The 281,182-nt window shown below is 43.4% G+C and overlaps 13 protein-coding genes, 1 non-coding gene and 1 pseudogene across 56 annotated transcripts in view; 8 read left to right on the plus strand and 7 right to left on the minus strand.

The window, feature by feature from the left end:
• Positions 1 to 2,414: 2,414 nt before the first annotated feature.
• CREB3L4 (cAMP responsive element binding protein 3 like 4) lies at positions 2,415 to 7,056 on the plus strand. 3 transcript variants are annotated; one of them, XM_010954023.3, is made up of 10 exons: positions 2,415 to 2,912; positions 3,040 to 3,214; positions 3,466 to 3,712; positions 3,867 to 3,988; positions 5,489 to 5,581; positions 5,714 to 5,820; positions 5,938 to 6,006; positions 6,112 to 6,196; positions 6,373 to 6,469; positions 6,599 to 7,056. In XM_010954023.3, the coding sequence occupies exons 2-10, from the start codon at positions 3,044 to 3,046 to the stop codon at positions 6,787 to 6,789; spliced, it is 1,182 nt and encodes a 393-aa protein (XP_010952325.1). In that variant the 5' UTR covers positions 2,415 to 2,912; positions 3,040 to 3,043; the 3' UTR covers positions 6,790 to 7,056. The 3 variants fall into 3 exon arrangements, with proteins under 3 accessions (XP_010952325.1, XP_010952323.1, XP_010952324.1); XM_010954021.3 differs by having other exon boundaries at positions 6,373 to 7,056; XM_010954022.3 differs by having other exon boundaries at positions 2,415 to 2,842; positions 6,373 to 7,056.
• A 138-nt stretch (positions 7,057 to 7,194) lies between these two features.
• Positions 7,195 to 9,633, minus strand: JTB (jumping translocation breakpoint). The gene is made up of 5 exons (XM_010954024.3): positions 8,939 to 9,633; positions 8,741 to 8,778; positions 8,450 to 8,532; positions 7,919 to 7,998; positions 7,195 to 7,515 (listed from the first exon to the last, which is right to left on the minus strand). The coding sequence occupies exons 1-5, from the start codon at positions 9,019 to 9,021 to the stop codon at positions 7,359 to 7,361; spliced, it is 441 nt and encodes a 146-aa protein (XP_010952326.1). The 5' UTR covers positions 9,022 to 9,633; the 3' UTR covers positions 7,195 to 7,358.
• A 2,782-nt stretch (positions 9,634 to 12,415) lies between these two features.
• Positions 12,416 to 18,924, minus strand: RAB13 (RAB13, member RAS oncogene family). Of its 3 annotated transcripts, none has more exons than XM_074349472.1 (10): positions 18,907 to 18,924; positions 18,278 to 18,377; positions 17,067 to 17,298; positions 14,857 to 14,917; positions 13,931 to 14,095; positions 13,631 to 13,708; positions 13,427 to 13,516; positions 13,240 to 13,305; positions 13,084 to 13,137; positions 12,416 to 12,962 (listed from the first exon to the last, which is right to left on the minus strand). In XM_074349472.1, the coding sequence occupies exons 5-10, from the start codon at positions 13,931 to 13,933 to the stop codon at positions 12,885 to 12,887; spliced, it is 369 nt and encodes a 122-aa protein (XP_074205573.1). In that variant the 5' UTR covers positions 13,934 to 14,095; positions 14,857 to 14,917; positions 17,067 to 17,298; positions 18,278 to 18,377; positions 18,907 to 18,924; the 3' UTR covers positions 12,416 to 12,884. The 3 variants fall into 3 exon arrangements, with proteins under 3 accessions (XP_074205573.1, XP_074205572.1, XP_010952322.1); XM_074349471.1 differs by having other exon boundaries at positions 13,931 to 13,991; positions 18,907 to 18,922; XM_010954020.3 differs by lacking the exons at positions 17,067 to 17,298; positions 18,278 to 18,377; positions 18,907 to 18,924 and adding an exon at positions 16,182 to 16,641 and having other exon boundaries at positions 13,931 to 13,991.
• Positions 18,925 to 18,987: 63 nt separating this feature from the next.
• RPS27 (ribosomal protein S27) lies at positions 18,988 to 20,718 on the plus strand. Of its 2 annotated transcripts, none has more exons than XM_010954019.3 (4): positions 18,988 to 19,122; positions 19,436 to 19,544; positions 20,149 to 20,259; positions 20,633 to 20,718. In XM_010954019.3, the coding sequence occupies exons 1-4, from the start codon at positions 19,117 to 19,119 to the stop codon at positions 20,659 to 20,661; spliced, it is 255 nt and encodes an 84-aa protein (XP_010952321.1). In that variant the 5' UTR covers positions 18,988 to 19,116; the 3' UTR covers positions 20,662 to 20,718. The 2 variants fall into 2 exon arrangements, with proteins under 2 accessions (XP_010952321.1, XP_045371969.1); XM_045516013.2 differs by lacking the exon at positions 18,988 to 19,122 and adding an exon at positions 19,219 to 19,355.
• A 330-nt stretch (positions 20,719 to 21,048) lies between these two features.
• On the minus strand, positions 21,049 to 89,830 carry NUP210L (nucleoporin 210 like). The gene is made up of 40 exons (XM_010954018.3): positions 89,594 to 89,830; positions 87,962 to 88,098; positions 80,782 to 80,913; positions 79,774 to 79,867; positions 79,061 to 79,211; positions 77,805 to 77,937; positions 76,742 to 76,900; positions 73,399 to 73,467; positions 72,266 to 72,372; positions 71,475 to 71,615; positions 67,046 to 67,183; positions 66,421 to 66,576; positions 63,703 to 63,901; positions 61,822 to 61,967; positions 59,089 to 59,310; positions 57,854 to 58,027; positions 52,671 to 52,863; positions 50,406 to 50,494; positions 50,095 to 50,199; positions 49,699 to 49,800; positions 48,567 to 48,695; positions 48,092 to 48,219; positions 47,346 to 47,478; positions 43,743 to 43,805; positions 43,185 to 43,364; positions 42,734 to 42,814; positions 42,515 to 42,646; positions 40,133 to 40,291; positions 39,095 to 39,186; positions 37,792 to 37,966; positions 36,761 to 36,936; positions 36,064 to 36,281; positions 34,430 to 34,566; positions 31,502 to 31,628; positions 29,522 to 29,671; positions 27,776 to 28,026; positions 26,180 to 26,384; positions 21,951 to 22,055; positions 21,340 to 21,414; positions 21,049 to 21,246 (listed from the first exon to the last, which is right to left on the minus strand). Exons 1-40 carry the CDS (start codon positions 89,788 to 89,790, stop codon positions 21,146 to 21,148), a joined length of 5,661 nt encoding a protein of 1,886 aa, XP_010952320.2. The 5' UTR covers positions 89,791 to 89,830; the 3' UTR covers positions 21,049 to 21,145.
• On the minus strand, positions 43,312 to 45,489 carry LOC105068192 (heterogeneous nuclear ribonucleoprotein D-like pseudogene; annotated as a pseudogene).
• Positions 89,831 to 90,994: 1,164 nt separating the features above from the next.
• TPM3 (tropomyosin 3) lies at positions 90,995 to 116,826 on the minus strand. 10 transcript variants are annotated; one of them, XM_010954001.3, is made up of 10 exons: positions 116,611 to 116,825; positions 115,891 to 116,016; positions 106,487 to 106,620; positions 105,141 to 105,258; positions 104,945 to 105,015; positions 103,583 to 103,658; positions 102,868 to 102,930; positions 102,617 to 102,686; positions 101,496 to 101,574; positions 90,995 to 92,349 (listed from the first exon to the last, which is right to left on the minus strand). In XM_010954001.3, the coding sequence occupies exons 1-10, from the start codon at positions 116,722 to 116,724 to the stop codon at positions 92,346 to 92,348; spliced, it is 855 nt and encodes a 284-aa protein (XP_010952303.1). In that variant the 5' UTR covers positions 116,725 to 116,825; the 3' UTR covers positions 90,995 to 92,345. The 10 variants fall into 10 exon arrangements, with proteins under 10 accessions (XP_010952303.1, XP_010952307.1, XP_010952304.1 ...); XM_010954000.3 differs by lacking the exon at positions 90,995 to 92,349 and adding an exon at positions 100,547 to 100,752; XM_010954003.3 differs by lacking the exons at positions 90,995 to 92,349; positions 103,583 to 103,658 and adding exons at positions 100,547 to 100,752; positions 104,210 to 104,285.
• A 5,383-nt stretch (positions 116,827 to 122,209) lies between these two features.
• Positions 122,210 to 125,579, minus strand: CFAP141 (cilia and flagella associated protein 141). Its single transcript, XM_010953999.3, has 4 exons — positions 125,338 to 125,579; positions 124,952 to 124,992; positions 123,276 to 123,405; positions 122,210 to 122,660 (listed from the first exon to the last, which is right to left on the minus strand). Exons 1-4 carry the CDS (start codon positions 125,389 to 125,391, stop codon positions 122,559 to 122,561), a joined length of 327 nt encoding a protein of 108 aa, XP_010952301.1. The 5' UTR covers positions 125,392 to 125,579; the 3' UTR covers positions 122,210 to 122,558.
• A 136-nt stretch (positions 125,580 to 125,715) lies between these two features.
• Positions 125,716 to 133,785, minus strand: LTAP1 (lipid transport auxiliary protein 1). 4 transcript variants are annotated; one of them, XM_010953993.3, is made up of 7 exons: positions 133,516 to 133,781; positions 133,011 to 133,112; positions 129,862 to 129,979; positions 129,600 to 129,656; positions 128,542 to 128,708; positions 128,398 to 128,456; positions 125,716 to 126,656 (listed from the first exon to the last, which is right to left on the minus strand). In XM_010953993.3, the coding sequence occupies exons 1-7, from the start codon at positions 133,579 to 133,581 to the stop codon at positions 126,461 to 126,463; spliced, it is 765 nt and encodes a 254-aa protein (XP_010952295.1). In that variant the 5' UTR covers positions 133,582 to 133,781; the 3' UTR covers positions 125,716 to 126,460. The 4 variants fall into 4 exon arrangements, with proteins under 4 accessions (XP_010952295.1, XP_010952296.1, XP_010952297.1 ...); XM_010953994.3 differs by having other exon boundaries at positions 129,600 to 129,653; positions 133,516 to 133,779; XM_010953995.3 differs by lacking the exon at positions 133,011 to 133,112 and having other exon boundaries at positions 133,516 to 133,785.
• Positions 133,786 to 134,059: 274 nt separating this feature from the next.
• UBAP2L (ubiquitin associated protein 2 like) lies at positions 134,060 to 172,025 on the plus strand. 24 transcript variants are annotated; one of them, XM_045515983.2, is made up of 29 exons: positions 134,060 to 134,213; positions 138,197 to 138,326; positions 139,575 to 139,652; positions 140,210 to 140,320; positions 143,744 to 143,945; positions 144,317 to 144,412; positions 144,848 to 144,893; positions 145,412 to 145,524; positions 147,325 to 147,384; positions 149,237 to 149,289; positions 150,896 to 150,981; positions 152,856 to 153,027; positions 155,105 to 155,303; positions 155,906 to 156,183; positions 156,338 to 156,510; positions 157,642 to 157,831; positions 158,527 to 158,581; positions 158,965 to 159,139; positions 159,483 to 159,555; positions 160,604 to 160,799; positions 160,891 to 160,979; positions 161,920 to 161,973; positions 162,600 to 162,681; positions 163,463 to 163,680; positions 164,077 to 164,182; positions 168,902 to 168,969; positions 169,752 to 169,949; positions 170,364 to 170,414; positions 171,925 to 171,978. In XM_045515983.2, the coding sequence occupies exons 2-29, from the start codon at positions 138,237 to 138,239 to the stop codon at positions 171,961 to 171,963; spliced, it is 3,351 nt and encodes a 1,116-aa protein (XP_045371939.1). In that variant the 5' UTR covers positions 134,060 to 134,213; positions 138,197 to 138,236; the 3' UTR covers positions 171,964 to 171,978. The 24 variants fall into 24 exon arrangements, with proteins under 24 accessions (XP_045371939.1, XP_045371935.1, XP_045371936.1 ...); XM_045515979.2 differs by lacking the exon at positions 171,925 to 171,978 and adding an exon at positions 171,264 to 171,897; XM_045515980.2 differs by lacking the exon at positions 171,925 to 171,978 and adding an exon at positions 171,264 to 171,897 and having other exon boundaries at positions 169,755 to 169,949.
• LOC123616597 (small nucleolar RNA SNORA58) lies at positions 162,385 to 162,520 on the plus strand. The gene has a single exon (XR_006724608.1). It is a non-coding gene; the product is annotated as a small nucleolar RNA SNORA58 (small nucleolar RNA).
• Positions 172,026 to 173,093: 1,068 nt separating the features above from the next.
• On the plus strand, positions 173,094 to 175,803 carry HAX1 (HCLS1 associated protein X-1). 2 transcript variants are annotated; one of them, XM_010953982.3, is made up of 8 exons: positions 173,233 to 173,279; positions 173,403 to 173,495; positions 173,824 to 174,086; positions 174,270 to 174,454; positions 174,889 to 174,940; positions 175,068 to 175,174; positions 175,303 to 175,393; positions 175,541 to 175,803. In XM_010953982.3, the coding sequence occupies exons 3-8, from the start codon at positions 173,849 to 173,851 to the stop codon at positions 175,624 to 175,626; spliced, it is 759 nt and encodes a 252-aa protein (XP_010952284.1). In that variant the 5' UTR covers positions 173,233 to 173,279; positions 173,403 to 173,495; positions 173,824 to 173,848; the 3' UTR covers positions 175,627 to 175,803. The 2 variants fall into 2 exon arrangements, with proteins under 2 accessions (XP_010952283.1, XP_010952284.1); XM_010953981.3 differs by lacking the exon at positions 173,403 to 173,495 and having other exon boundaries at positions 173,094 to 173,279.
• Positions 175,804 to 175,942: 139 nt separating this feature from the next.
• On the plus strand, positions 175,943 to 183,460 carry AQP10 (aquaporin 10). The gene is given in 8 exon segments (XM_010954085.2): positions 175,943 to 181,728; positions 181,833 to 181,951; positions 182,182 to 182,248; positions 182,251 to 182,398; positions 182,865 to 182,899; positions 182,902 to 182,948; positions 182,950 to 183,046; positions 183,285 to 183,460. Coding segments are annotated over 8 exon segments (861 nt in total). The 5' UTR covers positions 175,943 to 181,556.
• A 708-nt stretch (positions 183,461 to 184,168) lies between these two features.
• On the plus strand, positions 184,169 to 205,954 carry ATP8B2 (ATPase phospholipid transporting 8B2). Of its 2 annotated transcripts, XM_074349474.1 has the most exons (28): positions 184,169 to 184,349; positions 186,828 to 186,895; positions 189,044 to 189,102; positions 189,459 to 189,572; positions 189,700 to 189,798; positions 190,076 to 190,137; positions 190,238 to 190,310; positions 190,588 to 190,658; positions 190,889 to 190,968; positions 191,877 to 192,035; positions 192,292 to 192,380; positions 193,707 to 193,903; positions 196,440 to 196,648; positions 197,495 to 197,538; positions 197,852 to 198,017; positions 198,343 to 198,531; positions 198,681 to 198,796; positions 198,887 to 199,051; positions 199,137 to 199,248; positions 199,388 to 199,493; positions 199,618 to 199,759; positions 199,900 to 200,083; positions 200,225 to 200,448; positions 200,706 to 200,789; positions 201,133 to 201,378; positions 201,516 to 201,654; positions 203,502 to 203,632; positions 203,826 to 205,954. In XM_074349474.1, exons 2-28 carry the CDS (start codon positions 186,865 to 186,867, stop codon positions 204,102 to 204,104), a joined length of 3,570 nt encoding a protein of 1,189 aa, XP_074205575.1. In that variant the 5' UTR covers positions 184,169 to 184,349; positions 186,828 to 186,864; the 3' UTR covers positions 204,105 to 205,954. The 2 variants fall into 2 exon arrangements, with proteins under 2 accessions (XP_074205575.1, XP_045371933.1); XM_045515977.2 differs by lacking the exons at positions 184,169 to 184,349; positions 186,828 to 186,895 and adding an exon at positions 187,306 to 187,763.
• Positions 205,955 to 232,304: 26,350 nt separating this feature from the next.
• The window catches only part of IL6R (interleukin 6 receptor), a 50,311-nt gene continuing 1,433 nt past the window's right edge, over positions 232,305 to 281,182 (plus strand). The window contains exons 1-10 of the mRNA XM_074349487.1: positions 232,305 to 232,712; positions 249,852 to 250,100; positions 250,714 to 250,837; positions 253,203 to 253,384; positions 253,680 to 253,846; positions 254,377 to 254,518; positions 264,322 to 264,368; positions 265,512 to 265,581; positions 275,366 to 275,459; positions 280,872 to 281,182. The exon at positions 280,872 to 281,182 is cut by the window's right edge and continues 1,433 nt beyond it. Coding sequence (XP_074205588.1) covers positions 232,628 to 232,712; positions 249,852 to 250,100; positions 250,714 to 250,837; positions 253,203 to 253,384; positions 253,680 to 253,846; positions 254,377 to 254,518; positions 264,322 to 264,368; positions 265,512 to 265,581; positions 275,366 to 275,459; positions 280,872 to 281,118 — 1,407 coding nt within the window. The 5' untranslated portion in view covers positions 232,305 to 232,627 and the 3' untranslated portion in view covers positions 281,119 to 281,182. The remainder of the gene's footprint in view (positions 232,713 to 249,851; positions 250,101 to 250,713; positions 250,838 to 253,202; positions 253,385 to 253,679; positions 253,847 to 254,376; positions 254,519 to 264,321; positions 264,369 to 265,511; positions 265,582 to 275,365; positions 275,460 to 280,871) is intronic.

Below are 281,182 nucleotides of genomic sequence, written 5' to 3' on the forward strand. Positions count from 1 at the left end.
GAGTTGACTTTTGTGCAGCCTTCTGCCTGCAAGTTGGTAAAGCGGTGGGACCCTTCTCAGGGGTTGCTGGAACACCACTCAGAGAATAGTTTCAGTACACTCCAATTTATCATCCTTACCATACCTCAAGGCATCTGTCCAGAGTTCGCTCCAAAGCCATCTGGAATTCTCCAACTTCTCTCCCTCCAGCCCTCTTGGCCTCCTTTTTGTTTTCTGTTCCTTGAATGAACCAAGGTATTTTCGACTCTGGACCTTCAGTGTTTCCTTAGCCTGAATTCTCTTGGCCCACATCCCTGTGCTATCAGAATCCTCTTCTAGTCTCATGGGAGGGTAGGGCACAAAGGAAGAAAATAAAGGGGGCTTAGTCTGTTCTTTTTTGCAAAGGTGAAAAGGCCTCACCTGAAGAAGGGACAAGGTGATGCCTTTGATAAGGCTCTGGAAGGGGAGGCAACTTCCTTAAGAAGAGGGGCAGGAGGACATCCTGATGGAGGGGGCCTAGGAGAAAAGAATCATTCTTTTTCTAAGATCAGGGTATAAGTGAAATGGGATATTTGTGTTCTATCATTTAATAAAAGAATAATTGTTGTTCCAAGCTCTTAATTAAAAGAGAAAAATTACTATTAGAGGCAACTCCAGATTATTCAAGGGAATATTATGCATGCTCTGGTCTGTCTGTGGCAAATTATGCTTTCAAAATTATTTTTAAAAAGATTATTGATGACTAGTAGCATTAACAAGGAATCATGGACTGGGAGTCAGGAGACCTGGGTTCTAGTCCCAGCGCTACCTTAATTTGATGTGTGATCTAAAGCAAGTCATTTTCTCTCTCAGGAGCTTGATAAATCAAGTGGAAGAAGGACGTTAGACTAGCCCACTTCTAACATTAATAGAAGCTGAATACAGTCAGTCCTCCCTATCTGTAGATGCAGAAACTGTGAATACAGAGGGCTGACTATGCTCTGCCATTTGACCTAAGGTATTTGAGCATTTGAGGAATTTGGTATTCACGGGGAGGTGGGTGGATTCCTGGAACCTATCCCCTGCAGATAACCAGGGGCAACTGTATATTTTCCACTTAATTGTCTCTACACATGCAGCCTGCAGGAAACTCTTTGAAACCTTTCTTGCTCTAGGAATGAGCTCAACAAGGACAGCTCTGCTTTCCTTGGAGCTCTGCATGAACCAGCTATGTCTCTTCATACTTGAGCAGGATGCAGAGAGATGAGCAGAAAAGACAGTGGGAAAATTTGAGAAAGTCCCAGCAAGATAGCTTCCTTCATATAGTGCAAAGAATATGGGCTCAGACATTCAAATCTTGGTTCAGCTACTTAGAGTAATCTTGAGAAAATTACTTACTCTTCTGCCAGCTGTGAGTTGCTATGAGAATTATAAGAGTAACAGGAAAATGCCTGACATATATCAATTATTCAATAAATATTAGACCCTGTGCTTGTCTTTACCCCTAGCCCATTCAAATTTTCGAGGGAAGAATTGTGAATCCACATCCCAAATTTTTGTGCTTTATTATTCACTCAGCTATCCTTTATCTGAAGTACTGTTGGGGAGGCAGGCAGATGAAAATCATACCTCTATCAGTATAGCTCCGTTATTTTATTTCAAGTGAATTCCTGGGTCATCAGTCTCTAGACCAAGGCAAAATGTTCTGAGTTTCCGTATCACTACATTCCAGTTGTGTATCTCCGACTCCTCATAGGTAAAATCGGAAAAACATCACCTTCCCTGTCTGCCTCAGAGCTGTTGTGGATTAAATGAGGAACAATGTTTATGAAAACATTTTGTAATCTATACACATGCAGGATATATATTGCATATTGTTGGTAATTATTCGCAAAAAATAAGACAGATTCCCAAACCAAATCCAAATGATTTTTTTAACCTTTTGCAGTTTTCTAGACCTTGTCTCTCCGTTAGTTAACAGAGTCCTGTGAGTGTGTATGTGTAACTGCTGTTCTTTATCAGTACTATAATGCTTGGATAACAGATTTGGATAACACACGACTGCACGACTTTCCGCCCGCTGAGTCAAAGCTGTGTCACTTAACTTGGGTCAACAAGTTATTTATTCCCGGCCTAGGGTTTCAGAGTCACGTAGCAAGCGAAACTAAACCAAGCTACCCACAATCCCGGAACTTTGCCCCGCTTCCCTACAATTTGTCTTCTGTCTCTTACCCTCCCTTTGGTCCCGCTGAACCCAATCCCCGGGGGACAAATAAGAGCCCTGGCCGCATTGGCCTCAGGCCGTCTCTGACAGCCCATTTCGACCAGTTACGGCGGAGCCTGCCTGGAGACGGTATCCCATTGGCTCAATGGCCTGCCCCTCAAAACCCCTATGTCTTTAGCTTCCAATCAGACTCAACCGTGGGAAGACGCCACAGGGTGGGGGAGGGGATGTCTCTGTAAGTCTTGAGCAATCCTTGTGGACTCTTCCCTCCTTTGTTTTCAACCCCGCCTTGGCCTATGAAATTGATGGCCAGAGAACACTCAAGCGTCCAGTGCTCCAGTCATCTCTATCCTTCCCTGAGGAGCCACTAAATCCTCAGGAAGATCTACTATCACTAGGAGAAACTCAGGCAGAAAGGGCAAGGCTGCTGTTTCCCTTAAGTTCCGTTTGTGGACGCTCAGCGTCTTAACACTGCTCCCAGATACTGCGCCCCTATCGTGGCTCCTGGCTAGGTGCAACCCACATTCGAACTGTTAAGATTGGGGGCGGGGCTTGGCTAGGCAGGTCCAGGATGCGAGATCCTGGAGAAAAGAAAAGGTGTAGTGTTTGGGGCCATCAACGGGCTACGCTGGCTTGGCACGGCTGAGCTCTTCGGAACAGGTAATACCCAGTGGGGAGCCTGTTGGTCTGAGCCAGAGATAAGGCTGGAGGAGAGAGCTCCGGGTGACAGGTGAGGGGGCTGCACAGGTGAGGAAGGGGGACAATGGAAGAGGGAGATGAACCCAGAAACTGTGGGGGAGGGAGGGGGAGAGCTATCACCCCATTTCTGCAACTTCCACCCCCCACCCTCCCTGCAGAAGCATGGATTTCAGAACCCCTGACCTGCTGGATGTGTGGCTGGAGCCCCCAGAAGATGTCTTCTCAACAGGATCCTTCCTGGAGCTGGGACTCTCTCTACCTCCAGAGGGCCCAGTAACTAGGCTGCAAGAACAGGGGCTGCAAGGCTGGGAGTCCAGTGGGGGCCATGGCTGTGTGAGTGTGATGATTGGAGGTGGGTGTGGGTTGAGACACAACTCTGTAATAAGAAGTCCAAGACGCTTTAGCCTCCACTCAGAGAGGTCTGAAGACAGAGCCCCTAAAATAGACATGAGCTGTAACTCTCCACCATTCTCATGTCCAAGGACAGAAGGAACTGAAACTGAAGCATGAAGGATCTAGTTTTGACATCGGATAGGACTTCCAGAATTCTTCCCTGTACACATATACACCCTCTTCTTCTGTAGGGTCTTCAAGAGAGTGAGTCTGAAGATTTCCTGAAGCTTTTCATTGATCCCAATGAAGTGTACTGCTCAGAAGCATCTCCTGGCAGTGACAGTGGAATCTCTGAGGATCCTGGCCATCCAGACAGTCCCCCTGCCCCGAAGCCACCCAGTTCCCCTGCCCTCTATGAGGTTGTCTATGAGACAGGAGCCCTGGAGAGGATGCAGGAGGAAGCTGGGACAGCTGTAGGGTTCATTTCCATCCAACTAGGTCAGTGTTTATGGGAAGGGGACAATGGCCTTTCGGGTCCAGCCCTAAACCTAGGGTTAAGGGGGTTTCCCCACCCTGTGCCACTACTCAGGCCCTGCAGCCATCAGGGTATACCCTGCATCTCCTTTCTCCCATTCACCTATGTCTCCTTCAGATCAATGGAGCCCACCATTTATGGTGCCTGATGCCTGCGTGGTCAGTGAGCTACCTGCTGACGCTCATGCGCACATCCTGCCCAGAGCGGGCACTGTAAACCCAGTGCCTCCTGCAGCCCTGGTGAGTCTCGGGGGTCAGCTGGATTCAGTACTCCCTGATGTACAGAACTGGGGAGAAGGGGATGGGGGGGGAACTAATGCTGAACACTGTCTTTGCTCCAGTTTTTGTGGCATCAGGCCTGAATGCCATGGAGATATGGGCAACTTTAAGAACAAGAAAGGACAAGAGGGACAGAAGCCCTCAGGGGTAAGGTGGTAATGCCTCAGTTAAGGAGAGGGTGAGGTGAGGGAATCCAGGGACAAGGCTCAGGAGAAAGCCCCAATCTGTGTGCACTGTCTGCTCAGCCAGGGCAATTGTCTCAGCTTTGGGTCAGGATGTGGAAATGGGACAGGCCACCTGGATTCCAACTGGTTACTGGACACAGGGTGTAGAAGCAACTGCAACTAGGTTTATTACTGGAACAATGTTCAGCAGGCACCCACTGCCCAGGGTTACAGTGTAGGGGGGTCACACATCACACAGCTTCCCAAGACTGGCTGGGCTGGTTCCTGCAGTGGGGATGAGGAGGGGGCCTTGCTCAGGTCATTGTGCCTCCCTTTATCCTGGAAAGAACGCCTTGTGTGCAAAAGGCAGGGAATGGGTTCTAGCCTCCCTGCAAATCTGTGGAAGCTACAACTGGACGCCAAGCCAAGCATCTTAGAATCTAGGCTGAGGAACCTTAAAAAGTCTGAGGCATCTAAACTTGACTATGTATCAAAAACACTGGGGAGTCTGGTAATATTTTGCCAAATAGTCACAAGAGCAAGAAGGGAACATCAGAAAACAGCAAAGATAGAAGTGGTATAGCTAAAAGCCAAAAGACCATCAGGAGGCAAAAACAAAAGCAAATTCCTCTTAAGTCACAAAGTGAACCATAAGTCTTTCAAAAAGGAATACGAGTTAGAAAAGCAAGTTATTCAGTTGATAGGCTCAGCTTACCAGATACCATCTACTCTCCCCACATACTTTTGTTATGAGAAGTTGTTCAGTCTGGTTGCCTTTGGGGAATTCTTTGAGATGGGACAGAACTTCAGTCTGAAAAGGGGGGCTCAGACTCTAGGGGAGAATGGGCCCTTGCCCCAGGGATTTCCCTGTGGTTGACAGGTAACTGGATAACACTCTGCCAAATTTAATGGCTGAAAGTGAATCATTTGCCTGCTGTTAAGATTAAGCAAACCCTACCTTAGTGAGTTACTCCACATCCTCTTCAAATACCCCTAAGGTCTGGGGAGACGTGGACCAGAACAGTCCCTCCCTAGCTTGCTCAGAGTGCCAAGGTCCTAAGTTGGTGGGCAAAGAATATGACAAAACCACCTCCCCTCTCCCTTGTCAGCCTCAAGAACTCCCTTTGGCTCAATCCAGAGTCTGTCTGAATTAAGGTCCCTGCCCCTCATCTCATTTCATGGTTTGTTATTCCTCAGTGTAAGAAACACTCTCCAGGAGGCATGCAAGGGGAACAGCCTGGGTACTGACAATGGCATGACCCTCTCTCCATTCTCATCTTCTCTTGTCCCCTACCAGCTGCCCTGTCCAACCTTGTTCCTGACAGATGAGGAGAAGCGTCTGCTGGGACAGGAAGGGGTTTCCCTACCCTCTCACCTGCCCCTCACTAAGGTAACGTGCTTCCCCAAAGAGTATCCCAACCCAGCAGCCCCTCCATGACCTCTGAGGAGTCAGGATACCAGGGGAGAGGTGGGGAATCGGGGGAGGTTAAGGGCTCAGGACTGATACACCCTGGGTCCCCAGGCAGAGGAGAGGGTCCTCAAGAAGGTCAGGAGGAAAATTCGTAACAAGCAGTCAGCTCAGGACAGTCGGCGACGGAAGAAAGAGTACATCGATGGACTGGAGAGCAGGTACGCTTGCCTCACATTGCTGGCTTACACATCTGGGCCCCCTTCCTTTACCAAGGGAGGTAAGGTCAGGGGCTCACGTGATTACAGAACCTTATCCTACCTTTCCACACTCCCTAGGGTGGCTGCCTGTTCTGCACAGAACCAGGAACTACAGAAGAAAGTCCACGAGCTGGAGAGACACAACATGTGAGTGAAAACACAGTATGCGTGTTGGGGGAAGGGTGCAGCATACAGGGTCACCATTCTTGGGCCCTGGTTCCAGGAGATCTAACTCTTCATTCCGTTTCCCAGCTCCCTGGTGACTCAGCTCCGCCAGCTGCAGATGCTTATTGTTCAAACTTCCAACAAAGCTGCCCAGACTAGCACTTGTGTTCTGGTACCATTAGTTTATTTCCCATCTCTCCCTCACCTCCTCCATCTTCTGCCACATTTCCATCCTGACACCCCCACTTCCTAGCCATACCTATCTTCCCATCACTAAAGACCCCAACTGCCCCCTGTTCCCTTCCTTTATTGTTCCCACAGCCCAAGTGTCCTCTTGCTTCTTCCCAGATCCTTCTTTTCTCCTTGGCTCTCATCATCCTGCCCAGTTTCAGCCCCTTTCAGGGCCTACCAGAAGCTGGGCCTGAGGATTACCAGCCTCATGGAGGTGAGAGGCAAAGGCAGGAAGGGATTCTGTTTTCCAGGGTAGTCAAGAGGTGGGAGGGAGATCCTGTTCTGTCTAGGATCCCCCAACCAAGGGACCACTATACTACTGCCCTTTTCCTTCACCCCACAGTGATTTCCAGAAACATCCTGACTCACAAGGACATGACAGAAAATCTGGAGAACCCAGTGGTAGAGTCTAGATTGGAGGGGCCACCTGGGGCCAAGGGTGCAAATGGCTCAACACAGACACTGCTTGAGAAGGAAGGGAGGGCAGGGCCCAACAGACACATCAGAACTGTGCTGCACGCAGATGAGATGTGAGCTGTAACACTTCCTGGCCCACTTCCCATTCACAATAAGGAATTCAGGGCTCCGCTGTGGTCCTGCTTCCCACCTGGAATTCCCATTCAGGGTTCTCTGGCCTCAGGGCTCAGGATACTCTAGACGTCTGAGCTCAGTCTGCCTATGTGAGGGGGTACCTCAAATACTTTTGTTATGTATCTGTGGTTTTATTTCTTCTTTGGAGATAGGGTTAAGGGGAAACAGACCTTTTGGCTGAGAAATAAACTTTTTGTTTTTTTGCTGAAATTGTATCCTGGAAGTTTTAAGTAAGTAGTAGAAGACAGGGAAGATAGATACTTGGTAAACTGGAGCCTGAAGTTGCCACCCCTTTTCCTCTCTACCCCCATGACTTCCTGCTCCAAATCCAATTACAGTAGGGAAGGAAATGATTCTACTTTTTATTCCACTCATTAGTGATTTAGATGAGGAAGATGGGAGAAAGGGGGTGCCACCATAAGGTTCCAGAGAACCAGGGGCATGAGTCAGTCCGTTCCACTTTCTCTGTCTGCAATAGGGTCTCTAAGACCCCATAAAAGGGGAGAAGGTAGCTATATGGACTCAATTTGCTTCCGGACCTTTTCCAGAGCCTTTCTGTCCAGCTGTCGGTGACGAACGATGACAAGGCAAGCAAAGACCAAGGCCACACTCACAACAGCCCCTTCAAATTTCCAGAATAAGTGTTGTTCCATCAGAGCTGAACGGCAGCTGAGGGCAAGAAGAAACAGTTATTTCCAGGGAAGGCCAGACAGCCTCTACCTTTAATCTCCCTCCTGCTTCATCCTAACCAAGACATATCTGAAGGGAAAAGAGGAAACCAGTCAGTCTTCTAAGGTGTTTACAGTATCTTAATCCCCCTCAAATATGTAATTTATTTTTTGGTGAGATAAACAGAGCTGGTATTAACCAATTTTGCTGATGAACAAATATGGCCAAGAATATAGTGCTGAAGAATAAAGGTGGGACTTGGGTTGAAGTCATTTGGCTCCAAATCCCCTTCCTTTTCCAAATATGCCCTGTTGCCCCTAGACAAAGAGGAAGAGGTGGGACTATCTACATAAAGTCATAGGAGCAAAGGAGACGATCTAGGAGGTTTCAAGACAGCACTTACCTTTTGAACTCGTTCCTCTTAGATGAGCTGCATGTGATTTTCTCCACATACCCTGTGGAACCACACTCAGGGGTGGTTTTCTGACAGGAGAAAAGGACCAAAGCACATGTTAGGAAGGGGCAATAGAAGCAGAAACGCTGCCATTCAGAATGAGCAGGTGCTCAAGTGCTATGGCTCAGAGCTGGTAGGCAACGGAGAACTACTGAAGAGTTCTGATGGCAAGGATGAGGCAGTGGTTGCATGATGCGGAATATGTGTTAATGAGAACACTTCAGGAACAATAGTCTAGGGGAGGTGAGGGCAGGTTCCGGAGTTTACTGGATTAAAAATGAACCGAACACGGTTATTAGCTGAATGTTGCCATTAACTTGGAAAGGAAAGGGCACGTGTTCAGGGGAAAAGACAAATTCAGGTTTGGCCTTAGTAGGAAAGGCCAAAGACAAAAACACAAGGAAAAGGACAAAAAGACAATGTAAAAGCACTCTTAGTTAAGACTTAGGGAGGAAAAGGGGAGAGAAGACAGATACTCACAGCCTGGAAGTTAGAACACGGAGCACACTCTTCTGCCACCACAAATTCTTCCACCAGCCAGCACGGCAAATTTGAGGTGCTCACTAAAAAGGGAGAGAAATGCAAGCCGCAGGTTTCATTCAGAAAACACTTCTCCGCAAAGTTCTGCTCATCAACTTCCCAGCCCAGCTGAACGCCCTCATTCCAAGTGATGCCGCCCTTTTCCACCTGTGCTGTTGACACATGGGAGAAGGTAGTAACAACAACAACAAAAAAAAATAGGGGCATCGGGTTCCCAGACCCATCACCCACCTGACAGCTTCTCCTCCCGCACGGGAGCCTCTGCTTGGCTGCAGCGGGTGAGGGAGGGAAAGGGGCAAAAGTCAGAAGCCAGAATACAGTGAACCGCCCACCTCCGCGGCCCCGGGACACGGTCTCCCTCAACCTGGGGGGCGGGAACGATCCGATCCTCCAGTCCCCTCCTTTTCCCAGTCCTCAGCCCCTCCTTACCAGAGCTTTAAAGTGAAAGCGCAGAGCAACCAGCAGAGGTGGCGGCCCTGGGGGGGGCCATGCCTCCCCGCGCCCGCAGGCATGGAGTGCTCAGTGTCGCACCTGTCGGGACAGAGGGACCTGCTTGACTGGCCTCGTGCCTCTGTCGGAACGCAGAGGCGGCGCTTACTCTGCAGTCCTGGGGAGGTTCCAAGTCGGGACTGCGAAATGCTATGGTTGCCTGTCAGTTCCAAGGCTCTATCAGGACGGCCCCATGGCCACGGCGAGAAAAGGCAATACGCATTTGCCTGACAGGTCCGTGAGTTTCCCTCCTCGGACCCGTAAGTTCCTCAGGAAAGAACGAGGAGGCGTAGGGCCTAGCACCCTGTCGGCTCCGCTTCCGCTCCCGGCGTGGCCATCTTGCCCCGCGGAGGATCCTGGGTGCCGGTCGGTTTTCGGCCAGTCGTCGGAGGCGGAGGTCCGCGAGTTGCTTGATGGGCTTTGTAGTCTTTCGAGGTTGGTGGCGCCGCGCCCGCTGCTCCCTGGGAATTGGATCTCACGGCATCCGAGCAGCGAGATGCGACGTATTGACGGGGCACACACGCGGTTGCACTATGGTCCTGGTAGTCTTGAATCTTTTGAGGGAACAGAGGAAATGGCGGTGGTGCGGCTTGTGGGCGTTCTCGGTTCCTTACTCCCTGCGCTGTTGCCTGTTAACCCCTCGGCGCTAGGTGAACAGCGAGACACAAAAAGGAACAATGCGTCACCCTCTCGGGGCTTTCTTCCCCCCTTAAAACCTTGGGATTCACCATTCAGCATCAGATTTTGACCTCCTTACCCTTTACAGTCAAGGGGAGAAGCTGAGTTGGCCGTCCAGGAACGGAGGCGAAACTGCACTTTCTCTTCTCTCTGGGGCCAGGAATGCCCGAGACCAGCGATGAACGTGAAGCCTTTTCCTGTCTCTGGGCTCCCACTCAGCTCTATTCAGATATCACCTTCTCTGATATTAATTGCTAAATCACTCTCCAGAGCCGGACCTTTGAATGACTTCCTCAAATGTTTTCAGCTCCCTTGCTCCTACATAGTGCAGTAAGAGCATGAGATTTGAACTCCCAAGAAGTGTTGAGTCTAGGTTCTGGTGCTTATTAGCAACATAACTTTAGAATGGTATCTGGCTCTCAGTGTTCTGTATAAAATGGAAATGCTAATATGCATTTTCTAGGTTTTGTTGGGTTTTTTTTTTTTTTTGCAAGGTGCAAATGAAATGTCTATGAAAATATTTTATCCTCTTCTAATTCTAATAATTTATCCTCTTCTATGTTGCCTCACAACATTTCTATCATACTTTTTGAATTCAGCATTTAGCTCCTTTTGATTCTCAGTAATCCTGAGGAGTCAGTTGGTTATTATCCCTTTTTGTGAATAAACTCAGTGTGTGTCACTTGTCCAAGGTCAGAGCTAGTAGGAAAGCTGAGGCGTAAACCTAGACTTTCACCTCCCAGGCTTCAGACTTGTGCCTGCTTTCCCCAGGGAGTCAAACCTTAACATACATCTAGAACTGCAGTGATCTGACCCACATTCTAGGTTAATGCTTTACTGTCTGGTAACATATCAGTCACTATCTTAATTCTGCCAGAATTTTCCTCCTAGTTTTACATATATGTATTTCTGCTGTCTCCCAGACAACTGGACCATATGAGTTTAGTTTTCTTGGTTGCTCAGTAGATACGTAAGAGGTATTTAAAAATAAACTTCATATAAATCTAGGCACTATTAGTTAATTTTATTAATTAATCTATATCCCACCTCTCAAAATCAAAGCATTTATCCCCATACTTTTTCCTTGTTAACTCTGCTCCACATTCTCCTCTCCCAACAAGTCTTTCCAGGCTAAAAAACATAGCCTACTCCCCTCCCCTCCAGCCTTAAGGGCTAGAACACACTATTTTGAGATTAACAGTATGTCTGATGCTACATCCCATGAATTCTGTCTTCCTATCAGACTTTAACCTGGCTTCTCAAAAGCAGGAACTGTCAGGCTACAAAGATCATTGGGTGAGAGTTGAAAAAGAAAAACCCAACACCTAGTGAGGGCTGAGCTTTAATTTTGCTTGAAACTATGTATTTGTTCCTTTATTATTTGTCTGTGTGTGTCAATAGTTTTATGTTATAGAAAGTAGGGTATGACTTTTTTTCCAGTACCTTTTAGCTATAAGAGTTTTGGCCGAAGTCTAGTATTCTGTTACTCCTTTCCCATTCCTACTATGTCTTATGACAAACTGAGATCTTGTAAGATCTCACTTCCCATAGCCATACCAAGCAACTGAATAAGATCTCTATGCTCAAACTGGACTTTAAAATATCTGCTCTGAGGTATGACAAAGATGTCAATCTTCTTCCTGGATTCACAAAATGCAAGTCTTTCCTCATCTGTTGAGCAAATTAAACTAGCTGGGCAGTTGACTACAGAGCTCAAACATAAGCCATAGATAAGGATCCTTACCCCATCAAAGCTTAGATACTTAATACATTTATCAAATTATTTTCTGAGTCCTTCTCCTGGCACTGTCACTTTTTTGCTGAGTGTTGTCTTTTACCAACAGAAACAGCAGCACAAAAACAAAAAGGCTTTGCTGATGATGAAGGTTGTGCCTTCCACACTGAAGGCTTGGGGATTTTTTAAATGCCTTGAACATCATATCCATGAATAAAAGTAATTTTTTTTGTCTAAACCAAATCTGACATTTTCATTATCCTGACACAAGATCAAGTCTGTGAGATAATTTTACTGTTTAAAACACGTTGTGTAAGGGCGAATGGGGGCTGCGTATACTTAAGGGGACTGTGTATCAAGCCTGAGTTTTTTGTTGGTGGTTCTGTTGCATGCCAGTAGTTTTGCCTCTTTGTTATTCAGTAGTTAGGAACTGTTTTTGTTGAATTTTACTAGTCCCTCTTCTTGTAAGTACCACCCAGAGGTTATAGAACATTAACTTGACCGTTGTGCTTGGCATGTAGTAGATGCTCAGTCAATATTTATGATTAAATCAACTTATTCTGTGTCTCGTTTTCCTCATCTATAAAAGCAGATAGTAATGCCACTAGTTACCTAAAGGGATTGCTGGCAGAATCAGAGGTGCCTGCAGAAATCACTGGAGAAAAAATACTGGTTCTACTATTTCCCTGAGGCTAGGGTTGTCACTCCCCTGGGGAGGCCCAGTAAAGAGCCCTTCTCTTTTGGAATCTCCTGGACAAGACTGCCCACACAAGGATATTCTAAACCCCATGCTGGAGAAAGGATGTCCAGACCTTCAGTTTCAGAGAAACTCTGTTCCTTGCTTTTCCTCACCAATTAAACATCTGGGGAAGGGAGAGCTGTAGGAAGGGTCTTGGCATAACAGGACCAGATTCAGGCAGATCAACCACCTTAGAGAGGCAAGAATTAGGTTTATGAGTAGAGAGCAATTCTGACAATGATGACAGTTACCCAAACCAGGGACATTCGTGCAAATGGTGGCCTTTAATACTGAGAAAGACCATGCAGAGTGACAGGATAGGACCAAACCTTCAGAGGGTGGTGCTGAGCCAGCCTCTCTCAGGACCCTAAAGCCTGATTCAGTAACAGAATAAATCAATTATTTATTTACATTTATGTTTGCCCTGGAAACCCAGAAAAGGCCTGAGGCCTAGGGCCATCTTTCTTTCCTTCTCCCTCTCTTCCTATCTCCTCACCTTTCACTTCCTCTATTCTTTTCCTTCTTTCTTCTCCTTCCTTCTCTATTCTACCTCCTTTTCCTCTTTCCTTTTCTCTCCTTCCTTTTTTTGTCTCCATTTCCTCCCCACTCTTCCACCATCTGCCTGTCTCTATCCCTCCAAGCCCCACTTGCTATTTCTCCCCTGCCCAGCCTCTCAGCCCTGCCTCCCTCATGTTCCGCCTCCAGGCTTAGGGTGGGGAGGGAGAAACGGGTCCTCAGCCCAGGGAGCACTTGTTGGTGTTCTTCTTGTCACAAGTTTTCAGGTCAGTGCTGGAGGGCTTGTTGCTGTTTCCCTAGAGGGAGAAGGGTACAGGGGTCAAGGTGAGAATGGCTGGCTGGGATCTGGGGCCATAAATGTCAGTTTTTGCTCCCAACACACACTTGTACTTAGCCCAGCAAATCCAACTAACTCACCGATCTGCGGCTTCCTGACTTGAGCAAGATGTCCCGGGCCAGGGAACTGAAAGCCTAATGGGGAAAGGAGAGACTGGTCAGAAGAGGTTGGAGGGGAGGATAAGCCTGTCTTCCAATACTTTATCTCTTTGAGGAGTGGGGGTGGGTAGGTCTCACCTCATCTACGTTCATACTAGATTTGGCACTTGTCTCAAAAAATCGGATTCCATGCTCCTGAGCCAACTGCAGGGGGTGAAGTGGGAGGAAGAGAGTTGGATGAAGGGCAGCAGCCAAGCCCTCTGCAGTCCGGCCTCATCCTGGCCCTCCCGGCCCAGTGCTGGAACGTTGCCCAGCCGGCTCTTACCTTATTGGCCTGCTCCTTCTGTACTTTCCTCTTGGCCTCCATGTCACACTTGTTCCCCAGTAAGAGGCGCTCAACCCCAGCAGAGGCATTCTGGGAGCAAAAGGGTAAGACGGACGAGTAAAAGTTGGGTCCTGCTCATTTTCACAGTCTGCTTCATCCTCCAGGTTCTACCCAATTCCCCCATCTCTCTGGGAGGGTCCTCACCTCTTTGATGCTCTTCATCCAGTTCTGAATATTCTCGAAAGATTTCTCATCTGTGATGTCATATACCAGGATAATGCCCTGGAAAGTGGCAAAGTTCACTTCTTCCCCTGTTTAGGCTTCCTACTGCCCTCTAAGTGACCCTGCAAATTCTATCCACAAGTCTAACGCTAGGCCATATGGGGCCTTCTGCAACCCATACTGTGCCTTTCCCCGTTCTTCTCTGCCCCAACTCCTGCCCCTCTGTATTCATATGTTCTATTGCCTCATGCCTCCTCCCTTGTCCAGAACCACACTTCATACCATGGCTCCACGGTAATAGGCAGTAGTTATCGTCTTGAATCGCTCTTGGCCAGCTGTGTCCCTGAAGAGGTGGAATATTTCATGGGGTGGGATAGAGGGAAGAGCTCTTGAAATAGAGAATCCCGCCCCCACGTCCTAAGAATTTAGCTTTTGCAACAAGGGGTGCTGAAAGGAAACAGAAAAGGAGAAAAGGGATGGAAGATAGCTGGGCTGATACTGAGAGATGGCTGAAGCCTAAGAAACAAGACCTTTCTGTTTTATTCATTGTTTATTCTGTGCTAAGCACTGTGTATGTATCATCTTATTTGTGTCATTTTACCTAATCTTCACTCTATCCTTGTGAGACATGTTTTACTGTCTCTATTTTACAAATGAGGAAACAGATTTGGAGAGGCCAAATAACTAACGAAGGTCATACTGTAAAAGAACCAGGATTGAACCACATTCTGCTCTTATCGTATCATAATGCCTCCATTAAGCCTCTTACCATTTAACACCGTCAGGGTTGCAGCTTCCTCAAGTCAGGTCAAACTTTTACACTTGGCTTTCTGAGCTCTCTGTAATTTAACAGGAGCACCAGACTTAGAGTCAAGGCTTAATTCTTCTACTTGCTATTCAACTGTATAGAGCTTGTTTCCACACTGCAGCTCAACAGCCAATTGTTGCCAAGTTCAGAGAACGCTCTAGAGCCGGGAGAAGCACGAGAATTATATATATATATATAAAAAAAGCTGAAAATAGTTGAGCAAGCAGGAAAAGCAGGAAGAGAGACAAAAGGACATCTGAGTGAGGTGACAGAAATGGATTAGAAAAAGTGCTGGAAGGAGCAATGGGGAAAGGGAGAAAAATGAGGCAAAATAGAAGAGAAAGGGCTACAGGAAGTAAATGAGGAAGCCTGGTTTAGGAATCCTTGGGGATTCACTCACCAGACTTGCAGTTTGATCTTCTTCCCATCTATATCCACAGTGCGGATCTTGAAATCAATTCCTAGGGGTGGAGAGTGGACACTGAGACTGAGACGTGTATGTACGTGCATGTGAAAGCGTGTGCTGAGAGAGACAGGAATGGAGCAGTGGCAGAGATTCTGCAGGGGACGCACCTGGGAAGCAATCATATTGGAACGGTAAAACTAGGAGGATTTTCTCAAAGCTGTATTTGTATAGCAAGCATATTGTTTTTACTTATATTTTATGGATTTCGTGGGGAAGATGATGATGAAAATTCTGCAGGAAGGTTCAAGGCCTTTAAGGCAACTTCTTGGATTCACTCAGCCATGCCAGCTGACAACCCTCTCAATTCAATGTCTCCCCCAAAGTATTACTTTCAGATTCCTTTTCTCTTCTGTTTTCTTAGAACCCTCTGCTCTAGGTTTTCCCACCCACCCTCCTGGCCCTACAGGGTAAAGATCAAGAGCGAGGTAAAAGGTAGCTGATGCCAGTCTATGTGAATTAACTAGTAGGCCAGGCTTGAAACCAAGTTTGAGGCCAAACAAGATTCCCCCTGAGACTGAATTCAGCGAGAGGGGCATTTTCCCATCCTCTTTCTAACCAGAATTGTCTGGAGACTCTCTTTGTCTTATTTCCCAGGCCAGAGGAGATTAGGAAAGATGAGAGGGAGGAGGGGGGACAATGTTCTTAGTGGAAACTTGTGCACCTCCCCCGAGCCTGTTGGGAGCCCCAGGGAGGAGGCTGAGTCACCAGGCTGACTCAGAGACCCCAGAAGTCCCCTCACTCCCACCTTCCTCACCAGGCTGACTGCATATTCATGATCACAGTCCAACACAACACAACCAGCCTCTCTGTTCCATCCTCCCCAACCCCCAATTAAGTTGAGGGGCATGGAGGCTGGAAAGTAGATGGTAAGGTGGGAATGTGATGGGAGAGTTTGCAACTCAGTGGGACAGAAAGAGGCCAGAAGAATTGGAAGACATATTCAGGGAAAAGGGGATACAGGATCAGGAATCCTAGGTGGATAGGGATGGGGGAAGAGGAGCGGAGAAGGAAATAGGGAAGGGTTCATGTGGATTTGGAGATGAGGGGCTCGCACAACTGAGGGGCTACCTGGAGGACTCAAAGGTTTGGATAACATCCGGAGACATACAAAGGGGGAGGGGTCTGAGACAGGGATTGAGGGACTGGAGTTTAGAAACCTGACTCTAAGGGGACTGAAAAGTGGGGTCACCAGTAATCCAAGAGCCAGAAGATGAGAGCATGAGGGAGCTGGGGATCTAGGGTATGGCCAGTGGGCTCACCGATGGTGGAGATGTAAGTGTTGTTGAAGTTGTCCTCTGCAAAGCGAATGATCAGACAAGTCTTGCCCACCCCTGAGTCCCCGATCAGCAGCAACTTGAAGAGGTGGTCGTAGGCTTTGGCCATGGCGGACACCGGGGGTGCCGGGGGAGGGGTGGGGAAGCGACGGGCACTGGTAGGCGGGATTGTAGGGTTGGCAGACACAGCGGCCCCGGAGCCCAGGCCAGGAAGTTTTCCTCCCTCTCCGCCCAGGCTCCGGGAAAGAGGAGAGGCGGCACTCCTCTGGGCCCCACCCCCTGCCCGCCCACCCCTTTCTGCTGTCCTAAGAGGCGAGTCCAGCCCTCTGGTCTCTGGGCTTTCCCTTCCCAGCGGCGCTGGCCTGTCTTCCCAGGCATTTCCCAAAGCTTTTTGCTTACTCCTCCTCCCCTCTTTTGACTTCACTCTTCCAGTCTGAGGCCAGAGAGACTGGAGCGATCTGAAGTAGAGGTTTAATCAAAATGACCAGGGGAAGAGGAATTTTGGATGAATTAGGGGAAAGGGAAAGTTTCTGGGAATAAGGGTGAAGGCCAGGATAACACTGGGAGTTGAGAAAAACTGAGGACTGATTTTCGGAAAGGCGACTCAAGGAAAATAGAATCCTTCTGGGGCAGTTCTAGAATTCTGGTGTTAGTTCCAAGCCCTTAGTTTCAGAATCCCAACTCCTTTTCAAAAAAAGCGGGATGCCTGGAGTAGGCGGCTATTTGTTGAGTCAGTCTGCCCCCTGGTGTAACAGAGTAAAAATTAAAATTCATTATACTATAGAATTCGCACCCGCCTCCATCACCCACTTCCTCCTCTCCCCAACCCCGCGGCCCGCCCACCTCCCCCCACAAACCACACATACCTACCTAGATAGATTCTGGGGCTTCAATTTCAACAGCCTTTCTTCTGGGGCAGTGTATGTGAATTCTCACATGCCAGCTCAGGAAAACAAGAGATTGGGACTACAAATGTCTCGTCTCATTCTTCTGATGAGATGTGGATCTTTAACAGCCCTGCGGCAGTATTCCTGACTTCTCACTGAACAGACTGTGAATGCGTAGCCTTGGCAACCAGGAAACTGAAGTGTGAAGAACATGGCTATAAAGAAACAAGTTTATCTTTGCCTTTGGAAAAAATTATTCAAAATATCTGCTTTTCTAACAGCGAGTCAGTAGAATAGTCCTTGTATAAAGTTAGTGAGGAAGCATCTTTTTTGTCACTTATCCTTCTCAACTTTTGTGTCAATGTTTGTCTCTTCTCAAACACAACTATTCAATCCCCCTTTGTCCTTTATCTCACCTCTCATTAGGTCTTCAAGCTGTATTACTAACCTTGAGTTTTCTTTACTTTTCCTCACTGGCCAAACTGTCTCTCAACAGTCCTTTAAATTACTCTTTAATCTTTTAGGATTGTTCTGATAAAAATCCATTAGTTTTTTTCTTTTTCATCTTATTTTGTCTGGATCTGGACTTTTCATCCACAGCAATACATTATTCTTGCTCACCTCTCTAGACTGTACTTACGGTGTATACCTCCATTCACTGGAACCTCATCTCCACAGTACTCTCCCCTTGGCTCTCAGAGCTTCCTCTACAATGCCTTTCCTCCTTCAATTTTGGCAGGCTCATTCTGGCCTCTGGTTTTGTATTCACAAGCTCTTCCTTCAACCTAGAAAGCTATTCCCCCAGATTGTTCCTTAGTTGGCTCCTTGTCTTTCAGATTTCAGCTTAAATGTCACTTCCTCAGAGATTTTTCCTGTCCATTAGTAGTGTGCTGGAACCAATTCTTACTGGCTCATGAGAACAGATTGTGCATCTCTCTTCCTAGATCCGTGTTTAATGATGTGACATTGGTAGTTTGAAATTGGCCATGGTGTGAATATTCACACCATTGAAATTAGGAAAGACAACAAATCAGGGCCTACTCTCCATAAAGCCAGTCGTTAAAATTTTTACCAGCCCACCCTTGACTGGAACTTATATTCCCTGCCCTATTCCATTCCTCTGGAATTAATTAGGTCCCCAGATGCCATTTGGATCATCTAGGCTCCTTCTTTATGAAAAATGGGCATTCTAACCCTTTGATCATCATTGTAGATTTGGTCTTCAGTTTCTCTTTCTTCTCATCCCGTCAAGCGTCTCAGTGCTGCCAAGATGAGAAATCCTGGAAATACAGTGCTGGTGAAAAATGCGGGGTAAAGGATGTGGGAATATAAATTAGCACAATCTTTTTGGAAGGCACTTCAGTAGCATACTTTGGACAATTTATTTAATGTCTCTGGGCATCACTTTCCTAATCTGTAAAATACTGATAATAGTAACCTGATAGAGTTGTTCGGAAGATAAATTAACGTACGAAAAGCAGTCAGAACAATGCACAAATAATAACTACGTAAGTGAGTGGTGTAATTATTAGGGGGAAAAGATGGGAAGGAGAGAATAAAATTCAACAATGGTTAGCCCTAGGAGTAGACTGGAGGTGGGGAAAGTATGAGGACTTTCTAAAATACTTACATTTCTTAATTGTTAAAAATGGGCAAACTAAACCAATTGGAAAATAGGAAAGAAATTTAATAAGTCTCATACATGGCTGAGTCTCGCTATTCTCCTAAGCAGTTCCTACTGTCAAAGTGCAGCCCGAAATTTAAAAATTGTCCATTTACTCCTCCACAGAGACCAAATGCGGACCTTAAGACAGCAAACTCACGTTTTCAACATGGCGACTCATCTGTGTCCTATCAGAGACCTTCTGTAAATGGCAGCCGTCTCCTCACCCCACCGCCCACAGACCTTGAGAGAAGGACCTTCCCAACATGGCGGCAGAAGGTCCAGGCGTCACTTCCTGCAGGTGGCGGATATAAGGGGGAGGATTTCCGCTTTCGCTCTTTTCCGGCGGTGACGACCTCCCCACGAGAACATGCCTGTGAGTTCCTTGGTCCAGGTTTCGGCGGAGGTCTCGCTCTTCTGTCCGCACGCTCCCCTCACGCTGATTTCGCATCGCAGAGGGCCCTCATTTGCCCTCCGCACTTCCCAGGACATTAACCACAGGGACCGCAGAGGCCCGCGGGGGCCCCTGCTTAGACGGGAGCGGAGAGGAGATAAGATGGCGGCCCAGCTGCGCAGACACCAGGGGCGGCAAGGGGCGAGCTCTCCCCGGTGTGTGGCAGTGGGGACTGTTTCCCATCAGCCCATGTTCGCCGTTGGTTTCTAAATCTTTGTATTTCTGCCTCTCTTAGCTCGCAAAGGATCTCCTTCATCCCTCTCCAGAAGAGGAGAAGAGGAAACACAAGAAGAAGCGCCTGGTGCAGAGCCCCAACTCCTATTTCATGGATGTGAAATGCCCAGGTGAGGAGATAAATTGTAGTAGTGGGGAAAGCACTGGACTCCAAGGATCGGAAAAGGGTATCCTTGAAGCGACACTAATTTTTAAAAATTCGAATATTTGAGGTGGGTAAAATTTTGCATTTTAGGAGGAGTGATCCAAAGCGATCTCTCTTCAAAAACTCCACATGCAAACTAACATTTCTTTGTTTTGGAAACACTGCTGTGGTCTTTTATGTAGTTGTACCTGGAAGCAAGGGGGTGGATATGTTGATCCATTACTGAGCATCCCTCCCAGCCAAGTAGAGTATTCTGTTTTTTGACTTTTGAATAATTTATGGTTCCACTCCTTTATCTTCCAGGCTCTAGATGATGATGTTTATGAAGGCATTGTATGCTGGAAAAGCAAAAAATCCATAGGTGGGGGCATAGAGTCTAGATGGCTTCTGACTTGGCTTTAATGTATATGGCTTTAATGTATATGTAGAGCTAGGTAATCAGGTTTAGAAGGAAAGTTAATTTCAAGAATTTACATAACATGCTTGTCTTACAGTTAACACATGATAGCATGTGTTCAAGTGAAGAAAGGTATGGGAAGAATAGGTTAACTTCTTGATTTTTTTCTCAGGATGCTATAAAATCACCACCGTCTTTAGCCATGCACAAACAGTAGTTTTGTGTGTTGGTTGCTCTACTGTCCTCTGCCAGCCTACAGGAGGAAAAGCAAGGCTTACAGAAGGTAAATAATTTAACTAGTATTAGGATTTTGGGCTTTGAAACTTAAGAGGGATTGTGTGTAATGTGAATTACCAGACTGACTTATAAAGAGGGTTGGGCTCGATAGTCTTTTTTTATTTTTCCTACAAAAGCATTATCAGAAAGTATTTACTAACTTCAAAATGTTACTGATTAAAGCTGGGGTGGATGGGTGATAAAAGGTGCTTCACGTGACCTGAAGCTGATAATAAGGTCTTTAAGTGGCTAGGTAGGAGCTAAAGGAGTTGAGAAAAATACAGATGGAGCTTTCTTGTGGGTATCAGGCATCATTTTCTTTTGTGGGGGCAGGGTAAGTAGGCTGCTGTCAAGTTAACCTTCAGACACTTTTCTTCCAGGATGCTCCTTCAGACGGAAGCAGCACTAAAAGAACCCTCAATCAAGATGAATGGGAAACCGTCCCAATAAACACATTTTGGATACATCCTGTTTATTGTCTTGTTTTACTGCTAGGAAGTTCCTACCTCACGTATTCAGGGGCACCCAGAAGAGTGGACTACTAGAGTCATTTGGGGCAAGTAAGTGGCCAAGTATGTAAAAAGTTGATTTGGGACCTTTTCTATCCCTAGGCTCGTTGAGTAAATCTGCAGAGCTTGATTAAATACTGGGATAGTGTATAAATGGGGTATTTGTTTTGATTTTTAATATTTTCTTAGGATTAAAAACTGGTAATTGATCTTAAAAAATAACCCAACACACCACTTTAATACAAAACAGCTTAGGATCCTTTATTTACAGTTCTCAGAAGCCTTGTTTGGAGGCTCAGGAATATAGAAGTTGCTGCTACGCTCCTTGTCTAGGGCTAGAAATCTTCAGTACCCTACAGTTAAGGGGACTTGTCTGAGCAGAGATTAATGCCTTATACTCCAAAGCCAGTGTTGTAACCGATTATGGGCTGGTGGTGGTTGTGGACTCATGAAGGGAGGGGGAGAATGTGTAGATGTGTAAGAACCTAGAAGTAAAGAAGGAAGAGAAATAGATGAATAGTGAATAAAGGTGAGGGTGATATCAAAGCTTTTCAAAGATAAAGATAGTGATTCTTTACCAGACTGTGGCGTTCCTAGAGTTGGTACGTAAACAACTGGAACTGTCTGTATCTTGTTTACGAAGGCATTATATGCTGGAAAAACAGCAAGGGAGGTGTCACCAAAGAGATCAATTTTCATTGCAGGAAGGCCTTAAGGGGCAAGTCAGCTCTAAAATTCAGAGATTTAAGTATTGCTAGATAAAAAAAAGCAATGCTTCAAATTAAATAACTTCATAGTAATACAGGAAATTTTTACTTAGTGATTTTAGAGGTATTTTCTAACTCTTGGCTGAAAGATAGGAAATGCATGTGTAGACCATAGTTTTGTGTTGCTTAAGTCATTTCTAGCTATGAATTTGAGCAGAACTAGCTATAATAAAAGGTTTAGAAGTGATTTCCACTTCTCAGTGGTATTTGTTTGCCACATCTAGTTTACTGTTTGGTAGTAAGTTGGGCAGGAACTTCAGTCCACTAGGTGACTAGGGCTAGGGAGGCTAAATCAATTTCAGTTGCTTGTCCCAAATTAGATGTGATAAACAGCTAATTTTCATCCTCGTTTAGTTTGTGAAATAAAATGAAGGCAGTTTCCAAGTCAAAAGTCCACGATGCTGAAAATAAGGACTCCTTACCTAGAAAGAGGAAAGCTGTTGATGCCAACACCGCAAAGAGGGTAAAGAGGAGGATCTGGTAAGAACCCGTGAACTTCTGGAGGACACCTGAATCTTCACACTGACCTACAGTTTGGCAGAACAAAAGAAGAATATTTAATGTATCCAAGACAGATGTTGCACTTAAAAACTTGTGTGGTCCTAAGAGTATCTAGCTGAAGCACTCAAAATCCAGCTCTCTAGGAAATTCTTTTGCTTCTTACGAGAGAGGAGGAGGTGAACTGTACTTTGGCTCCTCCACCTCTGGCTTTTTACTGTCCCTACAGTAATAAACTAAATTCTTGAGACTCTTCTCTCCAGTTTACAAAAGAGCTACTTTTAAATGCCTGTTACTTTAATTGTGCACTTTTAACTCCAGGTGACATATTTCCCTTAAAGTTTGTGAAAGTCTATGGTGATTCAGCTTCTAACTTTAATCCCCCTAACCTGAAACATTTCCTTGGGTCACCAATGACCTCTTAAATCTAAGGGCTACTTGTCCTTTTTTACTCAGGTGTCATTTGTAGGGCACATTTTGATTTGTATATAACTTTGTCCTCAATAAAACTTTAGACTTGTCTTTGAAGCATACTTGGCACTTACCTTTGGTTATTTCAAATTCAGTGTCTAGAAATAAACTCTTCCCTGCTCCACCAAACTGCCTGAACTTAACAGGCCTTCCCTGATAAACTCACCAGGCCCTCATACCTAGTTCCCTATTCTGCATCCTTTGTATGGGCACTCTAACTCTGGGCTCTGCACTGGTTTTACCTCCCAACGTACAACTGTTTTACAACTTCACACTGCCTACACGCTGCTTCACTTTGAAGAATAATTTGAGGTTGCCTACACTGAAAACAAGATACTATACTAACCCCTGATGAGGTCCCAATGTTGAGAGTCCAAATAAAACTGAAGAAACATATTAACTTTGATAGCACCTCTTTGTTCTGGCTACACTGAACTGTCTTTAATTGGGCCCTGCCTTAAATCTGATTTCTGTAACAGGTATCGTGCCTGTCTGGCGTAACAGTAGGCAATCACATGCTTGTATGAATAAGCTGAAATTCGTGTTCATATTTGTATCTAAACCACCAACCGTGGTTGTACTGCTTATCCCTTGTATCTCTGAGAAGGGCAGGGGTTCTTGAGTTTTGTTTCTGGTCGTGGGCAACTTTGGCAGTCTGGTGAAGTGGAGGGATTCCAATTCAAGTTTTTAAATGCAAAAGATAAAATGTAGGAATAAAGGAAACCTAATTTGTAGGATAGTTATATTGCGCAGTTAGCAAAATGTTAAAAGGCCTAATTTGTGATACACTAATACGTGTGTTTTAATAAGAACAAAAAGTAGCTTTAGGTCTGAAAACTAGTGTGTAATTTTGAGATGTGACAGTAGGAACACGAGAAAATCTATGGATTCCATTGCTGACAAAGTCATACATCTGATACTATTGTGACCTGTTGCCTATGCTCATAATCAGTAGAAATACTAATTTTCAGCTAGAGGTTAATTGAAAATAAAGATGCAGTTTTTTTTCCCATTCAAACCATGGACACCTTGAATTCTATCTGTGTGTCTGTGGAGATCCACAAAACCTCAATTTTAAACTCAGAAAGCACGGATGAATAGTTTCTGGTGGTGGGACCTTGACAAACATCTCAATTTCCTCAATACTCCTCCCCCCCCTTTTTAATATCCCACCCTGCCCCACAATTTCCTCAGCTCTTTAAAGGAAACATCTTTAGAGTTATAAAAAGTTCTTTAAAATCATGAGAATTAAAATCTATGTAGACCTACCATATAGCACAGGGAACTATGCCCAATATAATAACCTATAATGGAAAATAATCTAGAATATGTGTATGTGTAATTGAATCACTTTGCTGTACGCCTGAAACTAATACAACATTGTAAATTATACTTCAATTTAAAAAATGGTTTAAAAAACAAACTACATACAAATATGCTTAGGGTATTTATTGACCAGTACAAAGCATATGCTCATAAAAACGAAAACCTTTTCTCCCATTAGATGTATTAAGGTTCAGCCTAATTCACTCCTAGTAATTAAGAGAAGTACTGTTTCCCTTGAGGGATGGGCAAGTGGGAATGACAAGTATACGGATGGTTTTCTGGCTTTCCTAACGCCTCCTTCCTTATAATTGTTCCCATCCCACTCAAATTTGGCATTTCTAAACTGGGTAATGGTAGAATCAAGATTTAGGAACATGAAGTCTTGGTTCTAGGGTTATCACCATTTGTCCATTGATGCAAAAAGATCTGCTAAATACTTTTGAAAAAAGTGAAACTTCGTCAAGAGATTTAAAACAGGGTAAGAAGCCATGACATTTTTCACAGAACTAGAACAAATAATCCTAAAGTTTATATGGAACCAGAAAGAGCCAGAGTTGCTAAAGCAATCCTGAGGCAAAAGATCAAAGCTGGTGGCATATCCCTCCCAGACTTCAGACAATACTACAAAGCTACAGTAATCAAAATTGCATGGCATTGGCACAAAAACAGACAAGGATCAGTGGAACAGAATTAGAAGGAACAGAGCCCAGAAATAAACCCACACACCTACAGTCAGTCTTTGACAAAGGAGGCAAGAATATACAATGGAGAAAAAACTATCTCTAGCAAGTGGTGTTGGGAATGCTGCATGTAAATCAATGAAGTTAGAACACTCCCTCACGCTATACACAAAAATAAACTCAAAATGGCTTAAAGACTTAAATATAAGACATGACACCATGAAACTCCCAGAAGAGAATATAGGCAAAACATTCTCTGACATAAGTTGTAACTGTTTTCTTAGGTCAGTCTCCCAAGGCAATAGAAATAAAAGCAAAAATAAACAAATAGGACCTCATCAAACTTACAAGCTTTTGCATAGCAAAGGAAACCATACACAAAGCGAAAAGCAACCTACAGAATTGGGAGAAAATACTTGCAAACGATGTAATTGATAAGAGCTTAATTTCCAAAATACACAAACAGCTCGTACAACTCAATAACAAAAATCCAATCCAAAAATGGGGCAGAAGATCTAAACACATTTCTCCAAATAAGACATACAAATAAATGGCGAATAGGCCATGATGCTCAACACTGCTGATTATTAGAGAAACACAAAAACTACAGTCAGAGTGGCCATCATTAAAAAGTCCATGAACAATAAATGCTGGAGAGAGTGTAGAGAAAAAGGAACCCTCTTCTACTGTTGGTGGGAATGTAAACTGGTGCAGCCACTATGGAAAACAGTACGGAGGTTCCTTTAAAAACTAGAGTTACTATATGATCCAGCAGTCTCACTCCTGGGCATATACCTGGAGAAAACTAATTCGAAAAGATACATGCACCCTAGTGTTCACGGCAGCACTATTTACAATAGCCAAGACATGGAAGTAACCGTCAACTCGGGAAGGAAGGACGAGGTATACAAATACAATGGAATACTACTCAATCCATAAAAAAAATGCCATTTGCAACAACATGGATGGACCCAGAGATTATCATACTGAGTGAAAAGTCAGAGAAAGACAAATCTTATGATATCACATATGTGGAATCTAAAAAAAAAAAAAATGACACAAATGGACTTTACAAAATGGAAACAGACTCAGACATAGAAAAATTTATGGTTACCAAAAGGGAAAGGGGGTGGGGGATGGATAAATTAGGAGTTTGGAATTAGCAGATACAAACTACTAAGTATTAAATTGATAAACAATACTGTACTATATAGCACAGGGAACTACATTCAATATCCTGTAATAACCATAGTGGAAAATAAGAAAAAGAATATATGTATATATGTATATGTGTATGTGTGTGTGTGTGTGTGTGTGTGTGTGTATACCTGAATCACTTTGCTGTACACCAGAAACTAATAAACACAACATTGTAAGTCAACAATACTTCAATTAAAAAAATGTAAAACAGGGTAAGAAGTACACTTACGAAGCTGACAAACTCATGTTAAAATAACATAATGATTCTTAAATATGTAAGTTAAGGATAACATCTAGCTAGTGATAAGAAAGCTATCTGAAGGTTTTATTTTATAGAGTAGGCTTGGAGAATAAAGATCCATGCTGCAGCTAGTTTGAGTGATCTTGGCCAAGTGGCTGAATGTTTCCCATTAACTAAACTGTAATACATTCTGTCTTTTTCCCTCTAGATTAAAATAGGAGCCCTCAATGCTCACCTGCACCAGGCTTCTCTTTCATAGCTCTCACTCGCACAGCCTCACTTTGACTGGTGAGCACACAGGAAATATTGATGAAAACAGGTGCTGCCATCTGCTGGAGGGAAGTGAAGTTGACTACTCTCACGGGGTAGATGGCCAGGCCAGGTGTGAGGGAAGACTGTCTATGGCCAGAGACCACTACAACTGGGGAGCTGGGGAAGACCTTGGAGAAAAGATAAAAAGGTACTTGTTTGAAAGATGAAAAATCAGTTTTGTATGAATACATTCCAATCTTAAACATATATAATAAGACATCTGGATGTCTAGTTCTAGCTAGCTGTCTGACAATAAGTCACTTTTTCACACTTAGATGTATTGAAGGGGAAGAAAACGATCTGTGAGAATAAAATAGACTTCAGGTGAGTGCCTCAGTTGCTGGTAAAGTGTGGCTGTTCTGTCCCAGTCCCGGTAGCCCCGCGCGGAGCAGAGGAGGTCTGGGGTCACGAGACAGCCATGGCTGAGGCACGTGGTCTTGGTTCTGGCCCGAGGAGTGGAAGGGGCCCTGTGGGCTTAAGCGAGGTTACCCTATGCAAGTGGTAAAGCAGGTTTGTAAATACCGCCTGCCTTGCTTGGCCCTGAATGCCTCCAGGGTCTCCTCTAGGTTGGGGCAGGAGGGGAAGGGCAAGGTTGGCCTCTGGTGCCCCTGGAGAAGAGAGAGGGCGGATGTGCCTGGGGTGGGGTCCTCTGAAGCTGTGGCTTGGGGTGGGGAGATAAGGCTGCTGTTTTCCCCTTGCTGCAGAAGTAGGATAGGGAAGGAGTGGAGGAAGGAAGGGGCACTTGGGATTCTGCTTTTGAGCAGAGTCGGTTATGCCCTTTGAGGGAAGAGGAGAATTGTAGAAGGAACAGTAAGTGTTGACAGAGATGTACGGATTCAGTTCCAGTTTCATGATGCGGTCCCTCTAAGGTAATTTTGCCCTAAACAGAGAAGCTTAACCCTTTTAAGATGTTAATGCCTAAGATATGTTTACACCTTTTGCTGTTTTCAAAGAGCATTCACAGTGGGATGCTAGTGAGGAAACTGAAGGGATAAATGACGTGCCCAAGGTCACACAGGTAGGGACAGATCTAAAAAAGAATAAAATAGACTTCAAAAAAAGTTTTAAACTAGCATTCTAAAATTGTTTTAAGATAGCATTGGTGTAAATATATGTATATATATTTAAAGCATTTGTGTTATCTTCCAGACTGACAAGGCACATGACCTAGATTTTGGACTCTGGGAGTCCCCTTGGCCTTGGGAAGGGGATACATTGTCTTCATTTTGTTTAAGAATTTTCTGTGGTGAATTTTATCAAGTCATTCAGTAACTGTTCCTTTACCCTGGACTGAGAATGAAAAATCCCCTTTTCAAAACTCTAATCTAGCGGGGAGGGCATAGCTCAGTGGTGAGTGCATGCACGAGGTCCAGAGTTCAATCCCCAGCACCTCCATTAAAATAAATAAATAGACCTAATTACCTCCCTCTGCCAAAAAAAAAAAAAAAAAGAAAAGAAAAGAAAAAGCAAAACAAAACAAAAAAAACCCTGCTCTGCTTTGCTTCAGTCCTTAACATACCTCTAGCTTCTCAAGAACTCTATCCACTCCCAGTACTCTTATCTCCCCAATGTCTTTTTTGTGGCTAAGAACCAATTCTGACTTGTTGATGTAAAAGGCTGGGATGAAAGGAATGAGGATTCTTTGCATTCCATTCTTGCTGTGTTCACTGACAAGTGTGGCCCAACCGTAGACTGAGGTGTCAGCCATGCTGAGGGCCTGGAGCAGCTCCTCTGACTGGGGTCGAACCTTGATTAGGCAGACATAAACCCCTGAAAACAAGAGGAGAAACTGAGCAGTAAGGCTCAGAGGCTCTATTTAGTCAACTGAATTAGGATAGGAAGGGAAAAATAGTTACATGCAAATTCAAAAGAAAACATGAACTCAATTTTTAGCATTCACTATTAGTACACTGTTGGCCACTATAGGGGAGGTTACCAGAGGAAAAACAGTCCCAGGGAACCCACGATTGAATTTAAGAATACTATCACTGGTAAATCGATATGTCAGAGAGTATTAAATAATATAGTACAAATGGAAATTAAGCGGATATAGGTAGGATAAGCAGTCATAGTTAGTGAGGTCAGGAAGGAGTTTGTGAAAGGCAAGCTTTGAACATGGTTTAATCGATTCTTTATCAAACCACCTCTTGATGGCCTTATTTCTGTTAATAGTATTGTTTTCCTAGTTACCCATGCTCAACCTTAGTTGTCTTTTGACATCCATTCCTTCATTCCTATATCCAGTCATTCTCCAAATCTTGCTAGCTCATCCTTTGAAATGTCTTACATTTGCCCCCTTAGTATTTCTCTGATTCTCTGGTCTAGACCCTCATCAGTTCATGCCTGGATTATTGCAATGGCCCCATTTACTAGTCTCCTTGCATCCCATTCTTCTTTCTTATCCATTCTGTGTACCCCCACTAGATTCTTTAAAAACTGCTTCAAACTTATTTTTGAAAACTCCCAGGACTCTGTATTGCCTGGAATGTCCTGTTCTCTTTGCATCTATTTCAGTCCTAATTGTCCTTCTAATGGTTATTTCCTTTGTGAAAACTGAGTCTAACCCCCAGGTTTGATGTAGATACTCCTTTTTTCTGCCATCCTATAGCATCCCACGTATATCTTTATTCTATAACTAGTTACCCTGTGCAGTACTAGTAAGAGTTAAAAGCCTTGTCTTAACTCCTTGTATGTCCAGTGCCTGACGTGGTACCAGCCATTCTGTTTGGTGCTCAACAGTTTGCTGAATGAGCCTTCTTTCAGTGGTTTCTCATTACCCGTACCATTCAAACTGCCTGACCTTGGAGTAGGAGCTCTCCCATGATATAGTACTACCTATTTACATTTGACATGAATTGTTTCATTTTAGATCAGTTGATTTATATTAAGTCTTCCCAATGTCAGGCCTATTTCTACTTTCTACTTTGTTAATGCTATTCTTCTGATTGGAATATCCTTCAGTTCAACAACATTCAAACATTGTGCTACTAGTTGGGGATAAAAGATAATGAGACATAATCCAATCCCTCACAGAGATAATAGGCTAAGAAAAGAGAAAATAGTAAGTTATAATAGAAAAGCACTGTATAATATAAAGACACATGTTAAAAGTTTGTTGAATGAACAGAACAAAAATGCTGATTGAGAAAGATTCCATGTTATAGAGCAGATGAAACTGGAAAGTAGAAATGCAATCCAGTAAGAATGTGACATTTGTACAAATATGAAAACAAGGGGGAAACCAGATTCAACTGGTGGAACCCACCTTTCTCCATGCTGAAATCTGATTGGACATGAAAGACTTCACTTGCTGGAATATCTAGCAAAGTATTACTGAACTGTACATGGCACAGAATGAGGGTCTCTGGAAGAAGCATTGTTGTAATGGCCAAGGCCTGACTTGGGGTGCAGGATCCTAATGAGCAGAAAAGAGGTAATTAGCTTTGTCAGTAACAATCTGTAAAAGGGGAGACTGTTATATAGAGGCAGTTTAGTATTTTTAAAAAAAAAAGCAAGAAAGAGGGTCAGTTCTGCTTTACTTGCTACAGCTGTCTACTTGCCAGCTCTGTTGGGTCCTACCACAATCAAGTGTAAGACCCTTGCCTCTGCTAGTTTGTGAATGATTATAATGAGACTATTATTATCAATATCATAGGTGGTGTCCTGTTTCAAAGGTTTTTGGAATTCATCAGTGGGAATAAGATTACAGAGAAATTGGACAGCTATTAGAAATAAAGTGCTACACTTGGGAAGTAGATTTTTAGTGTAGCAAGGTTTGTTTTCCATAACTGATTGCAGTGATTCAAGTCAAATATCTCTAGAAACTCATTACAAGTGGTGACTTAAACAGGAGCTGCATAGCACTGGCAAAAAATGGACTGGCGCCATTGATGGCATTAATTTTTTTTTTAAATGGAGATAATGGGGATTGAACCCAGGACTTCATGCATGCTAAACCACACCCTCCCCCTATTTAGATTAAACAGGAACTGGTGTCTTGTTAACAAGATTTTCCCCTGTACAGTTTCTTAATGGTCTCAGTTTACTAAAGCTTTCTCAATTGCCAGCAGTCCAGTAACCATTCTCATCTTTTGGAGACTATCAGCAATATTAAAGGAACTGCTTCATAAGGTTTCATAATAAGTTGTGGTTTAAGAAAGATTCTGCAGGGAAAAAAATTGAAATCTGTTTGTAAAATTAAGTGAGGTAGACAACAGTGAGTGAGTATGTTATGAAGAAACATTTAGTATTTTGTAAAAGAACCTGCAGAATTTTAAAGATCAAATATTCTTATTTATGCATACATACTTAGATGTATTTATAAGGTTAAATATTTTATCTGAAAATACGTTAAGTGCTTAAAAGTTGAAGGACAAAAAATGGTAATTAGAGTTTAAATTATCTTAAGTTTTATAGACAATTATATTCTGCTGTATTCTGGACTTCTCTGCTTGGTTTTGAGTGTTTTCTCGGCCAAAAAAAAAAAAAAAAAATCTGGCATTTGTTCCTTTAAAAAATGGAAGGATGCACATGGACTTTGCTGTGGGACATAACTACCATTCCTGCCACTAACTGGTTGTTACCTTGTACAAGTTACTTGCTCTTAGACTCAGTATTCTCATCTTTAAAGTGATGATCATTACTACATGTTAAGATTGTTAAGTGAGATAAAAGATACAAAAATTCCTAACATAGCATTTAGAATCTATTAGTAGCTTCTTGTATTTTAGTAATCTTTCTGCACCCCTTTTTTGACAGTAAATCACAGCCCAATACAGAACAAAAAACCAAAAAACACACAAGGCAAATTTGCTGAGCAAATAACATTTCAGATGTCATCTAGTCCAACAATTCTCAAATCTGGGGAAGCTTTAGAAGAATTGTATCCTAGGCTCTATCCCAAACTTATTAAATTTCTGGATGGAGCCTAAAAATCTGTATTTTAAAAAAATTTCCTTGGGTAACCTTGAAAATCAGCCATGTTTGGAAATCCTTGGTCTAGGCTACCTCCTGTTCTAGGCAGGGTTATAAGTAGAAAGACATTAGTGACTAGGTTGAGCCTATTTCAAAACCTTAATCTAGTCATAATTTCTGAAGTCTCATAGCTCCCAGTGATTTCTTTGTAAAGGTAGAATCAATTTTGACATAAAAGAAAACTTGGATTGCTAATCCAAAGCGGTAAATGAATTGAGAGAGGATAAGAAAGATGGGAATAACCACCCACACCTATAAAGAGATTCCTCACCTTTAAGATTGACACCATTTCTGCCAGTGGTGATGAAGAGCTTGAACACAGTTGAACTGGGAGTATTGGTGAGATAAGTCTTGAGGTCATAACTGAGTGTGAATCTTGATGATGCATTGACTACCACCTGTCAGTAAACCAAAGGAAAATAGGTCCCTAAATTAGAGAATCTGGTTCCTTCCCTCTTCATGCCTCATAACTCATTTAACCAAAAGTATGTCTCACACAACAGCATATTGCCCTTCTAGTGATCACATATTTGAGAACCACAGAATCTGCTCACTTTTGAGAAGAAGATAACATTTTTTTTCTAAAAGGAGGTCTTTGTCCTTGATTCCTTCTGATATATCTTCCCTTTGTATAACTCCCTATTAAAATGCTTCTGAAGACAATCACAACTTTCTATTTATTTATTTTAACATTTTTTATTGATTTATAATCATTTTACAATGTTGTGTCAAATTCCAGTGTAGAGCACAATTTTTCAGTTATACATGACACAACTTTCTTTAGAAAGTTTTCTCTTTTCCTCTCTCTAGATGCATATAATCTCAACCTTTTCTGAAACTTTAAAGTACTTTGTTTCTCTCAATATACTTGTAATGTTCTGCCTTATATTGTAGGTATTTTTATACTTGTTAAAATCCCTCCTATTAGATTCTAAGTTCTCCGACTGAGAACTCTAATTTATCTTTGTACATTCTATACTGTGCCTTGAATATAAGGCAAGTGCTTAATGATTACAACGAGAGAAGATGATGATGGTGACCCTTTCCCCCAAATATATTTAATTTAAATGCAATTTACTTTCCAGTCTCCTTAGTACTACCATAGTTCTTTGTTTTTAAACTATTCAAGGACCTTAAAACCAAGTTACATTAAGAGCTCAGTGAGGAAAGGAGTTTTCTTTTCGTTTTTGTATTTCCAGAGCCTTGCACAATCAGACCCATAATAGGCTTCAGTGATTGTCTCCTAGTTAGTGAGTAATTAAATGAGGATTTTACAAAGTACACAAACTGGAAAAAGTGACCTTTTGACTTCTCTGTAGCCTCTGACACCATGGCCCATTTCCTCCCTTGCCTCTGTGACACCCTTTCTCTTTGCTTTTCTAGTACCTAGACCTTTCTCAGTCTCTTTTTCTAGTTATCTCCTCATGCTGCCTCTGTCCTCAACCCTCTTATCTGTCCATGATACAAGTTCTCTTTGAATGTTACCCAGTTTTTCCCTCTCTACCCTTAAAACTTAACCTGAAGCCACCTTGATTTATTCACTAGTCTACTCACACAACATATACATTTATTTGCCTTTGCACATATATGCCTTCTCCCCTTTTACCTGCCAAGTTACTAATCCCTAGACTCTGTTTAAATGTCATCTCTGGGAAATTTAGCCTCTAGGTAGAACTAGTGACTTTATTCTGTATTCTAAGAGAATTTCTGACATGATCATTTATGTTGTAAATTATGCCATCTATGTGTAATTATTTATGTTACCACTAGACTCTGAGCTCCTTAAAAAAAGGTACCATGTGGGCATTTATTGGACAATTTATTCATTTATAAAATTGCGATAATACTTTACTTTGCAGGGTTGAGAAGATTAAAAATGATAATTGTACTGCATGTAAAATCAAGATTTAAAAAATAGATGCAAAGTGCCAAGCCGATAGTAGATGCTCAAAAAATAACAGCTATTACATTTGAGAATGAAAAGAGGAATAAACAAGTTCTTTGGGCACAGAGGAAGGAGATATTACATGTATGTAAGGGGGAAATAGAAAAAGCTTTATGCAGACTACCTCCACTTGTTCACCTATCTCACCTACTCAAGGATATCACTTAAGCAATTCTTCCTCCTACATCAAATTTTCCTTCTCTACTGATTCATGATTTCTCCCATTTTAAACAATCAGCAAAACAAACCCTTGACTCCAACTTCTTGAAGAGGGCTGTCTTCAACTCCTCTTTTCAATTCTCCAAACTTTCACTCCCTTCACTCCACTGAAGCTACTCATCAAAGTCACCAGTCTCCATACTGCAAAAACCATCAGTCATTTCTCAGTTTTCATACTTGAGTTATCAATAGCTTTGTCATGGTTGATCACCCTCTCCCTCTCTGAAATACTTTCTTCACTTGCCTTCCAGGACACCAGTATCCTTGGGTTTTCCCCCCACCCCTGGTCATTTCTTATAAATCTCTCTTGTTGGTTCCTATTTGTCTCTCAGAGCTCTTAATACTGGAGTGCCCCCAGAGCTTAGTCCTTGGACTTTTTCTCTAATTACACTCATTCTCTTGGTGATCTAATGGCTTTAAATATCATCTGTCTGCCAATGACTCCCAGACTTTTATACCTAGCTACCTCAACACATTCATTTGACATCTAACAGACATTCAGTTTTACATGTGCAAAACTTGTCTTCTCTCCAAAACTATTCTGCCTACACTCTTACCACTTCAGTTGATACCAACTCTATCCTTTTAGTTGTTCAATCAAAAACCATAAGTTATTTTTTATTCTTTCACACTCTACATGTAATCTGTCGGGAAAGGCTATCAACTTTACCTGTAAAATATACTTAGAATCTAATCAATTTTCACCACCTTCTCTGTTATGCCCCTGGTCCATCATCATATCTCACCTGGGTTACTGCAATAATAGCCTCCCAAACTGGTCTCTCGGCTTCTACTCTTGTCCCTACAGTCTAGCATCAACTAGTAGCCACAGTGATATTTTAAATCAGATTAATCATTCTTTTGGTTAAGAATCCTAATCACTATTTACCTTCATGTTCCAATAAAGTTTATTGGCTGGCTTAATATCTGATATGTGAATGTATTTCTTTTCTTAGGATTTGTTTTCTGTATGCATATCCCTATATATAGAAATTGTTGCTCTAGACTCTTCAACTTTTGTATCATTAGGTTTACCTCTCGATATGTTTTCACCAGTCCTGGGATGTCATGAAAGATTGTTGCTATTCCTGGACTCCTGGCCACTCCTACCCCAGTGACAATGTCTGTTTTTAGAATACTGTCAGTGGAAATCATCCATATCCCAGGTTCACCTAGGAAAAGACAAAAGAAAGCACTTGGCTACAACTTTTGATACAAATTGATGGTCATTGTAACCTCACTCAGAATCCAAATCAGTAGACCATTCAAGCATACATATATCCCTTCCCAAGGGGAACATCCAGCTTTGAGGATAACTTTGTTTTCTGAATGTTGGGTACCCCTTCATGTATTATGCCAGCAAAATAAAATAGGAACTACTGACTTTGAGAGTCACAAAAGGAGCTACTTAGTTGGAGAATGTAACTGTTCCCTTAGGAAAAAGAAAAACTCTTTTTACACATAGGGATAACTCTGATTAAACTTTGTATACACCCTGCTAAGGATTAATTTGCTTTGATCTACTGATTGATACCAGCAAGAAGACTGCAAGCAAGTATCAACTGGCAGAAGAGAGGATTGGTTTACTTTGGTTTAAGTCTCAAGGTGGCAGAAGAATGTCAAATGTTAGATTATATTACTGATCCTAGCATGTGACTCTTCTGCTTCCTCATCCATAGTGCTATGGGTTTGGGATGCCCCCAAAATTCCAGAATGGAAGACATAGGGACAATCCTGACAGAACCTAGGAAAAAGGAGTAAAAAAGCCTCTGTTTCATTGAGAAGAGATTAACAATCATAGTATTTTAAGCAGAGTTAGCTCATCGGCCCTGGATTACATGTTAGTAAGTACTTGCTTGCAAATCAGCTATTACAGGATTGGAGGATTTGACCTAGGCTGAATAGAGCTCCCTTTGTATCAAGTCCAAAATACACAGATAATGCTAAAGTCAGGCCCAACATTACATTACTTTACCCAAACACATGTATCCATAGTTCTCAAAAGAGGATGCAAAAACCAAAGCCACATACCACCGCAGCCAGCCTTACTTGGATGGATTATTTGGTTGCACACACCCAGTGTACACCATTTTGGGATATGCTACCTGTAAGTCCAAAGATATAATACACATTTCCTAACCCAAGACTGACTTTTTTTTTTTTAACTCAATAGTACTTAGAACAGAAATGCTTTGCTGATCAAGAGTATAGTGTAGCCCATTACAAGGCCAAACCTTCTTACAGTGATGGTGTATGTAAGGAGTTAGGCCTTCAAATGTGCCTCACAAAACAGTGTGAACACAACTGGTTCTTAGAACTAAAGCCTTATTGTCCTTTCCTTCCTTTTATTTCATCCTTTACTGATGTTCAACTCAGCAATTACCTTCCTGCAGAAGCTGAATGCAGGAGAAGGCACAGTACTCTACACTGCCTATATATTCAGTAGGCACTTGATAAATATTACTGGCTGACCTTTAATTAGCTGGCTATTGAGAGAAATGAACATTAAACAGAACTATCAGTTAACATGAAAAATAATAAAACACACAAAAGTATTTTCTTTCTCAGAGAACCCCTTAGATTTTAGATAACTTGGAAAAAATCCTCTAAGGGATGAGTTGTTTTTAATCCTGTCAGTTGTGAGGTTGAGAAAGAGAAGGTATCCAAACCATTCTGTCTGAGGAGGTGAGTACTGAAGCAGATGACATCTCCGACAAAGGTGAGCTTGGTGTCGGGTTCAATGGCATGATCTACAGAAACAGGAATATAATCTGCCATGCCTGGATGTCTCCGGTCCCAGAGCCCCACAAGTGTCACCCCTCTGTTCACAGCCTGGGCCATGTAAGTATAGTTCCTATTCCCTGGTCCAATAAGCAGCAGGTCATCCCTGAAAGTAGACATGAAAGGTAGAAATTTCTGAAAAGAGACAATAGTTAGGAAACAGTTCTGGGGGGCAGACTCTATCACAGTATTTTATATTCAACAGCTCAAAAGTTTAGATGGAATTCTGCAGTGGAGAGTAAGCAACTAGGGGCCATGGTTCAGGTCTATTACCTTCATAATATATAGTACCCAGTAAGGCTTTTTTTTTTAATTAAATTTTTTTCCAGTATGGCTTTTTGATAATACTTCAGTTAGCTCCCTAGAAGAGCTTTCTATGAACTAGGACTTGTCAAAGTCAAAACATCCTGAAATGTTTCTTCACTGAGCACTAATTCTGGATTTTTCCCCCATCTTAGTGAAAGAAAGAAAGATCAGATTCCAAGTGCAGAATATGAGATGAATTCGCTAGAGCTGCTGTATAATACTAGGCTTATCTACAAGATTTCTACCACAGTGTCAACACCATTCCTTTGCCTTCCATACCTGTTCAAAGCCAGATAAAGCTGGGTATTGTGTGTGTGGAATTTCTCTCCGATGCTATTATAAAACTGAACAGTGAAGGTGAGAGACATGCCCAGTGGAAAGGCTGATAGGGTCCTTCCTTGAGCTGTGTATAGCTTGGGTTGGCTGCTCATTTGCAGGTATGTCACTGGTGCTACCTGTGGGAGACAAAATCTCCTGGTACAGAGAAGGATGCATTGGAGAAGAGCTGAGATTTATAATCAATGATAAAATGATGTTCCTCCTCTGTAGGAAATAGTTAGCTCTTGATTTGAGATGATTTAAATCAATGAAAAAAAAAATGACAGCACAGGCAATGGCTTCCCAAGAAATGTGAAGGGAAGCTGGAGCTTTTTGAGGAAAGGACTGCATTTTATCTATTTTGTGCAGAGTGTCAATATTTATTGTTAAATAATTTATCATTTATCAAGAATACTATAGATTCTGTCCTCACACTTTAAGAGCTAAACTATGATACAGTAAGAGAAGTCCAGCTTTGAATCCTAACTTCATCATTTCATAGCTTCATTTAACCATTCTAGGTTTCATATTTTTTATCAGTTTAATAGGGGTAATAATGCCTACCTTATAGGGTTTTTGTGGTAGTTAAAAGAGATAATATACATAAAAGGAACAACATAATATCTGGAATATACTAGATGTTTAATGCCTAAGTTTTTTTTGTTTGTTTGTTTTAAACTAACTTACCTCTAAGGTCCTTTTAATTCTAATTTTTTAAAAAAATTCTAAAAACAAAGCCTGATTTTGATAGCAATAGTACTATACTTCTCCCACACCAACCCTTTTGCCAAAGCTACTCAGGAGACAGTCATACCAATCTGAGGCTAATCCCTTTCACAACAAGGACTCTAAAGTCCACTTTAATTTGATGATTCATAACCATGTCAAGGTTGTCATTTTATCTGAGTTCATTTCTGACTTCCAGAGAAGTTTCCAGTTCTTTTAAAGCCATGCTATTCCTTTTATTTTTTTGAGTGAGTGCCTGAACTCACCTGAACCCCAGTTATAGTTGTTTGGTTGACTCCAAAAGGTTCTATAGATGTGACTTCCAACACAGCAGTACCTGCAATGGAACCAGCTTTCAGGAGCCCTTCGCCGTCCTCCTCAATGACAGATGAATTAGGGAAACACTTGAGAACACGGGAACTCACAAAGGCGGCCCCTTCCCTAGGGAACAAATAGGGCAAGTGGCATCTCTTGGGGGCTCTGTTTGACCAGAAAGAAAGAAGTAGAGATTGCCAGGATCACTGTTACAGACTGTACTCTGAGGAAACTGCTTGCCATTCTCCATGTTATGTAGTTATTTTTTCCTCATGTAAAAGTGAGCCTTTGGATTATGCTTATCTCTTTAAAAATCAAATACTATTACATATTTATCATCAAAAATTATTTGGCCAAAAAAATTGAAAACAAGTACAGTCAGCTCCCGATAGCTGCGGGTTCTGCATCCAAAGATTTAACCAACTGCAGATTGAAAATTCCAAAAAGCAAAACTTGAAACATTGGCAACTATTTACATAACATTTGCATTGTATTAGGTATTATAAATAATCTAGAGACAGTTTAAAGTACACAGGAGGATGTGCACAGGTTATATGCAAATACTACACCATTTTATATAATGGATTTTTGCATCCGCAGATTTTGGTAGGGAAGTGAGGGTCCTGGAACCAATCCCCTGTGGATACCAAGGGACAACTGTATTCAAACAAACCCTTGTACACGAATGTTCATAGCAGCACTATTCACAATAGCCAAAAGGTGAAAACAGACCAAAGGTCCATCAATGGATGAATGGATAAACAAAATATGTTATATTCATAGAATGGAATATCATTCAGTCATAAAAAAGCATGATGTACCAATACATGCAACAATGTGGATTAACCTCAAAAACATTATGCTAACTGCAAGAAGCCAACACAAAAGGTTATATATTGCATGATTTCATTTACATGAAATATACAGTAGTTAAATTCATAGAGACAGCTGATTAGTGGTTGCCAGGGGCTGAGAGGAGGGGAGAATTGGGAGTGACTGCTTAATGGGTATGGGTCTCCTTTGGTGGTAATGAAAACGTTGTGGAACTAGATAGAGGTAATGATTGTACTGTGCATGTACTAAATGCCACTGAATTGTACACTTTAATTGTAGGTTATGTGAATATCACTTCAACTAAAAAAATTATTCATGGGTTAGAAAAATCACCCAGAAGGTAAATAGTTCTTTCCATGTGCAATGTTTCACTGAAGGTAAGGTTAGATCCTGGCCTGCCCTCTTCTCCATTCTCCTTACCTGTTGCTATGGAGTTTGAGCTGAGAATTCATGGGCATCAGAATTTGCTCAGGTTGGCACTCTGGATAGAAAAGCTGGAGTTTTTCAAACACCTATAATGAGAAAACTAGGCTTTTCTTATTTCCAGAAAAGACAAATGATGATCTTTATTCACAAATGAATAACTGCGAATCAAGTCTGCCTAATTTCAGTTTAGCCCAATGCCCCACAATACTCCTTTCCAAAAAGAGCCAGGCATTTAAAACATCTAGGTAATCTAGCATATATAACCTAACATTAGCCCTCCTTCTGACTACAAGGGAATGCACACGTGACAAAGTTTACACTTACCACATCCTCTGTATTACCTAGATACAGGTATAAAATAATTTTGAAATTTCTAGCTTTAGCTCTAGTAATCTGAAAAGAGGCTTGAGAACTAGAACCTATAATATTAAATTAGCAAGGGACACTATTCAGTCTTCCTCCTGGTAAAGTGCTCTTTCCTCTACCCACCACTGAATTAGGAACCAAAGCAAAAATAAAGGAGGAAAAAAAATTAGTCCCAAATTCAGAGACAGAGAAATTTATTTGCCCCACAAAAATGGTAGTTTTTCTTTTGAATTCTAGAAACAATAGGGTTATTTAGCTTTTAGCCTGAGAACATGTGTAGAAACTATTCCTAGTCTTCTACCTTACCAGAAGTTAGGATAGGATTTCATTTTACCTGTGCATGAGATAGTCCTAAGTTGACTGTATCATATTATCTATGTTAGACAGAACAAATCATAAATTAACCCCTCATTAGTTATTATGGTGTTCACACACTGTGTTCATTGTGTGGGGAGTTGAGGGGAGTTCATGAGCTGCAGTTTCTAATGTCAGTACTTACACAGAAGCAATTACCAGGGATAACAAAGATCTGGAAACCATAATCCTGTTCCAGAGATCCCTCTAGCAATTTCTCTATCTCTATCCAGATGAAGCTCTTCATGAATGATAAGAGAATATAACTTTCTCTCCTTAACATATTAAAAAGATTTAGGTTTGTGATCTTACCAGGATCTGAACTTCATCAGACAATTCCAACAAATTCCCCTCAAACTGCCCAGAGGAACTGTTCATACAGCGGACAGTGACTTTGATACTGGTCCGACCAGCTGCTTTTGTGTGGACAACCATGGCAAAGTTATTCTCTACTGGGAGTTGTAGAAAAACCTAGACAGTGAAGGGATGGATTAAGAAATATTCATGGGCCCGTCCCTCTTTGTTGTAACAATATGGAAAATATATGTTGGAAATAGCTATCTAGAAGAACTACAGTTCCAGGGCTTATTTTCATATTTATTTCTTTTCATATTCCCAGCATCATAGTCACCCCTAAAGTAAACTTCTGTTTTCAGTGTTCAATTAACTCTGCAAGACTCTTGTGCAATAGTTCTTATATTATCTTGAAGTTAATTTATTGACAGGAGAAGAAAGGAAATAAAGGAAAGGGTTTCTAAAATGGGTTCAGACAGTAGAACTTGAGACGGGAGAGAAGCAAGGCAATTGACTCCTGGAGTTCAGCGTGGTACCAAGGAAGGAAGAGGACAAGAAAAGGAAGCCACTGTTTTAGGACTATGCTAAACTGGCTGACCATCTCCCCACTTGCTTCACTCACCATTCTAGTCTAGACTGGATACAGATTAGCCCTTGACAGATTTCTGGTAAGAGGGAAAGGAAGGCTAACACTGAGGCAAATGTTGAAGTAGGCACTTGCCTACCTTTTAGGCACCATTTCATGTCCTATTTCCTCTGCCTTATTGTTGACCAGAGCCCTCAAGACCTTCCTTTTAGCTCTCTTGACTCACACAGAGTCTCAAGTTCCAAAATCACCTTTCCCTCCTCCCTTACATAATTCCCATTTCCTTTGTGCAGATTTAAATCATTTGTCTGGAAGAAAGTCTTCTGCAAAAGAATGAGTGGTTTATCATTTTTTAAAATAATTTTTTAATTCAAGTGAATTTCTAAATGGTGACACCACAGTGCAGGAAGTCTACCTTGTGGGGCATTAGAGACCTTTCTATTTGCCCATTTCATCACCCAGTTTGTCTATGTGGGGTCTAAGGCAGGGGAAAAAAAATCTTTGCATGGCTCTCAATCATTTCTTCCCCTAGAGAAGAGAGTAATTCTTTAGATAAGAAAATTATAGAGGAAGAGAGAAGTAGAACAGATGCCAAGACCTAGGCCATCCCCTCCTTTAACACAGTTCCTACTGGCCATTTAAAAAAAAAAAAAAAAAGGCCAAATACTTATGCAGAACTCTACCAAACTAAGTACAGCTCTACCTCTCCTCAGTTCCAAGGATAACCAGGCTCTGGGCAGTTCATGGCATATAGAAGACCCAACCACCAGAGTCCCTAGGATATTTTTAGAAAATCAGAAGTAGATTTTTCTGTTTTTCCAGACTTTTCTTTTTAGCTGGCTCCAGAAATAACCTACTAATTCTAGCTTCTGTAATCTGTTCTCCCAAAGTCTAATTTGTTTTTGTGGGCACCTAGTTGTGACCTACTGGGTACTTTGGCCCCAGGTTCCTTCTTCCTAAGGTAAAGCCCAGGCCTAGGTGGCTGCCACTGACCTTGGACCACCTTTGGTGGGTTCCATTAATTATGATCAGGTAACAATGTTGTGAACTAGGTAAAGTTTGTAGCATCCACCTTTTTTTTGTCCTTTTGTTTTTCAGGGTTCTGAGTAAGATTTAGTGCTATATGTATTAAAACATCAAAGCTATTTTCAAAAACATAAAGACTTATGTTGCATTGTGGATTTACTCGAAGGCCATTCTTGGAAAACCAGTTTAATTACTTGTTCTTAAATTTGCCATTGGTATAAGGTACTCAGTCGAGAATCAGCTGCCAGTTGGTGGCCCACACTAGCTCCATGGCACCCACAGCACCCAACATGCTTGAGGTGGGATTCTAGTTCTTCCCCAGCTCCCAGGAGTGTGGGCCCAGGAATGTCCCCAGAATCCTCCTTTCTTATTCTTAATGTCAACTGCCCACCATGCAGCACAAACATGATTATTAATATAATTATGTCTAAACATGTTAAAAGGTTATACTATATATTTAAACTCCATGTATAAATACTTTATATTCATAATTTTTATTTGTATAACATAGTCATCTGCTTACAAATACAACATTATATAATAAAAATATATCAAAGGAAGCATTGCTTCCTTGAAAGTATATTAAAAATAATATAGCATTATCTGAATACTCAAATTTGGATTCTTCAAATGATTTGCAGTTTTCCAGCACTCACAGAACAGTAGGAAAAGGAGTAAGTAATAATATTGTGTAGTTTAGAAATGAGTCAGTCTAAAACTTATGAAGAAATAAAGTAAATTTAGTGTCAAGATCCCCAAGGTAATATAATAAACAGATAAATTCATACCTCTGAATGCCTGGGCACTAGATCCAATACATCCCTTTTGCTCATGGACCAATGGAATGTGAGCCCAGGATTGGCATTGCTGAAGGAGAAAGGAGTCTGGGTACTGGTCACTCCCATGACATAAACTGGCATCTGAAAAGAAGGAGTGTTTTGTGCTATATATCTTGTCCAGCTGGCATTATCAAAATAATGAACCTGGAACAGAGTCATCATACTGACCTTGGTAGCTGTAATGAGTCGAGTTGCAGCTGCAAGGATCCTAATAGCCCTTAGCTGAACAACTTCAATCTGCACTTCATCCTGCTCAACAGGGTGGAGAGCAAGCTTAGGCTAAGAGGGAGTGTCTGTTGAGGGGACAGAGATGCTTATGATAACTAGTCTGTTTGCTGTTGTTTGGGGCATTCAGCAAAAAAACATGCCGTAGATACGGGGTTTTTTTGTTCTTGAAACAATTCCTTAAGTGTTAGGGACTACATTATAACAATGCCAAGTACTCTGTGGGTTTTTCATTAAAGATTCCACATTTCCCAGTCCTGGTTAAGAGAATGCCAAATGAAGGAACTAAAAGGGTTTTCCTGGGCTGCTGACACCCTCCTTATCACTACTCCCTCCTCCACCTTCCAATATGGTTCCCAGATGGGAGAGTAAAAGCAGAGCAGAGAACCAATACCTGGGAAAACACAATGACTTTTCCAGTATCTTCATTTACTGTCTGGATGGTGCCGTGGACCACAGCTGTGCCAACTACCTTCCCTGTAACTTGGCCCCTCCTATTAACAGCAGCCACGGTCTGATTACTGATGGAGAAGTGAATGATAGACTGGGGCTGAGGGCCACCTTCAGACATTACCTGGAATTTAAACACATCAGTGTATGCCTGGAGCATGGGTAGAAGTCACATACATCTCTTTTCCCAGCACTCTGTCCAAGCAACTTGACTTCCTCATCATCCCCCACTTTCCAAGCAGCATATGCCACATCAATTCAAATGCAGGAGAAATGGAAGTGCTATAAATGATCCATGGGATTCCAAGAAGTGGTTCATACCATGATAATCATGGAACAAAGAAAATACTAATTTTCTTCTTGATCAGATCCTGTTGCACTTGGCTGGGAGTGGATAAGAGGAGGCCAATAGGAAGAGGTGTATGTGTATGTTTGTGTTGGTGCGGGGCAGAGGTGGGATAAGGAGAAACAGTAAATCTTATTTTTCTGGCTTTAGAATCACCTGCATCATGTTAGTCGGAATCAGTGTCATTTTCTCTGGAACAAGTCTGAATGGAGGAAACACCTTGAAGGAGAAAACCAAAAGGACAATGACTAATTAGAGTCAATTTCATAACAAATGATCAGGCAGCTTATTCTAAGGAAAAAAATCCTAATTATGTACAATGAAGTTATATAGGAAGACTTGCATTTTACTTTACTTATAAATACAAATTTTATTTATAATAGCAAAAAAATTATAAATTACTTAAATGAGAATACTTAAATAAGTTATTACATATCCACTTACTGAAATAATGGTGGTCATTAAAATTTTATTTATAATTAACTTTCTTTTTTACTTTGTTTTTTTAATTGAAGTATAGTTTTTTTTTCACATAAGGAAGCATTTATTTGAGGTTTAACATGAAACCATACAAATAAAATTTGTATAAACATAAATCCACATCAAGTCATAACACAGATAGCAAAAGACAAAGTAAAAACAAAGAAAACTAACTGGCGGCTATATACAGTTGGACACAGTTGTGTCTTGTACACTAGGAGGTCTTTTACAGAATTATCACCTTAGATCAACAGAAGACCAATCTTCAATGTCGTCCTGCAAGACGGGTTACTTTAGCATCTCCTGTTTTCTCCTGTGTTCTCCTTTAGTATGGCTGCTGGTTGTTTTGGTGATTGTCACCGCGTCGAGGCGCCTTGCCATTAAGTGCTCTGTTGGCCACAGTAGTCCGCATATCCCTGTCCATGTCCATAGTTCCCATAGTTCCCCCCAGCATAATCACAGCCACTGTAGCCACTATAGTTTTGATCACCACCATAGGCACAATTGTAATTCCCATATCCTTGATCATAACAGTTATTAAATCCTTGGTTCTGGTTTTGGCCCTGACCTCGTCCACGACCCCTGGTACCACCTTGCCCACCAGCTGCAGCATCTCTACCTCCTTTTGGTTGTTGCTGTTGCTGCCTATATACCTCTTTGGGCTGAGCAAGTTTAACTTCACACTTTCCAGAACCAATTTGATGAAATCTGCTTTCTAACAATTTCTTTACTGGCTCTTCATCTGTATATGCAAACAAAATCCTCTTTTCATTTGTTTTTGTATCCATGGGAAGTTCTATGTTTTCAATCTCTCCAAAGGCTCCAAAACATTCTTTAATTTGTTCTCCAGAAGTACCTGGGCTCAATTCACCCAAAAAAATATTTTTTGGGGTTCCTTCCCTTTTAAAGCTTTGGCCCTTTCAGGGTCTGTCAATTTGCTATCCAGTTTGTGTTCTTTCAGTTCCAAAACCTTATTAACACTAGCAGCATCTTTGAAAAGCACAAATCCAAATCCTCTTGATCTTCCAGTGACAGGATCTGTTTTAATTGTGCAGTCCACAACTTCCCCAAATCGAGACAAATATTCAGTCAGATCTTTCTTGCTTGTATCCCAGATCAAGCCTCCAATAAACATTTTTACCATCATCCTGCTGATTCTTGCTTGCATTGATCTTGGACCGCTCTGCAAATTCCTCTATGTTGCTGTACTGGTTCATGTCCTCCACGGCAGTGGCACTGTCAGCCGGGGAGTGCTGGCACACAGTCTGAGTCGCGGCAGCAGTGGCCTTAATTGAAGTATAGTTGATTTACAATGTTTTATTAGTTTCAGGTATACAACATACTGATCCAGTAATTTTATAGATTATACTCCATTTAAAGTTCTTATAAAATAATGGCTATATTTCCTGTGCTGTACAGGATATCCTTATAGCAGACTTATTTTATCCATAGTAGTTTGTACCTCTTAATCCCCTCCCCCTATCTCCCCTCCTTACTTCCCTCTCCCCACTGGTAACCACTAGTTTGTTCTCTATATCTGTGAGTCTCTTTCTGTTTTGTTATATTCATTGATTTGTTTCCTTTTTAGATTCCACATATAGGTGATAACATACAGTATTTGTCTTTCTCTGTCTGACTTATTTCACTAAGCATAATACCCTCCAGGTCCATACATGTTGTTGCAAATGGCAGAATTTCATTCTTTTTTATGGCTGAGTAATAGTTCATTCTCCCTCTTCTTCATTCATTCAGCTGTTGATGGATCCTTAGATTGCTTTCATATCTTGGCTATTGTAAACAACGCTGCTAGGATCATTAGGGTGTATATTTCTCCTCAGACTAATTTTCATTTTCTTCAGATATATACCTAGGAGTGGAATTGCTGGATCATATGGTACTTCTACTTTTAGTTTTTTGACTCTGTACTGTTTTCCAAGGTGGCTGCATCAATTTACATTTCCACCAACAATGGTCCCCTTTTCTCCACATCCTTACCAACATGTGTTATTGGTAGCCTTTTTGAGGACAGCCATTTTGACAGGTGTGAGGTGATATCTCATTGTGGTTTTGTTTGCATTTCTCTGACAATTAGCGATGCTGAGCATTTTTCATGTGCTTGTTGCCCATCTATATATCTTTGGAGAAATGTCTATCCAGGTCTTCCACCCATTTTTTAATTGGATAGTTTGTTTGTTTGTTAGTTTTTTGATATTGAGTTGTATGAGCTGTTTATATATTTTGGATATTAACCCCTTATCAGTCATATCATTTGCAAATGTTTTTCTCACATTTAGTAGGCTGACTTGTCATTTTATCGATGGTTTCCTTTCCTGTGCAAAAGTTTTAAAGTTTAATTAGGTCTCACTTGTTTATTTTTGCTTTAGTTCCCTTTGCATCAGGAGACAGGTCCAAAAAAATAGAGTGTTCTGCTTATGTTTTCTAGGAGTTTTATGGTTTTTAGTCTTATATTTAGGTCTCTAATCCATTTTGAGTTTCCTTTTGTATATGATTTTATAAAAATATTCTAATTTCATCTTTTACATGTAGCTGTCCTAGCATCATTTTTTGAAGATACTGTCTTTTCTTCATTGTATATTCTTCCCTCCTTTGTTGTAGATTAATTGATCATAGGTGCATGGGTTTATTTCTGGATTCTCTATTCTGTTCCATTGATCTGTCTGTTTTGTGGCAGTCCTATACTGCTTTGATTACTGTGGCTTTGTAGTAAGTCAGGGAGTGTGATATCTCCAGCTTTGCCCTTTTGTCTCAAGATACATTTGGCTATTCTTTTTTACTTTTTTCCAAACATATATAAAAGTAGAGAGAATAGTGTAATGAACTTTCAGCTTCAACAATTATCAACACATGGCCAACAATTAACTTTTAATGATATAATAAAATACTTTTTATATAAGATGAAGATGAAAAAAGCAGTATGATTCATCCATGTTAAAATAAGCATAGGGAAAAAAAGTGAAGGAAATACATTAAAATCTTAATGATGGTTGTCTCTGAGCAGTAGAATTATAGGTGATTTTCATTCTGCATCTTTTTTTTTCATTCTGCATCTTTATACTTTTTTGTGCTTTCCGAATTTTTTACAAGTGTATTACTTTTATACAGCAAAACAAAACCCCAACAAATATCATATTGTTTTAAGAGTTAAACAACTATCATGTTTTTAGTAAAATGATTTTCAACTTGCGCAAACTAAACCGAAAAAGATAAATAATGTTAAATAAGATGAAGTATGAATTTTGGATGAGAAAATTTCCTTACTTCAATTTGCCGAGGAGCTGATGTGAATTTTCTCCCCATCTTGTCCCTGGCAATAGCTACAAGTGTGGTTTGCCCAATAGTGATAGCTCGAAGGATATAATTTTCAGAGTATTCGTCCTGTTCCTCCATTAGCCTGCAAAGACCCATGTGTTTTTAGGTGAGAAAGATTTGGTTTTAAGAGTGGCCAGTTGTGCATATTTCTAAAGTGCTTAATATTTTCTACTCATTTTAACTCTAGTTAGAAGGAACTGCCAGAAAATAAATTTCCAGAGTCAAGACGAAGTTCATAGCAATGGTAGGAAGCTCCTGAAGGGCAAAAATTTGTTTTGTCTCTCCAAAGGAATAAGGGCAATATAAACATGGCAAAACTGCAAATACTAAACTGCCTTGGAATCCTTATATTTCCCCTTTTGCAGAGAATATCAATGCTTCTATTTCTAGATAGATTCTTTGAAGGTTCTCTAGCCTGAAGCATCCACAAAGGATAGCATCCAAGGAGAAGTTTCATAAAATGGAAATATTAATGAGCCACATGATTTTAGCCCCCAAACAAAACACTTGAGGAACTAGAAGGGGTATTTTGTAGAGAGCTGAATATGGGAAGAGAATACAGGCTGAAAGGTACTGGGACGAAAAAGGAAAGAAGAAAATCTGTAATAACCTAAGGGAGAGTTAACCCGGCTACCTGAAGGGAGATTCTCATGATATTAAGCATAGGGAGAAAGAAGTATTGAAATGGTACTCACGTCAGGGTGACAATGGCAGAGGCCAACTGCAGTTTGAGTTCCATGTTTCTGAAGTATTTATTTCGGAATGGGCGTTTCAAAGAGCCAAGAACCCTCACAGTTACTAACACAGTTTTACCTATTTCAACCTAGTGGTTAAAAATTAAAAAGATAATTTTAGTCGAGGTGTCTCATTCACCTAGGACAGTTTAACTCTTAGAGGTGGCAAACTCTTTGTTCATGCTAAATGTTTAGTCAGCCTTTGACTGAGCAGGCCTAATCTATGTGTACTCTTTGAAGTTGTTCTTTACTACTTTTTTAATCTTCATCATGTTTAATGTTGGAATGGTGTTCTTTAAGGGCAAGTATTTCCATTAACATTATCAAAGGACCTGGTATACACACACGGTAGCTGAGCATAGACTATATATTAAGAGACGTTAGAGAGGGAGAATGACGCCTGCTTCATTTATGAGATAAAGCAAACACCTCTCACCTTATCAATCAGATCAAGTTCCAGCTCTTGTATGTCTGACACCCTGAGGTGAGCCATTGCTGGACCCAAGAAAGCCAAACACAGATCATAGACCTCCAAGGTGAGAAATCCAGGATGTACTGGAACTAACTAGAAGGAAGAAGTTGGTAGCTGGGTAAAGTAGCAGACATGCTCCAAGCATAATCATGGCAATTATTTCCATCCACAGTGGAAAATACAATATCTTACTTTCTTTGTGATGAGAATCCTTAGAGGTCACATTACATGTTTCAGGCATAGCACAATATGTACCCTTAAAGTGATGTTTCAGCTTGTGGCAAAATATGTATCCTTAACAAATATTAACTGATGAAGAGCAGAGTTTTAAACTGATTGAATTCAAACAGAATCCAACCTACATATCCAGCTTCTTAATTATGAACAGGGAAAGGATATCATGAAGAAAATCAGGTATATTTGCGTTGCAATCCCAAATCAGGAGAGAAGGCACTGGATGGACTGACACTTGTTTTTCCTTCCTATACTACAGCTTTTGCAGAGCAGCGTGTTTTTTCACATCCTTTGCCTGCACATAGTGCCTCAATTTCCCCTTTTAAAAAGCAGCATTGTAACTATGGTAAATTAAATTCCTTTGAGCTTAGAAGGAAAGGAAGTAAATACATATATTAATGTAAGGTATTGTTTTCATTATTACAAGTCAACTAAAAGCAAGTCCCTTGGCATATTGACTATGGAGGCAGCTTAATATTTCGAGTCGCCATGTCCTGGCTGAAAATACCCATATACTCAGGTTATAAAGTCAATAGTACATCTAACTATCCACATAGTTCTGTGCATTGAAAATGATAAAAATGAACATTTTTTAATGGAAATCTTATAATTAGATGTCTCCTACACTGTCTCAGTTCAACCAGAACCAAAAATTGCCCCATATTGTAGCTAGTTACAGAAAAAAAAAACCAAACCAATTGTCATTTTTGGTTGAAGAATCTATGGTAGGTTAAAAATAGAAAGAGAGGCAAATGTTATTTTTGTAGCAAGTCTGAGACAACCAATGGAATTTTTCCAATCACTCTCTTAAGAAAGAACTTTGACCTGAGACTGTCCATCTGGAAATACCTCTAGAACTCACCTGGACAGAGCTTTCTGCTTCCAGGTAAGTGACGGTAACAATGTCTTGCTCACTACTGTTGACTAAAAAATAACCAGATCCTTCCACGAGGCTAAATATTTCCTATGGAAAAATCACACAAATAATATTCCATTCCCTTTGGTTTATAAATAATTCAAAGAAAATTACTTCTACTTACCTAAGAAAGAGTATGGTATTAAAAGATTAATGGACTAAACACAAAATATGATTATTAGAGTATTATTCCTAAGGATAATTATTACATATGCATTATATATGTGTAGCAGTGATTTTTAACATGTAAGTGAGATTTTTATTGTTATACTGTTTATTTTAATAACCGAGTACTCTTCCCTCCAATATGATTCTGTTTAGTTAGACCTGTGCTGCTTCTACCTTCACATCAGGGTGGTTATAGATGGTGGCATTCTCAGGCAATACAGTTACATCATCTACCAGGAGCAGCTCCACAGATGCAGATCTGGGCAAGTTGGAAAGTTCCTAGAAATGTAATTAGAACCACAAAGGTGAATATAAACTTTTAATTCCTCAGCTCAGTGAGCAAAGATTCCAGTACTCTTTCAAGTGCCAAAGATAACAGAATCATAGAGACTCATAGTTCTCAGATTTACATCAGTTATAAATGACTTCTAAGGAGACTTAAATTTCAGTTAATTAATATTTTTTATGTAACAATCTCTTCTTACCTTTGGACTTTTCTTCTCCGAATAGCCCACAAAATTGATTCCAATGAGTACAGTCCCTTTTTTTTTATGTACTTTAAGGATCTGATGACCTGGAGACATGCAGAAAAATACCCTGTGAGAAACAATAACATGTAGAATACAAAAGTGTCTCTAGAAAACCAAATTCTGCCCTATTTTTTTTTCAAATGGCGTTTTATTGCAGGGAGGAAAAAAAAAACACTGAATGGGGAAATAAATATACACAAAAAAACAGAAAACTGGGTTTTTGTGCTGACTCTGCCATTGTATTTCTTTTACTATGTGACTTGGGGAAATTACTTTATTTCTCAGTTCCTTTATTAAATGAGGGATTGGGCCAAACAAAATCTAAAATTCTTTTCAGCTCTAATGGTTTTGTGAATACAAAAATAGGCTGACAATAGTGTATGGGGAAATTTTTGTTTGATTTAAAAATGGAAGTGAGAAATAAGAGCCCTTCAGGACTTTTCCCTCTTCTAAACTGTTTTGTGTATGTAAATGTAATGTCGGTCTACTCAAAAATTTTAAATGGCTAACTATTCTTTATTAGAGCAATTCAAACTCCTTACACTAGTATTTGAAGCCATACATAATCTAACCCTGCTTTACTCATTCATTCTTTTTTCTTTCTTTTTAATTTAACAAAAATCTGCCACTTAGATCAATTCTTATTTTATCCTCAACACATGATGATCATGCATAAATCTATGAAGCATTTTCTCATGATGTCACATTCATTCATTCATTCATTCAACAAAGATTTATTAAGGGCCTAATATATATTAGGCTCTATGACAATTAGAATACAGAGATGAAGAAGAAAACAATACAGTCCTTGTCTTCAAAGAAACCCAAAGCTTAGGAAGGTGACTGAGAGGTAAACCAATTACTGTACAGCATGATAAGTACTTCTACAGAAGTATATACAGAGCACATGTATAAGAGTATATAAGGGCACAAAGGAATATTTTCCTTAGATTGGGAATACAGAGAAACAGAAAACTCCTAGATTACCAGAGGAAGATTTCAGCCTAGTGAAGATGCAAGAAAAGAGACTATATAACATATGCAAAGGAAAGAGGTATGACAACCCTTGTCATGGTTAAGGATCTAAAGTTGTTGAGTATGACAAAAATGTAGGATATATGTGAGTGGTAATAAGAGGTGAAGCCAAAGAAGTAGGCAGCAGTCGTACGTTAAGGTGCAACATATAAATTTTATCCGGAAAAACACAGTGACAACACACTGACAGTATAGTCAGTGGTTAAGTACAGGCTTTGATATCACAGAACTTGCTGCTTCATCGATTTATTATTATAATCTCAAGGCCTAAAACTGTGCCTAGAATATAGTAAAAACTCAATAAATGTTTGACAAATGTGTAAACTTACAAAAGGCGATAATATGCCAGTCTCTCATGACTGTTATGGGAATTACATGAGAAAATGTATATAAAGTATTCAGTGCAGTGCCTGGCATGTCATAAGAGCTCAGTAAACAGTAGCCTTAAATTCTTTTAAAAAGAATATTGAAAGAGATTCAGATTTGTATTTTAGAAAAATCATTCTGGACAGCAATGTGGAGGATGGAATAGAGGGTAGCAGAGACACAATGATATCACTTAGGAGGCTACTGTGGTAAAGTAGGATAGAGGTTATGAGAACATCAGTGACGAAGTTAGTCTCACTCACCTTATTTAGTTCTTTCTTTCTATTTCCTCTTTCTGCCATCCCTTCAAATCTCAGAATAAATGTTACTTTCTCAGAGCAGCCTTCTCTGTTCCATACTAGGTTAGGTCCTCCTATTATATGCTCTTAATGCACCCCATATTTGCTCTTCAAGACACGTAACACAATTGTAATGTTTAAAGTTTGGTTTCCTCAACTAGACTGTGAGTCTATAAGGGCAAAGGCTGTGAGTGTTTTATTCACCATTATTATCTCCAAGTGCCTAGCAGAGGGCCTTACATGTAGTAGCCACTCAATAAACACTGGCTAACAGATGAATATATCCAAAGTTTTAGGCAAATAATAGGCAATCATTAAATTTTAAAATTAATTTTATATTCTTATGAGAAATGTTGGACCCTAGATCCTAGCTTTGCAAATAAGGAAATCTACCTTTATGTTTTCTAAAAAATATAAAGCTCAAAGATGAAAGGTGAGATAGGATAAACTGTCACCCACAAGGAAATAGTGCAGAACCATTTAGGAGGTATATGAAAGGATCTATAAATATTTACAATACCATGTAGCCGGGTCTGCCCGCTGCCATCATCCTTTGCTATCATCTCCACAGAATGATAGTTTTCAAAATGAGCTAGTGTTTCATTTGAGGATTTCCATTCTAGCATTAGTGAACTGAAATTATCAAATTTTCTCCTGTGTTGATCAAACACTGCCAATTCTAGGACTGTGTCTCTCAGGCTTGATACAGGAATCTTCATTAAAACGAAAAGAAGCAAAAGAAAAAAACAATAGCTCAAGTGATTTCAGAGTTGCTACACTATGTTATTTAAGATATAAAGTTTTCAACAAAAATTATTAGCAATGCAAGGAAACAAGAAAGTATAGCCCATATGCAGGAAAAAAAATCAGTCAATAGAAACTATCCCTGAGGATGCCTAGACACTGGATTTACTAGACAAAGACTTTTAATCAACTATTTTGTTCAAAGAACTAAAGAAACCCATGCTGAAGTATAAAAATGATGTCTGATCATCTAGAAAAAATCAATAAATGAATAGAAATTATTAAAAAGAACCAAAAAGAAATCCTGTAGTTGAAAAGTATAAAAACTGAGATGAAAAACTGATTAGAGGAATACAACAGTAGATAAGAATAGGCAGAAGAAAAAATTAGAGAATTTGAAGATAGGTGAATTGAGATTATTTAGGCTGATGAACAAAAAGAAAAAAGAATGAAGAAAATGAAAATAAACAGCAACAGAGATCCATGGAAAACTATCAAGTGTGCCAGTATATGTAAAATGGAAATCCTAGAAGGAGAAGAGAGAGAGAAAAAGAGGAAGAATATTTGAAGGAATAATGGCTAAAAACTTCCCAAATTTGATGTAAAACATTATTCTAAATTGGCAGTTTGGGATTTCCAGCTACTAATTTATTAAATACTATTTATAAAATAGATAAATAGTAAGTTCCTACTGTATAGCACAGGGAACTATATTCAATACCTTGTAATGGCCTGTAATGAAAAAGAATATAAAATACATATATATCTGTATCACTGTGATGTACACCAGAAATTAATACAACATTGTAAATTGACTATAGTTCAATTAAAAACAACATTATTCTAAACATCCAAGAATCTCAAAGAACTCCAGGTAGAATAAAATCAAAGAGATTGGCATCTAGACACATCATAATCAAACTTTCCAAAGTCAAAGAGAAAGATACAATCATAAAAGCAGAGAGAAGGGACTCGTCACTTATAAGGGATCCTCCATGAGATTAACAACTAATTTCTCATCAGAAACCATAGCAACCAGTAATGAAAGAAAAAGACTGCCAATCAAGAATTCTATATTGAAGACAATAATTATTCAAAAACGGATAAATTAAGACATTCTTGGATCTAAAAAAAGTAGGTGGAATTTGTTGCTAGTGGACCTGTCCTACAAGAAATACTAAAAGAGGTCCTTCTGGGTGAAATGAAATGTTACTTGAATCCTCATAAAGAAACAAAGGGCCTAGTAAAGATAACCATATAGGTTAATATAAAGAACAGTATAAATATATTTTTGTTTGTAATTACTTTTCTCCTATCTTGTTTAAAACAAAAATGCATAAAGCAATCATTATTAATCTGGTAGGTATGCATGTATAAAGATATACGATAATAACAGCTCAAAGGAAGGGAAAGGAAATGGAGCTTTACAGAAGAGCTTGCATACTATTGAAATTAATCTGGTATTATTCCAAACTAGTTTATTGAAGGTTAAGATGTTAATTGTAATCCCTGGGGCAACAACTAACAAAATAACTTAAAATAATATAGTAAAAGGAAGGACAAGGGAATTACAATGATGCACTATAAAATATGTATTTAACACAAAAGAAGGAAGAAATGGAGGATTAGAGAAACAACAAAGGCATAAGATAGGCAGTAAAATGGTAGACATAGATCCAACCTTATCAATAGTCACATTAAATGGAAATAGATTACACACTCCAAACGAAAGGCAGAGATTACCAGAATGTATCAAAACACATGATCCAACTGAGGGGAGGGAATAGCTCAACTGGTAGAGTGCATGCTTAGCATGCACAAGGTCCTGAGTTCAATCCCCAGTACCTACTTTAAAAAAAAAAAGAAGTAAACCTAATTACCTTCCCCTCCAAAAAAAAAAAACCATGATCCAACTATATGCTGTCTACAAGACACACACTTTAGATTCAAAGACACAGATTCAAAGTTCAAGGATTAAAAAAAAGATATGCCATACAAACAGTAACTAACAGAGAACTACAGTGGTTATAACAGTATCAAAATAGACTTCAAGACAAATATTGTTATTAGAGACAAAGAAGGACAGTTTATAATGATAAAAGAATGTTGTATAATAAAGAAGTTGGCTGGTCTTTGTCATCAGTTCCTGAGAAGTAACCCCTAAATCTTTGGAATTTCCTGAGTGATAGGAGTGTGTGTATTATTCAAGGTGGGTCCTTTGGATCACACTTCAGTTTATACATAATAAGATGACTCAGGATGGAGCTGGTCTCGACAGAAAAACCAACCATGTGTATAGAGTGATGGGGCTTTGAGCCAGGTGATATCCAACTGATCTCCAGGCAGGGGAGGCAGTGGGGGGGGCTGGAGTTTAACTATATGGTCAATGATTTAATCAATAATGTTTATATAATAAAACCCCTATAAAAATTCTGGATACCAAAGCTCAGTGGAACTTCCTGGTTGGTAAACACATTAGTGTTCCCACACAAACTTGATTCCTTGGGTAGAGGATACAGAAGCTCCACATCTCAGACTCTCTCAGACTTCTCCCTATGTGTCTCTTTGTTTTGCTGGCCCTTCATAATAAAACAGTAACTGAGAATCATTATAACAAATTATCAAACTTGAAGTGGTTGTGGGAGTCCCCAGAATTGTAGCCAGTTGATCAGAAGGGTGGGTGGCCTGTGGACTCCTGCACTTGTGGCTGGCTTCTGAAGTGAGGGCAGTCTAGTTGGGGACTATACCCTTAAGACTGTGTAGTCTGATCTAACTCCACTTATTATCAGAATTGCACTGTGGTATTGCAAAAGGTCAATCTATAAAAAAACACAATTAAAAACGCATATGCACCTAAAAACAGAGCCCCCAAATACATGAAACAAAACTGATGGAATTGAAGGGAGAGATAGATAATTCAACAATAATAGTTGGAGACTTCAATACCTCACTCTCAATAATGTATAGAATAACTAGACAGAAGATCAACAAGGAAATAGAAGACTTGAATTAACACTATAAACCAACTAGACCTAACAGACATCTATAGAGCACTCCCCCAACAACAGCAGAATACACTCTTTTCAAATGCACATGGAACATCATCCAAGATAAAACATTTAAGTCACAAAACAAATCTGAACAAAAATTTGCAAATAAAATATATTTATATACAATCCATATAAAATTTATATATAAATTCAAAAGGATTTAAATGATAAATTATATTCTCCAACCACAATGGAATTAGAAATCAATAATAGAAAGAAATTTATTATTTACAAATGTGTGGAAATTAAACAACCCACTCCTAAATAAACAATGGGTCAAAGAAGAAGTCACAAAATAAATTAGAAAATATCTTTTTTTCCCCTGTTTAGGGCACTTTGTTTGTTTTAATTTTTAAAACATGTTTTACTGAAGTATAGTTGATTTACAACATTGTGTTAGTTTCTGGTGTATAGCATAGTGATTCAGTTACATTTTTTTCATATTCTTTTTTCATTATAGATTATTACAATATAAAAACAAACAAAGAAACAAAAAACCCCCCAAGATACTGAATGTAGTTCCCTGTGCTATACAGTAGGACCTTGTTATTTATCTATTTTATATACAGTAGTTTGTATCTGCTAATCCCAAACTTCTAATTTATCCCTCCCCACCCTTCTCTTTTGGTAACCACAAAGAAAATATTTTGAGACAAATAGAAACAAAACACAGCATACCAAAAGTTAAGAGATTTAGTGAAAGCTGTACTTAGAGGAAAATTTATTTAAGAAGAAAAATTTCAAATCAATAACCTAAACTTCCATCTTAAGAGACTAGAAAAAATGAGGAAATTAAACTCATTTTTTAATTTGAGTTAAAGCAAGGGCAAGGAAATAATAAAGATTAGAGCAAAAATAAGTGAAATAGTAAACAGAAAAACAATAGAGAAGATCAACCAAACCAAAAGTTGGTTCTTTGAAAAGATCAACAAAATTGACAAACCTTAGCTAGGATAACCTAGAAAAAAATGAGAAGATTCAATTTACTAAAATCAGGAATGAAAGGGGTGGACATTAGTACCATCCTTACAAAAATAAAAAGGATTATAAGGGGTTTCTGTAAACAACTGTATGCGTAAAAATTAGATAACCTAAATGAAATGGAAAAATTCCTCAAAATATACAAGTAACCAAAACTGACTCAATAAGAAGTAAAAATATCTGACTAGACTTATAACAAATACTGAGATTGAATCAGTAAATAAAGAAAAACACAAATGTCCCACAGTGAAAGTCGTAGGCCCAGATGGCTTCACTGGGTGAATTCTACCAAATGTTTAAAGAGTAACAAATACTAATTCTTTACAAACTCTTCTAAAAAGAGAAAAGAAGTGAATACTTCCCAGCTCATTCTATGACATCAGTATTACTCCAGTACCAAATCAAAGATGCCACAAGAAAATAAAGCTACAGGCCAAAATCTCTCATGAACATGGATGCAAAAGTCCTCAACAAGATACTAGCAAACTAAATCCAGTTGTATATAAAAAGGTTTACATATTACAAACAAGCAGAATTTATCCCCAAAATTCAATGGATAAATTCAATGCATGAAAATCAATCTATGTAACACACCAGAATTAATAGAATAAAGAGAAAAAAACACACAATCATCTCAACAGATGCAGAAGGAACATTTAACAAAATGTGAAACTATTTTGTGATAAAAACATTATACAGACTAGAAGTGAACCTAAGCATGAGAACCAAAGTCACTAAGTCACCAAGTGTCACTAAGTGTAGCCAATTCTAACCTAATTTAATCACCACTTCTCAGACACCATCAGGGACTGAATAACAAATAAAACAGTTTCCTTACTAACTTCAATAAGACAAAAGCTGTATTTCAGACATTTTATCTTAAAGCATGGAAGACAAAGGGCAAGTTAGTTGGAAACACTATACTTACCAGTTGTTTGTTGTGCTGTGGCAGAGGACATGGCTGGACACCAGCAGGCACATTATACACTGGAGTTAGTGACATGCTCGCAGGGTGGGCACATATGAAGTGTACCTGCACAAGCTCTACAGCTGGACTAGGGTTCAGGACACCTGGATGATTTCCAATTCGGAATGTCAGAATCTTTAAGAAAACACAAGGACAAGAGATAATTGTGGGTAGACACTTGATGTCAGTTGTGCCAATCTAAATGTGTTAGAATTATTCAAATTCAAGTATAGAGTCCCTTTGGATATTATAATCGCACAAATCCCTTAAAGACATTATATTTCTTAATTATCTGTGCTAAGAGAAACAAGGGTATCATAGAAACACAGGGAACTTTAAAAATCTGGCCAATTACTTTAGTCTTTTCCTCCACCAAATCTTTTGTTACCAGTTGGTAAAAAGTGGAAAAACTAATTTGTGTTTCAACTCATCTCTGGTGGAGATACTAATGAGTAACAGAATGTGAAGAAGAAGCTAGAGAGCTTCAAAAGGGGATAATTAGGCTTGAAATCACTAACAGCTAGTCACATATGCAATAGAATTCACTGGAGAAATTTTTACTTCTCCAGCACAGTTTTTATTAAGTTAAAATCATACATGGATTCCCACTAACATGGGCTAGTTAGCTGCGCTATGTTTCATAGTCATACATTACATTCTCAACCCCGGTCAAACTGCAAATCTTTGCTGGTTTTGACAGAAGCAAGGCACAGCTGTGGATAAATCCATCTCTACCTCTAAAAATAATCAAAACTAATTTAACTGACAAAGAGCAACATACTAATTACTCTTATCAGCACAGATCTAACCAGTTCTTTAAAATTGCTAATGACAGATGACACTTTAAATTTCCCTTCCTCTCAATCTTCAGAGGTGGGAAACCATATATCTTCTAGCCTAGACAACAAGAAAATGAATTATAGTGATAAAGTGTCTGAAGTAAGCTCATTACTACAAAAAGATCTTGAACCATTTAGTTAGTTAACTGTTGAAATTCTCAGATAAGCAAACCAAAACCCTTGGCTATAATTAAAGGATAGTGAAGTTTTTTAAAAAGATATTTTAATCAATAATTAGAAGTTTCCTATCTAGTCCATAAACTAAATCCATTAGAATCAGAAAACAAATGGATAGAAGTACAGAAGATTTGGAGTATTACTGCAAAAAGAAATGTTAGAAAAAGATCATTCTCCTACTTGCTCCCCTAAATCCAGGCACAGAACCCGGTAGATGTACTGGTTCTGTTTTCTCTTAGCTGGCAACCGGACTTGTGTTATTCCAATTTTTTCTGTCTTCTCAATGCTTAGCTCCAAAAAGAATCGGGAAGGCTCCAAGATCCACGGACGAGGTCCTCCTTCAAATACCATTTCCTTTACAGACTGCCATGTCACCAGTGCCACTTCCACAGGGTTTAGTGCCTGATGACATTTAAATAAATTAATCCCTGATTGGTTAGAGAATTCAACAGTTTTCTAAAGTGAAAAACTGGTTATCTGACTATGATGTAAATGTTATTAGACTTAATTCCCAAATAGAAACAAGTATGTCATGCCTTTTACTTAAAATGCTTCTCAACCTCTGTACTAATTTAGACCCTACCTATCATTCAAGCCTAACTCATGTGCCCTACCCATTAAGTAATGTCTAATCATTCCAGACCACAACCAGTTCTGCATCCTCTAAGCTCTTATAGAAGTTACCTCTACCATTCATTTGTATACTTGTTAATGCCCTAATGCTATTTAAGCATGTCAAATGCTTCATATATATATGTCTAATAATTCATGTTATGCTTTCTAGTTATATAAACTAAAGAGAAAAGAGCATATTATATGCAATACATTTGAAAGAATTTCTTTCTTAATGAGATTCAGTACAATGTTGTGCACATAAAAGATACTGAATAAAAAACTACATGAACATTTTTTCTTTTTCTTTTTTCTCTTAAAATTTAAGTATAATTGGCCTATAACATTATACTAGTTTCAGGTGTGTAACACAATGATTTGATATTTGTATACATTACAAAATGATCACCACAATAAATCTAGTTACCATCCGTCACCATACTACATAAGAATTTTAAATGGATATTTTACTAAAGTATCAAAGAACTTCTGCCCTAAAAGTATAAAAATAATACATCTATACAGTTCACACTATTTCTGAAAGAACTCTCACCTAAGAGGTAGTCAAGACAGGTATTACTCACTCCAGTATACAGAGGAGTTGTATCCTATTTATAGATGAGGAAACTGGTTTTAGGGCAATGAAGTATTCTCAAGTGCAGGTGATTTTTATATGGCACACAGTGTCTACAACAGTGACAAAGTCACAAAATGACGTACAGAGTTGAAGTAATCATTCTAAAAATGTAAGTAAGCCATGCTTTAGTATTTCCTTCCTGAACTAGTAAATCATATTTATTATTGAATACTATTAACATTAAACATTTCTATGTTTAATGGCAATATTCCCTAAAACAATGTATATATAATTCAGTTCAACAAGTATTCATTGATGGCCCAGTGGTGATATAGTAATAGAAAGTCAAAACAAGGTCCTGCCTCACAGTGGAGCTCACAGTCTGGAAAAGACAGATTTGAAGTAGGTAAAGAGTAGAATGAGTGTTACAAAAAGGTACAATACACAGTGCCAAACAAGCCTCAAATAGAAGAAACTAAACTAGTCAGAGGCTTCCCAGAAGGCTTCCCTGAGAAAGCAAAATAGAAGTTATTCCTTTTTCCTAGATGTATACAGTCCAAAACTAACCAGAGCAACTGAATTGGACTGATATATAAAAGGACAAATTGAAAAATGCACCATGTACTGAAACATAATATTGATAACAAAGGTAGAACACATATTTTTTAGCAGCTAAAGGGAAAGATGTATGACCAAAGCACTAGGTAGGAGAAGAAAATCGTCATCTTACTGCCTTTACTTTGAGGACAGTTTTCACTCAGGGGAGATCTGATTTGTGGGCATTCAACAAATATATAATTAGGGTAAGGATAATGATAAAGCTGAGAAAAAACCTAATGAAATGACAACAAGCCACAGCCAAGCACTTTCACTTAATTAGGCAAGTAGGATGATCCATCCACTAAGAAAATGAATGAAATACATTCAGGCTCTATGTTTAACACTCATGCTGCACAATGTACAATGAGGCCAACTTAAAATGCAAATTTTAATGAACAAGTTATCTTTTTAAAATTAATAACTTACATTATTCTTTCATTGATGCTAACCTTTCCCCTATGGTTGCCTCCTTATCCCAAGAGGCACTGAATCAAGATTTGTCATTATCTATTAGCAAGAATCTATAGACAACAATTTTAGCTCCTGAAGGACTCAAAAATGTAGAAAGCATATCAGGCTCTATCTACTTTTATTTAAAATCATTGCCTGTCACAATATCCCAATTGTAATGGAGCAATCCTCAAGGCCCCAAATAAGGACTGTTGTGCTGAAAATTTGCAAACATAAAGGGTAAAAGATGATTGATTTCCCTCCCTAGTATGGAAGGTTTTCTTCCAGTGTTCTTCAAAAGAGAGTATACTAATATTCTATATCTTATTCAGGGTGGTGTTTACAGAGATATACGCATATATGAAAATTCAAATAGCACCTTAAGATTAGTGTACTTTACATACTTTATATCTTAAAAAAAGAAGAAAGAAAGTAGAATATCTAAAACTTTCTGATACAACTTATAAATATTCCTGTGGCAGAAACATGAGAGAGTAAAATCCCTGATACTCAGATTTGATGAGGAAGTTGTAGATCTAAAAATGAGAGAGTGGTAAGCAAAGAGAACACAAATATCACTGAACTTTAATAGAGATTACAGATAGGAAGCCCCAAAATGGACATAATGGGGTCCATGAAAAGATGTGCCAATTCCTTACCATGAAATAGCTCACCTTTAGGGGTTCATAAGCAGCAAATGTGGCACTGCTCTCCAAGTACTCTTCATACCCAGTCACACTAACTGTTACCAAAGTATGGCCCAGAGATTTGGCTGCTATATGGGTACTGGAACAGTGCGTTGGTCCAGGTTTTTGAATACCTGCAAATCAAAAAACATGACTTCAGTAGGGTAATAAGCAATCAGTTCTTAAGGAAATCAGTCCATAGAAATATAAAAAATTTAATATATTAAAAAATCGTGATCTCACACACTACCAGGCCCCAATTATTCATATCAAGTTGATATAAAAATCTGTTCTATTAACAGATATATATCATGTAAGACACAATTCTGTTTACAGTGAGGATACAAATGCGAGCAAAGGCCCTGACCTCGAGGCATATATAATTTAGAAAGGGAGAGTGAACAGTTATATAAATTAAAATATTAGTAGAAAATGGTAGACATTATAGAAGTCTAGAAAACGGAAAAATTACTTGTAGCTGGAGAGATCAAGGAAGGTTTAGACATGAAGAAGAGAGTATCTTAAGCTGACAAGTAAATGAACAAAGATAGAAATATAAATGAGATACAAATTAGTATGAAGAAGATATATGGGAAATTTTAACTAAAGTAGTTGGTTTAGCCGGAGCCATGTATGAGGCCAAAGTATGAAGTTATAAAAAGTAGATTTGGCTATATTGTAGAGGGCCTTGAATACTAAACTAAAAGGACTTTGGCTCTCGCCCACTGGCAATAAGAAGCCTCTCAAAACTTTTGAGCAGGAAAATTAATACTGAAATTCAGCTTCATTTACCTCCCCCTACAAAAAAAGAAAGAAAGAAAGAGAGAAAGAGAAAGAAAGAAAGAAAGAAAGAAAGAAAGAAAGAAAGAAAGAAAGAAAGAAAGAAAGAAAGAAAGAAAGAAAGAAAGAAAGAAAGAAAGAAAGAAAGAAAGGAAGAAAGAAAGAAAGAAAGAAAGAAAGGAAGAAAGAAAGAAAGAAAGAAAGAAAGAAAGAAAGAAAGAAAGAAAGAAAGAAAGGAAGGAAGGAAGGAAGGAAGGAAGGAAGGAAGGAAGGAAGGAAGGAAGGAAGAAAGAAAGAAATTGAGCTTCATGAAGATCTACCTGGTAGCCATGATTATCAAAGGCAAGAACAGTTAGGAGCATATTTTTATATTCTTTGTGAGAGAAAATGAGGGCCTAAAAATGGGGACTGACACCCTAAGAACAGAGGAGAGGTGAGAGATATTACATAGCATTATCAGCAAGGGCAAGGGAGAATTCCAAGTTGATGGCAACTTTATAGATGTATCGTGAGAATTAAATAAGTTAATACATGAAAAGTACTCAGAACAGAGCCTAGCAAATAATAAATGCTAAGTAAATGTTAGGTGCTACCACTATCATTATTATTGATGAAAAAACCACGGTGACCAGGATCATACACAAAGTTCCATAACAGGAAACAATATTAATCTTTATGAATAGCTTATTCATACTTGTTTCTTATTAAAAAGGTATTTTCTCTTTTTTTGAATAATTTAATGTATACATACATTAAATAGCACTACATTCTTTTTAAAAAGAGGAATGATGTATATATTAAAGAAAGAAACAGGAAAAGAGCTTGAAGCTGGAAAGAGAAGACCTTAACATAAGCTGAAAACTGATACTGTCTGGTCAAAATGAAGCCTGGACAAGTTATTCAATTTCAAGTTGTCTTTGTTTCTACATTACATTATAATACCTACTACAAGGCAGTTGACAGGATAAATAAAAATATTGTAAAGAAAAGTAGTATGTGAATTTAGACTATAATTTGTAGTTTCTGAATTGATGATTGGTCCTTTAACTCAAAGACAAAGAAAGGAAAACATAAAAAACTGACTCTTACCTTCTTTGAGAAGAGTAAAGACTCCTTGCTTATCCATGTTCAGATCCAAGGGTAAATGAGAGCAGTCTGTGAAGGTGATGGCCTCTTTGGTTTCCTTATTTACATGATACATTGCAATGGGGATTTCTATAATCTGGCCAATCTCTACGTCAGCGTGAAATGGTAACAGTTCCATTTTGTTCAGTTTAAGGACATATACCTGAAGGGAAAAAAAAATTATCTTTCAAGAAAGTTATGCTAGGAAAGTCTTAGAAGAAAAGAAAGCATTTCTTAAATATTTAAATACACATATACATGAACATATATGTATGTTTCATATACAAAAACATATACTATATACCATGTATATGTATATGTGTATGTGTCTGTTTGTGTGTGTGTGCAAGTTAGGTGCTGAACACATCACTCATTTCATTCTTTAATCAACAGATCTCTCTAAAACATCTAACACCACTCATTAGGGGGCTGGCAAAATATGACCAGCACACAATTTTCTTGGTTTTGGTAGGCTGAGAATGGTTTTTATATTTTTAAAGGGTTGTAAAATAAAAAATGACAAAAAAAGAAGACTATGGGGTAGAGACTGTAGGGGTAGAGAGAATGTGACCTACAAACATTAACATATTTACTATCTGGCCCTTTACATAAAATATTTGCTAACCTCTGATACAGAGCACTTCCTCTTTCTTTGTATCTTTTTAAAAAAAACCTTTTTTTTTTTAAGGGACCCTCAAAGCTCCCTAGGCCCCTTTGCGATATGAGGTTAAGGCAAAAAAACAGCCTTCTATGAACCAGGATGCTTTTTCCCTCACTAGACACTGAATCTGCTGGTGCCTTGATTCTGGCCTTCCCAGCCTCCAAAACTGTGAAAAATAAATTTCTGTTGTTTATAAGCCACTCAGTCTATGGTATTTTGTTATAGCAGCCTGAATGGACCAACGGACCAATAGAGTCTTTTTTTTTGGTTACTTTCTATGTTTCTTTTGCTAGTTCCTCTTACTCCACCCATGTCTCTTAAAATGACACATATTACACAGGGTCCTTGTTCTGTTCTGACTCTGTATGCTCTTCCTGGGAAATCTTATCCAGTTCTAAAACTTCAATGATCAACCATATGCTGATCACTCCAAATTTTTATCTCTAGCCCTAATCTTTCAGTTGTACTTCAGACACCTATTTCCAACAACAAACATTCATCTGGATGCTCCATAGGAGAGGCACACTAAATTTATCCAAAACTGAATTCATTATCTTCCTCTCTTTCTTTATTCTTTTCCTGTGTTTTCTATTCACCCAGCTGCCAAGCTTAATCTTTCACTTTTCTCCACTCCACTGGGCTTCAGATCTGACTAAGTCTACCTCTAAAACAACCCTCAATTTGTCTCCTTCTCTTCATTCGCAATACCATTTCACTAGTTCAGGCTTAACTGGATACTTTGCCTTCACTTTTTCCCTTCAATCCATTTTAGTCTACTAGTATACAGCATCAGCAACTATTTTTCATTCCTTTTTTAAAAATATAGTTGTTATTGTCTGACTATAAAATAATCAGATATCTCTCTAAACACAGGCTTTACCATATTATTGCCCTTATGAAAAATCTGTGTTGGCTTCCCCTTGTTGACAACAGGGGTCAGCAAATGTTTTCTGTAAAGGGCCAGAGGGCAAATACTTTAGGCTTTGGGGGCCACATGATCTTGTGGCAACTACCCAAATCTGTACTTGGTGATTGAAAGCAGGTATTGACAATACATAAATGAATGGCTGTGTTCTGATAAAACTTTACCAAAAAGGTAGCAGGCTGAGTCTGACCGTTAGGCCGTAGGTTGGCTCTAGCTTTCAAAGTCTTGTTCAAGTTCCCACTTCTTCATGATAGTCTTGACTAGTCACAGCCACAAGGATTTTTTTTTATTAACTAATAGTACTTTTACTACACAATTCAAATAGCTATCAATCATAAACTGTTTTAAAGTACCTTAAAATGTTATTTAACTTTTCATGTGTATATATCTTCCTAGTTAGACTTTTTCTTTAAAGTAGGAATGATATACTGTTTCTTTGAATGTCCTATGATACCTAATATGGTGCTAAGTACATAAGGGTACCCAATAAATGTTCACTGAATGACAACAACATGCTAAGTCCTGCAGGAAATGACAACATGTATTAACATATATTAAAAGTTGGAGAAAAAAATTTTTAAAAAGTGGGAGAAAATAGAAAATAGTAATATAATACACTGAAAAAGAGTTTTCAGTCTTACAGAAACAAGATAGGTAAACAAAAATATAAGACTATAAATAAAGTTTCTATGAAGGTCATATACATGATAATATTAACAAAGTACAACAAAAAAATAACAAAAATAGATAACATTAAGAATTGAATATATTCCCAGCATTGGGGTAAACATTATCTCATTTAATTCTGACACTAACCCTTTGAGGTAGATACTATTATTATCCCCATTTTAGAGATGAGAAAACAAACACAGACATTAAATAATTGGTTATTAAGTGAAGCAGGATTCAATCCAGGTCGAGGAATATTTAATGAATATGTACTTCCAAACTGAATTTGAGCATCATTTTTATTTTTATTTTTTTAAGCATCTCTTTTAAATAGCCAATTTGAAGAAACTGTACATGTGTTACTGTACTTAAATTTAGACAGCAATGTCTCAGAGGGGATATGAAAGTTGTTTGGGGAGTTGCTTACCTTAATTTCTCCATATCGGAAGGGATTTTGTACATCTCGGGCCAAAACACTACTGTTTCCCCTGACCTGACCTGCTGTCACAAATCCTTTAGTGGTTACCAGAGCCACTGTTTCATTAGAAGAGGTCCAAGTGAAGTTACCACTGCCTCCTTTTACCTGTGGAAAAATACAACTTTATATTAAATTAGTATAGGAGGAAAAACAAAATTTAAGTGAAGATATAAAATCTGGTGAAACAAAGTTTAGGAAATAATAAAAATATACAATAAATTATTTCTGGAACATTAAGAAACTGTGATGATTTACTATAGTAGCTAAATGGAGAAGGGAAGTACTAAAGGGAGATTTTGTAACGGCAGTGTCACAAAATGTCAAAAGGGGGCACAAGGGAGCTTGGCAAAACTTTATAAAATTTCAAGGAAAAGATATAGGGAAGAGAGACAGAAAGTAGACCAAGTCTTGTTAGGATGACTGTATTCAAGAGCATGACTTGGTTGTCACCAAAAACTGAGTTATACTACTAGGATTAGGCAGGGGAAATTTAACATTAACCAAATATCAATAAATTAAGCTATCAGAGAAACTGACTTACTTCTTTACGAATTCTCATGATAGGATATCATACCTCTATTTTATGACGATATAACAATCCCATGGGATGATGAGGAAATGCCAGAAAGTTGGGTGTAAGCTTGATGGGAAAATAAACCTTCACTTCCTGCTGATTTATGACTGGAAATTTTATAGGCTGAATATTTTTATTCTATAAGAGCAAAAAAAAGGGGGGGGGAGCAAAACAGATTTTATAAGGACTATTCTTGTGGCCCATATTCATATTTAAAGCATTAGCAAAATGGTGTGTTAATAGATTACTCACCCAGTTTCTATCAATAAAAGAAATAAATAAATGCTCCTGTTCATTAAAGAAGTGCAGCTACTACAGTTCAATAATAATGAAAAGGATTTTGATGGACCTAAAATAGGTATCACAGTCATGGAAGGTACTTAAGATTTCCTGAAATAAGAGTTTTATCAACATAGACAGGGTAATCATAGTTTCAGAAAGAGGTTCCTGGACATCCATCAGGTTAGGACATAAATTGTAAAAGCAAAGGGATATTAAAAGCTGTTCAGAAGAAAAGAAAGAGAACATTTAAAGATACTAGGGTAAGACATTCTCCTCCTGCTTAAATACAAGAGTAGGGTTGTGGTCAGGGGGTATCCATACAGGTAAAATAGAATCCTCACACTCAACTCTGTTGGCGTTTTCTCCTTGAAGGCAAAAATCTATCTATCTACCTGTTTATCTATTTATCTCTTTTTTAAAGAAGCCATGAAATATTTATCAACTGTATCAAATCTGCAATAATGGCTCTGATTTTCTCTTCACTCTCTTCAGCTGGCTAGCTGGATCATATACTGAAAATAAGTCTTTCAGTTTAAAAGAACATTATTCTAATCCACATACCTACAGTTAATTAATTTTTGACAAAGGAGGCAAGAATATGTAATGGAGAAACAGTCTCTTTGGCAAGTGGTGTTGGGAAAGCTAAACAGCTGCATGTGAATCAATGAAGTTAGGACACTGGAATTGCCCTATGATCCAGAAATTCCAATTCTGGGTATATACCCAAAAGACCTGAAAGCAAGGATTTGACAAGATATTTGTATACCTGTGTTCACAGCAGCATTATTCACAATAGACAAAAGGTGGAAACAATACAAATATCTACTAATGGATAAATAATAAATAAAATGTGGTATATGCATACAATGGAATATTATTCAGCCTTAAAAAGGAATGAAATTCTGACATGCTACAACATGGATGAACCCTAAAGACATGCTAAGTAAAAGGAGCCAAACACAAAAAGGACTATTGTATGATTCTACTTATATGAGGTACCTAGCTTATTCAAATTCATAGAGACAGAAAATAGAATAGTGTTTACCAGGGAATAGGGCATAGAGGAAATGGAGAGTTACTGTTTACAGAAGGGGGAGGCACAAAAAGATGACAAAGTTCTAGAGATAGATGGTGGCAACTGTTGCACAATGTGAATGTACTTAATGCCACTGAACTGCACACCTAAAAATGGTTAAAATGGTAAATTTTATGTTATGTGTATTTTCTCACAATAATTAAAAAAAGACTTCTTATAAAGAAAATTCCAAGCTCAAATAGTTTCACTGTGAATTCTACCAAATATTTAAGGAAGAAATAACACCAATTCCACAAAACTCTTCCAGAAGATAGAAAAGAATACTTTTCAACTCATTTTATAAAGCCAACATGATATCAACATCAAAACTGACAAAGACATTACACTAAAAACAGGAGAAGGGAAAAAAAGCTTTAGGCCCTTAAAAACACCCATGCAAAATCCATTAACAGAATTTTAGCAAATTAAGTCCAGCAAGGAATAAGAAGATAACAAATTATAATGAAGTTAGGTTTATCCTGAGAATGTAAGATTGATTTAATATTATAAAATCAATCAATGTAATTCAGCATATTTAAAGATGAAAAAAGAAAAACTATATTGGTCATCTCAGTAGAAGTAGAATAGCACCGACAAAATTCAGCACCAATTCATGAAGAAAATTCTCAACAAACTAGGAATAGAAAAGAACTTCAACCTAAGGATAAGCATCTTCACAAAGCCTGCAGCTAACATCAGACTCAATGGTGAAAGGGTTAATGCTTTTCCATTAAGATCAGGAATAAGGAAAACATGTCCACTCTTACCACTTCTATTGAACACTGAGGTGGAGGTTCTAGCCAGTGCAATGAGGCAAGAAAAAGAACCAAAAGACATATTTATTGGAATGAGAAGAGTGAACTGTCTTTATTCAAATATAACATAATTGTATATGTAAGAATTTCTAAGGAATCTACAAAAAATTACTAGAATAAGTGAATTCAGCAAGCTTTCATGATTCAAGATAATATGTAAACCCCACTATATTTCTATACACCAGCATGATCACTTAAAAGGAGAAAAAATTTTAAATACATATATAACTTATAAAATTGGGACAAATTTGATAAAGTGCAAAGAAATGCAACAGATTTCTGCATGTTAATCCTGTAACCTGTTACCTTGCTGAATTTATCAGCTCTTGTAGTGGAGTCTTTACGGTTTTCTATATATAGAATCAGAATCATGTCATCTGCATATAGTGACAGTTTTACCTCTTCCCTTCCAATTTGTATCTCTTTTATTTTTTTCTTGTCTGATTGCTATGACTACGACTTCAAATATTATGTTGAATAGAAGTGGTAAGAGGGGGCATCCTTGTCCTTGTGTGGGGAGGGCTATGTGCGAACTCTGTATTTTCTGCTCAATTCTGTTGTGAACCCAAAACTGCTCTAAAAGAATAAAGTCTATTTGAAACAAAACAAAACAAAAAAATCACTGTGTATTAAATATTGTTGAGAAAACTAGATATATTTTAATAATGAATATAGATCTATACCTAACCACAAGCTGATGAAAGAAGCAAATAATAACAATAAAGTACGATGAGTATGATCTGAGAAGTTCAGGGAGCTCTGAGAACATATGAAAGAGGAAAACATGCCTGAGGAGCTGATGTTTAAGGGGGACCTGTATACTGAGTAGGGAGAAAATGCTGTAAACAAAAGGAACTACATTTGTTTATAAAAATGAAAATAAGTGAAAATAAACTTAGAGGCAAAAAGGAACAAGGCATTTTTTAGAAGCTGAAAGTTCAATATGGCTGAAACATAAGCTAGGAAGAGTGACAAGACCTGAAGTTGGAGAAGTTGTCAGGGTCCAATTATATAGAGTCACAAACTCAAATGCCTACTGGTACCAAGTAGATATCATAAACAGTTTTATCAAACTGAATATAAAATAACAGAGAATGGCAGGAAACACGGCAGGCTGAAAAATGTAGTCTAAATGGTGTAGCCACTATGTGTTCCAGCTAATCACTGTCATATTTTCATATAACCTAGAGAATCAGAAATCTTGGATTTTATTTAAAATTTCCCAATTAAAAAGAAACTTACACACCTAAATAAAAAACAAGACCATAAACCAAGATAGTCTGCAGGCCACCAATATGTGATCTCTCTCACAGAGGTTCTTACAAAACCATGTTAAGAAGTTTAAACTTTACCTTAAAATCAGCGGGAAGCCACCAAAGGAATTTAAACAGTAAATATGTAATAATTTTTACAGTTTTTGGAACATCACTCCAGCTATGGGCAATACTGGAATACCAGCTTAGAGTTTACTATGAATATCTAGGTGAAAGGCAGCAGTGGGGATGGTAAGAAATGGGTTTGAGAGACATTTATAAAAATTGACATGGTGTTCAATAATATATTGAATGTAGAAGGTGAGTGAGAAGGCAGAATCAAGGGTAACTCTTGGATTTTGTCTTAAACAGCTGGTGAAAGGGTCACTAGAGAAAAAGTAGGTTTGGGAGAGAGAAACAAATTTGACAGGCTATTAAAAATCAGATACTTTTACATTTTAGAGGCATTAGAAACATATTCATTCCTTATTCCTTTACCCAGTAACTCCATTTCTGGTATTATACCATATAAAAATTAACCAAAAAGAATAAAAATTGTACAAAGAGACTCAATTATACTATTTACAAAATTGAAAAACTTGTTAAAAACGCAAAAGTTCAAAGATGGCGGCATGGTTAAACAACTGGCATATTAACCTTTCGGATTTTCAGAATAGAAAGTACACTTATGTGGACCTGATGACACAAGGAAATGTGCATATGAAATAATTTTTAAAGGAATCTCAAATGACACATATACACAATGACCACAAATGCAGATATATGCCATAACAGAGATTGGATCAGAAAATCTGGGGGGAGGGTATAGCTCAAGTGGATCAGAAAATCTGTAGAGGTATAAGCTAGTAAGTGTACTGTTTATTAGTTTCTTTATTTTGTGAAAGATAAAGGTGAGATATGTCATATATGTGCTTGCAAATCAACAAGTCAGCCAAGTCTTATCAGTATTCTCAGGATTCAAAGACCGTTCTTTTAACTCCTACCTGGTAAATGATGGAGGTCAGGGATGCGTTTATCACGACAACACCATCTTTCAGGGCTTTTACTACGTGGTAAGATCCATTCACAGTAGTTAGCTGCTCTTCAAAGTACTCCCTCAGGAACGTGAACATAATCCTGAGATTCTGAAAATCAGCCCAGCAGAACACAAACCTGAGGAGATGTTTTTTTCCTAAAGCCATCTTAATCCCAAAGCATTTTTTAAAAATGCATTCTGAGGGTGAAGAAATAAAAACAAAATCTTTGCTCTCCCTCATCAAATTCTAATTCTAAGCTGGAGAGATGTAATTTTTAAATTGTACTAGTTTTTGAAAGATCCATTAATGGCAAGTAGTCAGAAGTACAAAGAGCCAAAGCTTATGTAAATGGTAGTATAATTTGTGCCATTCCATAAATTAACAGTTCTCAGAGGGGAAAAAAATGGATGCTAGAGAGTGAGTATAACACTTCATATCTAGTGTTCACACTACTACTCTCACCACTACAAAACTCTGGTACCATCTTTGAAATGAAATTGTAGAATGAGGATCCCCTCTAAAATGCTATTACTGGCGCTAACTTCAACTCTTCTATATTCTAACCAAATTATGTCTTTTCTTTCTGGTTTAGCATTCCTCAAGAACAGAACTAATTAATGATTATAATAAAGTAGTAACTTGCATTTCCAAAGGTAAAATCTGGAAGCAAAAGAAAAAAAAGTCTTCCAAGCCAGAAAGACTGCCCACTCAAGGAGTTACCTATAAAGGGGCTAGAAAAATACAAAAGATACACTTACATCTGAAATATAGACCTTTGTGCTGCTTTTATCAAATACTTCTACTGTAATAACATACACCTGTCCCACCTCTAGACTCCATCGGTCTCCAGGTTGGACTGTGAAACCTGTACAGAAATCAACAAACAAAAATATTAGAAGAGGCCAATATTTTTCTACAATGAAATAAAAAAGATAACCTTTAAAAAGCCATTTAAAGAGCAAAACTCTTTAAATAATAGATGAAGATGATTTCCAAAGTAGATCCTTTAGTCCCTTCTACTAAATTGTATAATAATTTGGATATCCAAAGATCCTGGTTTAACTTAGATCATCTCAGGTATAAAGAAATGCTCTCACCAGAAACAGAAAGAAAAATACCATATGTTATCACTTATATGTGGAATCTAAAAAAAAAAAAAAGTTATTTACTTATTTACAAACCAGAAACAGATTCACAGACATAGAAAACAAACTTATGGTTACCAGGAGAGAAAGGGGGCAGGAAGGGATAAATTTGGAGTTCGAGATTTGCAGATACTAATATATATAAAATAGATAAACAAGTTTCCACTGTATAGCACAGGGAACTATATTCAATATCTTGTAGTAACTTATGGTGAAAAAGAATATGAAAACGAATATATGAAAGTTCATGTATGACTGAAGCATTATGCTGTACACCAGAAACTGACACAACATTGTAAACTGACTACACTTCAATAAAAAAAAAATAAACAAAAACAAACAAATAAAAAGATATGCTCTAACTTAAATATGTATACAAAAAAAACCCCTCAAAACCCACAAGTTTCCTCATTCCTGATATGTCAGGTAAGATTTCAGCTTCTTTCAGTCATATTCATTGTTTCACATGGCTTAAGGACATTAGGTTTCTTTTTCCCTTGTATAAAGTGTCTTTTCCTAACCCAAAGTTGAATTACACGGATCTTGACATTTTTTCACAATATGTTTCAAGATGCTTTACTCTTGCAGAAAGCATTTAATCCGAAAAATGTGAGAAAACATGTCAAAGTAAGGTTGAATTTGAAATCAGTTAAGTCTCAAAATGAAGCACTCTAGTTTTTAATGCACTCATTTCAGTGAAATACTTTAAATTATTTGGATTTCTGAAAATAATTATCTAAAAATACCTAAAAATCCAGGCTCTACAACATATATGGTGCAATTTGGGAGTCCAGACACAGATCGCATATGGACATCTTAATTTTTGCTTAAGGAAATCATATAGAGTTTAAGGAAATCATATAAGCTAGAGTAAGCTACTAAAAATAAATAAATAAACCCACAAACAAAAATTCTATCTTTTATTATCCTTTGGAAAGCAAAACTTAAATGTGTACATGCTGAGGAAATACTGAGGGAATCACAGGAATCAGGTATTCTTGAATATCAAATACAAGGAAGATGAGAGAAAAAGATCATACTCCATGTTTTTAATATTCATTTAGCTGCAGAGCCCTTTCTCCAAAAAAATTCTTACATAGGAGCCCATTATGGAAAGCAGGACAAAGTGGCATTGCTCTCGGCTGAAGAAATGGACAGTGGTAGATGGAGAGGGAGGGAGAGGCATGACTTGCCATCCATGCCAGCAACTTGCCTTGGGCTCTGCAGACAGTTTTAAAAATCACTAGTTGAGTATAACTGAATCACAATGCTGTATACCAGAAATTAACACAATATTGTAAAATGACTATACTTCAATTTAAAAAAATCACTAGTTGATTTTCTATTATCTGAGGTAATTCCTTAATACCAAAATATTTTCTCTTTGCCACCAAAGATGCTTCTAGGTCACTTACACATCATACTACCCATTATTCCCTTCAGTTAAATTCTAGCAGAAATACAAATTTATTCTGTTATTGGTCTATACAGAATTGAATTAGTAATGTGCTTCTCTCTCAAAAATATACTACACCCAAAAGCTAAGAAGAAATTATTCCTGCTCTGAGAAATATATTTCTGAAATGACTGAAGACACTCATTATTTTAAAGTACAATAATTTAGAAATTCTATTAATTCAGTCATGTGTGAGGGTACAATTAAGAAGTATATTATCTACAGTGATAATGGAAGTAAAATATTTCACCTATTTCAGGGATCAAACTTTTAAAGCTGTCCCAGTACTCCAAGTAAGCTACTGAATATACATACAACTGATATGCTAATTAAAATTATTTGTATCTATTCGTTAAAACAAGAGATAGGCAATCTGTGCCAATCTAGGTTTGGTTCTGATATGTAGTATCCATAAAATATAATTACAATATTTTAAAACATAATATTCATAAATATAATATTCATAAAATATAAGCTAGAAGAAAATTCAGAAGCACATCATTCCTTTCACTTTACAGATGAGGAAACAGATCTCAGTAGGTCTATAAACCAGTTCATTCCTCCAATATCAGAATAAGATACCTGCTTTTCATCTAATCCTTCCATCTGCTCTGAATCTCATTTTCTCTTGCCCTTAGATATCTTGCTCCATCAACTGGCTCTCTTTTCTTCCATTATCTCTGCTCTCTATTTAACTTATAGACATGTTCCAGTTTCTCTTACCTCAAAAAAGTTCTCATATCTTTTTCAAACATCTACCTTGTTTTTCTTCTTCTTTTTAAAGCCAAGCTATTTTTATTGAAGAAGTGACCCAAGACTTCCTAGTTACTATAGGCTTTCAGTCTTTATCTTTATTTCAGTCTTTATCTCTGCCTATTTCACCTGAGGAACATTCTCTTTGTAAATTCCTCAGCTGGTTAACCAAGAAACTCCTCTCTCCTGGTTTTCCTACTACCTTTTAAACATTCTTTCTGGGCCTCCTTTAGAGTTCCTCCTCTTCCACATGAACCTCAAAAGCTGGCATTTCACAGTTCTGTCTTTGGCCCTCTTCTCTCACTCCATATATTCTCCCTAGTGGACTTTTGTCTACAACAATAGCTTCAATTAACACCTGTCTATAAACTGATAACTTTCAAATATCTACCCTCATCCTGAATCTTTCTCCTCCAGAGATATAATAAAATTTCTGCTTGGATGTCTATCCCACAGATACTTCAAGTTAATGTGTGAAAAACTAAACTAGTTTTCTTTTCCCTTAACCTGCTCCTTCTTTTATATTACCTATCTCTATGAACAGTACCACCAGCCATCCTAAACCAGACGCTGGAACAAATTATGAATAGTCACCATTCATGTCCTCAAGAAAGACATATAAATAGATAAATATAATTTATAAATATTTTAGTATTTACTACTTTGGAATAAATAACAATATGAACTGAGAATATGGAAAAAAAATCATGGTAAATCTGCTTGGAGAATTCAGGGAAGTGCTTGACACAGAGCTATGGTTCAATAAATATCAAATGATGTATTTTGTAGGTACTACTGTATTTGCTGACAAATGCCCTAGGCACCTTAAAATGACTAGAGAACAAACAACTTTCAACCAAAACTCCTCAATATGTTTTAGACAAACAATATAAACAACTAATTAACACTATTCTACAAAAAATACTGTACCTTCCAAGCCTGATGGGTTCTTACTCAGAGTAAGCCTACTAAGCCCTACACAATTCACTTGCTCTCCTACTCTGTTACCTCTTCTACTACTTTCCCGACTCTGCACTCAGCCTCAGCATCTTCCTTGCCCTTCTTTAGACATGCCAAAATTGCTCCTGGTTCAGAACCTTTGCAATTGCTGTTTCCTCTTCCAGGCGCTCTTTCCCCCAGATATCTGTATGGTTCATTGCTTCAATGTGGCCTTATCAGAGAGGACTTCTGTAACTACCTGAGCATAACAGTTTGTATCCTCTGCACTTACAACAACGTTGAACATACAAGAGAAACAGAGTAGGTATTTGCTGAATGAATTTATTTGGGATTCAAATATTCAAAAAATAGGAAATATTTTAAAATCAAACACTGAGAGAGAATTTTATGATTTTTTTGAATTCTCTGAAAATTTCAATATTCTGATCATTTAAATCTTTATACTGTTTTGTTTCCATTGACTATAGTAGAGCTCTATGTATCTCTCTTCGTTCAATTCTTACATAGCAGGTTTAGTGAATTTTTAAAGATTCTCTTGACTCAATTTAATGAATATTAATTATCTACCACAGACAATACCATCTTTTCTCAATTATTCATGTGAAAAGAGGAAAGAACAAGTTAAATAAAATTTACACAATTCCTCCAAACTCTGTTTTCCCCCAGTCTCCTAATTAGAATTTGATTGAGATTGCACATAAGCTCTGAAGTCAACAGATCTCGAGTTCCAAATACTCTTCTCTCCCTACCCTTTGTTAGAAATTATGACAATAATTTATACTGCTTGGTTAAATGTAGAACTTATAGAAAATGAGTGCAATAGTATTATAATCATGCTTAACAAATTATTTTACCAAGGAACATGTCCAGCATGCTCCAGGAAACATAGATTGACAGCTAAAACTTGAACAAAAGGATACTTTTATGGACAAAGACAAGGTTAGTTTGGCCCAGTTGGACAGCAGTCACCATGGCGGTTTTCTCATCCAGTAAAGCCACTTTCCCAGAAAGAGACACATTACATGAAACTCTATGGTCTTGCAACTCCAGTGTATAATGTTCCAGGGGAAATTCCACCTCTGTAAGACATGAAAGATACATAAATGTACCAAGAGCAGCCATTCCAACAGACAATGGTGTATTGGATTATAAGAGGAAGCAGGCCTAAAGAAGAGCATGATCTGCTTTTAATTTCCTTCCTACTATGATGAATTTCTACATGTAGCCATTTTGGGGAGAATACTATCTGAGTTTATTGTTGATATTGCTTGTATTCTTAAAAACCAGTAAACCAAGAGGAGGAGAAGGGATCCGGACTAGGTAAGTAAGTAAAAGACTAATGCTAACGGATGCTTTATAAACTCAGTGGGGCTTTTGGGGTCAACAGAGTATTAAGTTTTCAGTTAATGACCTGAGTTTCTTAAGAAACAACTTTCATAAAGATTATTCAGGTCCCTTCTGTGGTAAAGTTTCTGCACTTGCCCTATGAAAGCTAGTAAACTTTTGCTTGTTGTTTTAATAGACAATTCAGATGCCTATGGGCACAGAAGAAGAATAATAACTGAACAATAGCATTAGCCTGTTCAAGATATGGGGACTATCTCTGCTCAGTATTAGCTCAAGTACAGTAATTAAGGAATATGGTTGATCTTTGTACAACGCAGGAATTAGAGGCACTGACACCGGCCCCCTCCACCACCACCACACAGTGGAAAATCCACATACTAGTCAGCCGTCCATTACCCCAGTTCTGCATTCACACATTCAGCTAACCATGCATGGTACTGCAGTATTTATTGGGAAAAAATCCGCATATAAGTGGACCTGCACAATTCAAACCCATGTTGTTCAAGGGTTGACTGTACTTTATGACAAAATCTAAAAACACAAAGAAGTGTTTTGCATACATAATGTGGAGTTGCTTCTCTTATCAGCAGAAAGGGTTTGGGAAATGTTATCTTAGGAAAAGATTAATCACCATACCTGTCATTCTTCCCTGAACCATTTTTGCAACTCTGTATTTAATATATGCTCCTACTAAGAGATAAATATCATGGGATGGTATAAAAAATATATTCTCCAAAACAAGCAGACGTATCAGTGCTGCTGCCACTTTCTAAAAGAAGGAAAAAAACAGAGTTTCCACAGGCAAAATCCTCAAGGTCATCTTCCTTGTAATAAGTTTCTTCTAAAATATTTTATAAAGATTAAAAATGCTTTCCTAATCACAGGTCATAATTTCAGTTAGCCTTAAAAAGTGATCATGAATATTAATATGATATTAGCTTTCTAAGTCACTTATTAACTAAGTCACTCAAACAAAGAATAAAAAATGACAAGCTTTCTAAAGGAGAAGAGCAAGTAGATTTTTAAAAAAAAGGCAAGTATGCTGAAATGGGAAAAGGTAAGACTTATCTATATGTCACAGAAATTCTTTTAACCAACCTCCTGTGAACTGACTTTCCAGATTGTTACTCTATATTCCTTGTTGAACATATTGATTCTTGTGAAGTTTTACCCAAAATGAGGTTAGTAGGCTGCTTTCTAGGATGTCCACGCACAAGTCCCTGCCATTTGAATTAAAGGCTTACCAAAAGGCATTTGTTTTTCCCAACCCTGTTTATGTCAGTTGCAATTTTAATTATAACTATATATGTATATTTTTTAACTGTACAAAAAGATAGTTGTTATTTCTATAAAAAATTAAAATGTTTTGAAAAGGAGTTAAAGGCAAGTTGCTAAAATATACTATCAAATTAGGTGTAGGTGAGAAATGTAAAATAATTGGGGGGAAAATCCTTGAAAAATACAGAATTCTGTACTCAAATTGCTTCACACATGTCTAATTTTTCACTTGACTATAAAATAAAATAAAAATGAAAAAAAAAAAGAAACTAGAAATTGTAATTTATGCAAGAATGAGTATGTATATTTCTAACCAGAAAACCTGTAGCCAAAGAAAGGCCTTGGCCTTACACCAAAGAATTGGTGAATAAAATGCAGTTACAAGTTTTAAGAGAAAATGCCAGTTGTATTTGTAATAGTAATTAGGTAATAACATGTTTTAGGAAGACAAGTTTTTAAAAATTGTTTATCCACTGTAAACGACTTTTTCAAATAAATGACCAACTACTGGCCCAAATCACATCAGGTTAGACGGCTTCTACTATAGACAAACATAAACTATATTTTGCATAGGGAAGACTATTAAATGCAAGTTTATAGCATGAACTTTTTACCTTATAGAATGGTTCATAAATTCGAACTTTTATAACAGCAGCACCAGTTCTAATCCCAGACACCAAAATCATATCTCCTTGTTTCTTTTCCTTTTCCATCTCAGCTATATACACTGGGGGAGAATATTCTGCTTCAGAGTATTTCAAAATCCTAAAGAGATAAAATAAGGTCTGTCTCTAGTAGAATCAAACAATTCATCTTCTTCCAAAAGGCCCTAAGAGATTTTAAACAGTCTCTTCAATGTCTATATAGTGTAAAAAGTTTAAAAATTTGTTTTCCACAAGGACTAGACAGAAGGAAAGAATTTAATATGCTTCTGGCTAAAACTGTTGTAGGACTAAAACTTGGATTGTCTGAGAGCTATTACTTGGTACTGAAGACAAAATTTCATACTATTATCCACTCACTGTATTTCACATGTGCAGACAGCTTGAACAGCAAAACTGCCAGAAGACACACCTGACCCAAATAATTGTATAGTCCCCAGCTCATGAACTCCTCTGCAGTGGCTCAAATTAAGCCATGATAAAGTCACCTATACCCATACCATATGTCATTCTATCAAAGACATTTCCCCGTGGTAAATTTATCTGTTCCAAACAAGTCCAGACAAAAGGATTATCAAAGCCCACACAAATGACCACTGTTAAGTGTACCACCCAAAGGTAGATGTTTCCTTCAAAGTCAGATGGTTGTTTGGCTTCAAAATTACCTAATTTTGCTAGACAGTTCTTCTCTTGCTGATTCGTTATCCTGGGCAATGCTCCACTCAAACATCATCCCTGCCAAACTACTAAAAGTGTTTCCTGTAGAGCAAGCCAAAAGTAGACAAGCAGAATCACATATTTAAAAATATTCAGGTATCTTTAACAAGAAAGGGAAACCTAAACAGACTTACTTTTAGGCCTCCTTCATTAACAAATAGAAGCACTATCATTAATGAACTAAAACACATATACCAGGAAGACCCCTACACTAACAATATAAGTGCTGTTGCTGCATAAGCTTTCTGAAAGTAAAAAGGACTCAACCTGATTAACCTCTAGTTGACAAAATTATGGCACTCTTTCTGTTCCTTTCTCTATAAGGTCCACCTTATAGTCTAACTCAGGGTTGACAGGCATCCCTACATCCTGGTCCCTTCAACAAATTTTTAATAAAAACTTGATTTGAATACTTCTAATATATTCATTTTTTCAGATTTAAAAAATCACTCTTTGCTGGCTTATAAAGAAAGCAATACATTTAAATGTTTTTTATGTAATATAGCATTAGTATAGTATATTAAAAAGCAATATAAAATCAGTATCAAGAAAAATAAACTTTAAATTATAAAACTTTTTCACAGGTTTACATTTAATTCTCCTGGCCTATAGCTAGTAAGCTGATCAAAACAGAGCTCATAATAAATTCTAAAAAATGTTCTTAATTGCTGATCTAGGGACCATTAGCAGAAGCTCAGCAGGAGAATTTGGATTTTTAAGAAAACTTCTGAGATAACCAATAATTAAATATAGTAGGAAATTTTTATGAAAGTATGTAGCTAAAACACCAAACCATCCTCAGAATGATTAATTCCTCATGTACATGAACTTCATATGAGAAAATAAAAATTATTTCCAATTTACTTTTATCTCTCAAGTTGCTGTTTCCAAGTGCCAAACACAAAGGAGTATTCTTTATTCTACATAATTTTGTTGAATCCTCTGATGTTCTTTACCTTCAGCATCCAATGCCCTCACCATCAGTTCCAGTGGTGAATCATCTACATAGAGTTCCCGGGATCGAGATATAATTTCAATGCTGTCTATCACATCAACCTTAACATCACAGCGCAGTTCATGGTCAGTCACTATGATGAAACCAAAAACTGAGAATTTAATTCAACAGATCATGAATCTATTAACTATCTCACACACTCATAAGTTTTATTCTAAATATTAAGAAAAAGAAAGGCTGTAACAGTTCCTTTCAACCTGTGGAAGAAAACAGTACAGCAACAAAATGTAAGAGCATCTGTTTACAAAAAGAACCACTAGACCAGTGGTTCCCAAATATTGATCTATAATGATGTTTTCATTCATCCATGGAAAAATGAGAAAAGAATTTTAAAATAGTAATAAAATTAAATGTATTTATTTTAAATGAACATACTTTATCCTTACATTCTATATTACTTTTGAAGTATTAAAACATTTTTTCTTTTATGAAATTATGATAAGAGTAGATTTCTAAAAAAATGTATTTATTTAGGAAAGTAAAGGGTGGCAACCATATGTCAGTCCTGCCTGCCAATAAATTTCTCTCTCTCACTTTATTTCTTTCAAATTTGTATTCTGGACCATGAGATTAAAAAGCCTTGGAACCATTTATTAGACCCAACTAGATTTCCAGTCAATATAGCCATAATGAAATTCAGAAACACAAATCCAAACAGTATGGAATGAAATGAGGATGAAATAAAAATTATTTTCTACTATCTTTTAACAATATTCCCACCTGTCACATTTACCATGTGTTAGAGAACCACCTACGTAGCCGATCTGTTCTGCTGTTACAACTATACATTTTAGTTTTAGCTTCATCTACAAGAAATAGAAAACAAAGTAACTACCACTACAATACCTTTAATTACTAATGGACATCAGGAGTAAACTCTGTCCCTAGCTGTAGATCTGCTTTTATGGAATTTTTTAATTAAAGGAGAATGTGAATCAGATAACATAGGTAAATGCCCCTCAAAAAAAGGCTAAGAAACATCAAAATATGCTATTTCAGGAAAAACCATATTCCTTTTCATAAGAAACATACAATTGAATTAATCATCTTGAAACGACTTTATATTTATATTAGAGCTCAACAAATAAGTAAATATACTGTAGATAATGAGTGTCAGGTTTCTCACTGTCAGAGAAAGAAATTACCCTGTGGTATAGGATTAGAACCAAAGATATCAGTATGAGCTCATGTTTAATACATGTCATGTTGCATATACATGATAGATAGATACAGAAATAAGTACAGATATGGGTACATACATTGGTTAGTATACATACATATATTTCCTAGCGCTCGTCTGCTAAGAGGGCCCAGAAGCAGTGACACTCCAGTAGCCATGAATACAGCAGCAAACAGATCTTGATTTCTAAATACAGTTCTCTAACAAAAAGAAACAGAACTCTGAGGAAGTGACTGGGCAGGAAAAATACAAGATGGGTCTGGTTCACCTTGTAGTGCTAAGAAGTAAGAAGTACTAAAATTAATTCCTTAATTAAAATGGGGGCAAGCCCAAAGGACACAGGAGCCAACCCAAAAGAGCTCCCAATCACCAAAGCTAGAAAAACTGGAGTAACAAAATGAATTACGATAGTATTGAATTATAAACCAAAACTAAAACAAATGTCCATGAGTCAAAATTTATGTAAATACTGAATGAACGAATAAATAAGTTATTTGTAAGATATAAGATGTCTTTCTTACAGAAGAGTGCTGTTAATAAATGTGGAAGGAATGAGGGAAATTGAAAATCACCATTAGAACTCCATAGTAATAACTACTACAGGCAAGATTCATGGATAAATGCAAAAACTAGTGGGCTAAACTTTAAAGAGAAACAGGATATATCAAAGTATCTCCCCAAATATTTATTAGTTACTGTGGTGGTTTTTAATGTATGTCCACAAATTTCTTTGACACATCTCCCTCGAGGAGGTAAAGCTTAATTTATCTTCCTTTGAATGTGGGCTGAACCTAGTGATCATTTTTAATGAATAGCATATGGAAAGAGAAAAATGGTAACTTTACAGTGGAGAAATATGATAAGCACTACCTTAACCAGCTGATCAAGGTTAAAATCGTTAGTGATAAGTCATGTTACTATCATATACCCCCTGATATAATGCAATGAAAGGCTTCTTCACTTCTGTGGTTTTCTTCCTAAAAATCAATGTCACAAAAAAGTGTCAAGGTCATGAAAGACAAGGAAAAGTTGAGAAACCGTCACAGATCAGATGAGACTAAGGAAACATGACAATTTAGTTTAGGAATGTGATGTCTTAATTGAACCTAGAGCAGAAAAAGGACATTACTGGAACATCAGGGGAAACTGGGTGAAAGGTATATGGGAAATCTTTATATTATCTTTGCCTCTCTTCAGTAAATCTAAAATTATTTTTTAAATAAAATACTTTAGAAATTAAATCAATCTTCGACTTGATTAACATTTAACTGAAGAACAGACCTGAAGGCCAAGGTATGAGGCCTATGGACAAGAACCGAGAGAAGTTGAAATCTCACAGGATCTGCTAGTAGAATATACCATTAAGGAGGTGTTCCAGGGATGGTAAAGGAGAGAAGGGTGAGCTTAAATAATATACACTAGAAAATCAGGCATTGGATAATAAAGCATTAATTAAATGGGAAATTAAATCCTTATCTTCTGTGGAGAAATGTGCAGAGCAATGGCAGAACAGAAGCAGCTGTGACCTTCTATAAATAACATAAAAAGTTTGTGCACACAATGCCTACTCATCTGACTACTTCAGTAGCTGAAAGCTTTTCAATACGGGGCCATTGACCATAAAGAAAAAAAATTACCTTGTATGATTTATGAGTAAATTTAGAGTGATTAGGAAAAATATCAAACATTTAACTTACCTGCTTTTAAAGGTAAAAACAAATAACTTTATTAAGTAATATAATGAATATTCTTATTTACATGTCCATATTACTTCAGGCCCATATAGGAATGAGGTAATAAAGAAAAATGAATGAGACAAAGAGAAAAGTTGACCCAGGAAGATGAAGAAGGAAGGAGAAAAAATAAAGAGAATGAAGCCAAGATTGAGAAAACCAAAGGGATATATAGAGAGCCACAGACAAAAAAAGAGGCAGCAGAAGTAACAAATATTTCCTGCCTGCTCTGATTCTTGTATTTGTCCTAGCTTCCAAATCAACTCCTCTTGATTGTATAATTACAATCCACTGCAGCAACTAATCAAACAGTAAGTATTTACTGAACGTTAACCACATGCTGAGCACAGTGCAAAAAATACTGATCACCCCATTCTATATTCTCTCCACCAAAATCATCCAGTTGTCCAAAGCTTTTTTTCATCCTCCATGTGAGCTTCTTCATATAAAATTATGCCCTCATCTCCAAACTCTTCTACTTGTCCTGAATCTAAGATTGAAAAATCTAGATATCCCACTACAAAAAGGCATATACATGTATTCATAGACTACCTCTGGAAGGATACAGAAAAGTGGATGTCTCTTGGAGAAATTAGATTAGAGATTTACTTTTCACTATATAACCTTTTATATATTTTTTAAAGATTTTACCAAATGGAGGTAATATGTAGCCAAAATAAAACAAAAAGAATCAAAAGAAATCTAGCACTCTTACCAAATAGAACATGCCCACCTCAAGTCTCTCACCTCTATCCATCATCTCTGTCATAGCCCCTAATTTTACTGTTCTATCACCAAAAACATCATAAACAAAATTATAAGTACCTAAACACCAATGGAGTGCTTACATCTTTTTACCTTTACAGATGCCTTGTAGTTAGTAGGCAATTCAATAAATATTTGTCTAACAAATGAACAATTTCTCTTAGGTATGTTCTTTCCTTTCGAAATGACCCTTCCCTACCCACCATTTCAGAGTGCCAGTTCCCATTCAGATGAGAATGCACCTGTTAGAATACCAAGACTGCCACTGATCATTGGGAGTCTTCATCATCTACGTACCCAACTGTGTTAACAGCAAAATTGGGAACGTTTATTTCTAAACTAAGCTTTGGAATATTTACAAATTAGGTAAAACTAAGCTGAGAGCCAGATCTGACATTTTTCCTAGCAATTATGTGAATGAATCTTGTATCAGAATGCATTTATGTAGTTAAGAGGAATTACATTAAAAATAGTATATGTGACCAAAGCAATGCTTCTTTTCTGATCTTGGTATGCTTCTGTATTTATTGTAGTTGCCCTGCATGACATGGTCCTCAAAGATTCTCATCTTTGAGATTTCATATTTCACTGAGTCTAAGACACTCATTTTTTGGCATTCTAACATCTCTGAAATTGCGATTTTATCTTATAACTGATGACATCTAAGAATTGCTGTCAGTCAGGCAGCAGTCATGACATAGTTGTCACTGACTGCATACGTGAGAACTTTGAAAGGGCCAGCGTCAAACTTGCAGAATGGGTATTAGTAGTTGGAGAAAACTCGGTGAACAACAGTGAAGCACTTAGACTACTGGATACAGAATAGATAAACAAGGTCCTACTGTATAGCACAGGGAAGTATATTTCATTCAATAACTTGTAATAACCTACAATAACAAAGAGTATATATATATATATATATATATATATATATAACTGAATCACTATGTTGTACAGCAGAAACTAATGTAAATCAACTATACTTCAATAAAAAAATAATAAAATAAACACAATAGTGGAGCACTCTTTTCCTTAGGAACCATATGGTTAAGGAGACAGGGTGGGAGAAGTGGTGACTCAGATGTGCTAGGACCCTTTTCAAAGCTGGAGACAAAAATAGACCAGCTCTATATAATTGCAAAGCCAACTTATGAGTCCAAACTAGTACCTTTTAGATATTTTTGTTTTTAATTGATTATTTTAAGAAATGCTACATCACTAACAGTCTCCATGGCACTGAGGAAGATGTTATGGGGATAAACCCAAACTCTAATGATTCTTAGTCAAAAAGTGATTCTGATGAGGCAGAAATGTTAAAGTAGTGTCTGGAATATTTTAACCAGTTTATTTTATTCATATTTTCCTTGTTGTTAGGCATAAGAGTAATACATAATAAAAATAACCATCTAATTAAGTCAAAGAGTTCTACAGTAGGCATAAAGTAAAAGATCAAAGTTAAGAAAAGCACAGTGTAGTTGGCATGTTGTTCTTTCTTAATGGTACATTAAAAACAGCTTTACACAAAAATAAACAAGTGGGACCCAATTAAACTTAAAAACTTTTACATAGCAAAGGAAACCAGAAGCAAAACAAAGATAACCAAAAAAGAAAAAAAAAAGAAAAAAAGCCAAAAAGACAACCTATGGGATGGGAGAAAATATTTGCAAAAGATGAGACTGACAAGGGCTTAATTTCCAGAATATATAAGCAGCTCACCCAACTTAATAATAAAAAAACCAAACAACCCAATCCAAAAATGGGCGGAAGACCTAAAAAAGCAGTTCTCCAATGAAGACATACAAATGGCCAATAGGCACATTAAAAAATGCTCAATATCACTAATTATCAGAGAAATGGCAATCAAAACTACAATGAGGTATCACCTCACACCAGTCAGAATGGCCATCATTAAAAAGTCCACAAATGATAAATGCTGGAGAGGGTATTGAGAAAAGGGAACCCTCCTACACTGTTGGTGCAAATGTCAGCCACTATGGAAAACAGTATGGAGATTCCTCAAACACCTAAAAATGGACTTACCATATGATCCAGCAATCCCACTCCAGGGCTTATATCCAGAGGGAACCTTAATTCAAAAAGACACATGCACCCCAATGTTCACAGCAGCACCACTTACAATAGCCAAGACAGAGAAACAACCTAAATGTCCATCAGCAGATAACTGGATAAAGAAGCTGTGGTGTATTTATACAATGGATTACCACTCAGCCATAAAAAATAATAAAATAATGCCATTTGCAGCAACATGGATGGACCTGGAGATTGTCATACTAAGTGAAGTAAGCCAGAAAGAGAAAGAAAAATATGATATGATATCATGATTTGATATCATCAGATTTATAGGTGAAATCTAAAAAAAAGACAAATGAACTTATTTACAAAACAGAAACAGACTGAGACATAGAGAACATACTTATGGTTACCAGAGGAAGAAAGGGTACATTTGGAGCTCAAGATTTGCAGATACTAACTCCTACCTACAAAATAGATAAAAAAAAAAAGTTTCTGCTGTATAGCACAAGGAACTATCTATATTCAATATTTTGTAGTAACCTCTAATGAAAAAGTATTTGAAAACAAATATATGTATGTACATGTATGACTGAACTATTATGCTGTACACCAGAAATTGAAATATTGTAAATTGACTACACCTCAATTAAAAAAAGTTTTACAATAGATGGCATCTTCAATTATATGAAATATGGTACACCAAATATCTTGAATGTCTCTTTAATAATATAGTATAGATATATAATTTATCAAAATATTTAAAAGCCATATTTCTGGCCTATCAATATGACAATTAAATGCCAGGAACTCAGGGATACAAAGAGCCCTGCTTTGATTCTGGATACAAATAGCATTTCTTAAACTGCCCTGGTCTAAAACAGACTAGTGCAATGCTTCCCAAACTTTAGTATGTATGAGAATTGCCCAAAGAGCTTGTTAAAAACACAGATCCCTGAGCCCACCTCAGGGATTCTGATACAGCAGATCTAAGGTGGGGCCCGAGAATTTACATTTTCAACAAGCTCCCAGGTGATGTTGATGATGCAGATGATACAGGCTGACAGACACTTTGAGAAATACTAGTTTTTATACTGCCTTTTGCCTCACTCAAGACCAACCTCAGACCTTAACACCTAAGCTAGTTCTGCTAAGTAATTCCTTACTTTCTCCATTAATTCAAACAACCAGAGTTTCTTCTTTGTAGCAGGAACCATACCAGGGGTTGGATATACCAAAAAAGAAAAAAAAAGTCACAGAGTAGGATGCCACAATTAGGGTTTACATCGCAAGAATCCTCTTTTCTACCTTATCATTTGACACCAACACCATTTGTGTTAACCATCTATAAAAGACACCAGATTATTCCACTCTAGTGAACTGTTAACATAGTGTGTTTTCTCTCAACATACCTATCTCTCGAGCAAGAATAATACTGCTGAGGCGTATCGGTTGGGTAGATTCAGCAATGAGCACAGCTTTTTGGGAACATAAGGTGCCATTTTCATATAAAGGCTCAACAGTTACTGCATCATGATGGGTGGAATGCCTGCCAGAATAAAACATTTAAGAGCATGAAATAAGAATGTGGGTTAAAATTAACTTTTGGTGGAACACAGATTCCTATAGTTTTCCCATGTTACATACTACCAGGTGTATTTAAATGACACTCTTTAAAGTAGAAACATTGCTTAGAGACACAAGATTTAAGTGGGAGAGACTGATTAGAACATTTTCCAGTGATCCCTTGTGCAAAGTTACATTCCTCCCTCAGTATTTAAAATAAGATTGTTACATTCTTTCTTCCCTCAGTATGTAAAAATAGGATTGATGTGTTTCCAATGAAAGACTTGGCTTTCTCACACTCTGAGGAATGAATTTCCTCCAATCTTAGAAATTGGGCTGTTGCTAGCTAAGGTGGAGATGTTGCCTGAATTATGAGGTGTGAATCTCACTCAAAATACAATTTTTAAAATCATTATTATTTTTTGGATGGATGGGAGGAATACCTTTCACTGCTAGGTTGATGCCTTGCATCATCCTCTCAGTCAGGAAATACATCACACTGGGTCATTTTATAAGCCTGATTCCCTTATACTTCCTCATAAAATGGAAGGTGAACTTCTTACACTCTGAACAAACCTTAGTGCTTCCCTTTAGAGATGGTAATTAGAATGAACCCTATGATACCTTGCAGCCCACTTCAGTTAGGTTCCCTCAGACCTTAGGAAACCACACAACCCCATGGCTGGGCCCTCTCACACCAAAAAAATTATGTCTTTCCATCCTCAGTCAGAAAGTCATCCCTTCAGAGTTGACTATCCCAAAGTTGAGTGTGCACTTCAAGGGGGTACTCTCATATAAGGGAGGAAACGTATATAACAGGCAGATCTCATCTCCACCCAAAATGAATCTTCTCATATTACAAGAAGCTAATACTTCATCGTGTCGGGGCCTTGGCTCCCTCATCTGTAAAATGAGAATAATAGTACTTACTTCACAAGACTGAATTGAATTAGTACCTGCAACGTGCTTAGTTAAGTAGGCAATAATTGTGTCTTTACACTGAAAACCCCATCTTATTTAGTTCCTGGAGAACCCTCACACTCTAAGCCTCTCTGGCCCCTCAGTACATTTCCTCAGACCTTGGGAACTCCTTTTCACTCTAGTTGTTTACACTGGAAGTTCTTCACACTGGGGAGCCACCAATGCCTGAGGCCTCCACCACAGGGTTGTGCCCTGATAGCCCTTCACACAGGGACTACCCCCTCAACCCACACAATGAGAAGGCAGTCTCACACCCTGAGAATTTCTCATATAAAGACCCCACACATAAGCTGAAGATACCTCACAAGACAAGGAAAGGCGACGTCCGGAAGGGTTGGCCACTCCACTCCCACTGACACCCCACCCCCACCCCCCAGGCAAGGCCCTTCAGGCTGAGTGACCACACAGCATTCCTGTGGCGTCTTACGTTCAGTGAACCCCTCCCACCCTCAGTGGGTGGCCTGGGGGCACATATCCTCTTGTTCCCCACACCTCACCAAGTGTAGCAGCCCCGCTGTGCCTCCAGCAGGAAGGGCACCCGGCCTGGCTCCCGGCCGAAGGGTAGCAACACCTGTGGGACGTTAAGTTTGTTGGCCAGGGTCCCAAGAGAAAACAGGAGCAGCACCAGGAGGCGCCGTAGAGGTAAGCTGAACAGCCCGAAGCGTCGAGGCGCTGGCGATCCAGCGCCAGTCATGGCGACCGCCCGCTCTCGGTTCCCGCTCAGCTACAGCCGGGCCCTCAGCCCCAACACCAGCCAATCCGCAGGCACGACGTCAGCAGGAGGCGGGCGCCCCTTCTGGCTCGGAATTATGGGGGTTTTTATGACGCGCTCTAGTTAAGCCAACGTTATGGAGATTTAGCCCCCACTTAAGGGGCTACTTTCTGAAGTATTGGGTGGCATATCTTTTTAAGTAGAGGACAAGCATAAAGTCAAAAGAATTTCTCCCAGTTTGATTTTTTTCTGTTGCCTACCTTGTCTTTGGCTCCTAGAGCACCCCCCCCCATTTTTTTTCCAGTAATTTTCAGTCAGCATTGGTCCGTGCATATAAACGGAAAAAATTTTCCAGTCTCTAGTGTAAACAGCTGGACTTTGTCAAGGAAGCTGTGTCATTTTTGCTAGGAAGTCAGATTCATGTCCAGCCTCAAGGCCAGAGTACAGGAAATGCCAGGCACTGGCGTCTCAAAGGCAGCTTTGAAAGCTATCCACTCACAGTCTGTCTGAAAGCAAATACTCTGAGAGCACTTCTTGTTAAATTAACTTGTTTTCTCCAAATATCCAACGGAGTATCAGTTCAAAGGCTGTCTCAGGACAGTTTACTAAAATGACACATATAATATGTAATCAATGTCATATATTGTTGAAGTTGTTTAGGGAGCACAGAGCCTAATAAACCTATGGTTTATAAGAAATAATTAATACACGTGTAAAGGAAAATGCATAGTTCACCTCGAAGACGCCACTGTTAAATTAAGTAACCTGTAAAAGGCCTGGCGTATGAATATTATTTCTAATCTTCGTATTTACTCTAACAATTCTTATTATCTTTATTTTACAGATAATGAAACTAAATGATTTGTATCAGAATATACAACTAGGGGTCTGACAGCTGAGGCTTTTTTTGGGGAGGATGGGGGTAGTTAGATTTATTTTTATTGGAGTTACTGGGGATTGAACACAGGACCTCATGCATGCTAGGCATGCACTCTACCACTGAGCTATACCCACCCCTTTGAGAGCTGATCCCAGTTTTTGATCCCAGTTTTGGTTGGCTTCCAAAGTGTGTGCTCTACATCAAATCCTGTTACTAGTCACAAAGACCCGATTTTTACCCAAACTTCATAGTTCCTGTGGAGAAAGCACATTAGGATTAGGAAATAAAAGCAAGCAGGTCTCAGCGTTGGAGGGACTGGTTCTTTATTTCAAAAAGACACTTATCAATTTTCAGTATCAAAACAGTTACACTATTGGTTTCTCTTTCTTCCAATTGGCTCCCAAAGAGACCACACCAAAGGAGAGTACACTTTAAGCCAACTAAGCTGCAGGATGCACACCTAACAGACCTCACTGAAACCTCACCAAAAAGGGGGGATTGGGTAGGGAAAGAAACTTTAAAAGATCAGCACACTGCCAGCCCACAGACTGTAGAGAGCTCTCACAGCCAGAAAGGGTGACTGGTGTGTCCCAACCCCAAAGAAGCGAAGTTTCAAAATAATATAAAATTTAAAAACAGTTTTGTACACAAGCTATTCAAGATTTCTCCAGCACTAACTGATACAAAGCACAATGAGATGGCACTTTTAGAGACAGCAGCTTCAGACCCAGGAAAGGGTGATGAGATGTTTCATATGGCTAAATTAGTGGCAAAACTGATTTTCTTTTTTGTCTTTCAAGGAGGCAGAATAGCAAATAAGTGGTCACCTCAACGTAAGGAGCAGATGATCCTGTGAGCAGCTGGGAACAAGGTAGAGATGGGACAAGGATTTGGTCTCAGACAGAGGTCTCACCATCTTGTTTGGTCACTTCTGATGAAAAAAATAAAAATAAAGTTGCCCAAAGATACCGTAAAGCTGAAAACCTGAACAGCCCTTTTTTTTTTTTTCCTGGCTAGCTCCTCCTGGAATCACCTTTCTGGTTTGGCGGGTACTTTTTACAGAGCAATGAGGTTTCCTGTAATGGAATCTTTCTCTGGGCTGTTTGGCTCTCAGTAAGGCAAGCCCATACCTTTTTTCCCTCCTCTATGGAGAGGGCAAGATGCATTAAGCTGAGATGTTACCTTTCAAAAGTGAGAAAGGGATTAGACTGCTGCTTCAAAACGGGGAATTATCTGGAATGTTTTACAAACGGTTGCTATATCAACAACAACAAAAAAGGTAATTACAAAATGTGTACATCACAACATGCTTTTAAAGACACTTTGCATTGTGCTCACATTCCCTTAAATGTTGTTCCCAAAGGTGCTCAGCCTCTAGCCCAACTGGAATCTCTGGGGAGAGGCAGAGACAGTTTAGTGAAAAGGACACAGGGGTAGGGGTGGGAGAGGTGGCGAAAGGAGAAAGCAGCCTTCCAGTTAAAGATCAGCCCTCAGTTTAAAGGTCAGCTTCGGGCAGGCTGGCCTCAGGTGGAGTCGGGGTCAGAGGGAGGAGCAGCGGCAGGGCGGGACTGGGGTGCTCTACATCTCATTCAGGTCAAGCAGAGTCTGGTCCAGCATCCTTTGTGTACAGAGGTGCTCCTCTTTGGTGCATTTCAGCTTATCTAGTGGGGGTAAAGGAGAGACGTTATAAAAACTAGAAGCAAATTTCAAGGTCTACCCACTCTGAGAATAGCTCCTTTTGCAGGGAAACTGCAGACTGATAGAATAGCTGCCTTCTCAGCCACAGAAGTGAGCTGTTGCATCACTCGCTTTTGCAGGGCCTCGGGCTTGCTACCGAAGTTGCAGGTGTTGCTGTACTTCTGGGGGAGGGAGTGGGGGACCTTATCAGTCATTTCCTCTCCTTCCCACACCCAGCCGAGGCTTTCAGCTTTTGGCCACTTAAGGAGGTGGCCTTAAACATCAGCCATCCATTCTTTCTAGTCTTTGCCCACAGGATAACACCTACTTGAAATGGCTCACTGGAGTTTGACACATTGAGAACAGGATGGGCTTATTTCCACCAGTAGAAACATCAGAATCTCAACTTGAAGAGAGTACAGGAGGATCCTCCATGCACTACAGGCCTTCCCCCCAAAGTAGAAAGGTAAAGAATAACTAGTGGGGTAAATAAAAGAACCCCATGGCTAAGTCAAAGACTCTCAAAAGAAAACAAAGCCAAGAATACTACAAAACATATACCTGTAAGCAAAACCTTTTAAGTGAGATTTCTGCAGAGCTATTCATCAGAACTTGCCTGTGACACAGTTACTTAGAATTAAACATAAAACCAGGAAAGAGAAGCAAGTGGGGGGAAATGTCAGGAAGAAAACCAGCAGCTGAACATCAAGGAGAAGTTAATCTGCCCAGCAAGCAAACCACTCACAGTGCTCTGGGGGAGGTGGGGAAAATACTCTTCAACTCACAGATGGGGAGGGCAACACAGACCTATTCATATCCCACACCGTTTTCTTTCCCTTCCCTTGTATTCTACCCAGTCAGAACGACCCATCCCTGGGCCTGTAGATGAAGCAGTTACGACATCTTGTCAAGTCAGTCCTTTTATTGTTAGAAAACATCCATGCAAGGGAACATATCCTACAGTCAGTGCACAAGTGAAAGAGCAGCAAATCAGGGTGGAAAACAGAAAACTCTCCCAGGTTTTCACACTATAATCTCTCAGGCCCCTCCCTTCATCACCCATAATCTCTTAAAAAGGGAGAAATGCAGTATTAATATTAACTGTTCCCACTTAACAATGCAATTAGGAAGTCAACACTATTCTAACTGTCCCAATTAAAGAGCAATTTGCTTAGGGCCAAATAGTAACTTTTAAAAAGACAATCAGCTTTTTGCTGGGGTCCAGGTCAGCGGTGTGAGCCTTAAGCTGGGTTTAATGGGCATCAGTGAGCCCTGCCCATCAGTCACACAGATCATGCAGCGTTAGCTTCAGCTCATTAGAAAGCAGGCGGTTTCGCTCAAGTTGGCTGTAGAGACGCTCTGCAGCAGCAAAGGAGAGAAAACAAGAGGAGGAAAGGAAGAAGAGGAGGAGAAAGAGAAAAAGGGAAGGTTAGTAGAGTACCAGAAGTAAATTTTGAGACCTGGTATATATAACATGCATCTGTAAGGCCGGACGGCTGCAAGGAGGATTCAGACAGAGGGCAGTAAGAGTCAGTCAGTTGGTGGAAAAGACCAACTGAGGAATAAAATAAATTCAGACTGACAAGCTGATAGGATGACCTTTTGAGGGAGAAAAATATCTCCTTCACAGTGTTTATTCCCTGGATTGACAAACTGAGACAAGTGAAACAGGACAAAGGAAGGAATACAGTTGGCTTATCAGAAATACATTTACAATAATCAAGGTTTGTAAGGAATCGAAGTGAATGGTTGAACATTTTTCTGCAAAAGCGTTCAATAGAGCATTACAAATGGGAGACTGGGATAAACACATCCACTCAATCCTATGCTTTCTGATGCTTCTTGTTCTAGGTGTTGGGTGAGTGATAGACCCATCATAATGGCCTAGTCAGTCAAAATCCAACTTTGCATTTTCCAAAAGAAGCTAAAACCTGTTAGAGCCATTAGTGTAGCCATTAGTCCCAGGAAGGTGAATTACTGGTACAAGCCAATCAAGATTATCCTGTTTTTCCAGCCTCCCTGGCAGCTAGGGGTGACCATGTGATTAAATTCTGGCCAGTGACATGTAGAGGGTAGTGTGTTGGAGGTTCTGGGAAAATTAGCTTTCCTTCCTGCCTTGAACATGGATGTGATGACTAGAGTTGCAAATTTCAACCTTAAAAGAAAGGTCCAGGAGAATCACAGAAACCCCAACTATATCAAACCACAGTTGCTCAAATCTAGACTTTTTATTATGAGAGAAAAATAAATACCATATTTATTTAAACTCCTATTAAGCTGTTCCTCATAACTGAATGAATCCCTGATATAACTACTTAAGTGCTCAGATCCCCTGGCTTTATCTGGATTTTCTACTTAAAGTACATCTTAAAGAGCAGGTAGAGACTGGTGATCGTTTTGTAACATACAGAAATACTGAATCACTATATTGTGCACCAGGAACATAGTATTGTGGGTCAATTATATTTCAAAAAACAAACAAACTCATAGAATTTGTGGTTACAGAGGTGGGGGTGGGGGAGGGAGGATTGGATGAAGGTGGTCAAACGGTACAAACTTCCAGTTATAAAGAAGTACTAGGGATGTACTGTACAACATAAGTATAATTAACACTGCTGTATGTTATATATGGAAGTTAAGGGAGTCAATCCTAAGAGTTCCTATCACAAGGAAAGAAAACTTTTTTGAATTAAAAAAAAGTGGGTACAGAGAATCTAAATCCATCTGACCAACACAGCGGTGTGGAAATTTGATCTTCCTGGTCTATTCCTAATGTCAGCCTCTGGTGTTCATAAACAAGTTTCTTTCTATGTTTTACAGTCTGTTTCAAAATGGTCTCGGGACCTCAATATGAAAAAGACTTTCCTGCCTTAAAATCAACTGCATCTGTGGGCTGACTGTGGGCAATGCTCAGGCACCTTGCCTTCTAGGTTGAGGAAGATCCTAGGGGAGGAATAACCAAACGTAATAGGTGTATTAAGGAGAAGAACTGGAGCCAATTTTTAAAACTGCACTTCCCACTAAACAAATGGTTCTCAATACCAGGAATAGTGCCCCGCCCCTCCTTGTAGAGGGGAATTTGGAGGGGGGGGCAGGTTTTAACTGTCACGGTAACTAGAGGGCCCTACAGATATTTACTGGACAAGGGACAGCAGTAAATAGGACTGTTCGGTACATCCCAGAATTATCCTGGCCTAAAACACAAAAGTCCACCATTGAGAAACACTATACTAGTCTGTACTAGTCCATGAGGCCTGGGATTGGACCTGTCTTATTCACTGGGGTACCCCTGACAAATAGTAGGGGTTCAAATTGTGTTAACTCTTGTTACTTAAACTTTTGGGAGTGTATCACATATAGAGTCCACATGCACCCTGACTCTTCCATAGCATCTATACCTAAGTTAGTGTAGTTCCCACTTCTGTCTTGGGTGTTATCAGGATCTTATCCCTCAAAACAGCCTGGTCAATGAGGTTTTTGTTCCACTTAGGGAAGAAATAAAGAGATAGAGAAGAAGTGGGAGCATTTTATTGCCTGATTATACCCTGGAACATATGGTTCCTTAAGAACTGCATGAAGTCAGAAAGGTAAACGCAGTTGTTCTCTCACTTTGAATTTAGTAATAAGAAAAAGGTTTCTAACTCTGATATCTCTAATGACCGAAAATTCAAGATCAGATAATAGTTCACTCAAGTTCTTGATTCCCTGATAACAGCAAACAAAACAAAACAAAAAAAGCAAGCCAGAGAATCCATTTGGTCTGATGTTCCTTTTAGGGAACAATCCCATGGATGCTATACATCCTTAGGGTTCCTTGGTCTGAATCAGGTCAATTTCATTCTGTAACAGGAAAAGGGAGGGTGTACTTGGAGCAAAGGGAACTATACCAGCTTTAAAGCCACAAAGTTCAAGGAATGAGGTAGAACAGATTTTTTTTTTTAATTTCCCTAATATTAAGGCCGGGGAGTATTCAACCAATATCACATGAATGCAAGACACTGGGTGGGGCTACGACAAGGTTGCCCAACATTAATAGGACAGTTAGTTACACCCATTCATTATGTAAGTTGGGGTCCAGCCACGTTTTGTTTTTTCCCTCATCCTAACAATGGTAATGAGGAAAGGAAGAATGGACTCCAGCACATCAGCCTGCAACTCTTTCTAAGAAATTAAGATGAGGGGAGAAAATTAAGAGGTCAAGCATTTTGCTTTGCGATTGCCAATGATGCTTGATCCCATTCCCTTAGCTAGCCCAGGCACAAGTAACAGGATAGCTTCTATAAGGATACAGAACATTAAACAAAATAGTGAATTTATTTTATTTTTTTTAATGGAGGTACTGGGGATTAAACCCAGGACCTCATGCATGTTAAGCACACTCTACCACTGAGGCACTACCCTGCCCCAAAAGAGTGAATTTATTATGGCACAGTATTTCAAATTTCCCTCTGCTTCCTAGCTTGTTGGTCTCTATCCTTGCTTACACCAGACATGCCCATCGGGAAAGACAGGAGCTACAAAATATTACACCTCGCTTTTCTTCTAATCTCTCTTCATTCTCTCTTACTTCTTTCCTTTGTAAGGAACCTTCCTCTGTGCCAAAGTCAACTCCTTCTGCCTAAATACTAAAACATCTACAATTGTAATACTCAATGCAGTAGCCACTAGCCACATGTGGCTAATTAAATTTAGATGAACAAAAAGCAAATAAAGTTAGAATTTAGCTCCTCGGTCACATTAGCCACATTGAGTGTTCAACAGTCACATGTGGCTAGTGGCAACCATATGGAAATTCTTGCCAAAAATTCTGTTGGACACCATTAGTCTAGGCTGTACTTCATGCCTTTATTTTCTTTCCACCAATTCACTCTTCTGTTCCTCTCCTTGTCCTTAATGCTCAAAATTTACCCTCAAATTAATAAAACATCAATGATAACATCCTATCTTCAGTTATCTTCCTTCTCTACCTGTTGAAGTTGAGAATCACTGGAAACCATCCAGCACTGAAGTTTTTGAAGTACCAAAGCTACTCCTTCTCCCTTTATGCCTCTAACCAGTTCCACTGGGCTTCCTCTTCTACACAGATTTTCCTCTTTACTCAGTTTTTCTTTTTACATTTATAATTATCTTTTAGGGTTCGATTTTATTTCCATGGCCTAAACTGCTTGTCACCCTCATGGACTCCCAAATCTCTCTTACATCAGTCTCTCCCTCTCAAGTCCTAGGATTTGGTTTTCATCTGGATACCTGCCAGTTTTTCAGACTTATATTCTTCTCTGCTTTCCCTTGCATCATCAAACCAGGACCACGTGGTCTCCCTACACCTTTAAAACCACCATTTACCTAGGCTTGATTTCCTCCTTGCATTCAGTGGCCAGGCCATGCAAAATGCTCATGTTCAGCGCCATCCCCTACTACCGCTACTCTAGTTCAGATTATTATCTCTGGGAAAACTGCAAATCCAGTTTTTCCCAAAATGTGGTATAGTCACTGCTAGTGATATGCAAGATTTCGGTAAACATTTGTGAACTTTAAAAAAAGTATTAGCAGAGGATCGTGTAGCTCAGTGGTAGAGTGCGCTTATTTAGCATGTACGAGGTCCTGGGTTCAATCCCCACTACCTCCATTATCTGTCTATAAATAAATAAATAAACCTAACCCCCCCCCAAAAGTATTAGCTATGTTATTTTAATGTGCATTAGGAAACCCTAGCACATCAAAATCTTTGATTCAAATTAGAATTGTGCAGAGTAAGAATAAAACAAATTGGAAAATGAGTAAATTAAAAAATAATAACATAGGCAGTATGTAAATATGGCAAAAGCTATCAAAAGCGGTATGCAAATGAATGAAATTTTGGTAATCACCATCTTAATGGATCATTTTGATAACCTGCTCCCCCTTTCCAATATATTCTTCTTTATTTTTAAAATTTTTATACAATTAAAAAATTACTTTCTGGGGAGAAGGTATAGCTCAATGGTAGAGTGTGTGCCTAGCTTGCATGAGGTCCTGCGTTCAAACCCCAGTACCAACATTTAAAATAAACAAATAAACAAACAAACAAATCTGATTACCTACCCCTACAAAAAAAAATTACTTTCCATTTACAGTTATTATAAAATAGTGGCTCTATTTCCTATGTTGTACAATACATCCTTAAGCCTATCTTACACCCAACAGTTTGTACCTTCTTCCAATATATTCTTAACTTAGCTGCCAAATTAACTCTTCTTACATGCAACCCAGGACATATCCTTGTTAAAAATCTCTAGTGACATCCCATTATCTATAAAATAAAATTAAAACTCCCCCTAGCCAGATTACAGCACATACCTGTTCCCTACTGTATCTAAAGGACCTTTATACCTATTGCCCTCTCTACACCTTTATTTTTGCTTCTCTTCGACCAAAATGCTCAATATCTACTTTGCTCAACCAGACTCTGCTTGTCAAAAATCCAATCTTTGCACAAGGTTCTGGGTTCAATCCCCAGTACCTCCTCTAGAAATAAATAAACCTAATTATCTCCCCACCCGCACCAACAAAAGATAAATTAAAAAAATTTTTTTAAAGAGACTAAAAAAAGTCTAATCTTTTGGAATATATATATATATATCTGAGTACTATGCTGTACACCAGAAATTAATACAACATGTAAATCGACTATTTTTCAGTAATTAAAAAAAATTGTTTAATGGAGGTACTGTGGATTGAACCCAGGACCTCATGCATGCTAAGCGTCTGCTCTACCGCTGAGCTGTACCCACTCCTATTTTTCAATAAATAAACAAACAAAAAATTAAACTAAAAAAAAAATATATAAAATAAATAAAATGAGGAGACATGTTACTACTGAATTATCATGAAAAAAAGTAATTTTCAATCTTTTGGAACCCAATAAAAAAAATGAAGAGGCAAATTTTAACATGTTTATTAAGTACCTATTTTGTGCCTCCTTCCATGAGACTTTTCTAATCATCTCCACTGCAATCAATCTTTTCCCCCACCAAACTCCCACAACACTTTATTATTTGGAGTACTTATCACACTTCATCTTTAGTTTTAAATATACATTCTCTCTTCTAGATTTGGAGCAATCTGAGAGTAGGGATGGTACCTCGAGCTTTGATTGTTTCTGTCTCCACCTTAATACCCTGAGCCTAAATTAATAATAACTTAACCTGTACCTTAATCTACCTTAATCGTAAAGGTTGTGTGGCAAAAAGAAACAGTATGGACAGAAAGAAACCTGAATTCAATGAGACCCAAAGTTTTAAATTAGGGAAATTCTCTTTACCTGGCTGTATCTGTTTAAAAGAAAGGCAAGTTTTAAATATATACCCTGATGAGAAACTAAAGTACTAAGTGATCAACACTTAGGTGCTGAAAAAAGTACAACCGATGACTATCCTATCCAGATGAAACCATCTCTGTACATAAATTAGAATAGGATTTCCAAAAAGTCAGTATGTAATTCCATAATATAAACTAGGAACAATTTTACTAGCAACAATTTATCATATTTATGCACGTAATAAATTACTACCCTGTGCACATTATTTGAAATATACATGACGGGTTGTTTTTAGTTTTTCCAATAACAATCATTTACCACTTGTCTTACATCCCGCTAGCACATACTAGCAGGCAAATGGTAGTAAGCCTCAAATATGCAAGAAGGGCTTAAAGAAAACATTAAACTGTTGAAAATTTTACCTATTATGTATTCTTCTTTGACTTGGGATAATTACTCAGTTTTGTGGTAATATATTTGGGTCCACTGGGTACTCTGCGGATGCACCATTTGAACCTCTGGTAAAAGGTAAACAATTATGTACTGGGAGACATTTCAATGGTCTCTCAAAGGAGGAGAACTTGAAGAGAAGACTGAAACATTCCAGGCGGGATGATTTAAGAACCTGGTAGTAAAGGTCGATGATCTCATTCAGCTTGAGTACAAGGCTCGAGCTCCTATTCTAAGAGACCTCTGCTAGTCCACCACTCTGATAGACTCAATCAGTTGAATTTAAATGTCAAGAAAAAAATAGACACACACAAAAGTGGCTTTGATTATGTAAGTCAGAGGAAGGAGAGCCTACAATAGTTGCTCCCCACACCATACCCCCAAGGCTCCTTCTTAGGGACAGCAGCAGCTTTGTCAATGACACAAATGCAGGGTGGCATGAGGCTTCCAGCAGCTTAACATTTTAATTTGGGGTGAGGGGTAGAAGAGAATACATAAGTTGCTTTGTGGCCCCCCGCTCATCCTAATGCCTTGGGGACCAGCCAGGCTGACCCAAATGGAATCCAGAGCGAGAGTGGGGCGTTGGGTTCCCCGAGGAAAGGGGGCAGATCCAGAACAGAGCAGAAACGGTGATAGTTATCTGTATGAAAAAGTAAGGAGACTCTAGGTGAGAAGGACTAGCATCAACCTGGACAGCAGTTTGGGAAAGGATGAGGAGAAGAAGGAAGAGGCAGCAGTAGGAATGAGAAAAGAGAGCCAGACACTACAGCCTGGGTCCCTTGGCTTGTTTTCAGGGTTAGTGGGAAAGAGGCAGATTAGCATCAAGGATCAGGGATTCACAGCAAACAGATGAAGTCCCCAACAACTCTTTTTGGTGCTTTTTACTACCTGGCTTGTTCTGGGACTCAGCTCGATTTTTAGGTGAATTTGGTACTTCCAATCATGGGTGTTTCCCCTGAACTTTAATATCAGGGCACAAATCATACACACCCAGGAGGTCTGAATTTTGCTGTGCAACGTGAGGGCCCAAGTCACTGGCTCTCTGGGCCCTAGTTCCTTAACTGTATGATGACATGATTCTACCTTCAGCAGTATCCCTTTTGAGAAGACCAAATTTAAGACACAAATAGAAAAATACTGGTGTCATAATGAAGGGATTATGAATAAAAAGTGTAAGAATTACATAGATCAGTAATGTACCAATGATCCAGGATTAAATGCTTCCCCAGCTTTTGCCAACAAGTAACCAGCACCAATGTTTTAAATATAAGAGTGGAGAATCTAGTTTCCAGAAGACAAAACCAAAGCACGCTATGCACAGCCTGTACCCCCACCCACCCACAAGCCAAGGTCCCAGCCCCACTCTGCTGTCAAGATAGTTACATAGAGGTCATGTCATTGAGGGCGTGGTCCAGCTCCTCGCTAATGGCCTTGTACTTCAGTTTCTGGGCATAGAGCTCATCTGGACAGGCACAGGAACCACAGGGAGGAACGAGGGGACAGAGTGAAAGATATCAGAAGCAGATGAAGAGAGGGAATCATTAGAAATTAGGGAAAGTGTGACCATGGGTCTAATCCCACAGTTAGGAGAATATCTATCCTGACAGCCATGACTGGACATTTTCAGATCCACTATCCCCAGGACCAATTGGACTTCCTGACATCTCTCATCAATTGCAGCCTGGTTGAGAACCTGGGCACAGTCATGACTAGAAATTCCTATTACCAAAGGCACTTAAGAGGATACCACTCCCACCCAGTTAACCCAATTCCTAGCAGTGATCACACTGAATTTAACAAAAATAGAAAAAGGAGAAAATACACAACATTCAGACACTTCTCCACCTACCAAGCGTGACCAATATTCTTGGCCCCATTGCTCTACAAGTTGCCCCCCCAAACTTCCCCAAAGAAAGAACATCCTGCTACCCAGAGCCTACCAAAAGAGCATATCTCAGAGTTCTCAGAGTTCTCAGAGCAAAGTACATTCTCCTTCGATCAGGTGGATGCAGCTGCCAAACTGTGGGGACCAGAAGTATCCAGAAAGCCCCTGGCAATGGTCAGCTCTGAGAAATGGTTATTCCACAGCTGTGTCTCTTGGTGAGGTCCCCCACAATTTGAGTGGTGAATAGGATTGCCAAAAGTAGCCATGGGATGACACAAGACACATTCTTGTTGCCTTCTGAAAATATGGCTACCATTTCAACCCAGATACTAAAGAGTTAGGACTACAAAACTGGAGGTGTGTGCCATTATCAGTCTCCTCCAAGGGAAGGATGCAAATTCCAGAATGTTAGGTAAAGTCTTATTATTAAGGGAAAGGATTAAACATAAAAATCCAGTTCCAGGGTTTGACCCACTTCACCCAGCTGTGGCACAGGACAGGGCATAGGATGCATGCCAAAGCTCTACCAACTCCCTTTGGTGTACAGGGAAAGAGGATAACGGTCAACGGGCAAGGTCTTCCTCTATATTTATTTTAATCCCTCTCCCAGGCTCCGTACCTTCCAAATCATCAATTGTCTTTTCCAGCTTGGCTACCGATCTCTCAGCAAACTCAGCACGGGTCTCTGCCTAGGGGAAATATGAAACCAGTCAGAATCTGAGATGAGTAAGACAATTAGAGAAGCATCTTTATTTCTTTCACCTTCTACTTCTACACCTTGCAGAACCACAGCCAGCCAGTCTAAGTCTACATTAATGCCTTATAAACCTCTAAATGTTGTGGGTCCTTCCTCAAATCCCCTCAGCTTACCTCCTTGAGTTTATCAGTAAGAATCTTTATCTCTTCCTCATATTTATCTTCTTTTTGAGAGTACTGTAAGAGAAATAGAACACACATTTCAGGATAGAAATGACTCACACGGAGAATGCCCCCCTCCCTACATTTACTTTTACATTGAATGTCCTCTTGGATTTAATGTGCTGAATGATCCATGAGAAATAGCAAGGCCCATTTCAGGACAACAGTCCTTAAAATCCACAAATCAGTGTCCTTGGCACCCTGATACCCTCATATTAAGAGTCCTCCTTTACTTTTGTAAATGGACCTAAGCTTTGATCTTATTCAAATCAACCCAAGGAGGTATTTTTCCTGCCTCCTGGTTAATGAGCAGGTGTTGTGACACCCCGAGGCCACATGGCTGAAACAGTCCCACAAGATGATAAAGACAAGTCATCTGTCTCAATTGCTCATTAGGTCTCAGATCTGGTACTACTGGTTGCCCCCATCTGTCAGCATAGTCATATCACCCTGAGGAGAACATGACCCCAGGCACCTGAGACCGGGAAGTTATTTTAACTGAAGCAATCAGAGTGTGCAGGAATTAGCACTAAACCCAGAAACTGGAGAGAGGATAGGTGGATACTTCTCACTGGATTACATAAGGAATGGGCTGCTCCAGTCTTTCATCAAGGGCAGGGCTGGGCCCAGGCCCCAAAGCCTGTCACTTTTACAAACCAGCCCCTACCTTCTCCGCCTGAGCCTCAAGAGACTTGAGGTTGTTGGTGACATTCTTCAGCTCCTCCTCCAGCTCAGAACACTTACTGTGAATATTTTAAATACCGCAGGAGAGGAAAGGGGAAGAAGAGAATAAAAAAAAAGGGAGAGAGACACACAGACATGAATTGAACCTATCTGTGGAGAGAGTTGGAAGGCATACTGGGGGAAAGAGAGGTTCCCGGGGCAACAGAGCAAGCGTCAACCCTCCTCCCGCTACCACAGAACAAGTCAGGAGTTGGACCTCCTGGGCTAGGCCTCAGAATGTTTGGATACTAATAAAGAAAACACTTGAGGGAAATCATTACAGGGAACAAATCATAACTGCTACCTGGGGTAGAGGTAGGAACAAATGCCCAACCCAAATAGGCCCCCAAATCACCCAAGGGAAGAAGAGGCCCTGTGAAGAGGCAGTGAAGCAACTAGGAAAGAGGAGATGAAAGATGCCAGGTAAGTGGAGAAGAATGGAGCATTCCATGAAGAGATGAGAGAGCACTCAACAAATCAACCGGTGGAGGGGAGGCAGCTGCAAAACAAAACAAAACCAAACAAAACCACACCATACACATAACCTCTCTGTGGGTTTAATGGTTAGTACCTTTTCTTCAGCAGCACTCAGACACTTCAGGTTCTGGTCCATCAGTCTGATCTGCTCATCCATCTCTCGGCAACGGCTGTTAGTGATAGTCACAAGGATCGCACAAGCCAGGTTGTGGGGAGGGAGAAAGGTCAAAAAGGAACACAGCAGGGAAACAAGCAGCAAAACGGGAAAAAAAAAAATCAAACAATGGGAAGAAAACATCACCATGGCCATGATATGTCATGTCTAGGAGAGGGGAATGCAAGGGAAGCACAAATAAATATGCGTCAGCACTGACTGTTACACAAGGCCCAGAAGGTGCCAGCAGGGGAGGGCATCACGTCTGCCTTTGCCCTGAAGTTCCCCAGCAGATTGGCAAAGTGGTAAAAACAGAGGCAGAGCTCAAGTCAGGACAGCCATTTCAATGCCTCCAGGAGAAGCAGAACCTTCAGATGGAAGGACCCAGAAGGGTCTGCCAATTAACAGCTCACCACTTTTAGGCTTCCTTTTTCCCCTTAGTTTGTAAACCCTCCCTACAAGAAGTCAGGGAGCTCCAATTTGTCACCTGTCACTGGTCAAGAGAGTAAAACCCAAAGCCATTCTTAGGGACTAAACAAAAGCATTCTGGATGCCTTCCACTCTCTAGGCCCTGTTTAACAAGGTTGAAGGAATGCTAGTTTATTCACATTAGTGCCCAAGCCAAAGGGGAAGGAACAGAATGGTACAGCAAGATTTGGGGAGCAAGATACTCACGACTCTGCCAGCTCAGCTCGTTCCTCTGTGCGTTCCAAGTCTCCCTCAATAATCACCAGCTTACGAGCCACCTATGGGAGAAGACCCAGGTACAGCTCAGAGAGGCTGAGAAAGAGCCCTCTCCCTCTCATGATTCTTTTCAGAAGCCCCACGCCACTGGAGAGAGAGAGAGACAGACAAACTAAAAGTGCCTTACCTCTTCATACTTCCTATCTGCCTCTTCTGCAATGTGCTTAGCTTCTTTGAGCTGGATTTCCTGGAGTTCCATTTTTTCTTCATCTTTTAAGGCTCGGTTTTCAATAACCTTCATACCTCTGTCAGAAACAATGCGGACAAATGGGGTACTGACATCCTGGGGAGCCTGTCATCAGCTCAGCTCCAAGGGACCCGGAATTGCACCTTTTAAAGCCCATTCCTCTCTGCTTGCCACTCAAAAAGAATTCCCACAGCACCCCCCACCTTAGTTTAATTATTTTATTTAAAGTTTTTTCTTATAAAAGAAACACACGCTTATTAAGAAATGAACTATTTAAGTGTATAGTCTAAGGGCATAAAGCAAAAGTAAGTCTCCCCAATTCTAGTCCTGCTCATCAGAGGTAATCTCTTACATCATAATCCTTCCAGAAATGTTTTATACAGATAAATTGCCAAAAATCGCATCTTCACTTCCCCACACCCCCAAGGAATCATACTACACTGCTCTGCAACTTGTTTTCCTCACTTTCTATAATTTGGACACTATTCTGTAATAGTACACACATAGCTGTCTTACTCATTTTCACAGATGCACTGCATTAATGCACTCCCAATAGGGAATTTCTAATTCTGAAAAGCCTTAGCTTGATCCTATGCAAGTCATTCCACACCTGTATTCTCCTTTAACTCACAGGTGGCAAGGAGCCAGCCAATTGGCTATTTTCAACAAAGATGTGTTGGTCCGAGGACTGTGGTTCTCAACCTTAGGCACACATTAAAATTATTGGAGAAGCTTTAAAGACACCAATGCCCAGGCCCCTTTCACAATGGATCTGGGGTGGGATCTAGACATTCTGATATATTTTTTTAGACTCTCCAACGATCCCCATCGTTCACTCCCGTGATTCTCACCATGCTGCCAGAGGTGAGAGAGCTTATTAAACCACTGATTGCTGGGCTCCACTTCCAGGGTCTCTGATTCATAGATCAGGCATAGAAGCTGCTGAGGATTTGAATTTCTACCAAGTTTCCAGGTGCTCCTGGTCTGGGACCTTACCTGAAGAACCACTACTTTCGGAGGCTTACAATTCACTCAGTGAAGGCTGTCCTGGTGACCCCATTTAAGGATCATTAGGTCAATTTATAGAGAAACACAAATTACAAAAGGGTCACGAGTCCAGGTAACCCCTACTCTGTCTTCATATGGAGAGAACATGTAGAACAGAAGAAAAGATCCTATAGAGACAGGTTACTGTTTTAAAAAACAGGTTTATAAGGAAATCTTGATCAGAGCCATCCATTATGACATCTTTTGAAATCCACACTTCATCAGGCCCCTCTACACACCTCTCACTCTCATCAGCAGCTTTCTCGGCTTCCTCCAGCTTTTGCAGGGCAGTGGCCAGGCGCTCTTGAGCGCGGTCCAGCTCCTCTTCAACCAGCTGGATCCTACGGTTCAAGGAGGCCACCTCAGCCTCAGCCTGCGTTTCAATGAAAAAAGAAAGCAGGGGCACAGTGAAGAGACACTGAACTAACTATGACACTAAGAGCAGAGTTGACCACCCCTGGAGGAAGCCAGAGTCTCGCAGGGTGAAAACTGTCTTAGCTGAGATGCAGTCAAGATCTAGCAGACATGATTACGTATTCTCTATTATTAGATGTATTTTCCTCCCTTTCCCATCAATGAATTCCCATATGTTCCACAGGAAGAGTGTTTTGAAACTTAGTTCCTTGCCCCATCCAGTGTTAGTACCACTCCCTTTCTGGACTCAGTTCAAATTCCTGAACACACTAGTGTCAGGAAAGGTAGCCAGTGAAGAGGTCCTTCTGAGCTCTGGCTTAGAGGTGTATCTCACTCTGCAGCAGCTTTCTTGTGTCTCATAAGGTGGAAAAATTAAAAAGCAAGCTTTTCTTAAAGAGGGAATCTTGGATTAGCTATTAATTTGCTCCTTAACTCAAGCTGTTAACCCTCTGATCACCTTACCCTAACAAACCAGGAGGATGACTAGCTAAGAGAATAATGTTTTCCAGAATAACCTTCCAGACCAGAAAGCAAAACGATGGAACTCTGGGATGCCTAACCCACATCCTTTCAACTTGCCTTCCCACCTCCCACCTTTTAAAACTTGACAAAAAGGAGCTTTTTCAGGCTAAAATTACCAGCTATAATGACATTACCAAAAAAAAGTAGGGGCCACAGAGAATTTTTCCTCCACGCCAACCACCACCCCTCCAAATTTCTGAATTGTAACTTGACTCCTTTCCACTCCTCTAGTGATCCCTTACCCTCATCCTCTGGTACTGCTTGACAATGCTCTCCCTGGCCTCCACCCCACAATAAAGCACAGGCTAGAGTCCAAGTAATCCCATGCCTCCTCCTTGGCCATAGAATAAGAAACAAGGAAAGGAGACAGCTGCACGTGCGTGAATTCTACTGGTGGAGTAGCCTCCCTCAGATGACTGCCTTTCCCCTCCCTACACCTTCAGTGGTGGCAAGTACAGTGACTGCCGCAACTGTACAAGAATTTAATCTGCCCTGCATGCTATCCAGTTCAGATGCTTATCCAAGTGCTTGGTTAACCCGATCTCTCTTCTACAGCCCAGATTGTGCCTGAATTCTATTACCCTGATTTCCTCCTGGCAGTCAGGGGTGGGGGTCGCTATAGAAGTAATCTGGGCCACCAGCCCCTATGGGAAGGGATATAGCCCAAAAGACTCCTGTTAAGAATCAGGTTATTTGGCACCAACTTTCCAAATACAAACATGGAAGATTCAAGGGACTGCGGGGCCAGGGCTATACAACCACTGACCCACAGGAAAAGAAAACCAAGACACCTCCATAAGCTGAGAGTACCACGAAATCGTTTGTGTCTCTATTCAAAATGGCACAAAGACAAGTATTCTCTGGTCCTGTCTCAGGAAAACAGGTGTACCCTAGGACAACACACATTTTGCCTTACAAGCTCCAAAAAGGCCAAGGACAGGTCAAGATTAGGAGAATGAGTCCCGCTATCAGGCAAGGACTATGAAACACTGCCAGTACAGCGACTTATCCCACCCCACGCCTCTTCAGATGCCTAGAACTAAAAAAGCGAAGCATGGACCCAGATTTGAAGGAGGCTTCTGAAACCCAAGTCCCCACCCAGCTCACCAGTAGTTACCGAAATGAAGCAGAAGATGACAAGCTATGGGGGCGGGGTGTACAGTTTCCATGACAACAAGCTGGCTAGGGCAGCTTCTCCCACAAATCAGCATATACAACAGAATTCTTCACAAGGCTGAAAAGGGAGGAGGAGAAAACACATCTCTGTGCCCTAACTAGAGCATGTGCACACTGAACAAGCCTGTATCAAAAGCAGAACCCAGGAAGGGAGTCCCAGCAAAAGCATCAGAGACCCAGTGGTGTTGAGTGTGGGGAAGGGAGGAAGGCTGTTACTGTTCTCTTTTTTCTACTCCCACAAAGGATCAGTATCAGTTCTCTTTACAATGAAACGAAAGACCTTACAGAATCAAGATCTGTTAAACGTTTGAAGGAATAAGGGAAGACACCCACCTGATTTTCCTTCAAGCCAGAACCTATGCACAATGCTTATCCCTTTCAGGTCAGTCAAGTCCTACCAAGAGATTGAGTGGGACTAACTTCTGCAAATCAGAATGGGAAACATGGCCCTGGGAAACATTAACTTTACACTATTATATCATTCTAGGTTTAGCTTGCCTAGATGTGGTTTTGATCTTTCAGCCCGCCCACCTCTGCCCAACTTGGAGGTACACTCTGAGGTCCTTCCTTCAGGTAATAACAGGGTTCTCCACTGCCGAGGAAGCAAAGATCCCAAGGGAGGGGGTGGACACAGCAGCCTCTCGGTCACATCAGAAGATGGCTGACAACAGCTTCAGTAGTGAAATGAGTTTGGTTTAAATGGTACCATCCTCCACACTGAAGAGATTCCCAAAGCACGTCACAGCCATCAAGGCAAGAAACTGACAGGGCACTCACTGGTGCTAGGAGGCAGATGAGGGCCAAGGACAGCAGGGGATTAGCCTAAATCCGGCATTCTGCCACTCTAAGGTTTCTCTTTTTAGACAAAAGCCACAGATGAAATTCAAAGGAAAAGAGTAAAGGCAAAGTTAAGGCTTGAGCCCTGTGAGTAAAGGACTGCTCCAGTTCACCGTGTTCACAAATTTATCTACCCAGGGAGATACTGTGTCCTTGGGGACTTTAAATTTCATCAAGGGGGATGGAAGTTAGAAGGGAGGGAGTAGAGCTATCTGTCCGCAAGTAAACAAAGGTGGAGTCTAAGTGGAGGCACTCAGAGCAAAGGGCTGTTTGCCTCTCCCCTATGAGTATGTGCTCTAGTATGAAGGCAAGAGAAAGGTAATCAGCAGGAAAGCAAATCTAAACCAAAGTAAGGTGATAAAGCCTGTTGTTTAGCCCACCAGACCCCACAAATAGGCAAGCCACACAATAGTCAGACATTCTAACCACCACCACCACCCACCCCTTGCACACTAGGAATTTGGCAATAAGGCCAGAATCGAAACTGCTGTTGAAAGCCTACTCACTCCCTCCAATAGTATTCCTAAATTTTGGACCAGAAAAAAAGGCAGGGGGTGGGGAATACCAGGGAGAGTTACAAGTATGGAAAAGCTAAGGTGGACTGTACACTTAAAAATGGTTAAAATGGTAAATTTTACATCATGTGTATTTTTACCACCACCACCACCATACACGCACAAACCAGATAAGGAAAAAACACTACTTTTAAATATTATGTTGCAGTCTGTTTCAGTTTCGCAAAAATGTGCAAAGAAGATTCAAAATCGAAAGTGGATTTGACAAGGTACTAAATTATAAAAGGTCAGTCTCCAGGCCAAGGGCAGAAAACACAGATGATTCCACAACAACTCAGTCTCAGCTCTGGACTCTTTCAGCTTCCTAACAAGGGCTGGACGTTCACACAAAGGAACCAGAAAAGTAATTAAGTGACAGTCCCACTAACAGCATGCGATACCATCAGGGAGTGCTGAGCTTCCAGCTCTAGGAGGGAGGAGCCTGCAAAACCGACATTCCAGAATGCCCTAAGAGGATAACAGGTAGTTCAAGCACCCCCCTCCCTTCCCACAGGTGTCTTCAGGAGCAATTCAAAGTTCACTAGAGCAGAAAGTCAAAAGATTAGGCCCTCTCAAGCTGAAGAGAAGACACTTGTTTCATAAATATTTAACTATCACCCTACTTCCCCATTTGAGGACTTCCTCACTAGACCTCACTGAGCCCAATAAGCAAATTTGGCAGGCTCTGAGTGAGGGAAACATCTAAAGCTGCTCCCTCTGCTGCCTATCACCCCAGAGTCACCAAGGGTGGGGTAAAAGGACATAAATTTTCTTGCAAGGAAACTACCAAATCTTGGGGTGAGTGGGGGAGCACATGTTAGGGGGAAACCAAATCCTGGGCATGGAGGGGGGACATCATCTACCCTAGAACTATCCCCAGGATGTCCATACTCAAATGTTAAGCCTAAGACTCTGGAGCTCAACACATGGCTAGTTCCTTCAAGCCATCTTGTCTTGCCCTTTAAGGGAACCTGGTCTCCAGAACAAGGGAGATGAGAAAGTGTCACTAGTCATAAAGAGTCACCCAGCCAGTCCATCTCACTTGAATTGATAATTAGAAGTTAGTGGCATAATGAACAGAGGAAAAATCCACTGAGAAGTGGGTGACTGAGGAAGACAAGTGCCAAGCATTTCTATGCCGTTTAAAAAAAAAAAGAGTATTCTAATAATCTTTACCTGGAGGGCAGCTGTCTCCCCTTCCCCTCCCAAAGCACATTCTCAGCCACTCCCCACAGGAGAGGCCAAAAAGGAAAACAAACAAACAAAACCAACTTACCAAGGGAAAGAACAAGGAATACCAATAAACCACAAGAGTTCTTTCATTAGGTCTTCAAATTTTAGCAAATTACTTTCCTCTCCAGCCTCAAGATCCTCCAAAACCAAAGCCTCAACTCAAATCAGCTCTACCCAATAGAATGCACCCTAGACCTTGGAAAATCTTATATAAGGCTTACTAAAACTAGTCGACCACTTCTAAAATGAAAGTGGTTTCAAGAATCACCACTCATTCCATTAATGTTTCATGTTTCAACTTTCAGTTGAACAAATACTTATTGAACTGGGGGGAAAAAAAAGGCTGTAGTGGACAATTGGGAAAGTATCAGAGTAACATCACTAGAGACCCCTCGGAACTCATCATTTTGTCTCCATCAACCAGAAACCTTGGCAGAAATTGGCACTCCATCAGATTCTCTGCCATATACACCCACTTATCAGCTCTGCTTGGAAGAAGTGTTTTTAACCGGTTCAGCTTGCACTCTTCACACTTCAGCAACAAAGGCCTGAATCTGGCAGAAGTTTCTGCCTTCCCGGTCATCATGGAAGCTGGGCAAGTTTGGCTGGCTCCTATATTTGTACTAATATAGGGAATAAAGTGCCATCTCCTCCCCTCCCGCTTCACGTCAACAGAAGGAGTGGGTTTAGCAGTTGCAAGGTCTCTCCTTAAGAGGAAAGGGCCCCAAGCCGGAGGATAGGAGGCGGTGGTGTGGCCTCAACCTCCTCCAGGGAGGGCACCGCGCTTCCTCTCAGGCGACTGCTGCCTCATTTCCTGAGCAGGAGGAGGGAGCGGAAAAGCTGCCAGCAGGCCAGGCCGGGGGCTTTCCGGCGGCTACCACCCCCCCCAACCCCCACCCTTTCACAGTAAGTTCGGCTCTGCCCCTCCTAGACCAGAGAGGCATCCACCTACTCTCACCCCTTGGGCCGGAAACCTCAAACGAGAGCAAAGTCCCCCCTCCTTTCTACGGGGAAGTGGGGGAGGGAGAGGCCCCTGAGCCCCTCCCCCGGCCGCGCCCGGCTCCGAAGGGCTGAATGAATGAGCTGGGAGAAAAGAGAAGGAAAACCACTCTCCAGGCCCCATGAGGCTCAATTCCTTCAAAGGTCAAGCCTGCTCGCTGAAGCACCCAGTTCCCCCCTCTCCTGCTCGATGTCCAACTGAAGCTAAGCTCCACCCAGCCTCCGGGCTTCAACTTCATCTGCGAGTATGCTGCGCCCATAAGGACCATGCTTCACCGCAAAAAACAGGACCCAGTTCGGGGTCCCATCTGCTCCAGCGCCTGCCCCTCCCTCATGCACCTCGTCCTCTCCGTACCTGTTCCCGGGCCCGCCTTTCTCCCTCCACTTCCCGCTGGAGGCGCTCGGCCCTCTCCTCTGCATCATCGGCCTGCTGCTGCAGAACCTGGATCTTGCGCTTCACTGCCTCGATGGTGGTGATACCAGCCATGGTGCCCACCCAGCTCTTGCTAGCTCTCGGGCTCCTGCCTCCTCCGCTCGGGCTCCGGCCTCCTCCGCTCGGCGCTGCAGCCGCTTCTCACCCCTACTTCCGCCTGCTCCGCCCTGAAATACCGGAACTCACCCACCCGCCCGGATGTGAGGTCACCACCACCGCACCCTCCCACCGCCAGGCAGGCGGGAAGGCCGTCCACTGGAGGGAAGCCCGAGGGGCGGGATCTCTCAGTCGCCCTGGACGACCGCTCCCAGCCTCTCCCTCGGGCCAGTAAAGGGGGGCGGGGCTGGGAAGAGGGAAGGGTACCATGGTAACCGGAAGGCGCGTCTCGGTTAAGCCTCTCCAGCCACAGGGCAGGCTGCCCACAATGGTTGGTCTCTGCAGCCGTTACACACCCGCAGTTGACCCCTCACTCCCCCAATGCTGATCCTCCACCACCTACCTGCCAGGGCACCCTGTATCCTCTCTACAATATAAACATCCTACAAGCCTCTGCTTCCACCCACCCCACAAAGGCTCCAAAACCAGGTGCTGAGAAGAGCCTAGACTTTCTGGGCCTCATTTTCAAAAGAGCCCTGCTCTACAGCCTCCTCCTTTTAAGTTCCGCTAAAGTAGGTTCTCTGCATCTTCTGAAAGTCAACGAAGGGAATTAAGGGAGGGTGAAGAGATGGGCAGGTTGGCAAAGTTCTCATTCTATTTGGCATCACTTGGAAACATAAGTGTTCCATTTAGAATGTTGGTCTTTTCCTCTGTTAACTTTTGAGAGTCAATGTGCACCAGCGATTTACCAACCTGCCAGCCTCTCCAAACCTTGAATGATTCAGGACTTGATAGTTAATCATCTCCTACAATTCCTTTTGGAGGTGAGGAAGATATCTTATGCCCCCCTTTTAACAGGAAGGAATCCTCTATTAAGGACTATTGTTACCAGATCCTTTGTGCAACAGCAAGGTATGAGTACCTGGAAAACTACAGTACTGTGGAACTCAGCCTCCATTCTGTGTTATAGCTTTCACCAATTTCACTGTCACTTCTGCTTCCAGGTACCCTAAGGAGCTATTTATGAGTTAGAAACTGCCTAAATTTTCTAGGCATTTCCATGCAGTTTTTAAAAGCACAGTAGTAAAGAGACTTGAGAATGTTTTTCTTCCCTCTGATTTCTTTGTATTCCTTCCACCTTCTCAGTAAGTAATAGTAATATCTCTCCTGTGGTACAGCTCTCTTTTCCCCTAGAGAACTAGGGTGTACAGCAGGATTTAAAATTAAGAATCCTAACCCCTGAAAGGATTGATAGGTAAGACAGGTGCAGCCCTCAATGCCTGGTTCTGAGGACACTGCCACCAGGGGCTCTGCCTTCCTATCTCCATTTAGAAATACTGAGCGTTGAGACTATTCAGAGGAAACAGAAACAAATAAATAATTTGCTTGATAGAGTAACCAGTACCCTTTGATACCCCCTACCCAGGAATTGGAAAGAAAAACCAGCCTCAGTAAACTCTACCCTGATGGCCTAAGAACTTTTCCAACTCTTTGGAGAAATCTGATGAGAGGGACTATGGAAACAAAAATGAGACTTTGTCATCTGGGTGCTGATCAGCAGAGGGCACTATTGCACCCCTCCTTTGCCCTAGTGAAGAAGCAGAAGACTTCATCTTGGACAACCCAAAGGAGCTTTGAGAGCACCACTGCATTCCTGGGGCTGGTAGATTTGAACAGATAATCTTCTCTTGATTCAGGAAAACAGGTGGATTGACTCCTAATGGCCTTTAAAAGTGTGATGGATGGGCAGCAAGGGGCCCAGTGCTATTGTTTTCCTGGTGACCAACAATACAACAGTAAATCAACGGGTGTATATGTCCATCCTGCCCCTCTTTTCCCCATTGCGCCCTACCTCCTGTCCTTAAAAAGGGGTGTTATGACTCAATGTCCTAACCATTGCACTCCTCTTTCCCTTTGTTTCACCCTAAACAGATTCTAATTTCATCTCAGGTTAAAAGAACTTCAGACATGGTTGCACAACATGAATGTTCTTACTGCCACTGAACTCTACTCTGAAAAATGGTGAAAATGGCAATCTTTATGTATACTTTTCCATAATTAAGAAACAAACAAAAAGGACCTTAGATGAACTGGGGAGGAAACAGATGAGTTTTGACTGATCTTGCCACACCATTGCCTTTTCTTGATTCAAAGAGTCCTAGCAAACCCTATGCTTTCCAAAAAGGCTTCTCAGATCCCCAGAACTCCCTGGGTAAACATGCAGTTATTGACTCCTTCCTCCCTCCCTTTCCCTTATATCCACATCAGAGTAATATGCTGTTTGCTTGTTTATTAACCTCAAGGGTAGAAACTGAGCTGTGAACTTCCTTTGTATTCAACAGAGCACCCTCCCCTCAAAGATGCAGACATTTTTGCAGGGAGCAGGTAATTAGGTTTATTTACTTATTTTTTTTTTAGAGGAGGTACTGGGGATTGAACCCAGGACCTCCTGCATGCTAAGCATGTACTCTACCACTTGAGCTATAACCTCCCCCCAGAAACTTCTTCTGTAAAGGGCTAGATAGCAAATGTTTCCATCAATATTGGGACATCCTTTTGCTGCTGTTAAGATTCCTGTGTTACTTTTCCAAAAATCTTTTCTGTGTAGTCTCTCATTTATCTCTGTGGTAAACTTCAAGGTTGAAGATGAAGGAAAGTAGGTGATTATGAGATAAGGTGAAGTGGATAAGAGAATTTCTTTCGTTTTCAAATGGGAAAATTCAGCCCTAGAGAAGCTGAGTGGTTTAGTCAAGGTCACAGTGTAAGTTATGGTGGTGATAATTTTACCCTCTGAGAGTCCTTATTTCTATTATAGTCATCCTAAGATCCTCTCTGCTGCCCTATAAACAATGCTCCCTATGACATCTCTGTGGCATAAGGACAGATACCCACACTAGCCAAGGTAAATAAACCCATATAGGGCCAGGGTCAGTGTGACCTCCTTTGTACCATTGTGAAATCTGAGCTGGCTTTGCTGGGCAGTTGAGAGATGAGAGTTTCCCTATTAATACACATATCTACGTGCCAATCCTTGGATACAAAAGCTAAGAATGTGGCATGGGGGAGGAGGTGGGATAAGTGATAGCAGTCTGGACTTAGAGTCCCTTCCCTCTGTCCAAGTCCAGGGAAAGATAATTAAATTCCTGGGTTGGGCGTGAGAAACATAAGAATTCTACATGTCTTTAAGAAAGAAAGTCTATGCCATGACAAGGGTATGCCAGCATGTGATTATATGAAAAAATGCATGTGGGTGTCTATGTCTGTGTTCTGTGAATCCACAAGTATTTATGTGTCCAAGTGTGCTTAGAATTTAGTCATTTTAATGTGAAGATCTACGTGTGTGGATTCAACACCCCTCCCCCATCTCTCTAATACTCACATCGGCTGCTTTCTTCTCTGCCAGCTCCAGCTTCTCCTGGGCATCCTTCAAAGCTTCAGAATACTTGTCCAGCTCATCTTCTGTCCCCTTCAGCTTCTTCTGCATGGCTGCCAGCTCATCTTCCAGCTATAGAAGCCCCAAGAGTCACACACAAGACATACATACACAACAGTGCAGACTCAGACCCTGGGGTCTTGAGCCCTGACAGACCCCTGGGCCCATCCTCAGAGAAACATGAGTTCTCCCTAGTCAGTTTCAGCCAACCGCCCCAGGAGTTATGCTGTGGGCTTGGCCTGTGACTCTGTGAACCTTGACCCTAAGATGACCAAGCCATGCTTTTCATTTAGATACTGGGATGGTAAGTTTCTTAGGGTGTCGATGTCTGTGACTCCATTTAAGGGAAAACAGATGCTACATGCCAAGCTCCTATCTTTTCCTCTCAAAATCAGAGGTTCTTCCCAAAACATGATCCACTCCCACTTAAATCCAGCAGACATATGGTGGCTCAGAAGGGGCCACTGACTTCCCCAAGGTTACACAGGCAGTCTAAGGCACATACCCTAGATGACCTCTGCCTATCCAGTGAGACTGGGGAAGAAGAGGAGTCCCTCTCACCCAAAGGATGAACTGTTACCAGTGGTCACTGCGTTTCTCATGAAAACTTTCTTCCATCTCAGTCTTGTTCACCAGCAGGTGAGAGAGACCAAGGCTAACGCCTACCTGTTTACTTCGTTCTTCTGCCTGTTTCTGCTCAGCTTCAGCTTGCTCTGCCCGATCCAGAGCATTCTCCTTGTCCAACTTCAGCATCTGCATCTTTTTCTTGATGGCCTCCATTGTGAGCAGTGGCCGTTGGTGAGCTCACCTGTGAACACTGGAGGACTGGAGACTAAGGCAAGAAAGGAGGAGCTGCTAGCTGAGTGACTAATTCCCCAGACCTGAGCCTTTATCTATGCGTGTGGCTCCACCTCTCGCGCCTAATATGGTCTTTCTAGCTCCCTCCACCCCATGATTATTCTCTCGGGGGAACACAGGGTGAGACACTTTGATAGACTGACATCACCAGCAAAGAAAAATTTACGAACAGCTGAGGCTGATTTTAGACAATGGAAACTGGGGGAGGGGAAAGGTTCTCCCTGACCCTGAAGTGACTTTCCACTCACTCTGGGCAGCTCTATGGGTATTTTAAAAGAGCAGGGAGAGGGGAGGGGTAGAACATTGACATAGAGACGGGTACTTTGGCAATTCTAGAACAGTAGTTTTCACCCAGAAGGTCCTGCTTGCCCTTCAGCTTCCCCCTTACTCTCACCCGAGCTAGTGTTGGATGCTAATCAAATTCTATTTGTTGAGTTTTACCTTTTGACTCCTGGTATTCAGGGAACTTGAGCAAGTGAGGAGGGGCGGCTACTCATGATCCTTGACAATTCCCCCATATCCCCAGATCAAATTACTGTGCTATTTTGAGACTCTCTAATTGGCAGGGAGACTTCATTCCACCCCCTTAAGAGCCACAGGGACGGAGTAAGAGGGTAGGGTTGGGATCTGGAAGGCTATCCCAGTGCTTCAAGTGGGTCGGGGTGGCAGGGGACAGAAAAGTGGAGGACGGTCAGAGTAATCCAGATAGGATCATGTCCTCCATTTCCCCATAGTGATCTTTAAATAGAACTTTTATACTCTTGCTCTCCTCTTTTCCACACCCTCTGCTCCCCTCTTAACTGCCTCTACTCATCATCATAATCATCATTACCAGCTCTATTCTCCCTGGCTTAGTTCCAGGCCATGTTCATTCTTCTACTTGAACTCTTTACTGGCAGGTGGCAGTTGGTCCCAGACACTGGCACCATGCAACCTGAGAACATGCCAGGGGGGAGATGGGTGCTGTTCAAGGTGACCAGAGCTATCAGAGAAGAACATAAATGGCTCTGATTGTCATTATGTCAAAGATAGAAGGGCAGTATTAATACCAGGCCCCAACCATGAGGTGACTGAACACCCACTGGGAAGAGGGCAAAACTGGAGTCCACTCAGAGAGCTTCCAGTCACTAGAGGTAGATAGGCAGACAGACCATCAGCTGATTCTTGAAGGAAAGCAGAGAGACCAAAGACCTCTACTGTGGGACTAGGGAACAAGACAGTTTCCTGGACAGGAAGCAGTGGATAGTTATGGGGTGGGAGGGTGTTGAAGAAGAGAAGAAAAATACAAGGACAAGAGATCAGAGATATATCCCTTCTAGTACAAAGGAAAGATATAGGAAGATCTGATACTCAGACTCCAGCTCTCTCCTGCTCCCACACTAGCCCTCCAGCTTAAGATGGAAATCCACATAGGTTGCAGACACTGATCTTCCAAGGGGGTCCTGGAGGGAAGAGGTTCAGAAACAAAGACAGGAGCATCAGAGTCCCAGAGGATGAGGTGGGGAAGAGTGTGATGCCAAATTGCCTACTGCTGTAAGAATATGTTTGACATTTAGTTGGTTCCTAATTAAACAACCCAATATCAAACATATCACACAGAAGCAGGCAGGAGAGCTTTGCTGGTCATCTGCCTTCCTCCCCACTGCAAAGAAAGGACAGAGCAGAGACACCAACCACCGAGTATGGCTAGATGGAGAGCCATCTCCCTAGGGAAGGGCACTGACCCCTGCTCTTTGCCTCCCAAGACAGCCAATTCTTACTCTTCTGCTCTTCGTGCCATCCCTGTCTTGGCTCCTCTCCTACCAGTGCCTGGCCTTTGCTGGATCACGTTGGCCTAAAGCAGGAAGACTATCTGGCAGGGCTCCACATCTGGGCATCTATCCTTCCCCGAAGCTCCCCTACGGAGCTTCTCCGCCTGATGTCACGGCCCTGGTGCCCAGAGGATCAGCCATGTCATCAGCTCCTCATCAACCTTGCCACCTGCTCTCCTCAGCTCCCCTCCAGCTGCCCCAAGACTTTCCGGGAGTGGGGGTGAAGGGTTTGCACATCCTGCTTTACCTTTCTGACAGAGCTCCTAACCTTTCCAGACCGCTACCACAAGGCTGCTGAAGGCCTTTCAGAGGACACCAGCCTGGAACCCTCTTGCTCTTAAGTACTACAGATAAGTAACCGCGAGAAACTTCCAGAAGGCTTGGCTGCTTCTTCCCACCACCTTATCCCTTCTCACCTTCTCCCCATGTCCTCCAGGCATCCTCCTTAAAGTCACCTTGGATGTCCAGAAGAGAAGAGGGACCTCTGTCACTAGCAGGCTCTGGAGAAGACTTAGGTCTCTCCTGCCTGGCAGAACTGAAACTAAGACTTTAGGAGATCGAGGTGGGGGAAGAAACCCCCTCTGCCAGGAAACAGCCTGCAGCCCTTAGGACTCGCCTCCTCTTCTGGGGCTTTTTACAGCTCCTGGGCTGGCTTCTCTAAGGGTCTTCCCTCATAGAGATCCAGCCTGGTGCCTGCTTTTCTGGGAGATTTTTCTTCTGAAGAGAGTCCAGGTTTGTTGAACGTCATGTGGCGGGCAGATGCTTCTCTCTACTGTGGCAGAAAGGAGCCTGAGTTATAGCTGCACTGGTTGGGTGCGGGGCTTGGGTGGAAATGTGGGGGTGGGAGGAGGCTGCTCTGCTTCAGCCCCCAGGCCTGTTCCATGTGTCCTTGTTCCCATTAGTCCAGACACCCACCCCCAACACACACACACAAACACATATGCCAACTCGACAGTGCCCTTGATCCAGATCAATAGCTTGTCCCGAGCCCCAGTCAATTCCTACTGTGTGGCTCTTGCCTTCCAGGGGAAGACGAACAAATGGGCATACAAGCCCCAAGATAGGCACCTGTGGTGTTGCCTGATGTCCTTGTTCTTTTATGGCTCTCAGTTTGTAATTTTACTTTCTTGACCTTCCTTTTTACCCTTACTACCCCCTTTCCCCAGCCCTCTCCAAGTTCTAGTTCCCTTCTCTGGGAAGCTTAACTACCCTGGAGAACCAAAGGCTGGAGGGAGAGAGTCTGGGAAAGAGATTAGTAGGAACTGAAAGGACTTCAGTGTTTGGGGAGCTCGGAAAACAGAGCCAGAGGCTGGAAATATTGATGTAGGGGAGGAGCAGCTCTCTTAGGAGGAGACTGACAGGATGGCATAGCTAGGTGGAAACATCAGATGGCCTCTGATGCAAGCTTTCTAGCTCTCCTGGAAGTACCTTCTGTGCAGCCATTTCAAATAAGACTGAGAGTTTTTGAGCCTGAGGAGCTGGGTAAAGCACCAGTCACAGAGGGGAAGGGGGCTGATGGGTATGATGGGGTGAACTACTCAGCTGATGTGATGAGAGTGGACAGAGTAGGCAGAGAGGATCACAGGAGATGGGCTCCGTAGGGGGCCAGCCTGCCAATACTGGAGCCAACCTGACACTGACAAGCCCTGGGGAGAGAGGCCAAGGTCAGAGATCAAAGCAGAGGGGGTGGGGCATTTTGTGGGCCCAAATGAACAGAGGAAAGAGGAATTAAAGGGGCTGGTGAGGGAGGTTGGTAGGAGGTGGGGGGAAGCCAGGTAATAGGAAATAAAAAGAGGAAAACTATCATAGGGCAGGAAAACATCATTATGGGTTACCATTTATTGGACATTATATGTCACTTCTCTGCTAAGTGTTTTATTTAATCCCCACAGTAATCCAATGAGGTAGGTATTATCTCCATTTTACATAAACAAAACAAAACAAAACAAAACAAAACCCTTGTGACCCAGAAAGTTAAAGTCATTTGGTCAAGGCCACAAAGGCAATAAGTAGCAGTCAGGATTCAAACCCAGATTTGCCCTGTGAAAGCCTGTTCTCCTAACACCAGGCTACGCGGCACAAACATTAGAGGCAGGGGGTGGCTGGGAGATAGATTAAGAGGGAAGATGAAAGAAGTGAAGGCATGATGGCCCCATGGGAAGGGCAGGGAAGAGAAAGCAGGAATGGGAGACTCAGTCTTAGCTTTACAGGTCACATCCAGGACACATGTGTGTGGTTTTCTCTCCTATAAAACTCCCATCATACCTGCCATGACTTGTTCAATGCCTGTCTCCCCCACCAGCCTGTGAGCTCCATGTTTTGTTTGGTGTAACAACTCATGAGTAGTTATTGACTAAAGATAAGAGGGCTTGGGAAGCAGGGCTGATGGAGACTGGAGGATGAATGGACATATATAGGACAGAAAGAAAGACAGGCTTGGGATGGAGAATGACATTAGAGCTGCAAAACGGGGCTGGCTAGGGGCCAGCCGGGGAACTATGAAGGACCTGGGTCACCGGGAAACCTCCTAAGGGGGAAAAGGGAGGATACCTACTGGGGGCCAAGCACCAGGCTTGCTCTCTACATGTATTACCTTATTTAATCCTCATAATGATCCTATGAGACAGGTATTATCTTCATTTTCAGAGGAGAAAATTGAGGCTCAGAGATGTAACTTGTATGTGGTGACACAACAATTAACAGGTCAAGTCAGACTCTGAACCCACCCTTGACTCCAAAGCGGGTGCTCCTCTCTATATACCCTGCTGCCTCTCTGTGCTTGTCAGTGAGGTGTGTAGGGAGTGAAGGGGGAAGCTCTGACAGCTGAAATGAAAAACACATATTGAAGGATAGACACGCATTTGGGGGAGGGGGAGGAAGGGTGTCAGTTTTGCAGTGGAGACTGAGCTACATGGAGTTAAGAGCAGGAAATGATCAATCAGTGTGGAAGGATGAGTAACCATTGAGAATGCAGACGGCAAGGTGAGAGAACAGGGAAAAGTAGGTATGATGGAGATGACAGCATGAGTGATGGTATGTTCCTGCAACTGTTACTGGCTGCAGAATGGGAGTCTCTCTGGCTTGAGATGTCATTTGTATGTAAACTGGATCTTTATAAGTATGGTTCTCTGTGGCCTATAGATGGCCATGATTAATTAGTACTTTTCAAAATTTTGAATGCATTTAGATTTAATGTGTTCTTTCCAGTCCCCCATTAATCCCACCATTTCTTATCTCCTTACACCTGCTGTATTACCTGCCTGACCCCTGAAGGCATTTGAGTTTGGAGACCTGTCATTTTGCAGAGGTGGGAATTCAGGCAGAAATCCAGAGGAAGGAGACTTGTCCAAGGTCTCACAATAACTGGCTGAGTCAAAACCTAAAATCCAGGCCTCGTGACAGCAAGCACCACAGTGTCTGTGGATTAATAACCACATTCAGAGTTATTTGTCCAAGTATACAGAAAAGATCCGTGGAAGTGAGATCTGAGAGGTGGTGATCAAAATTCAGGAAGCTGTATTATGATTATGGCAGTTGTGAATAAGCAGTTTTGAAACAGATCAAGAGATAGGGTTGAAAGAATGAGCACAGCAATATAAGTTTGAATCTTTAAGAACTAGCTTTATTTCTTAAATGAAATCAGGATTCTCTGCTCACATTGTCCATCTATCTGCCTCCTCTCCCCGTGCTTACATCAACACTGCATATCTCATTCTGACCACAAGGCGTCACTCTTGTTTTTAACCATTGTGTCATAGATCGTTTCCCAAATAGCACCAGGGGTTTGACATGGATATGAAAGAGGTGAGAGTGGGAGCAGTCTTAAATTCTGAGCAGATAACTAGATCTGGGTGAGTTTGGGGAAGGAAGTTCAAGGTGGTAGGGGCTCAAGAAGGCTAGGTTAGCAGGTATGGTGAGAATGGAAAGACGATGTTTCAAATGCCATCAGAGTCGCTCCACATAAAAAGCTTTGCCCATCTGATTAAGTTCTTGCTGGTACTGCCGATGTTCCTTTTCAAACAGCTGGTGCAGGGCGGCTTGACGGACCTGGTGGGGAGGGCAGAATACAGCATGACGTTTGCCTTCTGTTTACACCCCTTTCTCATTCTTTCTTCCTGGTTGCTTTCCCATCACCCGTGTTCTCCTGGGATCTGGATTTAGCTGTGACATAAACTAGGCAGGAGCGTAGACGCTGAACTGCTCGGGGGAAGCCTACTCATTTTTTTTTTTTTCTCCATGAGTGAAGCCCTATGTTCAGCAAATATTTGCTGAGAACATACAGTGAACCAGAAACTGTTCTAGACATCTCGGATACAAAGATGGTGACATGACAGCAAGTGGGGACTCCAGGGAGAGAGAGAGATTCTGAGAGGCAGGTGCTGGGCACTAAGAAGCAGTTTTGAGTCTCACCAAGATGAGAGGAGCAGGAACTAGATTGCACTTTGGGACTTTAGAATGTGCCATCTGCAGCTGGATGCAATGAACTACTTAATGAAAAAGAGCGTTGGTTTTAAAGAGTTATTGCTCTGGTGTCATGGTGAAAACCTCAGAGGCAAGTAAGAGAGGTGAATAATGGCAGAGACGAGGAGCTTGGGAATCCCAGTGGGCAAAGGCCCTGGGCAGTAGAGGATGAAACTTCAGGTCACCCTTGCTAGTACTCACCATGAGTAGCTGCTTGTTGGCCAGTGCCAACTCCTGTACCATAGTGTCCTGCATCCTTAGGATAGCATATGGGTTCCTCCTCTGTCTTAATGTCATCTGCCACAGGCAATAAGTGTGTGAATTTTGCCACCTGCCGGAGGCATAAAAGTAGGGGTGGAATGGGTTAGACTTAGGAGTGGAGACAAAAACCCCATCAGTGAGGCTGTTTCTTCACCAGAACTTCTGTGCCAGTGTCAGAAGACTGCAAACTCCTTGAAAGAATAACTAGAACTGGCTTAGAACCTAGTATATATTAAGTATATTATGTCATTTAATCATCATAATAACCATGTGTCGTAGATATTAATATTTGCATCATACAGACGGGAAAACTTAAAAGTTCAGATGGTTGCCCAAGGTCACTTAATGGCAGACCCGGGTATCAAATCCAATCTAAAGATTAATTCCGTCCATCATACCAGTGATACTCAATCCTGGCTAGACACATTCCGGAATCGTTTGTTAATGTTCGTTAATACATTAAAGAAATATACACACGTTATCTTCTGTTCAGATAACCCTTGTTGACATTTTTTAAATCAAGTATTTTTTACAGAGGGCTGAAAAGTTAAATCCATACAGAAACATATACTAAATGAAAAGTGAAACCTTCATTCTTCTGCCCCAGTCTTTCTCAACAAAATTCTTACAGTTCTTACAGTTTCACAATTCTTCTAGCATATACCAGCAAGTGTATCTTTTAAATTTTTTAACATGAAATCATACATTTACATAAGCAGTATTACTTAACAATTTGGACTTTCATTCCATTTCATTTGCTTCATCCTGTTTAAAGTCTGCCTAGTACTTTTGTACAGTTTAACCAGCTACATTGCTTCTAGGTTTTTCACTTTTATAAACAATGCTGTCATGAATACTCGTGTATGTACATTCTAGTGCTTTTGCACCCATATGTATAATGTAAATAGCAGTAGAGTTTCCAGTTCGAAAGACATGTGAATTTAAAATTTAGATAGATTTCATCAAACTACCTTCATAAAAAGACTACGTAACTCTTGACTACCACCAAAATTGTATGCATTCTTGATAACTTACATCCTTGCTACCTTGGGGTGTAACATGCCTTAAAACCTGGGGTGTAAAGCCTTAAAAAACAGATTTATCCTATCTAATCCCAGACCATAACTTACATCCTTGCTATCTTGGGGTGTAACATGCCTTAAAAACAGGGGTGTAAAGCCTTAAAAAACAGGCTTATCCTATCTAATCCCAGACCATTTAAGTCAGAATCTTCTGGGTGAAGACCTGTGTTTTTTCCAAAAGCTAACCAGGTGACGGAGATATTATAGTCTAGTCTTTTGAATCTTTGCATTCATTCATTCAACAAATACTGCATACTTACCACATGGTTAGTACAATGCCAGGCAACAAATACTTGAACTTTCCTTAAAAAATAAAAAAAGAAAACAACAGAAACTTGCTCCAATTTTCCTTCAGGGACTGTGGAGCAAGGGGCAATCTGCTTGTGAAGCAAGGGCTGCTTCTTGTCCCCTCCTTACCTGTCTGCCTTCTTGATGACCCCTAGCAATTTGGAGCAGATCTGAGAGGTGGCTTAGGGAGGACAGGAGTGTGAAAAGGTCAAGCAGGGTAAGGAAAGGGATAGAGGCAGAGATTACCTGTCAACCATCTTCTTAAGTCCCAGGACCCTTTGTAAACTCTGCAAGAAAAGGGGGTTTCTGTTGATCTGCCTTGATGTCCAGTACCTCCCCCCCAGTACCCTAACGTAGTGGGAGACACATAGACCTTTCTCTTTTGAGAGAAGCTGTAGCCAATTTCCTAGAGGAGGTGGGGAGAAAGTCCTACTCCTTTCAGAATGGATCAAAGGAAACATGCAGGGGTTGGTATGCAACAAATATTTGAATACCTACTATGTGCCAGACATAGTCTCCCACTCCTGTTACTGTCCTCCTGTTACATCAAGGGCCTCTCAGGAAACCATCCATTTCCAGTAAATCGATCAGGAAACTCCTCCAACCCAGCCCCTTCTTCCAGTTCTGCATACCTCTTCTACTTGTACCATCTTTTCCACAGACATGTCTGCAGACTTGCTTGACATGGTCTTGGGAGACTGAGCAGGCTCTCCTTTCTGTTTAGTTTAGTCACCGAGGTTTCAGTAGTCATAGCAACATTTGCGCCTCCAACAATGACCCTAGGCCCAGGACTTGATTGGTCACCTGGGCTGCTGCCCTGGAGACCTGAAGGGAATCCTGGGTCTCCAGCCTTCTATTTGCGACACAGGCAATTCTGTGAGCAAGGACCACCGTCCCAATTTTAGGATTTCTTCTAAAGGAGTGTCCAAAGGAGTGTCCATACGATCCTAGGTCCAGAGAGCATATCATATGCCTGTTTTATTAAAAACCAAATGTAAAGGAATGACTCATTTGCTTAATTTTTCAGTTGTTCATTTTATTAAATAATTTATAAAGTCAGACTAGTATATTGGTCTGACCATTTCTTCACACTATCCCACAAATGAGGAGGGGGTGGGGTTATGTCAGGTGTCAAAACATTACCTTTTCAATTTATTCATGACAGTATAGAATGAAAGTGGAAAGTAGATCCTTGCACACCAGGGAAGCTATGTTAATGTTTCAACACATCCTGGTTTAAGTGGAGCCACAGGGTGAGTTGTTCCACATACCACTCATGGCCTCATCCAACCTCCCCATCAGTTCTTGTCTGCCTTTCCCACCAATCAACTCTCACACCCAAATGGTTCCCATTCAACCGTGTACAAAGGGGTAGATACAGAGGACAAGACCCAAGCCCCGTCACCTCAACTCTCACTCTCGGGATTATTTATAGTCTGGAAAAGGGCAGATGAACCATGACCAAAACCAAGTGAGGATTTTTAAGGAAGCTTTGACAAATATTAAGAAAAAACATCTGAATTCAACTCCAGAGAAAAGTGCTACCAAGGGAAAATAAAGTCTTAACTAATGTTCTGAAACTGGCCACAAGAAAGGGTGGGAGAATGATCCTCTAGGCATGATCCACCTTGAGCTCTGAACACAGCCGGACCTTCAGCTGATCCAGTCTGGGCTGCTGAGCCAGACCTGAGGGTCACCTGGCGAGCACACTGCAGTCCATCTGGCTCTAGTAGCAGTGAGAGCCCGGCAGCTCCATCACAGAGTACTCTCCAGTGTGTTGTAGTTGTCCTTAAAGCTCTTCAATTCGAGGAAATGCTTGGCACGTTTACTCTTCTGACTGGAGGGGAGGTATGTCACCTGGATGGTTGTTGGGGAGACTTCAGGAGACTGGGTTAGGTCTCTGGCTGCTGACTGATGTTGTCGCTGAGAGCTCCCACTTCGTGCTTTGACCCTGAAGAATACAGAGAGGGCAGATCATGGACAGAATGAGGACTAACAGAAAACAATTCAAGGTTTATCCATTCTATAAACGCAGCTGTAGCCACAAATGGTCTCTGTCCTATTTTATACACTAGCTACTAAAAATCCCATCCAGTAGCTTAGAAACAGCAGAGAAACCATTTCTCCCACTGAGTCCCTGCCTCTGGCTCAACCTTGTCTTCATCTCACTATCCTTCAAGAAAACTTAATTCTGTTGATTCACCTAATGTCTGTATGCCACTAATATACTCTGAGTCCAAAGACAGTCCCTTGAAACAACTGAATACCAAAAAGTAATACTGAAGTAACTACTGAATACTTACCACGTTAGGACATTAAACTTGGCACTTCACTAACATCTAATTTACTAACATCCCACCTATATGGTGGTCATCATCCCCATTTTGCAGGTTAGGAAACTGAAGGTCCATTAAGTAACTTGCCTGAGGTCACAAAGCTAGTAAGTGACAGAGAGCTGGGATTCAAAAGTAAGTTTGTCAGATTTCAGTGCCTATATTCTTCACTATACCCACTGAAATTTTCTACAAACTAAAAATCAAAGAGACTGAATTTTTTAAAAAAATCGCGGTAAAATATACATAAAAATTTACCATCCTAACCATTTTTATGTTTACAGTTCAGCACTGTTAAGTACATTCACACTGTTGTATAACCAACCTCTAGAATTCTTTTCATCTTGTAAAAAAACCCTACTTATTAAACAACTCTCTAGTCCCCCTTCCTTCCAGCCCCTGGCAACCACCATTCTACTTTCTGTCTCTATGATTTTTGACCACTCTAGGTACCTCACATAAGTGGAATCACACAATATGTATCTTTAAAAGAAACTGAATTCTGAATAGGCCTCCTGCCTGATTTCTAGACCACACGTCCTCTTTCACTCTCTCCACATGTGCATTTTCATTAGTGTTCTAAGTAGTTTCTACCAGACCTTTTGTCTTTAGAACAAGCTAGATTATTTTTAAGAATAGAGAGAAGACAGAACAGACAAACTCTTTATCTTTAGAGAAAAAGTCATATTCGACAAAGCAGAAAACAGATGTATTCTTTTCATGGCTGGTAACTAATTTTTTATTCTAGGTTGGTTTTACCTCTTTACCTTTTCAGCTAAACATTTGCATAAAGAACATAATGAAGCTTTATGAGCGCATATTTAAAACATTCCCAGACAAAGGTCATTCTTCCTCTTCTATAACACAAACCCTCAACAGCTGACTCTTTATTGGTATTTTTTGTTTTAAACAGGGTTACTAATACTTTAAGTGGTAATAAACACAGCATGTAATTCTTACTTTTATCAGACCATGACATAAAAGGAGGACACTGGGACCCTGGAAGAGGAGGAATCTTTGTGTGCTGAAACTTTTTTCCCTTTATTGGTGTGATAGGTTACACCAATTCTGACAATTTCCTGAGCTGGACTGGAAAAGTAAAAACAAAAAGCCAAAAACCAACAAGAAAAGAAACAGATGTACATGCACAAAAGTAGGAGAAACTTCTCTTGTCAGCTTGTAGAGCAGTATCTGTTCTCCAATGTGAGTGAGAGGCAGCTCTAACAGTCTAGGACCTGACAACTCTGTCATCACAGATTTTGTTCACATTGCTTTTGAAGGTCATCTCACTGTGGGAACAGTCCAGCACCCCTGTATCCTCTAACCAGCTCCATCTGACACATTCCCCTTCAAACTCACACGGTGGCCAGCTCACTCAGGGCCTCCTGATAGCGCAGGTACTCACTCTGGCCAAAGACCTGAAGAAAGAGGAAGGAAGAATGAGGCTCTCAGTCTAAGGAACCCCTTTAGCTCCTCGGAGGAGTAAGTGGCCGTCCAGCTTACCCCTGTCCCATAGCGGGCTGTCTCATAGCCATCCAGCAGGGTATCCACGAGCGCCTTGCGCACACCCTTGAAAGGAGTACTAGTGTTTCGAAGATCTAGCAGGTAGGAGCGGAAATTCTTGCCCATTAAGGAACGGGGATGCCGGCCTTCAGCATGAAATGGGATCTCTGTGGAGATAACAGAACAATGATAGTCCCCCTTTGTCATTCATTGTCTTTCTAATTAATTTCCCAAACTTAAAAATGGGCCGATGAGTGAGTTGGGGGGAAATTCTAAAAGAATTAAAAAGACTAGCGGGGTGGGAAGGGACAGACTGGGATTTCAAAATGTAGAATAGATAAACAAGATTATACTGTGTAGCACAGGGAAATATATACAAGATCTTGTGGTAGCTCACAGCAAAAAAAAATGTGACAATGAATATATCTATGTTCATGTATAACTGAAAAATTGTGCTCTACATTGGAATTTGACACAACATTGTAAAATGACTATAACTCAATAAAATAAATGTTAAAAAATTTAAAAAAAAGAAAAACAAAACAAAAATGACTAAAGATACAGAGCTGTGTCTGGGTGGTCATATGGTGGTGGCAATACAACTGTTAAGCTGTATCAATGATACATGATAGTGCCAACTTCCTATCTACCCTCTTACTTATCCATAGTTTAAGATTTAACCTACGCTTTGGTAGAGATAGAGCATTTTTGATAGTGGTCATAGAATGGAAAAAAAACTCAAGAACCCTCTATGTAGGCTTGGTGAAAAGGCAGGTGTTGCCTGTCTTTTGTGGAAAAACAAGCAATTACCATCATCCAGTTGATGAAACTAAAGGTCTAGAGAGAACAAAACAAATCCAGGTTTTTTGGAGAAAAAAAATAACTTGCCTACATCATTTCCTTAGGTAAAATAGTAACCCAGTATTCTCAAAACTCTAGGAAATTCCTACTAGCCAGAGATGTGCAGAAATGACAAATTCTAATGTATAAAATGGGTTCCTCCCTCTCTTCCCCAGGTGAGCTTTCAGGATCCCGAATGGCCATCGAGCAGCCCTTACCAGAGGCACGGATGGCATCCAGAGCTTTCATCCTGTATAGGTAGTTGTAGCAACCTGCTGAGAAAGAGACTGGTCTCAGGCATAACCCTTAAAAGATTCTCCAAACTCCAGCAAGCCAATAAATGCCTCCCATATCTAACATATAGCCAGTAACAAGAAACCACTGGCAAACCCAGCAGCTATGTTGACCACCCTGAGAGAAAAGGAATTCTGAATTTGTGGAACTCCTCACTGGAGTGTCCTCCAAGAGCATGCTACCTACTTTGATTTCCCTGGGTTTCCAGCTGTAGCAGTCTTGCATCATCATCTGCAAGGAGCTGAGGTTCATACTTGATATCCTGAACTCTGGATAGTCGGATATCAATCTCTTCTTTTAAGTCCTGTTCATGGGGAGAAAATAATACATAACCACTTAGCCTGTACTTTGCTTCCCATCAGTCTGGAAATGGGACAGAGCAGGTGAACAGAAGCAGAGAAAATGCTCATTTGGCTAGTGAAACTGCCAGACAGGACTCAATAATTTAAGAATGGGACTGGCTTCTCTAAGAACCTCTCCAAACTGTACATCTCTAAGCTAGATCTTTTAACCTGCTAGAATTCCTTCAAGCTCTATAGCATCAACATTATGTTCAACTTTCAGTTGGATTTAGAAAAATCTTGGTTGGGTGTCATAAAGAATTCCTTGAACTGGGAAAAAAGTGGACATCAGCTAGAAGTCATAATCTACTCTAAAAACCTATACAGAGACCTCATGTGATTTATAATAGTTTGGGGACTATCCCTACCTGGTGGACCACAGGATTTCTACAGGCTTTCTTCCAGAGCATATTGAATTTTTTAAGTAGGTAATTAAAAGAAGATACTAAAGGTGTCACCCCCACTTAACCCAGAAGTAACCACTGTGAACAGCTTCATATTCATTTCTCTCATTTAAGAGGGTTGCCAGAGCCCCAGGAAATATTCTTTTTTCTTGTAACTTTTTAGAAACTTCCAGCATGAACCATATCATACACAGAATGCATATGATATATATGTTTATTTTAAATAATTATAAAATTCATTAAGATGGACACCTGTATCCACTATCCCGTTTATGAACTGGGACACTACCAATGACTTTGAAGCCTTGTGTGCCCATCCCTGATTGAATGCAACCCCCCAATCTTAATGTCAACAGCCTATTTTTCTTTACTGTTTTACTGCCTATTTCACCCTGAAAAATGTTTAGTTTGTCTGGTTTTCAACTTCATACAAATGGAAAAATACTTCTTGAATTCCTCTGCAACCTATCTTTTAAAATTTAAATAAACTTTATTGAGGTTGAATTTACATGCAATTAAATGCATCCATTTTTAAGTGTAGGTTGAAGAATTTTGAATACACCCATTCAACCACCATACCAATCAAGATACAGAACATTTCCATCACCCCAAAATATACTTCATATACCTTTCCCTCCCTGCCCCAGGCAACAGTGATGTGCTTGCTATCAATATAGTTCTGCCTATTCTAGAATTCCATACAAATAAACAGACTCATATGGTACATATTCTGCCTTCTGACATTTTTTCACTATGTTTTTGAGATTCATGTTTGTGATTCATTTTTTCCATTCAAAAATATTTTAGAGATTCACTGGTGTTCATATATTTATCTTCAGTATGTTTTCATTCCTTATAATATACTAGAATGTAAATATGTCATTATATATCCATTTTTAAGTGGACACTTAAGAGTAATAAGTTTCTTTTTAAAATATTACAGACAATGCTGTGAGTATTCTTGGACATGTCTTTGGGTACACATGAGCAAAAATTAATTTTTCTATGGTAGGAGTAGAATTGCTGGGCTGTGGATTAGGTACATTTGCAATCTCACTGGACAATGACCAAATATTTTTCAAAGCAGTTTTACTAATTTATACTTCCACAAACAATGGATGAGAATTTAGAAGAGAATTTTTTTAAAGCAAAAGGAATCTTTGTCTCATGTAATGGGGTGGGGAGGGAGGGGATCATCCTAAATAGTCAAAAGTTTTGATTGGTTCATGACATACAGGAAACTAACCCTATATCCCTCATATGGGAGGCAGTTGGCATTTAGAGAACTGAGGGAACGTGGAAGCACTGTTGACATCTTCCTTGAGGCTTTCCATGAAATACATTAGCCAAGAACAAGGAGGGGAGGGTTACAGCACTGAAAGAAATGAAAGCGCATTGGTCTAGGAACTGACAGAATTGTGTACCAGCTCAGCTCTCCCACTAACCTGCTTTTCACTCAGCAATGAGTTACAGACTGTATACTATGGGTAGACCCTGGCTTTACAGCAGTGAACAAAACTGGTATGGTGCCTACATTCTTGAAGTTCAGGAAAGAGAGAGGCATTAAACAAATGAATATAAAAGAAAATTTCTGGTAAAATGCTATCTGAAAACAAAGAGGACCTACTTTATAATGGGTCATAAGCATTCCTCTTTGTAGGAAATATTTAAGCTAAGATCTAAAGATCAAATGAGCTAGTCAATTGAAGACCAGAGGTAGTTCATTCTAGGCCACAGTAACAGCGTATGTAAAGATGAAAAAAATTCAACCAGTGTAGCTGGCTGCCAGTGATTAGGGGAGAGCCACACAAAAGGAGGTTGGTAAGGGCAGCAGGCACCTTTTACCCAGAAGCAGAAGACAGAAGAAACAGGGTGGGGGTGGTAGTGGGATATCAAGAGTTCTCATTTAGACATGTTGGGTTTGATATGCCTATCAGACATCTAACTGGAAATGTTAGGTACGCAATTGGATATACAAATAGGGAACTCGTAAAGGTTTGGGATAGAGATAAAATTTCATCAGTAGCTATTTAAAGCTGAGGAAAAGAAAGCAATTACCTCAGGAAAGCCTACAGACAGAGACTATTTGGTTTCTCACTTCCTGTATGTCCTTAAGTAAGTTGCTTCCTTTTCTCAGGTGTGTTTGTAACATGAATGATCAAACTAGATGATTTATGGGGCCCTTATAAATCTAAAGTTGTGCAAAGGCAACCCCTCTCACTGATCTGGGGCTAATTCTAACTACCCTAACCTCATTCTAAAACAAACAAACAAAAACTCCAAACCAGAAAACACTGGGTAGTTTAAGTTGAACCGGGAAAACATCTTACCACAGAGTTGGGAATTAGTTAACCTAAGACCTTCATTCTGCAGTGCAAAAAACTGAAATTCCTGGATAAGCTATATGCTGTGCCACAGCATGCAGCAGGTAAGCCAGGGCCAAGCTGACCTTTACTGCTCAATATCCTAAGGTAAGCACATGGGTAACTGGCCAAGGAAACATGAGAAATCAGTCACTTCTAAAGGAAATGTCATTGTGGGCCATAATAGATCTGGAAAACCAGACCCATCTAGTGCCTTAAGGACCTACCTTGGGGGCATTGTGTCCCACAGGGACATGAGGTCCCCTTCGGGATTTCATTGCAAAGCGCATGATTTGCCTCTTCACAAAAATAAATAGCAGTACAAACACCTGTCCGAAAGATATGAGAGAAATAAAGAATCTTTAATAAAAAAAATAGTTAAAAAATAAGGCATGCCTTCATTTCAAATTCCCCAATTCGGGCTCTCAGGAATGCTTTGGAGTATAAACTGTGGCAAAGCAAGGCCATCAAGAGATGCGGTGGCTAAAGAGAAGCCTGGCGCGGAGAGGCATTGGGGGGGTCCTGTATCCTACGGTTTAGAGGGAGGGTTCTCGGCCAGAGGCGGGGCGGTCCGAGCTGCTGACTTTTGCTCCCAGGTACTCCTGGGATAGGCGTCAAAGCCCAGAAAAAGCGCAGGTGAGTGGGTGGAGAATGAGGACAGGGACCTGCTCAAGAGGAGGGTCTCTACCGAGTCAGACGCGACAACAGGAATGGGGTGGGGGTTCTCCTCACCAGGCTCCCGTAGGCCATCACCAGCACGACATTCACGCCGGACAGCCAGTTACTGCCGGACGCCATGGCCTCCCCACCCCGCGCAGACCTGCTCCGCTTTACCCCACTGCCCTGCCTCGTCAGCCCAGGCTCCGCCGAGGCAACGGCGCCTGACTCTCCCGAAGCGCCCCGGCCATTTCCTTACGCGGAAAGACCAAGGCTGACCCGGCCTGAAAACATGGCGGACGGGGGGAGGGCTAGGAAAGAAGAACAACGCCTTCCCGCTTCCCCCCAGCACGTGACTCAGGCAGGCAATGGCAACCGGGACCGGCTAGTGCGGAGACGCGGAACTACGCCAGTAAGAGGAAGCGGAGGCCATCCGTGCGTCACGTGGTGGAGGCGGGGCCGCCGTAGAGGAGGCGGGGCGGACGCACAGAGCCGGAGTGAGCTGTCTCGTGGCGAGGCGGCACGCGCACGCTTGCGTGCGCGTCCCTTTTCGCGTCACGTGCTGGGGGACGCAGGAAGGCAAGTGGGAGGGGGAAGGCGCGAGAGCGAGCGCTAGAGGAAAAAGGAGGGAGGGGGTGGGGAGGAGGGAACCTTATATCACGTGACAGGGGCGGCGCGGCCCGGGGTGTCAGTGTGGAGGAGACTGAGGTAAAGTTGGGAGCGCAGCGGCGTTGGCGGCGGCAGCGGCGGCAGCGGCAGCGCGGCGGGGCCGGGTATTGTCCGCGGCCCCTTTAAATCCGCGATCCCCCTTTTACCCTCCCCACTTTCTCCCCTACCCCTGCCGTATCCCCCTCCCTCGGTAGGCCCCCCCGCACCGTGTGTTCCCCACTGTACACCCCCCCTTCCTAGTCGTGCGAGCCCTGGCGCCCTCCCCCCAACCCCGAGTCGGCCGCTGGAGGTTTTGTTTATGGTTGGGTTCGCGGCCTAGTGGGCCGCACCAGAGCCGGGGCCTCGATTTGGGAGCGTGGCCGGGGCGGGGCTTGGGGCAGCCGGAGGGGGGGGCCATGCGGCTAGAGCCTGAGAAGGGGGGGAGAGTGAGAAAGCGCGAACGAGCGAGGCCTGGGCCCCGCCTGAGGTAGGGCCCTCTCTTAACCCTGGCCGGTGCCTGCAAGAAGACGAGGGGGCCTCCTCCCTTTCCAACCCTCTGCGGGCCTCCTGTGATCCGGATCCGGCCTGGTTTGGGGGTGGCGGTAGGGAGGGAGGGCGATGGGGTGGAGCTGCCCCAAACTCCCCCATGTGGCCCTCAGTTTGGAGTGCGGGGGATTAATTTGTTCCGGGTGGGAGGTAAGGAGGCGATTGGCCCTGTGAGCTCCCGATGTGGCGCTGAGCCGGGTGAGCCTCCCATCCTCCACGCGTGGGCTTGCGTCCCCTCTCCGTTTGCAGCCTCTTTGTCAGCTCTTCTTATTATCCTTCCTTCTTTCTCATCGCCCTAGCTCTTGAAATAGTATTTTTTGCTGCTGTCTTTAGCTTCCTGTCGTCCATACTGTTGTTTTGGGTACCCTAAACAATTATGTTATTTGGGAAGCTGGACATGGAGGCCCCTATGGGATATATTACGCCCAAGGGACGTCACTAGAGCACTGAGGTGTATTCGTTCACTCTTCTCAAAATGGGACAGGAATTCCAAATTTCTTCAGACCCTTCATGTTGTGGACAGTCCCTAAATTGCTTTGCAAACTGATGTCACAAACAGGAGGCTGCTCCTTTTCCACCGTTCTTGAAATGTAGCCATCTCTGGTGTAGGATGTTGTGGAAAGAAAAACACCACAGTAACAGGCCTTTTTTTGTTGTTATTGTTATCCTTTTTGCCTTTGTCCCTGATTATTCTTTGGAGAACCTCCCCCCCCTTTTTTTTGTTTCCTCCCTATCCACCTTTCACTGCTCATATCCTGCTTTAGGGATATCTGATGTGACTTGCTGGGAGGTGATGAGGGTCAGTGACAACCAGCTTTTCTAGAGAGCGAAAACGTCTTGGCTGTGTATGGGTGGGTTGATAAAACTGCTTTGAGATCCTACAAGCATTGTCTTTAAAGATTAGACTATCCCAGTGATTATTTCCGTTGTGAATGGGAAGTTGGGAAGTTTTGCTCGCATGTAAGCTAATGATGAAAGGCCTTAAAATGTACTGTTTTGCTTTTGATTTTTAAAGCCCCTTCTTTCTCAATGTGTCCTAATTGGGAAGTACTCTTTTTTTTTTTTAAAAAGGGATGCTGGGGTCATTTCCAGAGCATCTAGGGGGATTAGTTGCTCTGTTAGAAGTAACAAGCCTTACCCACCCTAGTCCAGCTTCAGAGTTTCTGAATTGTTTCTCAAATTAGATTGTAAGCTCCCTGAGGGCAGCGACTAAGTCATATTGCTTTTGTATTTTTAAAGTACTGGACACATAGTAGATACTCAATAAATACTTGTTACTTATTTTTTTCGGTAAAATTTCTCTGGCTATTTTTTTAAGTAGCTGGTTTTCAAAAAATGGTCAAGGGCACTCCTGTGTTGAAACCTGTATTTGTTCCTGCACTATTCCCTTGGTCTCCAATACTTCTCACCTATTTCCTTTAAATATTTTTATTTTCTAAGAAAGAGTACTTAACAAGATTCCTCGTCTCCACTGTGATAACTCTGGGTATGTGTCTCTGCTAATTCTGTGCCCTCCAGTGATCCTTCCCAGATCACTTACTTTTGACCTGTTGCTCAGTGCTGTTACTAGCTAGGTGGTAAAATTTTCTTAGTCACACATTTCAAAGCATTTGTAAGCGAGAAATGGAAGTTAATAGCAAGAGTATACAGGAGGATTTTGTCCCCTCTAATTATGTGGCTTTTAAGATGACTTTTTAATATGTTTACGTTGGTACCGTACACACAGTTGTCCATATAGCTATTCATGCAATTCATATCTGCAGTGTAACTCATGCTCATGAATTGAAATCACATGTGGAGTAGAAAGCAATCAATACTTGTACCTTACTGGAGTGGCTACTTTCATGTTAGAATCTTTACCTTAGAGCCTCTTTTTAATAAAGCTTAGTAGTTTTCCTTTTTTTTTCCCCCTCTGATTTGAATCCAGGGGTACTTAGTTGAACAACACTTTTTTTTTTTTTTTTAATTAACTTGAAACTTGACAGTAATGCTGGCCTGGGAAAACGGACTACTGTGTATCAAATAATCCTATACTACCTAAACATATTTATAGGCCTTTTTGTGCACATGTGTGTAGGGGGAAGAGATAATAGTTAAAAATTAGCTCTGATTGAAGTTTTCTTAAAAATATTTTTATTAAAAATATCTTGGTGATAGGGAACGTAGGATTCTCAATGACTGCATTAGAAAATAAAAACCTATGTAACATGTTGACCCAACTTGGTGAAGAATTTATCTACAGGAAAGTCAGCTTTCTTTGTGACCCCGAGAAACAGGTGAAATTCGCTTTCCTAATAGTTAATCCTTAACATTTTTTTTAGAAGCCCATCCCACCCTTCCCTCAAATCCAGCAATGTCTCCCGGGCAGTTAAGAATTACCCTGTATGAAGTTTCATTAATGAAAAAAAATTAAACATAGAGCAGAAAAGTATAAACTTGTCTTCTTTGGAAGGGAATAAAACAATGCAGAGTAACCTCTTATTTTGAGCACTCCGTCATATGATGAATGTTTTCTTTGTTTATTAAATGCAGCAGCTGAGATTGCATTATAAAAGTATGAATGAAGGCAACTTAAATTCAGTAGAATCCTTGCTTGTTAGAAGTGTTATAACAAAAACTGCTCTGGTTTTGTGAAGGCCTTGTGTGTTTCATGTCTCTTTTAAAGACTCAACAAAGTCATCTTGCTGGCAATGTTTCAAGTTTAAAATTATTTCCCAGAGGCACTTTCTTCCAAATAAAACTTTGGGCTAGATGCTTTTAGGACAAATTTGGGATTCTCTATGTATTAAGGTGAGTGGTGGAGGGTAATTGCAATTCCAGTGTCTGGAAACTGTGGACTTAGGAAACCAACAGAAACAGCCACAAAAGAAGTGTGTTGAAAGTATTATCCAGGGAACTAAGATTCTGGGCAAAGTCACTGGGGCTAACACATGCCTTGTTGAAGGCTGTGGGAGCCCCCACAGCATACTGAGAGGTATAAACTTGAGAGAGAAAGAGGCAAACTTGAGCTTATCCTTTCCCAAATGATGGAGGTCACATACAACTTACGTAAGGCAGGTAAGGCTGTTTACAAAGGTAGACTGAATACAGCATTTTAAATTATTTTTATTTGGAGTATAGACTAATCCCCTTTCCTAGAAGGCTTTTGTTTCCAAGCTTTGCTGATTATCTTTCCTTCTGTCAAAGGGACCTTAGGTATTTTTAGCTATTAGAAGGCTTTTGATTATTAACACTGTTTTGCTTACTATTGATATAGCAAAACTTTACAAAGCCTGCTTATAGGGGACTAGTAACCAAAATGTGCCCATAACCTAAAAACAAAAACCAAAAAAACCCATCATTTAACATACGCTTTATACATTTCATGTCCTACAAAAATGGGTCACTACCTGTAGTTCCCTAAGGAATTTGTCAAACTAGGTATGTTTCAAGAACAGGTGAATGTTGATTTTTCTTTGAAGAAATGAAAGTGTTTGGTGAAGGTACTGATGAAAAAGAGGTTGAAAACATTTTGCCCACATTTAACATCTAAACTTATCTTTCTTTTTTTAAAATCTTTCAGTATTCTACCTTGTAAATACTGTTATTTGTATATACTGTAAATGATGACGTCGGTGGGCACTAACCGAGCCCGGGGAAACTGGGAACAACCTCAAAACCAAAACCAGACACAGCACAAGCAGCGGCCCCAGGTAAAGAACCCAAGGAATGTGGATCGGCGGGGTAACCTTGCTGGTTGATAATGGTTTCCATCCAATACAGCATCATTCTGTGCTTTGGATTATTGGTTTGGGTTCTTTATTCTTGTTTTCTAATCCTTGCCTCTTTCCAGTTGGGGCCTGATAACTGTTAATGACATGCTGTGATACAGCATGCTTATTTTTTGTTGTTTAATATACTGCATTGTGAGGCTTGGAAAGAATGGGTCCTGTGCTTTGTATCTGTAAGATAGCATTTTCTTTCATTTATCCAAAATGTTTTAGCAATACATTTCTTATTTCCTAGATCTTCCGCCTTGATATCTCTCTAGCCAATCTTTGTCTTGCCACCTTTTTTCCTTCCTTTGCTCTTCTTTTCCCTAATTTGTCTTCTGTTTCCCTCTCTGGTCTCATTGCCACCTAATCTGGTTTTTCTTTTCCCATGAGGAGTTAGCATCTTTACCATGTTCCTTCAGAATTAACAAATGAGACACCCTAGAGTATTGCTCAGTTTTAGAGAGTAAATTAGCCTCCTGGGCACTGAGGTTTATGGGTTCTTTTTTTTTTTTTTTTTTTTTTTTTAAACTTGGATCTAGATGTGGTCTGTTTTTTGTAAGTGTGGTGGTGGTTGGTACCTGATATGAATGAATTAGCTTATACTTGGTTATGGTCAGATAAATTGAATATGTAAGACCAGAACTTTTCTCTTACTCATTTTTCTTTCACTTCTCTTTTCCAAGAGAATTTGTAACAGAATCTTAGTACTTAACCTAAGTTGGGACAATGAAATTTGTGATACCTTATAAATATACACTTGATATTCAGAAGATACACTTAGTGTGCCCTCATACTAAACCTTATGATATTCTCATCCCTGAGGAATAAGGGGTAGAATTGGTCATTACAGAAACAGGAACAGGGTTTACACATGACTTTGCAAACACATTAAAGTGAATTTAGGCACAGATGTTTCAGAGTGGTGTTGTGATCCCAAAATGAAAGCCTCTAACTGAACATTGGTGAAAAAGATTCCCTGCTTTTTTAGAGGTTGTAAAATGAAATAGTGGCAGCTTTACTTTTTGTTGTCATTTTGCTTATTTAAGCATCTTAAATGGTGGTAGTGTTTTATTGCTTTATCATTTGTAATGAGGAGAAGGAAATTGGGGTGGGAGATGGTGAATATTGACTACCTAGGTCCCTCTTACTTCTCTAAACTTTTGTCTCTTGATCATGCTTTCTTAGGCCACTGCAGAACAAATTCGACTTGCACAGATGATTTCGGACCATAACGATGCTGACTTTGAGGAAAAGGTGAAACAAGTGAGTGTATTGCTAATTTGTTGTAAACTATGGGAAAAGATATCAAGATTAAAGCACAATTAAGTAACATTGATGCCTACTACAATACTTTTCACTGTAGGTATTGAGAATTATGACCTGAAATATGATAGGTTAAGTGAGTAAATGAGTGCTTTTATTGTCTGATTTACTGTGCTCCTTTGGACAGACACCATGTTCAAAGATTTTTAATCTCAATTTCAACGTCTTGTTTATTGAGTGATTTTGTTGGTACCATTGTACAGCAATTCTGAGTGGTTGTGACATCTTGGAAATGTGGAAAGTCATCGTATGCTAAAGCCTGTGTGCTTCTGTGTTTGTTTCTTTATTAGGTACTTTATTGTTTGATCGCTTTTGTCCCATCCATAATCACAGGTGTTAATATTTTGCTTTTGGAATTCTGATACCAAAATTCTGCATATTTTATGTTTTAAAATCTGGTTCTTTCAAACTCAGTCATGTCTTCTCCCTCTTTTTTCACCGGGCTTCTTTTTGTGGGGAGTGCAGGTTCATGATGGTTGCTAATCCTTCTCTTGCAGTTGATTGATATCACAGGCAAGAACCAAGATGAATGTGTCATTGCTTTGCATGACTGCAATGGAGATGTCAACAGAGCCATCAACGTACTGCTGGAAGGAAACCCAGATACGGTAGAGTGCTAATACAGTGTTCTAGAAAGTGGGTCCCTGGTTGAGATGCTAGTAATCTAAAAATAGCAAGTGGGGTAATTCAACTTAAAGCAGAGTATCTTATTCTCCAAATAAAACAAGGAACTGTCTTGGAGATTATTTGCTGCAGTTTGCAAATACTTAAAATGTATGTACAATAAATAGGAGAAAACAGATAAAATCAGTCCCCTCTAATTGACCTGGAATAAATTACTCATTTTAGGCTAGCGACTGTTTGTAAGACTGGGTTGGTCTGAGTTAGAGGTGCTATTTAATAGCTTTAGTTACTAATTGTGAAAGATTTCTGCTCACCTGTTTTATTGCTGTTGAACAAAGCCACAAACTACAGGATTCTGATTTCAGAACACTCCCATCAGTATCAGCTTTACATTTCACAATACCTTTTCATCATGTGAACTTATTTTTGTTGCGGTAACAGAGAAGCAAACTTTACAGCCTATTGATTATCCCTAGAGATGTTAAGGGGATATTGGAGGAACTCGCCCTAGAGTACAGAGTTGCTGTCACCTCTTCCCCTTCTTTCCACTTAATGAGAATCCTATGTTTTGTTAATGCCTTATCATTGCATCAAATTTTAAGTCCCGTAAGAACAGGGATTCTGCCTTACTAACCTTTGGGATGTTACTGCAGTGTTTGGTAGAGAATTTTCTTACTGCTTTTTTAAAGAGTAGTGTATCATTTGAGATCATTTTCATTTACTTGGTCTTACACTGGGGATCTTTGGTTGGGGTAGATAACCAGATTTCATCTTTACTGACGTTACAGTGTCACTTTAGCTGAATGTTGAAGGTTTGTTGGTTTCTTTGAGACAATAGGAAAGTGGAAACTTTTTAATTACTGAATTTAAATTTGTAGATTTTTCTCTTCAGAAGTGTGGTCCTAGATTAGATTTTCCATTATTGGCCTTATTTGAAAATTACTGCTTGGATAATCAAATAGTAGTTTTGGTTCATTTTAGGTTTACTCCAGAGTAGTTGTCTAAAGATTTGGGGATGGAGGGAGGAGGTGGAGGTAGAGGTGGGGCTACTTATGCTTTTAAAAAGTCTGATTTTTTTTTTCCACTCAAATCACATTTTGTTTCACTTTCTAGCATCTTTTGCCTAGTGCTACAAATCAGATTTTCCACAGTATCAACAAGGAAAATAAACTAGTGATGTAGGTTTGTAACACAAATAAACCAGCTGCTAGCAAAACCAGTGGGAATCAAAGTCAGCTGCCAGGGATGTTGGATGTATTTGGGTGGATGAGATATCAGAAAACTGGTAGTGCCTTTGGGAAGATCATGGTAATTCTTTATAATTACAGAACCCATCTGTTGCTAGTAGTTGATGAATACCATACAGGAGGGGAAAGGTGACAGGTTTCAAGACAGACTAGCAAAAACTCTTTTAAGATCTGATTTGAGTCTAGTTTCAATGGTTCGTGATGCAGAGTTAGCTACAAGGTTACTATGATTTCTTAATTCAAGCTACTGTGAGCATAAAATGACCTACCAGCTGTACTGTGGAATCAGCTTGGGTTTGAAGAATAGGCAACAAGGAGCTAGCTGCCAAGTCTTAAGTAGATACTTAATTTTTAAAAAAATGATTAGTTTAATAATTTCTTATAGGCTCTTTAGAATATGTAGGTATGCTTTTACTATAGTTTTCTGTGTTTTATTTTTTAGTTTTTTGGGGGGTGGTGATTAGGTTTATTTATTTTCTTGTTTTTAGAAGAGGGAATGGGAATTGAACCCAGGACCTCTTGCATGCAACACATGCGCTCTACCACTTGAGCTATCCCGTCCCCATACTATAGTTATAAATTTACTTCCTTTGAACTTAAAAAATTTTAAATTGTGGTAAAATGTACTTAACAAAATTTGCCATTTTGACCATTTTACATATATAATTCATTGGCATTAAGTACATTCATAATGTGCAACCATTATCATGATCCATTTCCAGAACTTTTTCATTTCCCAAACAAACTATATCCAGTTAACAATTAACTCCCCATATCCCCCTCCTTCCAATCCTGGTAACCTCTTCTATTTTCTGTTTCCGTGACTTTGCTTATTCTTGGTACCTCATGTAAGTGGAATCATACAGTATTTGTTCTTTTGTGTCTTACTTCATTTAGCATGATGTTTTCAAGGTTTATCTATATTGTGACTTGTGACAGAATTTCACTCCTTTTTAAAGCTGAATAATATTCTGTTACATGTATATAGCACATTTTGTTTATCTACTCATCCATTGGTAGACACTTGGGATTATTTGGAAATAAGTTGTGGATATCATAGTATTTACTTTATCCCTTAAATTTTCAGCATGTTTCCCTTAAAGAAGGATGCTCTTTTATATGACCACAATATTATTATCAATCCTGAGAGAATTAATAGTAATTTCATATTACTATTCCATATTCTTAAGGTTATTAGATATTAGGTAGCTATTGATGAGCAGCAGGGCCATTGTAGTTCGAGTTATATCATAACTAGGAGAGTAAAGATCTGATAGTCTTTGCTGGTACTTGTATTTGTATACGTTTTCTGCAAAAAAGGTATAAATCAAGGTGTATGTGTATTGAAAACTTTAAATTTATGAAATGCATTTGCCTGAGGAATTAGTGTTTTGCAAGACTGTTTAGCTTATTTTCCTTACTGAAAATATTTCCTTCTGTAATCCGGAATGAACCGCTTTGAGGAAGGTTGAATTGGATTATATCAATCTAGGAAGTATAAAGACAACACAGTGGATAAAACCTGGAACAAAGGCTGCCTATACTCAACATGTCCCAGGGCTGGGGCTGTGCTTTCTGACTGCTATGTGGTCTTCTTTTAAATAAAGAAACTGGTGTTATGAAGTGGGTGGTTTGGGGAGTAGGTATAGTTGTTTTCCTCTTAAATTCTGGGTTGCTTAATTAAAGAATGTACCCAGGAGTCAAATTCTGTTCATTCATTTTGAATTCAAAGTTAACTTTTAGAAACATTCAGTTTTGTTTTGTTTTATTTGACATGAATAAAACTAAAAAATTGGGAGTCACTAAATCTGAAGGGAATCCGTTTTTTCAGCTAGGGAAACACTTGAAAGATAAGGACCAGTAAGTAACTATGTCCTTTGACTAAACTGGTCCAAGTGACTGAACTGGATAGAGATCTTGGTGACCTTTTTGGAAGTGATCCTTGCAATCCATTTGCTATGAACACCTCAACTTTTTAGTGATAGGTGTAGAATTTGTTTTGAGGTTCTTCTATATCCTCCATTTACAGAAGTAAACTGATAGACATACCTTAGATATGCATGCTGAGAGGAAAATGGTTAGCAATTGTCCCAGCTTTTATCTCTGGTTTCCTGATAGCAGTCTATATTGATTAGACATGAATTTTCTGCCCATCTTCAGCATTCCTGGGAGATGGTCGGGAAGAAGAAGGGAGTCTCAGGACAGAAGGATGGTGGCCAAACGGAATCCAATGAGGAGGGCAAAGAAAATCGAGACCGGGACAGAGACTACAGTCGGCGACGTGGTGGGCCACCAAGACGAGGGAGAGGTGCCAGCCGTGGACGAGAATGTATGCATGGGGCTTTAACAAAACCAGCTGTGGGTTAGTAATGTCTAGGCTTCAGGGATGTCAGGGCCCTGCTAGGTTAGACCTAGTAACCACTATATCACCCATTTGACTTTTTCTTACTGCCATCTGTTTTGAGACCTTGGCATCTCTTTCTAGCAATGGTCACCAGTTTGGCATGAAATTACCCTGTAGTCATTTATAAAATTGACTTACAGCTCTCTGTTGTGGTCATCACCATTACCCTGGTGACCAGCATGTCCCATCCTTCCAGATCATTCTCTCTTCTTTGTTTTTGTTCCCCTACCACCATATATACATACCATTTATATATTTATATATTTTCTATTGACTTTGCTCTGGCCATCTGTGGTGTTTTGTTCTGTTTTTTTTTTTTTTAATTTCAGTTCGGGGTCAGGAAAATGGATTAGATGGCACCAAGAGTGGAGGGCCTTCTGGAAGAGGCACAGAAAGAGGCAGAAGAGGTCGTGGCCGAGGCAGAGGTGATCATTTTGTTGGGGGTGGGGGAGTGGGGGGGATGGATACTGGGGACAAGGTACTCTTATTAGAGTAGGGGTCTACTCTGTTTAAAAACAGACAAATTCACGTGGAGTCTGGATACCTGAATTACTGAGGTGTCATGCAAATTCTAGAGATTACTGAGTGGACAGTGGGGAGGAGGTAGATGCCATTTTCTGTAGTCTTTATCATTGCTATTAACTATTTGCTTGAGGATCCAACCGTTTGATCAGCAGAGAGCAGCAGCAGAACAGTCTTGTCAATAATGATTGTCCTACTGTATTATATTAACTGATGTGCTACAGAGTGAGAGAAGGAACATCTGATGATACCCACTTTCCAAAGCTGCCTCAGTTGGCAATGTAGTTTTATATCAACTTCTAAAGTATTTCTCTCTTCCTCTTTTTCTCTTTTTTTAGGTGGCTCTGGTAGGCGGGGAGGAAGGTTTTCTGCTCAAGGCATGGGGTAAGTTTCATTGATCTGATGTCAAAGACTGTTTTCCCCTAGGCTTATCATAATGTCTTAGAGTGGCTAACATTCTGGTATCCTGAGGATAATAGGCAACCGTAACCAAAATTCAATCAGAAAGATTTCTAGACTGTTTAATCAGAACGTAGGCATAGGGCTTATTTTTGGGAGACTTAGCATTTACCACCTGAATTATTTTCTTTATCTTAATATCTTCATTTAAATACATATACCTGCTGTTTTCCCAAAATCTCCATGTGAATTTTATTATTATTGATGTCCTAGCCCAAAATGGATAGTAGTTTTATAAATTAAAATTATTTCACCATGAAACTTTAGGTAGGCTAGTAAATGAGGAGAAGTAGATAGCGTATAAGATTATACAGAATGGAGCCATGGTTGATCTGTACTAGAAAAGAGTCTAGATTCTGATTGCCCTCCTTTTTGTTAATTTTTACTGGTGCTGCCTAGAGCTCAGAGACTCTTTTAAGCTTTTTTTCTCTCCCGCCCACCAGAACCTTTAACCCAGCTGATTACGCAGAGCCGGCCAACACTGATGAGACCTACGGCAATAACAGCGGCAGTACATGGAACAACACTGGCCACTTTGAACCAGATGATGGGACAAGTGAGTGACTGCTTTATTTGTCTCTGGGAACCTAAGGAAATAATTTTTTTTGAGGTTATAGTCACATGAAAAAATGGAGGAATGGTTTTTGAGTGCTGAGACAGGGAGAGAAAGGTATGGCAATTGAATTACTGTGTATTTTCTTTATTTACTGTGTGCCAGTGGGCATATTATATGCACTATTTCACGTGATCTTCATCACTGTTTTATGAAATAAGTGTTATTTATCATCACTGTCCAGATGACAAGACTTAGGCTGCAATGCTGGTTGTCAAATTTGCTAGTATTTGAATTCAAAATTGTTTGACTCTAAAAGCCTGTACTCTTTTCATTATACCGTGTGGCTGCCATTAGCTCCGGTTGTGTTTTCTAGTGTTTCTGTTAGGCTTGCTAGCTTTTCCTTTTGAAAGATACTTAGAATTAATTAATCAAGCCACTATAGAGATTAACAGGGCCCAGAACAAAAGCCCACTGTCAGTTTATTTGTTTTTCGGTACCAAGATAGCAATGTTATTTTCCCTTCAATTTTGGGAAATCTCAATATCTGGGCAAGAAGGAAATTTGGAGACTTCTCAGCTCTCTTTGTTGGATAGTCTTCTAAGTGTGGTAGAGTATTACGGAGTTTGCTAGCTGACTTTGGTGCATATCTGGGTAGGGTGTGTATATTTAAGAATGTGTTAGGCCTCTGGCATACACCAAGATGTGTTTGTGAGTTAAAGGTATTTTTACTACTGTAAGTAAGAGCAGCTTCTGGGTTCCAGAGTACTTTCTTCTGATGAGATCAGCTACCTTCTGGCTGAGCCAACATGTGGAAAACCTGAGACTTTTTCCTCTTATAAAGGGAGGAGAGGGGAATGGGTCAATAATAACACTGTGAAAGAGACTTTTTGACTCCTAACCTGTTTAAATTTGCCTTGTTCCCTTTCGAAGGTCAGTGATCCTAGTCTTGCGTCTTTAGGAGGGTCTTTGGCACAAACGGCTTCTCATCTGCTGCCCACAAGAGCTATACCTCAGGTCCTAAATGTTACTTGCTTTTTGTTCATCAAGCTATCTTTTAAACTCATTTTGAACACAAATTTCTCATTGATGGAGGCCAAAGTTGAGTTATTGGCAAGATACCTTTTTTAATTCCCTCTTACTATTTGGCTATGAAGTATCCTTTTCTAACTTAGTGTACTTTGGAGGCATGAGAACTGCTCTTCATTCATCTCTTGATGGCTTTATAGAGCAGAGGTAACAGTCCATACAGCAAAAGTCAGTTTTTGAGCTCTAGTTAGTTCTTGGATGTTTGGCTTTTTATCATCGGCAGGAAAGATAATGGAAGTTGAGGGATTTGTTTTCAGTCACGGATAGAAAATCAGGCACGGAGTCCCAGTCCTAGATTGCAAGCCTTAGTTGTTTCCAATAAGGATCTGGTTGGAAAAAGAGGGAAGGGAGAGGTTTGTATTTATATATGGTAGAGAATACCATATTTGGGGGCTAGAATCAGAAATCTTTGACTTGTCGCTGAAAGAAAAATTATTTGATGCTGCTGTTATTTCGTTAGTGTGAAAGTGTTGGGTGTAGTTTCATACATTCCCATCATTGTTAGTTTCATGATACGAACTTACCTTCATGCATGATCTCTTTTTGTGTTTTCATGATAGCAAACTTCAAATTCCCTTTTTAATTTAAAAAGAAACTCCAATCTACCCTTAAAATATCCACAGGTACAGTGGGAATTGTGTATTGGGGGCAGACATTTCTCATTCACAAGCAAAATTTCACCGGTTGTTTTTTTTCTTTTCTTTTTTGTTTCAGGACTTGATTTCATTGGGGTTGAGGGGTCAAATTATCCCCGAAAATTTGAGACTGCTCCTGGTATGATACATCCAGGCGCCTAACTGCCCCGGATATTTTAATAGATTTTTATGAACTGAAATATCTGTGGATATGTCATTTTTCTGTTTTCCTGCTTTTTATCTTTCTGCCCTTTTCTCTTATATTTTATGCCTTTTTTTCTCCTTAAAAAAATTATAGTTTATTTAATGAATACTTAACATTTACATCGTCTGTTCCCTGTAATCTGTTCACACTATTTGAACTCTTTCTGCTCCTAAATGCTTATCAGTGTAGTCCTCCTCAGCCATGACTATATGTCCTATATAGGAAGGTACTGGGTAGCTTTCTACAGCCTTCCTTTCCATTCCAGATGCAATTGCTAGAGTGCAGGGGGGAAAGAATTCTTGCATTGAGAAATAACCTGTCAATAGTAAAAAACTTAGCTGGTCACTTCTAGCTCTAAGATTGTATTTATGTGTTAACCCAGATTTTGAATTTCTGTTAGACAGGGTGGGATGGATGTCAATGGGGAGGAAGAATGGTATATCACCAAAGACAGAAGAATGTGGTTTGTAATTTGTCTAAACTGAGATTGGACTTCAGTTTGATTTGGAGAATGTTGTCATTATTAAGTGGTTTGAAATTTCCCTGGTACAGTTTTAACATTGTCCTGGGAAAGGCACTGCACTAAACATTTTTCTCTAGGAAAGAGAATTTTTCATTATTAAATGTTTAGAAGAATTTCAGATAGATTTTGTAAATTTTTGAACGTGTCTCTTCAGTGACACTATTTGAATGCCAGACTTTCATTCTTGTAATGTTTTCTCCATTTGAAGAGAATACTTTAAGAATTATTAAATATATACTGTTACTCTAGAGAAGAAAATAAGGAGTTTTCTTGTCCTTTCTACAGATAGGTTCTTATTTCTTAGTGTTTTCCTTTGGTTGAAGGGAAGACTTCTGGGTCTATTAAAAACTCACCCATATTTGTTAAGAAAAGGCAGGTTCCCTTTCTGAGGATACTTATATATATGAAGCAAAACCGGGGGATTATGGAAGGTGGTTTGATTGCTTACAGACTTCTATAGAAACTGTATCCCAACAACATTATTACCGACATGAGGAGAATGTATTATCTGTACCATGACCTTGGCAGGTCGGGTTTCATGTTCTGTGGTTAGGACTAGTACGATAGCTAATACATATACTTGATTTTTCAGTCTCACCCAGTGTCTTCTGAAAGAACAGATCCTTCAGGGTTTCTTGTAGTTAAACCAGTGCAATCTATACACTTGACTTCTGCTGAGTGTGCATTTTAAATTCAATCCCCACAGCAGTTGGGTGTCAGTACTCTCAGTTTGGATTTCAGGGCTTTCCTTCTTCACTGCCCTTTCACTATCATGTGGCAACCATGTTTGTTCTTCTATCACTGCTGCCATCTCTTTGGACTGCCTGCAGCATTGTCTTATACCAAATAGGTGTAGTTTGCATGTTTTGGTTTAAATTGTCTGCTCCCATTTCATTGACCTAACCAGTAAGTCAGAAGGCTGAAGGGAGATTGCTTGGCGCATTGGGCCCATTGGAGTCTTGCTCTTTCTTGCACTTTGTTTTTCTCTTTTCCTCTCTTTCTGTTGCTCTCTCGCTCCCCTGTCCTGTTACAGCTATGAAACAACTGAAAGTAGCTGTGAAATAATAATCTTATTAAAACCCTGGTGTTCTGAGGCATCCCTTTCTAAAAAATGTCTTCCTCCCGCTGAAGCCCAAGAATCCCTTCTTATTACTAAATTCTGGTTACACTTTTGGCTGCCAAAAAGTTGAACACATTAGTGATTTCTGCACATGCTTTGTACTGGCACTTAAAGCTCCTTCATTGTTTTCCCTTTATTCCCAGGTGCATGGAGGACTGCAACAGAGGAGTGGGGAACTGAAGATTGGAATGAAGATGTAGGTATTCCTAGGTCATTCCTCATTAGTACCTTCTATCCCTAAGTGGTGTTTAGGGATAGAAAATGGGTATGTTTCTACCCTCAAAATTCACCCTTAAGATTCTGACCCAAAACTTTTACATCCAAAATAGTGTTCTGAGCCAGAACATTTCACATATGTTATATGAAGGAGACTGGGCATGAACAGGACTCTGTGGAACCAGACTATGGAAAGGGCAAGTGCACTTGTGTAAGTCCAATATCTGATTGTCGGATTTATCCCAGGAAGAGATGGTGGTTGGGTAGAGCACTAGAAATGGAGTTAGGCAGGCAGTGCATTGAGTAACAACTGCTGGTGACACATGACTCTCCTTGGAGCAAATCAGTTATTTGGTTCACATTCAAGCATTGGTGTATGGCCCTGTAATTGGCTTAGAGGTGGGTACAGAGTGAGAGTTAAGTATCAAGTCCTTAAATTTGCAACCTGGTTGGCTCTGGAACCTTTTTTTTTTTTTTTTTTTTTTTTTAATTAAAGCCCAACTTGGTGATTATAGTTGAGGTGAATATGTAGGTTTGGCTATCTTCCAGCTTGACTCAACTTGGAAGCCTCATAGATGGGTGGCACAGAAACAAGCTCTCTGAATTCACCGGAGTAGTACCTGAGTAAAAGAACTCTGCTGGTCCCTGGTCACTGCCAGCTGTTGCTGTGAATTCCATGATCATGGATAAACTTTCCTATACTTGTATTTATTCAGGCAGGAATATCAATTAAATCAACTTTCAGGTAATAGGAAATGATGTGTCAAACTGTTTTGGTTGCCAGGCCTGAGGTTTAAAATTTCAGATGCATCAGCATCAGAGGGGGATTCTTTTCTGTTACAGTTAAGCTAGATTGCCTTGTGAATACTTTCTAAGATTTGGCTTGTCTGCTTAAGCTCCTTTCAGAGAATGGCATATTGGGGGGGTGGATTCTCTGTTTTTTCACAGGGAGATTTTAATCAAAAAAGTAAAACAAAAACAAGAGAAACAAACCAACTTTTGAATAGTAGGAAGAGTTAGTCCCTGCAATTGCTTACCTAATTTTAATGTTTTAATGGTGGAGAGACTAGGTATGATAAAATTAGTATTAAGTCAAAAATTGCATATTGTTAAAATTACCCCTGAGACGATCTAACGATCTTAACTCACCAGCACTTGGGCCTGTACCGATCAAAAGCCAAGAATTAATTTATTTCTGTCTTCATGTTGGCTGTGATCTTCCTTTTCTTGAGAGGAATAGTGGAAAATATAGTTTGGTTAGAAATAGGAGTTGGGAACCTACAGTGGAAATATATAAAGGGGCTTTCTCTTTCTCTGTCTCGTGTATTCATCTTCCTCTAAGTTCAGCGTGCATATTATGTGATTCACTAGATGTTACTGGGTTTCTTGATTTTACCTTCTCTTTTGATGAAACCATTGTGCGTATATAGAAGGGTCTTGGAAGGTCAATCCACTTAGGATTCCACAGGGTAAATAGTTCTCTCCTCTAAGGGTTTTCCCCTTTTTCTTGATGCTGAATTCTTACCTATGCCGGGTTTCTGACTGTAACCTGCCTAACACCAGGAGTGACTTATTCTGTTTTCCAGCTTTCTGAGACCAAGATCTTCACTGCCTCTAATGTGTCTTCAGTGCCTCTCCCTGCGGAGAATGTGACAATCACTGCTGGTCAGAGGCAAGTGTGTGGTATAATTCAGTATTCTTTCCCAAAGGGGTCTAGACCTACTAGGCTAGTGGTGAGGAAGAGTGGCAGTGGGCCCTTACAAACTCCCATGGTGTTGGTAATAATGAGCAAATCACATTAGGTTCCTATTTAGTTGATTCATAGATTTAGAAGAGTTGATACTAGTTAATCTAATAAATGGAAATCCATATATAATTTTAAAGCTAATTCTCCAAATAGCCCTTTAATTACATAGGTCATTCTTGTCAGCGTCACAGGCATTGATTAAAACTTAGAACAATATAAACTTACAGTAAATCAGGTAAAGAAAAGCTAAAAGTGGAAAGTTTTTATTTCTGAATTTGCAGAATTCTTCAGTAGCTTCTTCTCTAGCTTTATAATTATGATCTGCTCAGCCCATTAAGTATGGTGATTAATTTTTTTCCCTAGGATCTGGCTAATGAACTTTTTAGAACTTGAACATATTTCATTGGGATCAGTAGAGGAGGATATACTTGTCAGGGAATATTTTTATCCTCTAAAAATGTCTTGGATTATTTCTAGATCTGGGTATGATAGCTGTTGACTCAGAATGTCTTAAAGAGAAGTATGAGATGAATAAAATGTTAAGGATGTTATTATCAGAGGTAATGTGTGTGTTTTTTTTTTTTATGATACCAAATAGCTGTGATTTTTTTTTCCGCACCAGTTCTGCAGTTTGACATCAGCTAGGTGTTCAGCAGTTTAATTCAATTCTGACAGATTCTCCAGAATCTCCAGAGTTAGCACAGACCCAAGTTGACAGCTCAGTACCACAAGACTGCCTTTGCTTCAGAGGTCAGCTGCAAATGGGTGCCCAGGCTACCCACACATTTATGTCCAGTTGACAGCAAATTTGATGGTTCTGACAGTCCCCTCCTCAGGTTCAGTGATTTGCTAGAATGACTCAGAGAACTCAGGAAAGAGTTTTAATTGTTACCACTTTATTACAACAGGTACTCAGAAACAGCCAAATGGAAGAGATGCATAGGGGCAGGGTATGGAGGGGTGGGTACACAGAGCTTCTAAGCTCTCTGCTTTGTGCTGCCCTCCCAGCACATGGGTAGCTCACTGAACCTCATTGTTCAAGAGTTTTTAATCAAAGTTTCATTACATAGGCATGATTAATTAAGTCATTGGTGATTGAATTCAATCCCCAGCTCCCCTTCCCTCCCTAGAATTGAGTGGAATGTGGTGGGGCTGAAAGTTCCAAGCCTCTAATTACTTTCTCCATGTTTCTGGTGACCAGCCTGCTTCCTGAAACTCTGTGGGGACCCATCCTGAATAACTTTACAAGCATAAACCCTGGTTGAAAGGGGACCAACTACCAATAATGAAAGACCCTCGTATTACTCAGGAAATTTGCAAAACCTCTAATATATATCTTCATTGTACCACAAGTAACTTGAAATTTTATAAAAATTGGGGGAAAAAATTTCCCAAACCCTTCTTGTTTCAAAGCCACTTGAAGATGCCAGCATTCTAACATGCAGTTTTATGTATCTTAGATACTAGTAATAACAGGTATTCAGTATTAAAATCATGGGTACAAATTTGTAAATTTTCACCCAGTTAGCGAGCTGCTGAATTAAAACTAACATTAGATATTTCATTAAGTTAATTTCACTAAAATTATTTAAATAACATTATCATGGATGGCAACCTCATTGGAACACAGCTAGATACTATCATAGCTCTTATACATCAGTTATTTTGATGAATTAAGCATTTCAGGGCTTTGTGTCTCTGAGGAGTGACTTGATTTTGAACTAACCATATCCTGAGTTGGGTGTTGGGGAATGCTAGAATTTCTGTTGTTATTCATCAAGATCCCATCTCTCCACTAGAATTGACCTTGCTGTTCTGTTGGGGAAATCACCGTCTTCAATGGAGAGTGATTCTTCTAATCTGGATCCATCTCAGGCTCCTTCTCTTGCCCAGCCTCTGGTGTTCAGTAACTCGAAGCAGAGTGCCATATCACAGCCTGCTTCAGGGAACACGTTTTCTCATCACAGTATGGTAAGTAAGAAACATGATGTATCCTAACCAAACTTTTCTGCAACCCCAGCACATGTATACAGTAATTCCTTTCTGTGATACCCAGAGGTTTGGGGCAGGCTAAGATACCCTCTTTCGTCTTCCTAAGGAGACTTGAGTGTAGAGGTGTTGAGTTGGGTAGTAGGGGAAAGCTCTAGGAGAGGATTAGCTTTGGACAGACTGAATCTTCTTAAAACAATGAGTTAACATTTATAGAACACTCATCGTGTTGAACGTTGTTTGCTATTATGTTTGAAGAGACAGAATCAATGACAGCCAATTTTAACGCTTTTGCAAAACTGATTAAACTTTGATGGAAGATTGTAGCAGTTCCCTATTTCTTTTTTTTTCTTAATTGAAGTGTCAGCTTACAGTGTTGTGTCAATTTCTGGCGTATAGCATAATGTTTCAGTCATACGTATACATAAATATATTTGTTTTTATATTCTTTTTCATTATATGTTACTACAAAATACTGAATATAGTTCCCTGTGCTATACAATAGAAAGGTGGGGGAGAAGGGAAAGGGAGAAGAGGGACGTTGGGATTCAAAAGAAAAAGAAGAAACAAAATGGGACAAAGGTTGTAGGAAGGTGTAATGAAGATCATGAAATAACTACCAACCCACCCCTAAGATATATAACTGGAAAATGTGGTTAAGTGTTCTTTGTCAGTTTTAATTGTCTTTAATGTCTGAGATTTAAGATTTAAAATCAAATCCAAATTCTAATATCAAAAATAAGTTTTCGCTATACTTCCATTTCATCCTGACATTCTATTTAATATGTGTCATGTGATATGTTAGACTAAACATAAGTACTGTTCTGTTCTTTTTTATTATAAGTATGCTATTTAATGTAGTTCTCGTCCATTGAGAGTAAGTGTTAGAGGGTTGATTTCCCTTAAAATTTAGTAAATGTAAGTAATACAGGGGGTTCCCCTATGATGATATATGAATGTTAGATAATTTTCTATACCTTTAGTGTTTCACACTTGCAGAATATTTTGTAATTGTTGCTGTATTAGATCATCTCTATGCCACAATCCCATATTTTCAACTAGACTTCCAGTGTTTTTGTTTTTGTTTGTATTATCTTGGGGTATAGACTGAAATGGAAAAAAATGTCTTACTTTGAGTTGGACAGACTAGTTTTGTGTGGTTTTGTATAAGCAGTGCTCAGTGATGAAGATCATAATATGGTTAAATAAGAACCCAAGGAAGATTAGATTCAATCTCCTTGGAGGTTTTTTGGAATAGTCAAGGCCACATGATTAATTTTCTGGACTAGGCTAGTAGTTTTACTTGGTAGTAGGGAGTAGAGATTATCCCAAAAGCATTAAGAGTAAATTTTGCTTTGTTTTCATGATTATCCTGTAATATTTGGATATACACAGAGAAAACAATGAAATCATATTGACTCATTATTTGATTGTCTAGTATAGAAGTTAAGATGGCCCCTTAACTTTTCATCTCTATGCTAGTTATTGGAAGCATTGAGATGAGGCTCCAGTTAGTTTTTGTTCCTTTTGAGCTGTTTAGTTGAAGGGGCAAAGACCTTAATGGCTGAAGTGCAATTTTATATCATCTTCATGTTAACTTAATCAGATAGTGGTTGATTTAAAAACTTTAAAGGGGGAAAACCGCTCCAGTCCTTAAGTCCCTGAGAAGGAAGGAAGGGAGAGTGATAGTAGTGGTATAAATTTTAATGGCGCTCATTCTTTTTGAGTGCTTGCTATGTACCATGTACATATTACATGCTTTTTTGCATATGTTATTTGTTTACTCTTCCTACAACTTTATGAGGTACTACCTTTACTCCTATTTTCAGATGAGGAAAATGACATACGAATTATAAGTAATTTTTCCCATGATTATATAACCAGGATTTGAATCTAGACTGTCTGAGTCCAGAGCTTGTGTTCTAATCGACTATTCCATTTGGTGACATTCTTTACTTGTCTTATCAATACTGGCTCTTAACGTGGATAAGTGTCTTTTTTTACTAGCTGAACAAGGTTGCTGGCTGTAGGTTTCTCTAATCTCTGTGTTGATCTATAGGTGAGCATGTTAGGGAAAGGATTTGGTGATGTTGGTGAAGCTAAAGGCAGCAGCACCACAGGTTCTCAGTTCTTGGAGCAATTCAAGACTGCTCAGGCCCTGGCTCAGTTGGCAGCTCAGCATTCTCAGTCTGGAACCACCACCACCTCCTCTTGGGACATGGGCTCCACCACACAGTCCTCATCGCTGGTGCAGTATGGTGAGAAAGATGGAAACTAACTTGAATTCTTTAAGTGTTGGGGCATTACTGCCAGAAGACTGGCAGGAGTAGGGGAGGAGAAGGTCCTGAAGTGAGGAGAAGGGCAGCCAGCTGGCTAGTTTCCCACGTTGATTTCCCCTTGTCAGATAGGCTGAGTTCAGAAGCCTGGGGAGTAATGCAGAGTTGAGGCTGTGTATCTCTTTCGTCCGATGTAGCCATATCCATAGTTATAGCCTTCTGTTGACCTGGGGGTGTTTTGGATTTTTCCCTAGATTTATCTTTAGTGTTTGAAAATAACATACTGCCTTTGGAAAGGTTCACGGACTTTGCCATTTTAGGACCTTATACTCTAAATGGACAATTTCTAGATTTCTTTCTTACATACGCAGGGTAATAGTGTTGATTTGATTAGGTTCTGCTTAAGAACAAACATGATCCAAAGGTTGATACCTACAGAAATGAGACTAAGTCTTAAAAGAGGACCTGTTTATATGAGGCTCCAATCCCTGGGAACCTAGTTTATGGCTCTAGAGCAGGACAGTAGCTTTTTCTTGAGGTTCACAAGCGCCTCTGGCCTCATACATACTGATTTTCTTGTGCAGATTTGAAGAACCCAAATGATTCAACAGTGCACAGCCCCTTTACAAAGCGCCAGGCTTTCACCCCATCTTCAACTATGATGGAGGTGTTCCTTCAGGAGAAGCCACCCGCAGTGGCTACCTCCACAGCTGCACCTCCACCCCCCTCTTCTCCTCTGCCAAGCAAATCCACCTCTGCTCCACAAATGTCCCCTGGGTCTTCAGACAACCAATCCTCCAGCCCTCAGCCGGCTCAGCAAAAACTGAAACAGCAGAAGAAAAAAGCCTCCTTGACTTCTAAGGTATTTGAACTTTTAGATAGATATTATTTAGAGCAAAGGGGTGTGGGATTTGAGAATTGAGATAGTAAGGGCATGATTTGGAAGTCTGAAGCAAAAGTTTTTTATTAGTCTTAGAGTAAGGTTATAATAAACCATTACTTTATCTTCTCTACAGATTCCTGCTCTGGCTGTGGAGATGCCTGGCTCAGCAGATATCTCAGGGCTAAACCTGCAGTTTGGGGCATTGCAGTTTGGGTCAGAGCCTGTCCTTTCTGATTATGAGTCTACCCCCACCACGAGCGCCTCTTCAAGCCAGGCTCCAAGTAGCCTCTATACCAGCACGGCCAGGTAGAGGAAACCTGTGTCATAAAACTTTTTTTAGACTTTTCACTGCTTATTCTACTTTTGCTGATTCCTAGAACTCTGGACAGGCCACGCCTCTGATTGGGTGAAGGAAAAGTACTTTGGCATCTGCCGCAGCTAAAAATGCTTTTGATGCTTTTAGCCCTTTGGTGTGGACTTATGCCTATGAAAGGTGTAATTTTGAACTCCTGGGAAGGAGACAGCATTAATGTATTACACAATTAAAAGAAACCTTTCCAGTAGAGCCTTTCCTGCCTCCTTTGATAGCTACCAAGGAAGGCCATCTTGAGCAATAGGAGGTCCTGGCGGAATTTCATGGGACTAGGCTGGGTTTTTTTGTTTTTGTCTTTTTTCTTAGTAAAGGTAGTTTTACTTAGAGACGTACATACTGCATAGAGTGTAGGCTGTTTCAAAAGGCAAGAGAAGGGCCACGAGGTGTGGGGGTTGGGTGCTCAGATTAGAGTAAAAGTAGGTACACACTCCATAGACAGAGTGTGGGCTATCTCTGAAGAGGAGGGAGCAAAAAGGAGGCCACGAGGTGCCATGTTGCCAGTTTTTATGGGCTCAGAACACACTGTCTTTTCAATCCTTAGAGTTTAAAAATAGAGATGTCTGGCCCAAGCCGAGATCTATTGAATCATAATTGCCATTAATGCATGTGAATATTTAAAAGTTCTTCTCAAGAGAGTTTAGCTTAACAGGGTTTTTGAGAGAGCCAGGAGCTCAGAATTTCTTTAAATGAATATGTGCAAAAGGTGATTTTTTCCTATGCTTAGGATTCATGTTATGCTATATCTAAGGGACCAATAGTATATCCTTTCTACTGACTTTCAGCCTCTTTTTCTTATAGGAGAGAATGTAGGGGAACAAGAAACTTTTTCTCTTCCTTTAATAAGAGTTGAAAATGGTTTTAAAGTCCATTCATAGTTCAGATCTTTGGCTCTATAGGATATAGAAACTCCTACTGATCTGAGGAGGAAATTGTGGCAGTTTCTTTTATTTGTTTCTGGCAATTTTCTTTTTAATTGTGATCAACTTACTTTAGTAGATCTACATTAGTATCAGTGGGTCTGCTCTATTTGTTTCTCTGAAATTTTCCTTCTTTATTTCTCACAGTGAATCTTCATCCACAATTTCATCTAACCAGAGTCAGGAGTCCGGTTATCAGAGTGGCCCAATTCAGTCAACAACCTATACCTCCCAAAATAATGCTCAGGGCCCTCTATATGAACAGAGATCCACACAGACTCGGCGGTACCCCAGCTCCATCTCTTCATCACCCCAAAAGGACCTGACTCAGGCAAAGGTATTGGCTTAATGAGCCCCTTGACATTTGTTAGGAGAATATCAGTGTTTTACTTCTTGACAAATGATGCTAAGACACCTCTGAAGTGCTGATTGAGAAGCTGAACTACATTTTTGTGGTTAGTGAAATTAAATAGTTTTTTTCATTAAGCCTGGAGACTCAGAGCTGGAAGATCATTTTTTTTTTGCACCAAAGATTCTCTCTGATAGAATCAGTCTCAGGTACCTGTTTTCTCTTCTTAGAAGATCTGATTGCTAGAATTCTGGGTGCATATCAGTAGACCTCACCTTGCTACATCTTGGCTTGGTGAGGGGGCCAGCATATGCCAGAGGCAGTGTGGAGTGACTGTCAGAAGCAGCCGGCAGAATAGGTGGTTTGGCTGAACTGTCATACTCCCACATCCTCCCCCAGGGATCACTGGGTTTGGACCTTTCCTGTGTCTGTTTTGAGTTCGGGATCTCTTCAGCAATTTGGGGGTTGCCTTCTGTTGCCCTGGGTCACGCAGGGTTGATATATCTTATTTTTGTTATTTTTAATTTTTGTTAATTTGTTGGGATAGTCTGCCTTATGTTAATCCTTTTGTTAATTTGCAGAATTTCTCTGAAATGTTTGTTGACAGAAATTAAGCTGAGTCAGTGTGCTAACTTGACCTATTCACTTGAGTCTGTCTGTTTCTTCTCTTTTTTTTGTACCAGAATGGCTTCAGTTCTGTGCAGGCCACGCAGTTACAGACCACGCAATCTGTTGAAGGTGAGTGTTTTCCAGGCTTTTTCCTCTCAGTTGTAGTGTTTTTCCTCCCCTTTCGATAGTTTGAATTTCTTAGATTGTAGTGAAAAGTGCTCTGCCTTAGTGGTCAGAACTTCTGGTTATAGTTCTAGCTTGGTTCTTTCTGCCTTGCTGCTTAATCTCAAAAATTTTAGGTTCTCTATGTTATAACAGTGGTAATCATTGGACAACTGAGATCAGTGCTGTGAAAAGATTGGAGTTAAAAAGAAAAAGATTATACCTAAACATAAATGGTCCATTATTAAACAACTGAACTCTTTGGGATACCCTAGGACTGTAGTCACCTCTTAACTCCTTATAGACACTCTCTTTCCTCTGATGAGGTGAATTCCTGTCTTTATTTCCAGGTGCTACAGGCTCTGCAGTGAAATCTGACTCACCTTCCACGTCTAGCATCCCCCCTCTCAGTGAAACGGTATCTGCAGCTTCCCTGCTGACGACAACCAATCAGCACTCATCCTCCTTGGGTGGCATGAGCCACAATGAGGAGATTCCAAATACTACCACCACACAACACAGCAGGTGATTTGGGGTGAGGATGGAGGTTTGGGCTGGTGAGTAGTAATAACAGAGCTCTCTGGTTCTACCTTCTCTCTGCACCTGGCAGAGACCACATTAAGGGGTCACCTAAAAGCTATGAGAAGTAAAGGCAGAGGAAGCTTTTTTCCTTTTTTCCTTTTTTTTTTTTTTTTTTTAACACTTATTCCTGCTTTAACTGCTCACTATCGCTGGCTGGCCCTTGTGTTTACCATCTGATCTTAGGTCTCCTTGTTTCCACATTCTGCCTTATTTCTCTTGACTGAAACTCCAGGTCAGGTAACCGTAGCACTACGGCTGATGGCAACCTCTGTTTCCTTACTTACAGCACGTTATCTACTCAACAGAATACCCTTTCATCATCAACATCTTCTGGGCGCACTTCAACATCCACTCTTTTGGTAAGTGTGATGCTATGAAAGAGGAAGTGTGGTTTTCTTAACACTTATAACCATCCAACCATAAGATTCTTCCAAGAAGAGGCTCTTGAAAATTTCTTCATGAGGTGGCAAAATGATAATTGATCTGAGGTTGCTGGAAAGGAGTTCACGGATGTTTGAACCCAAGAGAGGCAGAAGAATTCAGAAATACTATAGAGCCAATTCTCAAAACCCTGGAAGTGACTTTCCTAAATATGTAACTTTTTTTTTTCCCAAGCACTGAAACTGGGTGGGACTTTTGTATGCTATGATAAATTCTGTAAGAACATCCCTTTCTAACTGAAACAGCCATTCCCATTCATTAGTCTGGAGTATGCCAAACATGAGTCATGAAAATAATCAGTGTGAATCTGGGCATCCTATGAAAGTAGAGGCCAGATGAGAGTTTGTGACCAAAGAGTTAATTTCACTGTTGTGATTTATAACAGCTATTTGTGGAATTAAGCTGAGATGGTAAGGAAGAAAACTAACTTCAAAAAGACCTGCTTTGGGCAAAGGTGTGTGGTTTGCCAAAAGCCTGGGGCAAGGTAGTGAAAGCTAAGACTTTCTTAGGATTCTCTTTTTCCTCAAGTATACTGTTTCAGGTTTAAACTCACTAGAGCTTACACTTTTTTCTAGCCCACGTACTGGTCTTTTGTGCTGAACTAGTGAAGAAGAGTGTGGGAGAGAAGGCTATGATAAATATTTCACACCTAAACTATCTCTAGTCTCCTCACTGGCCAGTCAGCGTTGGTTTCTGGGGAGTTCGTCCCCACTAGGTCTGCTGCCTTTCTGAACAAGTTGATGATGTGCAGTGGACCTGTTGTTATCCTTACCAGGTGAATCTACGGGAATGTGTAGCTGGAAAATACTTAGCAGTATTTTGACAGAGGGCACCCTGGTACCCTGCCTCAGCCTTTTTAATTGGGGACTTGACGTGCTATAATCAACAGAAGGGATTATCTTTCCTGACCTGTTATGCTAATCACTGTTTTCTCCTCCTCTCTTCCACCGCTCCCCCTTTTTGAAGCACACAAGCGTGGAGAGTGAGGCGAATCTCCATTCTTCCTCCAGCACTTTCTCCACCACGTCCAGCACGGTCTCTGCCCCTCCCCCAGTGGTCAGCGTCTCCTCTAGTCTCAATAGTGGCAGTAGCCTGGGTCTCAGCCTGGGCAGCAACTCTACCGTCACGGCCTCAACTCGAAGCTCAGTTGCTACGACTTCAGGTAGCTCTGCATAAAGGGTGGATCACAGTCATTTGGGATGGGGGAGTCAAGTAATTGTGTGGCAGAATGAAAATAATAATTTTTCTTTTAGGAAAAGCTCCTCCCAACCTCCCTCCTGGAGTCCCGCCGTTGTTGCCTAATCCGTATATTATGGCCCCGGGGCTGTTACATGCCTACCCGGTAAGTGAGAGCGAATGGTCTTCTCCAAAGAGGAAGGCAGTGTGGCTGTTTTTTATAGCTCTGGCCTCAGGCAGAAGGCTATAATTAAATTATAAATGAGTGATTGTCACATGTAAGCAAACAGATTTTTGATCTTTGTAGTTTTGGAAAAAATAAGTTATTAGAGAGGAAGGACTAAAAGTAGAACAGGTTCTCTATTGTATATTTTCTCTGTGTGAGAACAGATTCTGGGGCTCAGAAGTCAGAGGGCAGAGTGTCTACCTGGAATCCCTTTCAGTTTCTTAAGAAAATTATTTTCTCTAGTTGGATTGATTCCCTGTCTTTGGGGGTCTTTGCTGGTTCCGACCTTGTCAGAACAGAGTTCCCTGACTCAGCCTGGGACTCTGAGAATAGGTGGCTGACAGTAGTAGCCTTTTGCCTGTTGTATCTTTTATCAGCTTCATGTATTCAGTACCTATTTAGATGAAGGGTGTTTTTAAAAAGTTTTTAAAACACCTGTTTTTGCCTTCAGAGAGTCTAGATGAATATCATACAAATGAAACATCCAGTAGCACTTTTTTAATAGTAACATACTACCTTAGTACTCAAAGAGAAAAGAATAAAATAAAGGAGGTAAATTTTAAGCCATATTTTGAAAGCTATAGGAGACAAAGACTGGTAGCATGGAGAGTAAAGCAGGCTGTTCATATAAGACTTGTGTGTCCCCTGCTGCTACCTAGAGGCCAGCCTAGTTGAGTCAGTATGTAGCTCAAGGAAAGCTTCAAGACCTTCCGTGGATCATGTAGTCTCTTTGTACTTCAGTTCTTTCTTCAAGGAAAAATATTCCTTTTCTTCCTAAGGATGAGGATGATATTCTGTTGGTTTATCTTGTCTTTTAGCTCCTTGGTTTGCTACTGTCAACCAGTTCCCACTAATTTTGTTCAATGCTTGTGCCTTTCAGCCACAAGTATATGGTTATGATGACTTGCAGATGCTTCAGACAAGATTTCCATTGGTGAGTACGTAGTTGTAGAACTTAGCGAAAGAAAGCTATCTTAAAATTAATGTTGGGATTATTCCAGGTGTTCAGTTGGTAAGTCACAGACTTAGCTCTTTCCCAACCCGCACCTCCATACACATATGTTGATTTAAGATACATTAGAATATAGGGGCTTAAAGAGTGGTTCTAACAGAAGATAACTTTTTTTTTTTTAATCAGTTGTGGCATCTTTAAAGTAAACATTTTTTAACCTGGCCTATAGCTCAGAATACTCTGGAGCTCTCAGGATGCTTCCTGTATGTCTCTAACACTTTGATGGATTCCAGAAGGAAAGTCTTATTTTCTTAGTAGTAGTTGGCTATTACAGATAATATCTAGAGGTTTGAGAATATCATTGATAGTGATGGACCTGAAGTGTCTTCCTGTGGGCATACTTGTAGACCCTGCCTGACTGTGCCCGTGGCCAGGCAGGGGGGACAGTGTATGCAAAAATAATTTGGAGTTTGTGCTAGCTCTAGCCAGCTTAATCAGTGGCTGGGTAAACTGCAGTACTCCAACATTCTTCTCACTCTGTACCATGTATCCTCATGCTGGGGAATGAGTGGCACTGAGTCTCTGCTCCTTTTATTTCTCTTTTTCAGGATTACTACAGCATCCCATTTCCCACACCCACCACTCCGCTGACTGGGAGGGATGGTAGCCTGGCCAGCAATCCTTATTCTGGTAGGACTGGGATGGGGCTGAATGAAGAGAAATTGTGTTGACTTTGGTGGCAGAAACCTGATTAGTAGAAAGAAAGGGGTCCAGTTCTCACTGTAGTTAAGATCTTCGGCAGAAGTACAGAATGACTGTGGTGGATCATGGTAGATTCAGAATCCTGCTAAAGATGGGCATGTGGCAATTTTGCTTCTCATCCCACTTTCTGTTGTCTCCCTGTGATTCCAGAGGATGTCTTGACTTGGTCTTCTCAGCTATTCTTTGGCTTTTTTCAGGAAGGATAGTGGTTGAGCTGACCTTCCTCTATTCATGTCTGTTCCTGTTCCTTACTCATGTAGCAGTCTCATTGCTTGCTGGGCCATGGGCCTTCCTTTTTTTTTTTTTTTTTGGCCTGACCTGTTATTGACCTATCATTTTCACTGGTCTGTTACTGTTTTTCAAGTCCAGCATGGAGTGTTCCCCATGGAGAGGAATGGGAAAGGGAAAGGGGGTTGGGATGGGGAAGAAATAAAAGAACATGGGTGGGCAGAGAAATCATACAGGAACTCTATTCTGGGAGCCTGTCTGCCACAGCATTGGGCAGTCATGCAACATCAGTTCTTGACTAGCACTGTGCCAAGTGTGTGCTGAGCAATGCTAAATGGAGCTGCAGAGAAATGTAATTCAAAGATGTGAATTTCAGTGGTCTTTGAGTAGGCTCTCCTGGAATCATGTGAAACCAGAAGAGGGATTCTGCATTGGTGTTGGGGGTGAAAGAGGTAGGTACATGTAGTCTCTCCCGTCACAGGTGACCTCACAAAGTTCGGCCGTGGGGATGCCTCCTCCCCGGCCCCGGCCACAACCTTGGCCCAACCCCAACAGAACCAGACGCAGACTCACCACACCACGCAGCAGACATTCCTGAACCCGGCGCTGCCTCCTGGCTACAGTTACACCAGCCTGCCATACTACACAGGGGTTCCGGGCCTCCCCAGCACCTTCCAGTATGGGCCTGCTGTGTTCCCTGTAAGTACTTGGGCTTGGTCTTTACTTGTGGTGAAGAATCCTAGCCCTGGACACTATCCTAGCTGCTTTCAAGGCTAAATGACTTTTTAATAATGAATGAAGAGGAACAATACCCACCTCTAGGATGTTTCTGACCTGGGAGAATGTGTGGCTGGCATTGGTGGTATTGGGGTAGAGATTACCCCTTCTTAGAATTAGCTACAGGAGGAATGTGATACACAGCTTTGCTTCCCTCAGACTGTCATTCATTCCCTGAGCCCATTTTGCTAAGCAAACTGTGGACAGCCTGCATCACGATGGGTAACCATCTGAATGCCCAGTCTCTGGAGGAGGGCAGATAGGGTGACTGGTACTCTGCTGCCATTTCACCTTAGTTCTGGTGTTTTTGCTCATCAGGTGGCTCCTACCTCTTCCAAGCAGCATGGTGTGAATGTCAGTGTGAATGCATCGGCCACCCCTTTCCAACAGCCAAGTGGATATGGGTCTCATGGATACAACACTGGTAAGCTCACCTTGACCCTGGCTGTCATTGGTGTCTGTAGGATGTTAATGAATGAGCTTCAGGGAGGAAGATTTGGTGCTTGAGAAAATGGGGTTGGTGAGGGTGTGCTGCTGCTCCATGTATGATTGTTAATGTTTGACTGACTTGAGTGTCTGAGCAGCACCATCAGAGGAGCTTAACACTAGAACATACATCCACTGCTCATGACAGGAATGCCCTAGGGCACAAATTGGCTATTAGAATATGTTGGCTGGCCTGAACTTTGGGTGGTAAGCAAGGGGCCCCAAGATTTTACTGAGATGTCCATGGAAGCAGTTGTTTCATTTAATACTGATAGTACAATAGAGAATATATTCACTGAACGGAAGAGTTAAATGGGTTCTAAACTAGCATGCTGTGGTAGGCTTGGCTTAAGTCTCTTGGTAGCACTACTTTTCTCATGTGTCCCCTTCTTATTCCCTAGCTAGAAGGCCTGAGATAGGGAGAGAAAGGAGAAGGGCATGAATGCTCAGGAGAGGGAGAGTTGGACCTTTAGGTTCCTTCATTTGTATAGCTGGTCTCTTTGCAAAGTCCATTTGCACATCTGATGGTAGGGAGGGAAGTACAGGCATCCTCTGAATGGGTGCTGACCTAAAAGGTGCTTATTATTAGCCTATCCTTTGATCCCATATCTGACACATGCTCTCTGTTTTTGGAAGACAGAGAATAAAGAAGAGTCTTTGAATAAAACAATTCCATCTACTTTTTTCAGAGCCTTGTAGATGTATATGGGGAGGAGTTTGTTGCCATTGCTTGGGGTTGGAGTTGAAGGTTGTCCTTTAAAATTCTCAGCTCAGTTATGGTTTCATGGTGATTTGGGTGGAGCTGCATCTGTGTTCGTCACCCTTGCATGGGCTCCAGGTGGTTAAAATTGCCCAGGGTTTTCAGTAATTGGGAAACTCTGAGCTAAGCAATGAGGGTAATAGGTCTGAAATGGACAACAACGAGGTGGAGCTTAACTGTGTTGTATGACAGAGTAGGTTGAGATTTAAACTAAAGAATCCTGAGATACTCCACTGAGATTTAATAATACCTAGACTCCTTGTGGCTAGGAACTCCTCTCATTGAGCATGGTCCACCCCAATCCTTGGTGGGGAAGATTATAAGCTTTTTGACTTGGAATGGCCCTATTCTGAGAATGTTAGATTTAGGTCTTAGATGGACCAGATTCAAGAATTTTAAGAGGTAGATGATTGATAATGTAAGAGAATGACATACCTGATTCTGGAAATCCTAGCTTCTTACCTCCCTGAAGATTTCAGAAACCTGTAACAGCCCTTTCTTTGAAAGCCCCCAGTTCCCAACCCCACAGAGGGCTCTTGTCATCCCATTCCTCATCAACCTCTAAATTCATTTATTTTTATGTATTTGATTCCTTTTAGGAAGAAAATATCCACCCCCTTACAAGCATTTCTGGACGGCAGAGAGCTAATTTGGCCCAAGGCTGGGGGCTGTGTTTTGTGTGTGTGTATAAATTTGCACTGAAGTCTTGTTTCAGAAACCAGACCACTGAGGAGAGCCTGCTGAGCTGTGGCCATGGCCTGCGTGGCTTGGGGAAATGAGTTGGTGGATACCTTCTGGGCTTTTGAACTTGCCCTTCTCCCATTTCCCTCTCCCCCATGTGTCTGACCCTGTCTTACCCATTTCGAATTCAAGCGGTGCAGCACCTCCGAAGCATCGATGCACACACCCGCTGTTGCTTTTGATTTCTGGAAGGCATGTAGTTTCAACTTGTAACAAAATATTTGTAGTCTTCAATAAACTGTGGTGTTTCTTTAGCTAACTCTGGCGTTCTTTCCGTGCATGTCTTTCTGGACACTAGGAGCCAAAGTTGTGCTGTGATAAAGGGTGGAGGGTGGCCTTTTCAATCACACCCCAGCATAGCCAAAGAACAGTTAACTTTTCAGTATGGTGGTTTTATTAAGGCGTGGGAGGGGAAACAGCCTGTTTCCAGCCTGTTGATTGGTTGGTAAAGAAAGCTATTTGTAGAAAATCCCTGATTCTCCATGCTTATTATAGCTCTTCCCTTTTCCATTTAGATTTTCCCCTTGTCTCTGACATAGCAGAGGGGGAAGGAAAAGTCATTGTGAAAGGCAGAAGAGATGGTGTTCAGAGCTGTTGTTAGGGAAGTACCTTTCAAGGCTTAATTTCCACACTTGGTTCCCAAAGGCCAGGTGACTGACTGAGCTCTGATAACGTCCTCAGTGACTGGCTGGTTGACGACTCGGGCTGCGGAGACTGCGCTGGCCTGGAACGTTGTTCTTAGTCCCTTGACAGCTTTTCAGGGATTGTGGATAATTAGTCGTTCTGCACTTGTGAGTGTAGATTAAGAATGTGTGGGAGAGGTTTGGTTAGACATCTCCTTGACTATGGAAATTCTCATCTCCACTCAGTCCAACTGGTACACCATCAGCCCTTCGCTGATAGAGTTAACTTGGACAGTGGGAACGCCATCCTTGATTATCAGATACTTCACTTTCTTTGTATTTGTTGCCAGCCCTCTGGAGTAATTTTGTCCTGTGAGCGTATCCAACTTTCCCAGGGGCTGCCGTGCTGGGAGAGATCGGTTCTTGTTTTTCCTCCCTGCTGTCCACATTGTGTTAGTGTGATCACTGCTTGGGAGTGAGGGATAAACGGTGTTGACTGTTGGAAGAAAAGCAAGAAAACTGTAGTCTGAGAAGCTTTCTAATTACTGGTGAATATAGATAGGGAAAGCAAAGCCCTTTGTTCTTTAGGGTCTCAGATACTTAGACAGAGGCTATGAGGGATACTACACAAAGTATCCTTTTTTCCTGCATTTCCAGTTGTTTTCAACCAATAGCCCAATTAAGACCTCTAAACTTGAAGCTGGTTGCTAGCTAGTCTAGCCTGTGGAAAGAATGAGACCAGGCAGGGGCACATTGGAACTAAATTCCTCCCTACCACCCAACTTGAGAATCAGCCATTTCTCCCATCCTGTATGGGATGACGAGGGGCTGTCAGCAAGATGTTTGAGCCTTTGCAGTAAAGATCACTGTCTTTGGGTTTTCCTCAGAACTGTTGTATATATATCCTATTACACCTTACTCTCAAACCCTTCCACACAAACATCATTAGCTTAGCCTTTTCCATAAATGAGCTCCTGTTCTTAAAGTTACACGAATTACCAGTGAGTTGCCAAATGGGCACCTGAGGGTTGAAAAGGGAAGAAAAAAAATTACCCTATTAGTTCCTGTATTGTCCCTTTTCCTTCAGTGCCTTTGAAATGTAGAGTTGATACTTTGGAGATGGAAAAGTATTTTCTCATGCTTGGTTTCTGTAGTTCTGTTCTTTTCCTAGCTGGTGTTTGCTCCCCCTGGAACTATCTCAGCTTGTGATGTGGGAGTGTCTTTCCAGGTTAAGATGCCACTTTTACTGGGAAGATTCTATAGTGGTTGTCCAAAGTGGGCTTAACGTTTGAAGGCTGCTTTTGTCTAGGCATTGGGAGGATTTGGGTCCTGGCGTTTGAAGGGAGATTGCTGTTAAACTGCAGGTAAATGGAGGATTCCTCATTTGTGATTTGGTCAGTTTACTATAGTGCTTCTAAAAAGAAAAAAAAACAGAAAAACAAAACCTCTTTCATCAAAGTGCTCCTAACAGCAGAAGAGAAGGATCTAAAGACATAGATTGAAATACAAAGTTTCTGAGGTTTCATTTTTATCTCACTTCATGAGAACTAACAGATCTTTAAAAAGCATGCTTTAAATTCCTAGTTAAATTTCAGTGACTTTTCCTCAAATGTTTGCATAGAGAAAATTTCTCTAGTAAGATGCTGGGCTATTTTACCTGATGGCTTTTTCCTATCCTTGGCTTATTGCCCCATAGCCCAGGAGGTACAATATGTGTATTTCACTTTAAGGAGTAGAAATTAAAATGAGGGATCATACTACTCTGGTTTACTTAAAAGTTGTAGTGGTGGTAGGGAGTTTTTTAGCAAGAAACTTGCAAGTTGCTGGAGTATGGATTAGAGCTTTTATCTCATGGAAAAGCTGAAGTTTTAAGCTAGAATGACAGTTAGATTTTGTGTTCCACCTAGGCTGTAGGAGATAACTTACCCCATCTACCTTCCTTATCCCTCTCTTCTCCCCATGCTTAAATTGCACAAATGGAATTTCACCTTTGTGCCAGCTCTTTAAAGTCTTTAAGTCTATAGCCTAGAAGCGCCAAGACTCTGGGGAAGCTGGACTAAGTAACCTGAGTCTCCGAGAATGAAGGTGCTCTTGGGGGTTGAGCTGCGCTGCTCCTCTGGTACTTACCTTATGCTGTGGAGGTGTGGTTTTTTGTTTTTTTTTTGAGGCGTGGATTTTGAACCCATTCAGGAGCCGGACTGCAGGACTGAGTGGAGTTTGGATGGATTGATTTGAAATGGCACAGAAGTGTTTTGAAACCATATGCTAGTGAAGTTTGTCTATAATCCCTAGTCCCTCCAAAAACAATGCACCTCACTCACGCAGGTAGTACACACCTGGAAAAGGCAAGAGAACCCTTAGGGAGCCCCTTTCTTTCATGAGCTCTTATCCCTCAGGACTGACCTGAAGCTGGAAAAACACCAAAATTCCCTTGCAGTGGTATAGCTAGAAAGGCTGCACACATCGTCTCCCCCCAGGGATGGGCCAGGCAGCCAGCCCAGCTAATCCTCCTGTCTGTTTCCTCCTCCCCCAGGTGTATCAGTCACCTCCAGTAACACAGGCGTGCCAGATATCTCGGGTTCTGTGTACTCCAAAACCCAGGTAGGTGCCTGGCTCTGGATAGAAGTGGCAAAGAGAGATGGACATAGAGGCGATGGAGCTGCAATGATAGAAGCACAGTGAACAAGAACAACCCAAAGAGAGGTGTCAGGAAACCCATCCTACTAGAAAAAGAAAAGAGAACAAATATGGAACTGAGGGAGGCTAGTTTATTCCATTGTTTGTAAGTATGTAACAGAGTGGGAAAGGACACAATCCCATAACTAAAGTGAGGCATCTGAATTATCCACAGATTTATATTATGTTCTCCCCGCTTCCCCCCATAAATAATTAAAAGTTTGACATAAATTATGAGGAGTTATGTTGGAGTGTTTCATGGCCGAGACCTTTAACACTCAAGATACCTCAGTGTGTATTCATTTCTTTTGAAATACCTAAGGAATTCTAATTTCTACCCAACTCCAGGGGGATCCTGATTTGTGCTAAGAGTAGTCAGCAGATTTCACTATGTTCATGAGTGATGTTAGATTTTACAAAGTGCTTTCACATCCATCCTCTCATTTGGTCCTTCCAACTGACAGGTCAGTAGCATCCCTGATTAGGTATGAGAAAACTGAGGCTGAGAGATTGAGTAATTGTCTCAGGATCACACAGCTATCTAAGGGTAGAACTGAGACTGAGACCTGAATATCTGAGTTCAGGTGCAGTGTGCCTTCTATGACACCATATACTGCTTTCTGAGGGTTGGGGATCTTGGGTTCAGAAATTCCAAGGATTAGTTTGCTGATCCCTTTTACTCTCTCTCCTCCCATTCTCCTGGATAGCAGTCCTTTGAGAAACAAGGTTTTCATTCCGGTACTCCTGCTGCCTCCTTCAACTTGCCTTCAGCCCTAGGAAGTGGGGGGCCCATCAATCCGGCCACAGCTGCTGCCTACCCACCTGCCCCCTTTATGCACATTCTGACCCCCCATCAGCAGCCGCACTCCCAGATCCTTCACCATCACCTGCAGCAGGATGGCCAGGTAATAGCCCTTCCCCTCTCTCCCTTCCCTTCGTCTTCCTTCCTGTCCCCTAAAACTACCTCCCCTTTCCTTTTCTTACCCTTCCTCACCAGCACCTTCACCCAATCCTCCCCAGCGCCAGCCATGGGCACACAGCACATACAGACACAAGCGCACATAACAGGAGCAGCCTGCAAAGGAGATGTCCGAGAAGGGGCCAGATTGAAAGCTTTTTTGCCCAGTTCCTTTGGTGCCTTTCTCCTCCACCTCCTCCCATAGCACAGCTGTCCTCATCCCATCAGACCTGGGTCACACCTCCCCTCTTACCTCTCCCAGCCTACCCCTTCCCTGACATTATAGCTTTCCCTTCTAATGGTGGAGTTCTATTGTCAAAGTTTGTCCCTTTATTTTCCATATATCCTGGTTCTGCCTCAGCTACCATATTTGCAGATGATTCTCTGTTGCCAGCGCCAGCAGGAGGAGCAGGTAATGAAACTGAATGATGATATGCTTGAATCCACTCCTTTTCAGTCCCCATTTCACCTCCACAGCCTCAGGGAACTTGAAAAGATTGCACGGTCACAAATCGGGATACACAAACACAAACACCTTGCTGAGCTCTCTGGCCTCCCATTCCTCTCTTGTCCTCCCCTCCTCAGTGCCCTCTTTTTCTTTCTACCCTTCCCCAACTCTGGAAACACTTGGTTACCGGAATGGAAAGGATTCTTGGGGCAGCATCTGGAGCCTGGGGCCTCAGACTGCCTCCTACCTTGCCTGAAATGGGCTCACATGTGATGTGTGGTAGGGGTGGGGAGCCATGGGGTGGTGCAAGTGACCTTTCCTCCTCTCCTCATAGGTGGCTGGGGAGCTGGAGTAAGGGCTTCCTTGCTCTCAAAGACAGCTGTCCAAATTGAGGCATTCCTGGGGATCAGTGAAAGTGAAACCACCTTGTGATCTCTCATCTCCAAGAGGCCATAACTGTAGAGTAGCCTCTCCTCAGAGCAGGGGAGGGTGGATTTTGGGGTTGGGGAGAAGGTGGAATTGAAAATGAACGGAATTGATTCACTATCTTGTCTCTAATGGTATCTTGCCCTCTTTTCATCTTTCCCTTATTTAAAGTTTGAAAGTGCTTTTTAACTTGTCAGAGGTGCTCCAGCTGCTATATAAACCAAATTTCCTACGGTTGAAAGCTTCAGAGTAAGCTTTAGAGTAGTTTCTAAGCAAGGGGAATGGGAGAGTATGACAATTTCCAAATCTCCACCTGAAGATGTCACAAATTTGTCCCACTAACTAGACATCTTTTTCCTCCCCATTCATCCTCCCATTCCCCTGCAGACGGGCAGCGGGCAACGTAGCCAGACCAGCTCCATCCCGCAGAAGCCCCAGACCAACAAGTCTGCCTACAACAGCTACAGCTGGGGGGCCAACTGAGGCCCTGACCCTCTTCTCCCGGTCCCATCTTCCGAGAGGGCTTCTCAGCCTGGCAACTATGGAAACAGCATCAAAGAGAGAAAGGAATGTGGGGGGGGGGGGTTCCGCTGCCCCCCACCCCCAGCGGCCCACCCCATGCCTCAGCTTCATGTCTGTCCCATTCCCATACCATCCCCACTCTGTTGTATGTATTATAGGATTTGTATTTTCTTTTTTTTCTTCTTCCTTTCCTCTCCTCCTCCCCCCTTGCATTCAAGATTATGAAACTTTGCTGTGGGCCCTGCCCTTCCTTCTCCTGTTCACCCTGGTGGTGTGTGGGGGAGGTGAGGAGGGGGGACCCCCAAATATATATCAGCCCAACAGCCCTAAGTCTCCTCCTTTATTATTAGGAAACAAAACAACAACAACAAAAAATGGCGTCATGAATATGAACAGCATTGTCAGATGAATTAGTTGAAGTGTTTTTTTTTTGTACTGTGTCCTCAAATTTAATGGATTACTGTGTCTTGTATATATAAAAAGAAAACCTCTACCTTCAGCCTCTGCCCATTCTTGCTTCGTCTAGGATCTCCTCAGTCTCGTCGATGACCAGCTTGGTGAATAAATATTACTGTACCAACTGGGCCTTCCCTAGCAGGCCCCGAAGGCAGTGGAATAAAATGAAATCTTCTCCCTTTAAGAACTCCTCTGACCTTAATGTGCTACTGTCTTGCCCTTGAGGGGATTCCCTTCTCTTCTTCCCTAAGAATTTCACAGCCTGGTGCTAGAAAGAATCACTACAGATCTTCATTTCCTCTAGATCTACAGCAGATTTTAGGCAATGGAGGGAATGGTATAGCAGGTACTGGGTGGAAAGGGAGAAAATTACGTAGGAACTGAAAGAAATGGCTTTGTAGAATCAAAGTTTTATTTAGATGGATCCAGGCAAATGAACTGGAAAAAATGAGGGCAACATGCACTGTTGGGCTGTTAGAACTTAAGGAGGAGTTCTTGCTTCTTGAGTGCTTTCATTTCACATAGCTAATTACCCCTTGAAAAGGAGTCTAGAGCGAGGCTGGCGTGGATTGGGGGGCGGTGGGGGTTGGGGGGCGGCGGGGCGGGAAAGGAGAGGCTTTCAAAGTCAACGATAGGAAAAAGGGAATAATTATGGCCCCAATTCTTCCGTCATGAGACTCTAAGCTAGATTTCCTTTGACCTCTTTATCCTGTTGGCTGCAGAGCTAGCCTCGAAGAATTAAAAGAATCCTTTGGTTATGATAAACTCTAGTAGCTGGAGAGATGGCGTTAAGTCCATGCGTTCCTGTGTATTTTTCCCTGGGGAAGTCAATAATACTAGAAGGAGCTTAATACGTCTTGTCCATCTCTCATAATATTACACGTAACTGGCTCAGTCAAGAAGCAAACTGGACCGAGCAAGGGGCAAGGTGGCTTCAAATGGAACACTTGCCCGTGGGTGTGGAGAGTCGGCGGTGAGGGAGGTCCTCGGTCTGGTCCGTTTGTGCGGGTGGGCTGCCCTCTAGCGGCTGCGTCCGGTGCCGTCCGGCGTCAAACCTTCGAAACTCCCTATTGGACCGGGTTGGTCGGCAGGAAAGAGAATCAGCTTAGGAGGCAGGTGACTATTGGAAAATGAAAACTTAGTACGCCCACTCCCCTCACAGGAAACAGGTTCGGTAAAAAAGCCTTTCCCATTTAAGAGGACCGTCCGCCCCGCCCCCCATGGCCCTTTTACGGGTCGTTTTACGACAGTGTACGATCACAGGCTTGCTTTCCGGCAGCGTAGTCTGACGCTTCGCTCTTATTTCCAACAGCTGCCCCCAGGTGTGGGTGGGCATCGACAGGGTTTCGAAGGTTCGAGTCCCACTACGGGAATGAGCCTTTTTGACCTTTTTCGGGGCTTTTTCGGCTTTTCTGGTTCTCGGAGGTGAGAGCGGGTCCGGGTCAGACGGGGGGGGGGTGGATCTTCTGAGGGGAACTTGACCCCTGACACCCTATTTTTGGAAAAACATCCTTTTCCCCATTCCTTCAACTCTTGCTGAGAGGACAGAAGGCACAACATTGAGCACTCATCCCGCGACAGTAACCAAGGCGGTCGTTAAGAGGAGGAAAAACAGCCGCTTAAGCCTTTCTCCAATCTGGGGTGATGCAACAGGGGCCCGGGTGGGGAAGACAATGGGGCCCTGGGGAAGAGGACAATGAGCGAGTGAACAGGACCTTGGGAGAGAGGGGAGGGGAGAGAGGGGAGGGGCTGGGGAACACTGAAAAGCCAAGGGGAGGAGCCCTTGTTTGGGGGACCCGCGAGGTGAGGACTGACTTTGGTAAAAACAAAACAGAAACTTATGGCCAGCCCTCTAACCCTCACTTCAGATTCCCAGATCCCTGCTGTTGTCCCAGTTCGTCACCCATTAACTGATTTTATGGTTTAAGTAGTGCTGAAATCTTGGTGGCCAATCTGCCTCTACCCCCAGCCACAGAGATCCCTTTTTTGGAGGGATGACTCGCGATGATGATGAAGATGATGAGGAAGAGGAAGAAGAAGGAGCCACGTGGAGCCGTGGGAGCTCGAGGTTTGAGGGTCCCCAGCCTCCCGAGGAATTTGGCTTCGGCTTCAGCTTCAGCCCAGGAGGAGGGATGCGTTTCCACGATAATTTTGGCTTTGATGACCTAGTACGGGATTTCAATAACATCTTCAGCGAGATGGGGGCCTGGACATTGCCTTCCCGCCCTCCTGGTGTGTGGATGCTTCTGGGGGAGAACCTATGGTTTCTGCTGAGTCTGTGGGAGAAAAAATGAGCCTGCAGAGAGTAGGTGGGGGGTGGGGGGTGGGAAGTGTGAAAGAACTGATGATTTCAAGGAGATATAAAAGGGCCCAAGTCCTTTCCCACCCTTAGCATCATCTGCCACCTTTCTGCAGAACTTCCAGGTCCTGAGTCAGAGACACTGGGTGAGAGACAGCAAGGACAGACGCTTCGGGACTCAATGCTTAAATATCCAGATAGTCACCAGCCCAGGATCTTTCATGGGGGCTTGGAGAGTGATAAAAGAACTGAACCCCCCAAACCAGCACCAGACTGGGGATCCCAGAGACCTTTTCATAGGGTGAGTACATCTGGGCCCAAAGTGAAAGCCTGTGGAAGAAACTGGCTGCAAAGACTGGAATCCAACAGGGTTGGACTCCTAGGCCCTCCCCTTAGTGTATTAATCTGTTTTCTGTATTAAGCTTCTTGTAGGATTTTCTTTCAGGGGGAAATGGGAGTGCTGCTTTTTTCTTTAAAAAAAAAAAATTACTGGTCCAAGTAATTGGACAAGGCAGGGCTGTTGTGGGAGGACAGAAAAGTATCAGTTCAGGGATGCTTTTTGAGAGAAGGATACATAAAACAGAGAAGAGGAAGGGGTGAGTAAGTAAAGCTATCCTGACTGGGATTACTTCTGAGAAAAAGTAGTTCTGGAACTAGGGAATAGTTTGGGTTCTGTGACTCCTCCAAGTTTCAGATTGGAAGGTGTCATTTCACCTACTTTGGCTTCTTCTACAGTTTGATGACATGTGGCCTGTGACCCCTGATTCTCGAGCCAGAGAGGACAATGGTGAGTCTGGAGGGAGAGAACGTTTACCAGCCCTTTGTTCTCCCTCCCTTAAATTTCTTCCTGCCACACTTGTCCCCATCTTTCCCCTGGACTCCATCTTTCTTGTTTCCTCTCTCTGCCCTTCTAGATCTTGATTCCCAGGTTTCCCAGGAGGGCCTTGGCCCAGTTCTGCAGCCCCAGCCCAAATCCTATTTCAAGAGCATCTCTGTGACAAAGATCACTAAGCCAGATGGGGTGAGTTGGGAGAGAGGTGTGAAGGGAACCATGGCCAGAGAATACCCTGGAAAGGTCAACCTGCGTAAAGAAACCAGTGAACTCACCTTTAGTGATGTTAGGGATATGCTGGGGGCTTCTCCTTTTAGACAGTAGAGGAGCGCCGGACTGTGGTGGACAGTGAGGGCCGAAAAGAGACCACAGTAACCCATCAAGAAGCAGGTGGCAGTCCTAGAGATGGTAAGTGAAGAGTATGAGTCAAAGGGGGTCCATCTCTTAACTCCTTGGGAATGGGAAACCCATACTTTCCTACCTTTTAATATTACTCCTCTCCTTTGCCTCTGCCCAGTCTCTCATTTAGACTGTGTATATCACTTTCTTCCTTAGATCCAGAATCACCAACACCTCCATCCCTGGATGATGCCTATTCCATCCTGGATTTATTCCTAGGACGTTGGTTCCGGTCCCGGTAGCCTTCTTAACCCTCAGAGGCCTTTAGGTTCTTTCACCTCCCGCCCTTTGCTCACATCAGTGGGGCTTGTAGTTCTCCTCCTGGCACCTTGGGGCCTTGGGTGTGTGGAACAGTGAATTGGGGGTATGTCAGTATGTCACTCACCCAAACTGATCAATAAAACCTTTATTTATGCTAATTCTTTAGTCTTGGTTTTGTCAAGGCTGTCCCACTTTCTTGTACCATCAAGGGCTTCCTAAATTAAATAGGCCCACAAAAAATTATTACTTAATTTTTTGTTCCACTTCCAAAACCTGGTTTTGACTGGGGTAAGGTACCTGTAGAAAATGATTTTCCTTGTAAGGATATAACTACTGATAATTTCAGGGAAATTTCTGCATGGGGCTGCATCAGATTTAAAAAAAAAAAAAAAAAAAAGCATGTTTGGAGGTATAGGGAAATAACTGCTTCCCTAGGTGTGACATCACTATGATTGGATGGTTCATGAGATATTTTGAGGAATTACATGGGTAAATATTTCTTCCTTTACTGGCTATGTTTTTATTTTTATTTTTTGTATATGTTAGAGAAAATATAACAAGCAAAACATAATTGGTCTCTTCAACAAGTGGTGCTGGAAAAGCTGGACAGCCACCTGTAAAACAGTGAAATTAGAGCACTCCCTCACACCAGATACAAAAATAAACTCAAAATGGTTTAGAGACCTAAATGTAAGACATGAAACTGTAAAACTCCCAGAAGAGAACATAGGCAAAACACTTTTTGACATAAATTGTAGCAATATTTTCTTGGATCAGTCTCCCAAAGCAAAAGAAATAAAAGCAAAAATAAACAAATGTGACCTAATTAAACTTAAAAGCTTTTGCACAGGAAAGGAAACCATCAACAAAACGAAAAGACAAAGACTGGGGGAAAATATTTGCAAATGATGCGACTAACAAGGTGTTAATATCCAAAGTACGTGAACAATTCATACAACTCAATATAAAAACAAATCCAATCAACAATGAGTAGAAGACTTAAGTAGACATTTTCCCAAGGTCAAGACATACAGATAGCTAACAGGCTCATGAAGAGATACCTAACATTGCTAATTATTAGAGAAATGCAAGTCAGTACCACAATGAGATATCACTTCACACCTGTCAGAATGGCTGTCGAAAAGTCTACAATTAAATGTTGGAGAGGATATGGAAAAAAGGGGAACTCTCGTACACTTGGTGGGAACGTAAATTGGTGCAGCCACTATGGAAGTTTTTTAAAAAACTAAAAATAGAACAATCATATCCAGCAAATTCCACTCCTGGCTACATATAGCCAGAATAAAAAGAAAATACTAACTTGAGAAGATACATGCACCCCAATGTTGATAGCAGCACTATTTACAATAGCCAAGACATGGAAGCAACTTAAATGTCCATCAACAACTAGGTTAAGAAGATGTCTGTATTGAAAGGAGAAGAGGGAGGAAAAAAGGGTGTGTGTGTGATGGAATATTACTCAGCCATTAAAAAGTGAAATATTGCCATTTATAGCAACCTGGGTGGACCTAGATAATATTATGCTTAGTGGAATAAGTCAGAAAAAGACAAATACTATATGAGATCACTTATATATGGAATCTAAAAAATAACACACAAGAATGTATACACAAAACAGAGTCCAAACAGACTCAGACAGAAAACAAACTTGTGGTTACCAAAGGGGAGCAAGATGAGAGGAGAGACAAATTAGGGGATGAGATTAACAGATACAAACTATTATGTATAAAATAGATAAACAACAAGGATTTTTACTGTATGGCACAGAGAATCATACCCATTATCTTATAATAACCCATAATGGAATATAATCTGTGAAAATACTGAATCATTATGCTGTTCAATATTAGTGTCAGGTAGTTGGCTATAACCAACTATACTTCAATTTTTTTAATTATTGGATTTTTTTCTCATTAAAAAAGTTTTTAGCACTATGGCTTAGAGTAGGAGATCTTACAAGTGCATTTTCTTCTGTTCCCTCTGGAAACCCCACTAAAATGACAAGGGATTTTTCTAAAGGCATATCACAAAAATATGTGTCTCAAAACATACACAGACAATCCTCAGTTTATGATGGTTTGACTTATAGATTTTCAACTTTACAGTGGTGCAAAAGTGATAGGTGTTCAGCAGAAACTCTACTTTGAATTTTGAATTTTGGTCTTTTCCCAGGCTAGCGACACACAGTGTGCTAACTCTTGTGATGCTGAGCAGAGACAGCAAATTGCAGCTCCCCGTCAGTCACAGCATCATGAGGGTAAACAACCGTTCTGTTTTTCATTTTCAATACAGTATCCAATAAATTACATGAGATATTCTACACTTTATTATAAAATATGCTTTGTGTTAGATGATTTTGCTCAACTGTAGGATAATGTGTTATGTATAAGGTAGGCTGAGTTAAACTATGATTTTTGTTGGGTTAGGTTATTAAATGCATTTTCAACTTATGATGTGTTTACTGGGACATAACCCCGTTGTAAGTTGAGGAAGATCTGTAGTTTTGTCTTTTATATTTAAGTTTTTTAATTCACCTAGAATTTATCTTTCTGTGTGGTATGAATCAGGAGACTAATTTCACTTATTATGCTTGGAAAAATATATACAGATATATGTACAAATACAAATACATATATTTTGTTTATATGTATATACACACACAAATATTTATATACCTTTGCTGGGTCTTTCCACTCTCTTCTATTAATCTATTTATTTATCTTTGTGCCCATATCACAATTTTAAATACTATAGTTGTATTCAGTAGAACATATCCTACCTTTTTTTAGCCTCTAACTGTTCTAGCATATAAGAATGCAATTGATATTTCTAATTAGCTTTTGGGAGTACCACTGTAAATGCTCTGTCTAGCAACACAAATGGAGCCAGAGATTACCAGAAATCTATGGACAGCCTCAAGATGAAGGATGGTGACTCACAAAAGAAGCAACTTGGAAGAAACAGACTATGCAGAAAGATGAAAATTTAGCAAGGACACAAATTATTAATGTATTGGAAATATGACATATCCATAAAACCAGAACAGATGCTACAAAAGGGGAATAAACAAAACAAGAACAAACTTTGGGGAGTTAAAAACATGACGGCAGAAATGAAAAACTATTTAAAAGGTTTGGATGATAAAGTTGAGAAAATCTCCAAAATAATAGACCCAATACAGAGATAGAAAATAGGAGTGGGGTGGGAGTATAGCTCAGTGGTAGAGCATGTGTTTGGCATCATGAGGGCCTGGGTTCAATCCCCAGCAATGAAATAAGTTGAGAAAATATCCTACAAGTGAAGACTATTACTTCTAATATGAAAGGGCCCACCACGTGCTAGATATCAAGGATGAAAATAAACCCACTCCAAGACACATTATATAAAATTTCAGAACACTAGAGATAAAGGATGATCTAAATGATTTGAGACAAAGAGAAAAAAAAAATCACAGAGGAAGAGGAATCTGAAACTTTAACAGCAACATTGGATTTAAAAGACAAGGGAGCACAATTTTTTAAATACTGAGGGAAAATTATTTCCAGTCTAGATTTGTACATCCAATTAAACTATGAATTAGATGTGGGGGTATAACAGGCATGTTTAGACATGAAAGAGGTCTGAAAGAGAGGTATCTACAAAAACTCATATGAAACATACTTAATGGTGAAAGACTGATGATTTCCCACTAAGATTAGGACAAAGTCAAGCTAGCTGCTCTCACCACTTCTATGCAACATTGAACTGGAAGTTCTAGCTAGGATAATAAGGCCAGAAAATGAAGTGAAAGACATGGAATGGAAAGGAAGAAGTAAAAATGTATTTACAGATAGCATGACTTTGTATGTAGAAAAAATCCTAAAGAATCAACAAAAAAATTACTAATAGTAAAAAGTGAGTATAGCAGTTTCAGGACACAAGATCATATACAAAAAAAAAAAAAAAGATTTCTCTATATTGGCAACAACCTGAAAATGAAATTAAAGCATTTCATTCATAATATTATAATTAACAATAAAATATTTAAGAATAATTTTGGGAAAAAAGTGCAAGAGTTGACCATTGAAAACTACAAAAATTGCTTTTTCTAAATAAAAGAAGTATACCATGTTCATGGATCAGAACATTTAATATTGTTAAGAAAACAATTCCGCCCAAATTTATATATAGATTTAATGCAATTTCTATCAAATCTTAGGGGGTTTTGAATATAAAAATCGAGAAGTCGTTTCTCCTCAATGTGGGGCCCTGTTCTGGAAGGGAGGCCAGGTGAGTTAGTTTTAAAAGGTCATAGGAACCTGACTGCCATAGCCCATTCACACTATCTTCTATAGTGCTCTTGAAATCACCCACTGTTGGAGGAGTGAAATCCATGCCAGTTTCAGTTGTTCTGAAACTGACCTACAGAACTTTTCAGGGAATACCTCAGATACCATGTTTCTTTTCTCTGCTTTTCTCTGTTTTTCTGTTTCTTGCACAAACCCTAATATGGTATAGGTCTGATGGCTGTTATATTGCCCCAACCCCAAACCCTGTTCTACTGGGTTTGAAAGTGTACTTTGTCACATAGTTTTAATAAAAATGTTTTTAATGAGTCTTAGGTTTTGCTATTTATTTGTTCTATCTTTTTATGTGGCAATCAAGAAAATCCAAAAACTAGGCTTTTATTGTTATTGCTATTCCCACCAAAATTACCTTTTTTTAATACAAAAAATTGTAAAACTTTATTTAGTATCCAGAAATGAAACTTATTGATAATATAATCTATCTATACACATAATAATTACATATATATGCATACATACTCAAATTTTCTATAAAGGAGAAATAAAAGGGAACTAACTTATAATAAAATAGTGTATTTGTCAATATGTAAATGTTCAGGCGTAACTAGAATCCATAATGAAATATCCTGACCAATATAAACATGTCACATAGCCACCCAAATACCATGAAAATGTAACAGCTTTTTCTAAAATGGTGAATGGTTTCCAGGACCTCTTGGCCTCAAAATCAAATTGCCCACATGTTTCACTGTGAGTGAAGGTAAGTGGAGGCTACTTGATTTCTATCCTGTATCTATGTAATTAATTCTCAGATCCATGTAATCTTCCTCTTGGGGACACAGAGTCATGCAGTTGTCATTGATTTAGGGTATATATTATGTTCTGGAGGATGGTATCCCATCCTCTTGGGGTTTCATCTTGAAGCTGTGTCTTTAAGAGGTAACTGAACTCCTCTGTCGGAATGGTGGCCTCTAGGTAGGACAGTGTAAGACCAGTGGATCTTTTGGTCATGTGCCCACTGCTATACCTCCTTTACTGTAATGTGGATCCCTTAGTCTAAAATAATGTAATGTGGATCCCATGTCAAGTAGTCTATGTGTGCATTTGAGTGTGGGTGTATGGTAACGGTAAAAAGGCAGATCCTTTGGTGACTCATGGACATGATCTCCTTGAGTTGACCAGTGCCCTGGACAGAGATATGCCTTTGGCTCAGTCTAGTCTCTCCCCTTTTTGCGTCTCACCATCCCCCTTCCTGACATTAATCCTCTGCTCATATGGCAAAGCAGTAAGGGTAAGTGCTATCCTCTTGCATCCCCCACCTGAAGCCTTCTGGGGTTCTTCTTTGCGCAGGACCTTACCTGCTCGTCCCTCAGACACACTGCATCACTGTGCCTGTCTGTAGCCTTGGGATACAAGTGCTGTAGTGGAAAGAGCAGACAGATCCAGGTTCAAACCTAAGTTTCACTATGTGACCTTGGCAAGTTGCTTAACCTCCTTGCGCCTCAACTTCCTAACCTATATGATGGGAATAGTAATATTTGTCTTAAGAGTTGTGAGGAGGAGTAGCAGTGTTACCTGGTGACAGTGCCTGGCAGTGACATTTAATGGAAATTTTTTTTCTTTTCTTGATCCTTGATGGGGCCCACCTGCATCCAGGCTTACCCTTGGCCACGTGATTCCTGGGACGCCTCCGCGGGGCCAAGTTTCCCATTTACTCCGCGGTGCAGCTACTGCCTGCTTTCCGTGCCTCTGGAGTCACCTACACTCTCTATTATGGTAACAGAGATCAGGGTTGGGGGCACCCATGTGTGAGCAAATGTGTCTCAGAACAGTTTTGAATGAGCAAAGATGGAAATCCTGGGTGTACCCCTAACTTGCAGACAACCTATAGAAGTATACAGATGGGAACCTGACAGTGACTGGCCCCAAGGAGACAGCCTCCATCTTTGCCACCTACCTTGCTCCCTATCTGTCCCTGAGCAATGGCTTCTTGGATCAGGTAGATGTGAGGGGAGACCTGGGAAAGCCCTAAACTTTGCCCTATCCCTTGGGACCCCAGCCTATTGTTCAGGTTCTGGGTGGGATGTGGGGTTAGATTTATCTTTGCACACCTTCCCCAGTTAGCCAAAGTCAGATGACATGGGGTGGTGGCCTGGATTGTTTGGGTGAAATAGGGCAATAGGGCATCTGGCAGCTGATGGGAGCCCCTCTGCCACTGTCAACTCCAAGGTTCTGGGCACCAGGATGCTGATTGTGGGCATCTTGGCCATACTAGACACATGGAACAAGGGAGTGCCTGCGGTCTGGAGCTAGTGATAGTGGGGTTGCTGATCCTAGCCATCAGGCTATCCATGGGTGCCAACTGTGGGTTCCCAATCAACCCTGCACAGGACCTGGGCCCACAGCTTTTCACCTATGTGGCTGGCTGGGGCCCTGAAGTGTTCAGGTGGGAGATGGCCTCCCCTGGTGCTGTCCTTCCACTCACATTCCTCTGCTAAGGGCTCTGACCCCAGATCCCCAGCTCTCTCCTCTTAAATACTTCTCTTGGCCTCTTAGGACAGTGTCCCTCCTCTAAGCCCCAGTTCTCCCTTTCTTTCTTGTCCCCTCTCTCCCCCTCCACCCTGAAACAGTAAGATGTAAAAGTTATGTTCTTGGGCACATCACATTACCCCTTGGGGCATGAGTGACCGCATCAAAAATGCATATATTCAGATAATTTCCTAAGGCAAGAGGCTGGACCAAGCTCTTCTGGGGTGTCCTCCTGTCTGAGTACTATGCTTTAGTGTCAAGACACCCTCTTTCTGGTGTCCATCACCCTAGGAACTGCTTTAGGGAATTCTCATCACTGCCCCCAGTCCTTCCAAGGGAAGGCTAAAGGACTCACCCCTGATATCTCTGTTCTTCTCTTGCAGCACTGGTAATGGCTGGTGGTGGGTGCCTGAGGTGGCTGGGGGGCCACCCTTGGCACAATCACATACCAGCTGCTGGCGGCTCTGCAACCATCCTGAGGACTCAGAGCCAGCTCAGAATCTAGACTGTGCCCATCCTGAAGCCTCAGACTGGGAAAGTCCTACCTCAGCTCAGATGTAGAAGTGTAAGTGGTGATTCTGACACGGCAGCCCTCACCTCCTGATGGGCATGAAGAGGGCCAGTGACCCATGCCTGGTGACAAGATATTTTTCCTCTTTATTAATACCCCAGGTCCTGGGCAGCTTCTCTGTTTACTCATCTAGACGTCGCTTCCTCCTAACTGAGGAGGATGCCTGGACAGGAAGAACTGATGAGGATCAGGTACAGGACCCAGGCTTTTCATCCTCTCCTCCCCCATGCAGGTTTTCGGACCCTGAGGACTTCCAGGAACGTAGTTCATCAAAGTAGCCACCAGAGGGTGCGCACCTTGGACACCAGATTGGGCAGGCTGCGGGAATCTGCAGGATGGTGGGGCCGACGGTCCAGTACGGAGCACAACCCTAGGGACTTCCTCCAAAGCTTGGTCCCCACTGCCTGACCCCTAGCTCTCGCAACTTAAGCGCCGCCCACCTTTACCCTCACCGGGGCGCCTCGTCTAGATTCAGCCACCCCCATATAGTAATTAGGGATGAGGAAACTGCCTCCACCAAGGGGGCGTGGCGGGGTGCGGTGTGGGCAGAAGAGAGGGCCAGCGATGCAACACAGCCATTCCAGCGCCTAGAGACTGGGAGAGCAAGGCGGAGAAACTGAGGCACGATACCTGGATATTCCGGGCTGTGTCATTCAAGGAGAGAGTGAGCTACAATGAGATAAGCCAGGGCGAGGAGAGAAGGCGAAGGAAATGAGAGCTCCGAGAGGAATGAGCACAGGGATAAGGGAAAGCCGGCGCTGAGGAAAATTCTTGTTGTTCACGGCTTCCCCAACTCTCACACACCTCCCCGAAGGAGATGCTCTTTTAGCAGAGAAGCAGCTTTCTCCTGTTTCCTTTCTTTCAGATAATATTAATAATAAAAATCTCAGCGCTATCTCTCCTCCCGACCTTTTTTTTCTTTCTTTTTTTCTTTTTTTGAAGCTGTATGAATCCAGGGCTGAGTGGGGCGGAGAACTCGGTCGGCATCGCACTGCTTTGCATCCGAGGGGTTAAGACCCTCCCCCTGCCCCGCACAAAGATGGCGGCTCCCGCCTTCGCTTGCCCTCATCCCTCCCCAAAACCCCCTCCCGCCCCCCGCCCTCTCCCGCCACCTCCGTCACTTCCGCCCCGCCGTGGCCGAAACTGACACAAAGTAGCGGGCCGAGGCCCCGTGAGGAGAGGGGCTGCAGCTGGGGGGGCGGGAGCCCGCGGGGAGCGGAGCCGAGCGCCCCCGCCCCAGCCCCCGGCATGGGCAGGACAGGGCCGCCGGGGCGGGCGCCGAGCGCTGAGCGCTGAGGTGAGGCGAGGCGGGGGCAGCCGCGGGGAGCGCGGGGCCGGAGGGCAGGGGGAGATGGGGAGATGGGGCTGCGGACGGGGACGGAGGGGCTGGAGGTGCGGAGGTGTGGGCAGGAGAGCACAGGGGACAGGGAGTCGGAGCTCTGGTGAGACGGAGGAGGGGGAGTGGATGATTGGAGAGAGGAGGGTGTTGGGTGCCTGAGGATGGGGGAGATTCGGGAGGCCGTCCGCAGGATGAGAGGGGTTGGGTGCTGAAGGGGCGCGTGGAGACCAGGAAAGGGTTGCGGGAGTGCCGAGGAGAAGCCCATGGAGCAGAGGAGAGGAGAGAACTGCCCAGAGAGTTGTGGGGGTGAGAGAAGTACCCGGCGCCCGAGGGTTTAGGTGCCTGGAGAAGGGAGTTCGGGAATGGGAGGCTTTTTCTCTGTAAGGTGGAGGTCTCTGTGCGTGAGGAAAACCAAGGGCGCAAGGAGAGGTGGGAGGTCTGGGAGTTCAGAGCTGAGGTCCTGGGTAAGTCCTGGGCTCTGTCCTTGGTGATGGAAAGTGGCCAGGTATTGGTGGCATGTGAGCTGGGGGTCTTGGATTCCAATCCTTTCTGTTTCCCTGACCTGCCCACAAATATCCCTGCCAGCTTCCCCTGAAAGAGGAGTCAGTCTTCCTGGGTTTGGGCTGGAACAGGGCAGGGGCCAGGCTTAGAGGAGGAGCCGTTTTTCTCCATGGAGCATTGCCTTCTTCCCAGAGCTGGCTATTTTTATCCCAAATGTGGCTGCAGAGGGGGCTGGGGCTGGGGCAGGGTGACGGGGCAGAGCGACGTGGCTGATGGGCCTGGGTTCAGAAAACCCATGCTGTGTGAGACTGGGAAGGAGAAGTGAGAGAGTGTCCCTGTTCCCAGGTCTCCCCCCTTCCTTCTCCTTCCCTATTATTGCCCCCCAGAGGGGATGAGGTCTGGGGCCAAGCCAGCTTTCTGTCTCCCCAGGGTCTTAGAGGTAAAACAACTTTCCTGGTTGGAATCCAGACTCCTGACTCCTGAGAGCCTGTGTGGCTCCTTAACTCTTTCGTAGGACTCAAATCCAGATTTTCAGCTGATAGTTCCTTTGATCGCCTCCCTCGCCGAGGGCAGGGCTGGCTATGGAACTTGTGATGCCCACCCTTGCATCCTCTCTTTTACTCTCTCTCCATTCCCCACCCTCCTATGACTCATACTCTAGACTGGGTGGAGACCCTGGCTGGGGGCCGTGGAGGAGGGCTTGGCATCTCTAAAACATAGATGAGGTTTTTCTTCCTGAGCCAGGCACCCTTGGTTGCCAGGGTTGTGGAGGGTCACAGAGGAAAAGGACTTCTGGCTCTCAGTATTGCCTGCTTGGTGTTCAGGAAGGGAGTCCAGAATGAAGACCTGGTGTGGGTGACAGGGCCTTGGCTAAAGTCTGTAATTATAGAGGTTGGGCAGACAGGCAATTAGTATCTCTTGGGGCTGACAGGCTGGTGGGGTGTTCCCCGTAGGCTGGAGACAGGAGAACCAAGGGGGAGGAAGACTTTCCACCCAGACAAAAAAAGAGGAGGTGACTAGAGGACTCAGGACCTGGCTGGCAGCTTCCTTTGGGCCAGGCTGGGCAATAGGGATGAGGCTCTGTGACCCTGTCTTGCAGTCCAGGCCTTTTGCCTTTTTAGGTGAAGGGAAGGACATGGCGAGATGAAAAGAAGTAGAGGCCTCTGTGATTGATGCTCCCTGAGCTTGCACTCAGTACCATACTGGCTGGACTAGGCTTTGGGGTGGGGGAGAGAGAGGAATGACTCCCCACCAGAGTTGAGAAGACCCCTCTGCTGGCCCAGAAGGGTGGCTGACCCAGACTGAGAGGAAGTGGTTTGGGGACTGTGTGCAGGAAGTGAAGGCCATGCTTCTAATGTGAGCTCCCCTGGAGGAGGTGATACTGGAAGCCCCAGTAATGGGGTGGGGGGATGGGAAGGTTATAAGCTTTTTGAGAAGGGTGGAGCCTGCCCACCCTGTTTCCTGATGCTCTGCCAGGTGTTTCCTGACTCATGTTCCTTCAACCCCACCCTTTGGTGGAAATTCTGCTTTCCAGTAAACACAGGCACCAACTCATTGCCACCAGGAGGGCACATGGGGGCATCCATTGTCCCTGGGATGGGTACCTTGAGAGCCGCGCCCCTCCTGTCAGTATCTGGCCTCATCTCTGCCCCCTTCCTTTCCCTGCAGGTCTTGGTTATTATAAACTGTCAGTCCCCCCATGTTATCCAAGGTGGCTCCGAAGGGGCACTAGGGGAGGTGGTGGGGAAGTCCCGTCTTCTTTTTCAGGGAGCCATCAGGGAAATAAGAGTAGAGTGTTGGTGTGGAGTTAGTGGGGATTGCTGGGGGAGGGGCAAGGTCAGAACTGGGGAAGAAGACCTTCTACAGGAGTCTGAAAAGGGGAATGAAGAGTTACCCTCAGCTTCCTGACCTCACGCATATGTCACCTTCCTGCAGGGTCTCCCATGGGATTGCTGGGACTTTGCTGGGTGAGATGGCACTGTGTGCAAAAAAGCGCCCCCCAGGTAAGACAGGCAGGGGGCGGGGGTGGGGGGAATCCCTTGGACCATCAAGTGTGAGTGTTATTTTGGCTCAGGGAGCAAAGGGAAGAGGAATGACTGGTAATGGGTCTGAAGGAGGGTAGATTGCAACCCCCATCCATCCTAGGGGGAGCCTTAGGAAACCGAATTCTTCTCCTTGGTCTCTAAGCTGAGTACCTGCCCCTCACCCCCAAGCACAGAGACTTTTATCTTGGGGCACCTGGAGCTCCTATCCTCTGGTCTGGGGAGCCTGAGGTGCTGTGTTCCCATCTCCTCCCTTACACCCTCGCACTTCGTCGCCCCCCCTCATTTTTCCACCCACCCAGGTCCACCTCGTTTTCCTGCGGGCGGGGGTGGGGGTGGGAGGTGGTGGGATGGAGTGGTTGCCCCGGACAACGCTGGCAGTCCCCTCACCCGCATTGGCCAGGCCGGGGGAGGCGGGGCTCCGCGCTGGCTTTCGCCTACGCGGCGCGCTGGCAGGCGGCTGCCCCTGCAGTCGGGGGAGCGGGCGGGGCGGAGCCCGGGGCGTGCGCGCCGCGTTCGGGGCCACTCAGAACGCGCCGGCGTCCGCGGGGGGCGTCGGGGGCGGCGGCGGGGCGGGCGGCCTCGAGGATGGCCGGGGCTGCAGGTGGGGCGCGCGCCCGACGGCCGGGGCTCCCCTCTGAGTGGCCGCAGCTCCTGTACCTCCCCGGGGGGCCGCCCCTTCGGAGCCCCTGAGGCGAAGGACAGACCCACAGTCTGCCCTCCCCTGCTCAAACTGGGATCATGACGGTCCCCAAGGAGATGCCCGAGAAGTGGGCCCGGGCCGGGGCGCCCCACTCCTGGAGCCGAAAGAAGCCTTCTTGGGGGACAGGTAACGGGAGGCAGTGACTGGCAGCTCTCCTGAGCCCTTAATTTCCCTCCTCCCACCCTCACATTCGCTTGTCCCCGGCCTCCCCCGAGCCTTCCCTGATCCTTTCCTCTCCAGACCCAGAGATGCTGGCTCTGAAGGGTCTAGTCCCTACCTCTCCTTTTGCATGGTCTTTGATGACTGCGCACGCAACTCAGCCTGAGGGATCCTCTCTGGGGAAGTTTCTGGGAGTAAAGTGACCACACAGGGAAAGAGCACTCTGAGTAGGCAGAGGATGCCGTGGTCTGAGGTTTTGTTACTGCAGCCTGCTCTGCAGGGGGCTTGGGAGGGCTGAGGGAAGGCGTCTGGAATGCTGCCTTTGGCTGCATGTCACCATGTTTGCTGCCTAACTCAGGTACCCCCTTTTTCAGCCTGTGGTCACTGTGACCATGGGAGACCATGGGAGAACCCTTCGGAGGACACCCCCATGTTCTGGGACCCGAACTTGATGCCTACAGTCCCAGATCTGTGGGAGTTCTGAATAGGTGTAGTGACAAATGTGTTGTTGAAGGCAAGTGTTGTAGATGGCACAAGAAGGGTCGCAGTTAGACAGCAACTGCTTCAAGTACATCCCATTCCTCCCGCTTCCATCTCTGTCTCAGTCTGCATGAACCATATCCCTGACCTGCCCCTCCTCCTACTTGAAGATGAGCTTTGAAATAAGATGATGTCATTGTGGGCCAGTCAGAAGCTGCTGCTGGTGACATGTGACAAGCAGAGGCTTCTGTGGGGGAGACTGCACGTGGGGCTAGGATGCTGCCGCAGAGCAGTTCCAGGGCACAGTGACCCTCTGTCTTGTCAGCCTCCCCACCCCCTAGGTTAGGAGGAGGGCAGTACCGAGGCTGGAGCTGCAGGGGTTCCCAAGGGAAGGAAGCTTAGTGTCTTCAGCTGCTGCTCCACTGGAGATTCATTCCCAAGACTGTTAATTCCTACAGCATCAATTAAATGGATGGGGGAGAGGAACTAAGTGCTTCTAGAGGAAGACCTTGACAGTGGTTGGTGAGGAAAGAAACCGTCTTGTCCTATGAGCGTAATGCCCGCAGAGCCCGGTGGTCAGGCTGGTGGTGAGAGGTAGACTAGAGAGAAGAACTTAGTGACGACTCAGGTGTGATACTAACTCCTTAAAACCATGCTGTGGAAAGAACCACAGGCCCTCAGTGGAAACCCCACAGAGTGGGGTGGGCCCAGCAAGGTGCTGGGCCAGACCTCAGTTTGCTCCTGACTGCAGCATCATTCTGTTGCAGAAGAAGAAAGGAGGGCGCGGGCCAATGACCGAGAATACAATGAGAAATTCCAGTATGCGGTAAGTGGCTCTAGACACCTGTTCCCTCCACCCAAGTCAGCAAGGGGACAGGTGCAGGAGCGTCCTAGGTTGGGACAGAGGGCTGGCTGGGAGAGTGCTTGGGGGAGGGGGAGGCAGCCTTCTCGCCACTCTCCATCTGCTACCATGCTGAATTTTTCATGCCTTCACCTGTCAGTGAAGCAGGGTACACTGACCTCATGAGACTCCCTTCTCTGCTCTTCTCTCCCCCCTCCCACACCTATGGTAGCGGCTTTCGGGGACAGAGGTTTGGGAAGTGCAAACGGAGGAGGCAGCCTCCATCTGGTTTGCAGTTGGGTTTGGAGGCTGCTTCATTATCTTCTCTCCCACTGTCACAGAGTAACTGCATCAAGACCTCCAAGTACAATATTCTCACCTTCCTGCCTGTCAACCTCTTTGAGCAGTTCCAGGAAGTTGCCAATACCTACTTCCTGTTCCTTCTCATTCTGCAGGTACGTGACCTGTGGTAGACCCTTTGCAACTCACAAAGCTGAATAAAGTCAAGGAAGAGAAAGGTCTAGGGGAAAAGAGGGCATAGGATGGGGCCTCAGAGGCATGCCTTCTCTTTCCTTTTTTCAGTTAATCCCACAGATCTCCTCCCTGTCCTGGTTCACCACCATTGTGCCTTTGGTTCTTGTCCTCACCATCACAGCTGTTAAAGATGCCACTGATGACTATGTGAGTTATTTTCATTCTGATACCTTTTTTCCCACCCCCATCCCCAACTCACCCTCCCCTACCCAAGATGGTTCCTTGGTGCCCTTGCCTTCCTTTACCTGGTCCAGCTAGATCCATGATATCTTGGCCAAGAGTAGGGAGGGGGAGTCAGGGAGAGAGTAGACCTGTGGACAGGTGTATCCAAGGTGGTACCCAGCATGCTCTGCATTCCACTGATCATCTAAGTCCCTTGGAGTGGGAGAAGGTGTCTTACCTTTCTTTCCTCTCCCCTCTTCAGTTCCGCCACAAGAGTGATAACCAGGTGAATAACCGTCAGTCTCAGGTGCTGATCAATGGAGTGTGAGTGCTTGTTGGAGACTAAGGGCCTTGGGGAGGAAGGGGGTCCCAAGGGAACTTCTCTAGCTACTGACAGCCTCTTCTTTATCTTCTCATGCCTCAGCCTCCAGCAGGAGCAGTGGATGAATGTCTGTGTTGGTGATATTATCAAGCTAGAAAATAACCAGTTTGTGGCGGTAAGGGACAAGGTGCCTCTCTAGGCCTGCAGGCTCTTCCTTTTCTCTGGCAGAAAGGGATGAGTCTTTCCTGATGGACAGTTGCCTTTTAAACACCCATGGAAGGAACCCTTCTTGAGTGGGAAGCTTCTGTGTCATGTTAATATGCCTCTTTTCTAGCCATTCATGTGCTTGAGACTAAGCAAACCAAGCATGCTTAGTGGGAGGAGGGGTCATCAAAGAGTCCATTGTGGGTGGAAGACTGGTCTGTGGCCTTCTCAAGAGGGTTTCTTTCTAGGCGGACCTCCTCCTCCTTTCCAGCAGTGAACCCCATGGGCTGTGTTACATAGAGACGGCAGAACTTGATGGGTGAGTTGCATTCTGTCTCCTTAGGAGTAAAAAGCTTGTTTTTGAAAGAGGTTCCCGGGTCTGGGATCCATCCCTTTTGGAAAATTTCGGGGTAAGAAAGGATTTGGGTGTATAGAAGTATTACCTACTCAGTAATGCATGGGGGGTGGTGATGCTTCGTGGTCAGGTGACCCCAGGTAGACACTTGAGGAAGGGAAGGGAACCAGGACTCAGGGACATTGTCCTTCCAGAGAGACCAACATGAAAGTACGCCAGGCGATTCCAGTCACCTCGGAACTGGGAGACATCAGCAAGCTGGCCAAGTTTGATGGTGAGTAATTCTGGAGAAGCAGCTTTCAGATAGAGGTGGTGGGTTGGGTTTTGGGGTCTAAGTTGCACCTTCTCTTTCTGGCTTCTTGTTGCTGTGCAGCTCCCTGGACATTTTTTGGGTTGGTGGTGACTAGGGGAGGTGGGGAGCAGTCAGGAGTGCTAGGTGGCCATCACTTACTTTTGAATTGATGGTCATTTCAAGAGATCTTCATGGCTGATAGCTCCCTGCTTGCTGTACATGTTGGGAGAAGTTCAAGTTATTCTGATTCATCTCAGGCAGATACTCCTTCTAACAAGACAAACTATGTAGTGTATATAAGAAGCAGTCCCACTGCCCTCCAGGTCTAGCCCCCTGAGGTAGCCAGGCCAACTGGCAGGTGAGTGTGTATGCACCCACACTCCTGTGTTCATACAGACATGTGAGCGTAAACCAGTGGGGTCGTACTGTACTAAAATCTCTGCAGCGTGCCTTTCTGTACCTATTGAATTCATCATAGGTATATGATCACATCACTATGAAAGAAATTGATCTCCTTTTTAATAATTACATCATGTTTCATAGAATTGCCAGATCATAATTTATTCAACTCTTCCCTGACCATTCAATTGTTTCCAGCCTTTCGCTATTCAAATAACGCTTCAATAAAAATTGTTGTGAGCTGTGCTATCATTTCCATAGAATGAGTCCCCAAAGTGGGATTACTGGGTCCGAGGGTATGTGTACTTAATGAGTTCATGCCACCTCACTCCTTCCCCCCCAAAGTTGCATCCGTTCGCACTCCCACCAACAGTGTACAGATGGGCCCATGTCCTAACACCTCCTTCCTTCAGCTGTGTTTTCTGTGTTGCTGTCTTGTGGTCAAGCTACAGACTGCACCTGGAGTGGGGGCACTCTTGTCTTCCGTTCAGGTGAAGTGATCTGCGAACCTCCCAACAACAAGCTGGACAAATTCAGCGGAACCCTCTACTGGAAGGAAAACAAGTTCCCCCTGAGCAACCAGAACATGCTGCTGCGGGGCTGTGTGCTGCGAAACACCGAGTGGTGCTTCGGGCTGGTCATCTTTGCAGGTGAGCCTCCTGGTGTCCAAAGAAAGACGGGAAAGAATTGGTGCCTCCACCCCCTGCCTCAGGAAAGTGGGAGGAGGCTGAGTGGGCTGTACAGAGTGTAAGGTGAAAAGGTGGAAACCCTCCAGCCCTGAGTCCAAGCCTCTTGCCCAGCCAGTGTCCCTCTTCCACATTGATGTCCTGTAGTCTGGGGACCAGGGAAGAAGCCCAGAGGCAGATTTGTTATTTGCTTTTCGTAGCCCTTCCTATTTCTTTCTAGGTCCCGACACTAAGCTGATGCAGAACAGCGGCAGGACAAAATTCAAGAGAACAAGTATCGATCGCCTAATGAATACACTGGTGCTCTGGGTAAGGCTTCCCACACGTGGTTCCTGCGCCTGCCCTTCTGGTTCTCCCTGGGCAGTTCCCTTTGCTCCCATCTCTCTTCTCTGATCAGTCGTCAGGCTTCAGGTTTTAGCTTTAAAGCCACTAGCAGGTCAGCCACTCAAAGGCAGTGTTTACTTCAGGCTCCTTTTGGACCTGGAAGATGTTATTTAAAAAACCTTAGGAACGTGCATGAATTAACAACTGAAAGTTAAAACAAATCTTTCCTTCTCTGGATTCCAGTTATGATGATGACTTAGTATAGCATGTGACCTTCTGTTTGCTTTTGCCAGGGACAAGGAGGCCTTCATGGGGATGGAGAGGGAATTAAAAGAAAAATTTCCATTTGAAGGATGGATAACGGGGTCTTTCCCCCTGAGTTCCAAGAGTGAAGGATCCCAAAGGAAAAGTTTCTGTTTTCATTTTTGGCAATTCCTGAATCCTTCTCTTGTTTGGCTAGAAATGTGAGCTCCTTGTCAGGCTCTCCTCCCCATCTTGCGCCCCTACTGCCTGCTGCCTGACCCCCCACATGCCAGCTTGGGAAGGCTGGGGCCAGCCTCTGGTGAGACAGTTTCCTACCTGGCCTTACAGGGTTTGCTGAAACCCAGCCTGTGTCAGACAAAGGCTCACATCGCCCCCTGGTGGTCCTTGGACATCAGGAGGGTTTCTGGTTTGTTTCAAAGCATCCAGAGTGGAGGCAGCTTTGGAGATGGATGTCTGAAATCACATAGTGTTCTCTCTCTCTCTCTCTCTCTCTTTTTGTCTTTTAACCACCAAAACTTTCTTATGATCCTTCTTCAAGGACTCCAAACCTTTTAAGTTTTTTGACTATCAAGAAATCTACATTTATGAAGACGTAATTTGTTTCCTTGGTTAAAAAATTTTTTTTGGCAATCTGTATGAGATGATGAACATTACAGAAACTTGGCATTTTTTTCTGGCTTGTGGAGGTTTAGCTCAAGTAAATGAGTGATTTTCAATTAGCTTTCCTGGTATATTGAAAGTAGTTCGTCCCCACTCTTACCATCTTTGCAGATTTTTGAGGGTTCTGGGATGTCAGGTCCACAAACATTTCAGCTTCCCCATCATACAGCTGAGATAAGCATCCAGCGGGAAGGCCATGGGATGGTCAGTGGCAGGCTGGAACCCATCACCAGTTCTGGGTGCTTCCTGCTGGATCATGTCACTATTTTAAGGATGCCTGAACTTTTGATGTTTCAGGGTAACGAGTGGTAACCTTCAGGGATGCACTTGGTTTTGAGGGCTTCCCAAATGGCAGCTTACTAGCCTCTGCTTCTGATTCCTTTGCAGATTTTTGGATTCCTGGTCTGCATGGGGGTGATCCTGGCCATTGGCAATGCCATCTGGGAGCACGAGGTTGGGACACGCTTTCAGGTCTACCTACCCTGGGATGAGGCGGTGGACAGTGCCTTTTTCTCTGGCTTCCTCTCCTTCTGGTCCTACATCATCATCCTCAACACCGTAGTACCCATATCGCTCTACGTCAGGTATGTGACTTCTCTGCCCCAGGGCCTCCCCAGGGAGCTCAAGTGGTCCCACAGCAAGGTTTTCTTTTCTGTGAAGATGCAGTCCTCGAGAGGGAGCTTGGGGTTCTCTCCTTCCTGTGCTGTGAACATTTTATGTTATCTGTTTATCTTTGTGTGCAAAGCAATCATTACCACAGTTTCCTGGCACTTTGGATTGTATTAGAACAAGAACCATGTTGATTTATTCAGCACGTATTTATCACATGCCGACTTTGTGCAAAGAAGCATGCTAGGTGCCGTGGCACAGACAAAATGTGTTAGGAATGGATCTCCTTCTCTCCAGGAGCTTGTCTAGTAGAGAAAGAGAAATCGAAACATGTTATAAAACAAAAGGGGAACTAGTGCTATAGAGTCATTGTCCCTGTAGTCTTAGGCTTCTGTGTGAAGCAAGGGGACACCAAGTGTGTAACATGGCCTCTGCCTTCAAAAGCAGCAGACCAGTAGGGGAGGAGAGATGCAAACAGTGTGAGACACCGAGATACCAGGCATCCTGCTGAGATACCACAGAGGCACCAAGTGCTGTGAGGGTTGGCAGAGCCTCCCTCCCGGTGCAGTTAATCCAGGAGGACATCTCTGAAGAGGTGGCGGTTGAACTGGGCTTTGCGTAGCAGCTGGAACAAAAGCACGGCGACAGGAATCTCGGGATGATCATAGAACCGTTTGGCAGGAGCATGGACCATGAGTTGAGGGCTGTGAGACAGAGAGCTGTCCCCTGTTGTGGACGGTCTTGAGTCTTTGCCAGTGGACTTTTACATAGTAAACCACTAAAAAAAGATTCTTTAAAAAAAAAATCTAAAGAATGCTTTAGGAAGTGCTGGCTGGCAGTGGCAGCTTGAACAGGAGCAAGAGGACATGTAGGATGTTTGTGGGCGAGAGCATGTGCTCCAGGCTGGTGAGAAGGAGCAGGAAGAGGGGGACGCCGGAGGAGGGAGAATGGCCGGGAGAGAAGAGAGAAGGCTCCTTTTGGAACCTAGTCCCTTGCACCTTAGATAGGGAAGCTGAGACATTTTTAAGGAAATGCTTTATGGAGACGCTCAGAACTCTTCCCATCTGCTGGTGTGTGTTCACACAGATTCCCCAGATAGTCCTCAGGTCTCCCCACCAGCCCCTGAGTCCTAGTGCTGATGACAGCGAGTAGGCGATGAGGGGTCTGTGCTGAGAATACAGTGTGGGGGGCTTTTATCGAGGGTTGGGAGGAGACTCAGGAGGTTTGTGGTTTCGTCTTGCTACTCAGTAACAACGTGACCTCAGACAAATCCACAATCACTCGGGGCCTTGATGTCCTCATGTAAAATGGGAGTAATAAAACCTGTTGCACCCTCTTCACAGGGACATCTTGGTATAAGATCCTGGATTGGAAGATACGTTTTAAAAATTCATTTACTATACAAATACCAGGTGGTAGCGTGTTCATTGTTGTCATCGCAACTCTGGTTCTTCACTACTATTTAAATGTTTTCTTGTTTCCAATCTGACTTTCCCCCCCTAATCTTTGGACTTTGCTGTCTGTGATTTGTAATCCAAGTTCACTCGAAGCCCATGGTAGCTGTCTAAGAAAATTTCTAAGCCTCATCAGGCTACGGTGTGTGTGTTTAGGGTGGGGAGGGGGTGCTTGATCAGCTGAGTGGGGAAAAGGCCATGAAGGCGTTTCCAGCCGGCTCATTTTTTGCGTGGTCACCAGATCCTGACAGCAGCCTTGGTTAGGTTGGAAGCAGGGCTCCACATGTGGCCCCATTGCTTAGTTGTGCTGGACTTGAACACAGGGCCCTTTCTGAGATGCTGACAGCCTGTATCCCAGAGGTAATGCCTAGTAAAGAAGAGGATGTGAACAGACCTGGGCTGTGCAGAGCGCCGCACCATTGTAAATTGGTATTATCTCCCAGACCCTCGAGGCCCTGCTTGCTTCTGGAGTCAGCATCTCAGTCTGCCTGGCGTTCCTCCTGAACACCCCAGGTCGGGTTGTGGAGCCCCGAGCCAGGTGGAAGGAGCCTGCTCGGCCTGTGTTCGGGCAGCGAGGAGCGGGCTGCAGGGCCTTCTTGGTTTCCTTTCCCTGCAGGGGCGCCTGTGTTGCTGTGGCCCGTGCAGCACCCTCATTATTTCTTTCTCTCTCTCTTCTTTTTTTCTCTTCCTTCCCTCTTATACTTTCTCTTGTTTTCTCTGCATGGTTTCTGTATTATTAGTCCTGAGGTAAGAACTGGTTGAGTGCCTTGTCTTCAGTCCCTTCTCCTCTGCCTGTGCCGTCTGTCCCGCCTGCCCAGGCCCATTGCACCTTTTTGTCTGGAGAGCATTGGAGGGTCGGGGTCGGGGAGCCCCTCTGCCGGCTGTGCATGGCCGGCTCCACCTTCAGGCTCTCCTTGCCCTTCCCAGCCCAGGTGTCCATGCCCAGGTGTCCGCTCTGTCTCGTTTCTCCCCAGGCGGAGGGCCTGCAGCAAGGGCCCATGTGGGTGGGGCACCTGCCCGCTCCCGCCCCGAGCCTCACCTCCTGTCCCCTGTGCAGTGTGGAGGTCATCCGCCTGGGCCACAGCTACTTCATCAACTGGGACAAGAAGATGTTCTGCATGAAGAAGCGGACGCCCGCGGAGGCCCGCACCACCACCCTGAACGAGGAGCTGGGCCAGGTGGAGTACATCTTCTCCGACAAGACGGGCACCCTCACCCAGAACATCATGGTCTTCAACAAGTGCTCCATCCACGGCCGCAGCTACGGTACGGCGGCGCCGCCGGGGCCCGGGGGCTCGCGCCTCGCGCCGGCACTCTTGGTGCTCCCACGGTTGTCTTCACTTCTGGGTTTTACTTCTTTTCTACTTGGGTCTGTGGGACCTTGAAAGAGTCCGCTCTGGGCCCTGTGTCAGGAAGCAGACACCAGCAGTGCCGCCCCCTCCTCTGCCAGCCGACACCCTCACCCTGATCTTGGCTCTGGGCAGCAGGGGCGCCCCTTGGCTGTTTGGAGTGAAGCCCAGGACCCTGGCCTCTGGGTGTCTTGGCCAGGTTGGACCTCGGCTGCCTCGGTGGAGTGCTGGACGCTCCCTGTGGTGCGGTCCAGGGCCCCTGTGAGTCTCTGGAATGTGACTGCGGTCTTTTCAGCGTGGCCGCACTGCAGTGGCCTTGTGGCTGCGCTGCTGGGACGGCTTGGGTCAGGGGCTGTGGGCTCTGACTTTTACGCAGAGCGAGTCCCTCTCCTGACTGCTTTCTGTACTAACCCAGGCCTCATGGCCAGTGTGTGAGGCTCTGTTGTGCAGGCCTAAAAGGCACCTGAAGTGGCTGTGGGGGCATGGGTATGGAACTGGAGCTGCCCTGGGTGGGGCTGGAGTGGGTGGCGGGGATGGGGATGGGGAGCAGTGTGTGTCATGGCTTCAGCCCTGGGGTTCTGAGGATCCAAGGTGCCTGTGCCTCTGGTCCCTCGAGTCAGCGTGTGAATCTATGTGACATTTACTCAGTGACGAGGGTTGCGGGTTCCAGGTGCCTGCGGGAGTTCTGTTCTGGGGGCTTCTCTGCCTGTTCTGAGAGATCTCTCACTGACGTTGCTTCTCCTTCTGTCCTGGTTGTGTGTAGGTGATGTATTCGATGTCCTGGGACACAAAGCTGAGTTGGGAGAGGTAAGGTCCAGACTCTCTAGTGATTCTGTGTGCCAGCTAAACTTGAGGTGCCTGGCCAGGAATGAGGTGGTAGAGTTAGGAGTGATGTGTTGTCTGGTCTGGAAATGGAAGCCACTTGGAGGAAATGAGTGTTTTAAAGAAGACTTGCTAGCAGAAGCGGTAACCTTGAGTTCCACAATGGATAAGGTCTTGGACGTTCCTACTGAGAGTTGGAAGGGTAGGGGACAGAAGGGTGGGGACAGACTCTCCTGACCCCTCCTCCCCAGGAGGCAGCCTGGCAACAACCCCTTGATCGACCCCTTTCCTGCTCCAGAGGCCTGAACCCGTTGACTTCTCCTTCAATCCTCTGGCTGACAAGAAGTTCTTATTTTGGGACCCTACCCTCTTGGAGGCTGTCAAGATGGGGGACCGTCATACGCACGAGTTCTTCCGCCTCCTCTCCCTGTGTCACACTGTCATGTCAGAAGAAAAGAATGAAGGTGAGCCCAGGAGCTGGCTGGCCCTCTACCCCACCTTACTCGTGCCTTTAGGCTCAGGCTGTGCTCTGCAGGGTGGCCACCGGGGCTCTCTGGGTGGGACATGCAGTCCAAGAGCGTGGCTACCACAGGGAACTGTATTCAGTATTTTGTAATAACCAGTAATGGAAAAGAATCTGAAAAAGGATATAGATGCATGCACGCAGGCACGCATGCACAAACATATAACTGTATCTTTTGGGTGCACACCTGAAACATTGTAAATCAACTATACTTCAATTAAAAAAAAAAAGTGTGGCCATCGACGCTATTCTTCCTTCCTACCCAGGGGAGCTGTACTACAAAGCCCAGTCTCCAGACGAGGGGGCCCTGGTCACCGCAGCCAGGAACTTTGGTTTCGTATTCCGCTCTCGAACCCCCAAGACCATCACTGTCCACGAGCTGGGCACGGCCATCACCTACCAGCTGCTGGCCATCCTGGACTTCAACAACATCCGCAAACGGATGTCGGTCATAGGTGAGGCCGGGCTCAGGGGGCTGGGGCGTCCAGGGGTGGCGTGCAGGCCCAGGATGGGTGAGGTGTGCTGGGTGACCCTTGATGTGTTCAGGTTGGGGCTTTTCACCTTCTGAATTTTTCTGGGGTGTTCTCTCCCACCCCACTCCTAGTGCGGAATCCAGAGGGGAAGATCCGACTGTACTGCAAAGGGGCTGACACCATCTTGCTGGAGAGGCTCCACCATTCCACCCAGGAGCTGCTCAACACCACCACTGACCACCTGAATGTAGGTGTGAGGAAGGAGGGGCCCTGCGGGTCTGCTGCTGTGCGTGTGGTAGGAGGGAGTAAGAGCCGAGCGTCTTGCCTCCTCCCTCAGGAGTACGCAGGCGAAGGGCTGAGGACCCTGGTCCTGGCCTACAAGGATCTGGATGAAGAGTACTATGAGGAGTGGGCTGAGAGACGCCTCCAGGCCAGCCTGGCGCAGGACAGCCGGGAGGACCGGCTGGCCAGCGTCTACGAGGAGGTTGAGAGCGACATGGTGGTATGGGCTGCAGAGTGGGCCGAGGGTGAGCAAGGAGGGCTTGTGCCTGGGACCCTCGTGCCAGGGGCCCTTGTGGTATTTTCAGCTGCTGGGGGCCACGGCCATCGAGGACAAGCTTCAGCAGGGTGTTCCAGAGACCATCGCTCTCCTGACGCTGGCCAACATCAAGATCTGGGTGTTAACCGGAGACAAACAAGGTGAGAGCCCAGCAGAGCAGAGAAAATTGCATCTGGACGCAGCCCTGTTGGGTCCTCGCACAAGCCCAGGACATCAGGCCGCAGAGCGCGCCGACCTTGTCGGGGGCCTGTCCATAGCGCCTGGGTTCTCTCCTGGTAGAGACGGCTGTGAACATTGGCTATTCCTGCAAGATGCTGACTGACGACATGACGGAGGTGTTCATCGTCACTGGCCACACGGTCCTGGAAGTGCGGGAGGAGCTCAGGTAAACAGGGGCCGAGGCAGGCAGACGCTCTGCGCTGTACATGGGTGTCGGGCAGAGGTTCCCTGATCGGGCTTGCATCCCTGCTCCTCTGCTGGCCGATGACAGTTCCATTCCCCCTTCACAGGAAAGCCCGGGAGAAGATGATGGACTCCTCCCGCACCGTCGGCAACGGCTTCACCTACCAGGAGAAGCTTTCTTCCAAGCTCGCTTCCGTCCTGGAAGCCGTCGCTGGGGAGTATGCCCTGGTCATCAACGGGCACAGCCTGGTAAGTGTTGCCGTCCTTCGCCCGGGCAGTACCTCTTCAGAGAGCAGCTCTTGGTTCTTACCTTGTTCCCACTTCCTTGGATTTCAGAGGGGAACTGGGGGGAGCTGACCAGGGCTCTCTCAGTGCCCTCTGTGTTCCAGGCTCATGCGTTAGAGGCAGACATGGAGCTGGAGTTTCTGGAGACGGCCTGTGCCTGCAAAGCTGTCATCTGCTGCCGCGTGACCCCCTTGCAGAAGGCACAAGTGGTGGAACTGGTTAAGAAATACAAGAAGGCTGTGACCCTTGCCATTGGGGATGGAGCCAACGACGTCAGCATGATCAAAAGTGAGTGGTCCGTTAGGTGTGTTGGCTGGGCAGTAGGGCAGGGAGAGGGGCCCAGGGAAGGATGGTGGGGAAGGGGGCTGGAACATGGTGGGATTCTGAAGTATTTGGCCGTCTTCATCCTCCTGTCATCTGTCTCCGCAGCGGCTCACATTGGTGTGGGCATCAGCGGGCAGGAAGGGATCCAGGCTGTCCTGGCTTCCGATTACTCCTTCTCCCAGTTCAAGTTCCTGCAGCGCCTCCTGCTGGTACACGGGCGCTGGTCCTACCTGCGCATGTGCAAGTTCCTCTGCTATTTCTTCTACAAGAACTTCGCTTTCACCATGGTCCACTTCTGGTTTGGCTTCTTCTGCGGTTTCTCGGCCCAGGTAGCGAGCTCCTCAGTCCCCTTGCTTCCCTCTCTGTGAGCTCCTTAAGGGCAGAGACTGTGTCGGTCCTGTTCATCCCTCAGTCCCCTTAGGGCCTAGCTGTTGTCTTATGCATGCCTTTTAAAAATGCTTGTTGAAGGAGTGAACAGGGAGTTCCGGAGCGTTCCTCAGGCCACATCGGCTATCTTCCTCCAGCTGGTTTGGAGTGAAGAAGGACTGCACGCTCACTCCTCTCTTGCTCCCTGTTCTCTTTTCAGACCGTCTACGACCAGTATTTCATCACACTTTATAACATCGTGTACACCTCCCTCCCAGTCCTGGCTATGGGGGTCTTCGATCAGGTACGAGAAGTTGCATGATGGAGCGGGCTGGGCAGAAGGACATGGCTGCGAGGGAGTCACCTGATAGTGGTGGGCCTGTGACCCTTGTGCCCACTGCCTGCGGCCCCTCGGAAGGCAGTTCTTTGAGCTGGGCAGGGTGTGGCTGGTTCTCCTCAGCTACACTGGACCTGAAACACCCCTGGGTTGCTGAACAAAGATTGATTGGGGGCAGTTGGCTTGAGGTTGGATCTAGCTGTCAAAGAATTTGGAACAAAGAAGGCAAGGGCAGAGTCAGCCCATGGCTGTCCTGAGTCCAAACTGCAGCTTCTGAGGCCTCCCATGCCACCTGGCCCTCCGCACACAGGACGTCCCAGAGCAGCGGAGCATGGAGTACCCTAAGCTGTATGAGCCAGGCCAGCTGAACCTCCTCTTCAACAAGCGGGAATTCTTCATCTGCATCGCCCAGGGCATCTACACGTCCGTGCTCATGTTCTTCATCCCCTATGGGGTGTTTGCTGAGGCCACCCGGGATGATGGCACCCAGCTGGCTGACTACCAATCCTTTGCAGTCACTGTGGCCACTTCTCTGGTCATCGTAGTCAGTGTGCAGGTATGAGGCAGTCTGGGAACAGCCCTCCCCTCTGAAAGGAGTGAGCCTCCTGTCCCTGGCCGTTAGAGTTCTGTTTCTGGGCAGGGGACAGAGTTTTGGGGGATGCTCCTTCTGCCTGTGATAACTGCTGTTTGCAGATCGGGCTGGATACCGGCTACTGGACGGCCATCAACCACTTCTTCATCTGGGGCAGCCTAGCGGTTTACTTTGCCATCCTCTTCGCCATGCACAGCAATGGGCTCTTCGACATGTTTCCAAACCAGTTCCGGTTTGTGGGTGAGTCCCTGTGGCTTCCTCTTGAATCAGTGAGGGATCACAGCTGTTCTGGGACCAACAGGGTGGGTAGGCATTTATTCAACATTCCTTGTGTGCCAGGTGTTCTGCAGGGTGCTGTGGGGATCTTGGTGTATCTGACCCAGGCTCTATCCTCAGGGGGCTTCCATATCCATGAAAATGAAGAGCAGCCTTGCCAGGCCGTGGGAGGTCAGGTCTCCAGGGGAGGTCGGGGTGGCAGACTTCATGGTCAGCGAAGTGACTGCTTATGGGATGGTCAGGGATAAGGCTGCTGGGAGTGGAACCAGGGCTGGGGAGACAGAATCCAAGTCGAAGAGCTGGGAGTGTGGGGAGGCCGCTTTTTTCCAGGAAATAGAGAGTGCTCCAGCAGGAGATGGGCAAGAATACCCATTGAGAAGCGGTGGAAGAGAAGCTAGAAAGGCAGGCAGGCCATTTGAGGTATCAGAATGCCAGGCTGTCAGGTGTCGGGTTTGCATTTAACTTGCCAGGAGTCTCTCTCTCTCTTTTTTTCTTCTTCTTCTTTTTTTTTTTTTTTTTTTTTTTTTTTTTTGAGGAGACAGTGGGGAATGGCATCAGAGGATTACTTTAGAAAAATGAATGTGGTAGTGGCCAGTGAGGAAGCTGCTATAGTGACTGAGTGCAAGGCTGTTCAGAACTGGTGCTGGGGTAGCAGTGATGGGTGGCCAGGAGGGGCTGGTTGGGAGGCATGAGGTCAAAGACTCATTTGTGAGTCTTGGCATTGGCTTCAGATCTGTTCATTCACTCATCCAGTGGGCATTCAGTCACCAGCTATGCTGGGTCCTAGAGATGCAGCAATTAGCAAAATCCTTGCCCTCCTGGATCTCATATTTCAACAAGAGAGACAAACAGTTTATAAGTTAACAGATACAATGTCTGAAACTAAGTCCTATAAAAAATATCGGCGACGTAGAGAGGGACAGGAGTTGTCAGCAGAGACCTCTTGAGGAAAAGATGGGGCTTGGCACAGAGAAATCTGAATAAAGGGAAGGAGCGAGCCAGGTGCCTCTCCAGGAAGGAACAGACCAGGAAGAGGAAGCAGTGATGCAGAAGCCTTAGATGAGGGCTGACGAGGAGCTGGGGGAGTAGAGGAAACCAGGTTAGAAGGTAGGGCCAAGGTAGGGGGCAGGGTTGAGAATCAATATGGATCATTTAAGCTCTTACAGGTAAAAGTATGAATTTTGATCTAAATGTGGTGGGAAAGCCATTGGAGGTTTTTGAGCAGGGAAATGTCATAAACTGGTTTATGTTTTAAAAGGATCACTCTTGCTGTTCTGTGGATAATAAAATGTAAAGGGCAAAGGTGGACATAGGGAGACCAGCTAGGAGGCTAGAGCAGTAGTCCAGGTGCGAATGACGGTGGCTAGGAGCAGAGAGAAAAGCAGTGGAATCCCACAAGCAGTTTGAAAATGGAGCCAGCAGATTGGATGAGGGGTCTGAGATGGGGAGTGGGGGAAGTCAGGTTGACTTTGGGCTTGTACTTGGAGCAGCTGAGTGGGTGGGGGCATTTCCTGAGCTGGGGAAGACATGGAGCAGATTGAGGTGGTGGCAACAGCAGTACTTTTTTGACCATGTGAAACTGAGATGCCTGTTAGACGTTCAACAGAGATGTCTGAGGTTGTGGGGAGAGTTTGGAGCTAGTGTCCAGTTTGGAGGTAGACATTTGGGGAGCGGAGAGGAGCGGGAAGCCAGGGATGACTTGGTTTTGAGACTGGGGAAGTGGGGCTGCCAGAAATAGAAATGGGGAACTCCGGGGACTGCCCTTCTGCCTGCTTTGTGACTCCCGAGGCCTCTGACTCCTCTGCTCCCAGGTAATGCCCAGAACACCCTGGCCCAACCCACGGTGTGGCTGACCATTGTGCTCACCACAGTCGTCTGCATCATGCCTGTGGTCGCCTTTCGGTTCCTCAGGCTGCACCTGAAGCCGGATCTCTCAGACACGGTGAGAGGCCAGGTCGGCTGCTTTGGGGGCTGGAAGCCCTTGGGCTTCAGCACTCCTGCAGCTGCAGTTTCTGTTTAGTGTATCGGTGCTGGTCCTCTGCCCTTCCCAGTCCCGGGTGTGCTGGGTCCCTTCCCCATGGTGGGGTCTGACACTGACTGAGGCTCCTTCCGTCGTGCTCCCCCTGCCCCACCAGGTCCGCTACACCCAGCTGGTGAGGAAGAAGCAGAAGGCCCAGCACCGCTGCATGCGGCGGGTGGGTCGCACGGGTTCCCGGCGCTCTGGCTACGCCTTCTCCCACCAGGAGGGCTTCGGGGAGCTCATCATGTCCGGCAAAAACATGCGGGTCAGCTCCCTGGCGCTCTCCAGCTTCACCACCCGCTCCAGCTCCAGCTGGATTGAGAGCCTGCGCAGGAAGAAGAGTGACAGCGCTAGCAGCCCCAGTGGAGGGGCCGACAAGCCCCTCAAGGGGTAAAAGCTGGGACGGGGACGCCCCGTGCCAGTGATCAGCGCACACAGGGCTGGCCAGCCACCAAGAGGACAGCATCTGGGAACTGCAGGTCCTCATCCCTTGCCTGGGTCCTCATCCCATTTCCCCGGTAGACTCTGTCCTGCTGGTCCCACTAGAAGTGGCTGGGGCTCCCCAGCCGAGGGCCCTCCTAGCAGCTGGGGGGTGCAGGGGGCAGGCCTCAAGGGCAGAGTCAGGGCTGGGGCATCGGGAACCAGCCCCAGTAGGGGATCAGATGTGGAACCAAAAACAGAAGAAAAAACTGTGAGAGGTTGTGTCTGCCCCTGCCCTTCCTGGGAGCCCACAGGGAGACTATGATCTCTGTATTTTTTTACTCCCGATCCCCATAGGGGCCCAGAGCCCCTGTTCCTGAATCACACAAGAATGTATCATGCCGGGAAGCCAGAGACCTGCTGGGGCCTTGGGCCCCTCACATTGTGTGTGTCACTCCTTGATTTGTGTTTGTGTCCAGTTTGGTTTTGTCTTTTTTGTTTGGCAAGTGGAGGAGGCCTTGATGTGACTTTTCTGTTGTGGTTGGTGTCTTAACTCTCCTGGGGAAGAGCAAGCCGGCACTCACGGGTGCCCCCGCCTGGCCGGAGGTGGAGTGGTGTAGGAGGAGCCCTCCAGCCACTGGTTCTCGTGAGGGACAGAGAGGCTGACCAGGGAGGGAGGGGCCTGTCAGCCAGAGGGTAGAGGGTGTCAGGAGAGTACACAGGAGGGTTTGGTCTTGTCTCCTTCCTCACCTTGAGAGTGAAGTGCTACCCCCTCCCCAACACATGTGTATCAATTCCTGGATTCCGTAAGTCCTGCTGGTACTGGGCTGGAGCCTGGCGAAGTGGCCCCATCCTTCTCAGTGACCCAAACATGGGTATGAAATTTAGTCCTAAGAATGTTTTCTTTCATTTTAAATTTAGACCCAAGTTCATTAGCAGAGTCTGTTCTGACTTCCCTTCTCCCTCCTCATGGGTATTTTCCCACACCTACCACCCAGGACCTGAGGCTGCCCGAAACGGGAAGCTGAGTGCCATGAGGTGAGGCTGAAGGGAAGCTGACCTCTGCTTCTCCCTTCTGGTAAACAAGGGCGCCCGCCCCCCAAGGCCCCCATCCGCGGAAGGTGGTGGAAAGGTGCTGGGTCCCTGTACTGGGAGCCAGGCCAGCAGGGGGAGCAGAGGACACAGCCGCCCAGGGCCGGCTTGGTCCGCACACATGGTCTCCCTCTCTGCCACCCACATCTAGGAAGCCCTTCCCCAGTCCAGGTGTCTCCCAAGTTAGTTGCTACCAAATCGGTCTTAGGAAGGATTTTTCCTCGTCTTTGCTAGCGGAGCGGTTACTCAGGAATGGTGTGGAGCTGGGAGTGGGGCACTGAGATCTCACTTGTAGTGTGGGAGTTGCAAGGGAACTGGAGTTGGGCTGCAGTGAGAAGGGTGGGGTGGGCAGGGAACAGGGGCGGGGAAAGCTTGACAGGGAAATTCCTTTAGGCCACACGGTTTACAAACCCAACATCATGTCTGTCTGTGTGTCTCTCAAGGTGAGAGTCTGATTTTTATACCAAAGAGGAAATGATTTCTTTTCATATTTGGTTTGTCTATATTATATAAATATAAATATAAATATATATATATACAGTTATATATATATATATTATTTTTTTGGTTCTCTCTCGTTTTTTAGGGAGGGAGGAAAGAACCAAGTTGCATTGAGCTGTAATTAAGGAACATTCTGTATAATTTATGACACATTTCTATACTTGCAAAAATTATATCATTTTATGGATATAAGAAAAAAATGCCTTTTTATAAAATTCCAATTTCTGAGAAGTGTGTAATTTGTCTCTTTTCTGATGTTTAACCAAGACTGGTGGTAAAAGTACAGACAGAAACTGTTTCTTGAATGGCACTGAGTGGGTGGATGTGGGCGGGAGAGGAGAAAACAGTGTCTGACTTGAGGTGGGGGGCACCTCCTCTGTGTGTGAGCCTCCCGGGGTCGGAGTTTCAGCTGGAAGGCGGGGCAGTGGGCAGGACTAAGGCAGACCGTGGGGGCTTTGTGTTCAGCTGATGGCTGGGTGCTAAGGACCTGGACTGTTTGCTTTTCCAGACACAAGCCAAACTCATTTCTAACACGCCAGATGGGTGGGTATGTGTAGGGGAAAGTACCGGGTAAATATTTTAAGTTTTTTCTTTCACTCCAACCCCAAGCCTTTTCTATTAGCACTGGCCTCATAGCTTCCCATCTTCCTGACTTTTCACAGAAGCAAATTTAAGGAGCCTAAGTATTAAAGACCAAGACTGCAGGAATTTAAGGTTAGCAGATAAAGTGAGCTTTCCTCCAGGGAGGGAGAGGGGGCAAGGAGTCCCAGGAGAGCTTGGGGCCAGTGCTGGATTCTGAAGTAGGGCTCCCGCTGATGCCCATCTGCCGCCCCCTGCCCCCAACCTTCCTCCTCTGACCTAACCTGTCTTTTCTGCCATGGCCACAATCATTCCACTTCCTCCCCTTCTTCCTTCTGAAAAATAGAGATTTCCAAGCAGGTGCCTAAGCTCGGAGGAAAGACATGGAGATAAGATCAGTTTCCCTCTCAAAGAGAAAACCCGGAGCAAGGGTAGCACTGCAGCCTGGCGTCTGCCTCCAGGCGGAAGAGCCTGTGCAGATACAAACCAGCCTTTCACCAAGATCCTTCTGGAATGCTGAGGCTTAGCGAGCAGGTGGCCTCTGGCCTCTAGTCCCCCACCAGCAGGATGCAGAAACAGGCCATAATCCCTTGAGGCTGGTTAGGCTCCCAACTTTCCTGTCCCTGCTGCCTTTTACATGGACCAAACCGCTGATGGCCCCTCGCCCTGTGACAATCTCAGTCATTGTCTTTTTTTTTTTTAACTGAAGTATAGTCAGCTCATAAAGTGTCAATTTCTGGTGTACATCATATGTTTCAGTCATATGTATACATACATTCATTTTCATATTCTTTTCCATTATAGGTTACTGCAAGGTATTGAGTATAGTTCCCCGTGCTGTACAGTAGAAACTTGTCCAGATCTTCCGTCTTCTCACTCAGCACCGCCCGCGCTTCTATCCCCACCCCCACCCCCCACTGCTGACCTACAAGCGTGGCTGCAGAGGACAGAGGACATACTGCTCACCCATGGAGAGAATGTCCCCCCTGCACCTCCTCAAGTGAGCCAAGGGGGAGGCCTCCCCCAGGATCCCGGATCTGAGGGGCAGGGCCCCAGTTACTTTCGCTCTCCCTACCACCCAGGTGTGTGTCTTCCATCTCCGAGTCAACAGGACTTTGGCTCTCCTGCTGCTCAGATAGCCCATTTGTTCTCCTTGGTTCCCTACTTCCTTCCCTGTACTCACTGAGGACTTGGGCACCCGGCTTACTGTCTTCTGGTGCCTTGTCCCCCATCACCCTAGTGCCTTCTCCGACTGTGTGGATGAGCAACCTGTCTCATGACCTCGCCTTGTCCTTCCTCAGCCTCCTCATCTCTGAGGGCATTCAGCTCCTCTCCATGAAACAGCACACTCCCCTGCGCCCTGCTGTCTTTGGGGGTGTCATTCCTGAGATTTTGCTGTCCAGCATTTGTGCCCTTCAGCCCCTCCGCCTTTCCACCTCCCTGTACACACTCTGACTCCTACCTCTTCTCCCAGCCACGGAGCTCCTTTGGCTTTCACTCGCTTCCCATCCCAGCTCAGCGCCTGTGGTCCGATGTTAACCACTCTGCCCAACCACACTCAGATGCTGGCTCAACCTGCGTCTCCCGTGCGAGCTGTCGATGTGAAAGGAGGAAGGAACAGGACCACGTTGAGCAGAGGGCTGGAAATTCACCGCCTCTGCCTCAGTAGGCTTGTCACTCCGAGAGGCAATGCCCTTCCTCTCTGGCTACTAGCATTCTCCCTCCCCTCACTGACGATTACTAACTTTAACCTCTTTCTGCAACTCCTTCCCACTGCCTCCCACCCTACCCTCAGCAGATGGTTCTACCTCCTACTTCACAGAGGAAAATAACTTTCCAGCTTGCTCCATCACCTGCAAGTCCCAGCCCGCAGAGGCGGGGCCGCGTGCCCTTCCGCTGCGCGCCGGGTCCCCCTCCTCTCACCTCAGCACCTTCCGCTATGGATGCCCCATCCATTGTCCTCTTTTTCTCGCCTCCCCCTCCTTCTCCGATGGTTCTTTCCTTTACCAAATAAGGATGCTCAGCTTTTTCCTCACTTCCCCACTCCTCACCCCTGTGAACTCCTTAGCCATATGAGTCCATGTCCCCATCTTCTCCCTGCACTCCCTACAGTCCGGCTCCTCCTTGACCCACCCCTGAAATATTTTCACCAAAATCATCTGTGACCTTCATTTGGCCAAGTCCAATGGACATTGCCAGGTCTGATCTTGTAGTTTCTCAGTCATTTGACTTTGTTGACTTCTTTTCTTGTGATTCTGCTTTCCATTGGCTTAAAAAAAAAAAAACAAAAAAAACTTCTCTCAGTTTCACTTCTGCCTCTCTGGCTTCTGCTTCTCATCGTCTTTTCCAGGAGCTCCTTCCTCTGCTCTTCCCACCCAGGGCGCCATCTTGACTCTGAGCTGAGCTGTTCTGGTCCGTGCAAGGTCCTTGAATGGCCCCATGCAAACCCATGGTTTAAATGAGATTTGTTGGGGAGCGGGAGGGTATATAGCTCAGTGGTAGAGTGCATGCGTACCATGCACGAGGTCCTGGGTGTGATCCCTAGTACCTCAATTAAAAATGAATAAATAAATAACCCTAATTACTTCCCCCCGCACACACCCAAAATAAATATATAAATAAAATGAAGAAAGAGAAATTTAAAAAAGAAGAGAGATTTAGGAGCGTCACCGTCGTTCATCTCCAGATCAGACTTCTCCCTGCTCACGCTCATGCTCTAGACCCTGTATTCAACTACCCACTGGACCTTTCCACTTGGATGACCCACCAGCACCTCATATTCAGCATGCTCCCAAATGAACATTATTCCCCTCAGCACCTGCTCCCCCTGCATCCTCTCTCAGTGGGTGGCACACCATCTCCCCAGTCACCAAAGCCAGACACACAAGTCCTGCAGAAAACTCTACACGTCTGCTCTGGTGCCACCACACTCCAGGTCATATATTATGTCTCCCTTGATGGTGAGCATGAAATGAATAAAACTGCATTGTCCTGAGCCACTATTTCCCAGTGATTGTGACCAGCCAAATTTCTGCCCCCAAGGAAGAACAATTTAGGTTGAAAATTCAAAACATAAAGACAGGATAATATCACATTCCTTGGTGCTGCGAGAGAGAATGTGGAGAGACCAGAGCATTCAGGTCAAACAGGCTGGCTACAGCTTCCCACCGTCGCCACCCTCTCCAGCAGGGAGTCACTGACCAATCCCAGGACTATGGACTGTGGTCGCCACTCCAGAGAGGTCAGCTATTAGGAGATTCACTGCACTAGCAGCTGGAGCTCTGGAGCTGAAGGGAGGAGCTGAATTCTCCCTCTTATCTCATTTCTCAGAACAAAGTCGGGAAGGCTGCACCCATGTTTTTACATTGTGTGGGGGAGACTTTGGGTTTGGAGAGCTACATCCTAAGGTCAGGGATGGGGGAGGCGAGGGTGGTTCCGACTATGTCCAGTGAAGGAAAAGGTGGTCTATTCTAGGCTTCAGTGCAGACTCTTCTCTGGGGCTTCAACCTCCTACCTTGAAGGATTGTGTTCTGACCCCAGGGAGGGACACTGACCTCCTGTCTGACTCTCCCAGCACTTCTGGAAGTTTTCCAGGTCTCAGTGAGCTGCCGGGAGCTGCCCTGCAGGGCAGCGCTGAGCCAGCTGGGGAGGGCGTAGCTTTCATCTTGCTGGGTTGAGACAGGGAAGTCTTTCCCAAACATTTCCTAGGGCCTAGACTCTGTCCATCCCCCCAGAAATAGTTATGGGGTGTTTCCCCTTAAGAATGAGCATTTTGGGGCAGAGAATATGGGGTTTCCCCTTGGCTAGGTCAGCTTGGGTTCTGCCCGGCCTGGAGATTCTGCAGAAATTTTCCATCCTTCTGTGACTGCAGGGACAGGAAGCCTGAAGCACCCTGGGAGAGGCCGGCTGTCTCTCCCCCAGGGCCCAAGTACTGGGAAGAGGCGGACAGGATGCTCAGGTTTACTCAAGGCCTGCAGGAGGTGAGAAGAGGGTATAGGTGGAAGGAAAAGACCATGTCCCACTCCCCACTCCCTCCACGCACCGCCCTCTTGGCCCTGCTGGGCCCTGTGGTGTGAGCCCATGGTGACTCTTCTTGGGTGTGGCTAGATCTCCTCTCTGTACCTCAATATGTGAAAAATTTCTTTTATCATACACCTGTACCTATTAAATTACAATGTCCCATCCCCTTCTCCCTCTATCCCCTGGCAGCTACCATTCTACTTTCTGCTTCTGTGAATTTCACAACTTCTATATACCTCATGTACGTGAATACAGTATTTGTCTTTTTTATGACTGACACCTCAGCATGATGTCCTCAAGCTTCGCTCATGTGGTGGCATGTGTCAGGATTTCCTTCTTTTTAAAGGTCAGATAATATTCCATCGTATGTATATGCCATATTTTGTTTAACCAGTCATCTGTCTGTGAACATTTGGGTTGTTTCCACCTCTTGTCCATTATAAATAGGGCTACAATGAACATGGGTGTACAAATCTCTCTTTAATATCCTGCTCTCAGTTCTTTTGCGGACTTACCCAGAGGCAGGATTGCTGGGTCATATGGTAGTTTTATTTGTAATTTTTTGAGGAAGCTTCATGTTGTTTCCCACAGAGGGTGCGCTGTTTTACATTCTCACCAGCAGTGCACAAGGGTCCCAGTTCTCCACTTCCTCAATGACACTTATTGTGTGAGGTTTGGTTTTTTTGTCTTTTGGTTTCTTCTTTGTAGCAGCCATCCTAATGGGTCTGAAAACTTTCTTGATACACTTCAACTAAATATCATATAACAACAGATTGGCTACAGAAGCCAATGTGAGAATCAAGCTGTATTTTTATAAACCAGACATTAAAGTAAAAGTAAACAGTGTAAGACAATGCCACTCTCATTTCTGGTTTTTTTTTTAATGAACAAACAAAACCCCAAAATAAAATGTTATTTGTAATGGTATAATTATTATTATTTTAGAGTAAATTAATGTATACATATTTTTAAACTGTCAGTTTTAACTTCTAATATGATAAATTTTGTTTGATATAATCCACATAAAGAAAAGCTGTTTGAGGCCCTCAATAACTTTTCAAAATGTGGTAATACAGATTGACATAAAACTTACCATCATAACCACTTAAAAATGTACAATTCGGTCACGTTAAGTACGTTCAAGGTTGTTTAACCATTACCACTATCCAGTTCCAGAACCTATTCATCATCTCAAGTGGAAACCTTGTACCACTAAGCAGTCCCTCCTATTTCCCCACCTCCCCCAACCCTCAGTAACCACTAACCTGCTTTCTGTTTCTATGGATTTGCCTATTCTGGATATTTCATATAAATGGAAACTTATATGACTTTTTGTGTCTCTGGCTTCTTTCATGTAGCCTGATTCTTTCAAGGTTCATTCATGTGACATATATTATTACATTCTTTCTTTTTTTTTGGCCAAACATTTCACTGTGTGAATATACCACATTTTGTTTATCTATTCATCTGTTGATAAACATTTGGGTTGTTTTCTCCTTTTGGTTAGTGTGAACAGGGTTGCAATGAACATTCATGTGCAAATTTTTGTTTGAACACATGTTTTCCATTCTTTTGAGCATATACTATGGGTGGAATTGCTGGGTCATATTGACAATTCTATGTTTAACTTACCAACGAACTGCATACTATATTCCACAGTGGCTGTACCATTTTACATTCCCATCAGCAGTGTAGGAGTGTTCCAGTTTCTCCACACTTTCCCAATACCTGTTATTTTCCCTTAAAAAAATGTTTTTTATTACAGCCATCCATTATGAATGTGAAGTGGTATATCATTGTGGTTTGATTTGCATTTTCCTACTGACGAATGATGATGAGCATCTTTTCCTGTGATTGTTGGCCATTTATATAGTTCTTTGGGGGAAATATCTTTTCAAGTCTTTGCCCATTTTTTCTGTTTTGTTTTTTGTTTCCGAGTTGTAAGGGTTCTTTATGTATTCTGGACCCTTATCACATATATGATTTACAAATATTTTCTCCCATTGTGTGGATTATTTTTTTACTTTCTTAATAGTGTCCTTTAATATGTAAAAATTTTTAATTTTGATGAAGTCCAACTTATCTAGTTTTTTCTTTTGTTGCTTGAACTTCTGGTGCCATAATTTAAAAATCATTGCCAAATCCAAGGTTATGAATATTTACCCCTATGTTCTCTCCTGAGTCTTTATAGTTTTTGCTCTTAACTTTAGGTCTGTGATCCATCTGAACTATTTTTGGTATGTAATGTGAGATAAGGGTCCAACTTAATTCTTTTACATGTGGATATCCAGTTATGTTCTCAATAATTTTTGAGAGTCTAATGGGGTCTTTCAAATCAAGGCTGCAAATCAATGATATACTAATCAATTTTCAAGATTAGGAAAAAGAAAACCCAGCAAATTAAACCCAAAGAGAGTAGGAGGAAGGAAATAACAAATCTAAGAATAGAAATTAATGAAATAGAAAACAAACATATAATAATTGAATCAACAAAGCAAAAGCTGGTTTTTTGAAAGAACTAATAAAATTGATGACTTTCCTTGCAAGAATGATAAACTTTTTTTTTTTTTTCCAAAAGGCACAAATTACCAATATCAAGAATGGAAAGGGAGATATCACAATAGACATTAAAAAGATAATAAGAGGTTATTGTGAATAATTCTGCTCAAATAAATATGACATTTCCAATGAAATAGTCAAATTCCTTGAAAAATACTTTTCAAAACAGAAACAACAAGTAGGAAATCTGAATCTGAGGAGTTCTATATCTTTTAAAGAAACTGTATCTAAAAATAAAAAATCTTCCAACAAAGAGAGCTCCAGGCTCAGGTGGCTTTACTGGTGAATGCCTCTAAACATCTAAGCAAAAAAGTAAAAACATTTTTACTCAGATTCTCCCAACTCATTTTGTAAGATCAGCATAACCTTGATAACAAAAACTGTCTTATCCCAATAGCTACAGAAAAATTATTTGATAAAATTCTATACTGTTCACAATAAAACCTCTTAGGAAATTAGAAGTAGAAGAAAACCTCCTTACTGTGATAAAGAGTTTAATAAAAACCCTACATCTTATGTTATGATTTAATAGTCAAAAATTGAAAGCTTTCTTCCTGCAATTGAGATTCAGACAAAGTTATCCACTATCATCACTTCTGGTCAATATTGTTCTGGAGGCTCTAGTCAATGCAATAAAGCAAGAAAAAAATATGTTGCAAGCATTGGAAAGAAAGAAATAAAGCAATTATTGCAGATAACGTGATTGTGTACATAGAAAACCCAGAAGAATCTATAAATAAACTATTAACATTAATAAATGAATTAGGAAGATTATGGACACAAGATCAAATTAAAAAATTGATTGTATTTTTATATACAATCAACTAGAAGGTGTTCTTTTAAATAAATAGTGCTGGAAGAATGGGATATATATGCAAAAAATAAATATTGACCCTTACCTCACACCATACACAAAAAAAATTAATTCAAAATGAATCACAGGCCAAAATATAAAAGGTAAGACAATAAAGCTTCTAGAAGAAAACAAAGAAGACTATTTTTATGACCTTGAGGTAGAGGGAGATTTCTTAAAGAGGACATAAAACATAATAACTAAATACTTAAATACTAAAGCATTAACTAAAGCTAAACATCTGTCTATTCTGTGACTAGAACATTCACTCCTACGTGAGAGAAATATGTGCATATGTTTATCAAAAGACACGTGCAAGAATGTCCACAGCAACTTTATTCACAAAGGACAAAAAGTCAGAACAGTACAAGTGGATATGCAACAAGTTAATCTCTGTACAGCACAGGGAACTCTATTCAATATCTTGTAGTAACCTATAAAGAAAAAGAATATGAAAGCACACATATGTATGTATATGGGTGACTGAGACATTACGCTGTACACCAGAAATTGACACAATGTTGTAAACTGACTATATTTCAATTAAAAAAAAAAGAACAGTCCAAGTGTCTACCAACAGAATGGATAAACAAATTGTACATTCATACCATGAGCTACCACATGGCAATAGAAAGAATAAACTATGGATACACACAGCAACATGGATTAATCTCAGACATTATGTTGAACAAAATAAGCCAGACACAAAAGATAACATTATGTATGACTTAATTTATGCCAAAATCAAGAAGAGGCAGAACCAACAGTAGTCATTCTGAGTAGTGGTTACTCTTCTGGGGAACGGGGATGGGGAAGAACCTTCTGGGATGCTAGAAAAATTCTATATCTATATATCTCTATATCTCTGTATCTTGATCTGGGTGGAGCTTTCATAAATGTATGCATGTGCAAAAATTCATTGAACTACACACTTGTTAGTGTACCTCGTGGCTATGTATAATATATTTCAATTTAAAAAGTATTTTTAAAAAAGAAAAATACTATTTGTAATAAGCTTCTGAAACAAATATCTAGAAATAACTTTAATAAGTGAACTACCCACGTAATCACATGTGAAACCTCCCTTGTGCTGTAGTCCAGAACTTTGCCCCCAATTCCCCAAAGGTCACCTCCATCCTGACCACCCACACCATGGAATCAGTTTTGCCAGTTTTTACACTTGAGATACATTGAATCAGGTAGTCTGTGATATTTTGTGTCTGGCTTCTTTTCCATTCTTGAGATCCCCCTTCACGTGTTGTACAGAAACAGTAGTGGGCCGGATGTGGCCCGAGGGTTAGGGTTTGCTGCCCCTGGGGTGGAGACTCCAAAGGTCAAATAGCAGTAAACCGGCTTCAGCTCAGCCGCCTCCAGTCAGCCTTTGGGTGATGGTGGTGGCAGGGGGCAATGTACCAGGGCTGGCTCCTCTGTCTTTTCCCAGGCCTCCCATGTGCACACAGAGTGATCCAGAGCAAGATGAAGGAGGTGTCTCCTGTGCCATCCATCGTGTCTGTCCTCAGACTGAACCACCTGCCCTGCCCTGAGCCAAGCATTCGATCAGGGAAGTGCTGTGCCGTGTGTGTGTGTGTGTGTGTGTGTGTGTGTGTGTGTGTGTGTGTGTGTGTAATATGGGGCATTCTAAATGTGGGGCCCATGGCAGGAGTCCCACATTCTCATGTCAAGTCAATGTTCTTGAATGGGGGGACATTGTTTCTTGTGGCTGGAGCCCAAACAGCAAGAAGAAAGTGGCCAGAGATGAGGCCAGAGATAAAAACTTGGGTAACCGTTTCTTCAGAACCCTTTTCTCTGCCAAGGCATTTCAGCCTCATCTTGGGAATAAGCCATAGCCCCTGAGAGGTGTGAAGGGGAGGAGTGCCTGCCCCACCCCAACTCAGTGGCTTTTTGGGTCCTTCTTCCCACATTGTCCTTTCCTATCGTTCAAGGAAAACAATAGGGCCAGCTTCCCATCTATTCATTTCTCAAGTTGTTCAATGAATCTAGAGTTCTTCCCCTTTAACCCCCTCCATCACCTTGGGAAGGATGGAGCTCCAGGAAGGAGACAGGGTGTGGTACCTGGAGGCAGAAGTGTGCATCCGGATTGTATAACCTGGGGACCCTGAGGGCATTGGGCTGGCGGCTGGGGAGGGGAAAGGAAGGCCCTGGGAAGTCCCTTGAGCCTGGCAGGTCACAAACCACAGCTGAGCACTCTTGGGGCGGGAGGGAGCCTGACTCTGGGAGCCAGGAGGAAATGATTGGCTGCGCCACTGAGGGTTGTCTGCAGCTGCAGCGCCATGGGCGTTTCTGTGCTGGGTGGCTGCAGACCTGTCCTTCCTGACTGAGCCGGGTCTCCCTGTGCTCAGGTGGCCTCAGAGTCACTGCTGCCACTTTCTCCCTCCTGCAGATCCCACAGGTCTGTTCTGTCATTGGCCACGTTTTTTGTGTGCAGCTCCAAAATTCTCAAGGGTTTATTTCAAATGTCCTTATTTTACCCTCCTATTTGGTTTATATTTTGGCTGGGTAGAGAATTCTAGGTTGGGGATACTTTCCCATCACAATTTTGAAAGCATTGTTCCACTGCCTTCTTTCTTCTAGGGTTGCTATGAAGACCAGTCCTTTCTGATTCAAAAACATACAGTAATTTCTTTTTTTTAAAGTCTTTTTTTGGAGGGGAGGTAATTAGGTTTTTAAATTATTTAATGGAGGTACTGGGGATTGAACCCAGGACCTCGTGCATGCTGAGCATGCGCTCTACCACTGAGCTGTACCCTCTGTGCTTATATAGTGATTTAAACAGGGAGGTTTACTATTTTTTTAAAAAGTATGAAAGTATGACCAAAGCACAACTGTACGATGTGAGAGCACTCTATGGTATCTGAGCGCTGAGGGAGGTATCAAAGGAAGAAACATTTGGAAGGGATCATTCCCCATGGCAGGGGTTCAGACCTCACTGGAAGGAGGAGTTGCCGCTCAGTGGGTGTCAGAGATGTGTGCGGGTTTGCCAAGCAAGCAGGAAGCAAACTTTCAGGGCAAAGGTGAGCCCTGGCGGGGAGTCACCGGTGTAGCAGGCCTGCAGCGCTCAGAGTCCATGTCTGAAGGGGTGCAGCATCGGGAGGATAGTGGGGCACATGTCTGGATCAGAGCCCCCCAGCATGTCCTTCCACCCACAGCTCTGACCAATGGTGCAGCTGCTGGAACCTGCAGGAAAAGCCCCGTCCTCCTGCCGTGTCCCTCCAGCCCCGTCTACCTAGAAAGCTTAATATTGTGCTCGCTGTGAGGGAGATAATGCTGAAAAGAATCCCATCCATCATCTCCGAGAAGGTACTAAAAGGTGGACTTGGGGCTGAGAAGCAAAAATTGGTAACTGGCCCACTGATCCTTTGTGGCGGTTGCTTTTTCTCTCTTGCTGAATGTTTTTAAAGTCTTTGTCTTCAGTGTTCCCTCCGTGTGAGTCTAGTTTCATTCCCTGTTTTAGGCCCTCCCCTGGCCTTTTCAGTTCGAAAACTCACGTCCTTTAGTTCTGAGAACTCCAGACTTGTTTAAGTGATGTCTTCCTCTCTATTTTTTATCTTCTCTCTTATTATTCAAATAGTGTACTTCTGGCACTGCTTCCCTCGTTTTCTTATCTTTTCCTTTTACGCTCCCCACCCCCCACTAGCTTCTGGAACATTTCTTTATCTTTCACCTCTTCTACAGAGTTTTAAATTTCTGCTGTCATGTTTTTAATTTCCAAGAGCTCCCGAATCTTCTTCCTCTTTTTAAATAGCATCGCACTGTTTCATGAATGCAATATCTTTTAGTGCCTCTCTGAGAATATTACTGATACTTTTTAAAAAGTCTTCTCCCTACCCAGACTCTGTTTCTGCAAGTTGCTTTTCATTCTGCTTTTTGTTTGTTTGTTTGTATCGTCCACTGTTGGAGGCTTTTTACTCAGGTGTCTGGTAATCTTGTCTGTCTGGTTATTTCTGAGATCAGAACTGCCGTCAGTCAGATCTCAACAGGAAACAAAGGTTCATTCAAATTAGGATCATTTCAGGAGGGTTTATTTACAAAACAGCTGTTTACAAAGGCTGAGTGTAGGAGCTGTGCCTGAGACACAGGGAGCCTGGGGTGACATCAAAGAGGAACGGAGGAACGAATGGCTGGACCTCACTGCCTTTACTTTCTGTTTTCCTCCTGGGATTCACACTGGACGAACCCACCAGAAGCTGGGGGGTGCGGGGGCCTGCTCGTCCTCCGTGCCTGGGAGCTTCTCCCAGCCTAGAGCAAGGCGGAGAGGGGGGTGGAGGAGCAGATGGGAAAGATCTGCACCAAAATGCTGACTGGAAACTCAGTGTGTGGGTATCTGGGTGGGGCTGTTTGCTGGGAAAATTCCCAAATGTCTGGATCTTTAGATCTTTCCTCTCAGATTTCCCGGAGAAGAATCCAGCAATCTCCTTCCTGGAGGGAACACTGGTCTGGTCCTCAGTGTTCTGGTTGCTGAAAGGAACACAGGGCTGCAGGCCTCGGTATGTGGCGTTCAGCACACACACAGTCCTCTTCTTCTCAGGACCACACCCATGTGTCTCTGAACTGGCGTCCCCAGTTCAGAGACTGTCCCATTTTGCCCTATTCAGAGAGTAAACTTGCAGATTTCTGTGAGAGGGAGACACTTATCCAGTAATGGGGGGAAGCGGATAGATTGAGACAATTTGTTTTCTTTTTACATTAAAAATTTTTTATACGGTTTTTAATTTTAATTTTTTTAGAGAGGAGGTAATTAGGTTTATTTATTTTCTCGGAGGCACTGATAATTGAACCCAGGACCTATGTGCATACTAGCCACGCGCTCTACCACTGAGCTACACCCTCCCCCATACACAATTTTAAAAGTTACGTTCAATTTACAGTTATTACAAAGTATTGGCTATATTCCTCGTGTTGCACAATGATACATCCTTATAGCCAATCTTACTATCAGTGGCTTGTACCTCCCACTCCACCACCCCTCCCCACTGGTAACCACTAATTTGTTCTCTGTATCTGTGAATCTGCTTCTTTTTTGTTATATTCACTAGTTTGTTGTATTTTTTAGATGACACATATGATTCTGTTGCCAAAAGATTGGCACCCCCATCCCTGACAAGCCAAATTGAAACTCAGAGACAGGGTCTTGGAGCATAGAAGAAAGAGACAGCTTTATTACTTTGCCGGGCAAAGGGGACTCACAGCAGGCTGGTGCCTTCAAAACTGTGAACCCATCTTGGGGATACGGTAGGGTGATTATACAGCCATAGTTCAAACAATAAAACATCGATAACAATCAACAGAATTATTTTCTCATCATAAGGCTTAGAGTGGCATCATTATGCCACCTCCAGGTGACCAATTCTATAGAGGCTAGAGGTTGTCATTTTTTTCCATCTCTTTATCCCCGAAGCGCCCAAGGCATGGTCTTCTTGGTATTTAGCTTTTTTTGTAAGGTTATAGTTCTGTGACCTTCTCCCTGGAGAATAACTCAGAAACCAACTATAAGTATTACTTTTGATTACTGGAATAAAGCAGAAACAGTAAAATTAATAGCTTTATTTTAACAACGGGCCTGGAGCTGTGAGTGGCAACTGGTTAATCACGTCAGTTGACCGTTTTAAGGGCAAGCATAAGAATAAACAATCTGTTAACCTAAAGTGGCCATTTTATTAATCCTCCTTCAATTCCATACAGTGTTTGTCTTTCTCTGTCTGACTTATTTCACTTGGCATAATATCTTCCAGGTCCATCCATATTGCTGCAAATGGCAAAATTTTATTCTTCTTTATGGCTGAGTAGTATTCCATTGTATGTATACACCACATCTTTATCCAGTCATCTGTTGATGGACACTTAAGTTGCTTCCATTCATTGACAATTGTAAATAATGCTGCCATGAACACAGGGGTCAATGTATCTTTTCAAGTTAGTGTTTTTTGTTTTTTTCAGATATATACCCACTAGTGGAATTGCTGGGTCATATGGGAGTTCTGTTTTTAGATTTTTGAGAAACCTCCATACTGTTTTCCACAGTGGCTGCACCAATTTACATTCCCACCAACAGTGTACAAGGATTCCCTTTTCTCCGTACCCTCGCCAACATTTGTTATTTGTGTTCTTTTTGATGACAGCCATTCTGACAGGTGTGAGGTGGTATCTCATTGTCGTTTTGATTTTCATTTGCATGATGATTAGTGATGTTCAGCATCTGCACTTCCTCTTTGGGAAAATATCTATCCAGCTCTTCTGCCCATTTTTTAATCGGGTTGTTTTTTGATGTTGAGTTGTGTGAGCTGTTTGTATACATTGGACATTGACCCCTTATCAGTCATACCATTTGCAAATATTTTCTCCCATTCAGTAGGTTGTCTTTTTGTTTTGTTGATGACTTCCTTTGCTGTGCAAAAGCTTTTAACTTTAATTAGGACCCATTTGTTTATTTTTGCTTTTATTTTCTTTACTTTAGGAGATGGATCCAGAAAGATATTGCTGCGATTTATGTCACAGAGTGTTCTGCCTATGTTTTCCTCTAGGTTTTATAGTATCTGGTCTTACAGCCAGATATTTAATCCATTTTGAGTTTATTTTCATATATGGTGTTAGAGAATGTCCTAATTTCATTCTTTACACGTAGCTGTCCAGTTGTCCCAGCACCACTTATTGAAGAGACTGTCTTTTCTCCATTGTGTATTCTTGCCTCCTCTCTCATAGATTCATTGTGTGGATTTTTGGGGGCTGAGAGAGCTGCTTCTAAAATAGCTTTCAACCACCCTTCCTAACACACACACACAACACTCAGTTTCAGAGGTCTTTGGAATTGCTAACTCATGAGCCTTTTGAGGATTTTGTAGAATAAATTGGGTTGCTTCTTAGCTTTCCCTTCTGGCAGTTTAGGATTTGGCTTCCTCAAGTTGGCTAAGTCAGCTGCCGCCTGCACACAGGTGACTTTCCGGTTCCCGGGCTCTGTCTGAAAATCTCAGGCCTCCTTTGGCTGAAACACAGTCTATCCGGAGAGAGCTTATGGGAAAGAGGAAGGAAACCCATCCTGGGGCCAGAGTGTGAAGTGTCTTGAGGAGATGGTACTTGACTCCAGGGGTCGTGGGTTTGGGGAAGGGAGCTAAGTACTTTGGTCTAGCTACGTGGGCCCTTCCATAATTTTATTTGGGTCCCAATTTTCTATCAGCTCCTGTGTGATGAGGGGAGGGGAGGGTATGTGGCAGCAAGCAGTGAACTGCAAAGTGCTGTACTGTGATACGTTGTTTTTCGAATGCAGCCAGAATCTTCCTGTCTCTCTGTCTTTGCCCATACCATTGCTTCTGCTTGGAATTTCCTCTGTCTTCTCCCTCATCTCTCCATCTGTCATCTCTATTATAGAAATGGTACTTAAGGACCAGCTCAGTGTCAACTTCACAGTGAAACTGCTGCCCTCAGACTGAATAGGAACTCCCAAGCTCCCAAACCTTTAATGAAGGCCTTAATCCTCTCTCTTCCTGTGTGTATTAGCCAGAGACACAGGACCGTTAGGATATGTAGCTTATATAGGTATCTACAGATGGGTGGATGGATATATCCTGTGTGTGTACGCATCTCTCTATATCCTATATGAATCTTTTTTTTTAATGGAGGTACTGAGGATTTAACCCAGGATGTCGTGCATGCTAAGTATTTGCTCTGTCACTGAGCTGTATATACCCCTGCTATAAATCTCTTTTAATAAAGTGATTTATTGTAAGGAACTGGCTCATGTGATTTGCAGGCTGGCAAGTCCCACCACCTGCAAGGTGAGTTGGCCAGCTGGAGACCCAGGAGAGGTGATGATGTAGGAGTTCTGTCCCAATCTCACTTCCCCTTTTTGCTCTTGCGGCCCTTCCAACACCTTTGTAACAAATTCCTTACACATCGCTCCCTCAACTTGAAACATGTGGAGTGGTTTTTGCTTTCCTGGCCATCCTCTGACTTTAGGAAAATTAGGCTTATCTGTTTTATGAATACTATGATATTCTTCCTAGAAGTATAACAGTTTTGACTTGGTCTTTCTCCTTTCCACATTTTTTTTATTGTGGTAAAATACACATAACATAAAATTTACCATTTTAACTAGTTTTAAGTTCACAATTCAGGGACATTGATTACATTCACAACACAGTTTAAACATTACTACCATCTGTTTCTAGAACTTTTTCATCATCCCAAACAGAAACTCTTCATCCGTTAAACAGTAGCACTTCACTCCTCCCTCCTCTAGGCAGCCTTTTTTCTACTTTGTCTCTATGAATTTGCCTATTTTAGGTACTTCATATAAGTGGAATCATAATATTTGTCCTTTTCTGTCTGGCTTATTTCACTTAGCATAATGTTGTCAAGGTTCGTCCGTGTTGAAGCATTTTGTTTATCCATTCATCAGGTGGAGGACACTTGGGTTGTTTCCACCTTTTGGCTATTGTGCATCACGTGCTTATGATCATGGGTGTATGTAGATCTGTTCTAGTCCCTGCTTTCAATTCTTTTGGGTATATAACAGGAGTTGAATTGCTAAATAGCATGGTAATTCTATGGTTAGTTTTTGAGCAACTTCCAAGCTTTTCCACAGAGGCTGCATCATTTTACATTCCCACACCCATGCTCAGCATTTCCAATTTCTGTACGTCTTCACTAGCACTTGTTATTTTCTGGTTCTTGGTAATAGCCATTTCGATGGGTGTGAGGTGGTGTCTCATTGTGGTTTTGATTTGCATTTCACTATGACTGATGATGTTGAACATCTTTTCATGTGCTTGTTGGCCATTTGTATATCTTTCTTTGGATAAATGTCTATTCAAGTCCTTAGACCATTTTTGAATTGGGTTGTTTCTTTTTGTTGTTGTGCTATAGGAATTGTTTATATATTCTGAATATTAATCCCTTATCAAATGTATAATTGGCAAATATTTTCTCCTATTCTGTGGGTTGTGCTTTCATTCTCTTGATAGTGCTTTTTGATGCCCCAAAGTTTTTAATTTTGATGAAGTCAAATTTATCTACTTTTTCTTTTGTTGGCTTATTTTTTGTGTGTCATATCCAAATCCAATATATGAAGATTTTTCTGTATATTTTCTTCTAAGAATTTTATAGTTTTGATTCTTATGTTTAGGTCTTTGATCCATTTTGAGTTACTTTTTGTATGTGATGTTAGGTAAGGGCCCAACTTCTTCTTCTTTTTTTTAAATGGGGGCACTGGGGATTGAATCCAGGACCTTGTGCATGCTAAGCACACACTCTACAACTGAGCTTTACCCTCCCCCTCAGGGGCCCAACTTCTTTTTTTTGCATGAAGACATCCAGTATTCCCAGCACCTTTTGTTGAAAAGACTGTCCTTTCCCCATTGAATGGTCTTGGCACTCTTGTCAGAAATCAAGAGGCCATGTCAATAATATGTACCTCAGCAGTGCTGAAAAAAAATCAGTTGACCATATATGTAAAGATTTATTTTGGGGCTCTCTAATCTATCCCACTGGTCTGAATGTCTGTCCTTATGCCAGTATGACACTGCTTTGATTACTGTAGCTTTGTAGTAAGTTTTGAAATCGAAAAGTGTGAGTCTTCCGATTTTGTTCTGTTTTTTTCAAGAATGTTTTGAGTATTCCGGATCCTTTGAGATTTCATATAAATTTTAGAATGGGTTTTTCTAGTCCCTCAAAAATGGCATTGGAATTTTAACAGAGATTGCATCAAGTCTAGATCACTTTGAATAGTACTGTCATCTTTACAGTATTAAGTCTCTCATTCCATGAAACCAGGATGTTTTTCCATTTATTTAGCTCTTCTTTTATTTCTTTAACCAATGTTTTCTAGTTTTCTATATACTAGCCTTTTGCTTTGTTGGTTAAATTCATTCCTTTTACTTTTGTTGATGCTATTGTAAATGGAATTTAAAAAAATGTCCTTTTCTGATTGTTCATTGCTAGTGTGTAGAAGTGCAGCTGATTGGTGTATGTTAAGTTTGTATCTTGCAACTTTGCTGAATTCATTTATTAACTCTAAGTTTTTTTTTTTGAGTATAAGAGTGAAATCTTTAGAATTTTCTAATAATTAAAATCATGTCGTCTGTGAGCCTAGACAAGTTTACTTACTCCTTTCCAATTTGAATGTCTTTAATTTCTTTTTCTTGCCTAATTGTTCTGGCTAACACTTGTAGTACTATGTTGAATAGAAATGGCAAAAGTGGGCACCCTCATTTTGTTCCTGATCGTAGGGGAAAGTTTTCATTCTTTCACCATTAAGTGCTGTTAGCTGTGGGTTTTTCATATATGGCCTTCATTCCCTCTTCCACTTTAATTAAAACAAAGACTTCTTGAATAAGGTCATGAACATTCATTTGTTTATTCATGCAATAAATATTTATCTAGTGTCTATCTTTGCCAGGAGCTTGTTTTAAGCACTGAGGATACAGTAATGTCTAGACAGACGCAGAGTCTGGGAGAAGGCATGAAGGATGTTAAGCAGAAAAAGAGAGATAATGGTAGATGTGGACTAGTGTGGTAGCAGTGAATGTAGAGAGAGGCAGATGGATTTGAGATCTGTTCTGGATTGAGGTGATGTAACAAACTGGGTGACAGAGGAGAGAAGGCGGAGCTAAGGATGATTCCTAGGTTTCTGACATGGGCAAGGGTTTGGGAAAGTCCCCGAGGTAGAGAACATAGGAGGGACATTATGTAGTGAAAGGAAGATGATGGCTCAGTTTTGAATACATTGCATCTGAGCTGCACCTGAGACCTCAAAGTGGAGATGTCAAGTGTATGTGCTGGTCACAGTGAAACAGAAATATTTAGCTGAAGATAAACATTTGAGAGCCAGTGGAAGTGGATGAAATTGAGAGAAGGTTTGGGAGGAGAAGGTGGCATTCCAACACTGAAACATCAGGCTGAGGAAGAAGAGATTATAAAAGAGACTGGGCAGGGGGAGTGTAATAGCTCAGTGGTAGAGCGTGCGCTTGGCATGCACAATTGAAAAAACAAACTAACTAAAAGACAAAAAAAAAAAAAAAAAAAGATTGAGAAGGAGTGGCCAGGAAGGTGAGAGGAAAGTATGAGATTAAGAACCAAAAGAGTATATTAGAAGGAATGGTTAACTTGTCCGAGGCTACTCAGAGGTCAAATACAAGGGCCCTAGAGTATGTTTTTGTACTTTGCAAAAAAATTTTTTATTGAAGTGTAGTTGATTTACAATGTTAGTTTCAGGTGATTCAGTTATACATATACATATTTATATATATGTATTTTTTTCTTTTCACACTCTTCCATTATGTGTTATTACAAGAAATTGAATATAGTTCCCTGTGCTACAGTATAGTTGTCTTAGTTGTTTGTCTACTTTATATATTGTAACGCACATCTGTTAATCCCCAACCCCTAATTTATCCCTCTCTGCCCTTTCCCCTTTGGTAACCATAGTTTGTTTTCTATGTCTGTGGTTTATAAGTAGAAATTGTATTTTTTTTTAGATTTCACATATAAATGATACCATATGATAACTATCTTTCTCTGTCTGACTTACTTCACTTAATATAATAGTCTTTAGGTCCGTTCCTGTTGCTGCAAATGGCATTATTTCATTCTTTTTTTATGACTGAGTAATATTCCATTGTGTACATACACCACATCTTCTTTATCCAGTTATCTGTTAATGGACATTTATGTCATTTCCATGTCTTGGGTATTGTAAATAGTGCTACTATGAACATTGGGGTGCATGTGTCTCTTCAAATTACAGTTTTCTCCAGATATATGCCCAGGAGTAGGATTGCTGGATCATATGGTAACTCTATTTTTACTTCTTCCTCTACTCCATGGGGTAGATGAGATTACCACACATGTAGATTATTATTATTATCAGGGAAACAGTTACTAAGCAGTTACTGGGTGTCAGGACTGAGCTAAATACTTCAGAGAGATTTCTCAGCTAATCCTCACAATAACCCTGTGCAGTAGAAACTCTTACTATTCCCATTTTACAGATAAAGACAAATGAGGTTGGAAGAATGGGGTTTCGAAATTGTCCAAGGTCCCCAGCTGGTTGATGGCGGAGCTGGATTTGAACTCTGGCAATTTGGCTCAGGAATCTGCTTCCAACTGTATGTCTGCACGTCCAAGAATGATTGCTAAAGAGCCATCTAATGGATGCAAGTGAAGCGAATGATCAGCAATTTGAGGGGTAATTATTACTCAACCCTCGTTCTGTGAAAATCCAAACTATGATGCAGCCTTTGCTGGGAAGCACAAGAACAAACAGCTCATGTGTCCTGGTAAAATCCAAGTTTAGAATATCTTCCAGGAAAGGTGAAATGGCAGACAGAGCTAGTAACTGCAGGGCCCCAGCCCTGAGAAAGATTACTGTTGACAGCAGAGTCCAACCTGGCTGGAACTGTTAAGTCTGCTGGTAAATGGTTCTCTAATCCAGAGCACACTCAAACCCATGGAGCACGAAGGAGCCTCAGAGAGCATCTAATAACCAAATTCTACTGTAAGCTGTTCATTTTATGGGTGATACACTGAGCTATAGTTAAAAAGCACATTCAGATGGACTCTTCCGTCTAGAAAGAATGTGCTTTGGGAAAATTTACTTATTTACATTTATTAAACAAACACTCATACAGGACTTACCGTGTGGGGTGCATCGTTATATGTAGCTTTGACATATGTAACTAACTTAATTCTCATAAAAATTCCATGAGGGTACTTTTATTTCCCCTCATTTACAGGTAGAGACATTGAAGCACAGTGATGTTAAGTAATTTGTCTAGTAAGTGACAGAACTGGAAGTTAAAACCAGGCAGTCTGGCTCTGGAGGCTATGTACACAGAATTATACTGTATATTGCATTTTTAAAAGTCCACTCTTTAAAGGAATTTCATGTTATATCCTTTAATAACATAAATCATCTCCCCTCCCCCATTTACCCAATAATGTATCTATTTTGTATACCTAAATTTTCAAGCTCCTAGTTTGTTTAATTTTATAACTGTGATGCGTTTTTGAAATATGTGGTAAAAATGCACATAATATAAAATTTACCATTTTAACCATAATTAAATCTGAAGTTCAGTGGCATTAAGTACATTCACATAATTGTGTAGCCATCACCACCATCCATCTTCACAACTCTTTTCATCTTGTAGAACTGAAACTCCATACCCATTAACCAATAAGGTCCATTCCTGTCTCCCCTCAGCCCCTGGCAACCACCATTCTACTTTCTGTCTCTATGAGTTTGACTACTCTGGATTCTTCATATAAATGGACTCATACAATTTTTGTCCTTTTGTGTCTGGCTTTTTTCATTTAGCATAATATCCTCCAGGTTCATTTATGTTGTAGCATGTGTCAGAATTGCCTCCCTTTTAAGGCTGAATAATATTCCATTGTACAGAGATACCACATTTTGTTTATCCATTATCCATAGATGGACACTTATACTTGGGTTGCTTCCAGCTTTTGGCTATTATGAATCATGCTGCTATGAATGTGGGTATACAAATGTCTGTGTGTATATATATATAAATGTATGCCCAGAAATGGCATTGCTAGATAATATGGTAATTTTATATTTAATTTTTTTCTTTTTTGTTGGGGGAGATAATTAGGGTTTTTTTTTAAATGGAGATACTGGGGATTGAACCTAGGACTTGTTCATGCTAAGTGTGCACTCTACCACAGAGCCATACCCTCCCCACTATATTTAATTTTAATTGTGCTGCTTCTTAACAGTTACAAAATTATAACATTCTATAAATGTTACAAGAAGGGGAGATTTTATAACCCTCTTCTGAGAATGGTGCTAAAAGTCCCTTCTCAAAGATGTGATATACACCCACACATGCACACACAAGGGATACAATGGAATATTACTCAGCCATAAAAATAATGAAAATTTGCCATTTACAACAACATGGATGGACCTACAGGTATTATGCTTAGTGAAATAAGTCAGACAGATACTGTATATTATCACTTAACGTGGAATCTAAAAAAATAAAACAAACAAATGAATATAACAAAACAGAAAGGAGTCAGATATAGAGAACAAACTAGTGGTTACCAGGGAGAGGGGCAAGATAGAGGTAAGGGATTAAGAGGTACAAACTGCTATGTATACAATAAGTAAGCTACAAGGATGTATTGTACAGTGCAGGGAATACAGCCAATACTTTATAATAACTTTAAGTGGAGTATAATTAGAAATATAGAACCACTATGATGTACATGTGAAACTAATATAATGTTGTGAATAAATTATACTTCAGTAAAAAGAAATCCCTTCTCTGTGGGTAAACCCAACTGGTGATGTGATGAAAAATGGAACAGAAATTGTATTAAACTCTGCTGCACACTATTTGCAATAGCCAAGACATGAAAACAACCTAAATGTCCATTGATAGATGACTGGATAAAGAAGTTGTGGTATATATATACAATGGAATACTACTCAACCATAAAAAGCAGCCATTTGCTGCTACATGGATGCACTTGGAGATTGTCATTCTAACTGAAGCCAGCAAGAGAAAGAAAAATACTATATATCACTCATACGTGGAATCTAAAAAAAAAAGACACAAACAAACTTATTTACAAAACAGAAACAGACTCACAGACATGGAAAACAAACTTACGATTACCAGGGCAAGAAAGAAGGTGGGAAGGAATAAGTTGGGAGTTTGAGATTTGCAGATACTAACTGCTATGTATAAAATAGATAAACAACAAGTTTCTACTGTGTAGTGCAGGGAACTATAGTAACCTATAATGTAAAAGTAACCTATAATGAAAAAGAATTTGAAAAGGAATATACGTATGTATATGTATGACAGAAACATTATGCTGTGCACCAGAAATTGACACAACATTGTAAAGTGACTAAACTTCAATAAAAAACAAAAGAAAACAAACTGCTGCAGATGGTGAATGGAGTGAGCCTGATCATTTTGTCTGAGCTGGGGACGCTGCATTCCTCCACAGTGAAGATGGAGAAGTCATCCCAGGCCCTGGCTGGGGCTTGATTCTGCGGGTGGGGTGGGGGAGTGGCACTGGTTTAAGATACTGAGTTCTGCTGGTTGGGAGGCCCTCCATATTATACCTCAGCTGGCCCACCTGCTGTCAACCTCCTCCCAGCGGATGAGAAAGGGGAGGGGATGGTTTCAGGGAATAAGAGCACCTTCTAGTAATAATTGATTATTCAGGGCCAGAGGCCAGGGGAGGGGGGTCTGCACATGACCCAACCTCACCCCCCTGCACTTCTTAAGATCATCATTGCCCCTAAAGGTGAACAGAGAACAAAGGGTATTGTTTTAAACTCTCCCAGTTGAAAATAGCCCTAACAGCAAGCCCAAGCCTGAGGGCAGGGAGGAGCAAGGCAGATTTTTTTTTTTTTTTTTTTTTTATAAAAAAGACTCCTTTGGGTCAGGATAACTGGGATCTTGACCAGCTGTCACTAACAGCCAGTGTCACCTTTGGCAAACTGCTCCACCCCAGGAGGCCTGAGGGAGGAGGAGCTATGATGAATAAGTACCTTTTGGATTCAAAACAATCTACGTATTTACTTTATGGGGCCTCCAGCAGACCTGTGTCTGTGGCAAACTTTAAGTGGCTTAATCTCTTCAGGTCAGAGGTGAAGGAGGACTTGCTTGCTGGGAAGGTGTCTGGTAAAAGCAGTGTCAGTCCACAGCGCCCCCCTCTAGGGGAGACCAGGGTAACTGTAGGGACATGAACTGGGCTGGGGGAGAGGGCCTGGGAGGCCCAAGAAGGGGAGTGTCCCAAATGCCATGGACTCCCAGACTACTGTCCCCTCCCAACCTACCTATCCCCGAGTGCCTGCTGTGATGTCCTGCAGTGTCTTTGGTCCTGTGCCCACTGCACCCTCCCTCAGCGAGAGTTATGCAGTCTTGAACAAGTCACTTCACTTCTCTGAGCCTCAGTGTACTTATCTAAAAACTGGGGACAATATCTCAGTCCTCAGGGTTAAGAAATTCAAAGGAGATCAAGTTGTGAAAGCACTTTGTAAACAGCACGGTTACCCAAGAGAGGTGCCCAGGTTAAAGTCCTCGCTGTCCCTTCTACTGCAGGATCACTGCAGCGTGTCTAATGTCCCCAGACCCCAGGGTGCTTCAGCCCTGTCTGGTCCTCATTTCTGATTTCTGGTGATCCGATATCCCCATTTCCATCCCCATGGAACTCTTGCCAAATCGATATCTCAGGCAGGCTTGAGTCTCCGCCTCTTCCTGGTGATGAGAAGTGTGGCCTGAGACACTGGTGACCCCATGGGTGCTGGCATCAGGAACCAGGGCAAGTCAGGCTGAATTGAGCATGTATGTTTTCTTCTCTTCCTTATCAGTGTATTTCATAATGAAACCTGGGATGCTGGCTCATGAATTTTGAACCTCCACTTAGTGCAGAGTTCAGGTGGGGCTTGACGGAGGTCAGAGAGTTTGCTCAGACTGTACTACAGGGGAGGCCACATCTCCCAGACAAAGGCCCTCGCCATGTGCCTGGCCCTGCTCACCGGTGCGGCTGCAGAGCAAAGCTGAATGGTGTGGCAGGGAGGACAGGGTGTGAACAAAGTCAGCGTGGGCTTTTGAGGCAGCAGAGACATGGACCATCTAATCTGACCTCGTGGATGATACAATTCCAGAGATATAGGGAAGAGACCAGACCCCTTCCTGGAGAAGACACCCCAGCCAAATCTTAAGGGTGAGTAGACAGTAGGACAAAGGAGGGGAATTTCTGGCAGAGGGAATAGCTTGAACAAAGGCGTGGAGGTAAGAAGCCATAAAGAATATTGTAGAAACATAATGCTGTTCAAGGCATAGGAATGCAGAAAATGAGGCTGAGAAAATAAAGATGGGCCAGATCTTTCAGTATAAACCACAATACCAATAATTTGCATATTGTTGCTCTCCTCTTACAAATCAAGAAATAGAGGCTCAGAGAGGTTAGGTAACTTGCCCAAGTCACACAGCGAGCAAAAGGCAGAACAGAGATGGGAATTTGATCTGTTTGACTGTAGAACACAGGCTCCCGGCTGGTGGATGAGAGAGTAGGAGGCCCACGTTGGTGCAGAAGCCGGCTGGGGTCTGAGACCTGCTCTTGCGCTTCAACATCCCTCTTTCACAACATCCCTCTTTCACAACATCCCTCTGTCTGCTATCTGAACAGAGGGCTTTCTGCAGCCTTCTGGTTTCAGGCTGGCAGTTTGTAGTCCCTCTTTGATTATTTTCAGGTCTGTATCTGCCACAAATAGAGGGGAAGGGGGCAACCATAGTGGGAACCACCTTTCAGCCTCCCTGAAACCTCATTTTAAATAGCAGGAGAGAGGGCTAGTGGCCAAAAGATCTACCTTCCATCATGCCTCCACCCCATCTGTGGGTGTGGCTGGAGCAAGCCCACTCAAACCCGCCTCTGTCTAGGGGTGGGTCAGGGCATGCGCCTGGCTCTGCCAGGCACTGTTGATGAGGGGTTCCCACAGAGAAACCCAGATGCATAGTGTCTGAGGCCTGCATTTCAGAAGCTCTGTTTCTTCATTCCAGGTCCTATCCACCGGGGCTTCCCTCAGGCCAGGCCCATTTGTGCTGTCCCAGGAACACTGATCGTGGTTAGGATCAGCCTTAAGCCCAAAGTGGAAAAGCACATTTTAATTAGCAATTGCTGGTCCAGAGACTTCTCGGCCTAGACCTTATTTCAGCACATTTCATTCCCTCCAAACTCGGCTCTGAGACCACTCTGTCAGCTACAGGCTCCCTGGGGAAACTTGGTGGGCCCTTTCAAGAGGTGGTTGTTGCTCCTGAAAGCCAGGTCCCAGTTTCTATCTGTCAAATCAGGAGGGTGGACATACAGGTTTTGACATCGATTGAGCACCTGTGGCCTGGACTGTGTGTCAGGTGCATAGATCCCATCTTCACAATCATAGTATCTTCATAACCATCCTGACCAGGATAGACTTTCTTATCTTTGACAGATGAGGAACTGAAACTCAAGAGATTTTGAGCAGCAGTCACAGACACAAGTAGGTGGAGGTCTGGATAGGAACCCAGGTGTCTGCTTCCAAAGCCCAAACCTTTTCCTCGCGCGTGCTGCAGGGAACAGACACAGAGAATGTATGGCAGTGAGCCTCCCGATGCCCAGGCCTCATCCCAGATCCATTAAATCAGAATCTCTGGGGGTGGGACCCAGACATCGGTGGTTTCAGGGCTCCCCAGGTGATTCCGAGGGGTAGAAAGGGCTGCCAGGCACTGCTTTACTGTACCGGTAAGAGGCACATCGCCTACTCAAGGGCTCTCCACAGGTGCTCCTTTCACAGAGTAATCCTGGTCACGAAACCAAAAATCAAAACCGAGCCAGTGGTGTCTAATTCCCCTGTTCTCATCAACAGAAGCAGGGCGAGGGCCCCCGGCCGAGCTCACCGCCCCCTCCTCGCCGCCCCCGGGTTCGGGGCTCCTGCCTCCGCGGCTCAGGTGCGGCGCTGCGGCAGGAAGCCACCCCCTCCGCTCGGCCGGTGCGCGGGGCTGTTGCGCCATCCGCTCGGGCTTTTCGTAACAGCACCCTGGGACGGCCGAGAGACGACTCCTGCGCGAGTTCCTCAAATGTTTTCCTGCGTTGCCAGGACTGTCCGCTGCTCTGAGTCATGTGCAAGTGGGAAGTGGCCCTGACACGGAGCCCGGCCAGAGGGAGCCGAGCCGAGCGCGGCGCGGGGCTCGGGGACTCGCCGTGCGTGCCGAGCGCGGGCCTCCCGGGGATGGGGGCTGCCCTCGGGGCTTGAGCCCGCCCGCCGCCCCGCCCCGGCCGCCTGCCTGCTCCCGACCCGCCCGCCCGCCCGCACTCCCGCCTCTCTGGGACCATGGGGCATTAGCCGAGGAGGAAACATGCTGGCCGTGCGCTGCGCTCTGCTGACCGCCCTGCTTGCCGCGCCAGGGGCGGCGCTGGCCCCGGGGAGCTGCCCCGCGCTGGGTAAGGGCTTCGGGCGCACCTGAAGGGCTGGGGCAGCTGGCGGGTGGGGGAACCGCTGCGGCCGCCGCAGACGCGGGGCGGCGGAGAGCAGGAGGGGTGACGGCTCTCCCTGTCCGGGGCTAGCTTGGGTCCCTGCCACAGTGCGGCCCCGGGCTGCCCCGGCTGTCCCGTGGCGGGCGCTCGCTCGCGCGCCCCCTGCTGCGTCCCGCGCCGTTGGTCGGGCGCGCTCTTCCCGTGACTGCCCTGGGGCCGGGAGGCTCCCTGCGGTCTGCGTACAGGACTTGGTGTGTTCTCGGAAACCTGATTCTCGGGTCTCCTGCCCAGTGCGCCCAGGGGTCCTTACACAACTGTGTCTCGGATTACTTTAAAAGGAGATGCCCTAGCCGGGTGGAGTTTCTGCGCGGGGCGTCCTTAGTACCGGCGCCCCCTTTGCCCCTCAGGTTTGGGGAAGGCATCCCGCCTGGCTTCTCCCCTCAGACCCCTGGGTTTATGTGTGGGTAACAGTGCCCTGACTGTGAAGGGGCTGACATCATGGGCGCTGAGTCACGGACCCTCCCGCTACCCGCTACCCGCTCGCGCTTAGGCAGACACCAGCTCTAGCAAGCTGTGTACCGCAGCCTTGGGCGTTTAACCTAAGTGGGGAGGTCGGCCAGGGACTGGGGCGTCTTGGGGCTGGCACACACGAGACTCCCCTTCCAGACGAGAGAAGGAGGGGTGAGACAGAGGGCAGGGGGCACTTGTTGCTCCTGTGGACTGTAATCTGCCTCTGGCTGGCAGTCCTTTCTCTGGGCTCTGGCCGCATGCCCAGCTGCGTGTCTAGCCTCTTCTCCGGAGGAGCTGGGCAACTGCTTCTCCAGTGGTTATTTTAGGGTCTGAGGGCTTCTTTGAGGGCACAGCGGAAAGCCAAAGGGGCAGCTGGCAGGCTTCTGGAAACAGATGGCTGGGGCGACCTTGCCTCTGGCTTTCACTGCTACACCGCACGACACTCCTGCCCTGGGTGAACACCGCCAGCCTGATCTCTCCCTGCTGGAGGAATCTGGAGGCTGGTGCGCCTGCAGCTCCCTTTGCTTTCTGAATAGTTGTGTTCCCTGTGCTTGGAAGAGGAAAGTAAAGGGATTCCTTTTCTCAGCACACGTTTATAACGCCTGCCAATAACAGCCACTGTTGATTGAGGCCTCCTGTGTTTTAGACATATTTTCCAATCTTCCACTGGACCTAAATAATACTTTGTTCCAAAGAGGAGGCTGAGGTTCAGAGAGGTTGGGGTGGGAGGCTGTCAGACCCAGTTGGCTGAAGCCCACCCCTGCGTGGCCCTGTGCTCCAGTGCGGTAGATCCCTAAGACTCCCAAATGTAGAATTGGCCCGGCAGGCAGAGCTGGGGGTGTTCGGGGGCAAGCTGAGAGTCACCCCTGGTCTGCTGAGCGCTGTGCAGAAGAGGCCAAGTGAAGGGAAGGCCTGGGTTTGCCCACTGTGCTGTCAGAGGGATGCAAGGCAGGTTTGAAGCCTGGGCCGGCCGGAATGGAGCAAGGCTTCCCTGTCTGCCTCTGTTGCTACTCACACCGCACCCCAGGGCACCTGCCCCAGGGGGGTTACTGTTGTAGCTGCTGTTTCCTTTGCTCCTAAGTGGTTGCAAGGTACTGCGAGGACGGTCAGTTGCAGTCAGTTCCCCATTTTCCTGGTGCTCAGGTGGAATGGGCAGAGTGGTCTCAAGGCCTGGACAGGCTGTGAAAAGCAGAACTGAGAGTTTGGGGAGGAAGTGAAAGCTCTCCCGGTTCAGAAGGAAAATGCAGAGAAGTAGAAAATACCCAGCTCCCCTCCCACACCTCCGCAGACTCAGCCACAAACTTGAGAGCAAAAATAAAGACACTGTACAGGAAGCATGGAGCAAATGACTGTGAGATGTCTTGCTTTGGAGGAGTGAGGGGCCGACGGGGGGAGCAGAGGCTGGAGTCGGTTTAGAGGGGAAATCCGCTGGCTCTCGGGGCTGTGGGCTCTCATAGCCAGGAGGCATGCTTTCCTTGGGATTAGGCGCTGCCCACACATCCCAGAGCTGGCAGGACCACTCAGGTGAACTTGCTGTCTAGGAGCCTGGACTAGCTGGGACGTAGGTGTTGTGTTGGGTGTGGAAGGCTTCAGCGTCGGTGACTCAGGTTCCTTCCGCCTTCTGCAATGCAGGCCTGTACACAAAACAAACATGTACACGTTTAAATCTCTCAGAGTTCTGTCTCAACCTCTGAACTCCCTTTTAGGGCAACCTCTTTCTTCCCCCAGTGCCTACTTGCATTCCTAGCATCACCTAAGTCAGGGTCGTTCTGGGTCTAGTTCCATCAGAATTGGGGTATATGTGTGTGTGTGTATGTGTGCACGCGTGTGCACTGGGGGTGGGGATAGGCGCTGGGCAAAATTACTGATTATTGGATTCTTGGCCCCCACCCCAGATTTACTGAAGAGAAACATCTGGGAGTGAGGCTCAGAAAATATGCTTTTCAGTAAGTGCCACTTGTGATTCGAAAATTTGAGGCTGACTGGCTAAACAGAGTGATTGAGGAACCAAACGACAGCCCTCCCCCATCGGGCTTCAGATTGCTAGAAATCTCTCTCTGCTTTGGCTCTGCCTCTTGTTTACTCACTGCAGCAAACATTTATTGAGTCTCGAGAAGCCCTGGGATCAGCCACCCAGCTTCTAACCTAAAAGGAGCTTGAAAATGGTCAAGAGTAAGTCCCCAAGAGGGACCGAGAAAACCCTCATGACCCATCTTGCTTGGTACCAGCTCCCCAAGGACAAGTTGTCCAGGGGAGGTGGCTGGACCAAGACCCCAAGGCAGCAGGCACGGTGACCCTCGCTGCGTTTTCTCATCTCAGTGTCTCCTCCTGCAGGCTTGGTTAACAAATCCTCCCCTTACAGGGTGTTAGTAAGGATTACACAGAGCCACCCAGGTGCTCACTGCTGTAAATGTGCCTCCCCTCAGGTTCTCCTGTCCCAGCAGGCCTGTGTGCTGCTGACCCAGTGAGCCAGAGCATTCCGATCACCAAATCTGGGCTTTTCCAGGGCTTAAAGGTCTAGAGCTGTGCTCTCTAATATGGTAGCCACTTACTAAGCGTGGCTATTTGAATTTAAATTAATAAAAATGAAATCACATTTGAAATGTAGTTCCTTAGTTGCACCAGTCACACTTGGCTACCATATTGGACGGCACTGACATAGAGCATTTCCATCTTAGTAGAACGGAAAGTTCTATTGGACAGTACTGGTCTAGAGTGCTAAACTGTCTCTTCCAGAGGTTTTCTGTTGCTGCTTCTTTTATCCCTTTCTGGACCTTCTCTTCATGCAGTTCATCCTGTACAGGTAATGGTTAAGGTTTTGGACCCAGACTTTCTCTGCCCAGCCTCGCCATGGAGAAATAATATGAGCTTGGGGGAGGGGTTTTACCTCCTGGAGACTCACGGTCCTCATCTAGAAAATAGAAGTAATTCATATACTAACCTGCTGGGTGGTTATGAAGCTGAAATGCACTAAGTAAGGTATTATACAGAGTGTACAGAGATGTTTCTAGCACAGAGCAAATGCTTAAATATGTGTAGGTAATAATTTGTTCATTTGAAATAAAATGTTCTGAACTCCTCCTGTGTTCCAGGCTCTATTCTGAGCTGTGGATACAGCAGTGAGCAAAACGGACAAAAATCCCTGGCTCATTGGGGCTTAATTCTAGAGGAGGTGTAGGTTTTTCTTTTTTAACTTTTTTAACTTTTAATTTTTAAATTTTTTGGGTTTTCTTGGGGTGAGGGTAACTAGGTATTTATTTCTATTGAGGTACTGGGGATCGAACCCAGGACCGCGTGCATGCTACACACGCACTCTACACTGAGCTACACCCTCCCCCCTAGTGGGGATGCTAGTGAAATATAGTGTGATGGGGACTAGTGCTAAGGAGGAAAAATAAAGTAGGGGAGAGAGAGAGGAACTGTGTGTATGTGTTGAGGGGGATGTTGGATCCATCTTTTTGAGGGGAGGCCAGGGAAGTTCACACCAAGCAGATGATATGTGAATGAAAGTCTGAGGAAATGCAAAAATATTTAGGGATTCCTTAAACTCCCATCTTGGGAAGGAAAATTCCTGCCTCCTCATGAATAGTCTGGTACTACCTGTGGGCCTTTTGGGTTCTGGAGCAGAGGGCTCTGTGGTGGGGAGACACGGGTGCCCCCGGTCCTGATGAAGCCTGGGGTTGTCTCTGGGGAAACTAGGCCTCAGCTGTTGGGCCCCTTAGGCTCCAGCTGGTCGGGGAAATGCTGAATGTCCCGCCATTGACTTTCCTGGAGGTACGGGAATCCTCGAGGGCTGGAGTGGCAAGGCGAAGGTGGCAAAAAAAGGGCTTTTAATTGTCAGACCCTCTGTTTGGTGAAGCTCTGGGGAGTTTCTTTTGGGTGATTTGTGTGCTTTACTCTCCTCCGGGCTTGAGATCCAAAAGGATCCAAAGCCTCTGCAGAGTCGGGGGGCTTTTCTGGCACAGTCCTGGGTTTGCCCTGATTTCCGGCTGTGCCTCCGCAGGCTGCCTGTCTCCCACCTGCCCCCAGCCGGCTCTGGCCTCTGGCTCTGCCCTTAGGAGTGTGCCCCTTGCACCTTGGCCCCGCATCCAGGCTATCTCCCCGCACCTCCCAGTTTCCTTTCCTGAAAGGCGTCCTTTGGTCTTCCCTCTACCTGATGGTTACAACTGCTACCACATTGAGTGCCAACAGTGTGCACGGAGCTGTGCTAGGCTCTTTGCACCCGGGACCTCATTTACTCTTCATGGCAGCTGGATGCGACAGGAGTGTTAGGCCATTGCATGCACGGGGTGGGCTAGAGGACGGCAGGTTTTGTTGGGGGCGGGGGGAGATCAGGGAGTCAGTCTGGACATACTGGAACTGAACTGTCTGTTGGACAAGGGAGAGAAGATGCTGAGGAGTTGGATACGGGAGTTGGAGTTTGGGAATGAGAACCGAATTGTATGAATTTGGGAGTCGGCCAGTGGCAGATATCACTTCAGGCCTTGAGAGTGGCTGAAATCACCATGCACGAGCTGTAGGTGGGGAAGAGAGAGGCCCCAGGGCGAGCCCTGGGACACACCAGCCTTCTCAGGCTGGAGGAGGAGGAGACTGAGAAGGTGAGACCAGTGACGCAGGAGGGAAACCAGTAGAGTTGTTGACCTGAGAACCCAGTGAGGACAGTGTGTCCAGAGGTGGGAGCAGTGGGTGGTGTCAAATGCTGCTGAGAGCCAGGCAAGAGGACGATGTGACCAGTGGACTTAGCTTCACGCAGGCCCTTGGTGACCTTGACATGACGGGGGCAGTTTCAGTGGAACGGCGGAGGCCAGAGGCTGAGTGGAGTGGACTGGTGAGAGAATGGTAGAGAGGAACCTGGAGATGGCAGGCGGAGGCTACTCTTCTGAGGATTTTAGCTGTAAAGGGGAGTATAGAAATGGAGTGATTGCCAGCTGGAAAAATGGGGTCATGAAAAGGTTTTCTAAAAAGGTGACTGACATCTCAGCATTTTTGCATGCTGATGGAAATGATTTAGTAGAGACCAAAAATTGACAGAGAGGTGAGAATTGCTGAAGCAGTGTCCGTGAGTAGGCGAAAGGAAACTGAGGCCCAGAGAGGTTAAGGGACTTGCTTAAGATTGCACAGCAAGGAAGTGACAGACCTTGCACTGAACCTTGCTCTTTCCACTGTAGCATGTGTGTTACCAACTCCCACCCTTCTCACAGCCCAGGGACGTCAAGGTCGTCTTCTCTTGTCGCAGTAACCTCACTAGAGACTTACCAAGTCTGCACCCACTGGTGTGGCAGACACAGCCCCGCTTTTGCCCCAGGAAGTGTCCTTCTTCAATATTCCTCTTAAGAAGAATATTAAAGACCACAGTATGTGTTTAAGCCATTGCACCATGACCCTCTCCTCCCCCCGACATCCACCCACATCACTCTCAGTCAAGGGAACTTTTGCAATCACGTGTCACTGTAAGTGAGCTTTCTCTGTCTCTAAGAGAGGCAGCTGGAGCAGCAGAGAGAGAAAACAGCTCAGGGGTCAGACAGTCCAGGCCTGTCTCTTGGCTGCCCACTTAGCCAGCCCGCCCACCTTGGGCCGAGTCTCTCCAAGCCGAGGCAGAGCAGCACTTCTTGGGGGGGAAACAAACAGAAGTGGGTGCTTGGTAGCTGTTACTGATCAGAAGAGCTCATTTTGATGGGAGGAGGCGGAGGCTATAGTATGAAGATTTTCCCACAGAAAAGGGGAAAGACACTAATGCAGTGGGGAATAATAATGACCCTTGCTCACATTTTTTGAGAGATTAAGTATGTCCTGAAAATAGTGCTAACTTTTTAACATTAATCTAATGCAGTGCTCACAAGAACATTTTGAAGGAGGTATTATTATTTCCGTTTTATGGATGAGAAAAGTGAAGCTTGAAAAGGTGGAGAAACTAGCCCAAGGTTAGTTTCTCACCAGCTTAGAAACTAGCTGGTGAGTGGCTGATCGAGGGTTGGAACGTGGGTGTGTCTGAATCCTGGGCTTGAACTGTTAACCACTGCACCCAATGGGCTAGGAAAGGGTTCATTTATTTGTAGGAAATAAAAAACTTACTTGTAATTTTTTTTTGATATTTCGTTACGTGGATACACCAAATTTACTTACCCAGCCTTCTTTTGATGGATATCTGCTTGCTTCCTGTCTCGCCATCACAGAAGGTGCTTCGAGAAACAACTTTGTACATCTCTCTTGCTGCATGAGAGCTAGAGCACCTGCAGGATAAGTTCCTCGAAGGGGAATCTGTGGGTCGAAGGTCACGGGCATTTGTACTTTTGAGTGAGAATGGATGTTACACCAGTTCCTTCTCCCAGCAGCAAGAGAATGTTTGCCTGTGTCCCCACACCTTTGCTGAAAATGTGTTACTAAACTGATACTTACACAGAAGATGGCGTCTGTGTGAAATTAATTTGCATTTATCTTATCTGAGCGCAGTTGTACAGGTTTTCCCGTGTTTAAGAGACATTTCCGTAGTCTGTTACTATGAACTGCCTGTTCATAGTCATTGCACCTTGTTTTTAAATGGGTCGTTGATCTTTTTCTTATTGTTCACAGCTCTTAACACAGTAAGAAATTTGGTCCTCTATCTAGGGTATGAGTTGTGACTATTTTTCTCCAGTTTGTCATTTGTCTTTTGACTTTTTTTGGTGGGGGATGGTTTTTGCCATGCAGATTAAAAAAAAATGTAATTAGGTTAGGTTGATCAGTCCCTTTATGATTTCTAGGTTTTGTATCTTACTTAATAAGATCTTTCTTATGCCAGTATTGTTTTAAAGGAATCCTTTTTTTTTCCCCTGGTGCCTTTAAGAATTTTTTTACATTTAAATGTTTGATTCATTTTGAATTTATCATGGAGTGAGGTTTGAGGTATGGCTCTAACTCCCCCCACCCCCTGCCTGCTCAGTTATAACCTGAGGTCCTTTTTTATAGTTTATTGAATAATTCATCTTCAAAATCCCCCACTGCTTTTAAAACTCACCTTTAAAATCTACCAAATTACTGTATCTACTTGGGTTTATACTGCTTTTCAGGTTATTGAGTAGTTAAAAGCACAGATTCCAAGACCTAACTGCCTAGGTTTGAATCTAAGGTTCACCCCTAATTAGCTCTGTAACCACCTCCTTCTGTAAGGTAGACTGTTGGGATGCTCACGTTAGGTAATCCTGCGTGTACTTGGGATAGCACCTGTATGCAACCAACACTGAAACTAAGCTGTTTGAAAGTAAAGTATATTTAAAATTTTAAATATGTGGTAAAATACACATAGCGTAGCATTTATCATCTCAGCCATTTTAAAGTGTACAGTTCAACAGAGCAGACTAAGCAGGTTTTGGTTACTATTAGTTCTGAACTTTCTAGTCTACTGCATAATTTTGTCTGTCTGTCCAGGTGGCAGCACCGCACTGTTTCAGTTACTGTCGCCTTGTCGTAACTTTACAGTCTGGTAGAACTAAGCCCCCTCTCTGTTCTCTGCTTTTTCTGAATTGTCCTGGCTCTCCTCGCTTGTTTACTTTTCCGTTTGAACTTTAGAGTCAGCTTGCTGAGTTCCAAGAACAAAAGTCCTGTTGGTATTTTTATTAGGATCCAGTAAAATTTAGAGATAATTTTGGGAGCCCTGACTTTTATAAATATGGAGGCCTCCTGTCTCAGAACGCGGTAGGCCTGGTGTGGCTTCTTTATGAGGGGAACAGGCTGGGGCAGGAAAGCCAGAATCTGGATTTCATGGTTTCACTGAGGGTGGATGTGTCTGCTCTCCCATGCTGAACTGCTTCCTTCATGGTGGCATGAAGCTGGACCAGTGTGTGCGTGTCTCTGTGTGTATGTGTGTCTCTGTGTGTGTGTGTGTGAGTGTGCACTCATGGCATGTGAGGGTAAGGAGGGGGATGTAGGCTTGAACTCAGGCAGGAGGAGTTCATAAAAACGTTTATGGCAGGGGGGAGGGTGTAACTCAGTGCTATAGCGTGCTTAGCATGCACGAGGTCCTGGGTTCAATCCCCTGTACCTCCACTAAAAATTTTGTTTAATAAATAAATAAACATAATTACCTCCTCCCACTGAAAAAAAAAGAAAAAAAGAAAAAATGTGTATGGCAGTCTAATATACATACAGAAGCGTGCACTCAGCCTAAATCTAACAGCCTGGTGAATTTTCACAAACTGACCAGAGTCGTGGAACCATCACTCAGTTTGGAACCAGCCTCAACAGCCTCTCCTATGTCCCCTTCCAGTCACTCCCTACCACACCTCCACTTCAGGACATCTTAAATTTTCAGCTTTGCTTCTGCATATCTAAAGGGGTAGGGGAGTGGAAGCTGGGGGCAGGTGGTGGAGGTGGATGTGGTTTGGGATGGGGAAGGGGGAACAGACCTCAGGTGTGTGCTGTCTGCCTGTCTTCCCGCCATCCCCACCTCCGTCCTCTGCAAACACATAAAGGACCCTGATGTGGGCCAGGCTCCTGGTTAGACTCCGAGGCCAAGTTCAGAGACAGGAAGACAGGACACTTCGTGCTGTACTCCTGGGAAGGCAGTGGGCTATGTGTTAAGCACGGCCCAGAGTCCCAGGGCCCAGGGTTCCAGTCCTGGCTACACCACACACTGGCTGTGTGACTTCTGGGCCCTGGTTGTCCTCATATATAAAAATGGGCAGGTTGGTCTGAATCATTCTTAAAGGCCTTATATGCCTGGAAGAGCAACCCTCAGCTCAGCACCCACTCGGTGGCTGTGGCCCCAGCTCTGCCCCTCTCTGGACCCAAGTCCTGCCTGTGTCCACCTGCCCTGCTCAGTCTTGCCTTTACTCTTTATTTTTCAGTCTGCTTCTTGGGGTTTGCTGAGGGTGAGGGAGTTGGATTGTTTGCCCTCCTTAGATATCTTTCCCTCTAATTAGTTTATAATCTCTTAGAAGTGACCCGGGCCAGACCTTCTGGGCTCGGGGCCAGCTGATTATCTGTGATGCTGCCAGGGGAGGATTAAATGTTTTTCTCTTGAGGAGTTGGTCACACGCGCTGGCCTCTGAGTCAGCAGCCAGCATTACCTTTTCATGGGTCCAAGGGAGCCTCCCAGGCCCTCTTTCCAAGCAGTGAGTGTATAGTCCATGGTGCAGTTGGAGGGGAGGGTGGCGCCAAGGTAAATACTGACTCGGCCAAGTACAAGACAAATACAAGCAGGTACAGAAGCACAAACACATTAGAGGGAAGGGAGGGCAGGAGTCAGCAATCTGAGGAGGGGGCTATGGAGGGAAGAAGTGGGGCTGGGAGCTGAGTTAGAGAGTGTGGCAGGTGCACAGAGGCCTGGCACCTCCCTCTATGGCAGGGGAGGGCATTCTGGGGATTTTAGGGAAGTGAACGGGTTACCTGGTGAGTATGAGGTTGGGGAGGGGGCGCTTTTAAGCTGTAACTCCGGTGCTGCTGTCGGGTAGAGGGAGAGAGGTCAAGGGTGCTTGGCCCCTGGCTCCCTGTGAGAGCCCCCAAGGTGCTACTAGGGGTGGCAGGGCTGTGTGTGAGGAGGCTCGCTCCCCCTCACACAGTACCTCCCCAACCCCAGGATCCCCCTCCCCAGCCTCTCTGATGGGTGGGAAAGGCCTGAGAAGAGCAGGGAAGAGGAGAGGAAACTGGGAGAAAGTGGGAGTCACAGGATTATGGGCGGCCCAGAGAAGGGGGGCTGGGCTGGGACATGGGGGCCCCTGGCCCCGGGAAGAGAGAGCAGGGCTTTGGCCAGACTCACCTGGAGTCAGTGCAGACTCCTTCTTTCACTAGCTGTGTGAATTTGCGCCAGTTCCTTAACCTCTCTGATCTTCCAGTGAAATGGTGACGAGCCTCCCCTGATGCAGGGTTTTTGTGATGAGGGGGAGGTGCTTAGGTAAAGTGCCTGGGACGGGGTGAGTGGTGATGGGTGGTATGGTTATTATTTTGTGGGAAGTCAGGACATCAGTTTCAAGTTCTTAGGTGGGGAATGTAGGGAGAGGGGACAGAGCACACAGGGACTTGTTCTTGGCCCCATGGGATCAAATTCTGCATTTGTTTCCCTTTGGACATGAGGTGCCTACGTTCTTCTCCTGAAGACTTGTCAGCAGCCACTTCCTTTCAGATCAAGGCCTTTACCACTGACAGGGGACCTGTGGTTCCTCCACGACCCTTCTGAAAGCCCGTGTCTCTGCAGCCCCACAGGCTGGAGGCTGTCCTGTGCCGCCAGCCTGTCCAGCTGCCAGCTGGGAGGGCCGCGTCCCCTCGAAAGCGGGGCGGTGGGATTAGCAGGCGTGAGCTAAGCCCGCAGTGGCACTGGGCAGCTGCTCCACCGCTTACATAAACGGGGCCAGGAAGCTGAACTTGTTTTTGCTGGCAAGAGTGACAACAGGCTGCAAGAGAGTTGAGAAATAAGTGTCTCTGCGTGCGTGTTTTTCTCTGCTTATTGACATTTACAAGTTTACTTGAAGAAGGAAAAAAGTAGAAAAACAACAAAGCTGCCTGGGTGTCTGGCACCCAACCTTAGGTCCAGAATGGGGAGGAGCCCCCTTTGCAGGACTTTGTACCGCAAGGCTCCTGGGCTGAAGGGGTGTCAGCCACGGTGGGGGGCCTAGTGGCCCAGGGAGTGGGATTATGTGCTCTTTAGGCCCGGAGGTATGGGTCTGGTTGCCCGGGGTTACTAGGACCTAACAGCTCTTCCCCCAGAGAAACGGGCAGCGAGGGAGGTTGTGGGATGTCCCTCCCCTGGAGCTCTCCAGGGGTAAGGAGCCACATTTGCCAGTGGGCACTAGGATGCCCTGGCCCTCATCCTTCTCCAAATGTCATCGACCATGAGAATAATAAATCCGTAGATTAATTATGTGTTTGCAAAAGCTGTGCTATTGTCTGAGATAAACAGACACAGACGTGCTTCCTTCCCTCTGAGAACTAATGATTCAGTGATAAGATGTAGACCACAGGAATGGGGGCAGCAGGCAGATCCAAATTGTGGTCTGAACCCTCATCTCGCAAAGAAGGCGAGTGGGGCTCCACCAGGGGCTGTGAGGTGCCCCCAGGGTGATTGCAAGTCACTGGCAAGACCAGGAGTAGAGCCCGGGTCTTCTGATAGATAACACAAGGCCGTTTCCGCATGCCAGGCTGCCTCTCACTCATAGATATGCTTTATATTAGAGGACAAATCGAGACCAGAGTGTCAGCCCAAACCACCCCCAGTTAGTAGTCAGTGATTAAACCTAGACCAGACCAGACACCAAGTGCATTGACAGTTGAGGAGGAAATTTTGGGAGATTTGTTTTCAGCAGGGGCTGCTTTTCTGCTCTCAGTCCCAGGTGAGGCTTTTACCCTCTGCACAATGCCTTTGACGTTGGCCTTGGAAAGAATAGAGAAGGCTCACAGTCCTTGGTTTTCCCCTCCTCTCTCCTGCCTCTGGGATGCTTCATGATGCACTGGGAGCACTAGGAGGCCAGGAGGAGGGTGAGGGGCCAGGGGTGGGCTTTGGGGATTGGAAGATTAGCAGGAGATCAAGGCCTTTACCACTGTTGGCTCCTGTCCTGCAGGCTGGGGTTAGAGGTTGGTGCGCCCTGAGCTGCTCATACCTCTGCCTGCAGAGGCAGGCCTGATCCCTCAGAGGACTCCAGATGCCTGCCCTCCCTGGGCTCTCCCTTCTCAATGACTTTCCATACTGTTCCCTCTTTATAGAATGCTGTTCCCTGTAGCACCACTTTTCAAACTCCCACTCATGTCTCAAGGCACAACTCAAATCTCTCTTCCCTTGGATCCCTCCCTTTTAGACTGTTTTACCTCTTCTCTTGGCTCCCTCAGTATGTCTGGGACATTTACCTTAGCATGGCCTGTTTTACAGGTAGTTCTAAGTTCTCCATGGGGTTTTGTGGAGGAGTGTCAGTGCGTAGTAAATGTTCAATAACTGTGAGCTCTCTCTCCTGGATTAGGAATTTCCGGCCTGGCACATTATGGTGCACACACACAAAATCCTGAATTGTTAAGGCAGGGACAGGCCTAGGCTTGCAACCCTGGCCCCAAATGGCTGAGCAATTGCTCGAGGGCAGATGCTAAATTGCGTGCTGTGCTGAATGTCAGAGGGTGCAGGGCCAACTGCTCCCTCCCCGCCCGTCCCCTCCTGGTCGCCCAGAGTAGGAGTGTGAGAATCACACTCAGAAGCTGCTTGTTCTGAAAGCTCCACTCACCCCGCCCTTGTTCCCCAGTCCCTATTGCACTCTGCCTCTCCTCCTGTCTCTCCAGGTGTAATAACTTGGACAGGCCCAGGCTATGTAGCTTCTTTGTTTTAAATATATATGTACATATATATATATATATATATATATATATATATATATATATATATATATATATTCATTATAAGAGTAATACAAACAACTTACAGAAAATTGGAAAAAAAAAAACTACAGAAAGCTGAAAGGAAGAGAGAGAAATTGCCTCTAGTCCAATCACATGGAGAGGTGGGCATTCGGTGAACATCACTTCTGCCTCTTCAAAGAGATTCCCAGGGGGTTCCCACACAGCCATGTGGGTGCCAAGGGCACTGACTCAGAGATTCGGGTCAAGAGGCAAAGGGCTGGGTGGGTAGGGAGGGGCAGCACTGCCCACTTTGACTTTAGCAAGTGTGTTTCCTTGTGATCTTTCCTCTCTGAGTATTTGATCTTGATCCTCCTGCACTGAGCGCTTTCAAAAGTATAGTTAACACAGTGTTGTTCACAGGATCTGGAAGAAATCTATTTTCCAGAAGGGCAGGGACAGGCCACACTTGCCAATGGGTGGTTTATAATTAATCATTCCCATTAAAAAAAAAATAGTGACTCAGTCTTAAAGATTCAGAAAACCATTACTCAGGTTCCTTGGCAGAGGAAGTGGCCATTATGTTACTCCCGAAGCTCTGCTTTAGTGGAAGAGAAAAAAAAAGTCTTTTTATCTGCCATTTCTCTGAGCTGCCCAAATACTCTGGCCATTGTTAGTGGATTCAGGACAGAACAGCCCCTGCTATTGTTCAGCTGGTCACTAAACAGGGCCAGGGCTTCCATCTGAACTGGGGGTGAGGGAAGTGACCAGAGAAACATATTTCCTGGAACTGGCAAAGGCAGAGCAGGAAAGGGAGTCCCCTGTCACTCCAGGGTCATAGTTTCTTTCCTCAGCATCTCCTGGTTATGACAAGCTGGCTCCCCTGGTCTCTGGTGTAAGGATTGCCCACCGCACAACCACCGCATAGACCACGGTGTCCCATGTCCTGGGGGCTTCTGAGGGTTTTTGCTGTAGAGGCCCTGTCCCTGTGGGCACCTCTTTCTTAGGCCCACATTAACCATTTATTAAGCACCTACTGATTTCTCTGATGAGTGCTAGCAAAAGCTCACAGTCTCATAGTAACAGTTGGGCATGGGGACCTGTATATATATTAAGGACGGTGCCACTTGAAATGTGCCCGTGAAAGGACGAGCCTGCCATGGTCCTTGACCCCTACTTGGACTCTCAGGCCACCTGAGGGTGTCTGTTGTGTATCGGTGCCTTGTGAGTTCTGATTTTTGCTCATCAGCTGATGGAGGGGTATTGTAAGCACTGCACAATGGGGCCACCCACCAGAAGACTGTCCTATTTTGGCAGCATCTCCATCTTTGTTCCTACAGTGGTGGTAATTTGTGCATGAACTTGACATCCATGTTACATTTTGTCCTTATAGCCGCTTTATCAAGTGGAAAATGGAAAAGTGAAATTATCAATATAGTGATTCAAAGTGTCAGTGGGTCTTCTAAACCCTACCTGATTCAGGCATAGATGGAATTCAGTATGTGGACCATAGGTGGTAAGCTGCAGCCTCTGTCAGGTGCACATCGGACTTAAACACATCAGACTGTGTGTCATTTATGAAGGAAAAGGACACGTGTGACACTTACACGTACCAGAACCAGCACCTCTACTCAGGGAAATTCTGGTGCAAATGCACCAAGAGCCACATTTGAGAAAGTTGTTAGCACACTCTGATTTAGCAAAACACTGGAAATGACCCAAACCTCCCTCAGCAGGAGAATGATATAGTTGCCTAAGGGGTGTTGTTGCCCAAGGGAAAATGAATGAACTATAGCTACATGAATCGTAGAAACATAATGAATGACAAAAGCATGTGACAGAAGGCTGGCTATCTACAAACCATTTATATGAGCTCAAATACCAAGCAAAGTGAAGAAAAATGCAGGGATCCATGAGTAGTTAACCTATTTTTCAAAATGAGGGAGTGATAAGCCCAAAATGAAACACCATGTGAGCAGGGAGGCTGCGGGATGCAGGAGCACTGAGGGAGCACCGAGAGGAGGTGGCCATCCTGCTAGTGGTAAGGTTGGTAGGAGCTCGGAGTGTTTCATGCTTCGTAACTTTCATGTATATTACAGGTATTCATTTGCATGTGTTCAATATTATATAGTGCATTTTAAAACGGTATTTGAAATGCTGGGAATATATGATTGAAGATTATGTTTGAAAGGTGTGCTGCTGTTAGGGCTTTTCAGACCACTTTTAAGCCCAGTGGGCATGGAAGTGCCCTCAGTGGACTTCCACACCGGGCTTCTGAGGATTGGGATTATGCTACTGTTGAGGGGAGCCCTGTGCCCACTGTCCCAGTTCTGCAGCAGTGAATGCATGCTACTGTCCCAGTTCTGCAGCAGTGAATGCATGTGCCATCTCCTGTCCTTGAGGACAGGGTCTCTCTGTCGCCAAGCTGCGTCCTGTTCATTGGTGCCTGGCTCTGGGGGTTTCCTCAAATGTCTGTTGAATGTAGGACATTTGGCCTGTGGTGGGGGATAGTGAGGCAGAGGGATCTAAGGAACCTGCCCATACTCACCCGGGTGCAGCATGAGATTCCACCATTCTTCTCACCCAAAGTCCAAAGCTCTGGGAGTGAAGAGAAAGAAACCTTAGATGACCAGCTGCTACCCTGCCCTTGCATCTGTCTCTTATCTGCCAGCCTCGAGGCAGAGGGTGCCAGGGTGGAGGACTCTGGCTCCAAGTGATAAAGTGAGAAGGAAGCTGGGAGGGAGTCTGTAGCCAGGGAGGGCCCAACGCCAGGCAGAAGTTATCACTGTCCCTCTGATGCCCATGTCCCTGGTCCCTGGGCTGCGGTCAGCTGTCAGCCCAGACAACCAGCCCCTCTGGCTTTGGGAGTGTTATCCTCCTGGGAGTCACTGGTCCTTCGTCCCTCCTCTCTGACAGCTACCTTATATGGGGCGGGAAGAGGGACAGTCAGCTAAGTGTGTGTCAGGGAGACAGTGGGGCTGGTCCTTCAGACCCAGGAGCACAGGCGGGAGGTCAGGTCAGGTGCCCAGGCTGTTGCTGGGTCTTTTGGAAAATCTTTGACCAGATTTATTGCTGTTGTTTGCTAATAAATGGTTACACATTTCGTCTGAAGGACCAAGTGTGCTTAACGTGAAAACTCGCTGTACTCCGCGGTTTCAGTTCCCTCAGCTGACTGGACTAATTTAATGAAGACTAATTTAAATCTTAGATTCTATGAATCTATTTAATTTATACTTTTTAAAAAAGTTTATTTGTTCCTTTATTCTTTAATATCCTTTCCTTGGGTAGCACACACATGCTTTTTTCAAGGGGTGAGGAGTACATTTGTTCTTTTTTACTTTCCAATTTGGTCCCTAGAATAAAAATAGCATTGCCCTAAGTGGATTAAGAGATAGATGTAGGGCACTGGAGGGAGCACTGAGCAGAGCTGGAAGACCTGGCTGGCATCTCGACTGTGTAGCTAAGTAGTTGGTGATCTTGGGCAAGTCTCCTGGTTCCTCTGTGCCTCAGCCACTTTCTGTAAAATGGGTCATCTATCAGGGAGGTCCTGGGATTCTGAGACTTCTTGTGTAAGACTCATGCATTTTGTGAGTCCCTCTGGGTACCTGCCCTTCATTCCGACACATACACGCATTCATTCATTTACATATTCATCAAGTGCTCAGTGGGCCCCTGCTAGGTGCCAGGCAATGATCTAGGCATGGAAATATAATAGAGAACAGAACTTATTCTTGTGGCACTTGGAGTCCTGAAGAGAAGACAGATAAGGACTGGTTATTGATTATAAGGCAGCTTGTGATGGGTGAGACGGTGGGGGAGGTAGCACTGAATGGGGGGAGTCTAATGCAGCTGGGAATGGAGTAGGCCTCCGGGAAGGGACATCCAGACTGAGCCCTGCGGTGGGAGAAGGTAGTGTAGGGGTGGGATGGGGGAGAGTGTGAGGAAAGCCCGGGGAGCTTGCGGGGGAGGGGCTCTGTCCCTTCTAAGGCAGAGTGGGGAGAGATGAGGCCTCAGAGGTCAGGCCTCTGAACTTGGACTTCGTGCTGTGGACAGTGGCAGTCCCTTGAAGGGTTTTCTAATCAAAGGAGTGGGGTGGCCAGACAGCAGCTTTGGAAGGCTTCTTCAGGCAGCTGAATGAAGAGGGCCGTGGTAGGGGTGGGGAGGCCACTGGAAGGCCATTGCTGCAATCCAGGCAGAGGTGATGCTCCTGGACCAGTGGAGATGCTGAGTACTTTTGTGCCTTCCCAGATCAGAAATGAAGTCCCTTCCTCAGGTTGCTGTGGGCTTACTGAGTGTCTTCTCCCTTCACAGAGACGGCGAGTGACGTGCTGACCAGCCTGCCGGGGGCCAACGTTACCCTGACCTGCCCGGGTGGGGAACCAGAGGACAATGCCACTGTTCACTGGGTGCTCAGGAATCAGGTCACAGGCTCACAGGATGGCAGTTGGACTGGCGTGGGAAGGACACTGTTTCTGAGGTCCGTGCAGCTCAGTGATTCTGGAAACTATTCGTGCTACCAGGGTGGCCGCCCAATGGGAACCGTGCATTTGCTGGTGGATGGTGAGTTGTGTCCTTGGGGCTCTCAGTTTTCACAGATAACTCTCGGCTCAGCTGCACTCATTCCAGAGTGAGATTCCCTGCTAGACCCTTTAAATTCCTGTTATTTCCTTGGCTCAAGGATTTTGGGGAAAGGCCCACTGACGTCTGCCAGTGAGACTGGTGCTTCCAGCTGTGTGAGGACGTCTGGCTGACGGAGAGGCCATCCAGCTGGCCTTGTGGGTTAGGGCTTGGGGGCCAGGGTAAGGTGGCCTGGCTTTAGTAATCTATATCTTTTAAAATTTTTTTAAATTAAATTTTATTTCTTTATTTTATCATTTCACTTTATAGTAGGAGACTGAAGAGAGGCTGGGACTTGCCCAAGGCCACACAACCTGGCCCGTGCAACGTGTAGGCCCCTGTTTTTTCAGTTGCTCTTGCTCCCCTGTAGGCAGGCTAGCGCCCCCCCCCGCTTCCTGCACTTGCCTCACGTCCTAGCCTGACGGAGGACTTTGCGCCCTTTACTTTGCTGGCAGGCTGGCTCCAGGGCCCGGGATGGGGAGGGGGCTGAGCCAAGTGCTCCCTCCAGAAGGCGGCGAGGTGCACTGCCTCCTCACGCCTCTCGGTCCCTCCCTAGCGCCTCCCGAGCAGCCCCAGCTCTCCTGCTCCCGGAAGAGCCCCCTCAGCGATGTGGGTTGTGAGTGGAGTCCTCAGAGCCCGCCTTCCCCGACGACCAAGGCCGTGTTGCTGGTGAGAAGGTTGTAAGTATCTCGGAGGGGGGCTGTATGTTGGTGCCTCTCTCATCCTTACTGAGGCCCTGGGAATGGTGGGGGGCTCTCAGAGGGGCCAGGTGGACTGGCTGCCAGTGATCCCAAGTGTTAAGTGAAAGTAAGTCCTTTGCGCCCAGAAGGGAATGCGGGAGGAACTGCGACTTCCCGTCCAGGCTCACCCTGTGCTGGACCTGGTGCTCCTCCGATGTTTGTCCTGCTAACAGACACAGTAGCCTTGAGGGGTTGGTGTTATTTCTCTCAGATGGAGACACTGAGGTTCACAGAGACTGATTAGCCTAAGGTCATCCAGCTAGTAAGTAGCTCTGCCAGGAACCCAACCCCAGTCTATCTGATTTTGTTCAGCATACAAAGGTTTTGGGTGTTGCTCTGCCGGGGATGCAAATATCCTTGGGTGGGGAAGGGCGGCCTGTGATCAGCGTCCCTACTGTGAGCTAAGCAGGCTCTTTCCATTATAATGGCAGGCGAGAGGAAGTGGTGATAGGGTTGGGAGAGGGGGCTGGGGCAGCCGGGCAGAAGTCACACCTGTTTGGGGGTCCCTGGGGCACCAGGAGGCCTAAAGTGGGGGGACCTGGGATGAGGTCAGGCATGGATGTAGAGGAGGTGGAAGGTTACACCTCTGCAGTTTTCTCTGTCTCCCTCCCAGAGCCAAAGTCCCCTTAGTCCAGACATTTATCACTGAATTCGAGCTGGCAGTCAGCCGGGTATCAAAACATCTGAGCAGTGGCTTCATCAGGGCATTTTGGTTTCCACTTATGTCTGTCTCCAGAGAGTCGCCTGGTGGTAATATTTATGTTTTGGTCTCTGTGCAGATACATATAGATTGCCTGTCTGCACACGACGCAGCTGCCGTTAGGACTGTTAGCTCACACTGCAAATGGGGAAGGTCAGGAACCTCCACAACCCAAAGCTGAGTTAGGATAGAAATTGTCTGGGACCCGGAAGTCATTCCTCCATAGACAGCATGTTTGGCACAGTGGCCGCAGCTACCCAGACCAGCCCAGGGAGAGCTTGTTCAACTGACACTTGAATACTTGGTGTATTGACAGTAAGAGTGAGAGGGAGCAGGGCATTTTAGCTGACACCCTCCTCCCGCCAGCATCCTCGGGCACTTCCATCCTCCTCCTAGGCTGTCTGCACTGATCCTGAGGAAGAGGGAGCAGGAGCCACTGCAAGAGCCTCAGGGCTCCCGGAACCTGCTCAGGCCCACCTGGACCCTGGGACAGCTGGGGGTGAAATCAGGCCCTTGGAAAGGGATTTTGTGTCTTGAGCTGTTTTTCTCGTGTGTGCACGCAGTCACACCCTCGCCCCACTGGGCTTACTCACTCATTGTCTCTCTAAGTGTGTTTGGTGAGTTCAGCATCTGCCGTGGGCAAGGTGCTGTCCTAGGGCTGAGGGAGACACACGAGGCAAACAAGACTGGGCCCCTGCCCTCCAACCCCGCAGGGGGACACACCTGTAAGCCGACAGCCGCCACCTTCTCTGTGTTCGGTGGGACGATGCGGTGCTGATGCGATGCCCCGGTGGTGGTAGAGGAAGGGAGGGAGGCTCTAACTTAGACCGGGAAGGTTGGGGCAGCATTCCCAGAAGGAAAGTGTTTGTCCTGGGCCCAGGTTCAAACTCAGGTCAGAGGTTGGTGGGTGACTCGTCACTGCGGAGGCAGGGCGGGTGGTTGCCGTGGCCTCACATGCCCACACCTGCCATGCGTGGGTGGAGTCCCGGGCTTCCAGGCCAGGTGGGACAGTGTCTTACTCACCTTGAGTATCTTCAACACCCGGAATTCCTTTCTGGGCTCCCCTGCCTGCAGTGTTCTCTCCTCCTGGCAAACCCCTCTAGCACTTGGTGCTCCTGGGATGGCATTCTGCTGGCTGTCCCAGTCAGCGGGCAGCAGGGCTCGTTGTTAGCGCCTTGAGGCCAGAGTGGGGCCTCTTCATTCTGTTCTGCACCCGGCTCGGTGCCAAGAACACAGGACCTGGCGGGGAGCCGGCAGGCACCCCCTATGTGATGCCTCAGTGGTTGAGTGCGCCCTCTAGTTCAATGCCTGTGACCACCGTGCCAGGTGCTAAGCTAGGTGTTTTACAGTCATTTTTCAGTTAATCCTAACAAACCCCAGTGAGGTGGGTACTGTTAATATTCTCATTTTCAAATGAGAAAACAGAGGCTCCGTGACACTGGATGATTTACTCAAGAATCCCAAATGCCACTGAGTGTGGAGCGGGGATTCAAACCCCGGGCTCAGCCTGTAGAGCCTGACCCCTAACCCCTGCCCCGTCCTCCTCGCCCCTCCTGAACTGGAGCAGAAACCGACACGAGCCCCGCCCTTGTTCTGTGTCCGCAGCCAGAACAGTCTGGTGAAAGACTTCCAGAAGCCGTGCCAGTATTCCCAGGAGGCCCAGCGGTTGCTGTGCCAGTTGGCGGTCCCGGAGGGGGACAACTCTTTCTACGTCGTGTCCCTGTGCGTCGCCAACAGTGCCGGGAGCCAGGCCAGCAAACCCCAAACATTTGAGGGTTACGGAATCCGTACGTAAGCTCTTCAGGCCTCCCTCGCCCCTCCCGCTGTCTCCTTCTCTAGATTTCACGCTCCTCATGGACTTCTCGGAGGGGCAGGGTGTGGCTGGGTTTGGTGAGCTGGTGCCTTTTGGGCTCTCCTTGCCGGAGGTCTAACTGTGGTGGAATGGGCCCTGCCAGGATGTGCGAGGGGGACTGGTCTGGGGCTGGAGCTGGGGTCCTGCCTGCTGGGCACTTGCTGTCTTCACGGGCTCTCCTTTGCACTGCATTTGCTGCTGCACATGAGCCGTGCGCCCTCTTCCCACAGTGCAGCCTGACCCACCCGTTAATATCACGGTCAGCGCCGTGGACAGAAACCCCCGCTGGCTCAGCGTCACCTGGCAAGACCCCCCGTCCTGGAACTCATATTTCTACAGGCTGCAGTTTGAGGTCCGATACCGGGCTGAAAGGTCAAAGACCTTCACAACATGGATGGTAAAGTTTTCGTTTACTTCTGAACAGAAAAGAGCCCCTAAATACTCAGGGGCAGGAGAGAGAGAGGGCACTAGAAAGAAAGAAAAAAAAAAGAGTTCTGGGTCCGGCTAAGCCGCTCACTACCTGCACGACCTTGTGTAAGTCTCTGAACCTTTCAGAGCCTTGGCTGCTTCATTTATAAAATGGGAATAATTTATAGGCCTGTTTGTGAGAGCGAGAGTGTGACCCAGGAAGAGAGATGGGCTATACGCACATCAAGCGGGTGGCTTGCAGGATTCTGTGGTGCATGGGGGTGGGGGCAGTGACTTACAGCTTCAGTCCGTGTTGGCCCAAAGGGCAACCGCATCTGGCTCTGAGCCTCCGGGGGATGTGAGCCTTCAGAGCATCTCTACTCGGCTGAGTCGCCCACCAGACGAGAGAGGGAGCAGCTGAAGGGCTGGGAGTGGCCAAGGACTCCTGTGTCCCTGGGGAGCCGCCTAACTGGCGCCACCCAGGCCCCACCCCAGAGTCACCGTGTCTCCCGCCCTCAGGTCAAGGAGCTCCAGCATCACTGCATCATCCACGACGCCTGGAGTGGCATGAGGCACGTGGTGCAGCTTCGGGCCCAGGAGGAGTTCGGGCATGGCTTATGGAGTGAGTGGAGCAAGGAGGCCACAGGCATCCCTTGGACAGGTATGTGATGAGCGCAGAAGGGATGTTTCCCCTTTGTTACTATAGCAATTATCTGTTGCTGTGGAACAAGTCACCCTAGCTGGTAAAGCAGCAACCATTTATCTGCTCAAGACTTTGAAATTAAGTCTGCTGGGCACCTCTTGTGCTGGTCTTGCCTGACTCACTAATACAGCTGCTTCAGGCCTGTGTGGTCCCGGATGGGCCCCACTCCCACGCCTGACCTTTGGCTCTGGCTGGTGGCTGGGGCCCTTGGTTCTCCCTGCGGTCTGTCGCCTTCCAGCAGGCCAGCCCAGACTCAAGGGGGGAAGTCACTCCACAACTTGATCGGAGGAGCTGCAAAGAATTTGTAGCTATGCTTTTAATCTATCACAGTTACTGTTTTTTATTTAAAAAAGGATGTTAAAAGTAACAATAAGCACCCATGAGGCATTATTGCAATTAGTATGTTTGTTACAGAATATGAAAAATTTCAGGAAAATATAAAGAATAATTATCACTAGTATCCTTAAGCCTCTAGAGAAAACCAGTGAGAACATTTTACTATACTTCTTTCCTTTTCTAGGTACTTGTGTGTGTGTGTGTGTGTGTGTGTGTGTGTTTATGTATATGATGTTGTGAGCATTTCCAAGATATTAAATATTTGGGGGAAATGTATTGTTTAGCAACTGCATAATTAATGTTTTTTTAACCCATGGGAATTTTTTTTTAACTTTTAAGATTTTTATCAAATTAATACATGCTCATGGCAAAGAAGCAAAGGAGGGCTTATAATAATAATAACCAGTGGCCCTTGCCCCACCCTTTCCCATTTCCAGCCCTGCTTTCTGGAGGGAGCTGCTTGATTTGTTTCTAGTTCTTCTGTTGGTTCCTTCCTTCACTCTGAACAACAAACTAATACGGTTTTTTTTTCCTCTGAGAAAATAATTTGAGACATTATCTTTTGACTCTTTTCTATGAAAGGTTAGGATTTAATAGACCTGGACCCCGTGCAGGAATCTCCTTGACCACAGCCCAGACAGTGGTCACCCAGCCTGTGCTTGAATGCTTCCAGGGGTGGAGAGCTTGCTGCCCCTTGTCGCAGCCCTTTCCATTGCCCCCAGTGGTTTGTGGGGTTTTTTTCTATCTGTTTGTTTTTGTTTTTTTAAAGTATAGTTGATTTACAATGTTGTGTTAGTTTCTGGTGTACAGCATAGTGAATCAGTTATACATTTATATGTATATTCTTTTTCATGATAGGTTATTACAAGCTATTGAATACAGTTCCCTGTGCTGTACAGTAGGACTTGGTTGTTTATCTGTTCTGTACACAGTAGTTTGTATCTGCTAATCCCTGGTCCCGGTGTTCTGATTGTAGAATGGCTTCCAGGCTCGCTTCAGTGTCAGATCTCTTTGGCCCAGCAGCATAATTGAACCAAATCAGTTGTTCTTAAATACCAAGCAATTAAAAAAAAAAAAAAGAATAAACTACTCATTTACTGAATGTATATAGATAAAAAGGAAAAGACAGACATGGTATCGATTGTCCAGGCCCATGCCTACCCCTGCCACGCTCTCCTACCCCTGGCTCTAGGGAGGTGTTTATATGTAGGCTGGCATTCCTCCCCTAGAATGGATGCTGTGATGTGCTGGCCTTTCCTCTTCCCTGGCTTTGCAGTGTGCAGTCCCTGTCTTTCCTGTCCTGGGAGAGCCAGAGGAGTGGGCTTGGGGCTTAGGGTGTCTTCTTAATTGGATGCACGTGAGGTCAAGTGCAGGCTCAGATCTTTGTTGGTGCTGTCCCGCTGTCCTGTCCAGCAAGAGCAGGAGGCAGCTGTCTATTGGACCCTCTTCTCCAAAGTTTATTTCCTGCTAAGACCTGGACAAGAACGGAAGGCCTAACTACTACACCTTACTTAGGAAGACCATTTAAATAAATGAGAATATCCTTCAGGCTAGATTGTGTTGACTTGTCCATGGTTGTCTTTGACTTGTATACACTTTGAGCCAAAACATGCTCGTTATCTGAATGCCAAACATTAATCTGGCCTTGGAAGCCTTTTCAAGGGGAGCAAATCATTTATATAACATTGTGCGGAGAAAATGTTCCGAATACAGGCCGACATCTGTTTACCTTTTATCCCAGCCAGTTAATTTAGATGGTCACAGACAGCTTTAGGAAATCCTGTTTTGCCAGAGAGCTCTTTCTTTTCTTAAACTTTTAATTGTGGTAGAATATACATAATTTAAAAGTTACCATTTTAACCATTTTTAAGCATGTAGTTCAGTGGCATTAAATACATTCATATTGTTGTGCAGGCATCACCACTATTCATCTCGAGAGCTCTTTTCGCCTTGCAAAACCGAAACTCTGTGCCCATTAAATAGTAACTTCCCATCCCCCCTACCTCCAGTCCTGGGCGACCACCAGTCTGCTTTCTGTCTCTCTGAGTCTGACTCCTCTAAACATCTCATATAAGTGGGATCGTACAGTACTTGTCTTTTTGTGACTGGTTTATTTCACTTAGAATAACGTCCTCAGGAGTCATCCATGTTGTAACATGTGTCAGAATTTGCTCCCTTTTAAAGGCTGAATGATATTCCACGGAATGTATATATCATATTTTGTTTATCCGTTCATCCGTAGATGGACAATTGGGTTGTTCCACCTTTTGACTATTGTGAATAATGTTGCTATGACTATGACTGTACAGATATCTGTCTGGGTCCCTACTTTCAATTCTTTTGAGTATATCTCCGGAAGTGGAATTGCTACATCAGAGGGTGATTCTATTTCTAATGTTTTGAGGAACCACCATACTGTTTTCCATACTGAGTACACTTTTTTTTTTTAACATTTGCTCATTCCTATCAGCAGTGTGCAGGCTTCCAATTTCTTCATATCCTCGCCAACACTTGTAATTTTCTGTTCTGTTTGTTTTTAAATAATAGCCATCCTAATGGGTGTGGTATTGTGGCATTGTGGTTTGAATTTATATTTCCGTGATTAGATTGAGTATCTTTTCAAGAATAATGTTCTTTCTCCTGTGAACCTGATTTTGTCTCACTGGGCCTTGCTCTCCAGGGTTATCTCTGACAAGTCTGCTCTCTCTCTAAATTCTTCTGGAATTCCCAGGGTACCTATATCTGTTCCCAGGCTGCTGTGTGGGATGGTCTGTGGGCTCCTCACCCGTCTGGTCACGTCCCCTACAGCTGGTCTCATTTGTGGATACTCCTCTTTGAATTGCTGACATCCTCCCCCAGTGGAAGGGGCATGGTCTTTGTCTGACTTTTCAGCCCCAGATTGCTTTGCTTCTGTGACTTGCTAGAGGGACTGTGTAAGCTTGGACAGAACACTTGGCCTCTTCTCACATAAGCAGCTGAAGAGTTGGAGCACCCCATTCTGTACATATGTAGTTTCAGGGGGTCTTCAGAACCCCAGTGGTGAATATATCCAACAGAGAGACTAGCTGCTCCCCTCTCCACTGAGGGCAGAGCAAGAGAAACTTGGATGATCGATTCTGATGCCTGAGGGATTTAGATTGGAAATTGGGGGGCACTTCTGGAAAATGAGAGGGTGGTTAGGTGTGTTTTGCTGCCAGTAGACTTATTTGGCTGTTAAGGACATGTCATTGCACTAGCTACTGCGTCAGTGGGCTTCCCAGCCCCAAGGACCTCCAGCCGTCACGCCCAGACAGATAGGATGTCCCTGTCTAGGTGGGGGGGTCATGACACAGAGGTCATGAGAAATACACTGGACTTGGGAATCACGTTGTATGGCCTTGGTAAAGTTAGTTTACCTCTCAGAGTCTCAGTCTTGTCATCTGTAAAGTGGAGATGATATGATCTGTCTTGTCCCCTTTGGAGAGTTTTTATGAGTCCAGTGAAAGAACATTCCTTAGGAATAATAACCCGTACTGCAAAGGAGGGGGATGCACAATTGCAGTGCCGGGTTGGTTGGTTCTTGGGATAAAGAGGCTATGGGCATCCCAGAATCGCTACCTGGGGTACAATCCTGGACGCACTGAATCAGAATGTGGAGGGGGGTGGGGAATAGGTAGTGTGAGAAAGCTTTCCAAGTGATTCTAGAATGTGCTAGGGACCTGGGGCAGCATCCTATTGTAATACGGTGTGATAAGGCTGTGGAGCAGACAGTTCTTGGGGTGGTTTAGAGAGAACAGAAAAAGCTTTGTGGAAGAGGTGACGTCTGAGTTGTGTCTTGGAGGATGTATAGGAGTTTCCCATGTAGAGGATGGAGATTATAGGAGAGGGAACAGTGGGTGCAAAGGAATAGTGTGAACAAGGCCAGGGCTGTCGATGGGGGTGTGGGTGGGAACTCCAACTGGGGCAGGTAGAGGCTGACTTTGGAAGGCCTGTAGGAGGGTGGGGGTGAGGGGACATGTAGAGGGGTGGGTGGGGGAGGGGACTGAGGAGCCTGGACTTCAGCGAGTGCTGCCCCCTTGAGGCCAAAGGCCTGGCTGCACACAGGCTGTGGCCGCAGCAAGGTTCCCTGTGTGAGGGCCCGGCCCAGAGTCACCCAGTCTTGGGCCCCTGCTCCAGCTAGCAAGGCCAGGTGACTGCTGATAGCACCTGCTGCAGTGACTCATCGAGGGCTGATGTCACCCTGGTGTCAGGGCAAGAAGAAGAGGTTACACATTGACAGGCAACTGGTTAGCAGCTCCTTCCAGAGCGGGAGTTCTCCTAGATTTATCCTCTCTGACAGTACCACTGGCAGGGCTGCACCGGCAGGGCTGCATCAGGCAAGTCTGTGGACCCTTTGCACAGCGAACTTGCGGCAAAGTACCTGGGAAAAGTCCTTGGGCATAAGATGGTTATTTCCTATTCCTCACAAATGCCTTTAACTCCCTCTCACACCCTGCTCACCTACACCCGGAAAATCATTAGAACCTCCTGTGACTGGAAGAGAGCAGAGTGGACCCATTCTTGGGAATCACACTGATGGAGGAGGTGGTAGAAGCTGGCATTCACTAGGCCCTTGGGGGCCCCTGAGGCCGGGGCTGGGGACTGTCTGGGCAGCTGGGTCTCCCTGGCCTAGATCCCTGCAGCCACGTACTGTCACTTCAAACCCTCCGATCATCTCGTTGTAGGAGAGTTCATTCTGTTCCTCTCCTCAGCACCCCCAAGTGGGAAATGAGCAGGTTGAAGAGCATGTGGTAGCGTCGGGGAGGGTATAGCTCAAGTGGTAGAGCGCATGCTTAGCATGTATGAGGTTCTGGGTTCAATCCCCAGTACCTCTTCTTAAAAATAAATAAATAAACCTAATTACCTCCCCTCACCAGAACAAAACAAAAAAAGAGCATGTGGCTGCATATCTCTGAAGAGGTCTGGCCCTATTCACCTCTCAGCGTGGCATCCCCTGCAGTGCTGTTTTCCATTGTCCTCTCCGCGTGCCGGTCCCATGGGGTGGCCTGGCCGCCGCCACCCTGTGCAGTGTTGTCGCTGGGCATCAGGCAGACTCGGCTCTGGGTGCCCTGACCCCACTAGCGTGACCTTAGGGAGGTACCTGATGGAGCTTAGTGGGAGTAATAATGCCTGCCTTGACACCCCCAACCCCAAAACCCGCCTCCCAGAGCCCAGCACGTGGGAGTGTGTCCCAAAGACCAGCATCGCGGGGATTCACTGCGTCCCAGGCTGCACTGTCTCCTGGGCTCCAGGTTCATGTCTCCACTCTGCCCAGCCTGGGCCTGGGGCCTCCTTCACAAACCTCCCTGTGCCCTCGTCCAGCGAAGGACGCCCCACCCACGCCACCACCCAGCCTGCTCCCCCCTGAGCCAGGACGTCCCCCCGCCACTGATCTCTGTTGAGCCCCCAGGCGTCCGCCTCGCTACTGCCACAGGCATCTTTCTAGATCACAAGCCTGTGTCTGTCACTCCCCAGCCTATAGCCACGGCTCCCGTTGCTTTACAGGAGCCGCTCAAACTCCCGAGCGTGGAGCAGAGGGCCTCGTGCCTGGCTGTCCCTCACTTACCTCCCTCCCTCCGGCGGGACTGACCTGGCCCAGCGCCTTCACACGCTGCATCGTCATCTGCGAGGCTCCCCTTCCTTCCACGCACAGCTCCCCACCTCCTACTCCCACACCCGCCCTGTCCACCCCACCTCTGCACACAGCTCAGAGGTTACTGGGACTTCATGTGTCCGTACAATTTCAAAAAGAATTCTGGGGACCAAGTAAGGTCGCCAGCTTTTAATTTTGCCAAGTAAGGACATGAAACTAAACAGTTAAGTAAAAAGGAGCTGTTGCCACTGACCATCACCCTCATTTCATAAAAGAGAGGATGAAACGAGGGCTTAAACTCGGAAGGAAGGACACTGGCCACCTTGCACCATGGAGACATCCACACTGCCCTGTCCGTCTTTTTCTCCTTTGGCCTCAGACCAGTTGGCTTCTCTACAGACCAGTCTGGGAGGCTTTTGGGACCCAGCTGGAGGTGATTTATTTCTCAGGAGATTGTCAGCTCCTCAGTGAGGTTTTTGGGGTTTTGGTGTTTTTTTGTTTTGCTTTGTTTTTCACAAATGGAGGAGCCGTGATTAACTTTCTGGTTGGTGGTTTACAGGCTGTGAGGGAAGGTGTGAAGCTCAGAGTGGAAGGTGCCACCCGGCGCTGCTCAGCCTGTGGGTCCCAGTCTCCCCCGCCCCCACCCCCTCTGTGTGAATGTCTGGCTTTGTGGTGTGTCCCTCTCTCCTTGTCCCTTCATCTGTCTGCCACCCTCTGGCATCCTTTTTCTCTCTTTCTTCTCTTGTCCTCAGCCCACTCCTCTCTCCCCTCTCTACTCCAAGCCTTGAGCCCGGAGCCCATATCTTAATTTACAATTTAAAAATACTGTGTCAGAAAAAAAATGCTTTATTTTCTCTGTTCTGAATTTTGAGAGTCGTGTCAGTGTTTAAACAGGTATTACTGTGTCCCAGGCCAGTGCTAGGTCCTTTCAGCCTGTGACCTCAGGTGATCTGTGCAGGAGGAAGCCATCCCCTTGCTTAGAAGTGAAGAAACAAGGTCCCAAAGAGGTTGAATGTCTTGACCAAGGTTACCCATCTCGTGTGAAGGCCTCTTTTGTACTGGACATCTCTGTTCTAAAATCCAAGCAAGCAAACCCAAACCAATTCTCAAACTATCACAAATAAGTTTCTTGTTTTAAAAACTCACGTGTGGAAAAAACTCATGTGTAGTCTTTATTAACCTTACTTATTGGAGTCTGGTCATTCATTCATTTTGTTATGAATATAAAAGTACATCTTCCAACCTTGGAAATATTAATACAGGGAACACATTCAGCTGCAATCACTGTTAATGTTCCTAATGATCTTTTTTCCAAGTGCTTTTCCATAATTGAAATTTTGCTAACGACGCAGTTTTTCAGCAAGATGCCTGCCTGTGTTTTAAGTACTGCATCTACCAAGATGAGTAAGATACAGTCTGCAAATCTGAGAAATGTTCAATCTAGAGATGATTTTTTAAGATAAAGAATAAAAAAGTTTGTTCTTAGGGCCAAAAAGCTTTCTCACTTATTTCTTACAAAACTCCAGTCAAGTTATTTAACCTCCCTGTGCCTCATTTTCCCCATCTGTAAAGTGGGGTACTAATGGTACCGATCTCAGAGGGTTGCTGTGAGGACTAAATGAATTGAGTCATGTAAAGTAGGTAGAGTGGTACTTGGTGCATAGTAAGTGCTCAGTGAATGTTAAGCATTGTTGTCACTGTTGTTGTTACTGTTGTGTTACCGCCACCACTATCTCTGCCCCTGTTACTTCCTGGCACATGGGGGACACATGGGGGCTAGGGAATGATAGTTCCTTCCTCTCTTTCACCCGACATGCTAGCTGAAGTGAGGCGTTAGGAAATATAAAATACTTTAGGAGAAATACGATATACTTTTGTCTAAAGAGAAAAAAGTACGCTCCCTGGTGTTACCAACGTTCCACTGCCTTCCTAAGCCTCTGTGTCTTTGTAAACATGAAATGATAGTACCCGCCTCTTACGCTGCTGTGAGGGTGAAATGAGATGCTAACACAGGCAAATGAACCCCTTGGAACTGGGGTATAGTGAGCTTCCACAAAAATTGGTACTAGAAATATTAGTGATATTTTATTTGTATGCTACTAGTATTATTAATCTCACTTTTCCCCCGAACCCCAGTTTCTTCATCTGTAAAGTGGGAATGATTATTATTAATAACAATGCAAAAGCTCCTCTTCCTTCCATCTCGGGGGACAAAATGGTCTGAGTCCGGGGTCCCCATGGTTATCTAGGGAGCTTTTTAGAAGGTCTTGGTATGTAAGACAATCTTACTACGCATTAGAAAAAATTTATTCATTCTGCTAACATTCTTGGATTATTTGAGCAAAGATTCCCACTTTCTCCCCAGAGATCTGAGCCACCAAAGGTTAAATGTCCTTTTTTGCGTAACACACTATGCTGGAGGCCAGATCTGAGGGTAGAACTTACGCGAGTCTCCCTTTCTTCCTAGATACCTGTTTAGGTTTGGGAAACATTTTAAAATGCTGATGCCTGAATCCCATCCCCAAGATCCTAAGGTCATAGCTCAAGGATGGGACCTAAAAGGCCACAGATGATGCTGAACAGACCTGGGTTTGGGAAATACTGGACTGAATGACCATCTATTGTTGGCCATATTTCCTATGTAGTGCTACCCTGGGTCCTAGTTTTAGTTTTCATTCTAGTGTCCCCCTACCCTCTGTTCATCCTTCAGTCATCCTGTTAGGAATCTAACTGTTCTCTGCTAGGCTGGGCTGGGAGGAACACAAAGGAATAAGAGACCGTGTCCCTCTCATTTATCCTAGGTTGATTTTGGGTTAACTTGCTGTGTGATCTTGGGCAAGTTGCTTTCCCTCTCTGGGCCTCTGTTTCCTCTCTATGCATTGAAGAAGGAGAACATGCTCTTATGTCCCTTCCAGCGCTGCTGGTGTGTGGTTTTCTCCCCTCCTGGGGATGGCGCATACCCTCTGGTGATTCTGTCCTGAGCAGGAGCAGGGTCACCCTCTCCTCCATCCCCTCTGCTAGTCTTTATTCTACTTCTGGCTCAGGGAGGCTCGACATCTTTGTGTAAACCATTTCTGTGGTATTTTTAGTTTCTTTATGGAAAAATAATAAGCTGAAAAGAAAATATTTGAAAATCCAGAGCATTCCACCCATTGCTTGTCACGGTTCAGCGCCTGGTCCCTCGGGCCCGTGTTTGCCGCTGAGCCTGGCCCCGTGTCAGTGCTCTCGCTTTGATACTTGGCCCTCTGCGGTCTGGGTGGTTTCTGCAGAAGCACGGTTCCCATGGGGAGGAGGGGCCTGGGAGGGGGCTCAGTCCACCTCCCTTCTCCCACAAAGCGTACTAAACCCGCCCAGGCAGATGAGAATTTGCTGTTTAAGTAAATATTTCTATTGCAAAAAGGTGCATAGAAGGAGACTAAAATGTTACTAGTGCTTATATCTTATATCTGAAGTCTTCCTTTTTTTTTTTCTGAGTGTGAATATATTATGGTAAGTCATATAACATATGAATAATGATATAACTATGTTTCTTTAGAAACTTTGGATCAAACTATATGAAACTTTTTCTTGTCTTGCATTTTTCATGTAACATTATATCATGTCCTCAACTGTTTTCTAAAATATTTTTAAAGACTTCTGCCATAAATGGCTATGTCATAATTTATACAGCTGGTCCTTTAGGGTTGGATATTTGGCTGATTCCAACGTAAAGTTCTTTTGAATAACACTGTGATGAGCTTTATTTTGCTTCTGAAGCACACGAGACAGGACTTCAGGGTCCATCAGTCATTAATCATGAATCTTCTACCCACAGAATCCAGGAGTCCTCCAGCTGAGACCGTGCAGCCCCCCTCCACACAGGTGAGCTCACGTCCTTGTAAAAGGATCTTGGCAGCCGCCTCTGGTGTGTCGGGTTGTGGGCTGGCCTTGGGCAGAAACTGGTCCAAATCCCAGCTCTGCCACTTTCTAGAAACTTGGCCTGGGGCAAGTTGCCTGTCCTTTCATGCCTCTGTAAAGCAGAGGAATACCTCTCTCGTCCTGTCCGGGGGACGAGGGCCATGTGAAGTGTGGAGTGGCGCTGGCCTGGCTTGCAGAGCCGCTCTGTGTTGAGTGGTTGCTGTTTCATCCCTGAGCCTCTGGACACCAACACACGGCTTAGCTTGTGACTCAGATTCAGTTCGTCTGAGCTTTTCCCCTGTGGACTCCCGGTGTCATAATTTTCTGGAAAGAGGATTACTCCTGAAGCTGCTTAACAAATCTTTGAGTAATCCAATTTCCCCTCCAACTACGTCTCCTCTCTGGTCTTTAATTCTCTACACACTAAGCTGGGAGGCTGAGCCACCCCTGCAGCTGGGCACCACAGGGTTGGGTCCTGCACCTTGACCGTATTGGATGTGGGACTGTCCAGGCACTGGCGGAAGCAGCTCCCGGGTGAAGTCCGTGCCCGTGGGGCCGAAGAGTGGAGGGAATTGACCTGGAGAATTTGTTATGCTGTGCTAGACTCTGAGCCTGGCATTTGCTTCCTCATTTCATCCCTGCGTTATCTGAGATTTGGATGCCGGGATGGTTGTGCCTACAGGGAGGGAAACTGACACCCACGTGAGTTAAGAAATCTGCTCAGGGTCACACAGCTGGTAAGCGATGGATCTAGGATTTTAGCCTGTGCTTTTCCCAGTGGTACCTATGCCTTGGCACCAGACCCGTAAAATAACTACTGCTTCAGGGTATCTATTGAGCATCTCTGTGGAAGGTGCTGTGCCCTTAAGCTCTTGGTGGAGAGGCAGATAGAAAGAAGTCCCCACCTTGAGTAGGCAAGCGGTGGATACAAATAATAGTGCAGAAGCTGAGAGTGACAGGTCAGAAATGGAGCAGTTCATGAGCTAAAGAAAGGAATGCCTTGGGTGGACCAGGGAGGGGGTTCAGGAGGAGGTGTCACCTCATTTGGGTCTGGAATGGTGATGGAATCCACTTAAACAGGCTTATAGACAGGCATGTCTCTTCTAGGCACCTACTGCTAATGAAGATAATGAAAATATTTTCTACAAAGATTCCGCAAATGCCACAAGCTTCCCAGGTAAGGACCAAATATTTGTGTGTTCCTATGGCCTAAGGGGCAGAAAAGAATGTCTTTGCAGAAAGTCCTTTTGGGGAATATAGGCAGAGCGCCAGTCCTCTTAATGAAAAGAAGCAATGGCAGAAGTATTTTTATTACTTTATGCATCTGTATTTGATGTTGTCAGCTAAGATTCAATGATGAGACCGCAAGAAGAGTGGGATAAGTCAGTGGTATGTTTCACAATGGGCCCAGAATACAAATGAATGTGCTGCAAAATTTATTGGAGTCCGAAATGGAATACACTTTGAGGGAAATCTTTGTTTTGGGTGCCCTTGACTTCAATGCCTGTGATTCCCTATACCTGCAAGACCAGGAAAATTTACCAATATTTGCATCAAGAAAGGTCCCAGGTCCTATATTTCTTTTACTATATGAATGGGACTCGTGGAATCCAGACTCTGGAGGCTCGGTAGTTGAGGAGGCCCACCTGGTGGCTCTGGGCTTCTGAGGAAGCCCTTGGCCTCCTACCCTTGCCTGGACAGATCGCTGCCACACCCATGCTGGCCGCCTGTGCTCTGCCATCCTGGTTACAAAGCCCCACCTGGTGCAGTGCACGTAAGCGGACCTACTAAATCCCTGGGGCTGAGCTCTGCCTGCACAGCTGGGGACTCAGAGGGAACTGAACCCATCCCTGCTCTCCAGGAGTCTACAGTCCGGGGGGCAGGCTCCGGCAAAGAGTGAAGTAGTGGCTGTAACAATGTGAGACTGGCGAAAGGAGAGCCATAGAAAAAGCAAAGTGAGATTTAGAGACTTGAGAGTGCCTGGCCGCTAGGGTGAATCACAGAAAGTTCATGGAGGGAGGTGCCATTTGAAATGAGCCTTGAATGCTGTGGGTGGGATGGCAGGAAGCTGGGCAGCAGTTCAGGGGCCTCTGTGGAGAAGGGACCCAAAAGACCATGGTCTTTATGTCAGTAACTGACACCACATTCTCTGGGTATCTTCTTCTGCTTCCTCTTCTGCCCGTCTTCCCATGTTCACTCCCTCAGCAGGTCCTGTCCGTTGTACCTTTGTTGCCGAAAGATCACCCCTGTCTCTGATGAGACAAAGAATTCAGAGACCGGGTCTTGGAGCTTAGAACAAAAGAGGCAGCTTTATTGCTTTGCCAGGCAAAGGGGACTCAGAGCAGGCTGGTGCCTTCAACACTGTGACCCCACCTCGGGGTGGGTATATAGCATAGCTCGAACAACAAGGCATCGATAATAATCAACAGAATCATTTTCTCATCAGAAGACTTAGAATGACGTCATGATGCCTCCAGGTGACCAGTTCTGCACAGGCCAGCGCTTAGATCTCTTTATCTCGTAAGCACTCAAGTCTTCTTGGTATTCAGCCTACTTTGTAAGGTTACAGCTCTGTGACCTTCTCCCTGGAGATTGACTCAGAGACCAAGCATGATTATAGCTTTTGGTTACTGGAATAAGGTAGACACAGTAAGGTCAACAGCTTCAGTTTGAACAGTGGGCCTGGAGCTGTGAGTAGCAACCGGTCAGTCAGGTCAGTTGACTGTTTAAAGGGCAAGCATAAGAATAAGCAACCTGTTAGCCTAAATGTGGCCATTTTATTAATCCTCCTTCAAAATCCCCACTGTCAGTTTCTCTTATTCCGTTTCTATGGAAATAGGGAGACGAGTGTCGTGCTCATCTGGCTGCTTCCTGCTGAACGGGGGCCTTGAAATGGAACAAGCAAACCTGATCTTGCCATGTGGCTGGGAGTTCAAAATGAGCAGCTAAGGCTGCTTTGTTTTCCACACATCAGACAACGGAAACAATCTAAATATTAGAGATATACTGACTCCTGTTAGCAGAAGTGATAACAGAAACTAGAATTCCCGTAAGAATGGATGTGAGACCTTGGGATTTCCAAAGAGGCCAGAGAACCAGGGATTAACTTGAGATGTAACTTCTCACACATATGCAGCTGAATTCCCTACATTATATATTTGTTGCTTTGTGTCCTCCAGGGCAGTGGTGGTGATGTTCCTGGGTTCATCTGGTATGAAAGTACAACAGGCAGTGTGGATCTAGAAACTCAGTAACTGTAAGAGGAGAGGAGGGTGGGTATAGCTCAAGTGGGAGAGCACATGCCTAGCATGCCCGAGGTCCTGGGTTCAATCCCCAGTACCTCCACTGAAAGATCAAATAAGTACATAAATCTAATTACCTCCCCCTGCAAAATAAAATAAAATAAAATTGTAAGAGGAGAACTTAAATCCATAAAGTTGCAGCTACAAGCTGCCAGCAGTCACTGCTTTGAGAACGGCTGGTTGCGTCCCAAGTTTGACACAGCTCGGAAAACTCAAGTTCTCAGCAATACAGAAACTTGTCTAAAATCACAATGGTTACCTAGTTTTACGCTGGATGTCTGAACCACAGTTATTCCATTTTGATTTTCAAATGCATTTCTCTCCTTAATGGCCAAAGCAGATGTCACCATTAATGATTTTAGTGTTTTTCTAGCTATGAGGAGGTGCAAGAATTTGGGCTCATAAAATCTTCTCCTGAAAATATCTAACCATCTGAAGGCCTATTTAGCCAGTTTTCCCAGAGCACAGAGAGCCTCATTCCTGAGCTCCACCCTGCGCTTCTTTAAGGGTATCTTGAAGGTCAGAGACCTCAGCAGCTTGCAACTTAACCCCTGTAGAGGCAGATGGCAAGTGCCCCCATGATCATAAATTAGCCCATGGCCTGGGAGGCATTTCATGACCACTTCATCCCATGGTGCTGGGAGCCTCATTCCTAGGTCAGGCAAGGATTTCATTGACAGGCCACACTCAATGTGCTGTTACGGGACTAGGCCTTATTACCAGTAGCAGGAAGTCTCTGGGCCACCTATCTTACTAGCCTGTTATGGTTCAGGAAAATATTTCCCCTTTTTGCTTCTTCCCATGTTTAGAGTAACACCATTATAATCACAAATCTCCTATAGAACTATATGTCTGGTTACTTAAGAAGAAAATTCATATTTATGGTCAGGGTTAGAGCAGGTGTTAATTGGCCAAGAGAGGAAATCCTACCTAGTAATATTACTAGGGACCTGAACGAAATTTTAATCTCTTTCCTCTAGAATAAATTTCCTAAAAGCTTGCCAGTTAGACCCTTAGAGTGGAGAAAATCCACCAAGGTGACCCCGAAGTACTGGACCTAGTTAGTTGACCATAGACCTAACAATTGGAGTAACTTTAGTTCTACATAAGATTGTGAGATACAGTTAGTTCCTAAGCAAAGGTGTGAGCAATTTTCAAGTAAGTGAGGCTTGGTCCGGTGTCTTGGGTCAGCTGTCTACCTCAGGTGTCATCTTCTCATCCTGGTCTGGTAGCTTCTACTCCATTGGAGCATTGTTTTAAGGAGAGCAGTCCTCTGTAGGCCATTCCAGTGCAGGGGCTCTTTCTGACTGGAAATTAATCCAAAAGTCAGTTTCCTTCAGTTGTGGCTGTGCATGGGCTAGTTAAGAGGCCTGATAAATGGTCCTTCCATGCAGGATGAAGATAGTTCTTTAAATTATGTCTATTCTTGTATGTGATGGGGCATCTGATCTTCATCCAAGGATAGGTTTCTGAGCTTCAGAAACAAACCTAGGGTGTCCTTTTAATAATTCAATTAAACTTTGCAACAATATAACAGCAAGGAATGATCTGAGAAGTGAGTCTCGGTAAATACAGACCTCAATTAACAAAACTAGAATTTAATATACACTGAAATATAGTCTTTTTCTCTTTAAGGTTACCCTCATTTTTATCAAACATAGCCAAATAAAGATTAATTCATCATATAGGCTCTTTTAAATTGGCTGTGTTGAAATTCCTCAGAAAGAGTCTCAATTTCCAAAAGGCCTCAAGGCCAGGAAAGTCACAGCAAGGACCTGTCACGGATTTTGTCTTGCACATTTAGGTGAATTTCTCCCCTTTTGAGGTCCCCAAAATACCTTGAGATTTCTACACTTGTTAGAAGGTGACCTTCCTAAAATTTATCTAATGAAACTTTTGGGAAGATTTTCCAATCCCTGGAAGGATCAGGGAAAGAGAAAAAGATAAATGTTTTAATTCTACTTACAAAGGTATAGTTTACCAAATTGCTATAAGTCATAATTAGCTTGAGAAGAGCTTCTTTATATCTGGAGAACCCAAATTTAAAGCCAGCAATATTTCAGACAAAACCAAAAATTATAACCATATTCATCAGTTTACTCAGTCCCATGTAACTAATCCTTTTTTAAACAGTTTTATGAAGTCAAGAGTTTCCACCAGACTTTAAAAATTTCTTACCCCATTTAGTTCAGTGCTATAATCTGCAATTTATCGGAAACCAGTAAATCTTGAAAGCATTTTGCAAAAGCATCAGAATAAAACAATAACTGTCTATAAATGACAAAAGACTTAAAAGCATGTTTAAATACCTAGTTACACTGGACTCAATAAAGAAACCTGGTTACAATAACCAGAATTATGACTGGTAACATACCAGACATACCAGGTTTTTAGGGGTTCCATATAATTTTTAGAACATCTATATTAATAATATTTTCTCATACACTATAACCTAAGAAGATTTATTATTCATTTGACAGTACTTCCCATGTAACTTAACTTACCAAATGAAACTTACTAGTTTAAAATCTCTCTTTGGGATGTTTCGGTGGCCCTCTGAAGCATCCCAGAATTAGCTGGAGGTCAAAAGAATTCTGATTAAAATTTGATATTTGGGAAACTTGTTAAAAAGTTTCAAAACACTTGGTCAGATAAAAGCATAGGTCACTGTGAAACGTTGCTTATTCATTAACAATAAAATATTTCAAAGGTAAATACAGAATAGATCACTTAAGGAGTAAAAGAAACTTTACAGTCTATTACTAAATGCAGATTAACATTTTAAGAAAACTTTGTCCTCTTAACAGAGAGAGAGAGAGAGAGAACCAAATCTAGTCTTGTACCAGCTTACTTCTAAGATTCATTTACTTGACTAAATTTATTCTAAACTTAGCCAATCCCAACCATGTACAAAACTCTTTTCTCAGGGTTCCTCTTCCACAAACCTTCCACAATTTTCTGTATCTATATTATTTTGTCCCTTCTTTTCTTTTTCATTCAAAAGCAACCAGCTTTAGGACAAAGTCACTCTTTTTCCATTAACAAAATATAATTCCATTCCTTATACCTTCTTTCACTGAAAACATTCATCTTACTTTCCTAGCATACTGAGATGTTTCTCTTAATAGTACAGAATATTTCAGGATGGCACCAAACATTTATTAATATCCATTTCTAAATAAGTTTAGTTTCTCTGTAAAAGGAAGTCAATGTTCGGCAATTAATGTTTTGATATCTTATTTTATCTGAGAATGACCTAGCTATTTAATAAACTTCCATCATTTAACTTAATTTAGCACAACTCTAAAATTTCAAGTTACCAAATACCTGGGGAGATCATTTGAATAGACATTCCTGAAAGACTCACTCCTAAAGAGTTTACCCAAAAGCTCTTTCTCATTTGCTTTTAAGTTACTTACAAGAATATTATACCAAGTTATTTTTCTTGCTGACAAATTTTAACAGATATGACAAGGTCTTACTGGACTTCTATTAAACCTAAGTACAATAATAGTTTTATGTTTAACATTAATGAATCTAAAGCCATGTCTATATTAATCAAACCAATAAGCTTAAGCTAGCTTCAAATACCAGATATCAATTCAGTACTATTTTTTAGATCATATGAACCTGATTTTCCTTCTGGCCAGTTTCTTTTATATTCCTGAGTACTTATGAAAGTATTTAATTTTCTTTAAGCCAATTAAATAGAACTCTTTTACAAATTAATTTTGGCAGTGCCACATATCTACAACGCACATACAGATACGTACAAAGACACAAACACAGAGACCTCATAGTTCCCACTTTAACCTTTTAGCCATGCATCAGGTACAACAATGTAAAACTCATCAGTTACAAGAGGTTGGATTCAAATTGGATTTTTGGCAGATGGAGCAAATCAAAGTTGCCTGTCTAGATAGCTAAACGTTTTTACTGACTTCTATAGAAGGCATTTAAGATTTCTATTTGTTTCCAAATTACTTACTTCCTCCCTCAAAATTTGCATTCCAGAGGTCTTAACAGCAGTTGAGTCATTGGCAGAAGTTTCTGCCAGTATCCACTAGAAAGCCCACTAGTTGCGACTCCACTGTCAGTTGCACCCGAGGCTCTTGGGTGGCAATTGTTATGGGGTCTTTAACGTGGCCAAGAGCCCCAGGGCCTGTCAGTCATTACCTTCCTCGTCTATGATTCCTTGGGTGACCATGACATCGGAAGGTGCTTGTTCTTTTTTCTTCCTTCCCTCACTTGTCTGTTAAGCTTTCTCTGTTCATTTTTATATTCTTTCTCTACTTGTCTTTGAGCCAGCAATCTAGTACCTGGTTTGCTTCCTTCCTCATTGTGGGCTTTCATAGAGGCTCATGTATATGGTGTTTCTTCCCATTTACCTTTTCTCTGGCAAAACAGTTCTAACTGGAGAATGGTGTAGTAATATAACAACCCATTTTCAGGCCAGCATTCCCCAGAGCCTAAAGTGTACACTACTCAAGCAGTATTACAGTAAAATACCATCTTTTTCTTAGTCATAGGTGGCTAACTATAACTAGACCAGTCATTCAAAATTTTACTCAGTGGGCTATTAGATGGAACAGACGGCGTGCCCCCCATAGCAACTTATTTCAAATACAAACTACAAAGTACAAATACAGATTTCAGGTTGCAATACCAGGCCTTCATCGGTAAATGGAAGCACAAACTTACAAATGATAAATTAAAACAAATTCAATTTCCAACCTTACAAATACCTTCACTTCCAAGTCCTCTCAGCCCGAGATCTCTGTTACAAATGGGTACCAATTTCAAATGCAAATGAGAGTTCCCTGCTTGTCTAATTAGAGAACTCTCAAGGCGATTGAGGGGCCTCGGTCGTCATGGGAACTTACCCTAGGCCTGCGATGCTTCAGAAGAAACAGCCATCTTTTCTTCCTCCAAGGAGTTAGTTCGGGCGACTGCGGTCCGCGGACTGGTGGAAGGGCAAGGGGCGAAGGGCTCCCCAGAGCAAAAGGGGCCCTGGCAGGCACTGGGCCCCATTCTCTGCTGTCCCTCCCGTCGGCCCGGAGGGGCAGTCGTTTGAACCTTGTTGACCTGGCAGTAGGGTGGAACCTGAAGCCCCTCTTAGAAAGGAGGGTGGTTTGTTCCTCGTATGGGCGCCATGAATTTGTTGCCAAAAGATCGCCCCCGTCCCTGACGAGCCAGATAACTCAGAGACCGGGCCTTGGAGCTTAGAACAAAAGAGGCAGCTTTATTATTCTGTTGGGCAAAGGGGACTCACAGCACGCTGATGCCTTCAACACTGTGACCCCACCTCGGGGATGGGGTGGGGTGGGTATATAGCCATCGCTCAAACAATAAAACATCGATAACCATCAACAGAATCATTTTCTCATCAGAAGACTTAGAATGACGTCATGATGCCTCCAGGTGACCAGTTCTGCACAGGCCAGCGCTTAGATCTCTTTATCTTGTAAGCACTCAAGTCTTCTTGGTATTCAGCCTACTTTGTAAGGTTACAGCTCTGTGACCTTCTCCCTGGAGATTGACTCAGAGACCAAGCATGATTATAGCTTTTGGTTACTGGAATAAGGTAGACACAGTAAGGTCAACAGCTTCAGTTTGAACAGTGGGCCTGGAGCTGTGAGTAGCAACCGGTCAGTCAGGTCAGTTGACCGTTTTTGAGGGTAAGCATAAGAATAAGCACCCTGTTAGCCTAAGTGTGGCCATTTTATTAATCCTCCTTCACCTTGAGGCATGTCCAGGAGCTGACCCCTTCTCACCCCCTCTGTTGCCAACACCTGGTCCAGCTGCTGCTGTCCCTCCTCCTGTAGGACTTGAGGATCTGCCTGCCGGTCTGCTGGCCTTTCATCTTAACTCCCAAAAGAACCTTTTCCAGCCAACAGCTAGAATGCCTCTGAAAACACAAATCCAAGCTCTCCTTGGTTCAACACCATCTCCTCCAGAGTAAAAGCCAAAGACCTAAGAAAGGCTCCAGTCTGCATGGGGTCAGGCCCCCAGTCTTTAGACCTCGCCTCCTCCATTCTCACTCTCGCTCGCGCTGCCCTCCTTGCTCTTCCACACACGCTCGACCTCATGGCCTTTGTACTTGCTCTTTGCTCTGCCTGAATGCTCTTCCCTTGACCTCCATTTGACCAGCACCTTTATACATCCAGGCCTCTGCTCAACTGCCCCCTTCCCAGGGAGGCCTTTCTCGACCACGCAATCTGACAGAACCCCCTATTGTCACTCTGCTTCTTTCCTGTGATTTGTTTTTCATCGTTGCCTTTGTCACTACTGACATCATATTATATACTTATTTGTTTGTCTCCCTTGATTGGAGCGTAAGATCCCAGAAGCCAGGAGCTTTTCTGTCATCCTATTGTCTGTATTTTCAAGGCTTAGAACAAAGGCTGGCACACGACAGACACTCAATATTTGTTGACTGAAGGAAGGAACAAATACAAAGGATGACGAAACATTAGTAAATGAGTAAGCCAAGTATGAAAATAGTTGTCTCTGCCAAGAGACGTAGGACATACTGGGAGAGACCTCTTTGTGGTCAGTGCCCACTGCCAGTCGGGGCTCAAGACAAAGTCTGTATCCACTAGGCCCCTGAAGTGTTGGCAGGTACCATCTTCATCAGCAGTGGGTGCCACTTGGGGCAGAAGAGCCTGAATGCCAAGTCCATGAGACTGCAAGCATCTGTGTTCCCAGAGGATGATGGTTTTGCGTAGATGTACCCTCTGTCCAGCCTGGGCTGTCTCTCTGGCAGCCTTGGGAGGAGCTTTCTGTGGGAGGACATGGCTGCTTCTGAAGCTAGTTTGGGTTTCCATTCATTCAACTAAATATTTTGGTGAGCCTGCCTTGTGCAGGGCACGTGTGAGCAGTTGGGAGTGTAAGAGTGTAAGAAAAAGATGCATGTGGTCCCCGCTTTCGGGGAGCTCAGATTCAGGGGGAGCTGCAGGAGTAACCAGGAGGGGCACGTAGCCAGCAAGGAGCAGGATCAGTTCTCAAAGGAAATGACATCACCTTGGGTGAGACCCAAAGGCCAAGTAGGGACTGGACAGCACAGGCATGCTGTGAAGGTGGGACGAGCATTCTGGAGGAGAGGGAAAGTGTGAAGAGGTCTGGGAGGAGAGAGAACATGGCGTGAGGAAGATGGAATGTTCATACGGCTGGGGCTTGAGCACCAAGTCGGGAGACGGGCGAGAAGGGCTACCCCAATGGAGAAAGCTGCTCCCAAATACTTGATTTAGAGCGCCTGAGCCCCGCTGGCGTCGTCCTCCGTGGAGCTGCCCTGGCCAGGTCCCCCAAGCCTCCCTCGGTGCCTTGTGGGGCAGGCTGAACGCCACTAGCAAAGCCTCCCTGAAAGTGAGTGGGAGTCTGTGGCTGGCCGCAGGAGCTCCGAAGCTCTGAGCTTGCGGTGTACCTCTCGCCAAGTGGTGGCATCCTGGGATCTGTCAGAGTCTGCGGGGGGCAACTCTTCTCAAGTTGCCAGAAAACTGGCGAACCATCAAGGGGCCTGCTGGTTGACACAGCGCTGTTTCCTCTGCCAGGGCTGAGGTTCTTTTGAGGTTTTGACAGCACCAGCTGAGTGGTTTTTTTCTCTTCTTTTCTTCTGTTCCTCTTCCTCCTGCTCCTCTACTTTCTCCTTTTTTTCCCTAGTGCAAGAGTCTACTTCGGTACCACTGCCTGCATTCCTAGTGGCTGGAGGGAGCCTGGCCTTCGGAACGCTCCTCTGCATCGCCCTCGTCCTCCGGTGAGATGGGTCCGAGGGTGGCCCTGTGGTCCTCCTGTTTCTCATCTAGCTTTGTCTCTGCTGGGATGGTGGGACGGCATTGGGGAGCTAGGAGTGGATTCAAAATACATTTTAGAGGTAGGATTGACAAGATTTGAAGACAGCTTAGATGAGAAGAGTGGAGGAGAGAGGGAAGAGTCAAGTCTGACCTGCAAGTTTCTGGCTTAAGCCATCAGGCAGAGGGTGAGTGTCATCCACTAAGATGAGAAACCCTGGAGGAGGAACAACTGAGTGAAAAGTGATGATTACATGTTGGTACTACTGGGGAAACCCCAAGCTGGAAACACAATGCAGATCGTTGTCAGCATGCAGGTGGTAGCTGGGGCCCTGGGAGAGGATGGGGATAAGGCTGTCCACAGAACCTGTGGAATTCCAGGGTCCCAACGTTGAAAGTTGTGTAGAGGAGGAGCTGAGAAAGGGGCTGGGAGGGAGGAGCTGAGAAGGAGGAGAAGTGCAGAAAAACCCGGTTGTGAAAACCAGAGGGAGAAAGTGCATGTTAGACACTGAAGAAACACCTTGGGCCCTGGGACTGCAACATGAAAGCGACCCTTCCTCTCCGCCAAGAACCACATCCTAAAATGACTCAAGTGTGAGACGCACCACATCAGAGACATGTGCACAGGTAACTCGGAGGTGCCTGGCCAGACCTCTTTGTGAATATTCCATGTTTCAAAACCAGCAGACCTAGCGGGTCACCTTTAACTGCTCTGTCCTGGTGCCCTCCCCCGGTCATGGGGCGGAACCACCACGGGTGAGGGCTCAGTTGGTGTCCTGGTCATGGTAGCACCATGCCTATTTCATCCTAGTCTCTCTCTATTCGGTCATTTGTTTTGTCATTCGTCCCCAAGTTGGCAGAGGAATCGCCTAACAGTGCTCCCAGTGAATGGACAACAAAGAAAATGTCCAATGTTCACGATTTTACTGCGGGAACTGGCAATTTTGCATATGCTAAAGCCCAAAAACCAATCAGGCTGGGCCCTGACTTTGGATGGTGGTTAATTACAATGATAATACAAGAAGAGGAGAAACGTCACTCTGTTCTTCCTGTCTCTTCCCTTGTATGTAACTTTCAGGGACTCCAGCTGGTGATTGTGAGAGGTGGTCTTTGAGGGTGTTTAGGAAGGAGGGGTAAGACCTTGGCAGAGAACTTTCTACACATTAGCTCGTTGGAGTCTCACAGTGACCCTGAAATAGCTCAACTACCACGTGGTCTGGGTTGGAGGCTCATTAAGATGACAACTTAAATTGTGTTCAGGGTTGTTTTTGCTTTGATTTTCCAATAAAGTAGTGAGCAAGCTGTCCAAAGGGTGTGCAGAAGATAAGGTTCTGAACAAGTGGAAGTAACTCCTTGGAAGAGCTGAGAACTCACTGTCTTCCATCCCTTTGGGCCAGAGAGGGGCCATGCCAGCTTTCAGAGGTCTTCCTACTGCCTTCTGAGGGATTCCTTGCCTCACCTCAGGCACATACTTCTGTGTTTCTAGATCATTAGGGCTTCAGAAGACCTTTCTCATAACCCACCACGGACCCTATAGAGTAAATCTCATGATTTCCACTTGACAGATGAGGAACTAAAGCTGAAAGAGATGGTGTGATTACAGCTAGTAAGGGTAAGGCCAAGATCCAAACCCAAATCTCGTGCTTTTTGGATAGCATCTTAGGGGTCACTTAGTCGAACACTTTAATTTTGCAAATGAGGAAATAGCCCTGAGAGGCAAGCAGACTTGCCCAAGGACACAACTTGTTAATAGCAGAGACAGGACTAGAACTCATGTGCTGAGAGTCCCTGCCCACCATGCTAGCCTGCTGTCACCTAAGAAGTGGGCCCAATTGGTCCTATCAGTCCACTGTTGGCCAGTAGCCCCATTAACAAGTGGCGCCATCTTGGTGTGCTGTTAACCACTAAGAGAGGGACGTTAGGCTGGGAACCGGCCACAGCATTCATCACAGAGCTAGTCTGCTAATGTGCTGTTGGTGCTTGTACAATGGCTGGTTGCTACACAACCAGAGTCCCCAAAGGCACTGTGCCCTGTGCAGAGAGAACATAACAGTAATTTATTTCCTAGCCTGATGAATTTCCATTTTCTCCTGAATAAGGCAAATTTATTTGGAAAGAGGCCAGTTATTTCAAGCAATGAACAAAACCTCTACTCCCAAAGTCCCCCATGTCAAGAAAAGAGTATAAATGTGGAGATGCAGTGGGAGCCTGGGGTGCCAGAATGGCTGGGCCACTTGGAACACTGGGTGGCCGGATGACACAGATAGAACGTGAGAGACGGTGGGAGTACAGCCCACCAGTCTGTGACATCACATTTTTATTTTTAGTACATTTATTTTGTGTCTCAAGCAAAGCAAAACAGTGTTTTCCTAAATATTTTTCCAGCAATATCAGTAGTAATTTTTAAAACTTTAAATGTGCTATTGAAAAAGCTGTACCATCTTCTTAAGTGGATATTGTAACTTATAGGGGCCAGTTCTCCCCACCCAACTCCCTGTGCCCTCCTGCTTCTGGCACTGGGAAAATAGGATTCTCATAGCAGAGCATTCCTTTCCTGCACATTTATCTGGAATGGCTACCACCATTAGGTGAGAACTTCCTATGAGTATGTCTGTGATTCAAATCATTTTGTATTGAATTTATTGTCTCATTTTAGTATTTTAAAATCACGCTCTCCCACCTCCATGGTTAAGGGTTGTCATGAGTGGCTTTTTATTTTTTAATTCTTTCAGCTGTAGAACCTTATCTTTTTAAAAACCTTTTTTAAAAATTAAAAAAAATTTTTAATGAAGGTACTGGGATTGAACCCAGGCCCTCATGCAAGCCAAGCATGTGCTCTACCAGAGCTATTTCCCTCCCACCCAGAACCTTGCCTTATCTTTAAACAAAACATTATGAAGCCCAAGTATGTAAAATAGGTGAAAAGTGCAAGTGAAGTCAGACAGCTCAGCAATTTGTTCCTTCCTCCTGCCCTGCATCCTCCCCAGCCCCCAGCCCCTGCTCAGACCCCTGCCCAGGACAGGGCAATGCCAGGTATGGATGCACCCCAGGCTCCTGGTTTCAAAGGCCCCTTGGAGCTTAGTGATTTGCAGAAAAGGTCTCATTCACTCTTCAAAATATTTCAAAAGAAGGAAGGTTCCTCTTTCTCAGTTACCCATCCAGTTGCTTTGAAAAAAACTGAAGACAGAGACTGCTTTCCATATTGGTTAAATAACGTCAAAAGATACTTAAAATTTGTGATATATGATTATTTGCTAAATACTGACTAGAAGGGGAAAAATTCACACATGCAAAGACAGCCACTGTTAATTTTTAAAATGTACATGTGATCGAAGCCTAACAGACACATAGAAAAGTGCAGATGTCGTAAGTGTACAGCGACATGAATTTCCAGAGTGAACACATCCATGCCATCGACACCCAGATCAACAACACTTTCTATTTAGATGAATTTCCTCTGAGCCTTTCTCCTCTGCGTAGTTCTTTGTTTGTTTTTATGTAGCCTTGATTATTCTGTATCCACAACTCTGAATCCTGCCTTTTAAATTTAGCATTAGTTATAACATGAGCACATCTTCCCATTATTACAAATGCTTTGTAAACCTCACCTTCATTAGCTACAGACTCCTCCATTAGGTGGATATGCCCAAGTTCATTTATCCAGCCTATTACTGGGCATTTGGATTGTTGTTTTGCTTTTATAAACAATAATGTGTTGAACATCTTTATGCATAAAGCTTTTTCCATATCTGTGCCCTTTCCTGAGGGTATATTCCCAGAAATGGAATTCTTGGGTCAGAGAGTCTGAATATTTTGAAATCCAGAGTGTACTGACTCTGTCCTCAGTTCTCTTATGAGGGAGGAGGATTCCACCCAGGGACCCCGCGCAGCTCCAGTAAGCATCCCTGCTGTGTTCCCTTCCTGTGCAGTGCCTGGATGGCGAGCCCAAGTAACATTCTGCAGATTGTTTATTCCACTTGGACAACAGGCTAAGAGCCAATGGTAGATTTGGAGCCAACTATCAATTATTTATCATAACAAGGACAGGAATAGCCTGTCGATATAAAAAGAAACCCAAGGAAAATCCCCAAACCTTGTTTTTGACATTGGTTTCCCCTCTTCCCTCCCAGCTCTTCCTGGAGTAGCTGACATTTGGTGGAACTGAGGGAGACCACCTTGCTCCCACTTTGGGGTCAGGGGGCAATCAGTTAGGAGGTGACAACGTGGGGAGCAGGATGGGGGAGATGTGCTGCCCCGGCCCGGCTGACGGGCCCCTTCAGGGAGGAGACCTGACTGTACCTTTGAAGATCGTTATCACCATCTCATCTTTCTTTGGGCTGTCAAGTGACTCTTCTCACTTACTGAGCCCTGGGTTTGGGCCCAGAGTGAAGCAGTTTGAACGAAGCTGTGATCAGAGAGATGTCTATCTTCTTCCTGTTTAACATCGACTTTCCTGTCAGATGAGTCACTTGTGCCCAAGTGGTGCCCACGGCTGAATTTGTGAGAACCTTCCAGCATGGTGGGAGGGGACCCAGAGGTGGAGGGAGAACTGGGGACAGTGGGAATATTGGAGGAAGAGACAGGCTGTAGAGGGAGCTGCACAGCCCTTTCCCTGCTGTTTAGGGCAGTTGCCAATTATCTGCCTCTGGCTAGCCTTAATTTGACCTGGAGGCCCATTTTCCTTCCCTGCTGAAAGAATATTCTTTTTTTAAGTAAATGGATTTGGGACTGATGATGTGTCCCTGTGGGCACCCTTGGGGACAGAACAAATTAAGTTGCCGGTGCTATAAAGGGACACTCAAAGCCTTAGTTTCCCCAGTGGTAAATTGGACCAACAATACATACTTATTCTCTTGGGGTGTATATTTTGTTGTTGCTTTTGCGGGAGGTTAATTAGGTTTATTTATTTATTTAATGGAGGTGCTGGGGATTGAACCCAGGACCTCGTGCGGGCCAAGCATGCACTCTACCACTGAGCTGTACCCTCCCCACTCTCTTGGGGTGTTTTTGAAACCCCTAACTCTTCCGAGGATTGTGTAATTCCTGGTGACAAAAAGCAGTTGACGAGGGGGGAGGGTATAGCTCAGTGGTAGAGTGCATGCTCGGCACGCACGAGGTCCTGGGTTCAATCCCCAGCACCTCCATTAAAATAAAGAAAGAAATAAACCTAATTAACCCCTCCCAACAAAATTTAAAAAATAAAATTGCTTGATTTAAAAAAAAAATGAAGCAGTTGATGAATAAATAGTGCTCACTCTTTGGAGCTGAAACCCGGCAATGCCAGGCCACCAGGGCAGCCAGCTCTTGGTATTTTCCTCTGGTTGGTCACAGAGGGAACTCAGCATTTGTGTGGTTTGTCTTTGTGTGTCTGTGTGAAGGTTCAAGAAGACGGGGAAGCTGCAGGCTCTGAAAGAAGGCAAGACGAGCATGCACCCGCCGTACTCGCTGGGACAGCTGGTCCCCGAGAGGCCCAAGCCCACCCCCGTGCTCGTCCCCCTCATCTCCCCACCCGTGTCCCCCAGCAGCCTCGGGTCTGACAACACCTCAGGGCACAGCCGACCAGATGCCCGGGGCCCGCAGAGCCCTTACGATGTCAGCAACAGAGACTACTTCTTCCCCAGATAGCCGGCCGGGCGGCGCCGGGCGGGCGGGCGTCGGCCCCGCTGCACTGTGCGGGTGACGAAGCACA

This window comes from Camelus bactrianus, chromosome 21 (assembly GCF_048773025.1).
Source record: "Camelus bactrianus isolate YW-2024 breed Bactrian camel chromosome 21, ASM4877302v1, whole genome shotgun sequence".
In the NCBI taxonomy this organism is placed as follows: Eukaryota; Metazoa; Chordata; class Mammalia; order Artiodactyla; family Camelidae; genus Camelus; species Camelus bactrianus.

What these genes read in the sequence shown, in the direction of transcription:
- CREB3L4 (XM_010954021.3), top strand. Translation starts at nt 3,044, where the DNA reads ATGGATTTCAGAACCCCTGACCTGCTGGATGTGTGGCTGGAGCCCCCA. An exon ending in CCAGTGGGGGCCATGGCTGT is followed by an intron (nt 3,215 to 3,465) that starts GTGAGTGTGATG and finishes CTTCTTCTGTAG; the next exon opens with GGTCTTCAAGAGAGTGAGTC. An exon ending in CAGTGCCTCCTGCAGCCCTG is followed by an intron (nt 3,989 to 5,488) that starts GTGAGTCTCGGG and finishes GTCCCCTACCAG; the next exon opens with CTGCCCTGTCCAACCTTGTT.
- JTB (XM_010954024.3), bottom strand. Translation starts at nt 9,021, where the DNA reads ATGCCTGCGGGCGCGGGGAGGCATGGCCCCCCCCAGGGCCGCCACCTC. An exon ending in GCTTTCACTTTAAAGCTCTG is followed by an intron (nt 8,779 to 8,938) that starts GTAAGGAGGGGC and finishes CACCCGCTGCAG; the next exon opens with CCAAGCAGAGGCTCCCGTGC. An exon ending in GCGGGAGGAGAAGCTGTCAG is followed by an intron (nt 8,533 to 8,740) that starts GTGGGTGATGGG and finishes CTCCCTTTTTAG; the next exon opens with TGAGCACCTCAAATTTGCCG.
- RAB13 (XM_010954020.3), bottom strand. Translation starts at nt 16,305, where the DNA reads ATGGCCAAAGCCTACGACCACCTCTTCAAGTTGCTGCTGATCGGGGAC. An exon ending in AAGATCAAACTGCAAGTCTG is followed by an intron (nt 13,992 to 14,856) that starts GTGAGTGAATCC and finishes CCACCTCTTCAG; the next exon opens with GGACACAGCTGGCCAAGAGC. An exon ending in CCTATTACCGTGGAGCCATG is followed by an intron (nt 13,709 to 13,930) that starts GTATGAAGTGTG and finishes GCCACTTTCCAG; the next exon opens with GGCATTATCCTGGTATATGA.
- RPS27 (XM_010954019.3), top strand. An exon ending in CATGGATGTGAAATGCCCAG is followed by an intron (nt 19,545 to 20,148) that starts GTGAGGAGATAA and finishes TTTTTTTCTCAG; the next exon opens with GATGCTATAAAATCACCACC. An exon ending in AAAAGCAAGGCTTACAGAAG is followed by an intron (nt 20,260 to 20,632) that starts GTAAATAATTTA and finishes CTTTTCTTCCAG; the next exon opens with GATGCTCCTTCAGACGGAAG.
- NUP210L (XM_010954018.3), bottom strand. Translation starts at nt 89,790, where the DNA reads ATGACTGGCGCTGGATCGCCAGCGCCTCGACGCTTCGGGCTGTTCAGC. An exon ending in GGTTCAGGGAAGAATGACAG is followed by an intron (nt 76,901 to 77,804) that starts GTATGGTGATTA and finishes CATGTCTTACAG; the next exon opens with AGGTGGAATTTCCCCTGGAA. An exon ending in CAAAGGTCTATATTTCAGAT is followed by an intron (nt 71,616 to 72,265) that starts GTAAGTGTATCT and finishes GCTGATTTTCAG; the next exon opens with AATCTCAGGATTATGTTCAC.
- TPM3 (XM_010954005.3), bottom strand. Translation starts at nt 116,724, where the DNA reads ATGGAGGCCATCAAGAAAAAGATGCAGATGCTGAAGTTGGACAAGGAG. An exon ending in CGAGCTGAGCTGGCAGAGTC is followed by an intron (nt 104,286 to 104,944) that starts GTGAGTATCTTG and finishes TATCACTAACAG; the next exon opens with CCGTTGCCGAGAGATGGATG. An exon ending in GACAATTGATGATTTGGAAG is followed by an intron (nt 92,350 to 102,616) that starts GTACGGAGCCTG and finishes TACCCCCACTAG; the next exon opens with ATAAGCTGAAATGCACCAAA.
- CFAP141 (XM_010953999.3), bottom strand. Translation starts at nt 125,391, where the DNA reads ATGTCAAGCAAGTCTGCAGACATGTCTGTGGAAAAGATGGTACAAGTA. An exon ending in CTTAAGAAGATGGTTGACAG is followed by an intron (nt 123,406 to 124,951) that starts GTAATCTCTGCC and finishes TGCCTCCGGCAG; the next exon opens with GTGGCAAAATTCACACACTT. An exon ending in CCAACAAGCAGCTACTCATG is followed by an intron (nt 122,661 to 123,275) that starts GTGAGTACTAGC and finishes CCTCCCCACCAG; the next exon opens with GTCCGTCAAGCCGCCCTGCA.
- LTAP1 (XM_010953993.3), bottom strand. Translation starts at nt 133,581, where the DNA reads ATGGCGTCCGGCAGTAACTGGCTGTCCGGCGTGAATGTCGTGCTGGTG. An exon ending in TGGGACACAATGCCCCCAAG is followed by an intron (nt 129,980 to 133,010) that starts GTAGGTCCTTAA and finishes CCCCATGAACAG; the next exon opens with GACTTAAAAGAAGAGATTGA. An exon ending in GGAAACCCAGGGAAATCAAA is followed by an intron (nt 129,657 to 129,861) that starts GTAGGTAGCATG and finishes TCTCTTTCTCAG; the next exon opens with CAGGTTGCTACAACTACCTA.
- UBAP2L (XM_045515979.2), top strand. Translation starts at nt 138,237, where the DNA reads ATGATGACGTCGGTGGGCACTAACCGAGCCCGGGGAAACTGGGAACAA. An exon ending in TGGAAGGAAACCCAGATACG is followed by an intron (nt 140,321 to 143,743) that starts GTAGAGTGCTAA and finishes GCCCATCTTCAG; the next exon opens with CATTCCTGGGAGATGGTCGG. An exon ending in TGAACCAGATGATGGGACAA is followed by an intron (nt 145,525 to 147,324) that starts GTGAGTGACTGC and finishes TTTTTGTTTCAG; the next exon opens with GACTTGATTTCATTGGGGTT.
- HAX1 (XM_010953981.3), top strand. Translation starts at nt 173,227, where the DNA reads ATGAGCCTTTTTGACCTTTTTCGGGGCTTTTTCGGCTTTTCTGGTTCT. An exon ending in GGCTTTTCTGGTTCTCGGAG is followed by an intron (nt 173,280 to 173,823) that starts GTGAGAGCGGGT and finishes CTCTACCCCCAG; the next exon opens with CCACAGAGATCCCTTTTTTG. An exon ending in TCGAGCCAGAGAGGACAATG is followed by an intron (nt 174,941 to 175,067) that starts GTGAGTCTGGAG and finishes CTGCCCTTCTAG; the next exon opens with ATCTTGATTCCCAGGTTTCC.
- ATP8B2 (XM_045515977.2), top strand. Translation starts at nt 187,676, where the DNA reads ATGACGGTCCCCAAGGAGATGCCCGAGAAGTGGGCCCGGGCCGGGGCG. An exon ending in TCTGCGGTTTCTCGGCCCAG is followed by an intron (nt 200,449 to 200,705) that starts GTAGCGAGCTCC and finishes TTCTCTTTTCAG; the next exon opens with ACCGTCTACGACCAGTATTT. An exon ending in AGCCGGATCTCTCAGACACG is followed by an intron (nt 203,633 to 203,825) that starts GTGAGAGGCCAG and finishes CTGCCCCACCAG; the next exon opens with GTCCGCTACACCCAGCTGGT.